Here is a 244982-nt window from a genome sequence, read left to right on the forward strand (position 1 = left end):
TTAGGTTATGTTAGGTCAGGTTTGGTTTGGTCTAAAAAGAATGTTGTAAAGTCTCATGTCCACCTCTGCGGCACATTTACCCAAAAAGGTATGACTAAAAAAGTGTGCACTATTTTTGTCTGATCGCCCATAGCGTACCTAAAACTATTATCGTTGGCTGGCTTTAATCGATTTTTAAAAAGTAACCAACACTATCGTATGACTGACAATGTTTAGTGTGCACTATTTATATATATCCTTACGATTATATTATCTTTTAAACGCTTTTCTTAATATTCATTCTAGGTTTGCTGTACAAAAAAATAATTCTGCGATCACTGACGTTTCACTAAGTTTCCACTTAATACAGGAAATTAACGAATCATATTTTTAATAATTAATGTTGCAGTAAAAGAAACCCCATTTCCTTACATTTCTTGTTATGTTGCCACATTAATTATGACCATTTCTTTAAATTCCTATAGAACATGGGTAAAGGATCATATTGTCTACCTACGATTTACATCAGAGTTCCTTAACCTTTTTGATCTGCGACCCAATTTAGGGTTATTATTATTATGGTTTGTGACGCAAGATAAAATAAATCAAATAACACTCACTGAAAAAAAATCATCGAATTATTGTGTTATATTAGAAAGGCTGCATCTTAGGTCTTATTCTGTCTGCAGTCTATTTCGAAATTTGAATTTCATTAGAAAACTAAAGAAATTATTAGTTTGGAGCACTGAAATCGCATGAAATGTTAACAATTCAATACAATATTAACCTAACAAATAATCCAGTTTATCGGCTATTTTCAAAATGTGTTTTCCGCTGTATTCCTGATAATCGAACAGTGCCGAAAAATCTTATATTTTTATTCTGCGACTTAATTTAATTGAGAAACACTGCTCTACAAAAGTACCGGGTACCCCATTCACTGCTGACCAGTTAATTACCACCGCTTTAGAAAGCGGCCGTGCATATCCACGGTTGTGCATATATGACGGGTGGTGGTGGTGACTATATACAGTGCTCAAGACACGCCTGGCGTGTAGCAATTAGCATGTTAAATGTGATAATTAACTGGTCAGCAGTGAATGTGTATGTAGCTAATGGCCACACGCCAGGCGTGTTTTGAGCACTGTCTGTATTTTAAATGATGATACAAAATGATAATACAATATGCCTAATAAAGTAATAATTTAATGGAATATTGGAATATTATAAAAAGTCGCTTTTGTCTTCTGTTCATAACACTTAACTGATTGACCTGCCAAGTCGGGCCCCAGGCTAGAGCCCTGTCAGCCTCACCCTTGTGGGGGTCATGGGTGCGGTCGCCGTTTATTATCACGTTGCGTTTGATTATATATTATTTTGACAGATTTTACAGTTAGTTTACGTCTCTAAATGAGCTTCGAGATGAGAGCATAATGTCTAATGACAGTTTAACCTGGAGAGTGCCATGCACGAGTTAACTCGCTAATTTTTATGTACCTCCAGCCACAAGCAAGATAACTCGCGAGTCCATCGTTAACAATACGTATATTTTCTGTCTATTCATGTGTATTTTCAAGACAACTATCAATGATTATATAAATACTGACTCAATTAACAATATTTATTTATCAAAGTTATTTATTTCATTCCAAAAATAGCTGGCCTACAGATATCTACCTAGTTCCAATGGCAATGGCATGTTCCAACATTGCACACTTGACTCGGTTAGCCGCTAAATCCGCTCTGAAGGTTTTTTTGAGTTCCGAGTAAATCACGAAAACTGTTGCGTGCATTTTCGATTATGTTGATGCTAGTAGTGGTGACGTTTGTACCTATAGCGATTTCAACGTATGCTAAAAATCATAATTGAAATCGCGACGTCTGATTGGTCGGCTATGTAGAACAATGACATTTATATGGACGAATCATCTGGAAAAATAAATGACACTCACTTTATTGTCGGGTCTGCCGAATGGCATAATCTGTTCTAACGCCATTACAATAAAGGTGATATTGCTATAAATTCCTGATGCTTTTCGTTGGGTCTGCCGAATGGTTCGGTTCGAACGGGTTCTCTCAAATGAACATTGACATTAGAAACACTGCTCTAACGCCATTATAACAAAGGTCATATTGCTATAAATTCCCGATGCGTGATATCGCATAATGGAAATTGCGTGACGTCTACCTGTACATGCGAATTTACTTGCTAGCTACTGTATTGAGTGCGTCGTCCATTAATAATGTCATTGATGTAGAATGACTTATTATGACACGTTATTAATCCTAGAGCGGATTTGGCGACTCAAGTCAATATTCATTTTCATTTTTTGACGAAACACGGAGGGATTTAAAACTCGCACCTCGACAGGCTAGTAGACCTATCGATATAGCACATACGTACGTTTATTTTACTAATTTTATTGAAAAATCGCTCAGAATGGATTTGGCGAGTAAGCGACTCTCTTATTGCATGTGACATGAACTAACCGTGAGCTCACGCCTACTCGCATGACGTGATCATAACGTGTTTCTAACATAATAGTATTTTGCGATGAGTCGACTATAATGCTATTTCATCATACATCAGCCGAATTCGCTTTTTTTTTTTATCTCTCACGTCGTATTAGTTAAACAGCAGAATAGCTGGCACTAGCTGACGTTACTATAACTTTTATTATTACAGTGGGTATTGTTTAGTTTATGGTTATCATGGAAACCTTCTCGTATAACCATAAAAACGTTTTATTTTTATTATTAACTATTTTGGTTTGGAGGTATGTAAACTTTTCGTCGCGTAGCTATTAATTCTTTTAAATCACGCGCGATCTACCCGTTCGTGACCGAGTGGGGTCTCATTTGCCCATTTACCGACAGATACTAATTGGGGACAGAATTTAAAAAAATACACTCTTTTATTAATTGTTGTTTGGTTTTTGAATGGCACTTTCATTGCCACTTTGAGTTTTGCGTAGTTTGAGAAGGCCGGAGGTTACGGTAATTGTCAATATTGGATTTAGTTTATTTTCCCTTTTACATCTTCACGGATGAAGTGAAATCAAATCGATTGAAATAATATAACCATGGAATACAGAATTTGTAGCAGTAGCGAAGGGTGGAGGTAGGCTGTTAAGATCAGCCATAAATAGTGTACATCAAACATTGTTAGTCATACATATTTGTTTTTATTGAACTAAGACTACAATAATTATTAACCGATGGTGGTGATTACTTTTTAAAAATTAATTAAGCTCTGCCTACCCAAACCATAATAGATTTGATATACTTTGGGCAAAACGGAAAAATCGTGTACACTTTTTCATTCACACTTATTTGTTTTCGTTGAATTAAGAATACATATTAAACATATTGTTAGTTCATTTTTAAAAATTCATTAAGGGGGGACATGCTCGTCGAAGGTCAAAATTGAGTTTTTATTGTATTTTCAAACCATGATCCTGGACACTCCTTAAACGTTGTAGATGATCTATTTATATAATTTTGAAGCCTTATTATCCTTTATAGTTATTTTAAACATTTGATGACTGCATGAAGTATTTTTGTTACATAAAATAGTATTCTTTTAAACCTCTCGCTCTAATGTTTTAGAATATAGTCATATTTCGGTACATAACTGTGCAGTGGTGTTAAGATTTTTTACATTTATTAATTTTTAAACGCATTTATAAAACCATTAGCATAATTTATTACGAGATAATTTTTGTAAAATATTCACGATAAAAAATTATATTGATAATCTCTGTGATCCCAAATTTGACAAGAATTAGGCATTTTATTATTCAAAAAATCGGCAAGATTAACACATTTGAAGATAATTCTAAAGATACTTATTATAAGCTATGTCTTTGACCATTCAAGTGTGATAAACATCTTATGAATAATGATTGCTTTATAATAATTATTGACCTAAGAATAAGGTAGTGTTTTTTTTAAATACGCCATTTCTTTTGTCATTCCCCAGTAGTTAAGCTACAACATACGGCCGTAGCCATAAATTGACAAACTATAATTGAAGTAGGAAGTAAAATGATATTAACGCGCGTGTTTGAACATGTACCGTTTAAAAAAAATAAAAAAAAAATCGGTTAGGTACATGTTCAAACACGCGCGTTAACATAATTTTACTCCCTACTTTAATTATAGTTTGTCAATTTATGGCTACGCCCGTATGTTGTAGCTTAACCACTAGGGAATGACAAAAGAAATGGCGTATTTCAAAAAAACACTACCTTATTCTTAGGTCAATAATTATTATAAAGCAATCATTATTCATAAGATTTTTATCACACTTGAATGGTCAAAGACATAGCTTATAATAATTATCTTTAGAATCATCTTCAAATGTGTTAATCTTGCCGATTTTTTGAATAATAAAATGCCTAATTCTTGTCAAATTTGGGATCACAGAGATTATCAAAATAATTTTTTATCGTGAATATTTTACAAAAATTATCTCGTAATTAATTATACTAATGGTTTTATAAATGCATTTAAAAATTAATAAATGTAAAAAATCTTAACACCACTGCACAGTTATGTACCGAAATATGACTATATTCTAAAACATTAGAGCGAGAGGTTTAAAAGAATACTATTTTATGTAACAAAAATACTTCATGCAGTCATCAAATGCTTAAAATAACTATAAAGGATAATAAGGCTTCAAAATTATATAAATAGATCATCTACAACGTTTAAGGAGTGTCCAGGATCATGGTTTGAAAATACAATAAAAACTCAATTTTGACCTTCGACGAGCATGTCCCCCCTTAAGCCCTGCATAAACCAAACTAAAATGGATAAAAATATTATTTTATCTATAAAAGTTATGTATGATTTATTTGCATAATTTTAAATATTTTATAAATAGACGAGCATTTTTTGACAATTATTTATTATGGATTGGGTTTGCAGGGTTTAATTGAATTTTAAAATATAATCAACACCGCCTGTAAATTGTAGTCTTATATCAATGAAAAAAATACGTATGACTGATAAAGTTTAGTGTGCACTATTTATGGCTGATCTTAACAGCCTACCTTAACCCTTCGCAACTGATTTATAGGAACTGAAATACCTAATGGGTGTGGAGTGACAGGAAACCGATCTCGAGTGTGGAAGAATATGGGATAAACTTAAACACGTGTCAAGAATACGTCATTCTTTCGTTCTGACAACTGCTCTCGGCTTATGCACTGATACTCATTCAATATTAGTGTATTAAAATGTTGCAACGTACACTATTACACGTCTATAAAGTTTGATTAATTTTCGTAGGACACTCACACATTCAAAACCCTGCGTCAAAATGTAGCGTATTGGGGGTATAAGCTTATTTATTAACATTTGAAAGTATTTAGCAAGTGCATTGAGCATGGTTAAGTTGGTTAACTCCATAAATATTAACATCGCTCGGTTGCCTGATTAGTAAGAGTTTACCATATTGGATTCAAATAACAAGCAACAACTGGCACTACGATCGTAATTCACAGCTTATATGCCCAGGCCTGAATATACTTAGCCGCATCGGATAAGGTTCAACACCGTATTCGTCCGGAACCAGGGAAGCGATTTGATACGCATCTGTCGAAATATTTAATAATGTGATTTTTTTTAAACTCTCTATATTACGACTGTTTTTCGAAATAATTGTCCCTCCCACAAAACAGATAACAAATAGAATTCCGATAGGCTATATTCAATACGCTACATTTTGATGCAGAGTTTTGAATGTGTGCGCGAGAATGCACGTGCACTAGTGTGTGTAAAATACACATAAATATGTTGCGTCCTCACCGTGAATCGAACCCGGAGCTACCGGTTGAAAGGCCAGCGCCTTACGCACCACGCCACGTGCGAAACATGCACGTAAACGTATGAGAAGTTGTACTCTCACCTGGTAATATAATATATTATGTCAGTTATTAATAAAGGTAGTCGTTATTGATTTATTAAGAACAGCCCTCGAAATGGAAATTTTTACGAACCGGAGCGCTCGATAATTTTACGAAAATATAAACTATATTATACTATACTACATTAATTGTAAATGTGATTTATAAAAATAAGTGTGTTATTTTTTTAATTATTTGAAATATCCAGCTCAGACGGTCAAATTAATGTTTCCACCAGACGGAGCGATAATTTTGTGGATTTTATGGATTCTTATGAACCGGAATGGCGCTCCGGTGCGTTCCGGTCCATTTCGAGCCCTGATTAAGAATGTTGAATGAGTTAATATGAAATTGTTCCGTGATTAAAATTATTTGGGAAACTCTGATTTATTGTGAAAGTTTCGTTATGAAAGGGTTGCCAGCTAATCATCGAGACAATCTCGAATATCTTGGTTCATTGGGTAGTAAAATTTACCGAACAATTTGAGTTATTCAATACATTTCAATAGTTATTTGCATACTTGGTTACCTGTTTGAAAATAAATAAAATTTTGATAGGCTCCACGTTTCAAGGCGTACCTACTTTATAATGGACCCGCCGCGCTCAATAGACCAGCGTTTCTCATCGTGCCGGCGCCCTCGCCCCGCAAAAATCGCCAAATATATTTTAATAATCTTCGCGCATGTAGGTACCAGTGGTGAACGGTGGGGTAGGCTGTTAAGATCCGAAATAAATAGTGCACACTAAACTTTATCAGTAAAACGTATTTGTCTTCATTGAACTAAGAATACAATGAGTAGATAGTGTTTGTTAGTTTTTTTTTAAATTTAATTGAACACTGCCTAATCCAAATCATAGTAGATAATAGTCAAAAAATATTTTATAGATGTAAGAATATTTTTTATCGACTATGGTTTGATTTAGGCAGGGTTTAATTGAATTTTAAAAACTAACAAACACTATCTACAAATTGTAGTCTTAGTTCAATTAAATCAAATAAGTATGAATGACAAAATTTAGTGTGCACTATTTATAATATCAAATCTTAATATCCCACCTACACCCCTTACCACTGGTATGTACAGTGTAATAAATACAATGGATGCCTGATTTTGATATTAGTTGCAGGGAGTTTGTCGTGCTTAACCCACATTACTCAATTAGTGAGAAATACCTATGCATATTTATATTTTTTTTATATAATTTAATAACTGTATGACTGGTTTGAACTGTTTCGAGGTCTTCTTTACACATTCTGATGAATCGATTGCGTCATTTGCGTCAAATAAAATTGCCGCATGGAATGTCCGGGGCTCGAACAGCGGCGCGTTTCCTTGAACACAGAATTAATGGGAACTGAAATACCTGGTGTGGACCAACCGAGCTCAAGTGTGGAAGAATATGGGATAAACTTACACACGTGTCAAGAATAATTCATTCTAAGATTTTCGTTCATTCTAATAACTGTTTTTGGTTAATCCACTGACGCTCATTCAATATTGGTATATTAAATACACGAATATTGAATGAGCGTCAGTGGATTAACCTTCAAATTTTGAAGGTTGCAACACACACACTATTGCACGTGTTTCATTTTCGTACGACACTCACACATTCAAAACTCTGCTTCAAAATGTAGTGTAGGTATCTGAATTATATTTCTTAATCTGTTCTTTGGTATGTATCATATTTATTTTAATATTACATGATGGTATGCCTCTATACTTTTGATTTTATGATTTTTATTTAGCTACGTATTTTTTTCGACTTATACGAGGTATAAATGAGAACTCTGTCATTCTGGGCATTGTTGACCTGTGTGTCCCTGATAACTATCTTAGAAATAAGGAGCATCAGTTGTTTATTCTCCCAAGGTGCAGAACCAACTTGCCACTGGTAATGCCAATTGGGAGGGCGATAACTATGTTCAACCAAATTGCTTCGGGTGTTGATACATTCCACTTTCGTGAGGGTGAGTTTAGGTGGACGTTATTTTATAAATTCTTAAAATAGGGTCTCCTTAGCAAACTCGATGTACTTCTATGAACTACTATAGCTGTATAATTGTATTTGTATTGCATTTGTATGTTTATATTATGTTCTCTTTTTATATTTTCATTGTTATTTCTTTTATTACTTTTCTTTCTTCTTTATATTATTGTTTCATGTCATGTTGTGAACGTCTTAAACTTATAATTTGTAATGTCCACAATATGTAAAATAAATACTTAAATCGAATTGAATTATTTTAATTGTTTAATGTCTATTGCAGACAAACACAGCATGCGAGGAACGATTATTATTAAACTACTCGATTGAAAGGTTTTATATATTATTATAACATACCCAGTGAAATTACGACGTCGTCCGAAAATTACCCCTCGGTATGAAAAACAGCCCCGACTAGTACAGGGTAAGTATTTACAAGGAGTAAGCTGTATGCAAAAACAACGTATTATACCTACCCCCATCCCCAAGAAGTAAGGGTAGCACGCTATAGCAGTGTTCAAAATTTACTCGAACCGCGCGGACGTTGTAAAATTCTACACTGCGGAGCGAATGTTGAAATCTTTTAAAGTGCAGTTTAAAAGAATTTTTAAGTTAACTTTAACTTTTAAAAGTTACCAACTGTTATTTTGAGAAGCCGTTAAAGTGTTTTTTTTTTATTATTAACTAACTCACTGAATAACTATTCTATTATTGTGCTTTTATTTTAAGATTATAATCATGACATAATAATATTATTATCGGATTAATTTTACATCTTTCAATATTGATAAACGATAAAAAATAGTTTTAAATATTATAGATACGTACCTACCTAGAAAAACACAATAAATCATTTATAACACAAATTATCCGTTGCGAAGGGTGGAGGTAGACTGTTAAGATCCAACATAAATCATCATCCTGTCTTGGTCCTGGCCTCCTCCAACAGCTCCCTCCACCTGTCCCTATCCAGTGTGGCCGCTTTCCAATTCGATACCCCCAGAATACGGCAGTCACTGGCAGCTCAATCCAACCAGCAAATCTTTGGCCTGCCTCTTCTTCTACGCCCTATTGGATTGCTGGACATCACCCTCTTTGCCGGTTCATTGTCATTCATACGGTGCACATGACCTAGCCATCGCAGTCTCCCAATCTTAAATGATTGAACTGCGCTGCAATCTTCGTACATTCCGTAGAGCTCAGCATTATAATATCTTCTCCTCCAATTGGTGCCATCCCTGATCGGTCCATATATACGGCGGAGAATTATTCTTTCAAAGATGTTCAGGGCTCGTTCATTTCGTTAATTTCGAGTTAATGTCCAGGTTTCCGATGCTTAGGTGAGCACTGGCTTTACAAATGTGTTGTGCACTATCCGACATAAATAGTGCACACTAAACTTTGTCAGTTAAACGTACTTGTTTTCACTACAATGGGTAGATAGTGTTTGTTAGTTTTTAAAATTCAATTCAACACTGCCTTATCCAAGCCATGGTAGATAATAGTAAAAATAATATTCTTTTATCTATAAAATATCTAAAATCATTATACATAGCTATGTCTATATCATAACAGTGAGGAAGGGTGGAGGTAGGCTGTGAAGATCCGACTTAAATAGTGCACACTCAACTTTGTCAGTTATACGTATTTATTTTCATTGAACTAAGCATACAAATTACAGCTGGCGTTGGTTAGTTTTTAAAATTAAATTAAGCCCTGCGTAAATCAAGCAATAATTTTGGGTAAAAAGTTTCTCGTTTCTAGAGCTGTGGGTTGCGGATTTGAATCTCGCATCTGGTAAATTCACATGTTGTTTTTTCAATGTGATTTTAGATCTAGAGCGCGAGTCTACTAGATTAGCTAAATGGCTATAATATAACAAGAAGAAAATTATTAAAATAATATTAGTTTCACCTGTTGCCAGAAAATATATTGTAGCATCACTTCGTACTGTTATGTGTTTTTAAGCGGAGATATATCTTGCTTCTGTTATAATAAACATTGTAAATAAGTGACAGAATGACGTGTTTATAAAGAAAATGTGCATCCATAGAAAAGGGGAAATTCTACCATCCCCACGTTCGGTGCCCTGGTTTGTAGAGTCTCCTTTGAGAGAGAAATGAGTGCTGATACTGAGGCTAAGAACAGGTCACACAATGGGTTAAGGATTTGATATCCTCATGGGAAGAAGCGATTCGCAGCTCTGCGATGAATGTGATGTTTTGGAGGACATTATACATATAGCAGTACAATGCCCTAAATATATGAACGACACAAAGTACAGCTGCGAGTTGCGTATGTCTTTGAGAATGTCAACGAATTGAAAGGTGTCCTGGTGGTATGTAGGATGAAAGAACTTGGCAGAATTGAAAAGTTATTTAACAGAATTGGAGTGAGGACCTGATCGGAGGATCCTCTTCTAGATGAGAAAAGGCGATATGAAAGCTATAAAAAGTGGTCATACATTTATTCTTATTGTATAACATAAAAATCTTGTAAATAACGCCCACGATGGTTGAGCGGCTAACGCGTCGGCTTATAATGTCGTGGGTCCCAGATCCAAACCCTGGACTTGCCAGAGTAAATTTACATAACGTGTGTTTGGGGTCAGAGTATGGACCTAATAGGTTGAGCAAGTGGCTAATATCTATTTTCTCCCGTAAAAACAAAAATCTGTTAATACGAACCCCCACTCTGTGCAGGTCTGTATTATGATCATCTTAGGATCGAACATGGTCATGGATGGATGGAATAAAAACGTGAAATTTGGCATTATAAAAATAAGTATTAGTATATAATAATTGTAATTTAATATTGTTGTTTTTTTGTAAAATTCTTTAATAAAACAAAGTTTTAAAAAGTCTAAAACCTTTTTAAACTCTTAACATAATTGTATAAAATATAATAAATCGAATCAGAAATAAATGTTTATAATTAACTATTTCTTTTATTCAACGAATAATTCACAAGATTTAAGAATGTACCATTCTAATTATTGAACATATTTAATTTTGTAAAACACTTCTGAGAAAATATAGTATAACCAATAGAAAAATTCTTTTGAAAAAAGTACCCTAGAGATGCGGGTTCGATTCCTGCCGGGTGTCTTACTTTTTTAAAAAGGATTTTTTCTATCAGTTATAATATATTTTCTCAGAAGTTTTTTTCAAAATTATGTATGTTCAGTTATTAGAATGTTACATTCTTAAATCTTGTGAATTATTCGTTGAATAAAAGAAATAATTAATTAAAAATTATTAGCAAGTTCGAGTTAGTTACACCATAAAATATTTGAGAGATAAGTGACGTCGGTTAGTAATAATTGAAGTTGTAGGTAACTATTTTGATTTAATAAACAAAAACCGATTTCCAATAGTAGCTTGATTTGGAAGAGCGCTGATGAGCAGGTATTAAAAAGCCAATAGCTACAATTTGTCGTAATTAGTATGTCACCTAGTAGCATAGTGAAAAATGCGCGGACTGGGCGTAAACCCAAGAGATACAGGTTCGATTCCTGCCGGGTGTCTTACTTTTTTCAAAAGATTTTTTTTCTATTGGTTTTAATATATTTTCTCAGAAGTGTTTTTCAAAATTATGTGTGTTCGAGAAATAAATGTGTCGTGTGAAGCCGCCATATTGGTATTTCATAAGTTTCTAATTGCAAAATACCAAGTATAACTTCTAATTATTACTCACCACCATAAAGTATATGTCTAAATGAAAAATTAATCAAATCGAACGGCAATAAATTATCATCTTCTTATTGTGCCATCCCCTAGCGGAGGTCGGCCACCATCAAGGCGATCTTATATTTGTCGTCTGCTATCCGGAACAGTTCGGTGGAGCTGCACTCGTACCAATCACGGAGGTTCTTAAGCCACGAAATGCGGCGCCGTCCTCTTCTACGCTTCCCATTGATCTTTCCTTGAATGACAAGTTGGGGAATGCTGTATTTTTGTCCTCTCATAATGTGGCCGAGGTATTGTAGTTTCCTGGTTTTGATACTACGTAGAACTTCTTGGTCCTTCCCCATTCGATTGAGAACTTCAACATTTGTCACCCGGTCAGTCCAAGGAATTTTGAGGATGCGTCTATACAGCCACATCTCGAAAGCTTCAAGTCTCCGTGACATCTCTTGGTTTAGCGTCCATACTTCCATACCATAGAAAAGAATTGAGAGCACATAACAACGTACCATACGCAGTCTCAGACCTAGGTTAAGATCTCGATTGCTATGGAGGCGTCTCATTTTGAGAAAGGCGCTCCTTGCGATCTCAATTCTAGTTTTTATTTCATGAGACTGGTCCCATTTCTCATTGACTCATGTACCTAATATTTATAATGGGTCACACGTTCGATTGGTTATTATAGAAAATTAAAATTTGTTCACCATTATGTGATTTTATGGGTTTTCAATAATTGTTGTAAAAAGCGTACTACTAAATTTGTAGATATCCTGACACTGTCTAGTAACCAAGCTACGTACCTATTATTGGAACCTTGGAACCAAAAGCCAGCCGCTAATATTAGCAAAATTTGTAAAGCGATTCAGTTGTATGCCTATTAATTAATAATGAAGTAATTAGGTAGAGTAGGGCGCAGTTGGCCAGATTGCCAAAGCACATTGACCGGAAACAGGAGATTTTTTCTAATATGTATATTTTCTAAGGCGTTTTCAAAAATAATTTTGTCTGATTAACATTATCGTTTACAAAAAATAATATAATAATTTTAATTATAATACAGGGTTTTCAGTGAATAGTGATTTTAGAATATTATAATAAAAACGTAATGGCATTAAATAATAGGAAACTTTAACATGTACGGCATGATGTCGCAACAGGGTGGTCCGCGAGGCAGTTGCGGATCAAAAGGACAAGAGAGGAACGGGGAACAAAAGGTTTAGTATCTCTGTTTTATTTTATATTATAGCTTATTAAGTTTGAGGGACTTTGAAGAACGCACGAATTTCATGCGTAAACATCACTTTTTTTGAACATACATAATTTCGAAAACATATTATAACCAATAAAAAAAAATCTTTTTGAAAAAAGTAAGATACGCCGCAGGAATCAAACCTGCATCACTCTATTCAGTTGGTTATAATTAGGCTTAGGATTCTTAGGTATTTAAATATTTTTTTTGACCGTCCCCACAACCAAACATCAAAAATATCTGTGTTTTAGACAATTTTGAAACATTAGAACCCTATTTCTTAGCACCTATTTTTAAATATTTTTTGATAATTACATATTTTTACATATTCTAGGTCCAAGCATATATTTTCACATAAACACAAAATTTCAATGTTCCTGAACCAATTAAATAGTGTTTTAAATAAAAATACTGAACTTCAAACGCTGCAGAATATTAAAGCTGTTTTGGAAAATCCATCAGATTCCTCAGATGTTTCAATTTTTTCTACTTCAGATATAGTTTCATTTACATATGCAATAATTAGCGCTCGACATGGAAAAGTTTACGAACCGGAGCGCTCGAAAATTTTCTGAGGGTATTAACAAGGTTATCAAATTTGATGTGTATTTTATAAACACAAGTGTGATAGATTTTTTGTTATATCTATGGCATATCTAGCTCAGACGGTCAAATTATTTTGTCCGTGAGACGGAGCGATAACTATCCGGTGCGTTCCGGTCCATTTCGAGCCCTGCGAATAATAACATCTTTATAAGTGGCAAGAAGTTTTTCCGTGTATAAAAATTTGCTAAGATCATCAAAGATTCACTTTCGAAAATTTGAAGCATTATTTAATTATTTATTAGGTATAATAAAGGTTTCTGTTTGTGAATAAATAATAAATTAAACTGTTGAAATATATATGACTCATTGTAATAGGTACATATATAATTTTTTAGCACCTATTATTGTTTTTTAGCACATATTTATGAAATTTTATTAACATTTTTTCCAATTATATCTTCATATTTTATGAAACTTGGAGTAGCACAACGTGGTATAGAGAGGTGCATGCTGGACATAACGCGAAAGGACAAAAAGAGGAATGAGTGGATAAGGAAGCAGACAAGGGTTTGCGATGTAATAGAGTTTATTAAAAGCCTTAATTGGTGATGGGCTGGACGCATAGCTCGAAGAATAGACGATCGTTGGACAAATCTAGTCATCCAGTGGTATCCGAGAAGTACAAAGCGTCGCAAGGTAGACCTAGAGGCCGCTGGATAGATGCAATGATAAAGTTCTGCAGAAGTACGTGGCAACGCAACGCACAGGACCGATAGAAGTGAAATCAGCTTGGTAGAACTGTCGCAAATAATCGAAATTTAACTAAGCATGCCAAATTATTCTTCTGACCATAATGTACGACTAGCAATATAATATTCGAATCAAAATCATATCTGTGTGGTATAAAATTGTGATGGAAAATAGGGCTTGGTATCAGAATTAGAACTGTTCAATACTTTGGAAACAAAACTAGAACTATTGAATTTGCATTGAATTTCTAATTTCTAAGTGTAAAAACATATTTAATGCTACTATAACACTAAAAAACCCAACAAAACGTTTTTCGTAATTTTCTCGAAATTATGAATAACGCACAGATCTACTTTTGATACTATACGACTCATTATGTACATATTATTTATTTTTTAGCACCTAAACATCCTAAGCCTAGTTATAATATATTTGCTCTTGTGACATGATGCTTCACAACCAAACATAGGGCTTTGTGGAGGGGTCTTTGTTTGTGTTGATTCACCATCTTATCTCCTCATCACCAAGTTCTTCGCCTTCTGTAAACGCAATAAACTCCCAATGCGAATTTTCGCCGCGATCAATTAATTATTCGCGTGCTCAATTATTTCTCGCGGGTAATAAACGCACCGTTTCCGATCCACAGTGTGGATGTATTTTATAGGCCGTGCGATGTCACTTAGGCGGTAATGTACGACCTAGCAAAAAGGTCGTAACTTTTAGGTCGACGTTTTTAATAATTCACCGCGATGCTAACTAATGTATTAGGTATATGGTTTTGACACATACCCCGTAAATGCGGCGACCAACAGTCACGTCTCTACAACGGTACAATGCAATGGTATTTTATTTATGGACCGAACTATTTCGGTCCATTGTTTGGGGTCAGGATATTATTTTAATGTCCTATTATAGTTTTCGTATCCCTAAGAGTTGTTGTGTTGACACCCACGGTGGCCGCACGGCTTAAGCGTTGGAGTATCACGCCGTGAGTTCCAGGTTCCAGGTTACCATTATTTTTATGTTTCCTGAACAAAACCTATTCACATTTATACGTGACAATCTTTAATGCATATTATGCATAATTCAGACCTAACACGTGTTAAAGTAGATATATCCCATATTTCTCCACACCCTAGAGTTGTGCCCTCTTATAGCCACACCCAGAAGGTAACCCACTTTTCCTACTTACCATATTATCTTTTTTGGCTAACCACTTCAGTATAAAGTAATATATTCTTGGGTTTCGACCGCGTGTACTTCTTTCTTCTTTCCTCGACGTTTCGGGTTCGTTGCCACGTCATGGCCTCCGGCACGATCAGCAATCTACACTTCACCATAACACATATCTTTTGATAGTAAGCCTCTGCAACAAGCCTGAAACGACGAGGAAAGAAGGAAGATATACACGCGGTGGAAACCCAAGAATCTATTAGCCAGCCCTCACATCAAAACTCGTCTCGCCTGGAACGTGTCGAATACGTCGATGTGACGTCATAGTTATTCACAAAACACACGTTGCTAAATGAAGTTCCGCATATTGGTCGAATGCGACTGTTTAGTTTCTTGCACGCTTCTCCGGCTGAGAGTCGAAGACGCCAGGACGCATATACCTACGAATCGGTCATTCCTATACCGGCTCGCACTTCGCCGCATCCAAATATCTATACGTTTCAGACGATTTCGTCAAAGCGTTTCGCTACGTTGATATGCGCGGTCTTCATATGCGACACCTGATCGACGTTCTTGGAAGGTTTGATTTATGGCTGTGCAACAGACGAGGCGAGTTTAGATGTGAGAGCCGGCTTACGTTAAAAAACAACCGTCAAAGTCTCAAAAATCAGTTCAGTATTAGCGAACAGTACCTACCTACTGCCAAAAACTCTTGGTTGGTCGGTATGTGAGACCAATTTAATATTTGATTCTCTGTGTATGGCTTTTAGATGCCTGTCTATTCGTGTACACCGTCCCTTATTTTCTTGGAGAAAATACGGCCACATTAAAATTGGATCAAAGGTATTTTTTCATTGTATGGTCATCCTAAGGACCTTTGGCTTTAAATACTTTTTAAAAATATTTTAATGACGTCATGGTAATTATTTTATGTAAAAAAAAAATAATTGTGTGGGTAGATCTATCAAGGGATGTATTTAAACATCGATATAATGTCATCCCCGTTATATCTCGTCACCATCATCAACGGGCGTCAATCCACTTCTGTATGAAGGCCGCCCCTAGCTCTCTTCACTCGTATCGGTCCCTAGTTCTTCGCTGCCACGTATATCCGCCGAACTTTATGACCTCGCCTATCCAGCGGGTTTAGGCCGTCTATGTGGACGTTTTGACGCGTTGAGTACCACTGTATGACGGCATTTGTCCACTCGCCAAGCGACATGTCCGGCCCATTGTCATTTCATATGCTGAGCTTGTTATACGTACGATTTATTAGTTTTAAATTAATCTAGTTTCAATACGGTTACATGTAAATTGTACGTAAAACATTCCACCGTGGCACAGTTTGCCGTGAGGTTTCTTATCGGATAGAGATGACCGTATACTATACGGTCTCCAATTTTATTAGATATTAATTCAATTTACATAGCTGATTATGGCAAAATTCATGAATTTAAGAATGAAAACTTTCACCAAAAACACCGTTCATCCAGTCCCTTGGACAGCGCTTTTCATCCCACACCTTGGTCATCCTTAGTATATTATGTCACAGAATAAGCTCACTCTACCCCACTTCTATGCACATGGACCCAAGTTTATCTGGTTACATGTAAATTGTACCTAAAAAAATCACCATAGCACAGTTCACCGTGAGTTTTCTTATCGGAATGAGATGACCGTACTTTATTAGATTCAATATGAACATTAATTGAATTTACATAGTTGATTTTGGAAAAATTCAAAAATTCAAGAATGAAAACTTAACCTAACCTAACAAATAATCCAGTAAATTTGTTTGCTGCTGGCTTGCTGTAAAGTGTAAACCGACAAGAACCGTGTTTTATTTAGGTATGAATTTTATGTCATATATGACCCAAAGAGGTTGGACAGTCTTTAATTTTATTTCCGATACAACATTTGACAACTCGGTGAAGAGTGACACGGTAAACTGAATACGTACAAGTTTACGGACACGTTTCAATACACAGTACAGAGTACAATTCCGGGTAGCAAAAACTTAACCGATTGAAAAAATTTAAATGCTCACGCCTCGTCTAGAAAGATACCTATCAGAATCCACATATTATCGTTCAAAGGAAGAATTTCCGTAATCCAAGACCTGGAAAAAGACGAACGTCGTAGCTCAAGAATCCCAGAGAATTATTTAAGCTTCTGCTTAGAACACTATCCATGTTTAAATCAGCGACAGACAAGGAAAAGAAATTAAAAATAATCACCAACGTCTATTAACGGATATGGCAGAGAAAGAAGAGGAATTTTAAGAGTTACCTAAGGTCACTTTTGTAATTAAGTACGACTATGCATTGGAGCCAGTGGTGAAGGATAGAGGTAGGCTGTTAAGATCCAACATAAATAGTGCACACTAAACTTTCTCAGTTATATTTATTTATTTTCATTGAACTAATGATAGAATTTGCAGATGGTGCTTCTCGATATCAACTCATCGCCATTTTACAACGTTTTTATTAGGTCGTATTCTTATTTGTCCGGTGGTTTTTTATCCGGTATAAATCTTGCAATCTATTTTCAACTAACTTCCCGACAAGCTAGACATTTGAAACTTTTAGAATATATCAGAACACGATGCCAATGCATTTTTTTTTAAATACTTTAAGCCATCTTTAAGTAGAATTGAATTCATTTTCAGTAAATTCTGTTTTGAATGAAAAGTTATTTCGGAAGAAATCCGTAATCCAATCCACTATTATTGGTTGCTAGGGGTCTAGGGTCCTAGCAACTAAATTATTAATATATACGTGCGTTACTATGGAAATCAATATGAATGTCAAAATGACATTTCAGTATTATTTCTATCAAGTACAAATTTTCTTGATCGTTTAAGCTAGTCAAGTCAAGTTTATATGATTCAACAGAAAATTTAAAAACGTTGTATATAAAAAGTTATTTTTATTTTGTAATTATTTTTATTTAAATAAGCCGATGGTTGCGTTCAATGTATGGTCCGTAGCGCCATCCTGTTGAAACCAGATATCGTCGTATAGAGAGATCGTTAGTAGCGAGGAGTGGAAGTAGGCTGTTAAGATTCGACATAAATAGTGCACACTAAACTTTGTCAGTCATACTTATTTGTTTTCATTGAACTAAGAATACAATTTGCAAATGGTGCTGGTTAGTTTTAAAAATTCAATTATACCCTGCCTAAACCATAATAGTTTAGGTATGCTATGAGCAATGACATTATTAATGGACAACGCACTCAATACAGTAGCTAGCAATTAAATTCACGCACAGCGACATTCGAACATGTATAGGTAGGCGTCACGCATTTTCCATTATGCGATATCACGCATCGGGAATTTATAGCAATATCACCTTTATTGTAATGGCGTTAGAATAGTATTTCTAGTGTCAATGTTCATTTGAGCGAACCCGTTCGAACCGAACCGCTCGGCAGACCCGACTAAAAGCATCGGCAATTTATAGCAATATCACCTTTATTGTAATGACGTTAGAACAGATTATGCCATTCGGCAGACCCGACAAAAAAGTGAGTGTCATTTTTATTCCCAGATGCTTCGTCCATATTAATGTCATTGGATTCAACAGAAAATTTAAAAACGTTGTATATAAAAAGTTCTTTTTATCTTGTAACTATTTTTATTTAAATAAGTAGATGGTTGCGTTCTATGTATGGTCCGTAGCGCCATCCTGTTGAAACCAGATATCGTCCGAGAGATCGTTAGTGGCGAGGAGTGGAGGTCGGCTGTTAAGGTTCGTCATAAATAGTGCACACTAAACTTTGTCAGTCATACTTATTTGTTTTCATTGAACTAAGAATACAATTTGCAAATGGTGCTGGTTAGTTTTAAAAAATTAATTAAACCCTGCCTAAACCATAATAGTTTAGGTATGCTATGAGCGATCTGACAAAATAGTGCACACTTTTTCATTCATACTTATTTATTTTCGTTGAATTAAGAATACAAATTACAGATGGTGGTGGTGATAGTTTTTTTTTTTAATTCATTAAGCCCTACCTAACCAAAACATAATCGATAAAAATGATTCTTATATCTATAATATATCTAAAATTATGTATGGTTTAAGCCATGTTGACACGGTCCAAGTACAATCCAAGTACACTTGGATCGAGCGCTATCCAAGCGCACTCGTACGGGACATCTTCATACAAATTACTCCTATCAGTCCTATCCAAGCTACTTGGATAGGAATAATTAGTATGAAGATGTCTCATACGAGTGCACTTGGATGGCACTCGGACCAAGTGTACATATACTTGGATCGTACTTGGACCGTGTCAACGCGCGTTTAATGGCATTTTTAGTTATTTTATTGATAGATGAATATTTTGTTACTATTATTATCTAATATGGCTTGGATTAGGCAGGGTTTAATTGAATATTTTAAAAACTAACAAATACTATTTACACATTGTAGTATTAGATAAATGAAAACAAATATTGTTTGCCTGACATAGGTTAATGTGTACTATTTATGTCGATTCTTAACAGCCTACCTCCAGCCCTCGCCACTGATTGGAGCATAAGAATTTTTAATTCCTGCCTACTGGCTGGTTGGTTGTACTTCCATAAAATTAGTTATTGGTTCATGATAGTTTTGTCATGTATTTTTGCATCCCCATGGGAGTCTGTTTATTGGTTTGAAAACCGCTGGCCAAACGCATTTTGGTGAACGCTTTTTGTTAAAATTTCACCGTTCGCAAATTTAGCTTATCTATTACTAAAGTTATGGGCAATCGGGTCTACAGACCAGGGGTTCTCAACATTGTAAAGTATTATAATATGAAAGATCCTTACTTCGGTACATACTGATCGAATCTCGAAGATCATTACTAATTATTACCCCTTTTTTAGAATACCTATTAATGCTTTTATGGGGCAATTTTGTAATTCAGACGTCTTCATTCAAATTCATATTGTCAGTGACGTTCCGTGGGGGTAGGCAGATTGAGCGTCGCTTGGGGGCGGTAGTTATTCGAAGGGCGGCAAATTGAGAAGAGTCGCTATGTATATGTAGAAATAACTACCTATCTAAACTTAGTAATAACGGAAATATCTTTCCATTAAAAAAATCAGCTCACTGGTTGGAAACAAAATGTATAAATTAACATAAAAGGTTTAACAGGAGATTTCTAGTTTACTTCCGTTGTCCTTGGACGTCACGTCCTTGATGACCAGCAACGACACGTGCAGATTTGCGAATTATATTTAAATTATAGATTCATAGGCACATACTTACGAGTGCCTAATCTAAAGTTTATGCAAAGATATTCTTGCCAGTCACTTGCAATTATTGTATTTCTAAATGCATCTGAAACCGTGGACTCGCAATAAGATTTAGTGGTAATTACTGATCACATATACATATTTTGTTAGTAATGTATCCATACAACACATTTCTTAGATATTGGAGACATGAAAGGATGATGGAACATAGTGTATAAAAAATGGGAAGCATTTTGGACCTGCACAGGGGCGGCATTTTGTCTAGGAACGTCGCTGCATATTATATTAATTAACCCATAAATACATAATGGCAACCCTTCAATTTATATAACAGGTACCTACTACTCTTTTAATCGATCATAATATGTAATGTTTTATATTATTATAAATTAACAGTGGCACCTGTGAATAAAAAATATAACTATTTTTAGCCCATTTTGTCATTTGCAGAAAACTGCAAGTTTTTAAATAAATTTTCATTCACACAAAAATATGAAGGATAATTAATACATCTGTTTATTGCTAAAAGGCAACACCATGCACTTATGGGTTTATAAATACACATGACAAATTACAAGTCCAAGACGATTCATTTGTTGAATCGATCAAACAAATTATTTTATATCAATTCATTGATATGAAATTTATATTTCTACATTATTATAAGCATTCCTTGATTCTTCAATTCTATATTCATTCATAATTTCAATCAATACTAATCCATTAAGAAAAAAGATACCGTAGCCGAGTCTTGCATGTCTTTACAACATTGTTATTCTATTCTGCTAACATATCCACGTATTATATTGTGTAATTACTGTAGTTCATGTAGTAGTCGCCATAAATATTCCTCTAATATTGTCATAATTGTAATAATTGCAAACATGTTTTTGATCTATTCTGCAAACGTGGGCATTTAAATTATGAGATTAGGGATGAACTCACACTGGCCGAGTTGATAGAGTAGCCATCTATCAAACCGCGCATATCGGGATCAATCCCGTCACTGGAAAATAAAATAATGTCGTTTTTCAATGACTATTTACCAAGAATGACTCGGTAACGTTCACTCTGTAGAGGCTCATATGCTCCGATTTGGAGCAAATATTGTAATTTATCTTTTATTACTTCAAATTAAGCACAATATTGCAGCATTTTTTAAAGTCCATCGTCACGTAAGATTTGCAATGTGTTGATCGCTTGTATAGCACCGCTAATGAGTAAGGAATGTTCGGCCACGCTGACGGAATCCATGCGACTACGTTAAAGTTACCCACCACCACCCGTCATATATGCACAGCCGTGGATATGCACGGCCGCTTTCCATGACGCTTTAAACGTGTCTGAAAGAAGTGATTTTAAGTGATCATTCCGTCCCCGAGACGGAGCCGCACGGGACTGATGCTGCAACCATGCACCGTAGTGCTTAAAGAAGAAAATTAAGAAAGATTTTTTTTCGTTTTTTGGACTGGCTCTGCTCTCCGCTGACGTTAAGCGCCCTGTGTACCCGCATACTGAGTGTCACGAATTGAAATGGATGAGTCTACAGTGGAGTTGGGACTATCCCGCTCCCCATACGACGTTGCAAATTTCTCGAATGCCGCAAAGTTGGCCTCGGTTGCTATCAGATCTCCATGTCCAATTGGGCCCGTGTGAGGACGGACCCTGGCAAACAGCTCCGCTCGTTCGAGTTCCATAAGTTCAACATGTGTTCAACATCTTGGTGGTCTTGCCCGCAAGTACAACCCGGCCCATCCATGCGACCGTGTTAGACCAGAGTGTGGAGTCTGTCACGTCAGCTGTCACCAAGGACTGATATGTCAGCTCACAAGCTCGAGAGTTTGTACGGCAGACGTACTTGTATAGCCTTAAAATTTGTTTCAAATTACCTTATAATAATGGTCGCTTCGTGTAAAAAAAAAAAAAGAATTTAAATTACATATTTGTAATACAAACGATTTCATAAAGCTTCCTCTACATACAGTTCAAACACGTTGGTTTGTTAAACCCAGTAGAAAATGTCAATGATTCCGAAAAAAGAAATAAGTTTAAATATTTAGGTTCTCTGCCCGGTGGCAAAGTGATAAATATACCCTATCGACAATGCACTGGGCCCGCTGCAAAGCTAATATATTGGGGATGATATATATATATATATATATATAGATATCTCTTCTCGATCTAAGTTGATCTTACGCGACGGTGCGCCAGGTATTTGTTGAACATTTTTTATTTGTTGATCTACCCTGATTTGTTGCTCCATTGCCAAAGATGACATACGAAATTGATCCATTTGGAGCAACAAAAGTATCGATCTATTAATAGAAGCCACGCCCATTTTACCCTCCCATATACATTTTACTCTTTTAGCTTCTGTTGATCCAATTTGAATGAACCAATCAGAGGGCTTCTTGTTCGGCATTGGTTTGAATGCATGTGACGCATTTGTTTACTCCTAAATTATTCGTTCAAGGACATTTTTAATGATTTGCACTCTAATGAAATCAATACAACCGCACAACTAATAAATAGATATTTGCGATTGCAATCTTCAAGAGAATCTTCGCTGAGATTTATTCTATTAGGGGTCATCCATATATGACGTCACGCTCTAGGAGGGGTCTAATTTATTAAAATGTGATGATTTCTGACGAAGAGGGCGGGGAGGACATAATAAAGACAGGATGGTAAAGGTTGTGACAATAGGGGAGGGGTGCTAAAATAGCTAAAATCACGTGACGTCGTATATGGACGGCCCCTTAAAAGTTTAAAAAATATACCGATTACTTGATAATTTTGTAAAAATAATTGTAGTACTTACATAATAAATAGGGTATACAAAATGTGAGTTGACACCAGAAGTGAAGGGTGGAGGTAGGCTGTTAAAATCCTCCATAAATAGTCCACACTAAATTTTGTTAACTAGTAATTGTTCTAAATATAAATAGGAAAGGCTGTTGTAGGTTGACACCAGTAGCGAAAGGTGGAGGTAGGCTGTAAAAATCCGACTTAAGTAGGACATATTATTATATTAACTAATAATTGTTCTAAATATAAATAATGTAGACTGATGTAGGTTGACACCAGTAGCGAATGGTGGAAGTAGGCTGTTAAAATTAGCCACAAATAGTGCACACTAAATTTTGTTAACTAATAATTGTTCCAAATATAAATAGAGTAGACTGATGTGGATTGACACCAGTAGCGGAAGAGTGGAGGTAGGCTGTTAAAATCCACCATAAATAGTGCACACCGGTAGCAATGGGTCGAGGTAGGCTGTTAAAATCCCCCATAAAGATTGCACACTATAATTTTGTTAAATTACTTGTTTTAAATATAAATAGGGTAGACTGATTTGAGTTGACACCAGTAACGAAGGGTGAAGGTAGGCTGTTAAAATCAGCCATAAATAGTGCACTCAAAACTTTGTTAACTAATAATTGTTCTAAATATAAATAGGGTTAACTGATGTGAGTTGACACCAGTAGCGAAGGGTGGATGTAGGCTGTTAAAATCCGCCATAAATAGTGCACACTAACTTTTGTTAACTAGTAATAATTGTTCTAAATATAAATAGGAAAGGCTGATGTGGCTTGACACCAGTAGCGAAGGGTGGGGGTAGGCTGTAAAAATCCTACATGAGTAGGACATAATATTATTATATTAACTAATAATTGTTCTAAATATAAATAAAGTAGACTGATGTAGGTTGACATCAGTAGCGAATGGTGGAAGTAGGCTGTTAAAATAAGCCACAAATAGTGCACACTAAATTTTGTAAACTAGTATTTGTTCCAAATATAAATGGGGTAAACTGATGTGAGTTGACACCAGTAGCGAAGGGTGGATGTAGGCTGTTAAAATCCGCCATTAATAGTGCACACTAACTTTTGTTAACTAGTAATTGTTCTAAATATAAATAGGAAAGACTGATGTGAGTTGACACCAGTAGCGAAGGGTGGAGGTAGGCTGTAAAAATCTTACATGAGTAGGACATATTATTATATTAACTAATAATTGTTCTAAATATAAATAAAGTAGACTGATGTAGGTTGACATCAGTAGTGAATGGTGGAAGTAGGTTGTTAAAATTAGCCACAAATAGTGCACACTAAATTTTGTTAACTAGTAATTGTTCCAAATATAATTAGGGTTAACTGATTTGGGTTGACACCAGTAGCGAAGGGTGAAGGTAGGCTGTTAAAATCCGCCATAAATAGTGCACACTAAATTTTGTTAACTAATAATTGTTCTAAATATAAATAGGGTAAACTGATGTGAGTTGACACCAGTAGCGAAGGGTGGATGTAGGCTATTAAAATCCGCCATAAATAGTGCACACTAAATTTTGTTAACTAGTAATTGTTCTAAATATAAATAAGAAATGCTGATCTGGGTTGACACCAGTAGCGAAGGGTGGATGTAGGCTGTTAAAATCCGCCATAAATTGTGCACATTATATTTTGTTAACTAGTAATTGTTCTAAATATAAATAGGAAAGGCTGATGTGGGTTGACACCAGTAGCGAAGGGTGGAGGTAGGCTGTAAAAATCTGACTTAAGTAGGACATATTATATTAACTAATAATTGTTCTAAATATAAATAAAGTAGACTGATGTAGGTTGACACCAGTGGCGAATGGTGGAAGTAGGCTGTTAAAATTAGCCACAAATAGTGCACACTAAATTTTGTTAACTAGTAATTGTTCTAAATATAAATAGGAAAGGCTGATGTGGGTTGACACCAGTAGCGAAGGGTGGAGAAAGGCTGTAAAAATCCGACTTAAGTAGGACATATTATTATATTAACTAATAATTGTTCCAAATATAAATAAAGTAGACTGATGTAGGTTGACACCAGTAGCGAATGGTGGAAGTAGGCTGTTAAAATTAGCCACAAATAGTGCACACTAAATTTTGTTAACTAATAATTGTTCTAAATATAAATAGGGTAGACTGATGTGGATTGACACCAGTAGCGAAGAGTGGAAGTAGGCTGTTAAAATACCCCATAAATAGTGCACACTAAATTTTGTTAAACTAATTTGTTCTAAACAGATGAATAGTGTAGACTAATCTGGGTTGACACCAGTGCCGAAGGGTGGAGGTAGGCTGTTAAAATCCGGCATAAATTTTGCACACTAAATTTGGTTAACTAATAATTGTTTTAAATATAAATAGGGTAGACTGATGTGGGTTGACACCAGTAGCAAAGGGTTGAGGTAGGCTGTTGAAATCTACCATTAATAGTCCACATTACATTTTGTTATCCCATTCGCTGCGTCCAACGCAACTGGTGCGTTGCCCATCAGGTGGCCATCAGATATAATTAGCATGTTATTTAAATGCGGTAATTAAATATTAATTAAAAGGTCTGCAGCGAAAAGTTATCCGCTGGCGCAACTAATTCGGTGAGACTATATCGTTTCCAGTCTAAAACATTAAGAATATGTGGAGGATTTATCAGAACAACAACCATTCACGTAGTAAAAGCGAAAGTCAGTGTTCCTCCAATAAATGTCAGGAAATGGGCACTGGCTACAAAGACATGGAAGTGGAAATCTATAATGGATAACTCCATATTGGCAAAGGTGAAACTCCTATACGAACTCATTGAATCAATACATACTATGAGAAACAAAAACTCCCACTACTGGTAGAAATCCGTCAAGCTACAGAAAGTAGAAACGTTTTAAAAACAAAATGCCTAAGTATGTATTCGCTGAGTAAGCCAGCTGTATGTACGACCTCAGCTCTGTTATAGAATTGGATATCAAAGGAATCGACAAACCAAAATGGAGCAAGTCATCCGCTAAATCAAAAGAGTTCATCGAAAAAACGCTGATAGAGAGGTACGTAAGATGGATCCACCTCTATACAGATGGGTTCATAAATGAGAATAGTGCAGGAGCAGCTCTCGTGATACCAGAAGTAGGTATAAACAACAGCGGGAAGCTAACCTCAGCAATACCGATAATGACTGCGGAGCTGATCGCGATAAGCGAGGCAATAAAATATGCATTAATCGGTGGTTTCTCTGCGCAACCCGCTGTCATATTAACAGACTCCAAAAGTGCTTTACAACACCTTACCGCAGCTACTCGCTCACATAACTGTAAAAGCATAGCATACCACATCCTTGACCAGATTGAGGCCAATAAACATAGAGGCGAATACCAATGCCTTCAATGGATCTTATCGCACATGGGTATTGAGGGTAATGAAAGAGCGAATGATCTGGCAAAGGAACGTGGCCAATCAAGGATGTCATCACCACGATGTCGGTACCAGAATACCTAGACTGGAATGAGGCCATAAAGAAAATGTCTTTCTTAATGAAATGAAAATGAAATGAAAATGTCTTAAAAAGCAAGTAGATAGATTTTCTAGGGCATCACTAGAAAAGTGGAAATAGAGTAAGCCCATTCTACCATCCCCACGACAGTTGCCCTGAGTGTAGAGTCTCGTTTGAAGAGAAATGAGCTTAAGCTGATACTTATTAAGAGCAGGACACAAAATGGGTAAAAGATTTGATGTCATCATGGAAAGAAGCGATTCGCAGCTCTGCGCGAATATGAATGTGATGTTTTAGAGGACATTGTACATATATTATAGTAGTACAGTGCCCGAAATATGAGCGACAAAGAGTACAACTGTGAATTGTGGATATCTTTGAGAATGTCGACGAATTGAAAGGTACCCTGGCGAAGGGTAGGGCGGAAGAGCTTTGCAGTATTGTAAAGTTCTTTAACAGAATTCGAGTGAGGGCCTGACTGGTGGATCCTCTTCTTGATGAAAAGAGGCGATATGACAGCGAGTCGAAGTCAAAACCTCGGTAGAATCATAATAAAAAAATGTGTAGATAGTGTTGGTTAGTTTTTAAAATTCAATTAAACCCTACCTAATCCAAGCCATAGTAGGTAATAGTAAAAAAATATTCGCTTATCCATAAAACATATAAAATGAGATAATTAAACCATACATCATTTTAGATACTTATCTATTTTATAAATAGAAAAATATTTTTTATCGATTATGGTTTGATTTAGCCATGGTTTAATGAATTGAACGTGATTAAAGTGAACTAACTAACACCAACTGCTCCTAATATGTATTCTGAATTCAACGAAAATAAACAAGTATGACTGAAAAAGTGTGCAATATTTTTGTCGGATCGCCCATACGCCGTACTTAGCACAGATGCCGTAACTGACGTATTTAGGTATTTTCATGTTTTTATGTATTTGGATTCTGCAGAGTTTTTGTATACGATCGGTAAATAAATCCAAGCCGTAACAGCTATAGTTACAGGAAATATCAAGGAATTAAATAGCCGTATTTGTTAATGGATAATTAACATGACATGACCGTTTGTGGAGTTTCACGCATGCTATTTCATCACTGTTTATAGTGATAAAATATGTTTATGTAGCGTCTGTAAGTTCCTTGGTTGCTAAGAGCGTCTATAATAGAAGATTTTTTTATTGAATCAAATGCCTTCTCATAATCAATGAAACCAAGGTATAGTGGCAGTCTGTATTCTTGATACCGTTCTATAACTTCTTAGACGACTTGGATGTGGTCCATTGAGCTATAGCCTCTTCTGAACCCAGCTTGCTCTCTCGGTTGATTCTCATCTAGAGCAGTTTCTAGGCGGTTGGAGGGTATTTTTGTAAAAACTTTGTACAGAATTGGCAATAAGCTGATTAACCGATAAATTTTCAGGTCTTCCTGATCTCCCTTTTTATAGAGGATGATGATCGAGGCACTTTTCCACGCCTCTGGGACATTTTTTTTGCGCAGGCAGGTTGTGAACAGTCGTGCTAGCACGTCGTTCACGGTCTGTCCGGCTCTCTTGAGAATGTTGATCGTAAGCCCATCTTCTCCTGGAGCTTTTCCATTTTTCATGCCTCTTATTGCATGCTCTACCTCGTAGGAAGTGACTTCAAGAAGACAGTTTTTGTCATCATCGTTCCTCAGATGGTTTGAACTAGTCGAATTTTTTCCATTTTCGTCATTATAGAGCGAACTGTAGAATTCCACCACTCTGTTCAATAAACTATCCCAGTTTCGCAAAACAGTAGTCCCGTTCTCCACTTTTAGTGCTGTGATTTGTCTTCTCCCTATCCCTAACCGTTGTTTGTTTTTGTTCAGACTTCTCCCTGCTTTCACAGTAGCCTGTATCAGCGTCATATTAAATCTACGGAGGTCTTCACGTATGTTTTTACGGAGAGTTTTGCAAAGAGTAGAGTATTCGGGATCGTTTGATACTTGAATATGACTCTTTGTTACCCTTCGCTGTTTCATTAGATTTGACGTATCGGTTGAAAGCTTGTTTGAGGGTGCGGGCTCTGATGCCACTTTGTCTGGTTGTTTTGAAGATTTTAGTATTATGCGCGTTATGTTTTCTGCATTCGAGAGGGAGATAGGATCATTTTAAGCCTGGAAAGATGTAAGTCTATTTGTCAGTTCAGTCTCAAATTCGGCTTAGCTTCTCAAGTGTATAATTGAGAAGTAAATATCCTTTTTATTGGTGAGAATGTAATCAATGTCACTGGTTCCTCCTGCTGGGCTCCTTTACGTCCATTTGCGAGGAGGCTTCTTTTTGAAGAAGGAGTTCATGACATGCAGGTTATTTCTTTCGGTAAACTCGACCAGCATGTCGTCCTTTGTGTCCCTCTGGCCGCATCCAAAGCGCCCGACAGCTATATCGTCGCGATGGTAGGAGCCGATCCGCGCATTAAAGTCACCCATTATGATGTTATAGTGGCAATTACGCTTGTTTTTTAATTTATCTATGCCTTCGTAAAGGTCCTCCACATCTTCATCGGGGTAGCCTTGTGTAGGAGCATACACTTGTATTAGACGAAGTTGGTATCTGCTATTGATTTGGATGATCAGACTTGCCACCCTATTAGATAAACAGTCGAATTCCACTATGCGGTTTTTCCATGCTTTATGAATAATAAATCCGACACCGCTAGTGCGTACACTTGTAGTTCCTTTATAGCAGAGCACATGTCCGCTGTGTAAGTTGATGATAGCTTCATCTTTACGTCGGACTTCGCTGAGGCCGACGACGTCCCAGTGGATTCCGCTGAGTTCTTGCTGAAATTCCTCAAGTTTGGCGTTGCTGGGTAGTGTTCTGGCGTTATACGTGGCTATGGTCATCGGTAGGCAGCCGTTGCCGTTGCTCCGGGGATTATTAGCACCCTCTGCCTTCCTTTGCTGATTGCTGCCGTGATCAGTGTCAGGTTGGCATCCGGAGAATAAGGGCCGAGATTTATTGTTGTTGGTTTTCATCGGGGGGTTTTCGGACATAACACACCACGCTGTCCAAACGGGTTGGTGTGCGGTTTTCTGTCGGGGTTTCCATTCCATAGCCAAAGGTTTCTCGTTTTTAGGCGCCAGAGATCGCCTTTCGCCCTTCTCTGTCAGCTATGGATTGACTGCATTGGAGCTGAAATGGAGATGGGCGGGGCACATTGCTCGCCGAAAGAACGGCCGCTGGACAAATAGCGTCATCCAGTGGTACCCAAGGGGCACGAACCGGCCACAGGGTCGCCCTAAAAGCCGCTGGATTAATGAACTAGTAAAGTTCGGCGGAAATACGTGGCAGCAAACGACACAGGACCGAGAGAGTTGAAAGAAGCTTAGGGAGGCCTCCATCCAGCAGTGGATTGACCCCGGCTGATGATGATGATGAAATAGCCGTATTTACAAAGTTTGAGAAAAAACTCAATAAAGATTAAGCGATTCGGTTGTAAATATCATTTACTAAAGGATATTAGCCGTATCTGACATAGATACGGCTAATATCCCTTATTTTTTCGTAGTAAAACGAAAACCCGAAACCCGAAACCCGAAAACCCGAAACGGCGTAGTATCGCTGTTGTTACGGCCATAATACCTTAGTAATAATACTGTGTATCTATACTGTTGATCGTTATTCCGCGACGGTTATTAGTAGCCGTATTCGATATTTGACAGTTCCAGTATAAGATTAGTGATTTTCTAACCGTGCATTTGGTGTGTTTTTGAGGATATTGCAGTCATAATAATATTGTGAGTCAGGAATACTATTCCAGGTATTAAAAATCATCATATTGTCTTCCTTTTCCAGGTATGTATTTCAAAGCAGACTACTTGTGCTGTGAACCATTTTCATATTTGTTTTTCTCCAATATTTCCATATCACCACAGAGACGTTCAAATTTAGAGCTTCATAATTCTTCATTTTTTTAAATCCAGCAATTGCATTTCAAACTTTCCAATGTCAACATTAAAGAGAGAGAAAAATAATTCTGTTATCGTAGCATTGATAGGTTCTTTTAACAAAGACTCTCGTCATTTTGCTGTTTCTGAATTCCTGAAACCTGTTGAGAAAAGCTTCTCTCATATTTAAAATTGTTGTTTTTAAATAGCATGTTATGTCAATATCAGAATTATTTTCTTGGCGATGTTTTAGCAGGCTTAGAAAGTGAATCGAAGATTCTCTTTCGAAATCTTGAGCAAAAAGGGATAATTTGTTTTCGAATGAAATAACTACTTCCTACATCAAAAAATGTGTGTTTCCTTCCCCCTGTAGTTTACGATTAAGCTGATTTAGTTGAGACGTAACGTCTACCACGAAATAATTTTTTTGGATCAACTGATTGTCCGTTATTTCTAGATATTGAACACCCTTCTAAAGGAGAAATGCTTTAATTTCTGTTAATAAGGTAGTGAATCGTTTTAAAACAATAAACAGTGTACCATATTATGCAGCAGAAGATCTGCGTACTCACTCTCCATTTCAACTAAAAAATCTTGAAATTGGCGATGATTAAGAGCTAACTTTGCAAATTTCTTCTGGAAATGTGTGCGCACAAAGCGCTTCTTGACGAATGATGCAATGGTAAGCAACTCATGATTATTTTTTTCTTTCAAAATAATAACAAACCTTTTTTCTACGCCGGCCATTTCGCTATATCTGTTCAAATTGACACAATTTTATCAAGTGGAATATGATATTTTTCCATGCACTCAATTACAGCATTTTCAATATCCTCTCCACGTGTTTGATCCTTGAGTGGCAATAATCTTTAAAGTTCTTCTTTAAGATCTGTAGATAAAATTATGGTTCAAATTTGTGCTGTATCCTTTATGTAACAAGACTCGTCAACTGCTATTAATAAAGCTGAAACTTATTTAAGATCTTCGATTTGCTGGTTGGTTATATTCGAAGAGATTTTGACATTCTATCTCTCACTGTTTCAGTCCGTACGTGGACATTTAAGGCAGCACCACACTCAAGGGGCCAAAGACCCACATGCAGCTCGCGAGCCGCGGTTTGCCGACCACTGGTCTACCTTATATTTATATTTAGTACAGTTATTTTAACAAAATTGTATGTGCACTATTTATGGTGGATTTTAACAGGCTACCTCTACTCATCGCTACTGGTGTCAACCCACATCAGTCTACCCTATTTCTATTTAAAACAATTAGGTTAACAAAATTCAATATGCACTATTTATGGCGTATTTTAACAGCCTACCGCCACCCTTCGCTACTGGTGTCAGCCCACATCAGTCTACCCTATTTCTATTTAGAACAATTAGGTTAACAAAACTTAGTATGCACTAATTATGGCGTATTTTAACAGCCTACCTCCATTCTTCGCTACTGGTGTCAACCTAAATCAGTCTACCGTATTCATATTTAGAACAAATGGTTTATCAAAAATTAATATGTCCTATTTATGGCGGATATTAACCGGTCCAAATTTATTTATTAAAGTGGAATAAGTACTACAATTTTTTTTAAAAACAACAATACAATGCAGTTTTACCATGCATTGACTGTTAACAAAATAAAAGCTTTAGTATACTTTGGGTGATACGAAAAAATTATGCACATTTTTTCATTCATACTTATTTGTTTTCGTTGGATTAAGAATACATATTACAGATATTGTTGATTCATTTTTTTAAATTTATTAAGCTCCGCCTAAACCAACCTATAATAGAAAAAAAATATTATTCTATCATTAAATATTAAAAGTTATTTATGATTTCAATTGCATGATTTTAGATATTTTATAGATAGACGAGTATTTTTTGACTATTCTCTATTATGGCTTGGTTTTCGCAGGGTATAATTGAACTTTAAAAACAACTTAACCAACACTATCTGTAAATTTTAGTCGTATTTTAATCAATTAATACAAATACGTATGACTGACAAAGTTTAGTCTGCACCATTTATGGCGGATCTTAACAGCCTACCTCTGACCTTCGCCACTGCTAGGTATATACTTCTTAAGTGGAGGGATCGTGTGTTTCATTGACAGTCTGGTGAATAAGCGTGTTTGAGATATTGTTTAAAATAAATAACAATAAGTATTTAATTTAATTAATGAATAAAATTACTCACCTCATTATTTTTCATTATTGGTCAAAGTATCATTAAATCATTATCATTGGTTTTGAAGTTCGGCGAGGATGTTTCAGCGCCTTGATACGGCGTCATATTTCGAGTTAGAATAATAATCATGTACCTACCTGCCTTAGTATATTATTCTAATTATAAAACGCGTGTACGGGAGTTCACCGTGATAACTGATAAAATAGCATTTGAAAAAAACAAAAGGGATTTCCCGACCGAATTGCAGATTTCTTGCCGTAACCCTTTGTCTGCTACGATTTTTTTCTAACGTGTATGTTTCTAAGATTTTTCAAAATAATGTTATTTCTATAATAAAAAACCTTGTGTGTATTCTATATTGATTAAAAAATATAATTTCATCATCATAAGTAGGTACAATAACGTATAATTATTCGACATGAATATTGTAGGTTAACCGAAATTAAAACACTAATATATTATATTGTAAATAAATAGTAATTACATTATATTTACAATTCCTTGTGTATACTATATTGGTATTTTGAATTGATAATATTTATAAGTAAATACCTATGTCTGACTATACTAAGTCACCCGCACGCTGTGAATGGCTTTGAACTATGGATTGAGGAAAATAATGATCCTAGCTAATAAAAAATGCTATACATAAGGGTTTTGGCTTTAAACTTGTACAAATAAAATGCTTTTGGGTTTAATATATAGACATAATTTAAAAGTATTTTGGAAATAGTGTAAATAATTATAATTAATTGTTATTCGAGAAATGGATACAGTTGAGAAGGTTCTAATAATTGGTAAACTGTAAATTATTCTCATCATTAATTTTTGAGACTTTCATGGTTGTTTTTTATCGTAATAGATTTTTGGGTTTCCACCGTGTGTACTTCTTCCTTCTTTCCTCGACGTTTAGGGCTCGTTGTAGATAATGCATGATAATGGCCTCTGCAATGAGCCCGAAATCATTGACCGGGTTATCCTTTACTATATTAGTATCAATTGAGCTAGCTATGAATAGATTTTGATGTCCGCTTACAAAACCACTATAAAGTTTAAGCGATACCAATAGAAATTTAAAAAAAAAACATTTTTCAGAATTAGGCTTTGTCTAAAATGAAAACCTGAAATACGCAAAACAAAAATCAGTCAATAACCATGTGATAAATAATATTTTTTTTTCAAAATTAGTGTTGAAAGTGCGGAAGTAAAATTTTTATAGTTTTTAGGTAAATTGCAGATTTAAATGTGTATTCACGTTCTTTTAATGCTGAAATTTTGGGAGTCCAATGTCACATAGTTTTCGAAATACATACTTCTTAAACTACGGTAGACCAATTTATACATTAGACCTGAAAGAGTGGATGTCCATTTTAAGTCATTTTTGCTTTGAGCTATAGCAAAAAGATTGTTGCAAAAGTGCGGAAGTCCAATATACGGAGTTTTAGTCCGAATGCGAGGGAGTATTTTTAAATAGATTAGGAATGCTGAAGTGACACTTGGACTGCGTTTTTGGCTATCACCCGCCTCGTCGAATATTGTAGTCTGTTTAAGGTTTACAAATTAAACTACAATCAAATATTATTTGGCTTGGTTTACGCAGGGTTTAATTATTTTTTTTAAAACTTACTATCACTATCTGACAATTAATGGAAACAAAGTCTTTCGTATGGCTGGCAAAGCTTAGTGTCCACTATTTATGTCGGATTTTAACAGCCTGCCTCCACCCTTTGCCAGTGTCAAATAATATTCTTTCAAGAAGGGCATACCTTATTCGGGAAATGAGGGAAAAACTTAATAAAGGTAAGTTATCGCCAAAAATTCCTACATTTTCAACCATTCGTTTATTGACAATAACTCATAGATTAAATTGTAGTTATGTTGTATTATCATGTTCCTAACTTTTGTTTACCTAATACTAATAACCAAGCTAACAGAAATGGTGTAATACTTCATGAACTAATCAATACGGATGGTTTACTATGTTATACAAGTTTGATTAATCAAGGTTTGATTCTATATTATATAATATCATACACCTTTGTCTTTCTATAGTGGTGAATGGTGAATTTAATTTGTAGCTAGCATCTCAACTTCGATGCAGACTAGCGATTTGAATGACAAGACTACATTGCTCATTGCAATGATACTGAAAAGAATTATCGGATTCTGCGTAGTCCGAACTCATATTTATTTTTTTGTTTTATAATACTAAAGCTTGTTTCTACGTCAACTGGTAACTTGCACTTACAGAAAATCTTTCTGCTTTGACACCATCTCTCAACATTACTAATGGATTACTATGCTTAATTCACATGAACATGAATCGATGGATTTATAAAAGTGTTTGCCAATACCACTGCTAAGCAATAGTTAAAGTTTCTACAAAAGAAAGCTAATAAATTCCCAATAGGTACGTTGATATTGTTCACAGTATTGACGATTTCACACCTCTTGAGTGAAGTATTTTCCGTCCGTGGAGACAAAATATTTTGGTTGAAAGCACAATACAATAATAATATGTCCTATACCTAAACTTTATAATGCAAAAAATTTCTGCAAATCAAAATAAATCAAATTTATACAATATAACACAAGTTTTTTGTTATTTTTTTATTATTTTTATGTTTGCATTGTGTGGAATTGCTTAAAATATACCTATGATGATTATTATTACAAAAATATAATTTTAATTGATATTATTTTATCGTTTTATTACATATTCAAAAGCCCAAGTCTATAGTATAGAAATTATACAAAAGACAGCTTAGAGCAGCTGAAGATAATTTCCCAATTATGAATTAAATAATTTAAAAAAGTCTAACCTCGAATGGCCTTTACAATTTACTAATTTAGCAAAATGATCAGATATATCTGAAAAGTTTCATTTGTAGACATTAGACTGATTTTTTTGTTTTGTTGATTGATTTGTTTTTGGTTAAAACTACTCTCCTGGAAAATATTGAATATGTGATTTCCAGACTTTCAGCTCTAATTTACAGATACACTATGTATCATAATATGCATTTAATTTTCTAACGTAAATGAAACGCGCATATTTATAAAGTATGTATGTGTTACTTAGTAAACGAAATACAGTAGGTAGCTAAAATAAATAACATTTTTCTCCAAACCGCAACACATTGGGCTAAACAGAATGGAGATTACATTATCAGACCTTTTACGAAGAATAGTTTTAACTTGTTAGCCATTCGCCCAACCCATTTTGTATTTTCGTTGTATTAACAAACATTTAAATTGATTGGGTCCACTTTTTGATAGACAATCGCTCCAACAACTCGGGGTCACCAAAACACAGACCACAATCACTGCTGAACTTTTAATTACCACATTTAAATAACACGTTAATTATATAAATATACCTACCCTAAATATCTGGATAACAACATTTATTTAATTCATTTTGGATATGATTGACGTTTTAAACTTCAAAGATAGGTACGTACCTACTATATGTACAACTTAAACATATTCTGATAATACACCGGTGGCGAAGAGTGGAAGTATACTGTTGAGATCCGACATAAATAGTTAAGACTAAACTTTGCCGGTCAAACGTATTTGTATTCATTGAACTAAAACAACGTGTAGACAGTGTTGGTTAGTTTTTAGATTTTAATTAAACCCTACCTAATCCAAGCCATAGTAGGTTATAGTAGAAAATATTAGTTTATCCATAACACATATAAAATTAAACGATACATAATTTTAGATACTTACCTATTTTATAGATAGAAGAATATTTTTTATCGATTATGGTTTAGTTTAGGCATGGTGTAATGAATTAAACCTGATTGAAATGAACTAACCAACACCATCTGTTCCTAATATGTATTCTGAATTCTACGAAAACAAATAGTAAATATGACTGAAAATGTGTGCAATATTTTTGTCGGATCTCCCATAGCATACCTAAACTATTATGGTTTCGTTTAGGCAGGGTCTCATTGAAATTTAAAATCTAACCACCTCCATCTGCAAATTGTATTCTTGGTTAAATTTTTAAAACAGAAAAGTTTCACTGACAAATTTTACTGTGCATTATTTAAGTTGAATCTTAACAACCTACCTCCACTCTTCGCACTAGTGTCAACCCATATAGGCCTATTTATATTTAGAACAATTAGTTTAACAATATTTATTGTGTACTATTTATGGTGGATGTTAACAGCTTACCTCCACACTTCGGTACTGACATCAACCATCATCAGTCTACCTAATTTATATTTAGAACAATTAGGTTAACAAAATTTAGTGTGCACTATTTATAGCGGATTTTAACAGCATACATCCACCCTCCGCTACTAGTGTCAAACTACATCAGTCAACCCTATTTCTTCTTCTTATTCCACCCTGGCATGTCCCAACATTGGGGTATAGGGCAAGCACAAGTTTGCGCCACTTCCCTATTTTTATTTAGAATAATCAGTTTAACAAAATTTAGTGTGCATTATTTATGGAGGATTTAAGTATCATTTCTACAACAATCGCTAATAGTGTGCACTATTTATGGTGGATTTTAACAGTCTACCTCCACCCTCCGCTACTGGCGTCAAGCCATATCAGTCTACCGTATTCATATTTAGAACGTTTATTTGTTTAACAGAATTAAGGGTGCACAATTTATGGTGTATTTTATCAGCCTACCTCCACCCTTAGCTAATGGTGTCAACCCATGTCTGTTTACCGTATTCATATTTAGAGCAATTGGTTTAAAAAAATTTACTGTGCGCTATTTATGGTGGATATTAACAGCCTACCTCCACTCTTCGCTACTGGTGTCAACCCATATAAGTCTACCCTATTTACATTTAGAACAATTAGTTTAACAGAATTTAGTGTACACTGTTTATGGTGGATTTGACAGCCTACCTCCTCCCATTGCTATTGGTGTGCAATATTTATGATGGATTTTAACAGCCTACCTCTACCCTCTGCTAATGGTGTCATCCCATATCAGTCTACCGTATTCATATTTAGAGCAAATATTGATTTAACAAAATTTAATGTGCGCTATTTATGATGGATTTTGACAGCCTACCTCCTCCCATCGCGACTGGTGTGCACTATTTATGGTGGATTTTAACAGCCTACCTTTCAACCTTCGCTACACTACAACTAACAATTGGTTTAGGAAAAATAATGTGCGCTATTTATGGTGGATATTAACAGCCTATCTCCACCCTTCGCTAATGGTGTCAACCCATATCAGTCTACCGTATTCATATTTAGAACAGTTATTAGTTCAACAAAAATTATTATGTCCTATTTATGGTGGATTTTGACAGCCTACCTTCACCCATTGCTATTGGTGTGAACTATTTGTGGTGTATTTTAACAGCCTACATCCAACCTTCGCTACACTACAACTAACAATGAGTTAAGGAAAAATAATGTGCGCTATTTATGGCGGATATTAACAGTCTACCTCCACCTTCGCTAATGGTGTCAACCCATATCAGTCTACCGTATTCATATTTAGAACAGTTATTAGTTCAACAAAAATTATTATGTCCTATTTATGGTAGATTTTGACAGCCTACCTTCACCCATTGCTATTGGTGTTTACTATTTGTAGTGGATTTTAACAGCCTACATCCAACGTTCGCTTCACTACAAATAACAATTAGTTTAGGAACAATTAATGTGCGCTATTTATGGCGGATATTAACAGTCTACCTCCACCCTTCGCTAATGGTGTCAACCCATATTAGTCTACTGTATTCATATTTAGAACCATTATTTGTTTAACAGAATTAAGGGTGCACAATTTATGGTGTATTTTATCAGCCTACCTCCACCCTTCGCTAATGGTGTCAACCCATATCAGTCGACCCTATTTATATTTAGAACAATTTGTTTAACAGAATTTAGTGTGCACTGTTTATGGTGGATTTTGACAGCCTACCATCACCCATCGCTACTGGTGTGCACTATTTATGGTGGATTTTAACAGTCTACCTTTCAACCTTCCCTACACTACAACTAACAATTGGTTTAGGAAAAATAATGTGCGCTATTTATGGCGGATATTAACAGCCTATCTCCACCCTTCGCTAATGGTGTCAACCCATATCAGTCTACCGTATTCATATTTAGAACAGTTATTAGTTCAACAAAAATTATTATGTCCTATTTATGGTGGATTTTGACAGCCTACCTTCATTCATCGCTATTGGTGTGCACTATTTGTAGTGGATTTTAACAGCCTACATCCAACGTTCGCTACACTACAACTAACAATTAGTTTAGAAAAAATTAATGTGCGCTATTTATGGCGGATATTAACAGTCTACCTCCACCCTTCGCTAATGGTGTCAACCCATATCAGTCTACTGTATTCATATTTAGAACCGTTATTTGTTTAACAGAATTAAGAGTGCACAATTTATGGTGTATTTTATCAGCCTACCTCCACCCTTCGCTAATGGTGTCAACCCATATCAGTCGACCCTATTTATATTTAGAACAATTTGTTTAACAGAATTTAGTGTGCACTGTTTATGGTGGATTTTGACAGCCTACCTCCTCCCATCGCTACTGGTGTGCACTATTTATGGTGGATTTTAACAGCCTACCTTTCAACCTTCGCTACACTACAACTAACAATTGGTTTAGGAAAAATAATGTGCGCTATTTATGGTGGATATTAACAGCCTATCTCCACCCTTCGCTAATGGTGTCAACCCATATCAGTCTACCGTATTCATATTTAGAACAGTTATTAGTTCAACAAAAATTATTATGTCCTATTTATGGTGGATTTTGACAGCCTACCTTCACCCATTGCTATTGGTGTGAACTATTTGTGGTGTATTTTAACAGCCTACATCCAACCTTCGCTACACTACAACTAACAATGAGTTTAGGAAAAATAATGTGCGCTATTTATGGCAGATATTAACAGTCTACCTCCACCTTCGCTAATGGTGTCAACCCATATCAGTCTACCGTATTCATATTTAGAACAGTTATTAGTTCAACAAAAATTATTATGTCCTATTTATGGTAGATTTTGACAGCCTACCTTCACCCATTGCTATTGGTGTTTACTATTTGTAGTGGATTTTAACAGCCTACATCCAACGTTCGCTACACTACAAATAACAATTAGTTTAGGAACAATTAATGTGCGCTATTTATGGCGGATATTAACAGTCTACCTCCACTCTTCGCTACTGGTATCAATCCATATAAGTCTACCCTATTTACATTTAGAACAATTAGTTTAACAGAATTTAGTGTACTGTTTATGGTGGATTATGACAGCCTACCTCCACTCTTCGCTATTGGTGTCAACCCATATAAGTCTACCCTATTTACATTTAGAACAATTAGCTTAACATAATTTAGTGTACACTGTTTATGGTGGATTTTGACAGCCTACCTCCACCCATTGCTATTGGTGTGCACTATTTGTGGTGGATTTTAACAGCCAAATCCAACCTTTGCTACACTACAACTAACAATTAGTTTAAGAAAAATTAATGTGCGCTATTTATGGCGGATATCAACAGTCTACCTCCACTCTTCGCTACTGGTGTCAACCCATATAAGTCTACCCTATTTACATTTAGAACAATTAGTTTAACAGAATTTAGTGTACTGTTTATGGTGGATTTTGACAGCCTACCTCCACCCATTGCTATTGGTGTGCACTATTTATGGTGTATTTCATCAGCCTACCTCCACCCTTCGCTAATGGTGTCAACCCATGTCAGTTTACCGTATTCATATTTAGAGCAAATGTTGATTTAACAAAATTTAATGTGTGCTATTTATGATGGATTTTGACAGCCTACCTCCACCCATCGCTACTGGTGTGCACTATTTATGGTGGATTTTAACAGCCTACCTTCAACCTTCGCTACACTACAACTAACAATTGGTTTAGGAAAAATAATGTGCGCTATTTATGGCGGGTATTAACAGCCTACCTCCACCCTTCGCTAATGGTGTCAACCCATATCAGTCTACCGTATTCATATTTAGAACAAATGGTTTAACAAAACTTATTTTGCGCTATTTATGGTGGATATTAACAGCCTATCTCCACTCCTCGCTACTGGTGTCAACCCGTATCAGTCGACCCTATTTATATTTAGAACAATTAGCTTAAGAGAATTTAGTGTGCAATGTTTGTGGTGGATTTGGACAGCCTACCTCCACCCATCGATACTGGTGTGCACTATTTATGGTGGGTTTTAACAGCCTATCTCCAACCTTCGCTACACTACAACTAACAATTAGTTTAGTAAAAATTAATGTGCGCTATTTATGGCAGATATTAACAGCCTACCTCCACTCCTCGCTACTGGCGTCAACCCATATCAGTCGACCCTATTTATATTTAGAACAATTTGTTTAACAGAATTTAGTGTGCACTGTTTATGGTGGATTTTGACAGCCTACCTTCACCCATCGCTACTGGTGTGCACTATTTATGGTGGATTTTAACAGCCTACCTTCAACCTTCGCTACACTATAACTAACAATTTGTTTAGGAAACATTAATATGCGCTATTTATGGCGGATATTAACAGCCTACCTCCACCCTTCGCTACTGTCCACCAATATCAATCTACCTTATTCACATTTAAAACAATTTGTTTAACAGAATTTAGTGTGCACTATTTATGGTGGATCATAATTTGCGCATATTGATTCATGATATACACACCTACAAATTAACACATCGGCATTTATTGCAATATCAACTAAAGATTAGTCACGCATGTATTTTTTTCAAATCGCCTTCCACTACTTAACAATTAGGTAGGTACCATCAATTTCTGATTAGCGAAGTTCATATTATTATTACTGCATTCCTTCAGTCGTCGCAATCAAAGTGTCTAGTTACCAATGTATTTTGTTGTTGTCTACCTACTACACACACATTCCATTCTGGATCATCTTTAGTTTGGTTTTGTGAGAATATAAATGGAGCCACAAAATGGCAACCTTCCTACCAAATAAATAATAAATATATTCATTTCTGGATCATCTTTAGTTTGGTTTTGTGAGAATATAAATAGAGCCACAAAATGGTAACCTTCTTACCAGATACATTATAAATATATTCATTTCTGGACCAACTTTAGTTCAGCTTTGAGAATATAAATAGAGCAACAAAATGGCAACCTTTGTTAGAAAAATGGCCGTTTCTAGAACAATTTGAGCATATTTTTATGACGAGTACATCGACTGGAGTTAGTGCCAAACTGGCAACCTAGGAAACTATTGAAGCGATGTTGTCAATTCGCGCAGACGTATTCTATTCCAACGAAGATAAATGGCTTTAAAGGTGGATCAACACCTCCTCTAACTTCTTACACGATCAACAAACAACGAGAAGAGTTGATTATATATATATATATATATATATATATATATATTAGGTATATAGCGAAATACTTTTGGCTTACAGAAATATAAAAGTATTTATGTAGCCTACATTCAGTAGACTATTTGCTATTGCAGACTCGTTTTTTGAGAAAACAATTGAATATTATGACGGATTTATTGTTTATTTGGTTGCCATGGTTACGGTCCCTCAGTGACGTCCCGTGGGGTTACAGTTACTAGGGCGGCAGTTACTTGAAGGGCGGCAAATCAAGAAGAATCATTAGGTATATAATATATATACATAGATACTACCTAAACTTAGTAATAACGGAAATATCTTTCCATTGAAAATTCACCTCACTGGTCGGAAACAAAAATTAACATAAAAGTTATAACTGGACTGTAATTTATTTATCGGGTTTGCGATATCTAGTTTACATCAGTTGTCCTTGGACGTAACGTCATTGATGACCAGCAATGACACGTGCAGATTTGCGATTTATATTTGAATAATAGGTAGGATTATATATACCTAATTAATTTATCTGAATATTTTTGCCAGTCACTCGATAGCTTTGAAAGTTGTCAGGTGTATTTTTAAATTTATCTGAAACCGTGGACTCGCAATATTGTTTATTGAAGTAGAGATGGCATTTACTTGTACCAGTAGCTGGTACTTATTAACGCCAGTGCTATAAGACCGCCAGAAGCCGGTTCTGGCCTAATCCCTGAACGTGGAGTTATTTTGTATATGTCAATAGTAAATCGCTACCTTATAAAACCAGTCAGTTATTATTTTTAAGACCACTCAAATATTGACAACAAAAAACAAAACAAGCCATAATCCGGTCAATGATTGAACATAATTGACAGTAAAAGCTTGTATTACACGGATTATTTTAGCAAACAGTTTGAAGGCGATACAAGGCAATTACAATATTATCGTTCATAATATTATTATGTTAAGGTGAATGTGCTGCCTACAGAAAGCACATGGTGGAAAAAATACAAAGCCTGCAATTTGAAACATTTTATTGATAATATACCTTTTAAATTCTAATGGAATTAAGTTTTGTACTATTCCATTTGAGTATTTTTTTGCGACCCGGGTTTCGCCTTTCGTCATCTTCAGGCACTGTGTACACTCACCAAAAGGTAAATAAACACTGACAACGAATAATTGTCTTTTACCTCTAACTTATATAATAAATCAATACAATAAAGTATCTAAAAACTCCATTACCTACATATCAAGTCAAGGGTCACAATAAAAAATATAACAAACACATTATGAATATTTAAAGTGTTAGTAAAAACCACCCTATCTTATTAATATAATAATACACTCGGTAGGCATATTATAATAAATCGTCAAAACATAATAATAATAGGTAAGTAATGGAGTTTTACACCCACGGTGGCCGCGCGGCTTAAGAGCGTACATAAGTGAAACGAAAAATAATTTTCAACTGTATGTGGAACGAAATTACGGCCGCGTTGCCATTGATCGGAGAGCGATAGTCGAGGTCTCTGCACGTCGATTCGTTTTGTCATGGCGTCGGATGAAAATATTCTTAAATCGTGTAAAAATGACTAAAAAACTTTACGTATGTACTTAAAAAAGAAAACATGTCAATGAATATACTATTATTATTATGAATATAATAATAAACATAACATAAAAGGGACGCATGTTGAATTTTTATGACAACTTATATTTCGTTCTGCTTGCGTCATTTGCACCCGCGACCCGCAATCCGCGCATCGCCTAGTCACGATCTTTTTAGACCATGCCTCAGCTGAGGTATAGCCGGACTATAAAGCCGTGGGTACCAGGTTCGAATCCTGGGTCTGGCAAGTACACATATTGTTTTTCAATTTGTGTGTGTCAGGGAATGGACCTAATAGGTTGAACAAGTGGCTGACATCCATTTCTCGTAAAAAACAAAATCTGTCAATACAAACCTCTACTCTGTGGAGGCCCATATGATCCTATTAGGATCGGACATGGCCGAAAGAAGAAAAAGTTTTTAGCTACATAATTGTATTGATTGGTTATAGATATAAGTTAGAGTTAATAGTATTCGTTGTCAGTGTTTATTTTATTACTAACTATATTACTAAGTTTAGGTACCTATTTATATATAGGTATATCTAATGGTTCCCTTCGATTTTCCGCCTTTCGAGTAACTGCCGCCCCCAAGCAACGCCTAATCTGCCTACCCCCACAGCAGTGATTTTATATAAACGTTATAAAATGTAAATTCGTAAAAGGATCGAATCTTATTATTACATATTATTATTCTCTTCTTCTTGGTCGTTTACTCATGGCTAATGATAATGACCACCGTTGAATTCTATCATCAGCTATTGAGCGACTATGACTTTACGACCCTCTCGATCCTCTGCTTCTGTCAGGGCAGAGATAATGATGCTGCCCTCAGTCAGTTCTATCACTTGGTCTCTCCAGTCAGCCGACGCTCTTCCCCTGAACTCCACCCAAAACTACCAGTCTCTCCCAGTGGCGAGGGGTGGAGGTAGGCTGTTAAGATTCGACCTAAATAGTCCATACTAAACTTTGTCAGTCATACTTTCATTGAATTAAGACCTCAGATTGCAGGTAGTTTAGTTAGTTTTAAAATTAAATTAAACCCTGCGCGTAAACCTAACTATAATATAGATAGATAATAGTCAAAATATATATCGTCGGCTTAATTCTAACATATCGTAAGTCATTTTTATTCAGATTTCATGTTTTGGTGATTTCGATTTACATGTAATATGATAACGCATCTATTTCATTCGTTTAATATCCAAATATGCAAGTGGAAGGGTGATAGAATCATGTAAACATTGTAAACTAACATAACGTATCTCAGTAGTGTCGTATATTATCTATGGTAGTGTCTCGACAGCCAGTTGAAAATCACGTATGTCATAAGTTTGCAAGCTATAATGTCAGTGAGTTAGCTGCGTTTGACTTGATAATAACACGTAACTCATACGCTTGATAATTTTAATAACATGTAAGTCCTGTAGACACATTATAATTTAAATAATTACAAGATAAAAAGAACTTTTCATATACAACGTTTTTAATTTTTTTATTGAATCATATAAACTTAACTTGACTAGCTTAAGGGGAGACATGCTCAGCGTAGGTCAAAATGGAGCGTTTGTTTGAGGGAGTAAAATGATGTTAACGCGCGTGTTTGAACATGTACCGTTTAAAAAAAAGATTTTTTCTCTGGTTAAGTACATGTTCAAACACGCGCGTTAACAAGATATTACTCACTACTTCAATTTGAGTTTGTCAATTTATGGCTACAGCCGTATGTTGTAGCTTAACCACTGGGGGATGCCAAAAGAAATGGCGTATTTCAAAAAGCACTACCTTATTCTTAGGTTATTAATTATTATAGAGCAATCATTATTCGTAGGATGTTTATCACACTTGAATGGTCAAAGACATAGCTTATAATGAGTATCTTTAGAATTATCTTCAAATGTGTTAATCTTGCCCATTTTTGAATAATACAATGCCTAATTTTTGCAAATTTGGGATCACAGAGATTATCAATATAATTTTTATCGTAAATATTTTACTAAAATTATCTCGTCATAAATTATACTAATGATTTTATAAATGCGTTTAAAAATTAATAAATGTAAAAAATCTTAACACCACTGCACAGTTATGTACCGAAATATGACTATATTCTAAAACATTAGAGCGAGAGGTTTAAAAGAATACTATTTTATGCAATAAAAATACTTTATGCAGTCATCAAATGTTTAAAATAAATATAAAAGATAATAAAGCTTCAAAATTGTACAAATACATTATCTACAACGTTTAAGGTATGTCCAGGATCATGCTTTGAAAATAGAAAAAAAAGCTCCATTTTGACCCACGCTGAGCACGTCCGCCCTTAAACGATCGAAAAAAATGTACTTGATAGAAATAATACTGAAATGTCATATTGATTTCCATAGTAACGCACGTATATATTATTAATAATTTAGTTGCTAAGACCCCAGACCCCTCCCTAGCAACCAATAATGGTGTCGAAATTACTTTTTATACAAAACAGAATTAACTGAAAATGAATTCAATTCTACTTAAAGATGGCTAAAAGTATTAAAAAAACACATTGGCATCGTGTTCTGATATATTCTAAAAGTTTCAAATGTATAGCTAGTCGGGTAGTTAGTTAAAAATCGATTGCAAGATTTGTACCGGACAAATAAGAATACGAGCTAAGAAAAGCGTTGTAAAATTGTTAAATATTTTGTTTAATTCAGAATACTGAAAGATTATCCTACAACAAAAAAAGTATTTGCAGTTGATTTTGTAAGTTGAAATATTTAGTTTTAACTGCCTCCTGAACACTGAGGTTAAACTGACTTACGATATGTTAGAATTAAGCCGACGATATATATTATTCTAAATAATTATGACTATAATTGTAATACGATACTAACATTTATTTGTTTTATTTTGACAGGATTCAAACCAGAGACCCAGACGTAGGGACACCATAACAGTGCGCATGGTAAACTATCTGAAGGAGAGATTCAACCCTGCCAAAGGTATGTCTTCATTTTATAAGCTGAGTATTAAATAAGTACAAGTAATATGTAATTATGAATGTTGAGCAGTTTTGAATCACAAAATACCTATTTATACATGTCAGGATTCAAATATGTCTCTTGCTGTATATAAAAAGGGTTTTAATTAGAATACTGTAGATTTTTAAAACGTTTTCTGATTTCCACCAAAATTTACATTATTTGGCAGATCATCATGGAAAGATTTATCAAGACATATTGTGTCCCCCTGATAACTATCTTATACATCGGCAGCATCAGTTGTTTGCTCTCCCAAGGCGCAGAACTAACCTGCCATTGGTAATGCCAATAATTGAGAGTGCAATAACTCTGACTAACCAAATCACTTCGGATATTGACATATTCCATCTGCGTGAGGATGAGTATTATAGGTGGCCATTGTTTTATAAATTCTTAAAATAGGGTTTGCTTAGCTCATTCGGTGTAGGTACTTATGTGTATTATCTAACTTATTTATATATTTTTTTAATTTGAGGCGCCTAATTACAAAAAGCGACAAGTCCACAATTCAATATTTTCGGGAAACAACGTTTTTATGTTTCAAGCTTCAATTATTTGTATTAACATGAGATTATTTTTTTCCGTTGTAGTGTTTGTCGAAATTAGAACCAAATGGCCATTTGTTTCAGCCGATAAACTCTTAAATGTAATAAATATAGTCAAAATAAAATTGGACGTAGCGCTATTTGTACCTCACTTTTAAATTTATTCCGCATAAGGCACATATTTCCGTGGCACTGTTATGAGTTTACCAGATGCTACAGCGTGGGAGACGCCCTTTTCAATATTTAACGTTCCCTTATTGCTTGACTTGACTTAAACACGCGCGAAATCAACCAAGCTTTAAATATTATGAAACAACACGGACTTGGCGCTTTTTGTAATAAATCGAGACTTAAAATATTTTTTTTTGTAGGGTTATGTCGCATTTTGGAATTTATAGATCAATACATATTGTGTAAAATTATACAAAGAATACGTGCGTATTTTTTTCTCGATTTTGACCAAATGTGGACTTATCGCTTTTTGGAATTAGACTCCTCATTTACACTTATCTACTGTTTAATAACTTTTATATAATACTGTTTTAATAATATTTCTTGTTTCTAAATGTCATATTGTGAACATCTTAAATTAATAATAATGGCTCGGCGGCTCTCGTGGTGCAGTGGGCCTTCCACCCGAGAGTTCTGGGTTCGATTCCCGGTCATGACAAAAACATTTATGTGTTTTTCTCAAAGCCTGGGTGTTTGTGATTGTTCAAAATTACTAACAACCACCTTGTACGAAAAAGCAAGGACATGGTTATTAATAATTAAAAAAAAATAATAATGGCTCTCGACAATGTATCGTAATACTATTATCTGAGACGTATTCTGCAGTTTTTTGGATATATTAGTCGGCGCGGATAACACGGAGAGACTGGTGGTTTTGGGTAGTCTGCAGGGAATGCAAAGTAGAGGAAATGCTGGAGCGACCGAGTGAATGAATTTACTTGGGGCAGCCTCCACTCTGCCCTGAGAGGAGTGGAGAGTCATGGTCGCTCAGAAGGCGGCAACGGTTCACAGCTATGAGGGAACGGTCAAGAAGAGATTATAAACAAATATTAATTTTGTAGAATCACTGGAAAACGATGTCTACCTAGTACCTACGGCATGGCCCCCACATCCTGAAGCGGGCCTCCAGCCCAGGATCTTTGTCGGGCCCACTACCTACTGCTAGAATTAAAAGCAGTGTGACGCTCGACAGAAACGTTTTTCAAATGGTGTTCCAGTCAAAATTTAGGGTATTCAGTGTATTTTTAGCGATTATATTATGTATTTTTCAATAAATCCAGTTGAGTTATGAAGTTTTCGAATATTGACAAACAATTATCAAAAATTGCATCACATAATCACATATTTTATAATGTTATCTAATAATCTTTAAGTAAAATAGCCCCCCCAGGCTGGAGCCCTGTCAGCCCCCACCCCTTTGTGGGGGCCATCACCTACGAAAGAGTAAAGATATTCAAGTCGGTCCAACCATCTGTTGGGCCCATCTGGCCGTCCGAGCTGATCGCCATAAAGGCCAACTTTACTATAAGTACTTAATACTTAAAAAAAATACGGCGTTATTGCATAGGTACGTGGAGATCTTTTCGCATATTTAAGTATGTCCATATTGTTTTAGATTTGTTTTTACCAGGGCTCGAAATAGACCGGAGCTCACCGGAGCGCCGTTCCTGTTCGTGAAATCGGTAAAATTATCGCTTCGTCTCGTGGAAAAAATAATTTGACCGCCTGAGCTAGATAGGCCATAAGAAAATCTAACACTTATTTGTATGAAATACACAATATTATACAATTTGACAAATATCTTTAGAAAACTGTCGAGTGCCCCGCTTCGTAAGCTTTTCCATTTCAAGCGCTGGTTTTTACATATTACATTGAAATTAATAATTAGAATTATTTATTTTTGTTAATTCTCCGTGCGCAGCTCTCCTATGGGCACTTTTATTAGAAAGTCTCTGTAAAGTCAAAGCACACTTGAGTGCGTGGCGACCTCAGTTTCGGGCTTCTGCATATGAAGTAAACAACTGGTGATGCTTCACATCAATCGTAGTGTCCCTTATTGATACGCTCGATTAAGACCGAGTGTAGTGTGGGGCGGTTGGTTTGGAGGAAACTATTAGGTAGTAACTACACCTCCACAATCCGCCACGTATCTAAACCCGTTATGCAGGCGTATACCGTGGCGTCTAAGTCACCCTTTAAAGTTCCGCTGAGAGTGTCCCAGGAGCAACTTACCAAGACCGCGGTTGGCGTACACTAGAGTGTGCGTGATTCCTATATTATAGAATATAGCTAGAATTAAAAATCCTATAATATTATTTAACTTTGAAAACGATTTATTCCAATACCTATACACCAGTGGCGAAGGGTGACTTTTGGAAAGAGGTAGGCTGTAGAGATCTGATAAAAAGAGCACACTTGTCAGGTATACTTACGAGAATAGTACGATATTTACTACTAACGAATAGACACACACTAGTAAATGACAACGACACACTAATTCAATGAAACTTCAAAAACTCGACATAAAAATGAGCGATGTGTTTAAATTACGTATTTTTCAAAACATGTATACTCATCAAAAATCATTAGATAAAATTTATTTGTATTTATAAAAACAATCTATACTTACTTATTTATTAATATTCGATTAAACGCCGTTGAAATTATTTTTTTAATTATCTAATTATTAATGATTTTGGACAAAGTGCGCAGTCGTGACAAAATTATTACGCGCGAATTTTTTAGGCTCTGCGATAGGAGCTTACCTTATTTCGTACAAATCAGCAGACTTGCTGCGGTTACGAGACGTAAAGTCCATACGAAAAAAATTCAGAATTATTTCACACATAATCGGAAATTTATTTACGTCGAGACGTCGCGGCGTTTATTATTTATTTACGGAATACCTTTGCAGTTGTTTTGTAAACTGTGTAATACTGTAATACATTCCTACATATACGACATCTCTCGTTGGCAAAATAAATTATTTTTATATAACATAAAATAATGAAGTGATTAACTATATAAATATGTCAATGTGCAATTAAAAAATATTTTTCCTTTAAATAATCGCCTAGTATGGAGTCTTCGCCACTGCTATACACTATTAATCCTCACCAACTCAATTTTATTATTCAATGAATAAATATAATTACACAGTTACCTAACACGAGGACTTTTCAATTTACACAATATTATACCTAATACTAATTGTTTAATTTAATTTAATTTACTGACATCTATTGTCGAAATAACAACACAACAGACAATGTGTGAAAACAATATATTGATAAATGCATATTATTATATTTCACTACAAAATAAACTAAGTAATTGAAATAATAAAACGGTTTAATTATATTGTCAATCAATATATTAATATAAACAGTATTATAATAAAAATAAACAACTGAGAATAATATTACCGAAATTAAAGTTTTTATTATTATCCAAGATTCGAATCATTTTTTTTTCTATAGAAATTTTCCATTATATTTTCCGAAAACTTGCACCTGAAATAAATAGATGACACTGAGATGCTTTGTTAAATTATAGTTTTTACACCTAAAATTTTGAAAATTGGTACAAAATAATATTGCATCTATGGTTTAATTGCATAATTTTAGATATTTTATAGATAGGTAGGTACGCAAATATTTTTTGACTATATTATCTACTATGGCTTGGATTAGGCAGTGTTTAATTGAATTTTAAAAACTAACAGACACTATTAATACATTGTAGTCTTAGTTCAATGATAACAAATACCTAGGTACGTTTGACTGACAGAGTGTGGTGTGCACTATTTATGTCGGATATTAACAGCCTACCTCCACTCTTTGCCACTGATATAAAGGGTTATCAAATTAGTACCTACTATGTGACGTCACATTTTGGACATCTTCCTCTAAAAACGTTGAATTTAAAGAATATATTTATCCTTAAATCCCTGCCCCTTTCGTCACAAATCATTATATCAGACTCCCTCCCCCTCTAGAGTGTGACGTCATATATGGACGGCCCCTAAACATAAAACACGATTAGGACGTCTTGGCATTAACCTATATTTGGCAGAGCGTTGGAGCGAACCCTTTTTTGAGTTGCTCCGCTCCAGCTCTGCTCCGAGACCTAATACTTGCTCCGGCTCCGCTTCAGGGTCTGCTCCGCTCCGGGAAAGAGTTTTAATTAGAAGTATTATACTCGTATGTATACAGCTGATGTTTAAAAAAGTAGTTTTAAAATAATCGTCACTGTCATTATTAATTCTATTAAACAAACCGGCAGCAAATCGTCTCTCATTATTTGCCTCTTCTGTCAAAAAAGTGAGGTTATTTATCACTCGGCAGTGTTGCCATATTTCAAATAATTCCAGTGTTGCAAAGTGTCAAAATATACTATTTTCATTGGATTTTAGGACGAAAATTTAATAATAAAAAAACATCCGGAGCAGTGGGGCACTACAAGTTTTCGGTGCTCGGGCTCCGCTACTGCTCCGGGTAAAATCCCATTGCTCCAGTGCTCCGTGCTTCTGCTGGGAGATCCGCTCCAACGCTCTGATATTTTGTTCCATGATTCGGATCTATACAGACTATGAATGCTATTGCGAATTTGCCAGACGTAGAGTTCGAACCAGTAATCCACGGCTTTGTAAGAGAATATTCTCTACTGGAGTTTCAATATTTACCTTATTATAATTGTGTACCTACTTGTGAATTTTATACAGGTGAGTAGTTCCCACCTAACTCTGGTGAATATTATAATATTATAAACTTATGTTGTGAAACTTTTCTTCGAAAAACTTTTAAAACCGAATTTTTAAAACATCGTTAAAACACGATATTAAGTGAGAAAGAGAGGAGTGTTTATAAAAAGTTTTATTTGCGCTCAGAGTGAAGCGAAGTGACCAAATTATACGGATGTATATAATATGATTACAGTTGCGAAGGGTGGGGGTAAGTTGTTACGATCCGACATAAATAGTGAACATTAAGGCTATACTTCAGTTGAGGCATGGTCTAAAAAGATTGTGGCCAGGCGATGCGTGGATTGTGCAAATGACGCGTGCCGAACGAAATATAATTTGTCATAAAAGTCCAACATGCGTCCATTTAATGTTATGTTTATTGTTATATTACTAATAATAATAGTATATTCATTGTCATTGAATTTTTTAGTCATCTTTATACGATTTAAGAATATTTTCATTCGACACCATGACAAAATAAATCGACGTGCGCACACTTCGACTGTCAGTCTCCGATTGGTGAGTCTAGGCGATGAATGAGAAATTTCGTCGCACCTACTGTTGAAAACTATCATGAACCGATAACTAATCTTATGTAATTATTACAACCAGCCAGTAAGCAGGAATTAAAAATTCTTATGCTCCAATCAGTGGCGAGGGCTGGAGGTAGGCTGTTACGAATCGACATAAATAGTACACACTAACATTTGTCAGTAATATATTAATTATATATTAATTTTCATTGAACTAAGACTAAAATATAAAGATAATGTTTGTTAGTTTTTAAAATAAAATTATACCCTGCCTAATCCAAGCCATAGTAGATAATAGTGAAACAATATTCGTTTATCTATAAAATATCTAAAATTATACCGTTAAAGCATACATCATTTTAGATATTTTGTATATTTTTTATCGATTATGGGTTGGTTTAGGCAAAGTTTAATGAATTTAAAAAAAAAACTAACCACTGCCATCTGTAATATATATTATATATTATGTATTCTTAATTCAAAAAAAACCAATAAGTATGACCTGAAAATGTGCACTTTTTTGTCTGATCGCCCATAGCATACTTCAAAAAGATTCATTTCAAAACCCTATTCTCAACGATATTCATATTTCTCTCACTCTGACCCCGTTTCAAAAGAAAATAAGACGTGTTTTAAGGATTTATTATTGTAGATAAGGCACCGCATTGTTCATAGAATTGCTTTAAGTCTAAGGCATAAAGCCCACCAAAGCGGCGCTCGGTGCGCTCACTACGAAGTAGGCCCCCTCCCACCCGCGCATTATCCTTCACCTATGTAATAAGGGGCACAAGAAGCACAAAATAATTATTATTATCAGCGTCTCTCATATCAAAGCAATAAAAATATTATTAAATTTCTCGGGGCTTGTAATTAATATTCACGATGAAATCATTCTACCAGCAAAACATCGGACACGCAGCAACTAAACAATGAATTTACTGTTATTAAATAATGCCTACTTGCCCGTCTATCGACGACGCTTCCAGAAGCGTGATTTTGCTAGCCGTATTCAATGAATGGGCTACGTTGTATTTTCGTTAATTCGTCCCGCTGAGAAGCCAAACAACGGTGAATCATGGGGCGGGTGGGCACAATGCGTCGTCAAATCCAGTGTGCTCTGGCGTATTTGATTATGTTGTATTTTCGATGATTTACGCGCCAAAGTTCCCCACTCACTGCGTTAAGTGGGTTTTCGCCTAAGAGTGATATTAATAAGCAGTAACGTCCCTAGACAAAATGCCACCCCATTTTTTATACAGTATTTTGTTTCATACTTTCACCACTCCAATAACTAAGAAATGTGTTCAATGGATGAATTAGATACCAACAAAATATATACCACTAAATCTAATTTAAAATATTACGAGTCCACGGTTTCAAATACATATATTTAAAAATACACTTGACAACTTTCAAAACTCGCGAGTGACTGGCAAAAAGATTTGGATTTGTAGATACCTACCTATCATTCAAAATATAATTCGCAAATCTGCACGTGTCAATGCTGGTCATCAAGGACGTGACGTCCAAAGACAGTGGAAGTAAACTAGACATCGCGAAACCGATATTAAAATTACAGTCCTGGTAAACCTTTTAAGCATGTTGCAATAAGCAATACATTTTGTTTCCAACTATTGAGCTGATTTTTTTTAATGGAAAGATATTTCCGCCATTACTAAGTTTATGTACTTACCTATTTCTATAAATAGAGGTAAACCTAATGATTCTCCTCGATTTGCCGCCCTTCGAGTAACTGCTGCTCCCAAGCGACGCTCAATCTGCCTACCCCCACGGGACGTCACTGGATATAAGTGTTATTTTGGAGCAATACTGACGCACAGAAACGTCATTTCTCACATTATTGTATTAAAATGTGGGTACATGTCTGTTTACTGAAAGCCAGGCGGGAACAGCGGCAATTATCATAGCCGATTTCGGCAAAATTTATGAATTCAAGAATGATAACTTAACCCAGTGGTCGGCAAACTCATTAGTCAATAGAGCCAAATATCAACAGTACAACGATTGAGATTTCTTTTGAGAGCCAAATTTCTTAAACTTACTGTATAGGTACACTGTTGGCGAAATATCATTCTTAATAATGATCATATTTATTGATAAAAATTTAATTGTAAGTAAGGTAATAAAATTAAATCATGACAATGACTGACAAACACTTAATGTGAACAATGGCCTTGCATCTCCTTGAAAAGTTTGGGTAAGTCAGGTTTGTATGTTGTTGTTTTTAATTTTAGGCACGATTTCTGATTCTCACCAATACTAATAAGACGACTTCTCAATTTACTCTTGAAAAGGTTCATGCTTGAAAAAGATTGTTCGCATGAATATGTAGAACCGGAAACGGAAAGAACAGCAAATGCTAGTTTTTTCAACTGATCACATGAGTCAAGAATACTATTCCAGGTACGAGTATTAAAAATCATCATGTCTTCCTTCTCCGGGTCTTTCAAAGCAGACTACTAAACTTGTGCTGTGAAACTTCTTCTTTAGGACCTGTAGGTAGATGAACTAAATCGTACAAAACGTGAAACTTGTGCTGTATCATTTATGTCACAAGACTCGTTAACTGCTATTGATAAAGCTGAAACCAATTTAAGATCTTCGACTTGCTGGTTGGTCATATTCGAAGACATTTTGACTGTTATATCAGCTTTCACTGTTTTAGCCCGTACGTGATCATTTGTAGCAGAGCCACACCCAAGGGGCCATAGAGCCACATGTGGCCGACCACTGATCTAACCTAACAAATAATGCGGTATATCGGCTATTTTGAAAAAAAATGTTTGCCGCTGGCTTCCATTAAATAGACAAGAACCGAAATGTGGACCCGGTTATTTGGTTTTTGTTTTTATATTAGACGCCTCATAAAATTTTTACTACCGCTTCGCTCTACCGTGTACGCACCTTAAGTGAGTTGTACAAGTTAAATTTTGTTTTTCATTACTTTTAATATTCCACAATAGGTTGTCAAGTGATTTGGGTACGCGATACGCTCAAAAGTTTGATAAAAATATAAGTTTTTGAGTGCTTTCGCTGTAGTAAATTAAATATGTTTTTACCAAGTAGCTACTTACTCATATTTTGAATATAGGCTTTTAAGATTGGACTCGTAGATGGCGTTCGAAATAAAGAACTGAAATTTGGGACGATTGTTCACATGATAACACAATCACCCCAGTCATAACTATAAACATACCATATAGCGTGAAGATCAATTGTTTTGATCAGTGCTCGAAATAGAAAAGTTTATATACCGGAGCGCTCGATAATTTTCCGAAAATATTAAAGTGTGCGAATTTGTTTTGTTATATTATTATACCGTATTAAATTATGACGTCCACGATAGCCTAGCGGCTTATAATGTCGTGGGTTCTAGGTTCGAATCCTGGGTCTGGCAAGTACAATATAGGTAAAGTAAAAACAAAGCAATGATTCGGTTCGCGGATACGTACGCATACGCGCTCATCGGCTGCCAGGTATTTAGTATGGCTCCCCATCCACACGCACACCATCAACCAACCGATTCATTGTTTTGTTTTTACTGTACATTGTTTTTCAATTTGTGTTGGAGTTGTTGGTTAACATACATTTCTCGTAAAAAAAAAACACATCGGTTAGTACAAACCTCTACTCTGTGGTGGCCCATATGATCCTTTTAGGATCGGACATGGTCAAATACTGTATAGAGGTCGCTAAGCAGATGAAATGGCAATAGGCTGGACATGTTGCTCGGCGAGTAGACAGCCGTTGGACAAATGCCGTCATACAGTAGTACCTACCCAAGGGGCACTAAACGCCCATAGGGACGCCCTAAAATCTGCCATGTGCACTGTATTTCTGGGCAGAGAAGGGCGAAGAGAGCTAAAGGAGGCCTTCGTCCAGCCAGCAGTGGATCGACCCCGACTCATGATGATGATGATGACATTAGACTAAGATGGAATTACATGGCACCAAAGAACAAGGAAATGAATCCTGTGATATTAAACCCAAATCCTATGGAATAATACAAAACTCGCATTATCCAGAATTTATGTTATTTTATGAATACCTAAAAAGTTTATAATAAAACAATACAAAATCTTATTATTGTTTGTAAAAGTAAATGTGTACTACATGTAAAGTTTCTTATTAAACTCGATTTAAAAAAAAATGTAAATTAATGTAATGATTTTTACAATAATTTCTGAACCGGAGCGCTATTTAAAATTATCCACGAAACGGAACGGTTTTACTAACCGGAGCTGTGCTCCTGTGGGTTCCGGTCCATTTCGAGCACTGATTTTGAAAAGTCGAGAGAACAGATTAACTAGGTAATTGGATACTTTTAATATAGTATTTTAGAGGTTTTTATAGCTAAATTTGTCGATATCTATAACGAATACCGGTACCTATTGATATTTTTATTCGGTATTGAAATCCCTAGCAACGCATAACTTGCCTACCTCCACGAGACGTTACTGAATGACATCCTGCGGCATACATCCCAATCGGTTAGGAAGTTTTGCCTTCTATGGCGGCACATTATTACAAACTTGTATTCCCCTAGTTATAAAATTACGTACCTACCTTGTCAAATTTCGAAATCATAATCCGTTTTTATTAAGAGAAAAAACATGAAAAGGGCATTACGTTGTCATCAGTGATGTCCTTCTGGTGTCCGTAGTGGCTCTCAAGAGCCGGTTGTTAAAAACTTTTACAATTCCTAATAAAATTAATATATTATCATTGTTTTTGTAGGTAATAATAATAATTATTGTTTTAATTTAGAAATATTTAGATAAAGCCTTCACTAAGTGTATATTTAACAGTGGCGAAGGGTGACTTTTCGAAAGAAGTAGGCTGTGGAGATCAAAGAAAAAGAGCACACTTGCCACGTATACTCACGGGAAATAAGACGATAATACGATATTACTACTGATGAATAGGTACACACTAATGTCAACGTCACACTAAATCGATGAAATTTCGATAGCTCACTGACGATATAGACTTGAGCAATGTATATAAATTATGTATTTTCCTATACCTACACGTAACATACGCCTAAACATATATCATCTGTAAATATAGCGGTATCAACAGCTCAACATGACAAACAACTTAACGATATAAATATATTATATTTTAGTCTATGACTGAATTAACTGATTAATAATCAGTAGATACAATAATTATTAATTATTATTTTAATAAAGCGGCATTCCTCGACACTAAATAAATCCTGAGATAGGCTTTGCCTTATAAGCTTATAGATTTGTATGGACAAAACCAGACTTTCGAGTGAATCGATATTTCAATACTCGCTAGAGGCACTTATTTTTTATTTATTCTACATTATCCTGACGATAGATGGCTCATTTATATATTTTTTAAATATTAATTAATAATTATTCTGACAAGAAGAGTGGGGTCAAGACGTTTATATGCTGTTTGATACCCAAATCATCCTGAGTCCTGAAGTCCTGATGGAGTAATATTCCTTTTGCCTATATAATTTGTATTTTTTCCATTTCTGGGGGGGGGGTCCAGACTCAACCCTCCTTATATATCTCCGCATATATTTAGTATCTTTTATCTATATTTATCGATGACTGCCGCTTTATTCAAATAATAATTAATAATGCAATAATTAAAAAAAAATCTATGGGTTCAATCACGTTATATAAAGATAGAATATTTTTAAAAATAAATAATAATTTTATCTCGTGATTATTATTTATCAGTTAATTCAGTCATAGACCAACATATATATATTATTTTTTTGTTTAGTTGTTTGTCATTTTGAGCTGTTGATACCGCTATATTTACCGATGATATATTTTTAGGCGTATGTTAAGTGTAGGTATAGGAAAATACATAATTATTTTATATTCATCGCTCAATTGTAGATCGTCAGTGAGCTTTTGAAATTTCATCGATTTAATGTGATGTTGACAGTAGTGTTTACCTATTAATCAGTAGTAATATCGTCTTATTAATTGAGTTAGCATTTACTTGGTAGAATTCCATTTTACAAGAAATGAAAATATAATTAATATTAACAAACCTGTAGAATTTAAAATTAATTATATTTTCATTTCTTGTAATATCGTCTTATTTCCCGTAAGTATACCTGACAAGTGTGCTATTTTTCTTTGATCTCCACAACCTACCTCGTTCCAAAAGTCACCCTTCGCTACTGGTACCCAATGAAAATATTAAATAACAAAATTGAGTGATTTTTTTTAAATTGTGAGGAGTGCTCTGCACTTTATGGTATTACAGCAGCAGCCACTGCTCAGGGAATAATAATAAAAATGCCTATTCTAGTTGCAATCTGTGTTATTTATTTGACTTGTTCCAGTGCTCTTACTAGATATTATGGTAGTGCGTGAACAAACATGAAGTCGAGGTCTTGAGATCATTAAAATATAATAAAAATGTAACATCGTTGAAAGAATCAGAAATAAGCATGGAATTGTTAGGCGTCTTTATACTTGGGCATACCAGCGACCACATTGGACTCTATTCTGCATTCATTTGACCCCCGCAGGATCTTGAAGTAGCCGTCGCCGCGATAGTTTGGTCCCCAGGAGTTTGCGCAATTCCAGTATGGAACCGAATCAATTACGCCCCATCCAATGATTTTGATGGCATGTCCATCTGGAAATGAATATATGACATTTAATAAAGATGTAGTGGTCAATGAATTCGGGCTTTGTCAGCATTATTTTGACAGTGTAAGAATTAGCACCTCATTTAAACTATCGCACAATGAGCATATTCTACACGCGTGTCAATATTCGATGCGATCGAAACGTTTGAAGTGCAATAATGCAGAGGCCAGCAGTTTTCTCAATTGCAAACTTTAATTTACCGAATATTCATGCATATAATTCAGTCTAAATACATATTTGTATCAATGACAATCTCTATCTGATCCGTAAGCTTAGTATCAGTCGCTCCGCACAGCATTTTTTTCCACCGAGCTCGGACCTCGGAATAGTATCATAAGCATTGTAACATAACGCTCTTGTAATACTCTTGTACCGACTGTTTACGCTGCTAATAAAACTCGCTCCCCCATCCATCGGAGAAACCACCAAATCTCGACTTCTCATTCTTCTCCTGAAGTCTCTCCATCTAAACCTACTGGTCATCGCCAATCACATCCTTGAACCACGAAACCCGTAAAGAAGATACTGGTTCAATGCTTCATCATCAATAAAAATAAAATATGTTGGAGTTAACAACTCAAGTCTTATGAGCAATTATAAGGAGTGATACAATGGGCATTACCTTATTACGGCGAGTAATGTAGACAACAGGGAAGGGCAATTTTTGAACCTAGAAATATATTCTGAGCTATTCAAGCTTCCTGCTTCGATTTTGTATGAGAAATTTTATTTCTGCTTCGATTTGTACAAACGCAGCTGAAGCGGCGATTACATTATGATCACGTCACGCGCTGTCACGTGCTGGTATGGCGACAAATTTAGTCTATGATTTTCTCATTCCGCAGAATATTTTGAATGGTCACTTTCTCTATAAACTGAATGATGGATAGTGGCAACTCTAATGTAGTAGTATTTTGAATTAATATTCATTATTCATGCTGATTTCAATTAATTTTACTAGTTTATCCGTTAAAATTACTTGCAATATTGTATCCATCGATAATATTTTGAACAAAATCCAACCAGCAGACTATAGACAATAGACGTAAACTCCAGACATAGACAATAATTGTGTCTATTACTGCAGTAAACACGTATCTTGACTTACGAGAAAGAGCTCCAATATAATCATCTGTCGGAGTTCAGTATTCTGTATAATTACAAACACGTAACTCAAGATACGAGTTTATAATATTTATTTGTCATTGCTTAAATCATATGTTATAAAGTATGTTTTGAGATACGTGTTGGTGGAATATGTGCGTATTAAAATTCTGAATTCATTGCATCAAACAACTCAAAACTGACAACAATTGAGATACGTGTTTGTAGAAAATTAGCGACGATACGTTAAATGAAGATTTTGCAAGCAATATGACTATTCAAAAATGCTAGATCTGGCAAGAAAAAATGCTATATTGGATGAAAAGCATACTAACCTACTGTCTTGTTGCTTTTATGCTGATAAACGGGCGTGGTGTAAACGAGAAAATCGTCGTAAACATCAAAAGCGGCTTCCACCGGGCCGTTGGTGAATATTTCCTGTTTGATCTGCTCCTCATCAGGTTTTAGGGTGAAGATATTCATTCCGAACATCTTGTCGTTTTCGTAGGATACATTATAACCATCTCGGCATTTTTTGTCACACGGTATAGGATCATCAACTGCAGACAAAGAACCGAATTGAAATATCATGAAAAATGATCCTGAATTTTTACAGGTACATTCCTCATATCCAGACACCGTAATTTGAACCTAACTATGAACATCTGGACTACAGGTATAACAACCTATGAGTTTTTGCGAGCTGTCGCATCCACAAGTGATCGAATGCGAGTGTCCTTGCAGTCAGAATTAATTTAGATCGTTTGTGTCGTCTTTTAGACATACCACATTCAGAGACGTCCCGTGAGGATTAGCAGATTGAGCGTCGCTTGGCGGGGCAATTACTCAAAGGGCGGCAAATCGAGGAGAATCATTAGATATATAAAAATAGGTACCTAATCTTAGTAATAACGGAAATAACTTTCCATTACAAAATGTATTAATTAACATAAAATGTTTAACAGGACTGTAATTTTTTGTTCGATTCGCGATGTCTAGCTTACTTCCGTTGTCTTTGGACATCGCGTCTTTGATGACCAGCAATAACACGTGCAGATTTACGAGTTATATTTGAATTATAGGTAGGTACCTACTCGTACATACTTACCTAATTAATTTATCCAAATATTTTTGCCAGTCATTTGCGAGTTTTGAAAGTTGTCAGGTGTATTTTTAAATGTATCTACCGTATAAACCGTGGGATCGCCATATTGTCTATTAAAGTAGAGATGGCATTTAAATTAGATGTTGTGGTATATATATTTTGTTAGTAATGTATCCATACAACACATTTCTTAGATATTGGAGTCATGAAAAGATTACTGTATAAAAAATGTTGTGGCATTTTGGCGCTGCCTAGGGGCGGCATTTTTTCTAGGAACGTCACTGACCGCATTAGAATATTAAAACCAAAATTTCCCAAAAAACCAGGAGAGCCACGGGGGATCTTCCAGTGGCTATATGTCTTAGCTGTAGTAGAACATTTGGAATATATTAGATCGATTAAAACGAGATATAGCTTGCCAGCGATTATTGTTAGCCCAATGCTCATACAGGTCACATTGAAGTTATAAAGAAAAAGTATGAGACCTTAATGCCGGGTCCAAGCTACGTGTAATGTAATATGTAATGTAATGCGAATTGTATGGACGCGAATCCTGTTGCTGTTCGAATTATCAAGCACTGCGAGCGCCTTTGTGTTCGTGTCGAAAACCGACAGCCGATGGATCAGCGCGAACGTCGCTACGAGCATTACATGTTAGTATGAGGCCTCAGTGCCAGCGTTCGGCGCAGCGTTGAGCGTTATGCGCAACTCAAACGTATAACCGTAAAAAAAGACTATGTCTACGAACATTTTCACACACGGTTATACGTTTGAGTTGCGCAAAACGCTCAACGCTGCGCCGAACGCTGCCACTCAGGACGTACATTTGGATCATAGCTACGCACGCGTTTGGACGCGGCCTTAGTAATCGAGTAGCAATAGTGGTGCATGATTATCAAAATAGATATATTGAGGTTTTTACGCCGAATGGCAACACGTAGTGATTAGGTATATTATAAAATTTTATATAAATATAAAAAAATGCATTATTTTCAAAATAACAGTTTTGTAAAAAAATGAAAAATACATAATAAAAAGTTGATGATTTCACTTAAAAATTGAAAAATATTAATTGTATATATATATATATTTCGTTTATAAACTTAAGTTTATAAATATTTAATTAATGAATAGATTCAACCAAAATGTATATTTTATTTTTCCCTAGCTGTTCTGTTGTGTCACTGTTCTGTTTTGTCTTGGAACCGTAAAAACATATTCTGTCACACGTGTTTAAGTTTATCTCATATTGTTCCACACTCAATATCCATAGCCTGTTTTAACAGTACCAGTAGGCTAAGCCCAAAGCCTGAACAAAAACGAACCATAAGTGCGAATGAGAAAGCATTCGGCACGCTTATATCTCCGCAATATGCGTTAGAGTACATCGACCACTATGCTAAAGGTACCATACTTAGTTACGACAACTTTTAACTAATGGCTCTTATAGTACCTACTCTCTGAAGCGTTTTCTAAATTCAGCTACTATTGGCTATCAGCCTTTGTATTTTAAATCAAAGTAGGTATTGTTTTAATCACTAACCGACGTCACGGATCACTCCAAGACATTTTAGTGTTGTAGCTTCCTTGAAATTGCTTATAGTTTTAACTACTTACATAATTACGTTTCTTATTCAACGAATAAATCATAAGACTTAAGAATATGGTGGCTTATGTGCGTGAGGGCAAAATCCGAGAGATGCAGATTCGATTCCTGCTGGGTGTCTTACTTTTTTCAAAAAGATTTTTTTTCAATTGGTTATAGGTAGGTCAATAATATATTTTCTCAAAAATGTTTTAAAATTATGTATGTTCAGTAATTAGAATGTTACACTCTTAAGAGTGGGTATAACAGGAGGCAGTGTGATTCATATTTCAGTCGAAGAGAGTCCACAGAGCGAGTACCACGTCATTTTAAAACAAATTTACAACAAAATCCCTGGTCATCGAAGATTTTATTTTAAAAACATAATAATAATTATTGACGGTATAGCAATTCATTGCAATGATTTATTAGGTTCCGTCACCGCTGTTCGCCGGCCGGACGAATGTAAAACAATGTGAAAAATAATAAAATTGCATGGGGTGCCTGCACGATAATGTTTATTTTTAGGCGTTATAAATTATTTCGTGCATTGGCTTTACTCAACCAACAAAATACAATAATATTACCTACCTATTGTTTCACTAGTACATATTAATATAAAAGTTGCGTTACTAGTTTGTAAAAGTGTCAGACTAAACTTAAACCAATCGGGTACATCACTAGATATATTCTACGTTTTTTAAAAATATGCATTAGAATTAAACAATACTTACCTATTTTTTTAATAATTATGTAGGTCTTACACATTAAAAATAAATACTATTCATTTATAATGTTTTTTGGATAGCACATGAAATAAAAATGTATGTAGATAATATGTGTTTCAACATCCTTCGTATGTTTAGTTCTCGTACAATTTCAGGTTAAAAAGTTATTAATCTATTTCTAAGTTTTTAAACAACTAAACTAAACTCTAAGTTTAAAAACGTTACAATATCCACCATATTGGTTGCAATACTTCCCACCAAACAGCTGATTAACATATTGAATTTAGTAACATTTAAGTACTTATATTAGAAGATACTATTTTTTGGTCACCCCATACTGGCTTAGTTGGAGTGAGTTTGTTTTAAATTTAATTTAGTGACCATTAATTTTGAGGCACGCATCGGCGGCGAATTTTTAATAATATTACTCTAGTAGACTAACTAGTTAGGACCACATATAAAAATATCATATTTTCAATTCTCAAGGGCATTTCTGTAGAGCGTCCCCTTATCTTGTGAAATATTCGTTGAATAAAAAAAGTAATTAATTAAAGACTAATATTTATATTTCATGGTGGTATATTTTCAGTAAAGGAAACAGGGCCACATTGTGGTACTTAAATGAAAAAATAAATAAATTTAATTCAATTAAATGCTTCTATGTTTACTTACATCCAGGGAGGTCATATGGAATGCATCCCTCGTTAGAATTTTCATTTCCTCCAGAGACGACTCCAGAATTGACCCAATATTTCCAGGGGGTATCTGAAAATGAAAGGGGAAATTTTCGCTAAAACTGTTTTCAAAGAATCTTTATAATTCTAATGGATTTAAGTTTTGTACTTATTCCATTTGAGTCGTTTTTGCGACCCGGGTTTCGCCGTTCGGCATCTTCAGGCACTGTGTACACTCAACAAAAGGGAAACACACACTGACTACGAACACTATTAACTCTAACTTATATAACAAATCAATACAATAAAGAAGGTAAAAACTTATTACTTACCTACCTATTAAGTCAAGAATCCAATAAAAAAAATATAGCAAACAAATTGTGAATAGTTGAAGTGTTTATAAAAAAAACTCCATACCTTAGCAATAAGGCGTAAAACCCACTTAACGGAGCGAGTGGGGCTCTCGCGCAAAATTTCACAAGTGGCGTGTAAATCATCGAAAATACAACGTAATCAAATACACCAGCGCACACTGGATTTGACGACGCATTGTGCCCGCCTGCCCCATGATTCATTGCTTTTTGGCTTCTCAGCGATACGAATTAACGAAAATACAACGTAGTCCATTCATTGAACACGGCAAACAAAATTACGCTTCTAGCAGCGTCGTCGATAGACGGGCGAGAAGCCATTATTTAATAACAGTGAACTCTTTGTTTAGTTATTACGTGTCCGATATTTCGCTGGTACAATGATGTAATCGTGAATATTAATTACAAGCCCCGAGAAATTTAATAATATCTTTATTGCTTTGTTATGAGAGACGCTGATAATAATAATTATTTTGTGCTCCTTGAGCCCCTTATTACATAGGTGAAGGGTAATGCGCGGGTGGGAGGGGGCCTACTTCGTAGAGAGCGCACCGAACGCCGCGTTGGTGAGCTTTATGCCTAAGATAAAGATAAGCTCGATAAGCGTATAATAAATCGCCAAAACCTAATAATATATCATTAGTAATAAATTATAAACAATAAAAATACTACACTCAAGAGGTGTAAAATCGTTCATTATGAGAACAATGGTAACGTATTGGAAATTAATGGAGTTAACTAATGAGAAACATCTGCAAATTACTCTTTGGTCGATGCAGTGTATGAGAAGACCAATAAATAAGTAATACACGTATTGTCACTTCCGAATTGAAAGCCCGAAATGAACCTATAAACAATAATATATACGTGTGACACCAGGCGCGCAGACGAGTGGGGGATTTCGGGTCTAGCTTCACACTTATTCTTCTTCTTCGGGCATATCCACTCTTTAGTCGGAGCATATGGACACCACGCGACGCCTCCAAGAATCCCTGTCCCTCGCCAGTCTTCTTGCTTCGTTTTAGGTCAAACCAGCATCCCGTAGCTTTCCGTATACATTCTATAGTTAGTATTTAGCAGCCTTCCAGGACGCCGGAATCTGGTCGGCTTGAAAAACAGGCAAGCCAGGTTCAGGTTTTCTTCTGGCATCCGCAGCACGTGGCCGAACCAGGTCCAACGTAGCCTCTTCACTCTCAGCGTAATGAGAGGCTGCTTGGTGCGTTACCGTATCTCCTTGTTGCTCCTATCCGTTGCAAACATCCGTTTTCGAAGCTCAGTATACGGTTCCTCTGAGTCTTCGTAAGGTGCCATGATTCGCTACCGTAAAGCAGCACCATCAGAACGCGAGATGAGTTGTCATGCAACCTGTCGATTGTTTTTTGAATGCCCTCGATTGAGTTGTCGAATAAGACAGCGTCATCGGCGTATTCCAGGTCGCATAGCTTCACCGTGGGGGTAACAGGTATGCCTCGGTCATGTGGTATTGACTTTCGTAGTATGAAGTCAAAGAGGATGATGAAGAGAAACGGAGCAAGGAGACAACCCTGTCTGACTCCGATAGTAACCCGGAACCATTCCATGACAGTGTCACCAATTCTGACACAGCACTCGCTATTTTCGTGCAGGCATTTGATTATGGCAATGATCTTGGGAGGGACCCTTATGCTTCCAGTATCCTCCAGAGAGAGGGGTGGTGCGGACTGTCGAAGGCCTTCTCATAATCCACAAAGCAGCAGGCCAGCGGGCTATTAAACTCACGGTTCTGCTGAAGAAGACATCGAAGGCTGCGGTTTTGGTCTGCACATGCTCGACCAGATAGAAACCCGGCTTGGTTTTTCCTGAGGACGTATTGGGTCCCTTATTCTCAACAAGAGATTATTTGCCAAAATCTTTCCCGGAACACTGAGTAGCGCAATTCCTCAGTAATTGTCACAGCTAAAACGGTTACCTTTTTTGTGAAGTGTGATGATTTCACCGTTAATCCAGTCCCTTGGACAGCGCTCTTCTTCCCACACCTTGGTCATCCTTAGTATGTGTCACAGAATAAGCTCACTCTACCCCACTTCTATGCACATGGACCCAAGTTTATCTGGTTACATGTAAATTGTACCTAAAAAAATTCACCATAGCACAGTTCACCGTGAGTTTTCTTATCGGAATGAGATGACCGTACTTTATTAGATTCAATATGAACATTAATTAAATTTTCATAGCTGATTTTGGAAAAATTCATAAATTCAAGAGTGAAATCCTAACCTAACCTAACAAATAATCCAGTATATCGGCTATTTTCAATATTTGTTTGCTGCTGGCTTCCTCTAAAGTGTAAACCGACAAGAACTGTGTTTTATTTAGACATCAATTTTATGTCAGTGTCTACTATACGACCTAAAGAGGTTGGAAGGTCTTTAATAGACGGCCATATATTTCTCATACAACCTTTCACGGTGAAGTGTGATACGGCGAACTGCATACGTACAAGCTTCCGGTCCCAAGTTTATCTTACCAAGTTCGTCTATGCCAAGGCATCCGTTGGCATCAGGATTGGTGCAGGAAGTAATGTCCATAGCAGAGTAGTGGAATTTCACTTTTCCATCAGAATGAATGCATGTTCTGTCTGTCATGGCTTCTGCAGCTCCGAAAGCCCAGCAAGAGCCGCAGGCTCCCTAGAAGAACAATATTTTCATTATAGCTAAATTGCACAAGCAGAGTGGCTGACTCAACGACATAATTTCCTCCACCCAGCGACGTCCCGGGGCGCCATTTACTCGAAGGGCGGCAAATAGAGGATAATCATTTCGTATACAGTCAAACTTGGTTATTACGAGGAAGATGGGACAGACCATTGCCGACACAAATAGAAAGCTGATACATTCACAACGACTGGTCCTACCTTTTCCGACCCTCCCGGTGTTGTCTATGGATGACCTGTCATTGTTCTATATAGTGCTCATACTGACGCGTCTGTCATGTTCACACAAGGAATGGTTTGGTTTGGATAGATGAGTTACATGATAAATAATACACTAGCATTAACACACATTTTACAAATGTAATGCATAGATCAATGCTACATAATATTTTTTGGAAATAGATATTACCACCGGTTTTTGTGTGAAGGACTAGTCTGACTTTGACTGCTGATGAATAACAGGAATGTATATTATTTATAAATACCACTGATAGTTAATAATTATATTTGATATAATCAAACAATATTTCAAGCAATTTGGGATCTGATTTTGACAGCTGAACAGTGGACCACTCGTTGCTTGTGCAAAAAGTTACGTAACGCGCGTGTTTGAACATGTACCGTTTTAAAAAAAAAATCGGTTAGGTACATGTTCAAACACGCGCATCAACACGATCTTACTCCCTAATTCATTTATCGTTTGTCGATTTATGGCAACGGCCGTATGTTGTAGCTTGGCCACTTGGAAATGCCAATAGAAATGGCGTATTTCAAAAAAATACTACCTTATTCTTAGGTCAATAATTATTATAAAGTAAACATTATTCGTTGAATGTTTATCACATTTGAATGGTCAAAGACGTAGCTTATAATCGGTATCTTTTAAATTATCTTTAAACGTGTAAATCTTGCCCATTTTTTGAATAATAAAATTATTAATAATATGCCTAATTCATGTCAAATTTGGGATCACAGTGATTATCAATATAATTTTTTATTGTAAATATTTCACTATAATAAGTTTACTAATGTTTTCATAAATGCGTTCAAAAATTAATAAATATTAAAAATCTTAACACCACTTCACATGGACCTACTGAAATACGACTATATTCTAAAACATTAGAGCGAGAGGTTTAAAATAATACTATTTAATGAAATAAAAATACTTTATGCGGTCATAAAAATAGATTATCACAAATGTCCAGGATCATGCTTTGAAAATAGCATAAAAGCTCCATTTTGACGTACGCTGGGCATGTGGGCCGTTAATGTAAATTTTTTATATTTATAAATAACATTGATAAAATCGGTCAAAATTAAATCTAGTATAATTTATACTATTTAAGACATTTATTGTTAATATTGTATACGCTCAATCATGGAAATACATAAGTTTAATGGAGTAAATAATATTGTTATATAAATAATAATGTGAATTTAATATGAGATTGCTGTTTCTGATAGTAAAGACTTAATGAATGGGTTAGCGAGATTTAAAATAGTAAAGCAAACCATGGTGTACTTATGGACTTTCCGCTTCATAAATCTAATTAGTCAGCCTAATATGAAACTGCCGTAAAACGTTTGAGATCATGGTGGAATTACTTTGTTAATAGTGCGAAGCATTGCTTTTTTCCAATCTTTCTCATTTTTATTAATATAATATGTGAAAAATTAAAATGAATCTGCAACTTACACATGTGTGTAAATCAAACTTCATTCAAACTCTAAAAGTATTTTTTCTGTTATATTTTCGTTTTTATTTTATTTTCCATTAAAATTGATAAAAAAATCAATCCCAAAAGATTCAGGATTATGTTTACCAATCCCGGGATTCATAGGTATCGAAAATAGCTCGGGATCCCGGGATTGGATTCCCTATCCAAGACAGAGCAAATTAATGTATCGCAAAAAATGACATGTCAGAAGCCACTGTTAATAAAATCTTTGTTTTATTTTTTTATATGTGTGGCCCACCTCAAGCTCACAAGCTCAGTAATATTTTTTTTGGCCCACCAAACGATTTGGGCTGGGCACCCCTGCTTGAGACACGACTGGTACTCACTTGATCTCGAATTTCCTTTATGCTCTCGCACATCGGCCACTTGGTGCGGCTGTCAAACTCTTCGGGAAGGTCACCTATCGTCTTATGCAAGAATACCGGCAGATTCAGTTTGTCTACGACACGGGTGCCGAGCAACCTTAAAGATTAGTAATTCACAAAAAATATAGACAAATAATGAACAACAAAAAACGGTGCATGTACTTACGTACGCGCGTTAGAAGTGATACTTCTTTGGCGTAACAAAACAAAACAAATAAGTAGAAAATACGATAAAATAATTGAAGAAAGATATTAATGCAATGAATAAAGTTTTGATTAAGCTGATGCTTCTACCTACGAGAGGCACCTTGCGGAAAAATACGAAGATTGCAATTTGAGACATTTTTTTGATAATTTACAATTTTATTTCAACTGTATTTATTAATAAAAATGTACTTATCTGAAAACTTACAATGTAAAAAAATCTGAATTTGTTACATATTTATGTCCACAGTTACATTATTATTACATTATATTTTATGGTCATATTTATTATTAAATTTAGTTTTTTAATTTTTCAATTTTTCATCGTATATATTTTTGACTAATTAATAGTTTAATATTTTTTATATTTATTTAAAAAAAAATATCGATTTTTATAAAAAAAATACATGTGTATAAAGCGTCAATTACATTGAGCTACTTTACGAGCTACTTGTTGGAGAATTTACAATCTGCCTGTAAAGTCGCCCAGTGTCATCATTGAACAAGCTAACAAGCAGATTGTAAACAATCTACCGAGAAAAGTTGAAAGCCGGTCAACTTTACACGCTACGCGTCTGCGCAGTAGAGCGCAGTAGCAACCTACCGGTAAAAAAACTACGTTATGTCAAAGTTCTGGTTTCTCAGCGAATGGAAAGTTTTGTGTGTCATCATCACAATCGCAGTAGCTGAATCGCCCGCTATTAAATTCGACAACAAACAGCTCGTAAAGTAGCTCAATGTAATTGACGCATAACTTGAAAACCTTTTTATTTATATGAAATCTTATTTAGGTATGGTTCCAATATTTCGCTCTAAAAGTTAACACATCCAAGGATGAGGCTGTTAAAAATAGTAATTTTTGACAGTTCAGACGGTTAACTTATTGTAATAATTAACTGCCTGAGCCCTGAATACATAAAGTGATAAATGTGATATAGTTATTACACATAGCTCTTTTTTGATGTTAAGTGATGTGTTAGAATGAAGTCCTTACGTCACCATAAACCTGTAGGAATTATTTGACACTGTTCCCATAAATACCTTTTGATATCTATGCCATTGACAAATTGTGTTTCAGCAGTGTCCCTTTTGTTGACTTTTTCAATTATCTCATCTGTCGTCCTACCCAAGACGATCGTTGCTATGGTAAATAGAATCAGCAAATTCCTCAGAACCATCTCCATTTTGGTTTGCACCTAAAAACGAAATATTTTAATTTAATCATTGGACTAAAGACTCCGAACTATCCAATAGTTCCGTCCAAACTAACCCGCCTCGCACCACACTCGGTCTTAATCAAGCGTGTCTCGAGGCCGTACATTTGGGGTTGCGAAACTTTAGCAGTCATTTACGATTGGAGAAAATGCCCATGTACAAAATGTACAACTTTGACTGAGTTTAAATAAGACTTAATTTAATGAAAAGTGCTCATGCAAAAAAGGAGCCTGGAACAATTATAAAATATATTAATTTAATGGTATAATATATATTATTAATATGATTTTGTTTTCTAATATGTATGTTTCTGAGATTTAAAAATTATGTTTTTCTTACTTACGTAGGTAATTAATTGTAGGTGTCACAGTTGACTGTACAAGTATAATTCACTAATACTTAACTGAACGAATATATTAGGAAACATTATCCAGTATATATACTTATTAAAATCACATATGTACAGTGATTATCAAACTTTTAAATCTTGCTGCGCCCTTCGTGTCTATTTTTTTTTCACGGCGCGGCGTGATGGTTGAGTCCACTCGTTGAGACATGGATATACCTACATCCATTAATTTTACTACCCTTCGAGGGACGTGGCTGCATATACATAACGGGAGCGGAGGTGGGAGTTTTACACACCATGTACCCTTCGAGGATTAGGCAAGAACTAGCTTCTAATGGTCTGACAACCAGCAGATTAATTTTATTTTATATTTTACGTACATATTTATTTGATTAGGTTTAAGAATAATTACAAAATGTAACAGTCTACTTGCAAGTGGCGAAGGATGGAGGTAGGCTGTTAAGATCCAACATAAATAGTGCTCACTAAACTTTTTCAGTCATACAAAAAATATTTGTTTTCATTGAACTAAGACTAGACATTGCAGATTCTGTTGGTTAGTTTTTAAAATGTAATTACTATTACGACTTTTTTACTATTAGAGCAAATTTAAAATGTGTGTTTTTCTTATTTATCTTGTCGATTCGCCATGCTGGGCCCTCCCTAACCCGGGGCCTTAGACAAGAGCCCTGTCAGCCCCCCCTTGTGGAGCCTATGCCCTACATAGTACAACTAGTTGCTAAGGTGAGATGGTCGCTATTAAAAAACAATTTTAAATCGGGATAAAACGCATTATAATTCACAGACTTGCAACACTGCAATTATTTAAAAAATATTTAATTCATTTTATATAATATTTTTTTAATCGCCCGTGGTTATCGGTCGCGGCACACAGTTTGAATACCACTAAGTTCTAATATATTTATTGTATTTTAATGTATTTCCAACTGTCCTTTCCTTATCAAATTACCTATAAACTTTAATGTGGGTACATTCCGTTTTTCGTATGCTCAAACTAAGTAGAAAGCTAAGTTAAAAAAATCGGTGTGTGTAGGTACTTATGTACGCGCGTTAGAGGTTATACTTATTTGACATTATAAAACAAAAACAAAACTTGGGACAACCTAGATTCTTCGACTAGCTATTAATTATCTTGTTAAATTACACACTCAAGAAAAGGGGCCGCTTATTGGAGCGCCGTTGGTTTATTTATATATACTTTAACTTGTATAACTAAATTATATAATTATTTCTCGTTGTTTTTATTTTTAAAGTAAGTAACAACTTACTATCACTCTGACGTTTAATTGTTTGTTTACGTAAGGAATTGCAAGTGGCCGAAAATAATAAATTAGTTAATTCTACTATCAAACTTGCATTTGTATACAGCTGACTGATCCACAGCTAACTTCATACTGTCGCCCACTTTCGTAACGGTGTGCGCGCGCAGCTCTCATTTCACTCTCTAACAAACGCCCCAAAAGAGGTATAACTTCAAAAATGTATTGCTTCTGTTGTGAAGCATCGACCCTCGATGCATGAAAGATCCAAAATTATCCCCGTCAATGGGGCCCAACTATTAGTTGATCGGGGGAATTATTACATTGATTTCGGTCAACAAATATGGTTCGATCCGGAGTCCAAATCGAATTGAATTGAAAATGCAGGCAACCGACATGACGTCTAACATATTTTAGTAAATATGGTTAAAAATTGACTAGAACGGATTGGATCACAGCTCTGGTTTAAAGAACCCTTCAGACTCTTCCTTTCATATGTATCATCCTTCCAGCTCATGAATTTAGATTTTGTTTACAATTTTAGCAAGGTTTTAACGACTGCACTTAGATGTCATATCTCTTCTTCTCATCTAGGGAATGCAATACCGGTATTCAATTATTTATCGATACCGAAATACCGGGTTCAAAAGATCAAAATACCGGTATTTTGGGTATTAAGAAGGCATAACGTTTATGTTTTTCAAAAATGAATTTAATGTTATTTTTGACTACTACCATATTGTATAATATGCTGTCAGAACGAAAATATATTGACTGAAATTAACTGATTACTGAAAGTAATAAAACGAAGTCCGTCAAATATACTTAAAAAACTTGTCGCGATGTAGGTATTAAATTATTTCGAAAAGAAAAACATTTATGGCAAATATTACCAATTATTATATAACTATTGATCCAACGTAATGATAGTATATCCAACACACATTGAATTTGAGAGAGATTTCCCTGTACCCGCACTTATAGTATTTGTAAAAATTATAAGTTCTAAAATATTATGATCTATACATATTTATAAAGGTCAGCCTAATAAATGTAGGTAGGTATTTTAGGTTGCTATAAAATAGTGTTTCAAATAGATTTTCAGGAAGGTACTTATTTTTTATATACTTAATTTGTTTCGACAAATACCGGTATTCAATAAGAAATACCGGTATTTATAATATATTCATTCGGTATTGCAATCCCTATTATCCTCTGCACGAGGATTCATTTTTCAGTCCCTCTCTTCAATTTAGTATTTTTTTTGACCATGTCCGATCCCAAGAAGGCCTACACAGAGCGGAGGTTTGTATTAAAATAATATTTTTTTTACGAGAAATAGATGTTAGCCGTTTTCTCAACCAATGTAGTCCATACTTTGAGTTCAAACACGAATTGAAAAACAATATGCGTATTTGCTAGACTCAGGATTCAAACCTGGGACCCACGACCAAGGCCCCCACATTCTGAAGCGGGCTCCCAGACCAGGATCTTTGGCGGGTCCCCCTACCTATCGCAGGGTTGAAGGTAGTGTAATGCTTTTCTAAAATTAAGTTATTATTCTCGTAAAATTAAGGGTATTCAGTGTATTTTTAGCAATTTTTTGTATTATTGAATACACCCATTTAAATTATGGAGTTACCAAATATCGACACACACAATAATTAAAAATTGTATCACACAGCCACATGTTTCAAAATCTTAAAGCCTCTTGAATTGGAATAGCGCTGCAGGTGACTTTTTTACCATTAGAAAAATTTTCTGATGTGCGTTTATCTCAATTATAAGGTAGACGCGCCATGCAGGGCCCCCTAGAGCCCGAGGCCCCAGGCCAGAGCCTTATCAGCCCCCCCCCTTATATAGCCGCTCGCCCATCGTGGGCGTGAATCAAGTTATCTGCCAATAATAATATGTGTTATTTTACTACAATTTTTATTCCTTTTCCGCCAGCGAATACATTTTGTTTTTATGGCATGCTCCTCATAACAATTTAAAAAGGCCTATTTTTTTCCACGAACTACAGTTGTTGAAACATTGTCTTTTTTTACTACAGGTCACCCATAAGTACAGTAATTAATATAAGTAACACGTACTTAATATGGTACTGGAATTCATCAAGTTAGTGACAAAGAATTCGACCATATTATATTTTACTAATTTTCTATAAAAATATAACTCATAAATCAAAAACTATTTTATGACAATCGTAAATGTACATTAAATATTTAAATGTGTAAAAAAATAACGTGAAATAATCATGTATAGTAGAGATGATATATATAATATCATTGGCCAATAAATTCGTGGGTACCAGATTCTAATCCTGGGTCTGGAAAATACGCATACAGTTTTTCAGTTTGTGTTTGGAGTCAGAGCAGAGCTTGAAATGGACCGGAGCGCACCGAAGCGTCGTTCCTGTTCATGAAATCGGTAAAATTATCGCTCCAACTCGTGGAAAAAATAATTTGACCGTCTGAGCTAGATAGGCCATATAATAGAAAATCTAACACACTTATTTTTTATGAAATACACATACAATTTGATAACTATGTCTTCTAACACTATGATAACTATGTATTGTTCTTCAGAAAACTGTCGAGCGCTCCGGTTCGTAAACTTTTCCATTTCGAGCCCTGAATCAGAGTATGGACCTAATAGGTTGAGCAAGTGGCTAACATCCATTTATCGTAAAAACAAACATCTGTTAATTCAAACCTCTACTCTGTGGAGGCCTATGAGATCTTATTGAGGTGTTACCTCTGCGTAGCAGATCCAACTAGCGGAAAAATACGAAGCTTGCGATTGATTTGATAATTTACAATTTAAACTATATTAATTAATAAATGTGTATCTGAAAACATTAAAAAGAAAAATATTTTTTGTTTTTAGTCAAAGATAAACTTACAATTTAATTTTTTTTTATAAAATGTGAATTTGTTAAAGGGTCCCAACTTATTATTATAATTTATTTTATGGTCCTATTTATTATTAAAATTTAGTTTATTAAGTTTTCTATATTTTAATGAAGATATCTCTGACCAATTAATAGTTTTAATATTTTTTATATTTATGTGTATAAATGTGTAGGTACCTATAACTTGAAATCATTTTAATTTATATCAAATCAAGCTTTAATATTGGGACCATACCTAAATAAGATTTTATATAAATAAAAAGGAATTCTAGTTATCTTCTTTTCATTCTGTTTCTTCTTCTTCGGCCATATCCGCCCCTTAATTGGAGCATATGGACACCAAGCGGCGCATCCAAGACTCCCTGCCGCTCGCCAGTCTTATTGCTTCATTCCAGGTCAAACCAGCACCCCGCAGCTCCACCGTATACACTATATAGATAGTATTTAGCGGCTTTCCAGGACGCCGGAATCCGGTCGGCTTGAAGAACAGGCAAGCCAGGTTGACGTTATTTTCTGGCATCCGCAGCACGTGACCGAGTGAGTCAGGTCCAAAGCCTCTTCACTCTCAGCGTGATGAGAGGCTGCTTGGTGCGTTCTCTTATCTCCTCGTTGCTCCTAAAGTCATACCACCGCACACCCAGTATCCGACGCAAACAGCTGTTTTCAAAGCTCAGTATACGGTTGCTCTGAGCCTTCGTAAGGTGGCATGATTCACTACCGTAAAGTAGCACCGTCAGAATGCAAGCGTTGAATAGGCGGCATTTGGTTTTGACCGAATAGATACAATCGTTAGTCCCAGACATTCCGCATCGAGTTGAATGTTACTCCAGCCATTCCCATTCGGATAGCGAGCTCTTTCTGCAAAATGCCGTCTCCCGTGATGTGTACCCCCAGGGGCATGTTGTAACTTAAGCCGGCGACATGACGTCATATGACATCATTGTGGCGTACTACCGGAGTGAGTCAATAGTATTCGAGAAATTAACGCTACTCAAATACTGGCGTTATCCATTGTCCCCATACACAAATAGGTGTTTCAGCATAATAATATCTATGGTGAGCCGTTTGCATTGGGCGGCTCGCCTCGATGCGTGTATTGAGCTTACGTCACAATTACGTCATGTCGTCAGGTGACTTCGTGTCACAAGTTACAACATAGGGCTGCATGTACTTGAAACTATCGACGCTCTCGATGTTTTGTCCATCGCTAATCAGAGGGAAATTTGAATCAGTACAGGTGCTATTATACAAAACATTTTTTTTTTCCGCGTTGATTTTCAAACCAACGCAATGCTAATGCAATCTGTCAATAAAATTGTCTATTCAAGTCATACCCATTTATATTTTTTTATAAAATGCAATGTCATTATACCGATAATCTTTTGCGAACCGCTAGTTGTAGTATATATTTATTTATCATGACATGACCGTAGGAACTCACAATAAATCAATTATGGGATTAATTTGTCCAGCGGAATGGCATAACATACATACTAAATTTTCCGTGTAACATTCAGTAATAAAAAAAATGGAATAATAACAATATATTAATTAAAACACGGAATTTTGTACGTTGTATTTTTTTTTCTAAATATGTTTTATATTTTTTATTCGAAACAAATTTTAATAAACACAATTATAATCCCTGGTTAATATTGTTTAATCCCTTATATAGCCCAAGCATTACATTTTGAATTACCATTAATTTTAATCCGCTGTATTAAAAAAACTGAGTAGAAAATCAATAACATTTTCGAAGTCTTTACTAATTGCCCCGCATTACTCCTCTTGGGAGCAAACGTGGCGTGTTTTGTGAGTCGTTATTTGATAATGAAAATAAAACTATTGGCCGTTTACACCACTGGCAAAGGGTGGAGATGGGCTGTTAAGATCCGTCATAAATAGTACATGTTAAACTTTGTCAGTCATATACATAGTCAATAATATGCAGATAGTATTGGTTAGGTTTTTTTTTTAAATTAATTAAACTCTGCGTAAACCAATCCATTATTAGATAATCTTCTTATTCAAAAAATAGTTGTTTATCTATAAAATATCTAAAATTATACCATTAAATTATAGTTTTAGATAGGTATCTCATAGATTGAAATTATTTTTTATCTCGTATGGTTTGATTCAGGCAGGGCTTATTAATGGATTAAAAAAAACTAACCAACACTATCTGCAAATTTGTGTCTTAGTTTAACCCATTTCAGACAGAATTAATTTTTCAGGACCACTTAAAAAGGTACACTGATTACTAAAATTGATATAACTCATGTATTATTCATTCAATACAAATATTTATAGGTTTTGAATTTTTCTATTAGGTATTTACATTTTAAGTAAACTTTGTGTATAAGTGGAATGAAAAAAACATGTCAAATATAGTTTTTTGGTTTTTTTTAGCCTTTTTTTTTATACAAATTGACATAGATAAAAAGTCCATGATAGAAGTATATAATAAAAGAAAGATATACTAAAACTGGAGCTAAATATAATACTCTTCAAGATATTTAGAAGATGGAGGGCCATTTTATGTTTATTACTGTCTCAAACACCTCATATCTAGCGAACTGATCATTATTTTGACAAATTTAAATAAAAATAGATTTTATAAATCAAATATTTCTTTAAAAATATATTGGACTGTATATAACTAACATCATAAAATGATAGCTACATATATTATTAAGTAATTTCAACTTAAAAAAAAATCAAAATATGATTATTTTTTTTTGATTTTCATCATGTCCTGCATCCTGAAACACCGGCGCCAATTTGGCGCCGATAGGGCGCGATGGGAATGAAAATAAACACGCATGACTGACAAAGTTTAGTGTGCACTATTTATATTGGATCTTAATAGCCTACCTCCACCCTTTGCAACGCGTTTACACGTGCATGGATTTACTGCTGGTAGTACTAATTATCGCGAATATAACAAGAAAATTTAAGTGTAATAGCGCCTGTAGACATACCTACATGGATTTACTGCCACCAATAGTATGTAAATTAAACTAATAACACTGCTTACACACAAAAGTTCTGACTGTCTCGCTGATCTTATTCTTCAAGGGTAAGCCAGACGCATTGTTGTCATTAATGGTGGTATTTGATAGATTGTGAAAATTGCTAAACGTCAAAATGCTCTGCGAGGTGTAGTTCGTATTTTTCCGGTAGTTTCGCCACTATCATTCTACTGCGCAGCCGCAGATATCGCACAAGTTTCAACTATCACGTCAAAATTCTGTAGCCTCTGAACTTTTTTATCCATGCATGCAGTCTTCTTGTTACGACTGCGATAATACGTGCATTAAATTCATCCACATGTAAACGGGCTATAAACAAAACTATGTCAGTAAAACGTATTTGTTTTTATTGAACTAAAATTCCAGTTTACAGATGGTGTTGGTTAGTTTTTAAACATCAAACCTCTAAACATCTAACCAAATCATAATAGTTTAGGTATGTTATGGACGATCTGACAAAATACTGCACACTTTTTCATTCATACTTATTTGTTTTCGTTGGATTAAGAATACATATTGCACATATTGTTGGTTTTTAAAATACATTAAGACCTGCCTAAACCAAACTATAACTAAATATTATTCTATCTATAAAAAATCCAAAGTTATCTATGATTTAATTGCATAAATTTAGATATTTTAAATATAAGACGAGAATATTTTGACAATTATCTATTATTGCTTGGTTTTCGCAGGGTTTAATTGAATTTTAAAAACTAACCACACCATCTGTAAATTGTATTATTATTTCAATGAAAACAAATACGTATGACTGACAAACTTTAGTGTGCACTATTTATGGCGGATCTTAACAGCCTACCTTTACCCCTCGCCACTGAATGGTGCCAGTAAATCGTTAATCTGAGTTTGAATTTTCTTTCTACTTATTTATGAAAGCATCTTCATGAATAATTATATGGCCATATATTTTTATTTCGTGGGTTTTTGCTGTTTATAAAACAGTATCGAAAGGCTTCGATTCACACTGCTGTAGCCTCCAATCTCATGGCACCATAATATAAATAATATGCCTATTTCCATTGAATGATTAATTAAAGTAATTAAACGCCACACACATGAGCTATCTGATATGCAATATATTTTGAATTATAGATTAATTCACGAAAGTTTACAGCACAAAGACACAAGAACAACGAGACGTATTTTATTACCACGTTTTTTTACCACGTTTTTCTTAGCTCGTATTCTTGTTTGTCCGGTGGTTGTTTATCCAGTATAAATCTTGCAATCGATTTTTAACTAACTTTCCGACTAGCTAGATATTTGAAGCTTTTAGAATATATCAGAACACGATGCCAATGCATTCTTTTAATACTTTTAGCCATCTTTAAGTAGAATTGAATTCGTTTTCAGTTAATTCTGTTTTGTATGAAAAGTTATTTCGGAAGAAATCCGTAAAAAGTAAAATACTATTATTGGTTGCTAAGGTCCTGGCATCTAAATTATTAATATATACGTGCGTTACTATGGAAATCAATATGAAATGTCAAAATGACATTTCAGTATTCTATAATATTAATTCAGTATTTAAATCAAGTACAAAAAAAGTATTTATTAATACATAGAATTGTCAAGTTTATATGATTCAACAGAAAATTTAAAAACGTGGAATATAAAAAGTTCTTTTTATCTTGTAATTATAAAAAAATCAATCCAAAATCTAATAATTTTAAAGCTTTTTAAAAACCACAATTGGTAGATACGAGTACATACTCGTACGCCATAAATCACCTGGTTCCATCATAAAAGGATGATATGGGCCTCCCAGTGGCGAAGGGTGGAGGTAGCATTGATAGTGTTTGTTAGTTTTTTTTAATTCAATTAAACCCTGCTTAATCCAAGCCATAGTAGATAATAGTCCAAAATATACGATTTATTTTTATTTTTCAATGAATTTAAAAAAAAAATCGGTGTGTGTACTTATGTACGCGCGTTTAGAAGTTATACTTCTTTGGCGTAACAAAACAAAAACAAAACTTGTGATAACCTAGATTCTTCGACTAGTTCTTAATTATCTTGTTAAATTACACACTCAAGAAAAAAGACCGCTTATTGGAACGCGCTTGGTTTATGTCTATACACTTTTATTTATATTACTAAATTATATAATTATTTATCGTTGTTTTTATTTTTAAAGTAACAACTGCCATTATGACGTTTTATAGTTTGTAGACAACAATAAATTCGCTGCCTAGATAATGGAATAATTCTAAACTATAATATTATACTGTGTAATCGTCACGATTGCAGTATCATACTGTGGCGCAAAGGTAGTGCGTTCGGCTGATAATCGAACAATCGGTGGTTCGAATCCAATTGAGTGCGTTTTTTTTCGTGTGAAAAAATAAATTATGTGTTACACGTCTCACTCCAAAAATACACTCTGATCTGATTTCCAAAAAGTGCCAAAAGAAGTATAACTTCAAAAATATATAGGTATGACTGAAAAAATGTGTACTATTTTTGTCGGATCGCCCATAGCATACTTGAACTATTATGGTTTAGGCGGAGTTTGAATGAATTTTTAAAACTAACCAGCATTATCTGCAAACTTTACTGTATTCTTAGTTCAATGAAAACAAATATGTATGACTGACAAAGCTTAGTGAGTACCTACCATTTATGTCCAATTTTAACAGCCTACCTCCACCCCTCGGCACTGGAGCCTCCACTGGGTGGAGGTTCTAGATATTAATTGATTGTTACGTACACATTGATGGATGTTAGCCACTTGCTCAACATATCAGGTCCATACTCTTTTAGACACGTTTTAAGTGTCATGGAAGGCGGCCGTGCAGATCAATCAACCGATGAGAATCAATAAGTATATCTTTAAATAGGTACCTAAACTTAGTAATAACGGAAATAGCTTTCCATTAGATGATTGAGCTCACTGGTTGGAAAAAAAATTATTAAATAACATAAAAGGTTTAACAGGCCTGATTTTTTTTCTCGGGTTCGTGATGTCTTGTTTACTTCCGTTGTCTTTGTATGTCACATCCTTGATGACTAGCAATGACACGTGCATATTTGAATTATAGGTAGATAGGTACATACTGACCTAATTATTTTATCCAAATATTTTTACCAGTCATTCGCGAGTTTTGAAAGTTGTCAGGTGTATATTTAAATGTATCTGAAACCGTGGACACGCAATATTTTCTATTGGAATATGGCATTTAAATTAGATTAAGTGGTATAGGTATATTTTGTTAGTAGTGTATCCATACACACATTTCTTAGATATTGGAATCATAAAAAGATGATAAAAATGCTGTATAAAAAAGCGCTGCTTAGGAGCGTCATTTTGTCTAGGGACGTCACTGGACGAGTGGAGATGGGGAACCTAAAATCAGACGCAAAGGTTCCGAGGAATACCATTGTTCAACACTGGTTTAGAACATCACAATTGTCTTAGAAATTATTGCTAGGGGCCATGATTAGTACATATATAACAATTAACTATCAATGCGTAAAGGTACTTAAAAAGTTTAGGCCTATCTCTCACTCAAGGACTCGACAGGATGAGGATTATAAAAAAAAACTTAGTTTCCTTTTCTCAAAATTATTGCTCGGCTATTGTAAACATGACTATACCTATTTTCGCTTGTGCTGGCTCGAATACGTATATCCGATTTACCACACGGCGCTAGAAAACTCATTAGAGCGAAATTGCAAACGGAAATACTGCGCGTGCTTTGAAGGTATACGGTATTTTTTAATTTCACTACGTATCTAATACTGCGCCTGCTATAGAGAAGAATCTAGGATGCTTGCCTACGAGGATTCAGATTTCACTATTAAGGTTGAGTATACAAGGTATGCATGGCCTCCACAACCTGAAGTGCAGTGACGTCCCGTGAGGGTAGGCAGATTGAGCGTCGCTTGGGGGCGGCAGTTACTCGAAGGGTGGCAATTCGAGTTCAATCGGATCATTAAATATATACCTATAGGTATCTAAATAAAATAAAGGAATAGGTACCTAAACTTAGTAATAACGGAAATATCTTTCCATTAAAAAAAATAGTTCACAGGTTGGAAACAAAATGTATTAATTAGCATAAAAGGTTTAATAAAACTGTATTTTTTCGTAGGGTTCGCGATGTCTAGTTTATTTCCGTTGTCTTTGGACATCACTCCTTGATGACCAGCAATGACACGTGGAGATTTGCGAATTATATTTGAATTATAGGTAGGTACATACTTAGGTAGCTAATTAATTTATCCAAATATTTTTGTCAGTCATTCGCGAGTTTTGAAAGTTGTCAGGTGTATTTTTAAATATATCTGAAACCGTGGACTTCAAATATTGTCTATTGAAGTAGAGATGACATTTAAATAAAATTTTGTGGTATAAATTTTGTTAATAATTTTGTTAATGATGTATTACTTAGATATTGAAGTCATGAAAGGATAATAAAAAATACTGTATAATGGGGTACAATTTTGACGCTGCCTAGGGGCGGCATTCTGTCTAGGGACGTCACTGCTGAAGTGGGCCCCCAGACCAAGATCTTTGGCAGGCTCGTCCACCTATCGCTAAAAGTAAGGGCAGTCTGATGCTCTATATCAGCATTTCCCAAACCTTACTCCGCAAAGCCTCAGGGTTAAATAGAGGGTATTCCGTGTATTTTAGAGATTTTTTGTATTCTAAAGGTAAAAGTTGTCGGCCCTCGGAATCATAAATGAAGCATTGATCGCAACCCCATTTTGTTGTAGCCAAGTAACATGCGACCCTTTGCCATATTGGATAAATAACTATATAAATTTGTATGATTTAATGGCATAATTTTAAATATTTTGTAGATAAACGAATATTTTTGAAGTTATACTTCTTCTGGCGCGTTTGGGAAATCAGATCGGAGTGTATTTTTGGCGTGTGACATGTAATACATAATTTATTTTTTCACACGAAAAAAACGCACTTGGTTGGATTCGAACCACCGATTGTTCGGTTATCAGGCGAACGCACTACCTTTACGTCACAGTATGATACTGCAATCGTGACGATTATACAGTATAATATTATAGTTTAAAATTGTTCCGTTGCCTAGGCAGCGAATTTATTATTGTCAACCATTTGCAATTCTTTACATAAACAAACGATTAAACGTCAGAGGTGTATAGAAATAAACCAACGGCGTTCCAATGAGCGGTCTTTTTTCTTGAGTGTGTAATTTAACAAGATAATTAAGAGCTAGTCAAAGAATCCAGTTTACCACAAGTTTTGTTACGCCAAAGAAGTATAACTTCTAACGCGCGTACTTAAGTACAAACACCGATTTTTTAACTATTGTAATTATTATGGCTTGGATTTTTAATTGAATTTGAAATAATAACTAACACTATCTGCAATTTATAGACTTATAGCGCCTGTACACGTGCATGGATTTACTAGCGGCAATAGTGCTTATTTAAAACTATCATTACAATAACTGTTTACACGTAAAAGTGCTGACTGTCTCTCCAATTCATTATTTAAGAGTGAGCTAGACGCGATGTTGTCATGTTATGGTATTATTTCGTACTATTTGACTGCAGTGAAAATCGGTCAACCTGAAAGATTATTTTTTGCAGGCAGGGTCGCCACGTTTTAGTGCGCAGGCGCAGATCGAAAAATTTTGTATTGTCACATGAAAATTCAGAATCTTCCAATCTTGTTTGAATCATGCATGCAATCTTGACAACTGCAGGATAATACATGTTTACCCATACATTTTCTTACTGCCAACAGTAAATCCATGCACGTGTAAACGGGGTATTAGTTCAATGAAAACAAAAATACATTTGACCGAAAAAGTTGAGTGTACAATATATATAATATATCGGATTTAAACAGTCTACCTCCACGCTTCGCCACTGGTATGCTTAACATACTGTTGAGATATAGCCGTATAATAGAATAATATAATAGAATAAAGAAGTACGTGGTTGACATCTAGCGCTCGCTGCGCCGAAGCTAGATACCGACTATTGTTTGTAAGAGGGAGACAGATTCTTCTTCCCCCTCTTATGCCGCACCTGTGTGTGTGGCGTGATGGTATTTAGTTTTCATTGGTTATTTGTAACACGCGCATATAAAATGTGATCTTTCTGTATAATAATATCCATGCAGTTTAATATAAATAAAGTTAATCGTATATTAAAACTACGTTGCTTATTTATGATCCTCAAAACAATCCACAATTCCCAACACATACGTAAAAGAAAGTCAGTCGAATAAAATCCACAGTGATAGTATGAAGAAATTCTTTAAGTAGAAAAGTTTACAAGACCTCTAGAAACAATAATAAAAACAATAGAAACGTCTATACTTCACGGCATCATGCTGAGTTTAGTTATTTATAGAATAAACAACATAATTAGAGATATAATCTGTATTTAGTATAATATATAGTTAGCTATCCAGATACTCCAAAAGTTTGTTCATTAGTAGGCAACTTTGAAATTATTGTTCTCAAACTTTCGGCATACGAAAAAGCGAACCCTTATACGGAAAAGAATTACTCTTTGTAAATAACACGAGAGGGAAGAATTCGTAAACCTTTTTTGTTATTGAAACGATTGTTTTATTTCATTATCATCAACTCGGGTCGATCCAGTATTGGCTGAAGGCCTCCCCTAGCTCTTTCAACTTTTCTCGGTCCCTAGTTTTTTCCTGCTACCGTAAATCCACCGAACTTGATGAGTTCGTCAAACGTCATTGCGTCATTCCCATTTCTGTATTTTTTTGTTTATGTTTTCAACGTCTTGTAGCCAACGACACTGGCAACCGGAAGAGAGTGAAACTGCCGTGGATGGTCCTTGGAAACACAATACACACACATATAAACCTGCACAGTCAGTTCGTTTATCCCGCGGGTTTTAGGGTAGTAGGCGTTTAGTGCCCCATAAGCCTCAATGTCATTGAGCTACTTTACAAGCTGCTTGTTAGCGAATTTAAAAGCGGCTGAGTCAGCTAGTGCGATTGTGATGATGACACACAAAACTTTCACTCACTCAGAAGCCAACAAGCTAGCGAGTTGAAACCGTCATTTTTGGTACTATTTTGACAGGACGTATTGAGTAGTTCATTTTTTTTTTTTTTCGCAGTAGGCCCACATGCCAGCGTATAGCGTGTAAAGTTGACCAGCTTTCAACTTTTCTCCATAGATTGTTTATAATCTGCTTGTTAGCTTGTTCGATGATGACACTGGACGAGTTTACAAGCAGCTTATAAAGTAGCTCAATGTCATTGAGGCTTTAGGCACCACTGTAGTGACATTTCCAGCTCATCTCGACACCAACGACCTCTATCACATCCAGAAGAAAATAATATGTTCACAAAATCGTCTCGACTGGCATACGGTTATAAATCAACGGCGGGCGCAATGTTGCAACTCTCTTACGTGCGCACGTCCTGGACCATGCCGGGAGAGTAACGTCATGCGGTTAGCCGAAATGAATGAAAAAGCAGTTCTGCACAAACGGCAATGCGGCATTTCTATCGGCATCATTGCTATTCTACTTGCAACATCTAGTCACATTTTTGTTAGACGTGATAAGTAGATGTTTTCTTTTATACATAAAAATATCGTACCAAGGTTATGTGCAGCAGTACTTGTATTTTGTGAATGTCAACCAGATCACATCGACAAATTCTACGTGTTACAGTCGAGACGAGTTTATACCCGCCTAAGTGATTTGTTGTACAGTGAACATCTGGCAAAGGGTGGAGGTAGGCTGTGGAGATCCGACATCAATAGAGCACACTAAACTTTGACAGACATTCTTATGTATTTTAATTGAACTAAGAATACAATTTGCAGATGCAGCAACCAAATATTTTAAAATGGTAATAACTCCGAAGTAAAATAGCTTATAATATTTTTTTGCTATTATAGCAAATTTAAGATGTATTTGTCTCATTTATCTGGTCGACCCGTTACGCCGGGCCCCCCCTGAGCCCGGGCCCCTAGGCTAAAGCCCTGTCAGCCCTCCCCCTTGTGGGGGCCATGATCCACAGCCTACTTCTATTATTATGGTTTGGTCTACACAGGGCTTAATTGAATTATAAAAAACTAACCAAAACAATCTGCAATTTGTATTCTTGGTTAAATTCAAACAAATCAAGTGTAATCTTCACATTCTACCTCCCAGTAGCGAAGGGCAGAGGTAGGCTGTTGAGATCCGCCATAAATAGTGCACATTAAATTTTGTTAGTCATACATATTCGTTTTTATTGAACTAAGACTACAATTTACATATTGCATTAGTTAGTATTTAAAAATTAATTAAACCCTGCCTAAACCAAACCATAATGGTTTTGGTTTACTTTGGGCGATATGACGAAATTATGCACACTTTTTTAATCATACTTATTAATTGTTTTAGTTTGATTAAGAATACATATTAAGTAGGTACTTATCTACTTATAATTATTATAACTAACACTATCTGTAAATTGTAGGCTTATTTGTATGAAAACAAATACGTATGACTGACAAAGTTTAGTGTGCACTATTAATGGCGAATCTTTACAGCCTATCTCCACCCTTCGCCACTGAATAACCACTGGTTGTCGACGACTGCGCAAGGCGGACAGGCGTGGGTGAAATTTATAGCGAACTATAAACGGACTAAACTAAGGCCAGAGGGAAGTTTCTTGTATGCTTGGTTCTACACAAAAAGTGAGAATTTCGCGCTGAAGTTATCGGCTAATTATAATCATTGTGTGATATATTATAACTCTAAAGTTTTTTGCCGTAAACAACCCGGTTAATTTTAGCTGCGACGTTTTTTATTTTTTATGTAACCACTTACTATAATAATTTTCCACTCGTCACTGTCAAAAATACTGCCGTGCGTGTGCTCTGTGCCTAATGCTTGACTTCTTTGGATTATAAATAGAAGACAATATTTTGTTGACGAAGATAAAGCCTACTAAAAGACATTATATTATATAATTTATATTTGTCATAAGATTTCAAAATCAGCCAAGTCCATAATAGATGAATATGAGAAAAACAGCTTTTTGTTTTCTCAAATACACAGTCACAAGGGTGAAAGTTTATATTATTTCGAATATAGAATATTTAAAATTAATAAATTCCACATTTTGATAATGCAGAAATGTTAGAAAGCAGTAGTTCTTCAGCAATTCACAAAATAGTCAAAAATACCTAAAGGTGGACTTGGCTGATTTTGAAATCTATCGACACAGAGACATAATATTATTAATGTTGCTACATTTCAAAATCAGCCAAGTCCACCTTTAGGTATTTTTGACTATTTTGTGAATTGATGAAGAACTACTGCTTTCTATCATTTCTGCATTATCAACATGTGGAATTTATTAATTTTAAATATTTAAATATTTAAAATGATGTTTAATGGATAGGTTAATGGATGTAATTACAGATGGTGTTGGTTAGATTTTAAAATTTAATTAAACCCTACGAAAACCATGCCATAATAGATAATAGTAAAAAAATATGCAATTAAATTATGCATAATATACTATTTTTTATCCACTATAATTTGATTTAGGCAGTTGAAAAAATTAACCAACAATATTTGTGTAATCTCTTTCGGACGTTGTGTACTTCTTGGATACCACTGGATGACTAGATTTGTCCGACGATTGTCTCGTCTTCGAGCTATGTGTCCAGCCCATCTCCATTTAAGGCTTTTAATAAACTCTAATACATCGCAAACCCTTGTCTGCTTCCCGATGAAATGATAAAGCTCTGCAGAAGTACGTGGCAACGCAATGCACAGGACCGAAAGAAGTGGAAGCAGCTTGAAGAGGCCTTCATCCAGCAGTGGATAGATTCAGGCTGATGATGATAATTTTTGTAATATGTATTCTTAATCCAGCGAAAATAAATAAATATGAATAAAAAAATGTGCACAATTTTGTCGTATCGCCCAAAATATACCAAAACTATTACGGTTTGGCTTGGGCAGGGCTTAATTGATTTTTAAAACCATCCAACACCATCTGTAAATTGTAGCAAAGCTTCTTCAGCTTCAAAAGTCTTAGGGGTACATTGGTACGGCCGCGTTACAAATACCCGAGTTCGTGAGCAGAAACAACAGCCTTCGGTGATTGAGGTAATCACGAAGAGACGTTTTACGTGGCTGGGACATGTGTTCCGGATGCCGCCAAAGAGGACACTTCGTACCCTTGTGACACAGCCTCAAGGTTACCATCGACGTGGCCGGCCCTCCCTCACCCTACAGCGGTGCTACAAAAGCGATCAACGCGCTGCAGGTCTGGGATGACGGGAGGCGCAAGTGTTGGCGATGGATCAAAGGAAGTGGCGCGAACTTGTGGTTGCCCTATGCACCATTGCTGGGTCGTGACACGGTGAAAAAATAAGAAGAAGATAAATTATACACACATGGCTTAATTGAAACAAACAGGCTTTGTGTGACATATCACAGTGGGTGCGAATCCCGAGAAACGCATGTTCGATTTCTGCTGGGTGTCGTATTTTCTTTTTATTTTCGTATCTAGATTTCTTCTATTGGTTGCAGTGGCGAAGATTCCATAGTAGGCGATTATTTGAAGCCTACCTTCTAAGAAAAATACATATAAAGCATAGACTATTAATTATTAATAATTAATAATAATCAATTAATTTAAATACTAAATAAAAAAAATTGCGGGAACCAATTGAATATATCTTCAGAATAATAATTAATATTAAAAATATATAAATGAGAGCCATCTATAGTCATAAAAATGAAGAATAAATAAATAATAAGTGACAAACCAGCGCCTCTAGCGAGTATTGGATTAATAAATCGATAACCGAGCTTATCATATGAACTGCGTTCCAAGGGCATCGGAGCAGTCTGCTTTTATTCATACGGATCTATAGGCTTATAAGACAAAGCTTATATATTTAGTGTCGAGGACTGTCGTATTGGCGCTTTATTCAAATAATAATTAATAATGCGATAATTAAACAAAATAATTTTTATTTGTTCAATCACGTGTTTGTTTAATTGTTTGTCATTTTGAGCTGTCGATACCGCTATTTTTACCGATGATATATTTTTAGGCGTATGTTACGTGTAGGTATAGGAAAATACATAATTTATATAAATTGCTCAAGTCTATATCGTCAGTGAGCTATTGAAATTTCATCGATTCAGTGCGATAGGCTATATTCAATACGCCGCATATTGATGCAGGCTTTTGAATGTGTGATTGTCCTACGAAAATGAATCACGCATTATGCACGTGCAATAGTGTGTGTAATACACCAACATTAAATGAGCGTAAATGCATAAACTGAGAGCAGTTTTCAGTATTCGACGTAAAACGTATTCTTGACACGTGTGTAAGTTTAACACGGATTCTTCCTTACTCGAGTCGGTTACCTGCTATCGCCTCACCCGTTATGTATTTCAATTCCCATTATTTCTGAGTTCCCTGTGTGTACCTATTCATCAGTAGTAATATCGTCTTATTTCCCGTGAGTATACCTGGCAAGCGTGCTCTTTTTCTTTGATCTCCACAGCCTACCACTTTCCAAAAGTCACCCTTCGCCATTCAACCTGATTGGTTGCATATTTTATCAGAAGTATTTTCAAATTTTGTATATCATAAATTTTTATAAATTTGAACGTCGCAGCGGTTAAATTATCATTCTACGCCAAGTGAAAGTGGGGTCGAATTTTTTTATTGTTTATTCACAACCGAAGCATATTATTCCGGAGCAGCATGGACTGTTTGGAAATAAATATTCTGAATTGAAATTGGAAAATAAAAAAATTATCATTATTTTCGAAGAGCCTTTTATTATGGTAATTTTATTAAAATTTCAATAATTGGAAAGAGAATTCGAAAACCAATTATTCTTTGATTATATTACTTCCGGTTTATTGAATAATTTCATTAATAACTACAATCATCACACTGCCCTTCACCTTAGCGATAGGTAGGGGGCCCACCAAACATCATGGTCTGAGAGCCCGCTTCCGGATGTGGTGGCCATGACTACAATATTTTAGTATGTAAATATCAGTGGCGAAGGGTGGAGGTAGGCTGTTAAGATGCACCATAAATAGTGCACACTAAACTTTGCCGGTGATTCGTGTATGTTTTAGCTATTGAAATAAGACTACAATAATTAATTATAGATGCTGCTGGTTCGTTTTTAAAAATCAATTAAACCCTACAAAAACTAAGCAATAATAGATTTTTTTTTCGACCATGTCCGATCCTAATAGGATCATATGGGCCTCCACAAAGTAGAGGTTTGTATTAGCAGATTTTGTTTTTACGAGAAATGGATGTCAGCCACTTGCTCAACCTATTAGTTCCATATTCTGACAGACACAAATTGAAAAACGATATGTGTACTTGCCAGACCCAGGATTCGAACCTGGGACCCACGGCGTTATAGTCCAACGCTTAAGCCGCGCGGCCACCGTGGGTGCAAATAATAGTCAAAAAAATCTCATCTATCTATAAAATATCTAAAATTGTGCAATTAAATCATTCATATCTTTAGATATTTTATAGATAGAATAATATTTTTTTTATCTATTATAGTTTGGATTTGAAAGAGCTTAATGAATTTGAATTAAATGAACCAACAATAATAAATGTGTAATATGTATTCTTAATCCAACAAAAACAAATAAGTATGAATGAAAATGTGTGCACAATTGTGTCCTATTGCCTAAAATATATCAAAACTATTAGGGTTTAGTTAGGCAGGGTTTAATTGATTTAAAAAAAACTAACCAATACCATCTGTAGATTATAGTCTTAGTTAAATAAAAACAAATACGTATGATTAACAATGTTTAAAGTGCACTATTTATGACGGATCTAAACAGCCTACCTCCACCCTTCACTACTGGTACCTATGTATTTCTTTCTTGGTAAAATTTATTAATAACATTACGAAAAATGAGAAATTTCGACATTTTTTTCCATAAATACTTTCATTATTGATTTAATCTAATTAAATGAATTTTTTTAGTACTTTTTCCACTTTTAATAAATACATCTGGGCCGGTTTCGTCCGCCAGAGAGGGACATTTACAACTGAATAATCCTTAAAAAACGGGCATCTATCAAAACAAATTCAAAAGGAGACACAAATAATCTACAAATATATTTAATTATCCGTTCAATAATAGGTACTTCTTCAATAACAATTAAATTTAAATTAAAAACATATAATTACACTACAATGCGGTCGGGAAATTCAAATTCAAATTCAAATTCATTTTTTTACACACTTATAGTGAACATTACAAATTATTAATTCAAGACGTTCACAACATGACATTGATAAACAAATAAATATTACACATTTAAACAGTATATTATATAAAAGTTAGTAAACAGTAGAAAAGTGTAAATACAAAAAAAAAATATATATAAATTAGATCCAAGGAAGTACACCGAATGAGCTAAGCAGACCCAATTTTAAGAATTTATAAAACAATGCCCATCTATACTCATCCTCACGCATGTGGAATATGTCAATTGATTGAACAGAGTTATTTCCCTCCCAATTGGCATTACCAATGGCAAGCTAGTGCTGTACCTTGGGAGAACAAACAACTGATGCTCCCGATTTCTAAGATAGTTATCAGGGATACACAGGTCAATAAAAGAGTACGTTTACCTACCTAATATATTATATTTTCAAAACTACTATGACCACGCTGCAAAAGAAGTAGGTACATAATTTAAAACATTAACAAAAAGTTTTTTTTAGCATGGACCATTTTTCGAAAATTGTTGAGTCAAACCAAAATAAACCAGAACAAATTGATATGTTATTGTGTGTGTATGAAAGATGAAGTTATATAGATATTCTTTTCGTTAAACAATCGCTTCCTTTCTTCCACCATGCGGGCTGCTGTATAGAATTCTGTACTTTATTAAAAAACATATTTCCAGTGCGTCCGTGTCTCGGCTTGCATGGTTAGTCAACGCGTCTGAATAGGTGGCCAGGGGGGGAGGTCTCCGTAGGCCCCCGTCCGGGACTTCTAGGCTCCGGGCGGCACATGGAATGGGAGAGGGTAAGCCTGCCCTAAACTGTTACCCCAATAATAGCGGTGCTCCTCAATCTGTGGAAAATTATTTTATTTTTCTTTTGTTTGCCGATCCAGCAGTCTCTGCATTTTCATATAGGTACCACGTGATCTTTTACCCCCATAAAGTGTGTACAGCTCCTCATTATTCTTTGACCTCCAAATGTCACTTTTTTGAACAGCCCCAAAGATTTTTTCAAAGCACTACTCTCAAAGATATCCATATTTCTCTCATCATGTTTCTATGTGTCATATGTCTATGTTCATGTGCCAAGCATTCTAAGCCACATTCATTATAATATATTAATAAATAGACCACAGCTAGATCGACCAGTCAGGTAATTATTTAAAGTTTATATTGAGGCATCCAATATACATGTATTATATGTGGCTGTATAGATGCATTCTCAAAATCCCTTTGACTGACGTCCAGTTAACAATAATTGATGTTGACGTTCTTAGTTGAATGGAAAAAAACCGATAACCTCTGCGTAGTATCAGAAAACTACAGTACCTCGGCCATATCATGAGAGGACAAAAATACAGCATACCTCAACTTGTCATTCAAGGAAAGATCAACAGTTAGCATAGCATTTCGTGGCTTAAAAACATCTGTGATTGGCATGAGTGCAGCTCCATCGAACTCTTCCAAATAGTAGATGATAAAGTAAAAATCGTCCTGGTTGTGGTCGACACTATAAGAAGAAGAGTTTTTGATGAGAAAAGATATCACTCACTGTAAAATGCCGCATTTTTTTTGAAAGAGAAAGATTCCTTCATTGCAATGGCCAACAGGTCCAACCATGGGTTGGTCCAAATTGAATTTTTATCGTCAACTATGTAAATACCAAGTTAGTTAGTTTTACATAATGTTTGGCTCTGTGACTCGAAATGCGTACATTAAGTTGAACAACCAGTAGCGTAGTTAGACATATTGGGTTCTTATGTAAAAATTATGCAAGGGCACTCCTCACTGTTTCTAAAAAAAACCGTCCAAAATCAATGTTGAGAGCTTTTTTAGCTATAAAAAACAGATTTTCGTGTAGTTTATTTTAAATTTATATTTGAGTCGCCTAGAGGCATAACTCACATATTCCAATTTTGTTATTTTTGAGTTAAATATACCAAGTGATTTTAAAGGCATTAATCTATATAAACAAAAATAGTTGGGTATCAAAAATCACTTTAAACAATGTGAAAATTGTTGACAAAGTTGACTATTGGTGTCATAACTCACATTTATGTCATCAAGGCCTTTCTAACCAATCAAGGAGCTTATTTCTGGGTCTAGGACGATTTGGCACCGGACAACTGGACGCCACGGAATTCGAAAATAAATAGACGTTAGGTACTTATAGGTACTTTAAAAAATATTTAATATTATTATTTATATTTAAATGAATATATTATGATCTAATAATTGGCGAGAATGTAAATATGCAGACGTAAATAATGATTTAATCGTGCATATGTTTAAGTTACAACGAAAAAAGAGTTTTTTATTTTATATAAAGCCTTAGGCATGGTAATTCTCAATCCGCAATAAAGAATACATTATGTTGAATTAAAATTAGTAAATAGTAGATAGAAACTGATTAAAATACCTCGTCTACGTTCTGTATACGTGTCTACGACAGTGCGGCGTCCAATTGTCCGGAGTCCAGTTGTCACATTCCCCTATTTCTCATCCTATGCTGTATGTCTGCAGCGTTAGGAGTATTATATTATATTTTTTTAAATAATTTAAATCGACTGATTCACTCATTAATATTGAAGGGAATACAATAAATTTCTTCTAATTACAAAAAATAGTGCTCTGGTGGTTTTATGCGATTATCTCAAAACTCGATTTTTGGAATATTGTGAGTTATGACTCTAGGCAAATCATTTATTATGTATAGTATACTAATATGGACAAGCGATTACGGCGTCGGCTTATAATATAGAGGGTCCCGGGTTCGAGTCCCGGATCTGTCAAAATTCACACGTTGTTTATAATGTTTATTTTGACACACCAGACTATGGACCTACTAGGTTGAGCCAGTGACGTCCCTAGACAAAATGCCGCTACTAGGCAGTGCCAAAATGCCGCAACATTTTTTTATACAGTACTTTTTATCATCCTTTCATGAATCCAATATCTAAGAAATGTGTTGTATGGATACATTACTAACAAGATATACACCACTTAATATAAATTAAATCCCATATCTGCTTCAATTAATAGACAATATTACGAGTGTTCTGTTTCAAATAGGTACATTTAAAAATACACTTGACAACTTCCAAAACTCGTGAGTGACTGGCAAACAAAAATTTCGATAAAATTTAAATTAGGTAAGTATGTATCTACCTATAATTCAAATATAATTCGCAAATCTGCACGTGTCATTGCTCTTCACCAAGAACTTGACGTCCAAGGACAACGGAAGTAAAGTAGACATCGCAAACCCGACAAAAAAATATTAGTATAGTATTATACTATATATAAATATTAGTATATTATAGTCATGTTAAAATTTTTATAGTAATTAATACATTTTGTTTCCTAACAGTGAGCTGATTTTTTAAATGTAAATATGTGTCCGTTATTACTAAGTTTAGGTAACTATTTCTATATATACCTAATGATTCTTCTTGATTTGCCACCCCCCAGCGACGTTCAATCTGCCTACCCCCACGGGACGTCACTGGGTTGAGCAAGTGGCTAACATTCATTTCTCGTAAAAAAATAATCTGTTAATACAACCTCTACTCGAGGCCATATTATGATCTTTTTAGGATCGGAAATGGTATACAAAAAATACTATAAAATAATACAACTAAATAACTACTAATAAAACAACTTGGATTGAGATTTAGGGTTCGGCTGGGTCTTGCGATGGGAACTACGGGAATGACAAAATTCTGTACATCCGTGATTTAAACTTACACACAAGGAAACGGTTGGGTAAATAATGCTCTGTCTTCCCTAGAGAGCACTAGATTTTTTCACAGTTAGTTTTCGTTGCGAGAGTATTATTTTTATATGACAATGCTAATCCTTTGTCTGGACGTTCTGCGGTCTTGGGAGCCACAGTTTGAGAGCCTTTCTGCACATGCGCAGAGTGACCCAAATAAATTCAAGAGTGGGAGACGAATTCTAGCTAGCCAACGTGATCGCCTCGGACGGTTCGACACCGATGATCACAAAAAATATAAGTACTAGTAAAGAAATACATTTTAGATAGTAGGTACTTATTCATTTCTTAATTTGCCACCCCGAAACAACGCATGGCCTGTCTACACCCACGGGACGTTACTGTGTCAGTGTTTGAGGTTTTACAATTGATTCGTGTGCCTATTTTCTCCATCGCTGTTCTAATAGAAGGAGGTGTAGTCAGATTAAAATATTATATTTATTCGAAAACGTCATAAAATTCAATAAGTATGTACTAATAATATGTCAATTGATGGCGCATTCATCGAATTCAGATTAAAGTGCTTCCTACCAATTCAGCCACTTGCATCTTACCTAATTATGACGAAATTAAACAGTACTAATGCAACTAAAACGTTTTTCTAATTTCATTAATATTGGCTACTGGCTTTTGTGGTTTGAATCAAGTTACAACTCACCATTGATTGGCAGAGTATAATGTTTTATAACTTTGCACTCTAGCTCTAAGCTATGTAATATATTCTAAAAAAATGATTTTTACATATATTATCTATTTATTTTTTATTCCTTCATATATTAATACAAATAAATATTTTCGTCTAATTGTGTGCGAGGTAATCAGGCAAAGAAACGTATTAAGGGGGTACATGCTCAGCGTACGTTAAAATTGAGCTTTTTTGCTATTTTAGAAGCATGATCCTGGACATTCCTTAAACTTTGTAGATAATATATTTACATAATTTTGAAGCCTTATTATCCTTTATATTTATTTTAAACATTTGATGACTGCATAAAGTATGTACCTAACCGATTTTTTTTTAAAAACGGTACATGTTCAAATACGCGCGTTAACATGATCTTACTCTCTACTTCATTTATCGTTTGTCAATTTTTCTATTTTATACTATTTTTCATTTTCACCGAATAATTTATAAGATTTGAGAGTTATACTATCGACCGAGGTTACTTAATGGAATTTAAAATTAAATTCGAAATGATTTAAGTTTTGTACTATTCCATTTGAGTCGTTTTCTGCGACCCGGGTTTCGTCTTTCGACATGCGCACACGCCAATTGAAAATGCACACAGACAAGGAATACAGTAATATATCCCCATTTATATAATATATTAGTTAAATTAAAGATCGTATAAACTTTATAGCTTACTAAGTAAAGGATTATGTGTTTGTAAGAACCCGTAGTAGATACATCACTATTAATTCATTTGGTAAATTTTGTGACATTTCTCTTTGGATAATTTTATTAAATTCCCAAAATAATTCTCAAGATCTAAGAATGCAATATTCTTAAATTTAACACACATAATTCGGAAGCACCTCATTTTAATTTATCAACATGTGAACTTGGAATATAAACCCATGTGTTTTCTTTGTTGTACTGAAAAATATCCATGCGAATAAATTATGTATAATATACAAAAGCTCCCTCAACACAAAATCAATAACGAAGGATTTGACAAGGCCACTCAAAACGTTTCAAAGATGATATTACCTTTATTCAACGAATAATTTACAAGATTTGAGAACGTAACATTCTATATAATATATTGAATATTATACATAATTTCTTTTATTTTGTTAACTGTCAATTCATGGTGGAACTGCATTGTATTGCTGTTTTTATTTAATAAAACGCAATTTTTTATAGTACTTATTCCACTTTAATTAATATATTAGGACCGGTTTCGTCCGCCTCAGTAGTACATTTTCAACTAAATACATTTTTTTAAACCCTTTTTTATGTACCTATTGTTATATTATTTCTATCGCTTTGAATTTTGTTTGATAAATATTGTTTTAAAAAAAAATGTATTTAGTTGAAAATGGCCCACTGAGGTGGACGAAACCGGTCCTAATATATTAATTAAAGTGGAATAAGTACTATAAAAAATTGCGTTTTATTAAATAAAAACAACAATTACACATAATTCAAAAAAACCTAAAAAAATATTATTTGAACAATCGCTCGACGGGACTGATATTATGAATGTCGGTTAGTAATTCGGGCAATTAATGATACTTCAATTTAAAATACAAAAACCGATGGTCAACATTGACGCAATTTGATACGCATTTCATGTAAGAACTACCAGATAAATTAAATATCTGAGGTGTAATCAAATTATGTAGGTATATCAAATATATAGAATGTTATGTAGAGGTTTACCCAACTCTACAACCGAGGTATTATTGTCTATGTTCATTTGTATAACATAGACAATAATACTAAGCGGAAATGAGTCAACAATTCAGTTGCAATTTGGGCCTCCAACAATACAGTCATAATGCGAGCAACTCCGCATAAAGATTCGATATAAAATTCAAAATCATAATGTAACCTTGAGTAACAAAGTATAAAAACAATGTGACAGTCTTATTTTAGTGCCGTGTTAATCCTAAATGTTTTAAGACAATATAAAACGATCCATATCAAAGCTGTGTCTCATTTCAATTGTGCCCCTGAACATTATATTATTATCTCACACACGAAGCAACCTTCTACATAAAATTAATAGACGTTATATCTTCACAACCTACAACACTAGATCATTTCGTCTTTAGTTACATTCTCAAATATTGTGAATTATTCGTAGAATAAAAGAAATTTTTAACCATGTCCAATCCTAATAGGATCATAATATGAGCCTCCATAGAGTGAAAGTTTGTATTAACAGATGTTTTAACCAGAAACGGATGTCAGCCATTTAGTCAACCTATTGGGTCCATACTCTGACTCCACACAAATTTAAAACAATATGTATATTTGCCAGAGCCAGTATTAGTAAACAGGACAATCAATGGTACCGTAATTTAAAACAAAAAAACCGATAGTCAACATTAACGCAATTTGATACGCATTTAATGTGAAAACTACTAGTTAACGGCCCACATGCTCAGCGTAGGTCAAAATTGAGTTTTTATTACATTTTCAAACCATGATCCGGGACATTTCTTAAAGGTTGTAGATAATCTATTTATATAATTTTGAAGCCTTATTATCCTTTATATTTATTTTAAATATTTGATGACTGCATAAAGTATTTTTGTTACATAAAATAGTATTCTTTTAAACCTCTCGCTCTAATGTTTTAGAATATAGTCATATTTCGGTACATCCATGTGCAGTGGTGTTAAGATTTTTTTACATTTATTAATTTTTAACCGCATTTAATTATTATAAAGCAATCAATATTCGTATGATGTTTATCAAAATTGAATGGTCAAAGACATAGCTTATAATTAATATCTTTAGAATTATCTTCAAATGTGTTAATCTTGCCGATTTTTTGAATAATAAAATGCCTAATTCTTGTCAAATTTGGGATCACAGAGATTATCAATATAATTTTTTATTGTGAATATTTTACTAAAATTATCTCGTCATAAATTATACTAATGGTTTTATAAATGCGGTTAAAAATTAATAAATGTAAAAAAATCTTAACACCACTGCACATGGATGTACCGAAATATGACTATATTCTAAAACATTAGAGCGAGAGGTTTAAAAGAATACTATTTTATGTAACAAAAATACTTTATGCAGTCATCAAATATTTAAAATAAATATAAAGGATAATAAGGCTTCAAAATTATAAAAATACATTATCTACAACGTTTAATAAATGTCCAGGATCATGGTTTGAAAATGCAATAAAAGCTCCATTTTGACCTACGCCGAGCATGTCCCCCCTTAAATTCGTCGTAAATTTTACTGTCGTGAATCCAGTAGTTACAAGTTCAAATCCCGTCGGGCGTCGTATTTTTTTCAAAAACATATTTTTTCTAGTATATATATATATTATATATGAGGTGTTTTCAATTAATTATGTACATACAATAATGTTACTTATGATTAATACAAGTATTTCAAAACGTTATATTTTGTAATAAACTATTTTTTTTTATTTTACGAATAAGACACTATTTGACAATGTAATATTCTAAATATTGAATATACATAATTTTAAAACATCTCATGCATATACAAACTAGAAAAAATCATTTTGAAGAAAAAATTATGACACCCGACGGGTCTTCAACCTGTAACTGATGGATTCGCGCCTGTATGCTTTTCCAATTACTCTTTGAAATGCAACATTCTAATGTTACATTTATTATATGCACTCCGGCTTGTCGGCGTCCGTCTACCCTCCAAATTTTGTCGAAATCCGATTGCGCGTGTGGATTTGTATAAAGAAAAACCGACACGGTGGTATATACATACATCCAAGAAATATATTATTCAAATTATAGTATAGATAGTTATATAATGTATTTCTTTAGGTAGGTTACAGTAAAACTGTACGAGGGCGAATCGTTAGCGTAACGATTGCTTTTATCCCAGGCAACCAAGTTAACCTACAACAAAAACACACTAAATATAGGATGAAACTAACTTAGTCGCCCGGAACACGTCGGAGCGTCGCGACGTCAATTTTCGGCGCCCACGACAGACGACGCTGGTCACTTTGCGCGCCGCGTAAATGCAAACCAAAACAAAGAATAACATTAGCGCAATAATTTAGTTTTAACTTAATAATATAATTAATAATAACACTTAAGAGTGTTTTAAAAAAAGACTTTGGACTACCCACTTAAAATATACTGTAATATTTGTTTATAATAGGTAAGTAAAAAAAACATACAGTGTAAATATAATAATTATTACCTACTACAATATGTCATGTTATGTTTATACGATTTGTCGTATAATATCTGATATAGCAATAAATCTACTTTATTTAAATGAAAATAGATATTAAACGCATTTTAAACAATTAAAATATAATATATTATATTTAAGTCTTTGGGGCGAATGGTAGAGATAGGTTGTTAAAATCCGACATAAATAGTGCACACTAAACTTTGTCAGTCAAACGTAATTGTTTTCATTTAACTTAGACAATATCAAAAATTATGCCATTAAATCATACGTTGTAAGCTGTAAGAGAAAAATGTTGGTTTATGCTGGGACAGAAAAATCCACACAATATGTATTATATCAGTGGCAAAGGGTAGAGGTAGGCTGTTATGATCCAACATAAATAGTGCACACTCAACTACTCTCGCAGTGAAAATATTTGTTTTCATTTCACAATACTACAATGTTTGTTTGTTTTTAAAATCCAATTAAACCCGGCCCAATCCAAGTCACAATAGATAATAGTCAAAAAATATTAGTTTATCTATAAATTTTAGATATTTTATAGACAGAAGAATATTTTTATCGATTATGGTTTTGTTTGGGCAGGACTAAATGAATTTAAAGAAACTTCTTCGACCATGTCCGATCCTAATAGGATCATATGGGCCTCCACAGAGTAGAGGTTTGTATTAACAGATTTTGTTTTTACGAGAAATGGATGTTAGCCACTTGTTCAACCTATTAGGTCCATACCCTGACTCACACACATATTGAAAAACAATATGTGTACTTGCCAGACCCAGGATTCCTGCCGCCATGTCAGACTTGCAGCACGTAGGTCGCTCTTGTAGCATTGCTGCAGGGTGATGAAACCCTTGAGGCTGTGCCATAAAGGTACGAAGTGTCGCACTCTTTGGCGTAATATGTATACTTAATTAAACAAAAAAAAAAAACAAATAAGTATAACTAAAAAAGTGTGCACAACTTTTATCGGATCGCTTATAGTATACCTAAATTATTATGGTTTAATTTAGGCAGGGCTTAATAGAATTAAAAAAAGTAATTATTACCATATTCAATTTGTAGTACCTATTAGTTCAATGAAAACAAATACGTTTGACTGACAAAGTTTACTGTGCACTATTTATGTCGAATCGTAACAGCCTACCTCCACCCCTCGCTACTGATTATTTACATATTATTAAAAATATATATATACTTAATATTAAGTTTCTAATAGTAATGTAATATTTAAGACCATTTTTAATGATGTTTTTATACCCTTAAATTATGTATATAACAATTAATTTACTTTAAAAAAACTTCCATCAATAAAATATCACATGATAATCTTGATAAATTTTAAATATTTTAATTGTAGTTGTAGGCAACGGATTGTTTTTTAAGTTATACTTCTTTAGGCGCGTTTGTAAAATCAGATCAGAGTGTGTTTTTGGCGAGTGACATGTAACACATAATTCATTTTTTCACACGAAAAAAATGCACTCGATTGGATTCGAACCACCGATTGTTCGGTTATCAGCCGAACGCACTACCTTTACGCCACAGTATGATACTGCAATCGTGACGATTATACAGTATAATATTATTGTTTAGAATTGTTCCGTTGCCTAGGCAGCAAATTTATTATTGTCGGCCATTTGCAATTCCTTACGTAAACAAACTATTAAACGTCATAGTGGCAGTTGTTACTTTAAAAATAAAAACGACGATAAATAATTATATAATTTAGTAAAGTATTAAAGTGTATAGAAATAAACCAACGGCGTTCCAATAAGCGGTCTTTTTTCTTGAGTGTGTAATTTAACAAGATAATTAAGAGCTAGTCGAAGAATCTAGCTTATCACAATTTTTGTTTTGTTACGCCAAAGAAGTATAACTTCTAACGCGCGTACATAAGTACACACACCGATTTTCTTAAAAGTTTAATTAGTTAATGGCTGTAGGGTTTAAATATTAATAATTACAAGATAAAAATAACTTTTTATATACACTTGATTTGACTAGCTTAAACGATCAAAAAAAATTGTACTTGGTAGAAAAACTGAATAATGAAAAGTCATTTCATATTGATTTCCATAGTAACGCACGTATATATTATTTAATAATTTAGTTGCTAGGTCCCCCGAGCAACCAATAATGGTATCGAATTAAGTTTTCATACAAAAAGAGAATTAACTGAAAATGAATTCAATTCTACTTAAAGATGGCTAAAAAATGCATTGGCATCGTCTGATATATTCTAAAAGTTTCAAATGTCTAGCTAGTCGGGAAGTTAGCTAAAAATCGATTGCAAGGTTTGTACCGGACAAACAACCACCGGACAAATAAGAATACGACCTAAGAAAAACGTTGTAATACAATAAATAGACATATCATAAATAGTGCATGCTAAACTTTGTCAGTCTTACTTATTTATTTTCATTTCCCATAAGGATGCATCGCTCCTGTGTAGAGTGTCCTGCGTCTGGAATTCACAATATATTGTGCTTAGATACAATTTTTTTAGAGAGGTTGTAACACAACGTCCAATTATGTCTTGTATCACACTTCACCGTGAAATGTTGTATCGGAAATATATGGCCGTATATTATTGACCGTCCAACATCTTTGGGTCGTATAGTACTGACATAATTATAATTCATTTCTAAATAAAACACGATTCTTGTCAGCTTACACTTTACAGGAAGCCAGCAGCAAACAAATTTAAAAAATAACCGATATACTGGATTATTTGTTTGGTTAGGTTAGGTTAGGTAAAATCAGCTATGAAAATTGAATTAATGTCCATATAGAATCTAACATAATTGGAGACCGTATAGCATACGGTCATCTCTTTCCGGTAAGAAAGCTCACGGCGAACTGTGCCACGGTGAAATGTTGTATGTACAATTTACATGTAACCCAATTATGTCCCGTATAAGACATGACTCCAGATCATTATATCAGTCAATTATCGACTGGAAATTTGGCTTCTCTGGCAAGCTCTATCGCTTGCAAAATCGACGTCATTCAGGCCTTGGCACTGAATTGCGAGTTATGATAGTAGTGCTTCGTTTGATCATATCCGAATGCTAAGTTCATAATATAGGTAGACCTCCACAAAGTAGAAGTTTGTATTAGGTACCAGATGTCAGCCACTTATCAGGTCTATACTCGGACTCCAAACACAAAATATTGTGTATTTGATTGATTCAAACTAGAGACCCACGACACCGTAAGTTGACGCGTAAGCCATTTGGCGATCGTGGGCGTGTTTAACTATTAAACTAAACTGAGCATAATAATATGGAATCCCTCCCAATGTCATTGCCATAATCAAATTGAATTTGAGAACAGCAAATGCTGTAACAGGTGATGTAGTATTTAGTAGTTTTTAGACAGTACTTAGATAGTATTTCATTTCACCATATCACAGTTCACTGTTAGTATCATACGTTATCGTTTGTCAATTTATGGCTACGGCATTATGCTGTAGCTTAACCACTGGGGGATGCCAATAGAAATGGCTTATTTCAAAAAAATACTACCTTATTCTTAGGTCAATAATTATTATAAAACAATCACTATTTGTAAGATATGTTATCACATTTGAATGGTCAAAGACATAGCTTATAATCAGTGTCTTTAGAATTATCTTCAAATGAGTTAATCGTGCTCATTTTTTGAATAATAAAATGCCTAATTCTTGTCAAATTTGGGATCACAAAGATTATAAAATATATTTTTTTATCGTAAATATGTCACTATATATTGTTAACATTAATTTTACTAATGGTTTTGTAAATGCGTTTAAAAATTAATAAATCTAAAAAATCTTAACACCACTGCACATGGATGTACTGAAATATGACTATATTCTAAAACATTAGACCGAGAGGTTTAAAAGAATACTGTTTTATGTAATAAGAATACTTTATGCAGTCATCAACTGTTTAAAATAAATATAAAGGATAATAAGGCTTCAAAATTATATACATAGATTATCTACAACGTTTAAGGAATGTCCAGGGTTATGCTCTGAAAATTCCATAAAAGCTCCATTTTGACCTACGCTGAGCATGTGGGCCGTTTTTCTACGGTGTCATTATTATATGACATTTTATAGTTAAGAATATGTACCTACTTACCAACCTACTTTCGAATTATATATAATTCTATATACTTTAAAACAGATTTTTGTTTTTATGAGAAATGGATGTTATCCACTTGCTCAACCTATTAGGCCCATATTTGCTTTTCCATCCACCACCCGCCACGTCTCCATAACCGTTATGAAGGCGTATACCGTGGCGTAACGAACGATAGGCGCTCTTCAAATTTGTGCCGAAAGTGTCCCAGGAGCAAATTCCCAAGACCTTGATTGGCGTGCACTAGAGTGTGCGTGATCCCTACATCAATACAATGTATTACTTGAAACTATTGCCGACTCAAGTAGAAAGCCGATACATTCACAACGACTGGCTATACTTTTTCCGCCCCTCCCGTTGTTGTCTATGGATGACGTGTCATTGTTCTATAGAGTGCTCATAATGACGTGTCTGTCGTGTTCACACAGGGAATGGTTTGATTTGAATAGATAAGCTACATGATAAATAATACACTAGCATTAACACACCTTCTACAAATGTAATGCATAGATCAATGTTACATATTTTTTGGAAATCGATATTACGACCGGTTTTTGTGTGAATGACTAGTCTGACTTTGACAGCTGATGAATAACAGGATTGTATATTATTTATAATTTATTAATATATTTGATTTAAGAATTTTTTATAATTCAATTTGAAACAAGAAAGGGCGAATCAATATGTCAAGCAATCTGGGATCTGATTTTGACAGCTGAAAAGTGGACCACTCGTTGCTTGTGCAAAAAGTTACCCTCAGGCTTTATTAACCTAAAGATGGCGGTGCTCCAAACACAGATAATGTTTATACACTTTAAGAGCATACTTCAGTGAAACGGCAAATAATTTTCAACTATAGCTGCGATGAAATTTCGGACAGCTGCCAATCGGAGAGCGAAAGTCGAGCTGTGAACACGTCAATTTGTTTTGTGATGGCGTCGGGGGAATTAATTCTTAAATCGTGTAAAAATGACTAAAAAACGTTACCCATTTACTTGAAAAAGAAAACATGTTAATGAATATATTATTATTATTATTACTAATAGAACAAAAAAACATAACATTAAAAGGACGCATGTTGAATTTTTATGACAAATTATATTTCGTTCAGCATGCGTCATTTGCACCCGCGACCCGCAATCCGCGCATCGCCCAGCCACGATCTTTTTAGACCATGCCTCAACTGAGGTATAGCCTTAATTGTCCAACCACACATCACTCAGCAGTGGTGCCTGATAAGCCTTACAAAAGTTTTCCAGTTTACAGTTTTTTACAGTTTTCACCCAGAACAGGTCATGGTGACGACCACGTATGTAATTGACGGTTGCAAACATGCTTCAATTTTTTTATACAGTATAATATTATAGTTTAGAATTGTTCCGTTGCCTAGGCAGCGAATTTAATATTGTCAACCATTTGCAATTCCTTATGTAAAACAACTATTAAACGCCATAGTGGCACGCGTCGTTTGCACAATCTTCGCGTGGCTTAGACACGATCATTTTAGACCGTGCCCCAGCTGAAGTATAGCCTTAAGTAAAATAGCACAGCAGGCGATTTTTTTCACTATTAGAGCAAATTAAATTTGCGATGTGTGTTTATCGTACTTAACGGCCTCCCCAAATCACGGGAACCTAGTTAGGAGCCCTGTAAGCTCTCTTTGAGGGTGCGATGCTAGCGGGTGGCGTTAATATCTCCATTCAGAAATCGATGATTATAAATAATGAGAATTTTTGTCATAAATTTTGGAATTTGAGATTCACACGCCGACGAGCTTAGAGGATAATATTGACGTAGATAGCATTTTTGCGAGCAAACGATTTCTTCGGATATTAAAAATTTGATCCAATAACCTTTCCATAGATATTTTAATATTTATGTTATTTTTATATTATTTTTTCTCATAAACACTGTCATAGTTTAATGATATTTTACTGGTAGGCATATCTCTACGTACAATTTATTATTACCACGTTTTTCTTAGCTCGTATTCTTGTTTGTCCGGTGGTTGTTGATCCAGTACAAATCTTGCAATCGATTTTTAACTAACTTCCCGACTAGCTAGACATTTGAAACTTTTAGAATATATCAGAACACGATGCCAATGCATTATTTTAATACTTTTAGCCATCTTTAAGTAGAATTGAATAGAATTCTGTTTTGTATGAAAAGTTATTTTTGAAGAAATTTGTAATCCAATCCACTATTATTGGTTGCTAAGGGGGTGGTCCTAGCAACTAAATTAATAATATATACGTGCGTTACTATGGAAATCAAAATGACATTTCAGTATTCTATATATTTGTTTGTTACAAAATACCATAAAAATGATTTGTTGACAATTGCCTTATTTGTCCTAAATTATTAATACATAGAATTGTGAAGTTTGTTTATGATTCAACAGAAAATTTAAAAACGTGGTATATAAAAAGTTCTTTTTATCTTGTAATTATTATTAATATAGTCGAACCTGGTTATTACGAGGAAGATGGGATCGACTGAATTGCCTCGCTATAAGCATTACTCGTTATATAACATTTTTCGCGCCACGTTTTGTATAAGCATAGAACATAAAAAATCTGAAAACCATCGTAAAAGTCCCCGAAACAAACATGGCATTCATAAACTACAAAAGAAATTGTTTATTGTAATGAAGTGCTGAGCCGCCGGCGCTGGTAGGTACCTACTGCCTCCATAAAGCTTGGATTTTTTAAATGCAATTTCAACCATACGCTTGGATACTTTTTCAATGTTGTCGGCGAAAATACCAATTAGGTACTTAGACACTTAACTAGTGTAATAAACGTAATCCAATCCCGGCGGCATCGGTCTAGTTAACTGCCCGGTCGGATTTTATTGGTTAGGGTCGAAAATGTTGTTTTCAAACGATCTACACATTAACAGATTTGCTCGGTATACCCGAGAAGTAGCTCGTTATAAAAGTGAATAAATGTATGGAGAAAATCATCAACTAAAATGTCTACGAATGTTTCCGCATTACATCCGAGATCTCGCTATTTCCGTGATCGTAATAACCAAGTTCGACTGTACTGACTAAATTTCAACCATCTGCGCCATTCAATGTAGTCAGCGAAAACACCAATTAGGTACTTAACTAGAGTCATAAACGTAATCCGATCCCGGCGGCATCCGTCTACGGTCGGATTTTATTGCTTAGGGTCGAAATGTTTTTAAACGATCGACACATTATCTGTGTTTTAGCTCGGTATATCCGATAAGTTGCTCGTTATAACAGTGAATAAATGTATGGAGAAAATCATCAACTAAAATGCCAACGAATGTTTCCTCTTAAATCTGAGATCTCGCTATTTCCGTGATCGTAATAAAATAACCAAGTTCGACTGTAGTTTAGAATCAAGTTTTGAAAATAGACGATATACTGGATTATTTGTTAGGTTAGGTTATCATTCTTGAATTCATGAATTTGCCGAAATCGGCTATGGAAATTTCTGCTGTTCCAGCCTGGCTTCCAGTAAACAGACTAATTGTACCTACCAAAATAATTTATTAAATTGTTAATAAGTACTAGTAGGTATATGTCGCAATCTACTAATCAAGATGCGTACCTATTATTGGAACCTTGGAACCAAAAGACAGTCGGCAATATTAGCGAAACTTGTCAATTGATTCAGCGCATCCATTCTATACACAACGCTGCTTATCATATGTATGTAATAAGGTATTATAAATGTTACACTGTTAAACTATCAATACTGTCTATCTCGCTCTAAAAGTTAATACAGCCAAGAGAGGAGCTGTTAAAACACAGCACTTTTTGACAGTTTAGACCGGAGTTTGTCAACCGTTTATTATTCAAGTCTGTTAGTTGTTCCTCACTTTCCGTCGGGATCACCATTAACACAATCACTCCTAACCTTTTAATTACCTTTTTAATTACCACATTTAAATAACATGCTAATTATATCTAATGGCCGCCTAATCAGGACACAACAACTGTGGCATTCGCGCTGTAAGGATTAATAATTGTAGTTATTTGGTATTTTATTCTGGTTTGATATCCAATTACTAAGGTAAATTTTATATGAATACATATTTTTAATGTTTATTTTATTGTATCATACAGGTAACTCAGAATTAATGTGAATTGAAATACTTTACGGGTGTAGAGAAACAGGCAACCGATCTCGACGGTGGAAGAATATGGGATAAACTTAAACACGTGTCAAGAATACCGTTGCCCTTCGTTCTGACAGCTGCTCTCGGTTTACGTCTTATTGCGGTCGTGAAGATCTCTTCACATAATTTTTGCTGTCCGTATGATAAGCTTCATTATTTTTGTTATATTATATACACTAGAATCATTTTTATTTTTATAATTTCCCTGTGCTCTTCTCTCCCCGGCACTTTGCCTTAGAAAGTAACTTTAAACTCAGTCAGCGCTCACTTTGAGCGTAGAAACCTTAGTCTCATGGGTATCTTCCCGGCCTAAAACTGAACTAGATGCTTCACATCGCCAATGTAGGGCCACGTGATACGCTCGATTAAGACCAGGTGTGGTGCGTGGCGAGTTTTCGTTTGGAGGGATTAACTTCAATGGTTTATACATAGACGCATATTCAATATTGGTTTATGTGAAGGTTGCAACACACACTATTGCACGTCTATAATGTGTGATTCATTCCCGTAGGACACTCACACATTCAAACCCCTGCGTAAAAATGGCAGTTATCCAGATATAAAGTTAGCTCTTGTTTTGGCGTCCAAATGGCGTCGTCCAGTTTGCAACGTCCAGTTGGCGGGAATAAATCATCTCATTCTCGCTACGAAGCTATTGAAACGATGCACCGGAGAAGCGGATTATTGAAGCAATACAAATGCAACAGAAAATCGGAGTATTAGTTACTACTACTTATCTATTAGAGTGACATGGTTTACAATATTGCAGTGAGGCTTAAAGACACTTGGAGGCTCCAAGCAGTGACGTCCCTAGACAAAATGCCGCCCCTAGGGAGTGCCAAAATACCGCCACGTTTTTTTTATACAGTACTTTACAGCATCCTTCCATGATTCCAATATCTAAGAAATGTGTTGTATGGATACATTACTAACAATATAATATACCACTAAATCTGATGTAAATGCCATCTCTGCTTCAATATACAGTATTGCGAGTCTAGATACATTAAAAAAAAACACTTGACAACTTCCAAATTTCACAAGTGACTGGCAAACATATTTGGATACATTTTAAATTATGTATGCCAGTGTCATTGCTGTTCACGAATAACGTGACGTCCAAAGATAACGGAAGTAAACTAGACATCACGAACCGGACAAAAAATCACGTTAAAACTTTTATATTAGTAATTAATACATTTTGTTTCCAACCAGTGAGCTGATTTTTTTATATTATATACTTAATAGAAAGATATTTTTCTGCTATTACTAAGTTTAGGTAGCTATTTCTATATATATGTAGTTATATTAAATCTATGTATGTACCTAATGATTCTCCTCGATTTGCCGCCCTTTGAGTAACTGCCGCCCCCAAGCGTCGCTCAATTTGCCTACCCCCACGTGACGTCCTGGCTTCAAGCGTCAAATAAATTATCACGTCAAGTCATGTATGCGAAAAAAAAATGTATACTTAATATTTTTCTAGTTCTATCGAAGGTTCACGGGCAACTTGCAGTACACCTCCCTATCTTGCAGTGGCGAGAGGTGGAAGTAGTCTGTTAAGATCCGACATAAATAGTGCACACCAAACGTTATCAGTTATACTTATTTGTTTTCATTGAATTAAGAATACAGATTGCAGATTATGCTGGTTAATTTTAAAATTTAGTTAAACCCCGCATAAATTAAACCATAGTAGTTTAGGTATGCTATGGGTGATCCGATAAAAATAGTGAACAATAAACTTTGTCAGTCATACTTATTTGTACCGTATACACTCTATAGATAGTATTTAGCGGCCTTCCAGGTCGCCGGAATCTGTTGGCTTGAAGAACAGGCAAGCTAGGTTGAGGTTCTCTTCTGGCAATCCGTAGCACGTGGCCGAGCTAGGTCCAACGTCGCCTCTTCGCTCTCAGTGTGATGAGAGCTTAGTGCGTTCTCTTATATCCTCGTTACTCTTCGCACACCCAGTAGGTATCCATCGCAAACACCAGCTGTTCTCGAAATCCAGTATACGGTTGCTCTGAGCCTTCTTCGTATGGTGCCAAGATTCGCCACCGCCAGAATCAAAGCGGCATTTGGTTATGACTTAGTACAGTCGTGAGTCCCAGACACTCCGCATCGAGTTGAACACCTGGAAAAAATGATTTTTAAATATTCACTTAATTTAATTAATTATAATATTAATATTATCGACCGAAGGTACTTGATGGAATTTGAATTTAAATTATAATGGATTTAAGTTTTGTTAAGTCGATGATCACAATAAAAAAATATAACAAACAAATTATGAATAGTTGCAGTTTTTGTAAAAACCCCATACCTTATCAATAATAATATACACGAGAAGCATAGTAGTATAATAAATCGTCAAAACCTAATAATAGATCATTAGTAATAATTATAAACAATAAAAATACTACACTCAAGAGGTGTAAAATCGTCTATTCTGGGGACTTAATAGATAGGTGATAAAGTTTTTACCAACTTTATTGTATTGATTTGCTATATAAGCTAGGGTTAATTGTATTCGTTGCCGGTGTGTATTAGCCTTTTGGGGAGTGTACACTAGAGGTGTGTTGGAAATGCTGTCACCAGTTCGTGTACTCAAGTATCGGATGAAACTACCCATACTCAGTACGTGTGGCCCAATAAACTTGTTCCAAAAAACTTGTGATGATATCATCGCGAATCGCTCGCTAGTTGGTAGACTTTCAATACTATTAATTGACATTACATGCGCGCGAGCGAGATAGCACCTGAATACAATTATATTTTAATTTATTAGTCTATGCATGCGAATGAGATCATCTTATGTATGAACAATATGTATAATTTTCTGTAGCAGCATATTATTCCCACGGAAATGTGGTGAGATGACCGAGGTGACGCATTTACAATAAAAAAAATCATTGTTATTCATTTTATGTTAACGAGAATATTATAACATAAGATAAAAAACAACTCATTAATTTAAAATGCGTTTAAAATTTTATAATAAATGGGACATTTCGAAAAGCCCAGCTCCAGTGTATTTTTAGCGATTCTATTGAAGCCGATATTTCAAATACTAATATGGAGTTAAGTTTTAGTTCCAGTTTAGTATGAGACTTGTGTCGCATACGCACGCCAAATGCTCTATATAGTATTCCAAATACTAGTAAGTATTTTGGAACAAGTTTTGATACTAAGTCTTTTTTTTATACCGGTAGTAAGTATACTTAGTGTTCAAAATCGACGAGTTTTCCCACCTCTAGTCTACACAGTACCCCAAGATGCCGAAAGGCGAAACCCAGGTCGCAAAAACGACTCAAATGGAATAGTACAAAACTTAAACCCATTTGAATTTTAATTAATTGTTGTGAAGAGAGTTATTAATTAAATAAACAATATTTTAACTAGTCATAAATAATACTTATAATAAACTATAATTAAAACAATAAATAAGTATACTAAGCTAATATATTATTTTGTTTAGATTAAGTAAAGTGTTTTTTAAATGAAGTGTAAAAAGGGGACATAGTACAACTTTAAATCCAAGATGGCAGGTAAAATAATTTTAAGCGATTATCTATTGTTATTTTGCATGTTTTCACAGTTTTCCGCAGCATTAATTGAATATTTATAATGTAAATCTATGGTTTTATGTACTGGCAACATTAAAAATACCCATTATACAACATTTTATCGACACCAAATAGCTGTTAAATAAATTTATTACCGCTATATTGCGGGATAATAATTCACTATAATATGTATGAATAAAAATATAATTCCCTATTTTCTTAATTGGTTCGATCTTCTTCTTCATTGTCGTATCGAGACTTCAGTGCAGAGCTTTGGAGCGAACCCTTTGTTGAGTTGCTCCGCTCCAGCTCCGCTCCGGGACCTAATACTTGCTCCACCACCGCTCCAGGGTCTGCTCCGCTCCGGGTAAAAAGTTTTAATAAATATTAGGTATATGTACCTATACAAATGTAAAAAAAATTATAAAATTAGTAGTTTTAAAATGATTGTCATTTTCATTATTAATTCTATTAAATCGGTGTTCCGGCTCCGCTCCTGCTCCGGGTAAAATCCCATTGCTCCAGTGCTCCTGCTCCGAGCTCCGCTCCAAAGCTCTGCTTCAGTGACTACATTTCAGAGGTTGTCAAAGTGTGCACCGCGAGCAAGGGTCACACGAATCGATTCAACTTTTTTCACTAAATTTTTGACTGTTGTGTTCAATGGTTACGTGTAAATTGTACGTAATCATTTCACCGTAGCACAGTTCGCAGTGAGTTTTCTTATAGAAAAGAGATAACCGTATACTATACGGTCTCCAATTTTATGAGATTCAATATGAACATTAATTCAATTTTCATAGCTGATTTTGGCAAAATTCATGAATTCATCAATGAAAACCTAACCTACCCTGACAGATAATCCAGTCGGCTAATTTCAAAATTGTTTGCTGATGGCTTCCTGAAAAATGTAAACTGACAAGAACCGTGTTTTATTTAGACATGAATTTTATGCTAGTACGACCCAAAGAGATTGGACGGTCTTTAATGTACGACCATATATTTCCGATACAACATTTCACGGTGAAGTGTAATACGGCGAACTGCATACGTACAAGTTTACGGAAACGGTGTTGAATACCTGTCAGTGAAAGTGGGATGTCTCCACCAAAGGCAGGCAGACATATTTGTTCTATCCTAGTATTTAATGGCGATTGGAGATAACCTTACTTGGCATGACGTATTCGCATCCATGCTATTTGTGCTTGGTTTTGTCACCCGACCATCATGTCCATGTGGCCGGTTGACCGGTTTCATCACGAAATCCGGGGAGTATCAGTGACTGTTATTGGGTGAACAGATGAATTTTAGTCAGCGTCAGCGAAAATGAGAAGTTTCCACCATGGGCAGGCACATATTATATTTTTTGTTCTTTCCTAATATCCGATGGCGATTGGAGATAACCAGTTTGACCCCTGCCCATCACACCAGTCGATTCTTGATTGTTCACGGTGAATTCGCTGCGAAGTTCTTTGAGTTTAGTCTTGTCACCAGACCAACATGTCCATGTGGCGGAAAACTACAGGATACAAATTACATTATCTGGGAATGTTCGAGAATGTGCTCTGAAAGGGAAGAGATACTCATGTTGGTCCAACCAGCTGTTGGCCCCATCGGATCGTCCGTCTTATAGCGGACGAGAAAATTTCTTCACGTAGTTTTGTATGTCCGTATATTTTTTTGTATTAAATTTTATGTTAATTGGTAAGTAATTAGAATCATTTATTTCTTGTTAATTCTACGTGTTCCTCTCTCCCATGTTTTTTTTTTATTATTAAATTAAATCTCTATAAACTCAGTCAAAGCACACATCTTGAGTATCTGTTCCAGAGACAATTCAAGGCGTAAACAACTACCGATCAAATAAAATGTTATTTATTTTATATATAGTGAACTTTACGAATAATTTCTTTAAGACGTCCACAATATGACATTTAAATAAAGAAATATATGCAGTATATTTCAGTAATTAAACAGTAGAAAGTGTAAATACAAAAATTAGAAATTAGATACAAGAAAGTACACCGAATGAGCTAAGTAGACCATATTTTAATAAATTATAAAACAATGCTATACTCATCCTCATGTAAGTGGAATATGTCAACATCCAAAGCGATTTGGTTGAACAGACTTTTTGCCCTCCTAATTATTAGTATCACCAATGCCAGGTTAGTGGGCGGCTCTCGAAGTGCAGTGCGTAAGGCGCTGGCCTTCCACCCGAGAGTTCTGGGTTCGATCCCAGTTAAGATACAATATTTATGTGTTTTCTCAAAGCCTGGGTGTTTGCGATTGTTCAAAATTACTAACAACCACCTTGTCTAAAAAAGGCAGATTAGTTCTACACTTTGGGAAAACAAATAACAATATTACTGATGCCCCCGATTTCTAAAATAGTTAAGAGCGTACTTCAGTGAAACGGCAAATAATTTTCAACAGTAGGTGCGACGAAATCGCCAATCGGAGACCAACAATCGAAGTATGCGCACATCGATTTGTTTTGTCATGGCGTCGGATGAAAATATTCTTAAATCGTGTAAAGATGACTAAAAAACTTTAGCTAGACCAGCAAGTCGATTGGCGAAATTAGAGACGGTGTATTATTACTTCATAATATCACAGCACATTACACCATTACGGTGTATTAGCCGAATAATCATATTTTCTTACAACTGTAATAACAAATAATATTTCATTTCGCTACTCAATTTAAAACGCTGATTCTATAATTAGTCTAATATGATTATGTACCAGAATTTTATGTTAATGTGCTACTTTTTATTGTATAAATAAATAATTTATCTAGATGTCACTCGAATCCAAGTACTTAGCTCGTAACTATCATTGTATAATATACTATTGTACCGATACGCTGCTAATAAATCTCACCCTGCTACATCGAAGACTTCATTATCATCATCCTCTACCTACACATCGAACACCACACTAGTGACCCAACACCTATTTACTTGAAAAAGAAAACATGTCAATGAATATACTATTAATATTAGTAATATAACAATAAACATAACATTAAATGGACGCATGTTGGATTTTTATGACAAATTATATTTCGTTCGGCACGCGTCATTTGCACAATCCGCGCATCGCCTAGCCACGATATTTTTAGACTATGCCTCAACTGAAGTATAGCCTTAACAGGGACACACACAGGTCAATACTACCAGAATGACAGGATTCTCATTTACGGAAAAAAAAATACGTGGCGAAATATTATAATTAATATCGTGTAGTGTTCCAATTACAGTATGTAAGAGGAAGTCAGTTAGATAAAGCCACGGATAGTATCCATACAACCTAAAGTAAAGGAGTTTCAAACGTAGGGCCAAGTGACACGCTCGATTGAGACCGAGGCAGTTTGGTTTGGAAGGGTCCACGTTTGTGTTGATGTTTTTCAAAAATTATTATGTACTGCGTTTAATATTATAAAATAAAATCAAATATTCTTAAATATTATGTAGGTATATTTTTTACAGTCACAACTCACAGTAGGTAGTATAACAAGGGTGTGCGCGTGGGGTAACCATTCCAGACGCAGATGAAGAAGGGGTAGAAGTGGAGTTTCGTCGTCCGTACAAGAATAAAAATCAAACTGACGCCAGCATGAATGATTGATGATCAAAAATTATAGAACAATGGAAGCTCCGGACCCCATTATTTTAGGTGTTCGAGTTACCGTTCGGACTTATCAAGATTTAGAATCAAGGGTTCCGGTTTCAAAATAATCAAGGCATTCTTAGGGTTCCGGTTCCATTTCCAACTCTATTACTGTACAACAGTTATACACAACCCTGTGCCCGCGAGCACTTTTACGTGCGCCCACGCGGAAATAAAAACACAATTACATATTTCTAATTATCTGCTTCATTATTTCAATATTTAAAACATAATTGATATAAATTTATTGACTAGGAATTATTTAAAACATAATATAACTAATATTAATTTAGTTATCAAATATAGCAGTCGTGAGAGGTGGAGGTAGGCTGTTAAGATACAACATAAATAGTGCTCACTAAACTTTGTCAGTCATACTTATTCGTTTTCATTGAATTAGGACTACAATTAATAATTGAAAGTGGTGTTAGGTTAGTTTTTAAAATTCAATAATTAAACGCTGCCTAAATCAAACCATAATAGTTTAGGTATGCTATGGGCGATCTGACAAAAATAGTGCACACTTTTTCAGTCATACTTATTTGTTAGTTGTAAAAAAATAACCATAGAATTACTGCATATCATTGGCAAAGGGTGAAGGTAGGCTTTTAAGATCCGACATAAATAGTACACACTAAACTTTATCAGTCATACGTATCTGTTTTCATTAAATTAAGCTACAATGTGCAGATAGTATTATTTGTTAGCTTTTAAAATTCAATTAAACCCTGCCCAATCAAAGCCATATCTATCATATTCGTTGATCTATAAAATATATAAAATTGTGCCAATAAACCATACATAATTTTAGATATTGTATAGATAGAATAATGTTTTTTTATCGATTGTGGTTTGGCATAGGTAGAGCTTAATGATTTTTCAAAAACTAACGAACACCATCTGTAATATTATGTAGGTATTCTTAATTTAACGAAAACCAAATAACTTTGACTGAAAAATGCGCACTATTTTTGACGGATCGCTCATAGCATACCTACTCTATTATGTTTTGGTTAAGGCAGAGTTTACTTGATTTTTTACTAATTCAGTACCATCGGCAAATTGTATTCTTAGTTGAAAACATGAGAAACAATGAAAACAAATAAGTATGACTGACAAAGTTTCTTCTTCTTTTGGCCATATCCGCCCCTTAATTGGGGCATATGGACACGACGCGGCGCCTCCAAGAATCCCTGTCGCTCGCCAGTCTTCTTGCTTCGTTTCAGGTCAAACCAGCATCCCGTAGCTCTGCCGTATACACTCTGTAGATAGTATTTAGCGGCCTACCAGGACACCGGAATCCGGTCAGCTGGAAGAACAGACAAGCTAGGTCTCTTATGGCATCCGCAGCACGTGGCCGAGCCAGGTCCAACGTCGCCTTTTCACTTTCAACGTGATGAGAGGCTGCTTATTTGCAGTATTCGTCGCAAACATCTGTTTTCGAAGCTCAGTATACGGTTGCTCTGAGCCTTCGTAATGTGCCATGATTCGCTACTGCAAAGCAGCACCGTCAGAATGCAAGCGTCGAATAGGCGGAATTTAGTTTTGACCGAGTACAATCGTGAGTCCCATACAATCTGCACCGAGTTGAATGTTGCTCCAGCTATTCCCATTCCGATTATCCCCAGGTACTTGAAGCTGTCGATGCTCTCGATGTTTTGTCCGTCGCTAATCAGAGGGGAATCTGAATCAGGACAAATGCTATTACACAAAACAAAGTTTAGTTTGTACTATTTATTTCTGGCCTTAACAACCTACCTCCACCCTTCGTCCCTGATCTATATAATGTATACGGCGGCGCTATGGTATGCTGGTATGACCTGGAATGACGTAAGAATACGGTGATTCTTGGAGACGCCACGCAGTGTCCATATGCTCCAGCTAAGAATTATATTAAAAGTTTAGATTACTTTATTTTAATATATCACAATTACCGATAATTCGGTAATGAAATTTAACTGTATTTACCGGTAACGAATGCCATAACACCACTAGCATTTAAGTACATAATATAGTACATACAGTAAAAGTTTACCTGTATTTTGTAAAAATATTCTGAAACATTCTTTGATCACGCACGCTAAATACAATTTTTATTTATTCATTTTTATTTATCATTAAATTTTTTCCGTAAACATTTTTCTTATCAAACAATTTCATCTGAAATTATAAAAGAATTCGTGATATCACGTATTTTTATTTATTTTGTAATAATAGAACGACACGTTCCAACAATCGATTCTGAGACCACATTAGACTTCTGACATACTTATTATAATTTCCAGGTGGGGTGAAACTTTTCGTATACGTTATAATTATTAGATTTGTCTATCTGGGACAATCAGTGGCGAAGGGTGGAGGTAGGCTGTTAACATCCTGAATAAACAGTGTGCACAATAAACTTCTTTTTATCATCATGATGGATTCCATTACGCGTATGACGGTTCGCCCCGACAGTGGAATACGCCTACACCATGATGACACAACCGATCTATGCGAAGAAAGACTGTGCGACTTGGAGTATGCAGATGACGAAGTCGTGTTTGACTTGACGATCGAACGGTTGGAGGTAACCGTGAACAGGCTCGCCGCGAACTCGAAACGTGTGGGTCTTCATCTGAATGCGGCTAAGACTAAATCCATGTGCAGTGCTGCATGCATCGACGCCGACACTCCTCTGCGGGTTTCCGGTCTACCCGTGAGGACCAAATGTCGTTTGTTTAATGCATCTTACTAAGCTTTAAGAGTCTCGGCTTTTGAGCTTTGAGAATCGATGTCTCCGCCGAATCTTAGGGGTACATTGGTACGACCGCGTTACAAACACCCGAGTTCGTGAGCAGACACAACAGCCTTGGGTGATTGAAGTTATCACGAAGAGACAATTTACGTGGCTGGGACACGTATTTCGGATGCCGCCAAAGAGTGCGACACTTCGTACAGCCTCAAGGGTTCCGTCGCCGTGGCCAGGCCTCCCTCACCCTGCAGCGGTGCTACAAGAGCGACCTACGTGCTGCAGGTCTGACATGGCGGGAGGCGCAAGAGTTGGCGATGGACCGAGGGAAGTGGCGCCAACTTATGCTTGCCATATGCCCCAAGGGTGGAAGAAGAAGAAGAAGTAATTCTTATTTTTTAATATTTTTTAATAAGTTTTTATTGAACTTAGACTACAATTTACAGACGGTGTTAGATAGTTTTAAAAAATAAATTAAACCCTACCTAAAGCAAACCATAACAGTGTTGGTATATTTTTGGCAATCCAACAAAATTAAGCACACTTTTTCATTCAAACTAAGACTTATTTGTTTTCGTTGATTAGAAATACATATTACCATCATATTACACATGTTGTTAGTTAATTGTTTAAAATTCATTACACCCTGCTTTAAAACTCATTCGCTGCTGACTGGATAATGATTTTTTAATTGCCACCTTTAAAATGCACGTTAATTACATCGATCGGTCGCCTGGTGATTACGCGCCAGGTGCGTCTTCAGCCAAGTATTAAGCCAAACTACAATAGATAAAAAAAATATTATTCTATGTATGAAGTATCCAAAATTATGTATGATTAAGTGGCATATTTTTAGATATTTTATAGATAGACGAGTATTTTTTTACTATTATGTTTTTGTTTAGGCAGGGCTTAATTATTTAATTTTAAAAACTAACCAAAACCATCTGTAAATTGTAGTCTTGGTCCAATGAAAACAAATACATATTACTCACAAAGTATAGTATGCATTATTTATGGTACATGTTAACAGCCTACCTCCACCCTTCGCCACTGGGGATAATAGTGTATACGAAAAGTCATGGTGCCAGGCCGTGAAGTGGTTGTGGATTCCACTCTTCATCTCCATAACAAAGTCCTAATTATGCCAGCAGACTCAGATCCAATCGTCGACTTTATACAGCAATTACTGCCAGACAACACGATCTTGTTGACTATTCCAATGTAATTTGAACTTAAGGCAACCGCGAGCGCGCCTGGTATAATACGAGAGACGCAGTTTTTTCGTGATTCGTTCACCTGAGATCAGTGACGTCCCTAGACAAAATGCCGCCCCATTTTTTCAATACAATATTTTTCATTATCCTTCTGACAAGAATATCTAAGAAAAGTGTGGTATAGTTACATTACCGACAAAATATATACTTACTACTAAATCCAATTTAAATGCTATCTCTGCTTCAATAGAAATATTTCCACGGCTTCAGATACATTTAAAAATACACCTGGCAACTTTCTAAACTCGCGAGCGACTGGCAAAAATATTTGAATACATTTTAAATTAGGCAAGTATGTACCTACATATAATTAAAACATCTGCACATGTCATTGCTAGTCATCAAGGACGTAACCCCCAAGAACAACGGAAGTAAACTAGACATCGCGAACCCAACAAAAAATATAGTCCTATTAAACCTTGTATGTTAGTTAATTAATACATTTTGTTTCCAACCAGTGAGCTGATTTTTGAATGGAAAGATATTTCCGTTATTATTACGTTTAGGTAGCTATTTCTATATACTGTCAATTCCCTCCATTTAGGAAAGTGAAAACACGCTGTCACTTTGTTTCTTTGTATGGTTTTTCGTCTGGATTCAGGACTTGGTGGTGACAAATAACACACCGGAATTGTGGTGGAAACGGCGAGGTTTATTTACGTTAATATCTACTAATGGTAATATTTTTTATAACTTATTTTATGCGTAGCGCGAGTTAACAATGTTTACTGTTTGGCCGTCTGCCGCGTATTGTCCGCCATCTTATGTTTTGCTACCAGCGAGAAGCGTTGTCGAAAACGGCGACAATAGTGACGTTGCAGATATTTTTAAACGGCCGTGATCTACAGCATTTCCGGCTTTATTATTATTTATTTTCGTGATCAACCCTTACTATTTGTTGGTTTGATACCGATGTGGGTCTCTCCAGATTCACAGAGACATCCCCAAATGGAGACCATTTGGAAATGTAACAATACCTAATGATTCTCCTCGATTTGCCGCCTCCAAGCAACGCTCAATCTGCCTACCCCAGGCATAATAATGCTGACAAATAATAGATACAAACTTAGACGTCATAGTACGTGAATCATAAAATAATGTATACATAATTGAGGCAAACATGCAATGCCCTTAAAATACTAAGACGTAAGGAGGATGAGGAGTGAGAACCACGACTACTAACGGTCAGTGAAGAAAGGTGGAGGTAGACTGTGGAAAACGGACATAAAAAGGTATGCTTGCATACTGTAGCTTAAAGGCTAGAAGATATCAATATTTCGCCACGTTTATTTTTTCGACTTATTATCATCATCATCAGGGGTGCGACAACCCGGTGTGGGTCCTGGTCTCCTCCAACAGCTCCGTCCATCTGTCCCTATCCAGTGTGGCCGCTTTCCAATTCGGTACCCCCATAATACTGCAGTCACTGTAAGCTCCATCCAACCAGCGAATCTTTGGCCTCCCTCTTCTTCTACGTCCTATTGGATTGCTGGACATCACTTTCTTTGCTGGTTCATTATCATTCATACGGTGCACATGACCTAGCCATCGCAGTCTCCCAATCTTAATTGATTGAACTGCGCTGCAATCTTCGTACAGCCCGTAGAGCTCAGCATTATATCTTCTCTCCAACTGGTGCCATCCCTGATCGGTCCATATATACGGCGGAGAATTTTTCGTTCAAAGATGTTCAGGGCTCGTTCATTTCGCAGAGTTAATATGCAGCTTTCCGATGCGTAGGTAAGCACTGGTTTTACAAGTGTCTTGTAAAGAGAGCTTTTAGTTCGGCGAGATAGTATGCGGGACTTAATACTCTAATATTCTGGGCAGTGTTGACCTGTGTGTCTCTGATAACTATCTTATAAATCGGGAACATCAGTTGTTTGTTCTCCTGAGGAGCAGAACTAACCTGCCATGGTGATGCCAATTGGGAGGGCAATTACTCTGTTCAACCAAATCGCTTCGGATGTTGATATATTCCACCTACGTGAGGATGAATATATCGCACCGTGAGTGTAAAACCATAGCAAGTGCAAATTTTTCAATTTCGAGATTTAAATGCAAAACAACTGCAAAAGTCATAAACTTGATAATGTAAAATTGAAGTTACTGCAAACTTAAAAATTTTCATTAAAAAAGACAGATATTTGGGTTTTACAATACAAAGATTTACTTCCATTGTTAATGTAAAACCATAGTATCTGCAAATGATTATCCATGACTAATTGTGAAACCCGAGCATCAGACGCATTCTTTTGGTGAATGCAATGTGGCATTGTTTTTATTATTGTGATAGCAGGCAATTATTGAAATGATTCAGTGTTAAGACTTTGATAACGCATCCAGACGTATTCTACAACACATTATTGTTTCCTTTGATTCAAGTAATGTAGTGCAGTGTATTTTGTTTTTATCAAATATAAGTTTAAGGATTCGAATGATGGTGGAGTTAGCTTTAAAAGCTGAAAAACTTCTAAAAAGGTAAGACTTTGTGATAAATATTAAACTAAAATGATATACAAAACTAACCTTAATATTATTATTGTTATGAAACTTATTATTATCGACTTATCTTATGTACCTATGTATTTATTTTATGCACCTACAATAATAAACTCTTTCAATTTAAACAGTATATCAATCAGATCTATGATATTTTTGTTTTTGCAATGTTACAGATTTTCAAAAATGTGTAGTACATTTCCTGATGCTGAAGAACCCATGTTGGATATAGATAAGGATGCTGCTGGTTTGCAAGAGGAACAATACCCATTATAATATAGGCTTTTTTCAACCAAACAAGGACCTATGTGACTTTTGTGAAAAATATAAAAATTGCAGTAGCGAAGAGAAAAATATAATTCAAGTTAAATAATATATGACATTCATCAAAAAAAATAAACAATTATCGAGAACACAGAAGGCGAAAGACGAATAAAAAGTATGTTGCTTTAATCTGCAGGCCGTATTATCAACACCAAATGCCCAGATATCAGTGCTATATTATAAAAGAAAGCTTTCAACCTATAATTTTACCATCTTACACACATTAGTAATAAAAATGGTTACTGTTTTGTTTAGCATGAAGGGACTACAAACAAAGGGGCCAATGCAATTGGTTCTTGTGTTGTAAAATTTTTGGAAGATAAATCAATTGGGAAGGAAGTCATTTTTTATTCGGATAATCGTGCCGGACAGAATAAAAATAAATTTATTACAGCAATGTATTTATATGCCGTCCAGAATTTTAATATCCCAAAAATCACACACAACTTTTTGGTCGTAGGACACACCTAGAACGAGGGTGACTCTATAACACTCTTGCATAGAGAAACAAAAAAATAGTCTTGAAGCCAGGTCCAATTTATATACCAATACAGTGGATTCCAGTGATTCACTGGAAATTGGCACTGACGAGATTTTTGATTTTCACAAGTTAGCAAATGAAATCGGCAATAATTTTCAACTCAACGAAAATAGTAAAAAGGTTAGTTGCGTAGACATTTGCGTTATTGAAGTGAGGAAAAACAATACTTATTGCCTGTTCTATAAAAATAAGTATGAAACAGAAGTGTTTGATGTAATAAATATTAGAAAACGTCAGGGCGGACGTCAATCAGTACAACTTCAACTACACAAAGCATTTATAAAACCACCTCGGATCTCCGAAGCAAAATTAAATGACTTGATTTCCCTATGTTCATCAAAAGTGATACCAGAAATACACCATAATTTTTATAAAAAAAACTTTCATCTACACATTTAAATACAGATTCAGATAATAATTGACATCGATAAAATTAATTATAAAAACATTACAATTATTGTAATTTGCTATTTTTATTTTGGTTTAAAATTGTATGCATCTATTTTAATAAATTATAGTTAGTAAGCTTAAAATATCAAAATATTATAGGTAAATATCATTCTTGATTTATTTAATAATAATATAACATATTATATTATAATGGTATTACCAAAGTTCCCAATAAAAATCTTACTGCAATTCAGGTAACTGCGAAATATCAACATTTTCTATGCATCATGAAAGTGTAAAACCATAGCAACTGCTAAAACTTGTAATCTTGATGGATTTATATGAAAAAAAAATAAAATTAATAAAAGAACATGTCATAATGTATACATACACCAAATATTATCGTTTTATTTTATAAACTCTATTTATCCTGACCAAATGAAAACTTCAAACCCTTATATCTCCAAACTATGTAATTTGCACATACGTTGGTTTTACACTCACGGTGCGATATATGCGGACGTTGTTTTATAGTGTCCACTTAGTTCATTCGGTGTGCTTCCATGCGTTATTATTTATATTTTTTATAATTTTTGTACTTTCCATTTACTTTACTTTTCATACTGTTTTTCTGATACTGCATATATTTATTTATTCTTTACACTATTTCTTTGTTTTTAAATGTCATGTTGTGAACGTCTTAAATTTATAATTTGTAATGTTCATGGTATGTAAAAAAAAAAAAAAAAGAATTTTAAAAAGTGCATAAACGGTGAAATAATAAATAATTACAAGATAAAAAGAACTTTTCATATAACACGTTTTATATTTTCTGTTGAATCATATAAACTTGACAATTCTATGTATTAATAATTTGGGACAAATAAGGCAATTGTCAACAAATCATTTTTTCGCTATTTTGCAACAAACAAACAAATATAGAATACTGAAATGTCATTTTGATATCAATAGTAACGCACGTATATATTAATAATTTAATTGCTAGGACCATCCCCTTAGCAACCAATAATAGTGGATTGGATTACGGATTTCTTCCGAAATAACTTTTCATACAAAACCGAATTAACTGAAAATGAATTCAATTATGTTTAAAGATGGCTAAAAGTATTAAAAGAATGCATTGGCATCGTGTTCTGATATATTCTAAAAGTTTCAAATGTCTAGCTAGTCGGGAAGTTAGTTAAAAATCGATTGCAATATTTGTACTGGTTAAACAACCACCGGACAAACAAGAATACAAGCTAAGAAAAACGTGGTAAAAAATATGTTTGACACTTTCTATCAAATTCTTTCAAACAATTACTATTAAAATAGAAAGATAAATAAATTTAATGTTACGGATAAGTCTAAAAAGGCTGGTTATCCCTGCCTTAAGTTTCAAATATAAAAATATTTCTTGACAATCCATATTAGCATCCGTTCTTTCGAGAAGCATTTTTTACCCTTTCGAAAGTAACTTTTGTATTGAGACGTCAATCAATAGTCAACGTCAAAACATCTCGTGATTATTTCAGCTATAGCAGTACATATACGAGTACATACTCGAAATATCGCTCCACCAATCGCACACTGTTATAAACTGAGAAGTTTCGCATGAAATGCTTTCAAACTATTTATGTCCAATCTATAGAATATTACATTCTCAAAATATCTTGTGAATTATTCGTTGAATTAATGAAATAGTTTATCAATAATTGTTAGAAAGTGCAAGTACGTTATATAAACTAAATATTGAGAATGATCCGTGACGCCGGTTAGTAATTAAGGCATTTAATAATATTGATACTCACCTTTAATATAATAATATAAAAACCAATATTCAACAGTATTAACACAATTCGATAAGCATTTAATGTAAGAACTAATAATTAAATTTATCGTAATTAAGTAGGATGCCTGTAATTTAATTCGGAAAGTACACTGATGCGAATCCAGCGGTTACAGGTTCAAGTCCTTTCGGGTGTCGTATTTTTCTGTTTGTCTCGTAAAAGGCGTCTCATTTTGAGAAACGCACTCCTTGCGATCTCAATTCTAGAATTTTGTGTTGTTAAAGCGCAGTCAGTCAGCGCTCGAAATGGAATTTTTTACGAACCGGAGCGCTTGATAATTTTACAAATATATCAACTATATTATACTATACTACATTAATTGTAAATGTGATTTATACAAATTTTTGGTTTTTTTTTGTTTATTATATGAAATATCTATCTCAGACAGTCAAATTAATATTTCCACGAGAAGGAGCGATAATTTTGTGGATTTTATGAACCGGAACGGCGCTCCGGTGCGTTCCGGTGCATTTCGAGCCCTGACCTCAGTTGAGGCATGGTCTAAAAAGATCGTGGCTAGGCGATGCGCGGATTGCAGGTCGCGTGTTCAAATGACGCATGCCGAACGAAATATAATTTGTCATATAAATCCAACATGCGTCCATTTAATGTTCTGTTTATTGTTGTATTAGTAACAATAATAATATATTCATTGACATGTTTTCTTTTTCAAGTAAATGGGTAACGTTTTTAGTCATCTTTACACGATTTAAGAATCAATACCCCCGTCGCCATCAAGAAACAAATTTACGTATTCACACCTCGACGTTCGCTCTCCGAATGCCAGCGAATCCAAAATTTCGTCGCGCCTATAGTTGAAAATTATTTGCCGTTTCACTGATGTATCGTCTTGGCTAAATTACATTGGCAGACGCGCAGATCCAACCAGATCCAACGATCCACGCCGACCGTCGTGACCAACGTCTTAACACTATAAGCAATTACACGCAACGATTCGATCGCGTTGGTTCTCGCTTTTGGTTGGTTTAAAATCATTTATATACTACTGGATGAATCATATGCTTCTTAAAATGACGCCCGATTTTCAGCGACTCGGCCTTTGTTAAAACTTACTGAGTAAGCCCAATCTAGCTTGAATCTTACTCTAACTAATAGTCAGCGCATGACGACTTGCTCTGTCTGTTTTGCGTTGCAGTTACCCTTAGGTTCACTATTCCAAGAACGCAAATTTAGTTTTACAGCCAGGGCAATACGGGTGAAATTCGGGAATCCATGTTAACGGTCTTAACGCATTATACCTACACAGGGCTCGAAATGGACCGGAACGCACCGGAGCGCCGTTCCTGTTCGTGAAATCGGTAAAATTATCGCTCCGTCTCGTGGAATAAATAATTTGAACGTCTGAGCTGGATAGGCCATATAATAGAAAATCTAACACACTTATTTTTATGAAAACACATAAACTTTGATAACTTTACCATGTAAAAATCTTCAGAAAACTGTCGAGCGCTCCGGTTCGTAAATTTTTCCATTTCGAGCACTGTACCTACAAGGAAATATTATAAGCCGATATTCGTAATATCTTTTGTGGTACATTTTTAAAATGACACTTGTATAGGAACTGCTCATCTAGTAGTATATCAATGTTTAAAATAAACATAGTGTTATAGGTTGACCGAAAACTGTTTCTTCGTTGGATTGGTGGCTACACGGAACAGTTTTCCCATGCAATTTTACGTCAAAACTCAGCATGCTGTCAAACCTAACCTAGTAAGCGGGTGGTAGCTTCGGATATTTTCGTACAATCTTCGCTTGAATCTTCGTGAATCGTCGCAGACGGAAATAGGATTGGTTCTAATTTGCTCACGATCGTTCACGATCCCGTAAAACCATAGATAATAGATTTTGGCAATCGTGGCAGATGATCGGGCTAGACGCAATCTTCCAATGTAGTTTGAGCATTAGTTAGTTTTGAAAATATTGTCGTTTTTATTTAATATTATTCGATATTTATGAAACCTACGATGGCCGCGCCTATTGCGTGGTGGGTCCCAGGTTCGAATCCTGGGTCTGGCAAGTACACAATATATTGTTTTTCAATTTGTGTATGAGACAGAGTATGAACCTAATAGGTTGAGCAAGTGGCTGACATCCATTTCTCGTAAAAACAAAATCTATCAATACAAACCTCACTCTGTGGAGGCCCATATGATCCTATTAGGATCGGACGTGGTTGGAAAAAAAAATCTGAAGGACCACACGCGCGTTACGAATGGTCGCATGCGAGCTACAGTTTGCTGTTTCCTGTATATATGGCATCATGAAACAAAACAGTTTTAAAACCACAGGATTAAAAGTAATTATTTTTTTTTAATATCGCAATCTAATTCTATTTTTGAAACGGTTTTCTAAAAATATGTATTGAATATTAGTATGGTATTGTTGGTTCTTTGTTTTGTGTGCGAATGGAGAAAATCGATTGGGAATTTATTTTCGAAGCAGCCAATATGTCTTCCATGTCAATTTATAGTGGCACGGACGATCACAGGGTGGCATTGAGGATACGTGGCGCCTCATAACCCTGTCGATAATGTGTATTTAAAACTTTTGGAGCGTTCTTCCAAAGGTATCCGAAATGTTCACCGCCGGCAATTCACCACACAAGAATTTATCGCGTTTGTGGCAACAAATATGGTAGGAACCACGCTCTGAAGAGTTTTTCCGACCATATCCGATCCTAATAGGATCATATAGGCCCCCACAAAGTAGAGGTTTGTATTAAAAGATTTTGTTGTTACGAGAAATGGATGTCAGCCACTTGCTCAACCTATTAGGTCCATACCCTGACTCACATACAAATTGAAAAACAATATGTGTACTTGCCAGACCAAGGATTCGAACCTGAGACCCACGGCGTGATAGTCCAACGCTTAAACCGCGCGGCCACCGTGGGTGAAGAGTAGATTTCAAAAATATTATTCAATTATTTCAATTTACATTTTCACAAGTCGTCGGCAGTACCAATTATCGCTCACTTAATAAGAAACGCTGACGGCGAATAGAATATTGTTCATTAAATGCATTTCCTCAACAGACACATTCAGTTACTACTTACAAATTATAACTTTACCTCAATTAATATTTATTATGTTTAATATAAATTAATTCTCATGTAGTTAGCCAATACCCAATAAAGTTGGTTGACCGAAGTACATGTGTTCAGTATCAGCTTCATTCAATTTTATTGTGAGTGCTTCAATAAATACGATTAAATGGAAATGTCACTCGGTATCACAGCGCCTCAGACTGAATATCTCAATCAAGTTTTATCTAGTATTACTGTACCTATTGTGTATAACTGTCACTCCTGTAATTATATCTCAACATGACTCCAAACACAAACTGAATAACTATATGTTTATTTGCCAGACCGAGGATTCGAACCTGGGACCCACGACATTATAAGCCAACGCGTAAGTCGCTCTAATAAATAAATTAAATTACCTTTTTACATACCAATCAAACCCAAATAGAACATAAATGGTTTCATGTAAATTGTACGTAAAACATTTCACCGTGGCACAGTTCGCCGTGAGCTTTCTTAACAGAAAGAGATGATCGTATACTATACGGTCTTCAATTTTATTAGATTCAACATGAATATTAATTCAATTTTCTTAGCTGATTTAGGCAAAATTCATGAATTCAAGAATGAAAACCTAACCTAACCTAACAAATGATCCAGTATATCAGCTATTTTCAAAATTTGTTTGCTGTTGACTTCCTGTAAAGTATAAACCGACAAGAACTGTGTTTTATTTCGACATTAATTTTCGACCCAAAGAGCTTGGACTATCTCTAATACGGCCATATATATCCGATACAACATTTCACGGTGAAGTGTGATACGGCAAACTGCATACATACATAAATATTTAAAGAGTGTTATTACTTCCTTTTTTTGACTTTTGAGTTTTGGACCTAAAGATTTTTACCTAAAGTTAAAACTCCTTTTGTAAAATTCAGGAATGTTTTCATTGTGTATACCTACTTACCATATTTTGATAGTTCATAGATCAATTTAAAGAAATAGTCGAAACATAAAGTTGGTATATTCAGGCTTTATTAATATTATAAAACTAATGTTAGCAAATAACTCTTTATACCTACTGCTGAAGGAAGTGTCAAAATGGACATGATTCACATTCAATTGTTTAACGTCTTATCAATTACCTACTAGTATTGCCATTTATGAGGAAAAATTGTAGAGCTACGATTGTGATATTATTAACACATAATATAGAAATCTGTTTTATCTAGCCACTGAAACAAAAAAAAAAATATTTTATGAAAATTGGATGTGATCCATAATTATTGTGAACTAACCAATTATCTGTGCGATGAATTCTTCCTGCGATGAACTCCCAACACGATGAAAGCCTAACGCGATTAACTCTCGAGAAACTCATCGGAGGTGACTTGTTAGCGGTGAATGTCCCTAGAGCCCAAAGAGTAATCGACGCGCTGAGGCGACAGAGGATCCATGTTGAATAAATTGACTTCAAGTTAAATACGCCATTGTAACAAATGTGTTGAAGATAAACCCTTCTTACATGCGCATGGAGTTTACACATTATTATCGACTGCCAAAAGGCAAAACCAAGTGACTATTGCTAACTTAATGCTATAGAAAAATACAATAAATTAATTCCCTTGGTATGGTACGTTGTTATGTTCTCATTTCTTTTCTATGGTTTTTAAGGTATGGACGCTAGTCCAAGAAATGTCACGGAGACTTGAAGCTTTCGAGATGTGGCTGTATAGATGCATCCTCAAAATTCCTTGGACTGACCGGGTGACAAAATGTCAAAGTTCTCAATCGAATGGGGAAGGACCGAGAAGTTCTGTATAGTATCAAAACCAGGAAACTAAAGTACCTCGGCCACATTATGAGAGGACAAAAGTACAGCATTCCCAACTTGTCATTCAAGAAAAGATCAACGGTAAGCGTAGCAGAGGACGGCGCCTCATTTCGTGGCTTCCTCCGTGATTGGTACGAGTGTAGCTCCACTGAACTGATCCGGGTAGCAGACGATAAATCTAAGATCGCCTTGATGGTGGATGGCACAATAAGAAGAATATTCAATATGAATTCAAACTCATGTGATGCGTTAATGTAAATCAGTGACCTTCCGTGAGGGTAGGCAGGTCATGTATTGCTAAGGGCCGGTAAATGAAGGAACTAACACGAATTTTACAACTTTTGTGAGCAGCGGCGGTTTTCCATTTAGCAAACATAAAAATAATGGAAAAATTAAAAATCCTAGTAATCTAACGGTTTGCTTTCTCTTGCATTCTTGGAACAGGTTTTGGTAGTTATATATAGATATTGCAGTAGCGAGGGGTGGAGGTAGGCTGTTAAGATTCGACATAAATAATGCATACTAGCTTCAGCGACGGCCTATAGCGTCGTGGGTCTCAGGTCTGGGTCTGGCAAATATACATATTGTTTTTTCAATTATGCATGTATGAGTGTGGACCTAATAGGTTGAGCAAGTGGCTGAAATCACTTTTCTCGTAATAACAAAATCTGTTAATACAAAACCTTCACTCTGTGATATGGTCGGAAAACTTTGTCAGTGATACTTATTTGTTTTCATTGAACTAAGAATACAACTTGCAGATTGTGCTAGTTAGTTTTTAAACTCAAATAAACCCTGCGTTAACCAAACCATAATACTTTAGGGATGCCATGGGCGATCCGACAAAATACTGCACATTTTTTCAGTCATACTTACATATTTATTTTCGTTGAACTAAGAATAGGTACATATTATTACAGATGTTGTTCGTTAGTTTTTTTTTAAATTAATTAAGCCCTGCCTAAACCAAACCATCGATAAAAAAATAATATTTTAATATTTTTTTTTATTCAACGAATAAATCACAAGATTTAAGAATGTAGCATTCTTTATTGTATACACATAATTTGAAAGCATCTCATGCACAGTTGATAATATTATGCAATCGGTATACATACTTCTACAGCTGAAATATTCACGAGATACTTTGACATTGACTATATTGATTGAGTGTGGTTGACTATATTGAAAGGTGTCCGGCAAGGTGATACCATTTCACCTAAACTATTCACCGCTACTCTTGAGGACTTATTTAGGAAACTTGATTGGGAGGAAAAAGGTGTTCCAATTAATGGAGAGCACCTCAGTCACCTGCGCATTGCAGATGATATTGTTATACTCTCACAAGACCCGAAAGACCTCCAAGGTAGAATGCAAGATCTCGCGGATGTCAGTCAAACGGTCGGTCTAAAGATAAATGTCTCAAAGACAAAAGTGATGAGGAACTATTTTTCGGACCCTGCGATTATCTGTATTTCTGGAACCCAACTCGAGCAAGTCAGCAGCTACGTCTATCTCGGACAGCAGGTGTCCATAGACGGAAGCATGCACGATGAAATTGCTCGAAGAACAAAGCTGGGATGGAGTGCTTTCGGACGTCTGAATAGTATCTTCAAGAGTGACCTACCATTATGTCTTAAGCGTAGGGTGTTCAACCAATGTGTGCTACCCGTGCTCACGTATGGCTGCGAGACGTGGACCCTCAACACGAGAGATGTCCAAAGGCTAAGAGTCACACAGCGAGGCATGGAGAGGTGTATGTTGGGCATCACACGAAAGGACCGTAGGATAAAGGAATGGGTTAGGAAGCAGACAAGAGTACGCGATGTAATAGACGTTGCCAAACAGCTGAAATGGAGATGGGCGGGGCACATTGCTCGCCGAAAGGACGGCCGCTGGACAAATACCGTCATCCAGTGGTACCCAAGGGGCACGAAACGGCCACAGGATCGCTCTAAAAGCCGCTGGATTGACGAACTGGTAAATACGTGGCAGCGAACGACACAGGACCGAGAGAGTTGGAGAAAGCTTGGGGAGGCCTTCATCCAGCAGTGGATTGACCCCGGCTGATGATGATATTGATTGAGGTCGAATCTATCACGTGATATTAACCACTAAGCTATAAGTTTCGCGAAACCCGGGGGGCGCAGGTTCGAATCCTGTTGGTTGTCACAATGTTTTCAAAATATTTTTTTTGTAGTAGTAATATTATATTTCTCTCACATGTTTTCCAATTATGTACTTACCTATGTTTAATAATTAATAGTTAAACGATACGTATTACGTTAGGAGGAGTTACCTGTAAGCCAGTGCAACCTTCCGTAGATTATCCGGTAGGGTTAATTAAATAATGCATCTGTCTTCTCTACTGTGTAAAGCCAGTGACTTACCGAAGTCAATAATAAGAGGGGAGTTATATTAATTTAATATTTAAGCTATCAAAGAGGAATTTGTGGACCTTGAGGAACAAGAATTAACTGTATACGTTGTCAGCAATTGTATTAAAATTGCCATTGGTGATTGCGCACAGTGCCCGAAGACGCCGATAGGCGAAACCCGGGTCGCAAAAAACGTGTCTGGAAACTTGTACGTATGCAGTTCGCCGTATCGCACTTCAGCGTGAAATGATGTATCGGAAATATATTTTGCCGACCATGTCCGATCCTAATAGGATCATATGGGCCTCCACAGAGTAGAGGTTTGTATTAACAGATTTTGTTTTTACGAGAAATGGATGTCAGTCACTTGCTCAACCTATTAGGTCTATACTCTAACTCATACACAAATTCAAAAAACAATATGTGTACTTGCCAGACCCATTATTCGAACCTGGGACCCTCGACGCTATAGGCCAACGCTTAAGCCACGTAGCTATCGTGGGTGTTTATATAATAAATATATAGCCGTATATTAAAGACCGTCTAACCTCTTTGGGTCGTATAGTACTGACATATAAAATTCATGTCTAAATAAAACACGGTTCTTGTCAGTTTACACTACTTTACAGGAAACCAGCAGCAAAAAATTTTTGAAATAGCCAATATACTGGATTATTTGTTAGGTTAGGTTAGGTTTTCATCCTTGAATTCATGAATTTTGACAAAATCACCTATGAAAATTGAATCAATGTTCTCATATTGAATCTAATAAAATTGGAGACCGTATAGTAGGTATACGGTTATCTCTTTCCGATAAGAAAGCTCACGGTGAACTGTGCCACGGTGAAATGTTTTACGTACAATTTACTTGTAACCCGCAAGACTCAAATGGAATAATACGTAACCCAAAATCAATTAGAATTTAAATTCAAATTCCCTCGGTTGATAGTATTAGCCTTGACTCTGTACCGACATCTGTACCTATATATCTATATCATCGAGTTATCTGGTCCATGCCTAACAATATGTCCAAAAATCTGCAGAATAAGACAGTCTAAATCTAAAATAAAATATATCGTAGAGAGCCGTTCCTTCATTATAATGCAGTCTCTGAATGATTGGCTGGTTTGTCCTGTGGTCTGTCCAAGGAATACGAAGCAATCGGCGCCAACACCGCATTTTGAAGGCATCAATTGCCTTCCACTCCCAGGATTGCGCAGGTTCAAAACCTGCTGGTGCCGTATTTTTTTCAAAAAGATTTTTCTAGTGGTTATATATTTCGGTTATATGTAAGTTGTACGTAAACAGTTCACCGCAGGACACTTATTCGTGCGCCGCAATACGTGAAACATGAGTTCATATAACATTTTATCAAATAATGACGAGTTCTTCGTTGAACATTTCACCGTGGAATACATTTGTACGTATCTTACAAAATGCGGCGATAGTTTTCAAATAGTACTGTTCCAATTAGATTAACCCTAACCTAACCTGCCCTTTATGCCCACGGTGGCCGCGCGGCATAAGCGTTGGACTACAAAGCCGTGTGTCCCAGGTTCGAATCCTGGGTCTGGCAAGTACACATATTGTTTTTCAATTTGTGTGTGTCAGGGTATGGACCTAATAGGTTAAGCAAGTGGCTGACATCCATTTCTCGTAAAAAAACAAAATCTGTCAATACAAACCTCCACTCTGTGGAGGCCCATATGATCCTATCAGGATCGGACATGGTCGAAAAAAAAAAAACCTAACCTAACCTAACCTAGTAAAGACATCTCATAAAATTTGCCACATGTTGTAGCATACGTACAAAATATATACTCCACGGTGAAATGTTTAACGAAGAACTCGTCATTTGATTAAATGTTACACGAACTGCGGCGCACGAATAAGTGTCCTGCGGTGTACTGTTTACGTACAAATTTCCAGATACGATATACCTATTTCAGTGTTATTTATCTAATTATTTATGTTATTATAATATTTTTTGGGGGGCCGTTCAAATCCTTAAGAACCCCCCGCGTATACGCCCCTGAGCAACACTGATCGGAACTAAAATTCCTCGGAGAGATACGACATCCTTCTGACGTATCCATATGAATTTATAACCACTTGGCTAACAGAAATTTATTACTTCATATGAAAGCTCTGGCATATTGTTCATTTCTTGATGGATACAGTCAACTGAGTCACTGAATTTTTGACAAGAATACCTTAGTCATTTATTTATCTCTTATACCCAGTAGGAAAATGATTAATGGATGCAAGCTAAGGGATTCAACTACTGTACTACCCTCGTAAGAAAGGTAGCATGATTATTCATTATTTACTGTTATCTCTTAAAGTAGACGAATTCATAATAATATATTACTTCGAAACAATATCAGTCAGAAACAGAGAACTCAGAATATAATTAATGGGAATTGAAATCTTAGACTATAGATACATCTAGACGCCACCCGTTGCATTGCTAAATGAAGCCGCGTGCCTTGCGTTTGGTTTGTGAGAGAGCGAACGCATTCGTCTAAAAATGTTCGAGACCATAGACCATTTCGCTAGTGCTCGCCCAAAGTGCTCGCACTAGACGCTCAGAATTAAAATATAATTTTCTATTTTTTTACGTTATATAGTATTTTTAAGCGGTCAAAATGCAACCATTAGATAAAGATATCTATAATTTAAGTTATTTTAAAGAAACACTGGGCCACTGATATTAAAATACATAATAAAATACAAATAAATTATCACGAACATGTATCAACTTACTTATGAAACGTAATACCATCTTCTTGCTTATCAGTACGGCTACCACATTTTAAGACAACACACAGAACCATGTTTTCTACTTAATTAACCATAAATATTTACCACTGACTTTATGTTTAACACAAAAAATATCAATTTTAGCAACACGAGCTCGCAAGTTGTCGACGCTATGTGAAGCGTTTCGCCCCGATTTGATGGCAATACTTTTGGAAACTGGCTTGTAGCTAGTAGACCTTTTATCTTACTCTAGCACGTGTCGCAGGGATTGTAAGGGTGCCGAATACTTTCTCACTCGCACTCATGCATCGTTTTTGTTCAGGACTTGATTGAAATACTTAAGGCTGTACGCTCATGGAGAAACTATAGCTAAACAACTATTTAAGTACGGACCTGCGCAGAAGCACAGCTCCTTTCGTGCGCATTGAGTAGGTTTGGATAATAAAACTACTACATCCCTGTACGTGTTAATGAAAAGTCTGTTTTACACGATTCAATCGTATAATTATAATTAACTATTTTTTTTATTCGCTCTCAAAATTATGTATGTTCAATAATTAGAATGCTACATTCTTAAATCTTGTGAAGTATTCGATTAAGTCGTTCGCGTCGTCGAATGCCACTTTTACATGCAAATTTTCCATACCTAGACAGTTTGGTTTAAGCAATACACGACACAAGTGGTTATCGAATGCCCTTGGCTTAACAGTCACAAATATTGGGATTGTCAGTGTCATTTTGTATCGTCCGCGTTGTCTTATCTTTTAGATATTCCAGATCGGAATAAGATTAAAGCAGACATTGGATGTCTCAGATAGTTGCATCAATTTACGAGTGCCGCCTGTCTCCCAGCGTCCACAGGTCGTTCACGTCATAGATAGCCCTTAGATTCTAGACACTTAAATCGCAAAATAGCAAACTTTTCCATGCACATTCTTCATACCCAGACACTCTGAACTTTGGTTGAATACACTTACAAATGTTGGGATCGGCAGTGTCCTTTTGTATCGTCCGCGCTGTCTTGTCTTTTAAACATGACGCAGACATTGGATGGCTCAGATAGTTTCACCAATTCATAAATGCTATTGGTCTTGGCCACTGCCACAGGCCTCGCGTGTCGTAGAATGCGCAGAGTGAAGCCAACTCATTGAGAATAGGGGTCTTGACCCGAAACCCCTGGTTATGTGCTTCGGAGTTGAACGTGTTAACCACTACCCAGCGTGGATGCCCTCAAAAATGCGTACCTTTAAATTTCTTCAATAAATTCTACAGTAACCTTTTAACTAACAAAGACTGACTCGTTCGCCCGCTTTGATATATTGGGGGTACTCAATCAACCCATTACGGTCGGCCGATCGAGGTATCCGCTATTAATTCGCCGCAGAACCTGTGCGGAAAGTTTATTTTTCGTTCTGGCAATAATTTATCACTCTTTCCTTCCTGCAGAGTAAGGGAGAAAAATTCGCCGAACGCTCTGGCGTTTGGCGTTATATAGTCAGCGACCGCACACCTGTCAAACTCTGCAGCTTTTTGGAATGAAAATAAATGTGGGGTCTCAGGACTTCGAGGTCTGAAGTATTTTGTGGACTTTACTATTAGTCCTAGGAGGAATAGTATGAGAGTGTCCATTTCGAAAAAATATCCATAATAATGAGTTATTATTGATTTTTTAATGCTGCCTAATAAAATCTAGACACTCTATAAGACACCCACGGTGGCCGCGCGGCTTAAGCGTTGGACTATAATGCCGTGGATCCCAGGTTCGAATCCTGGGTCTGACAAGTACACAAATTGTCTTTCAATTTGTGTCTGTCAGGGTATGGACCTAATAGGTTGAGCAAGTGGCTGACATCCATTTCTCGTAAAAAACAAACATCTGTTAATACAAACGTCTACTCTGTGGAGGCCCATATGATTCTATTAAGATCGGACATGGTCGGGGAAGGATGTAAGACCACAAAACAGATAATAAATGGAATACCGATAGGCTATATTCAATACGCCGCATGTTGATACAGGCTTTTGAATGTGTGAGTGTCCTACGAAAATGAAGCACGCATTATGCACGTGCAATAGTGTGTGTAATACACCAACATTAAATGAGCGTAAATGCATAAACCGAGAGCAGTTTTCAGTATTCGACGTAAAACGTATTCTTGACACGTGTGTAAGTTTAACACGGATTCTTCCTTACTCGAGTCGGTTACCTGCTATCGCCTTACCCGTTATTTATTTCAGTTCCCATTATTTCAGAGTTCCCTGTGTAAAGCCTCAATTACATTGAGCTTCTTTACGAGCTGTGTGTTGGCGAATTTATAATCTGCCTGTAAAGTCGCCCAGTGTAATCATCGAACAAGCCAACATGTTCGATGATTATACTGGGCGACTTTACAGGCAGATTATAAATTCGCCAACAAACAGCTCGTAAAGAAGCTCAATGTAATTGAGGCTCTAGACAGTTTTAATAACTCGCCAACATAGCATTGCGAAAATGGAGGCTACCTACATTATAAATCAACTGAGTTTGAATGAAGTTTTTCACATAAATTAATAAAAATGAGAAAGATTGGGGAAAAAATGCTTCGCACTATTAACTTCGAAGTAATTCCACCATGATCTCATACGTTTTACGGCAGTTTCATATTTGGCTGACTAATTAGATTTATGAAGCGGAAAGGCCATAAGTACACCATGATTTGCTTTACTATTTTAAATCTCGCTATCCCATTCATTAAGTGTTTACTATCAGAAACAGCAATCTCATATTAACTTCACATTAATATTATTTACTTCATTAAACTTATGTATTTCCAAGATTGGACGTATACAATATTAACAATAAATGTCTTAAATAGTATGAATTATACTAGATTTAATTTTGACCGATTTTACCAATGTTATTTGTAAATATAAAAATTTATATTCACAATGGAAAAAAATGCCAATCCTGGGATTGTCAAATTGTAATCCCGAAATCCCGGGATCAAAATTTTGGTCCGGGATTGGATTACCTAATCTTCAGTGAGTTATTGAAATTTCGTCGATTTAATGTGTCGTTATGTTCTGATTTTCCGCAAGTATACCTGACAAGAGCGATTTTTTTTTATCTCTACAGCCCACCCAGTAACGTCCCTACACAAGATGCCGCCCCTAAGCAGCGCCAATATGCCGCCCCATTTTTATACAGTATTTTTTACCATCCTTTCATGACTCCAATATCTAAGAAATGTGTTGTATGGATACATGAGTAACAAAATATAATATACCGCTAAATTGCCATCTCTACTTCAGTAGATAATATTGCGGATCCACGGTTTCAGATACATTTAAAAATACATCTGACAACTTTCAAAACTCGCAAGTGACTGGCAAACATATTTGGATAGATTTATTAGGTTATTATGTACCTACCCCGATCCTTTCGATCCTCCCGATGGAAGGATCGGGGAATTTCGATTGCCACAAAAATGATGCTTGTGCAAACAATGTTCTCGATATTTCTATACGGAGTCGAGTCGTGGACCCTGAAAGCAAGAGAAGGGAAGGCAATTGATGCCTTTGAGATGTGGTGTTGGCGCCGAATACTTCGCATTTCTTGGACGGAGCATAGGACGAACCAGTCAATCATCCAGTCACTACAGATAAAGTAACGGCTCTCGACAATAAATGTCTGAGACGAATTCTGCAGTTTTTTGGAGATATTGGAGATATAGAAGGCGAAGTAGAGGAAGAGCGTCTGCGCGATGGAGCGACCAAGTGAAAGAGCCATCCATTCTGTCCTGAGAGAAGTGGAAGATCGAGAAGGATGGAAAGTCTTGGTCGCTCAAAGGATGGCGAAATTTAAATGTGGTCACGATCCTCAGCCATGAGTGCACGACCAAGAAGAGAAGAGATGTACCTACCCATAATTAAAATATAATTCGTAAATCTGCACGTGTCATTGCTGGTCATCAAGGACGTGACGTCCAAGAACAATGGAAGTAAACTAGACATCGCAAACTCGACAAAAAATTACATTCCTGTTAAGCCTTTCATGTTAATTAATACATTTTGTTTCCGTCTAGTAAGCTATTTTTTTTAATGAAAAGATGTTTCCGTTATTACTAAGTTTAGGTACCTATTTATATGTATACCTAATGATTCTCCCCAATTTGCCGCCCTTAGGGTAACTGACGCCCCCAAGCGACGCTCAATCTGCCTAGCCCCACGGGACGTCGCTGAGCCTACCTCTTTCCAGAAGTCACCCTTCGCCACTGCTGTATGCAGTGGGGGGAGGGCACCATTTGCGAAGAAAGCAAGTGCAATAATAGTGAATTACCGCAAAGTAAACGCTCTGAATGTTTGAGTTTAGTTTACTGTTTGCGCCTTTTACAGCGCGATAAACAGAGAAATACAATTGTTGTCGAATAAAAACAGAGGCGTACACTGGAATAATTTTATACAATAAAAACATTTCCCTCTCGTTGCCTCCCTATATTGGGTTAAGTGGATGGGCACACATATCTATATAGGTACAGAGTGTTTCAATCGATAACGTCTCTTTCTCCTGCGCGTTTACTCACTTCTATGCGGGCATTGGCGTGCGGAAATACGGAAACAGGGGGATTTATTTATTATTAAACCATTCTTAATTAATATTAATACTATCGACTGAAGGTACTTGATGGAATTTGAATTTAAATTCTAATGGATTCAATCTCTGTACTATTAATTCCATTTAAGTCGTTTTTTGTGACCCGGGTTTCACCTTTCGGCATCTTCAGGCGCCGTGTACTCACCAAAGGTAAAGGTCACACAAATTACAATAAACAAATTATGAATAGTTGAAGTTGAAATTATTTTTCTTAGAATTGACGATTTACACCTCTTGAGTGTAGTATTTGTATTGTTTATAAATAATAATGATCTATTATTTGGTTTTGACGAGTTATTATAATATGTTATCAAGTGTGTTGTTATTAATAAGATAGGGTTTTTACTAATTAGGTTTTTTACTGACTAATTTGTTTATTGTATTTTTTGTGACCTTTGACTTGATAGGTATTTTTGTATTGATTTATTATATAAGCTAGAGTAAAGAGTGTTCGTTGTCAGTGTGTGTTTACCTTTGGTGAGTGTACACGGCGCCTGAAGATGCCGAAAGGCGAAACCCGGGTCTCAAAAAACGACTTAAATGGAATTAATAGTACAGAGCTTGAATACATTAGAATTTACATTCTTAATTAAAACACGTTATCGTACAACACAACATTATGTCAAACAACTTACTGAAGCGTCAAAGATCTTGGCATATTGTTTGACTGACGATTACTTTTCACTCACACATCACTGCTATACAGTATTGATAACTGTTGTTGACAAAAACATACCAGTAATTTATATATAGAACAATATTTTTATGTAGTATTGTTCGGTTTAGGCAGGGCTTAATGAATTCAAACGAATTAACCAACAATGCGTGTAGTATGTATTCCCGACTCAACTAAAACAAAACGCGGCGTACATAAGTGAAACGGCAAATAATTTTCAACTGTATGTGGAACGAAATTACGACCACGTTGCCATTCGGAGAGCGATAGTTGAGGTGTCTGCACGTCGATTCGTTTTGTCATGGTGTCGGATGAAAATATTCTTAAATCGTGTAAAGATGACTAAAAAACTTTACGTATGTACTTAAAAAAGAAAGCATGTCAATGAATATACTATTATTATTACGAATATAATAATAAACATAACATATAAAGGACGCATGTTGAACTTTTATGACAAATTATATTTCGTTCGGCTTGCGTCATTTGCACCCGCGACCCGCAATCCGCGCATCTTTTTAGACCATGCCTCAGCTGAGGTATAGCCTTGAGCGTCGGCTTGCGGCGTCGTGGGTCCCAAGTTCAAATCCTGGGTATGAGTCAGAGTATGGACCTAATAGGTTGAGCAAGTGGCTGATATCCATTTATCCTAAAAATTAAATATGTTAATACAAACCTCCACTCTGTGAAGGCCCATTAATGATCTTATTAGGATCGGATATGGTCGGAAAAATATATTATAGATAACTGCCGATAGCCGTTGATAACATGTCGATAATTTTCAATTTTTAATTAATTAATTTTTTTAACATATTGTGGACATTACAAATTATAAGTTTAAGACGTTCACAACATGACATTTAGAAATAAAGATATATACATATAACAGTATTACATAAAAAAAGAGATAGATCAGTAGATAATTTAGATAGGTACAAGGAAATACACCGGATGAGTTAAGCAGACCCTATTTTAAGAATTTATAAAACAGCGTCCACCTAAACTCATTCTCACGTAGGTGGAATATATCAACACCCGAAGCAATTTCGTTGAACATAGTTATCGCCCTCCCAATTGGCATTACCAGTGGCAGGTTGGTTCTGCACCTTTGGAGAATAAACAACTTGAATATGGGTTCATTATCTGGAGTCCTTGTGAGGTTTTCTATAAGCTTGTTGTAGAACGCGTCCAAAAGAAATTTTTTTGATAGCTTTTTTATAATATTTATATACCTAACAGTTTTCCTTTTAATAATTTCTCAAACATATATTTTCCGACTAGCTTTGAGGCGTGCTCGCCTTTCATTCTCTTGAAGTTCGTAGGTCACATACGAGTATTATGCTATTTTCCTCTGAGCTCACATAGTATAGTTTCCAATCCAGATATCCCGGAAAATATTATTAATTAACGTAAAAAGCTTCACATTACTGTATTTTTTGTTGGATTACGCGATGTCTGGTTTACTTCCGTTGCCCTTCAACGCCTTTGGAGACCAGCAACGGCACGTGCTATAAAATATGAATATGTTAAAAAGAATTATATACCTACATATTATAATATACAGTCGAACTTGGTTAATACGATCACGGAAATAGCGAGATTTCGGATGTAATGAGGAAACGTTCGTTGACATTTTAGTTTATGATTTTCTCCATACATTTATTCACTTTTATACCGAGATACTTCTCGGGTATACCGAGCAAAACTGTTAATGTGTCGATCGTTTAAAAACAACATTTTCGACCCTAAGCAATAAAATTCAACAGGTAAGTTAACTAGACTAATGCCGCCGGGATCGGATTACGTTTATGATACTTACATGTTAAGTGTCTAAGTACCTGTTTAAGTGTGTAAGTGTTTTCACCGACAACATTGACAAAGTATCCACGCATATGGTTGAAATTGCATGTAAAAATCCAATGTAAAAATTTACGATGGTTTTCAGATTTTTTATATTCACTGCGGACCAGTTATTTAATATTTAATTACCACATTTAAATAACATGCTAATTATATCGAATGGCCATCTAATGCCGACACGGCAGCCGTGTTGTTATCACTGTATGAACGTGGCGCGAGAAATATTATATAACGAGTAATGCTTATAACGAGACAACTCATTCGGTTCCATCTTCCTCGTAATAACCAAGTTCGACTGTATATTGTTAATTAGATACTTCTGTTTTTCCGTATACCTATATCACGAATACTGGTATTAGTATTTTCATTCGATATTACAATCCCTAAACATATTACATAGTAATATATGAAAATACCCCTTACGAATTTAATATATTATATTACGTTAGTTTCCGTAGCTATTTAAAAACGGCCAATGGGCTCGTGGTATCGTATACTTACTCAAGTTGTCCGCGTAGGTGTATTCGGTATGCGGCTTAGTTTATAACCAATTTTATTACCTCGCTAACGGTCCCTCAGTTGTAAAGTACACCGCACGCCACTTCAAAGGTACGGAACCCCCCAATTTTTAGCCACTAAAGGCATCTCTCCCTGCCACTAAAATTCGGAACAAAACTTTACGGCAAACGGCTTCCAACAATATAAACTATTAAATTAAATTTGTTCGTTCAATCTTATTATTCTTCCACTGTCAGTGGGAGGAACTAGGATACGTAGGTAAATTATTACCATTTTCAATCTAAAGTAGAGGGTAATATAAGAATTCACCAGTGTACGAATTGGACTCCGGTAACTACCGCTCCGTCTCATGAAAAAAAAAATGTTCCGCTTCGCTTATTGTTGAGAAAATATTACCATTCAACATTCCCATACGTCTTCTTCATGTCTACCTCTCTCTCATTCGTTTACGTGTATTCTTATATCATGGTTTGACCAGGCTACTATAATTAATCGAAAATTAGTAATTGACGATTTGATTTCATTTATTAGACAATTGTATAGTCAGGTATTTATGAGTTAAGCTCCTTTCACATTAAACGGTTTTGACCCCTACGGCAAAAAATCTGACGGCGATATTATTTTAGTGGCGTGAAGGAGAGTATGGCCCTTAGACGGCGCCGTATAGCCAGTGACGTCCCGTGGGGGTGGGCAGATTGAGCGTCGCTTGGGGGCGGCAGTTACCCAAAGGGCGGGAAATCAAGGAATATCATTAGATATATATATATATAGAAATAGCTACCTTAATTTGGTAATAACGGAAATATCTTTCCATTAAAAAAATCAACTCACTGGTTGGAAACGTTTTAACAGGACTTTATTTTTTTTTGTCGGGTTCATGATGCCTAGTTTACTTCCGTTGTCATTGGATGTCACGTTCTTTGTAAACAGCAATGACACGTGCATACCTAATTTAAATTGTAAGTTTCCAAATATGTCATTCGCGAGTTTTGGAAGTTGTCAGGTGTATTTTTAAATGTACATACCTATCTGAAACTGTAGACTCCGCAATATTGTCTATTAAAGCAGAGATGCCACTTAAATTCGATTTAGTGGTATATTTCTTGTTAGTAATGTATCCATATAACACATTTCTTAGATATTGGATTCATGAAAGGATGATAAAAAGTACTGTACATATTTAAAAAAAATGTGGCGGCATTTTGGCGCTGCCTGGGGGCGGCATTTTGTCTAGGGACGTCACTGCGTATAGCAGCCGTCCATCTCCACTGTATGCACGGTGGCCGGACGGTCACCGATGACTCAGTGGCAGTGGCGTCCATAGACAAAATGCCGCCCCTGGGCAACGCCAAAATAACGCCCCATTTTTTATACAGTATTTTTATCATCCGTGCACGTGTAGTTTTTAGTCACCATGGACGTCGAAGGGCAACGGAAGTAAACTAGACATCGCGAACCCGACAAAAAATTACGGCCCTGTTAGGTTAATTAATACATTTTGTTTCCAACCAGTGAACTGAATTTTATTATGGAAAGATTTTTGTTATTAGGTACTAAGGTTACGCAGCTATTTCTATATATACCAAATGATTCTCTTCGATTCGCTTCTTATTGTTTTTATTCTGGTGTTTCAGGCTCAATTATTTGTCTGTGAGCTGCTGCAACAGTCTAGTGGAGTCTCTGTAGAATCTCCTGACTTTGCCGAGCACAGTATTGTTGAACTCGAGATGCATAGCTGATGATTTGTCCTCATGCTCCCCCCCTCCATGTGGAGGCCATGATCCCAGGAGACTATAGATTTACTAAAAGACTGCTCAAAGACAAGTAGATATTAATGTTCATAAGATAATTTACCAGATTCATAAGACTACTCATTACAGACTAAACTCATTGGTAAAAGATTATTTTCTGTCGAGCAAGTTTGGAAACCATTTTCGCAATAAATAAACTCAGTGGGACGGGGTGAATATGGACCTCTGGTGAGGATTATGAGAGGAAATTGAGGTTTTTTTTTAGCAGACCGTTTTTATATTTTACTTGCGTGATGCGTAAATACTTAGCCTGTACAGTGTACACCTACCGATAGTCTTTTTGTACCTGTAGAATATATTTCAAAGGCAAACAAACATTAATATTAATGAACATACATAATTTTGAAAACACTTCTGAGAAAATATATTATTAGCAGTAAAAAAAAATGTTTTTTGAAAAAAGTAAGACCGCAGGAATCGAACCTGCATATCTCGGGTATCGCGCCCACGCACATTGACCACAATGCTAAAGGAGTCATACATAATTACGACAAATTTTAACTAAAGGCTTATAATACTCACTGTCTTAATCACTTCCTGCGGGTAGAGTTGGGTTTCGGGAATTTCCCGACGCGAATTCTCGAGAAATTTTCGAGATTTTAAATCCCGATCTCGAGAATTGAAATTTTTAACATTTCGGGAAATCCCGGATCTCGAGAATCTTTTCTCGGGATTTCTTTATTATCAAATATTAACTGAAAAAAACGATTTTCTATATGAAAAAACTGGACAGGAAAAGACTGGTCGGGGCATTTAACACAATTCAGCCAACGTCGACTCAATATGAGCGCAATTTTTGCAACATCAGGGAATGTTGTGTCTCAAAAGCGTACACGATTGTCAGACGCAGCGATTGACAGTCTGGGCTTTTCGAAATCCTATTTTAATAAGTGATGTTTCGAATTATTTTTGTTTTCCTACTTCTATTTTGTTTGTCTTCTTACATAAATTAAAAAAAAAACCTATTTTTTTAGAATTTGTCTGTTTTTACACTGATTTTAGAATTTTTACAGGCTTTCTTTAAATTTCCCGATATCTCGAGAATTCTCGAGAGCTCTTTTCTGGCAATCCCGAATCTCGAGAATTCATAATTTCATCATTTCGGGAAATCCCGAATCTCGACATTGAGATTTTCTCGGGAAAAACCCAACTCTAGTCATACCTACCTACTTAATAACGACAAATTTTACCTGATGACTTTTAATACTCACTGGCTCAGTCACTTCCTGCGGGGGTGTCTTACTTTTTTTAAAAAACATTTTTTTCTATTGGTTATAATATATTTTCTCAGAAGTGTTTTCAAAATTATGTATGTTCATTAATATTAATTTTTGTTTGGCATTGGAATACGAGTATATTCCACAGGTACCAAAAGGTATCAAAAATTATGCCGAGATCTTTCACCTTAGATTGATGTTTTAATGAGTTGTTTGACAGTATTAGGTAAACGTCTCAAAGACTAAAGTGATGAGGAACTGTTTTTCGGACCCTGCGATTATCTGTATTAATGGCACCCAACTCGAGCAAGTCAGCAGCTACGTCTATCCCGGACAGCAGGTGCCAATAGACGGAAGCATGCACGATGAAATTGCTCGAAGAACAAAGCTGGGATGGAGTGCTTTCAGACGTATGACTAGTGTCTTCAAGAGTGGCCTACCATTATGTTATGTCTTAAGCGTAGGGTGTTCAACCAATCTGTGCTACCCGTGCTCACGTATGGCTGCGAGACGTGGACCCTAAGCACGAGAGATGTCCAAGGGCTAAGAGTCGCATAGCGAGGCATGGAGAGGTGTATGTTGGGCATCACGCGAAAGGACCGTAAGAGAAAAGAATGGTTTAGGAAGCAGACAGGAGTACGCGATGTAATAGACGTTGCCAAACAGCTGAAATGGAGATGGTCGGGGCACATTGCTCGCCGAAAGGACGGCCGCTGGACAAATGCCGTCATCCAGTGGTACCCAAGGGGCACGAAACGGCCACATGGTCACCCTAAAAGCCGCTGGATTGATGAACTGGTAAAGTTCGGCGGAAATACGTGGCAGCGAACGACACAGGACCGAGTGAATTGGAAGAAGCTTGTGGAGGCCTTCATCCAGCAGTGGATTGACCCCGGCTGATGATGATGATGATTAGGTATATAGTTATTTAATCTTAAGCGAAAAGTGTTCAATCAATATGTGCTACCAGTGTTCATCTATGCATGTGAAACATTGACTCGTAATAGAAGAGAAATCAAAAAATTACGAGTTACGAAATTACGAGACCACAAAAAAAACAATGGATAAGGAAGCAGACATGACGACGCAGGTTACTAGTCAGATGAAATGGCAATAGGTTGGACATATCGCTCGGCTAATCGACTATTACCGTCATAAAATGGTAGCCAAGGTGTGCTAAACGATAACAGGGACTGCCACACTAAAACCCGCTGGATAGACAAACTCATTGAGTTCGGTAAATGTACGCAGGTCAAGAATAGGGTTACATGTAAATTGTACGTGAAACATTTCACCGTGGCACAGTTTGCCTTGAGCTTTCTTATCGGAAAGAGATAATCGTATACCCACTATACGGTCTCCAATTTTATTGGATTCAATATTAACATTAATAATTATATGTTCATAGCTGATTTTGGCAAAATTGATGAATTCAAGAATAGAAATCTAACCTAACCTAACAAATAATCCAGTAAATCGGCTATTTTTACAATTTCTATAGTGTCATTGAAGTTAGAGTCCCTCCACCAAACCCGCCCCGTACCACCCTCGGTCTTAATCGAGAGTATCACGGGACCCGTCAATTGGTGATGTGAAGCATCTAAGAATTGGCCTGGGAGTGTCCTGGGAGAAGATGCCCAAGACTTAGGTTGCAACGCTCAAAGTGAGCTCTGAGTGAGTTTACTGAGTTTACTCTAATGCAAAGTGCTAGGGAGAGAAAAAGCACATGGAAATTACTAAAAAGAAAATGAAGCTACTTGTTTATTAAATTAATATACCTATAGTGTCAACCGACAAAAACCGCGTTTTATTTAGACATGCATTTTATGTCAGTACTATACGACCCAAAGAGGTTGGACGGTCTGTAATATACGGCCATATATTATTTCCGATACAGAATTTCACGGTGAAGTGCGATACGGCGAACTGCATACGTTCAAGTTTCCGGATACGATAACTATTGACCCCGTGATACTCACATCACAATTTAGATTAATATTTCCCACAAAATTGTGTGAATATTGCTACTTTTTAAATTTCCACAATAAATCTAGTCTATAATTAGTACCTAATCTAAAAGGTATCCCTTATTTTACCACGTTTTTATTAGCTCGTATTCTTGTTTGTCCGGTACAGATTTTTTCTTGTGCAGTACAATTTTTTTCTTGTTTGTCCAAGATTTTTAACTAGCTTCCCGACTAGCTAGACATTTGAAACTTTTAGAATATATCAGAACATGACGACAATGCATTCTTTTAATACTTTTGGCCATCTTTAAGCAGAATTGAATTCATTTTCAGTTAATTCTGTTTTGTATGTTTTGGAAAAAATTCGTTAAAAGTAATATATTTTACTATTCACTATTATTGGTTGCTAAGGGGGTCCTAGCAACTACTTGCGTTACTATGGAAATCAATATGAAATGTAAAAATGACATTTCTGTATTCTATATTATCCAGTATTTCTATTTATAGTACAATACATAGAATTGTCAAGTTTATATGATTCAACAGAAAATTTAAAAACGTGGTATATAAAAAGTTCTTTTTATCTTGTAATTATTTTTTTAGGACATTAACACAATCAATGCTGACTTTTTAATTACCTTTTAATTAGGTACCACATTTAAATAACACGTTTATTACATCTAATGGCGAACTGCTCCAAACGCGCCAGTCGCGGTGTTAGCACTAAATGAATTAAAGGAACTACTATTACGCTAGGGGAGGCCTTCGACCTCGGCTTATGACAATGACTTAATCAGGGATTTTGATGAAGATGATGATACCATATTATGTATGTTAGAATATTCTCATTATAGAACGCAAAAACCAAAGTTTCTGAACACTTGCTCGCATTGTGGTGAGAACAGCGTCCGGTGGTGTGAGAGAAAAAGGGTCTGCGCTCGATTTCCAAGGATTATTTCATATATATACGTATTATATATATCTGTATATACGTTCGGGAAACGGGGAGGCGTAGGCTTACTGGAGCGATATGGTTTAGTTAGAGTTTTGTGTATAGATGTGTGTGAGGTATAGACAGGAAATACCTGTGGAATATCTCGCCAGACAACAGGTGTTTTGTGAAATGTATTATAATATATGTTGTTAGATCAACTATAATATGCGATAATATGATCTCGGTAATGTGTTCTTTAAGTGGGGACATGCTCAGCGTAGGTCAAAATGGAGCTTTTATTGCATTTTCAAAGCATGATCCAGGACATTCCTTAAACGTTGTAGATAATCTATTTATATAATTTTGAAGCCTTATTATCCTTTATATTTATTTTAAATATTTGATGACTGCATAAAGTATTTTTATTACATAAAATAGTATTCTTTTAAACCTCTCGCTCTAATGTTTTAGAATATAGTCATATTTCAGTACTATTTTTACAAATCTACACATCAGTGGCGAAGGGTAGAGGTATGCTGTTAAGGTCCGCTATAAATTGTGCACACTAAGCTTTGTTAGTAATTATTACTTTATTTTCTTTTTTCAGAGGAGGAAATGGATGATCTGACGACGTACGTGGGGAGGCACAGACCCGAGGAATTGGCGAAGCTTGCCAGCACCACAAAATTCTCAAAAAAGGAGATAAAGCTCATCTATAGAGGATTCAAACAGGTATAATGACTTATATTCTAGAATAATTATGTTGATTTACATAATATATTTATTTATTTATTCACGCAAGTCTTCTCTGTAGACACGTGCGAGCATCAGTTGAGCCGAGTAAGTAACGTGAAGTATTTCGCAATAATTGTTGTTAGGTACATATTATAATATGAAGATTTTTCGTTCATAAGGACAGTTACGTCATGTAAATTGTACGTATTCACCATAGCACAGTTCGCCGTGAGCTTTCTTATCGGAAAGAGATGGCCGTATACTATACGGTCTCCAATTTTATTAGATTCAATATGAACATTAATTCAATTTTCATAGCTGATTATGGCAAAATTCATGAATTCAAGAATGAAAACCTAACCTAATCTAAGGCGTCAATTACATTGAGCTACTTTACGAGCTGCTTGTTGGCGAACCTACAATCTGCCTGTAAAGTCGCTCAGTGTCATAATCGAACAAGCTAACAAGCAAATTATAAACACTCTACCGAGAAAAATTGAAAGCCGGTCAACTTTACACGCCGGCGTGTGGGCCTACTGCGTCTGCGCAGTAGAGACCTCACGGTAAAAAAACTAACTACCTACGTTCTGTCAAAATAGTAGCTGGCTTGTGGCTTCTCAGCGAATGGAAAGTTTTGTGTGTCATCATCACAATCGCAGTATCTGAATCGCCCGCTTTTGAATTCGCCAACAAACAGCTCGTAAAGTAACTCAATGAATGTAATTGACGCTTAACGAATAATCCCGTATATCGGCTTTTTTCAAAATTCGTTTGTTGTGTGTGAACCTACAAGAACCGTGTTTTATTTAGACGTGAATTTTATATCAGTACCATACGACTCGAAGAGGTTGGATGGTATATTTCCGATACAACATTTTACGGTGAAGTGTGGTACGGCGAACTGCATACGTACAAGTTTCCGGACACGAACAAAGACAGTATAATTTGAACGTAGTAAAATTCAGCCATAGCTTCGGTCCTTAATCTCACTTAAATCATCACTGACCGTACTTTCAAACGGCTTACTTGTATTATTTTTAATTGTCAATTATCAATTTTATATATATCTACAGTGCATGTACATTACACATATTTATTATTTATTTACATACAAACAATGCTGCAAAAAAATATAATGGAAGGTAAATTTTGTTGTTGTAGTTGTAGAAAAAAATACGACACCCGACGGCACTTGAACCTGTATCTGCTGGATTCGCGCCAGTATGTTTTACCAATTAAACTACGGGCGCCTTAGATAATTACGACGACTTTAACTAGTAGTTGTTACATGAAATGTTTATCGAATTGCGACAGCATTTTTTTTCTATAAAACGATTTTTTTTTACTGTGTATATGCATGAGATGTTTTCAAATTATGTATATTCATTATATAGAATGTTACATTCTGATATCTTGTGTCTTATTCGTTGAATAAAAGAAATAGTTTATTAAAACCATTTTTCTTTTAGAAAACGACGTGACGAATCGTGCCGAAAAAATATACTTATAAATACTATTTTACCACGTTTTTCTTAGCTCGTATTCTTATTTGTCCGGTGGTTGCTTATCCAGTACAAATCTTGCAATCGATTTTTAACTAACTTCCCGACTAGCTAGACATTTGAAACTTTTAGAATATATCAGAACACGATGCCAATGCATTCTTTTAATACTTTTAGCTTTTAGCCATCTTTCAGTAGAAATGGATTCATTTTCAATTAATTCTGTTTTGTATGAAAAGTTATTTCGGAAGAAATCCGTAATCCAATCCACTATTATTACCTGCTAAAGGGGTGGTCCTAGCGACTAAATTATTAATATACATAAGTGCGTTACTATGGAAATCAAAATGACATTTCAGTATTCTATATTTGTTTGTTTGTTGCAAAATAGCAAAAAAATGATTTATTGAGAATTGCCTTATGTGTCCTAAATTATTAATACATAGAATTGTCAAGTTTATATGATTCAACAGAAAATTAAAAAACGTGGTAAGTACTTATATAAAAAGTTCTTTTTATCTTGTAATTATTTTTAGATACGGTCAGTTGCCTCTTTATAAAAACTTTACCAAAACAATTCTGTTGAACAAGTGACATTTCCGAAACACTACCTACCGCCATTTTGATTAACCCCATCCACTCAAGATGGCGGCGAAATTAGAAACAGCTGTCTCCTGTCACTTTGACGTCTTTCGTAATTGAAAAGCGCGGTAGTGTTTTGCCCCAACGCTGTGTACTATATTAAATTAATTATTCGACATTTATTGCGACAAGCTAATGTATAAACGCGGCGTGTTGCTCTTCTCGTAGCAAAAATAATGACGTCATGAATGACACATTGCTTTCGCCGAAACTCGCGTTATATTGCTTTATTGTGCAGATTATACCCCGTTCCGCAAGACATGGGGAGACGTTAGCCTCAAACTAGGGGACGCGACTGAAAGGGAAATTTTGAAATAAAACTATACTTATTTTGAAATAAACTTATTAGGTACTATTGTCGAACAAGAACTTCTTATATACGTGCTAAAACTGTGAACTAACAATCTTACCATGGCCCCCACACCCTGAAGCGGGCCACCAGGCTAGGGTCTTTGACGGCCCCCCTACCTATCCTTAAGCTTAAAGGCAGTGCGACGCTCTACAGTAGCATTTTCCAAATGGTGATTGAGGTAAAATTAAGGGTATTCAGTGTATTTTTAGCGATTTTATGTGTTTTTATTACATCCACTGAATTATGGAGTTGTCAAGAATCGACACACAATAATCAAAAATTTCATCGCACATATTTCAAAATGTTATAGTCAAATAGTGCCGCAGGCGACTTTTCTTGGTGTTAAAGGAGGTTTGTGATATAAATGTGTTTGCCCTAGTGATGGCCATTAAGCTAACTAAGCAACCGCTGGTAAAATACCGTCATACAATGGTACCCAAGGGTCACTAAGCGCCCTAAAACCAGCTGGATAGACGAACTCATAAAGTTCGGTGGATGTACGTGGCAGCGAAGCACTATGGACCGAGAAGAATGGAGGCCTTCATCTATCAGTATATTGACCCCGGCTGATGATGATAATGATAATATACAACTCTATCTAAAACCAGCGGAGGTATTTGACATTGACCACTTCCCACCAGAGGCGCTATTTTGTTGTCATTTTACTATTTTGACAGGTTGTCGAGTTATGACCTAGTGTCAAACCATCTAATATCTCAATCTTCCGTTATTAATTCTGTTTTTTTTCCCTTCGTAGCACAGTAGTAAAAGTACTAGTACAACGACGTCCCTAGACAAAATACCGCCCCTAGGCAGCGTCAAAATGCCGCCCCATTTTTTAAATTATGCTTTCATGACTCCAATATTTAAGAAATGTGTTGTACGGATATATTACTTACTAACAAAATATATAAAACTAAAATACTTATACAAAATTAAATTTAGATATAAAAAAGCGAATACATTTAATACCCATAATTACCCACGTTGTGCGTCAATTACATTGAGCTAATTTACGAGCTGTTTGTTGGCGAATTTAATAGCGGGCGATTCAGCTACTGCGATTGTGATGATGACACACAAAACTTTCCATTCGCTGAGAAGCCACAATCCTGCGACTATTTTTACAGACGTAGTTAGTTTTTTTTACCGGGAGGTTGCTACTGCGCATTACTCTAGACGCAGTAGGCCCACACGCCGGCGTGTAGCGTGTAAAGTTGACCGGCTTTCAACTTTTCTCGGTAGATTGTTAGCTTGTTCAATGATGGCACTGGGCGACTTTATAGACAGATTGTAAATTCGCCAACAATAAGCTCGTAAAGTAGCTCAATGTAATTAACGCATTAGACACTTACAAAATCACCAGAAGTGTGAGTGTGAGTGTGAGGTTCTATTTGGTGGATATTTCTGACAAATTTGATTTGTGCCATTTAGCAATACACTGATTTATTATTCTCACACCATTGTACAACATGTAAGCAAAATAATTTTAGTTATTTCTATATATATCAAATGATTTTCTTCGATTTGCCGCCCTACAAGTAATTGCCGCCCCCAAGCGACGCTCAATCTGCCTACCCCCACAGGACGTCACTGACTTAGTAAGTAAAAGTCAAATAATCACGTTGTAACTAGAGTTGGGTATTTCCCAAGAAAATCTCAATCTCGAGATTCGGGATTTTCCGAAATGATGAAATTTTGAATTCTCGAGATTCGGGATTTCCAGAAAAGAATTCTCGAGGTATCGGGAAATTTAAAAAAAGCCTGTAAAAATCCTGAAATCAGTGTAAAAACAGACAAATTCCAAAAAAATATGATTTTTTTTTTATTTATGTAAGAAGACAAACATAATAGAAGAAGAAAAACAAAAATAATTCAAAACATTACTAATTAAAATTTAATTTCAAAAAAACACACTGTCAATCGCTGGGTCTGACAATCGTTTACGCTTTTGAGATACATAATTCCCTGATGTTGCAAAAATTGCGCTCATTTTGAGTCGACATTGGCTAATTGTGTTAAATGCCCCGATCACTCTTTGAACGTTTTGTGTTTCCTGTCCACTTTTTTCAATTAACATTTGATAATAAGAAATCCCGAATCCCGAGAAAAGATTCTCGAGATCCGGGATTTCCCGAAACGTTAAAAATTTCAATTCTCGAGATTCAGGATGGAAGATCTTGAAAATTTCTCGAAAATTCCCGAAACCCAACTCTAGTTGTAACGAGTCTTATCGTCGTTTTGTGCAAGCTGACATATTATGAATTGTAGAGGGATGGTTTTACCACCCCATAACGTTAGCCCCCGTGGGCAGCTTCGGCTGCAATATATTATTATAAATCCTTTCCGAACGATTTGGTAATATATTTTGTTTCCTGAAAATGACATTTTAGAATTACGCAAGAAAACAAATCATTTTGTTTGCAAGCTTTTAAAATAAAACATAGGAAATGTTACTTGGAACGGTTACGTGTAAATTATTACATTTAGAAATAGCACAGTTTACTGTTATCTGTCTTACCGGGAAGAGATGGCCGTCTAGCATTAACAAGCATTGTTTATTTATCATCACGTACAGTCAAAATCCAATTATATTGGATTCAATCCGAGCAGTATTGTCTAACAAAAACACTTCGGCGAGAACAGCAATTCGCTGTAGTCAATTGAAGAAGGACTCAGTGTTGTTATTTTTTGAAAAAATCGGTACTTATGTACGCGCGTTAGAAGTTATACTTCTTTAGCGTAACAAAACAAAAACAAAACTTGTGATAACCTAGATTCTTCGACTAGCTCTTAATTATCTTGTTAAATTACACACTCAAGAAAAAGGGGCGCTTATTGGAGCGCCGTTAGTTTATTTCTATACACTTTAACTTATATTAATTAATTATATAATTATTTCTCGTTGTTTTTATTTTTAAAGTAACAACTGTCACTCTGACGTTTAATCGTTTGTTTACGTAAGGAATTGCAAATGGCCGACAATAATAAATTCGTTGCCTAGGCAACGGAACTATTCTACTATCAAACTTACGTTTGTATACTAGCTGACTGATTCGCAGCTAACTTCATACTGTCGCGCACTTTCGTAACTCTCAATTTCACTAAAAACAAATCCTGGGAAATTAGGTTTTTAATTTAAGCATTTCATGTAAGAACTACTAGTTAAATTTTGTTATATATAAGGGTATATGCATGAGATGTTTTCAAATTATGTATGCTAAATGACCTAGTTACACATCACATAATATGGTTATCGGATATAGTTATCACATATGCGTCTAAAACATGGACCCTTACTAAAAGAATGATCCGGAAACTTAGAATAGCATAGCGTGGTATGGAGAAGTGCATGCTGGGCATAACGCGAAAGGACAAAAGCGGAATGGTTAAATAATAAAACAGAGAAGGATTTGCGATGTAATAAAGTTCTGGGTTGATTAATGGGCTGGATACATAGCTCGAAGAAGGAACAATCGCTGGACAAATCTATTCATCCAGTGGTACCCAAGAGGTACAAAGCATCCGCAAGGTAGACCTAGAGGCCGCTGGAGCGATGAAATGGTTAAGTTCTGCGGAAGTACGTGGCAACGCAACGCACAGGACCAAGAGATGTGAAATCAGCTTGGAGACGCCTTCATCCAGTTGATAGATTCAGGCTGGTAGTGATGATTATGATGATGAAATGACCCAATTAAAGTATAATAAACAAAAATAATTACAAGATAAAAAGAACTTTTTATATACTTACAACGTTTTTAAATTTTCTGGTGAATTATTATGATCAATATGCTCAAACTTGTACTTGATATGAAGTAAATAAAAAACGACAAACAAAAATATGGAATACTGAAATGTCATTTTGATTTCCATAGTAACGCACGATATATTAATAATTTAATTGCTAGGACCACCCCCTTAGCAACCAATAATAGTCTATTACTTTTTACGGATTTTTCTGAAATAACTTTCCATACAAAACAGAATTAACTGAAAATGAATTCAATGCTGCTTAAAGATGGCTAAAAGTATTAAAAGAATGCATTGGCATCGTGTTCTGATATACTCTAAAAGTTTCAAATGTCTAGCTAGTCGGGAAGTTAGTTAAAAATCTTGGACAAACAAGAAAAAATCTGTACCGGACAAACAAGAATACGAGCTAATAAAAATGTGGTAAAATAAGGAATACCTTTTAGATTAGGTACTAATTATAGACTAGATTTATTGTGTAATTTTAAAAAGTAGCTATATTCACATAATGTTGTGGGAAATAACAATCTAAATTGTGATGTAAGTATCACGGGGTCGATAGTTATCGTATCCGGAAACTTGAACGTATGCAGTTCGCCGTATCATATATATATATAAAAAATCGATTGCAAGATTTGTACTGGACAAACAACCACCGGACAAACAAGAATACGAGCTAATAAAAACGTTGTAATAACTTTGTTTCAAAACCATTATAATGGAGTCCTACCACGTAAACGCCAATTGAATTAATTGATAATAATGATTACTAATAGTCACCTATATTATTTTATCTTATTTACCAGTGGCGAAGATTTTTTCACGTTTACCTCAACGAGAACTAATTATTTGTTTAAAATACAAATATTACATACTATTGATTTATTATTCCCTCCATCCTGCTGCAGCTGTATCGATGAAATAATCAATCTACGGAAGTATATGCCAACACAACGCACAAGACTGAGATAAAAGGAAATAACTTGTACAGGCATTTGTCTATCAGTGGATATATCATTCTATAATATGGTGTCGGACAGGGGCCTTATGTTAGAACTTGCGAGTTGTAGCCGGCTCGCACATCACAACTCGCCTTGTGTGCCTGACGGCTATAAATCAAAACTTCTGAGACCGCCGGCGAATGTTGCATGCTACAACCTCGCACATCTGCCTAGCGGCAAACGTCAAACGCGAAAAAGGAGAAGTCTCTCGTCTGCCATTTTTATTGTGTTGATTGTATGAACAAACGTCAAACGCAGTGACCAGCGATGTGCGAGCAATGACAGTGTAGACAGAGACAGAGACAGAAATGGCCGATGGCCGCAGGCTGTGCGCATGCGCGGAGTCGACATTTTTCGAGATCGACATGCAGGCTTTGGCCAATGCATCGGCCAATCTGCGAAGCTCCATTTGATTACGTTTGTTTATTGGTTTACGATGACGTCACATCGACGAATTCGTCGTAAGACGCATGCCGCGAGTTCTGATGTGCGAGCCCACATAATCGCCCGGTCGACATGACGTCATATGACATCATTGTGACGTACTACCGGAGTGATAATAGCATTCGAGAAAATAACACTACTAAAATAGTGGCGTCATCCATTGTCCCCATACACAAATATGTGTTTCAGCATAATAATATCTATGGTGAACCGTGTGCGTTGGACGGCTTGCCTCGGGCGTGTATTGGCTGACGTCACAGTTACGTCATGTCGTCGGGTGACTTCATATCACTAGTTAGAACATAGGGCTGCAGGGAGTCGAACCAGATTTCATTGGAGTATGGCCAATATATTATTTTAACGTATATTCACCTAGAGGTGATAATATGTTAGCGCAATTAAGCCCTTGGTAAAATTATATTTTATTAACAAAAAACATGTTTTAGAACCTGTGGCCTAATGTGTAGACAAGAATGATTACGTACATTTGCAGAACATGTGGATAATATTACGTTTTTCAACTGACGTGTTACATTACCTGCTATTACTAACATTGTAAGTTAGAATTCATTTTTGCTACAAGATGCCGTAACAACTAGTTGTGTTGGCAAAATAATAAATAAAACAAAAATTGATAGGGAAATAAACAAGGGTGAATGATACATTTTAGTCGATTGCACCAAAGTTCCATGGTAATTTTGTCGTCATTGGATATGGCTGACTATGTGGAAAAATGGATATTGAGAAAAATTATAATTGCAGTAAGCTATTTATTGAGTTTGTCATAATTGGACACTACGGGAAATGGATATTAAAGAATCTATAATTGCGTTTAGTTATTTAATATCGCCGATCAATATGCTGACACGGATTGAGTTGTTTATCCCCATAACTATGTATGAAATTTATTTAAATTATATTAAATTTTAATCTATTTTACAGCGTTTTTCTTAGTTCGTATTCTTATTTGTCCGGTGGTTGTTTGTCCGGTACAAATCTTGCAATCGATTTTTAACTAACTTCCCGACTAGCTAGATATTTGAAACTTTTAGAATATATCACAACACGATGCCAATGCATTCTTTTAATACTTTAAGCCATCTTTAAGGGCCGAAGTGGTCAGATTGGGTCAAAATGGAGCTTTTATTCTATTTTCAAAGCATGATCCTGAACATTCCTTAAACGTTGTAGATAATCTATTTATATAATTTTGAAGCCTTATTATCCTTTATATTTATTTTAAACATTTGATGACTGCATAAAGTATTTTTATTACATGAAATAGTATTCTTTTAAACCTCTCGCTCTAATGTTTTAGAATATAGTCATATTTCAGTACATAAATGTGCAGTGGTGTTAAGATTTTTTACATTTATTAATTTTTAAACGCATTTATAAAACCATCAGTATAATTTATGTCGACATTATTATAGTGAAATATTTACGATAAAAAATTATATTGATAATCTCTGTGATCCCAAATTTGACAAGAATTAGGCATTTTATTATTCAAAAAATGGGCAAGATGAACACATTTGAAAATAATTCTAAATATACTAATTATAAGCTATATTTTTGACCATTCAAGTGTGATAAACATACTACGAATAATGATTGCTTTATGATAATTATTGACCTAAGAATAAGGTAGTGTTTTTTTGAAATACGCCATTTCTTTTGGCATTCCCCAGTGGTTAAGCTACAACATACGGCCGTAGCCATAAATTGACAAACTATAATTGAAGTAGGGAGTTAAATGATGTTAACGTGCGTGTTTAGCAACTAAATTATTAAATAATATATACCTACGTGCGTTACTATGGAAATTAATATGAAACGACATTTCATTATTCAGTATTTCTATCAAATACAATTTTTTTTTTGATTGTTTAAGCTAGTCAAGTCAATTTTATATGATTCAACAGAAAATTTGAAAACGTTGTATATAAAAAGTTCTTTTTATCTTGCAATTATTATACAGTACTTTTTATCATCCTTTCATGCCTCCAATATCTAAAAATAATGTGTTGTATGGATACACTACCAACAAATTATATACCACTGAATCTAATTCAAATGCCATATGTGCTTCAATAGACAATATTACGAGTTTACTGTTTCAAATACGTACATTTAAAAATACATTTGACAACTTTCAAAACTCGCGAGTGACTGGCAAACATATTTACATAAAATTTAAATTAGGTAAGTACGTACCTACCTACCTGTAATTATCCAAATATAATTCGCAAATCTCCATGTATCATTGCTGTTCACCAAGAAAGTGACGTCCAAGAACAACAGAAGTAAACTAGTATCATTTCCCTCCATTTTGTTTGAAATAACACACCGGAATTGTTTTGGAAACGGCATGGTATATTTAAGTTAATATTATATAATAGTTACATTTTTAATAATTTAATTTTACGGAGGACGAAATTGGCGTGTTCGCGATTTAGCTGTTTGTAGCGTTCTGCCCGCCATCTTGTGTTTTTTTTCAACGAAAGCCGTCGTCGAAAAAAAGCGACGTTGCAAATCTACAACGGTTTTAATTTACGGCATTGCCGGCTCGGCTCTGTTATTATTATTTATTTTCGTAATCAGCGCTTTACTATTTGTTGGGTTTGATACCGATTCGGGCCTCTCCAGATACATAGAGACATCCCTAAATGGGGTCCATACGGGGGTGCCACACTAGGTATCGCGAACCCGACACAAAAAATCCTGTTAAAACTTTTATCCTTTTTTCTTCCGACCATGTCCGATCCTAATATGATCATATGGGCTTCCACAGAGTGAAAGTTTGTATTGACAGATTTTGTTTTTACGAGAAATGGATGTCAGCCACTTGCTCAACCTATTAGGTCCATACTCTGACTCATACACAAATTTAAAAACAATATGTGTACTTGTCAGACCCAGGATTCGCACCTGTGACCCACGGCGTTATAGTCCAACGCTTAAGCCGCGCGGCTACCGTGGGTGCTTTTATAGTACCTAATTAATACATCTTGTTTCCTACCAGTGAGATGAATTTTTTAATGGAAATATATTTCCGTTAGTACTAAGTTTGGGTACCTATTTCTATTTATACCTAATGATTCCACGCCCTTTGGGTAACTGCCGCCCCCAAGCGACGCTCAATTTGCCTACCCCCACGGGACATCACTAATTGGACAGTAGGATAAACGTTTGTCGATATTGTGTGCAATAAACACCCAAAACCAAATACCACCTATTCGACGCTTGCATTCTGACGGTACTGGTGCTTTGCGGTAATGAATCGTGACACCTTACGAAGGCTCAGAGCAACCATATACTGAGCTTAATAGACGTTGCCAAACAGCTGAAATGGAGATGGGCGGGGCACATTGCTCGCCGAAAGGACGGCCGCTGGACAAATGCCGTCATCCAATGGTACCCAAGGGGTACGAAACGGCCACAGGGTCGCCCTAAAAGCCGCTGGATTGACGAACTGGTAAAGTTCGGCGGAAATACGTGGCAGCGAACGACACAGGACCGAGAGAGTTGGAGAAAGCTTGGGGAGACCTTCATCCAGCAGTGGATTGACCCCGGCTGATGATGATGATACCGAATAGACAAATATGTACCTATATAATTTACATATATACCTACCCATGACCCCCACATCCTGAAGCGGGCCCCCCTACCTATCGCTAAAGATAAAGGCAGTGTGATGCTCTACAGTAACGTTTTTCAAATGGTGTAGGTACGCGGTAAAATTAATGTCTATAATAAGTGATTTTTTGTATATTTTAATCAATGACATTATTAATGGACGACGCACTCAATACAGTAGCTAGCAAGTAAATTCGCGCATTCGAATGTAAAGGTAGATGTCACGCAATTTCCATTATGCGATATCACACATCGGGAATTTATAGCAATATAACCTTTATTGTAATGGCGCTAGAGCAGTGTTTCTAATGTCAATGTTCATTTGAGCGAACCCGTTCGAACCAAACCATTCGGCAGACCCAACAAAAAGCATCAGGAATTTATAGCAATATCACCTTTATTGTAATGGCGTTAGAACAGATTATGCCATTCGGCAGACCCGACAATAAAGTGAGTGACATTTTCTTTTCCAGATGATTCGTCCATATTAATTTCATTGATTTTAATACATCCATTTGAATTATGGAGCTGTCGAGTATTGATACACAATTAAAAATTATATCGTACAACCACATAATTTTCAATAAAAATATTACTGAAGATGGCGCCGCAGGCGACTTTTTTACTATCCAAGCAAATGTGTGATGTGTGTTTATCTCACTTATCTGGTCGACTCGCCTCGCCGAGCCTCCATGCTAGAGCCCTGTAGTCCCACCCCCTTGTGGGGGCCATGTACCTATCATCTAGTGAGAATTAGAACATTTCCACGAAATCTACTTACAAATATTGGTGGTTTTATACATGAAGGCACCATTGTGAAAAATTTGCCTGTATGATAAACTAACATTAAAATTTATATTACAGTGTGTACTGAAATACATTCATACGTTCGCCGCCCTTCATAATATGCCACCGCTATACAACGCATGACCTACCTACCCCCACGGGACGACACTGCTTCCCTCCACTGAGTATTCGACATAACATTTCATGGACGTAAATATAGGATACTATATTATTTGAAAGCACCTATGGGGTTGGCTGTGAGACGTGGCATCTTGCTGCCCTTCAAAGGTCTCGGCTTTTGAGCTTTGAGAATCAATATCTCTGTACATAGGTACGACCACATTACAAACACTCGAGTTTGTGAGCGGACATGGCAGCCCTTGGTGATTGAAGTAATCACGAAGAAACGCTTCACGTGGCTAGGACATGTGTTCTGGATACCGCCAGATAATGCAACACTCCATACCCTTGTACGCAGCGATGCTACAAAAGCGATATACGCGATGCAAGTCTAGTATGCCGTGGTGGGGGCGTGACAGGATGAAGTAGGTATTTTATTTTATGATTTATGGATGCTCTCATCATGAACGAGATACAGAACATTCGTTTCGTCAAACTTTGACTATAACTGTTAACTTTTTTTATTAAGTTTTACTTCAGCTGAGCGCACATTTCTGTGCTCTCTCAAGAGTCATTATGTCACAATGTTGCAAAGATAATAATTACATTAATTTGATGACATAAAAATCCCACATAATAAGAAAATTCAAAATTTTTCAAATCATCCATCAAAAATTCTTCCCTTAAAATTTGAACGGATTTTAAATTTTCAACGTTGGATTTTATTATTCCGTTCGGGTGATTCCGCATGTTTTCGTTGAGATTCGTTCAGCTATCAATGATTAATTACTCTATCGGCCGCTCGGCGTTGGTTTCACGCGGCCAGGGGTCGCCAATTTGATTTATACCCCCGGCCAGATTTCAATCTGTTTTTACATAAATTTGAATTGAACATCACAACATATAAAACATAATTTGAACATTTTAAATCAAATTTATGAGTGTTCTGAAACTATGCCACAGAAATGTTTGAGATAAGTCTTTAAAAGTAAAACTTTACTATTCGTCCATGTAGGAACGTCTCCCAATTCATTTTAGCCACAGAACCTTTTTGTATTTTGTACAACACAACGGAACTAGGGATTGCACTGCCGATATTTTAAAACCGGTATTCCAGTATTTGGAATTTTCGGTATTAAAAAATGACATTCGTTTATTTTATTTTTATTTATTTATTTAGAAAAAGAGTATTACGGCATTACAGCGATTGGCCAATGCGCCATAATAAGTAATAAATACAAAATTATAAAAATATCTTAATTACAAATAACAACTAATATAACAAGAAAGTAGAAAAGACAGCATGTGTTTATGTACCTACATATTAAAGAAACATGCTAATATATACAATTATAAATTTAACCTATTTAACAGGTCCACAAACATTATATAGTTAATAAAAAATAAATCAACCTTTATGGTGCCATCAAATAAGTTAATCGCACGATACACAGCATCATGAAACATAACATCTGTCCTGCGACGAGGTATCTTGAAGACTGTAGAGTTACGGGTGATATTGGTGGGAACATGAAAATTAATATTTGCCAGTATATACGGATTGTAAATGAACCCACGAAGAAGTAAAAAGAAATGCTTTAAAAGAGCAATCACTCTTCGGGTGGACAGGGATTGCATTGATAGCATACCCAGAAAAAAACGAGTCGGGAAATTCATTTTATTATCATTATCATAAGGAAAGAACCCGTATTTTCTTAAGTAGAGAAATCTAAGAAATCTATTGTGGACTCGATCCAACTTAATTGTGTGGATGGGACCTATTAGGACTCCAAATTTACGTTTTAAAAAATGAATTTAATGTTATTACTTTGAACTGTGTTGTCTATTAAATTGACTGTGCCCCTGTAGCGGAGGGTGGAGGTAGGCTATTAAGATCCATGATAAATAGTGCAGATTAAACTTTGTCAGTCATACGTATATGTTTTTATTGAACTAAGACTACAATTCACAAAATGGTGTTGGTTAATTTTAAAAAAATCAAGGTTTTTGCCAAGTGTACCCTTGTACTGAGGCAGCGAATGAAATATTTGCAGTTTATTGGGTTGTGTAACCTAATGCGGCATTACAGTAATACAGTGACATCCATAGACAAAATGCCGCCCCTAGGCGGTGCCAAAATGCCGCCACATTTTTTTATACAGTACTTTTTATCATCCTTTATGACTCCAATATCTAAGAAATGTTTTGTATGGATACATTACTAACAAGATATAGGTATACCAATAAATCTAATTTAAATGCCATCTCTGCTTCAATAGACAATATTGCGAGTCTACGGTTTCAGAAAGGTACACTTAAAAATGCTCCTGACTACTTCCAAAACTGGTGAGTGACTGGCAAACATACTTGGATAATTTTTAAATTAGGTATGCACGTGTCATTGCTGTTCACCAAGAACGTGACGTCCAAGTACAACGGAAGTAAACTAGATATCGCAAACCCGACAAAAAATAAAGTCCTGTTAAAACTTTTACAGCATCTACCCAATTAATATTTTTTTTCCAACCAGTGAGCTAAATTTTTTAGTGGAAAGATATTTCCGTTATTACTAAGTTTAGGTAGCTTTCTATGTATGCCTAATAATTCTCCTTGATTTGCCTCCCTTTGGGTAACTGCCGCCCCCGAGTGACGCTCAATCTGCCTACCCCTACGGGACGTCACTGCAGCAACAGGAGTGTTAAGACTTTAGAACGATATTTCGATTATTAATTTTAAGAAAGCAGTTTAGTTTCACATTTGGCGATGCAGTTTTGGTGAGTATCCCTGACCCGGCGCGCGCTCAACCGGTACTAATCCGAACGATAATCTCCGTTCACCGTGGGTTCAATCCCCGTCCGGGCTTTTTAATCCTACGTCATTAATACCTAATGAACGGGGTAGCGTGAATACGCCTTCCCCTTAACGCTATGGTAAAGGCAGATTAACGGTTTTAATTAATTATTATTTTAAAAGGCTTTGAATCACGTAAAAACGGGATGTTTATCTGTGAGCTGCCAGCATGGAGCAGAACCTAGAACGCTCGTCTCATGATTCGTGAGTTGCGGGTTCGACGAATGTCATGTTTGAATCAATCTGACATATAATTGGTATTTTTTTTTTTTACTTTTTTGAGTTATATGCGATGTACTTACTAACCATTAATACTAGCAGTGATTTACCATACTTTACAATAAATTTACATTATTTAGAATAAATAGGGTTATTTATAATAAACTATTTACTTTATTCAACGGATATCTAATATATAAATAGTTTATTAAATTATTAGAATGTGCAAGTACGTTATAAGTAAAATTTGGAGCGATCCGAACGTCGGTTAATAATTATTAGGTCACTTAGTTGATACCTTGAGTTAAATCACAAAAACCGATAAGCATTTCTTTTTATACTGGTTAAAGTTAAATTTCGTCACAATTAGATAATTTGATACCCATATCTTAAGAGATATAGCACACTGGCGCTAATCCACTGGTTTCAAGTTCAAGTCCCTTGATAATTCAATACAAATATATAACAAATATATGACAACATTAATTATTGCTATTAATAACAAAATGTACATATTTTTTCTTATAGGTTAATTCGAATCTTGAGATGTCTTAAGCCCTTATTTCTTGTAAACTACCAATAATGAGATTTTTTGTTATTGGCTACATTTATTACATAATTTGAAATACCTCAGACACATACATAAAGGGTTATCAAATTTGTACTATAGATTTTTAAAACGACATAGCAATCATTTTTTTCTTGCATTCTCTAGTATTACAATATTAGATGGCTTCACTTCTTCTTCTTTAGCCATATCCGCCCCTTAATTGGAACATATGGACACCACGCGGCGCTTCCAAGAATTCCTGTCGCTCGCCAGTCTCCTTGCTTCGTTCCAGGTCAAACCAGCATCCCGTAGCTCAGCTGTATACAATATGTAGATAGTATTTAGCGGCCTTCTAGAATCCGGTCGGCTTGAAGAACAGGCAAGCTAGGTTGAGTTTCTCTTCTGGCATCCGCAGCACATGGCTGAGCTAGGTCCAACGTCGCCTCTTCACTTTCAGCGTGATGAGAGGCTGCTTGGTGCGTTCTATTATCTCCTCGTTGCTCCTAGGCATAAAGCCCACCAAAGCGGTGCTCGGTGCGCACTCTACGAAGTAGGCCCCCTCCCACCCGCGCATTACCCTTCACCTATGTAATAAGGGGCACAAGAAGCACAAAATAATTATTATTATCAGCGTCACTCATAACAAAGCAATAAAAATATTATTACATTTCTCGTGGCTTGTAATTAATATCCACGATGACATCATTCTACCAGCGAAATATCGGACGCAATAACTAAACAATGAGTTCACTGTTATTAAATAATGCCTTCTCGCCCGTCTATCGATGACGGTTGCAGAAGCGTGATTTTGCTTGCCGTGTTCAATGAATGGACTACGTTGTATTTTCGTTAATTCGTGCCGCTGAGACGCCACACAACGGTGAATCATGGGGCGGGTGGGCATAATGCGTCGTCAAATCTTGTGTGCGCTGGCGTATTTGATTACGTTGTATTTTCGATGATTTACGCGCCACTTGTGAAATTTTGCGCGAGTGCCCCACTCGCTGCGTTAAGTGGGTTTTACGCCCTAAAGTCATATATATTCGTCGCAAACATCTGTTTTCGAAGCTCAGTATACGGTTGCTCTGAACTTTCATAAGGTGCCATGATTCGCTACCCTAAAGCAGCACCGTCAGAATGCAAGCGTCGAATAGGCGGCATTTGGTTTTGAATGGATGGATGGACAGATAGATGGCTTCACACTCGCCCATAACTCGGCAACCTGTCAAAAGAGCAAGACGACAAAAAACTAGCGCCTCTGGCGGGAAGTGGTCAAAGTCAAAAACCTCCGCTACTTTTTGATGGAGTTGTATGTGTACGGTTATCAAATTAGTACATAGATTTTTAAACCGTCATAGCAGTCATTTTTTCTTGATTCCCGCCAAAATTGACATTTTTGTTCAGTATTATTTAGAAAATCATTATGTTAAGAAATGCACAGTTGTATGGCGTATAGAAACTGTTAAAATTTATTAAAACAATAGTGAATCTATCCCACCTACGTTTCGAGCATTACGTGAAATTTATGGTCTAACTAATGAATCGACCTACAGATTTTATTCTTTGTAATTTAATTGGGAAATTCAAGGCATTGTCTAACCTTCTCGACGTCTCAGCTCCACCCTTATTATCACTCCCCATGACATTCTTGGATTGGTCATTCCAAATGGAGAAAGCTTTCCTCGTCCTATTTGATCATCACCATCACGAAATACCAAAAGAACTCACAAACTCTGAAGAGTCCGTTATCTTATATGTTGAAAACACGCGCGTTAACATCATTTTACTCCCTACTTCAATTATAGTTTGTCAATTTATGGCTACGGCCGTATGTTGTAGCTTAACCAATGGGGAATGCCAAAAGAAATGGCGTATTTCAAAAAAACACTACCTTATTCTTAGGTCAATAATTATTATAAAGCAATCATTATTCGTAGGATGTGTATCACACTTGAATGGTCAAAGACATAGCTTATAATGAGTATCTTTAGAATTATCTTCAAATGTGTTAATCTTGCCCATTTTTTGAATAATAAAATACCCAATTCTTGTCAAATTTGGGATCACAGAGATTATCAATATAATTTTTTATCGTAAATATTTCACTATAATAATGTCTATATAAATTATACTGATGGTTTTGTAAATGCGTTTAAAAATTAATAAATGTAAAAAATCTTAACACCACTGCACATTTATGTACTGAAATATGATTATATTCTAAAACATTAGAGCGAGAGGTTTAAAATAATACTATTTTATGTAATAAAAATACTTTATGCAGTCATCAAATGTTTAAAATAAATCGAGTGCTTAAAGTCAGAGAACGTTATCTACAAAAAAGTGTTTTTTTTTTTTTGAGATAACGTTATTTTACATTTATGGCTACATGATAGTCAAACAACGTTATGTCAATTTTTTTCTAATTTCTTATTAAATCGTCAGTAAAGTTTAACGCTAACTACATAAGTAACCCTTTATATATTTTTATATATATAATATTTTTTAAAAACTTTCCCTATAAATTTTAACATCATCATAAGCAAGATAAATGTACAATACACAATAAATTATAAAATATTAACATTAGGTTTTAAATAAACATTTCCCTTGTTAAGTAACAAGAATCTAAAATAACGATTTTTGGCTCTCCCGTAAAGTTGCACTTTTGTAGATAGTGTTGTTTGACACCAAGCCCTCGAAATATAAAGGATAATAAGGCTTCAAAATTATATAAATAGATTATCTACAACGTTTAAGGTATGTCCAGGATCATGCTTTGAAAATAGAACAAAAGCTCCATTTTTACCTACGCTGAGCATGTCCCCCCTTAATAGAAATAATACTGAAATGTCATATTGATATGCATAGTAACGCACGTATATATTAATAATTTAGTTGCTAGGACCCCAGACCCCTAGTAACCAATAGTGGTGTAGAAATAACTTTTCGTACAGAACAAAACTGAAAATGAATTTAATTCTACTTAAAGTTGGCTAAAAGTATTAAAAGAATGCATTGGCATCGTGTTCTGATATATTCTAAAAGTTTCAAATGTCTATCTAGCTAGTCGGGAAGTTAGTTAAAAATCGATTGCAAGATTTGTACCGTACAAAGAACCACCAGACAAATAAGAATACGAGCTAAGAAAAACGTTGTAAAATAGATTTAAATTTAATATAATTTAAATAAATTTCATAATTATGGGGATAAACAACTCAATCCGTGTCAGCATATTGATCGGTGATATTAAATAACTAAACGCAATTACAAATTCTCTAATATCCATTTCCCGTAGTGTCCAATTATAGCAAACTCAGTAAATAGCTTACTGCAATTATTATAATTTCCACAATACTCATTTTTCCACATAGTCAGCCATATCCAATGACGTAAACTCCATATAGATTAGCTGACTCAATTAGAATAATTGTTTCCAAAATATTTTTTTTAAGATATTATTTTGATTGTAAGAAATACCGGATCATAACTCATTGGACAGGTCACTCGAATATAAGTACCCGGTCTGTTAGTATCTCAGTCTCTGTTTCGCTCTGCACAACATCTCATTCTACCGAGACTCGGACCTCGGAACAGTATCATAAATATTGTAACATAACTACTGTAACATACTCTTGTACCGATTGTTTACGCGATCGGAGTAACCGCCAAATCTAGACGTCTTCCTCCACAACATCATGACGCCCAGGTGAATCCACATAGTAATAATCGATGTGTTTGCTTTGTTTCAGGAATGTCCATCGGGTGTCGTAGATGAAGACAGTTTCAAGCATATTTTCGCTCAGTTCTTTCCTCAAGGAGGTAATATTTAAAAAAAAAATAATATTCTTGTTTGCTACTTAAAATTGTGTCGCTACATTTCAAAATCAGCCAAGTCCACCTTTAGGTATTTTTGACTTTTTTGTGAATTGCTGAAGAACTACTGCTTTCTAACATTTATGCATTATCAAAATGTGGAATTTATTAATTTTAAATACTTTATACTAGAAATAATATAAACTTTCACCATTGTGACTGTGTATTTGAGAAAACAAAAAGCTGTTTTTCTCCTATTTATCTATTATGGACTTGGCTGATTTTGAAATCTAGCGACACAATTGTAGATAACACTTGTGTGTTTTTGATTTATTGAATAATTTATTTACAACGAATCGGCTTGCGTCGATTTATGTCACTAGGACCTAGACAATGTGTTATCAATAAGCCATTATATTGTCACAAACAATGGAGATAACCGCTTTGACTTCAGATCATTAAAGCAGTCAATTCTTGGCTTGGTCTTGTTATCCGTTCAACATGTCCATGTAGCGGAGAAATACAGGATGCAAACCACATCCTCTGGGAATGTCCTAAAATGTATACGGAAAGAGAAGAGCTTCTCAAGACGGTTCAACCAGCTGTTGGGCCCATCGGACCGTCCGACCTGGTCGCCACAAAGGCCAATTTTATTGCATTTAGAAAATTTGTCATTCAAGGAAACATCAATGGAAAGCGTAGTAGAAGACGACGCCGCATTTCGTGGCGTAAGAACCTCCGTGATTGGTACGAGTGCAGCTCCACCGAACTGTTCCGGGTTGCAGACGACAAAGATAAGATCGCCTTGATGGTGGCCGACCTTCACTAGGAGATGGCATAATAAGAAGAAGAATAAGAAAATTTGCGGCGTCATACTGCCAACGTGAAGATCTCTTCATTTAGATTGTTTGGCAATCTTGTATTAGCTTTAATTTGTTACTTACTACAATTTTTAATATTGCCTCTACATGCTTATCTCTCCCATGGGTATCTTAACTTAAAGTCATGTAAATTCAGTCAAAGCACATTTTAGTGCATGGCGACTTTAGTCTTGGGTGAGACCCAGTCATAAAAATAAAAATGATGCTTCACACCAAACGTACGGTTCCGTGATACGCCCGATTAAGACCGGGTGTGGTTTGGTGGGGCCATTAACTTCAATGTCATAAACAAAACTTTCAATAAAGATGAAAAGAGGAGTCCATGCTCATAATGATAATATTATAATTACATACTTTTGTCTTCTTCTTCCTTTTCAGATGCAACCAACTACGCGCACTACGTGTTCAACACCATGAAAGCTAAGCAGGGAGAGAAAATCAAATTTGAGGTGGGCTTTATTTTTTACTAACTTGTATGAAAGTAGGATGAATTTGAACCCAGAAAATCACGTGTTTACTAACAAACCGCTTATCGGCTCCCGACGAATATGGAGAAAAATCGTTGAGGTGAAGATGTGGAAAGTGTTGGTGATGGTACAGATCACCACCATCTTTAGATTAATAAAGCCTGATCATAACTTTTTGCACAAGCAACGAGTGGTCCACTTCCATACTGTTTATTAATAATGACAGGTCATCCATAGAGAACGGGAGAGGCGGACAGGTAGGACCATTCGTGAAATGTATCGGCTTTCCTCTTCAGTCGGCAATGTACAGATACAGGTACTGATGAATCGGTGCATCCAATGATTATATTTTGACGCCACATGTCCAAAAGATAAGAGAGCGCAGACGACACAAAAGCACACCGACAATCCGAATAATTATGACAATTAGACCATGCGTAATCGATAACCAATTGTGTTGTGCGCAATAAATCGTAGGTGTGCACGTGTGGAGTGTGCAGGTATGGGGAACGTACCCGGAAAAGTGTCCGCGGTTGAAACGATGAATGCTAGCTGCTATAAGCAGTAGGCAGGAAATACGGAAGTCGTTGGCACCTGCTGTATTTTGTTAAACCCGCTTCCTAAAAAATCATTAATAAATGTTTATGGATATTATTTCGAAACGAACCGTTCCCCCAAAACCATTTTTCTGTATGCGCGCTTGATGTAGATATGTATTTAGCAGTGGTGAAGGGTGGAGGTTGGCTGTTAATATCCGACATAAATAGTGCACACTAAACAAATGAGGAACTGACTACAATTAATAATTATGAAAAGAGTGTTTGTTAGTTTTTCCAATTTGTAATTTTATTAAATCCTGTTTAATTCGAGCCACAGTAGACACGTAATGGCAGAAAAAAATTGTTTATCTATAAAATATCTAAAATTATGCTATTAAATCATTTACTTATATAATTTTAGATATTTTATAGATATAACAACATTTTTTATCGATTATGGTGTGGCTTAGGCAGGGTTTAATGAATTTAACAAAACTATCCATCACCATCTGTAATAGTATGCATTCTTAATTAGACGAATACAAAATATGTGTCGCTAGATTTCAAAATCAGCCAAGTCCATGGTAAATACTTACCGTTTATCTTTAAAATGTATACAAATTATTCATTACGACTTCGCAAAATCGATGATCGACAAAAATTCCATTCTGTTCAAATGCTTTTCTGCCAAAGTACGTTCGTATAAATTACAATACAATATAATTTATGTAATCGTAAGTATTTCAAATATGCTTAGCAGAGGACTGCGTTGGCACCGCTGACGTGGAGAGGACAGTGAGGGTTGCTACTAGGGCCGTCAAAAATGAATCGAATCATTAGTTAGGTACTTTTTCCACAATTGGAATATTTAAATGCTTTTTGACGACCGTGTGCCATACTAAACTTACAATTTCTCTTCATGAAAATATTTCCAATATTTTAGCTGTTATGTTCAGTGATAAATGTTAAGGCTATACCGCAGTTGAGGCATGGTCTAAAAAGATCGTGGCTAGGCGATGCGCGGATTGCGGGTCACGGGTGGAAATGACGCATGCCGAACGAAATATAATTTGTCATATAAATCCAGCATGCGTCCATGGTTCTGTTTATTGTTCTATTAGTAACAATTATAATATATTCATTGACATGTTTTCTTTTCAAAGTAAATAGGTGTTGGGTCACTAGTGTGGTGTTCGATGTGTAGGTAGAGGATGATGATAATGAAGTCTTCGATGTAGCAGGGTGAGATTTATTAGCAGCGTATCGGTACAATAGTATATTATATAATGATAGTTACGAGCTAAGTACTTGAATTCGAGTGACATCTAGATAAATTATTTATTTATACAATAAAAAGTAACACATTAACATAAAATTCTGGTACATAATCATATTAAACTAATTATAGAATCGGTTTTAAATTAAGTAGCGAAATGAAATATTATTTGTTATTACAGTTGTAAGAAAATATGATTATTCGGCTAATACACCGTAATGGTATAATGTGCTGTGATATTATGAAGTAATAATACACCGTCTCTAATTTCGCCAATCGACTTGCTAGTCTAGCTAAGTTGTTTACTGGAAATGGATTCGCTGGGAATATATTACTGCAGAGTAATTTGATATAATAGATATTTGATCGCTTATTATTCTGCAGCTACATAGGTAACGTTTTTAGTCTTAAGTGTTCAGAAACGGAAATCCTTACCAACTGTCCCGAATCTTCTCCTGGTCCAGTTGAAAGTGTACGTCGATAATAAGACTTGGCGGATGTTATAAGCCATCCATGGACCGAAATCGTATGCGGTTTCGAACCGTGTGCTATACTAAACTTATCTTTTCTAGTCGTGGAAATATATTTCCACAAAGTATATTATAAGCATCTGATCGTATCTGTTTATACCATACACTAACACTTACAAATTTAGTGAAAATATATTTTCATGAACAAAAATCATTAGTTTAGTATGGCACACGGATCTAAACCGCATACGGTTGCAGTCCATGGATGGTCTCTAATCTTCAGTGTTGTTTATTCTCCAAATAATCTCAAAGTATTGGAATATGGTATAAATAAAAGGGTAATAACTTAGGAGAGTTTTATCCACAGTGAAACAACTCGGAGAGAAGTTGAATGATATTAGAATCACTTACAATGTTATACATATGAATAAATAAATAAGTAATGTTTGTAACGCTTAGTTGGTGTACAAGGATTTATATTATTATTATATGTGTAGTAACATATTGTTCGATAACAAGAAATCGGCGATGACAGAAAGTCTAAGGGTCATTTGATTCGTTCCCCAGTATGCGTATACTAACGCTAAATCATTCACATCCTTTGTAGAACGAGATTTGTATCGCGGTGACAGGATGGGTCTGAGTGACCCCGGTCAGCAAAAAATAGACGCCATAGCTTTCTTAATTTGTACATAGATGTCACCATGAAATAGGGCGTATTTAATTTAATTAATTATTTTAATACCGCCGAATCATTATTACGTTATTACATAATTTAAAATCATGGCTTTATTTATTTGTATAATAATATTAGATATATCTATAAAATTGCGAAGGATTTACATCAGTGGTTCCCAACCTTGTTTGTGCCATGCCCCACTTCAACGTTTCCCCCCTATTGTAGTTTTTAACAGTAATTTTCTTGCTAAATTTGTCATAATTGGGTATTTTGTTTCTGTCTCGATATAAAGCCGCGCCATTTACTTTAAAAAGAAAACATGTCAATGAATATAATATTATTATTGTTACTAATAGAACATACGTTAAAGTGCCCACCACCACCCGTCATATATGCACAACCGTGGATATGCACGGCCGCTTTCTATGACGCTTTAAACGTGTCTGAAAGAAGTGATTTTAAGTGCTCATTCCGTCCCGAGACGGAGCCGCACGAGACTGATGCTGCAACCATGCACCGTAGTGCTTAAAGAAGAAAGTTAAGAAAGAAAATGTTTGTTTTTGGACTGGCTCTGCTGTCCGCTGACGTTAAGCGCTTTGTGTACCCGCATACTGAGTGTCACGAATTGAAATGGATGAGTCTACAGAAGAGTCGGGACTATCCCGCTCCCCATACGACGCTGCAAATTTCTCAAATGCCACAAAGTTGGCCTCATTAAACAGAACATTAAATGGACGCATGTTGGATTTATATGACAAATTATATTTCGGTCGGCATGCGTCATTTGAACCCGCGATTCGCACTCCGCGCATCGCCTAGTCACGATCTTTTTAGACCATGCCTCAGCTGAGGCCGCCCCTGACAGCCCTGGTTGCGACACTTCGGAACATCGCGGAAAATATATAGGAACATCGTAAACTCGGTATATATTATGACAATTTCGAGACAAGTGTGTCTACTTGGAAACGACGTTTGGCGCTCTGAATACTATCATTTCAGTTTTATGTCATAATTTTACGACTTCTGTCATAAATGTTGTGTAGCCAATTTAGATGTGTACTATTCCTAAGAAATAATTTGTCTTCGGTGTACACATTCCAGTGGCGTGGGGTGAAGTGGTTGTGAAGATCCGACGTAAATTATTATCAGTGACGTCTCTAGGCAAAGTGCCGCCCTTGGGCTGACTCAGAATGTCGCCCCTTTCCATTTTACCATGTTTTTATTAGCTCGTATTCTTGTGTGTCCAGTATAAATTGTTTCTTGTTTGTCCAAGATTTGTATTGGACGATTGAAGATTTTTAACTAACTTCCCGACTAGCTAGACATTTGAAACTTTTATCATATATCATAACACGACGACAATACATTTTTTTAATACTTTTAGCCATTTTTAAGCAGAATTGAATTCATTTTCAGTTAATTCTGTTTTGTATGGAAAGTTATTATTGTTAGTTGCTAAGAAAGTACTAGCAACAAAATTATTAATATATACGTGCGTTACTATGGAAATCCATATGAAATGTCAAAATGACATTTCTGGATTCTATATTTATTCAGTACGTCCGAAACGGAATTCGGACGTCTGAATAGTATCTTCGAGAGTGACCTACCACTATGTCTTAAGCGTAGGGTGTTCAACCAATGTGTGCTACCCGTGCTCACGTATGGCTGCGAGACGTGGACCCTCAACACAAGAGATGTTCAAAGGCTAAGAGTCACACAGCGAGGCATGGAGAGGTGTATGTTGGGCATCACGCGAAAGGACCGTAAGAGAAATGAATGGGTTAGGAAGCAGACAGGAGTACGCGATGTAATAGACGTTGCCAAACAGCTGAAATGGAGATGGGCGGGGCACATTGCTCGCCGAAAGGACGGCCGCTGGACAAATGCCGTCATCCAGTGGTACCCAAGGGGCACAAAACGGCCACAGGGTCGCCCTAAAAGCCGCTGGATTGACGAACTGGTAAAGTTCGGCGGAAATACGTGGCAGCGAACGACACATGACCGAGAGAGTTGGAAGAATCTTTGGGAGACCTTCATCCAGCAGTAGATTGACCCCGGCTGATGATGATGATGATGATTTCTATCAGTACAATAAAAAGTTTTTATTAATACATAGAATTGGCAAGTTTATATGATTCAACAGAAAATTTTAAAACGTGGTATATAAAAAGGTTTTTTTATCTTGTAATTATTTTGTCTCAACTTATATACAAAATTGTTGGGTGCATAACAGTAGGGAAGGGTCGAGGTAGGCTGTGAAGATCCGACATAAAAAAGTGCACATTAATCTATGTTAGTCATACGTATTTGTTTTTATTGAACTAAGACTACAATTTACAGATGATGTTGGTTAGTTTTTAAAAAATCAATATAACCCTGGCTAAATCAAACCATAATAGTTTTGGTATACTTTGGGCGATACGACAAAATTTTGCACACTTTTTCATTCATACTTATTTGTTTTCGTTAGATTAAAAATACAAAATATACACATATTGTTAGTTCATTTTTTTTAAATCATTAAGCTCTGCCTAATCAAACTATAATAGATAAAAATATATATCTATTAAATATTCAGAGTTATGTATGATGTAATTGTATAATTTTAGAAATTTTATAGATAGACGAGTGTTTTTTGACTATTATTTATAACGGCGTGGTTTCGCAGGGTTTCATTGAATTTTAAAAACTAACCAACACCATCAGCTATAAATTGTAGTCTTATTCCAATGAAAATATATGCGTATGACTGACAAAGCTTAGTGTGCACTATGTATGGAGGATCTTAACAGCCTACCTCCATTATCAGTGGCAAATGGTGGAGGTAGGCTGTTAAGATGTGACATAAATAGTGCACACTGAGCTTTTATCAGTCATTCTTATTTGTTTTCATTGAACTAAGAATATAAATAATTGCAAATGGTATTGGTTAGTTTTCAAAAATCAATTAAGCCTTGCCTATGGTCGGGAGAAACTGTAAATGAACGTAGTTATGCAGAATATAGCCAGTCCACAATAATGTCGAGCTGAGATAATGGCACTTTAGCAACAACATGATATTAAAAATGTGTGTAAAATATAAAATTGTAAATAGTATTTTATTTCGAGAATATTTTTTGGGGCTTGGCTATTTTCAGTAGAACGTAGAGAAAACCTTCTCGCATCTGATACAGTATTTATTTTATTTAGTTATTTATTTATAAAAAGAGTATTACGGCATTACAGCTATTGGCCAATGCGCCATAATACATAATAAATACAAATGTATAAAAATATCTTAATTACAAATAACAATAAAAAGACAGCATGTGTAAATATTAATGAAATATGATAATTTATACAATTATAAATTTAACCTATTTAATACGTCCACAAACATTATATAGTTAATAAAAAACAAATCAACCTTTATGGTGCCATCAAATAAGCTAATTGCACGATACAAAGCATTATGAAACATAACATCAGTCCTGCGACGAGGTATCTTGAAGACCGTGGAGCTACGAGTGATATTGGTGGGAACATGAAAATTAATATTTGCCAGTATATACGGATTGTAAATGAACCCACGAAGATGTAAAAAGAAATGCTTTAAAAGAACAATCACTCTTTGGGTAGACAGGGATTGCATTGATAGCATACCCAGAAGAAAACGAGTCGGGAAATTCATTTTATTGTCATTATCATAAGGAAAGAGCCCGTATGTTCTTAAGTAGGGAAATCTAAGAAATGATCTATATCATATCGCATTTATTTATTTTTTGTGGACTGGCTACTTTCTGCATAACTATGTCCAAATAAGAAAATCTGTCAATACCTATTAGTATGACCGTTTCAATAAATTATAACCTTTTGTGTATAATTTTTAGATGATGTTGGGCTATTTAACATTCTGACATTATAGAATGTACTCTAAGGCCTTCCGCTCATGAGAATACTAAAAAAAAGACGAGACTGAAACTAAAATTCCAGCCAATATCTAGATAATGTATTTCAATAGCGGCTCGCTCACGGCAAGACTGGAATCTCGAAGTTTCAAAACGTTCTACTAAACTGGAGAAACGCAACATGCTAGTCTCCCTGTCTCTGAGTTCTTAGTCCCCCATAAAATAGTAGTGCTAATATCAGTAACGATGACAAATCATATTTTATTTCCTAAATTTGTAGCACTGAACTAAATTGAACAATCAATAACAAGTCAAGACGTCAAAAGTTAAAGATGAGGGAACCGATTTGAAATTTAAAATTTGTGGCAGAAGTTGAGAAATATCGCTGCCTGTATAATTACAAGCTGCCATAATATTCCCGCAAATATATTACGGGAGAAGCTTCGGAAAGACAATGAGTTTGACAGTTTGAGGTTATGAGATTATTAAGTTTCAGTATCGCCGTGTGTGAAGCATTAGTCATTGGCTAGTTCATGAGTTACATTAGCAACCAGTTTGTCAGATTTTAGTTTCTCCATGAGCGAAAGGCCTAAATCTGTTAAAAACATTAATTAAATTAGGTTTAGGACAAGATTGATTTTATAGAACACGTCAAACTTTAAAATGAGAATAATTCCATAACATGTTTTTGAGACCACACTCTACTCCACGAATCATATTTCTTATATAAAAAAAATCACAATATTCTTTTCGTAATTCTATTTTTAAAATTGCTTTAAAAACAATGGAAGTTTGGGGTGTAAATGCAATGTCTAATATTTTTGTCTAGTCATTATTATAGTCAAGCAGTCATGTTTCAACGGAAATCCTTACCATCTGGCCCCGATCCTTCGCGTGGTCCAGTGGAAAGTGTTTGTCAGTAATAAGTCTCAATGGATATTAATCTTCAGTATTTTTTATTCGTCATGTTCTCAAAGTACAGTTATATGTTGTAAATGAAAGGGAAAGAACTCAAGTTCGATCCGTAGTGAAACCGTGTCCGAAAACTTGTTCGTATGCAGTTCGCCGTATCACAATTTACCGTGAAAATATGTTGTATCGGAAATATATGGCCGTATATTAAAGACCGTCCAATCTCTTTTGGTCGTATAGTACTGACATAAAATTCATGTCTAAGTAAAATACGGTTCTTATCGGCTTAAACTAAACAAACAAATTTTGAAAATAGCCAAAACACTGGATTATTTTTTGTTGGGTTAGGTTTTCATTCTTGAATTACCAAAATCAGCTATGAAAATTGAATTCATGTTCGTATTGAATCTAATAAAATTGGAGACCGTATGTATAGTATGCGGCAGTGGCGAAGGGTGGAGGTAGGCTGTTAAGATCCGCCATAAATAGTGCACACTAAACTTTGTCAGTCATACGTATTTGTTTTCATTGTAATAATACTACAACTTACAGTCTGATGGTGTTGTAAGTTTTTAAAATTCAATTAAACCCTGCGAAAACTAAGCCATAATAGATAATAGTCAAAAAATACTCGTCTATCTATAAAATATGTAAAATTATGCAATTAAATCATACATAATTTTAAATATTTTATAGATAGAATAATATGTTTTATTTATTATAGTTTGGTTGAGACAGGGCTTAATGAATTTAAAAAAATTAACAAACAATACATAATATGTGTAATATTTTTCTTAATCCAACGAAAACAAATAAGACAAGTATGAATGACAAAGTGTGCAGAATTTTGTCGTATCGGCCAAAGTATACTAAAACTATTAACCGGTTAAGTGCCCAAAGCGTCTTTGGACGCCCTAATTACACCAATTCCTATGTTAATTACTATCAATTAACTAATTGCGGCATAGAAAGGATTAATGAGGTGGTTTAGGCAGGGTTTAATTGATTTTTAAAAACTAATCAACACCATCTGTAAATTTTATTGTAGTCTTGGTTTAATAAAAACAAATGCGTATGACTAATAAAGTTTAATATGCACTATTTATGGCGGATCTTAACTGCCTACCTCCACCCTTCGCTATTGGTATACGGTCACCTATTTCCGATAAGAAAGCTCACGGCGAACTGTGCTACAGTGAAATGTTTTACTTATAATTTACATGTAACCCAGTGAAGCTACTCGGAGAGTAGAGCTAAGTTTGAATAAGTTGAATGATATTAGAATCATTTACAATTGTATACATATGAAATAGTAAGTAAGTTATATTAGTGATACACAGCTAGATAGGGTGGATAAATTGGGGTTGATCAATAATGTACGCTAAATATGAAAGCAGCTGAAATGGTGGACTGCTTTGAGAGAAAGATCCTGAGGCGGATATACGGACCCATGAATGATGGTGGGGAGTGGAGAATTAGGTACAACACGGAACTATACCGCTTATGCCAAGATTCAAAACTCTCCACCTTCATAAAACTCCAGAGGCTAAACTGGGCAGGCCATGTCCAGCGCATGCCTGAGTCGCGGATACCGAATAGATCCTCGAAGGAAACCCAGGGGGGAAAAGGTCAGTGGGAAAGCCACGCATACGATGGGGTGATAACATTTCAAAAGATGCCAACCAGCTGCTAAAAATCAGGAACTAGGAAAGACGTGCGGAGGACTGTTCCGGCTGGAGGACGGCGGTGGAGGAGGCCAGGGCTCGACTTAAGGCTTGAGCTGTAGCGCCATCGAAGAAGAAGAAGATCAATAATGTACCTAATATCGTGCTCGCGGCAATTATTGGAAAAATAAGTAATTAAATAAAAAATAAAACAGGTGGTACAGTAAAACATCCTTCAAAATAACCATTCTTTGCCACTGATGGACGAAGACATGGTTTAAATAATGATGACGTGATTACGTATAGAGGGGTTAATCAAATAATGGGTTATATTTCAAAAGGGGAAATCTCGTACGACATATTACATAGGGGGACACCGGACAGAGACTAATGACAATGGAATCGATTTTTCCTTTTTGTATAGAGCCTGTAGCAGATACATTATTAATGATATGATATCAGTGGCACGCATATTGTATAACGAAATGGGGTGGCATATATTTACTGCATTCGTTAGCCACGTGTCAGTTGAAGTACGGCATTAAGCACGTGCTAAATCTAGTCACGTCGATAGGCATCCTTCTGTTCGCTATCAATCAGAAGTAACACTCAGTTGCAATGCAGCGAGACTATTTAATTCTATCATATCACTTATCCAAATAGAACTAAACGTGATAAATATATCATATTATTTCAGGCTACTGTTTGCAAACACAGCTCGTTCCCAAAAATATAATTTGCGGCAAAATGCAATAAACCGTTTTACATGCTAATAAAAGACTAATTTATTTGATTTCTTAGTTCGTTATTTGTAGTGTAGTACATTTGAAATATAAAACAAAAAGAAACTCATTCAATTAAATATTAATAAAGAATCTATTTACATTTTAATGTTAGTATCAAGCCAGGTTTGAAAGCAATAGTTGGACATAGCTGTTTCTACAACTTAAGGGGGGACATGCTCAGCGTACGTCAAAATGGAGCTTTTATGCAATTTCCAAAGCATGATCCTGGACATTCCTTAAACGTTGTAGATAATATATTTACATCATTTTGAAGCCTATTATCCTTTATATTTATTTTAAACATTTGATGACTGCATAAAGTATTTTTATTACATAAAATAGTATTCTTTTAAACCTCTCGCTCTAATGTTTTAGAATATAGTCATATGTCAGTACATAAATGTGCAGTGGTGTTAAGATTTTTTATATTTATTAATTTTTAAAAGCATTTATAAAATCATTACCTAGTAAAATTTATATCGACATTATTATAGTGAAATATTAACAAAAAAAAAATATATTGATAATCTCTGTGATCCCAAATTTGACAAGAATTAGGCATTTTATTATTCAAAAAATGGGCAAGATTTACACATTTAAAGATAATTTTAAAGATACTGATTATAAGCGATGTCGTTGACCATTCAACTGTGATAAATATTCTACGAATAATGTTTGATTATAAAATAAATATTCTATGAATTAATTATTGACCTAAGAATAATGTTAGTATTTTTTTAAATACGCCATTTCTATTGGCATTTCCCAGTGGCTAAGCTACAACATACGGCCGTAGCCATAAATTGACAAACGATAAATGAAGTAGTGAGTAAGATCATGGTAACGCGCGTGTTTGAACATGTACCGTTTAAAAAAAAATCGGTTAGGTTAGGTCTCTTTCTGAAAACGGGACATTTCGGCGTCTTGAACCTGTGCCTGGGGACGATGGGATAGACTACCTAAAAACGGAACGTATGGTCACATTAAGTATACCTGTAATCACTCACAGCACAGTTTGGCAGACAATAATCTCTGACCTATCTCTTTTCAGCAGACAGTATTGGTCACTATATCCCCTACACATATTATGTACAAGCACTTCACTGTGAAGTAATGGATCCATTATTAGAGTGGTCTTTTGACAATATATGATTAATGGACCGACGATGGAATTTTGTTTGTCAAAAAGTACGTAAGCGCTTTTCGACTCTTTTGTGGATTAGGCTATCATTACATCGAGACGTATTGTTGTATGGTTTACTAATAATTCAAACGCTGAGGATTAACGGCAGTGATGACCAAACAGGGCTTCTCGAAACCCTGTGTTCCCCAAAAAATATCTTAAGATTTGTGTTGACGAGTGTGCTCTGACTGAGTTTAAAAAAACTTTGGAACACTATTCTGATATTCTGAGGGGTCTAAGTTCCTAACTATACCATTTTTGTCACACAAATACATTGTAATATGGGCTGGTTCACCGCCATCTTTAGATTAACAAAGCCTGAGCATAATTTTTTGCATAATCAACGAGTGGTCCACTTTTCAGCTGTCAAAATCAGATCCCAGATTGCTTGACAACATATCGATTCGCCTTTTCTCGTTTCAAATTGAATTATAAAAAAATCTCAAATCAAATATATTATATACGATCAGTGTTATTAGTAGATAACATACATTCCTGTTATTCGTCAGTTGTCAAATTCAGACTAGTCCTTCACACAAAAACCAGTGGTAATATCGATTTCCAAAAAATATGTAGCATTGATCTATGCATTACATTTGTAGAAGGTGTATTAATGCTAGTGTATTATTTATCATGTAACTTATCTATTCAAATCAAACCATTCCCTGTGTGAACACGACAGACGCGTCAGTATGAGCACTCTTTAGAACAATGGCAGGCAATGACAGTTCACACATAGACAACAAAGGGAGGGGCGGAAAAAGTAGGACCAGTCGTAGTGAATGTATCGGTTTTCTACTTAAGTCGGCTGGGTCTATGTGCCCCTACAAACCCATCTATATAGAACGTTTCAATATTGTCCATGTTTAAATATTTTATTCTTACTTTGTTTATTTTATCTTTAGAATTATGTAAACTTGTCATAATATTATAGACATTATACTGATGTTCTTCGGTAACTTTGTAAACATAAAAATGTAAGTTTTCATAATATGTATGGTTTTATTCTTTTTGAAGTTATACTTCTTTTGGGGCGTTTGGTAGATAGTGAAATTGAGAGCTACGCGCGCACACCGTTACGAAAATGCGCAACAGTATGAAGTTAGCTGCGAATCAGTCGGCTGTATACAAACCCAAGTTTGATAGTAAAATTGTTCCGTTAGTAGAAGGCAACGAATTTATTATTGTAGGCCATTTGCAATTCCTCACGTAAACAAACGATTAAACGTCAGAGTGACAGTTGTTACTTAAAAAATAAAAACAACGAGAAATAATTATATAATTTAGTAATATAAGTTAAAGTGTAATCCAATAAGCGGCCCTTTTTCTTAAGCGTGTAATTCAACAAGATAATTAAGAGGTAGTCGGAGAATCTAGGTTATCACAAGTTTTGTTTTTGTTTTGCTACGCCAAAGAAGTATAACTTCTAACGCGCGTACATAAGTACACACACCGATTTTTGTTTTTATATATCTCAGTTTCACATTTTTAGCACTTAGACCCTATATACTTTCAACCCTTCAATTGTTGTGTGTGTTCGTAAACAACGGTTGAGGATCGATGCTCTAATCGTGTTGCCATGGAGCACAGTGTTTAAAGCAGTCACGCGAAAGACTGATAATATAATATTAAAACGTTTAATAAAACAAATATTGATTATTTTACACGCAGCCAGTAGCTCTGCATAATTCGATTAAAGACCTATAAATATCCCTATAGTTTGTTCCCAGAATAGCACGACAAGGCGGCGCTAGCATTAATTATTGACAGAACGATGATTAGTGTACAGTATTTGACGTAACACGGTCTGTTTACACATGTCAGTGCAGTACCAGTGCTGGTCTAAAATGGTCCTCGAAACGAACACCACAGCGAGGCTATTCTAACACGTCACTTAACACCCAAAAAGAGCTACGTCAGATAAATATATCACATTTTTCACTTTATGCATTCAGACTGTTAATTATTACAATAAGTTAACTGTCTAAAAAACTGATACAAGAGGATAAAGCAATCTATGTAATAAAATAATTGTTAGGTGGACAAAATAAAGCTAAATATTTTAGTCTCCTGTTCATATTTACTTAACTGGACGACCTGCCAAGCCGGTCTACTCCCCTGTGAACTCCCCTTAAGGGGACCATGTCTATGAAATTACACTTGTTTAATTTTATATGGATACATAATTCAATGTGTTAACAAATTGACTGCTGACTAGATAATTACTTTTTCATTGCCACATTTAAATAGCATGCAAATAGCAATTATATCGAATGGCCACCTTAATCGTTACGCGCCGGGCGCGTCTTTAGCGTCCAATATATAAATAGACCCACGGTGGCCGCGCGGCTTAAGCGTTGGACTATCACGCCGTGGGTCCCAGGTTCGAATCCTGGGTCTGGCAATTACACATATTGTTTTTCAATCTGTGTGTGAGTCAGGGTATGGACCTAATTAGGTTGAGCAAGTGGCTGACATACATTTCTCGTAAAAAAAACAAAATCTGTTAATACAAAAACCTCTTCTCTGTGGAGGCCCATATGATCGTATTAGAATCAGACATGGTCGGAATAAATATATTAATAAACAAAAAAATGTTTTTAACGGTCGTTTATTGTTTCATTTCTATTTTAATATTACATAATAGTATGGCCTTATTATTTTGGTAGTTTAATGTCAAACAATATGCAAAGAACGATTATTTAATTGATAGATTTTGAGATAGAGCCATATTATACGCCAGCACGAACATACGCGAATTTGACAGACCTGTCTACCAATCTAAATTTTTGCCGTATTACGAATTCACCAATTATTGTAGATAACTGCCGATAGCCGTCGATAACCGCCTTGTGTATGAAATGCTTTCCGTGTTAATTTGGACCAATGAAAATAACGGAAACGTGCTAAAGTTCTAACTTTTAAGAATAGCTGCGCAGGCCTGTACGACGTGTACCGACACCGACACACCATATCTATTTCCTGCAGGGCTATTCTAACATATCAATTATTATTGAAGGTGATAATGACGTGATCAGAGAATACACAATTAAATTAAGTGGGACTGGCTTACCTGGGTGGGGCATGCTACGAATCTCGAGCTTGGAAAATTATGGAATTAACTTAAACACGTCTTAAAGAATTGTTATCTTTATCTTTATATCATAATGTACATTAAAGTTTATCACGTAAACAAAACGTGCATTCAATGTTTGAGGACGGATAGGACGTTTTGTGTTCTTTGGGACGTGTCATAAAATATCCAATAACAATAGCCCGACTTCATAACCTTCGTCCAGGGCAACTAGTTTTCTTATATCTATCTTATTAGGCTGACATAATAATATTACTGGGTTATTTTTTGTGTACATGTACGTATCTTCAGGGCTTTTCTAACATATCACTTAACTCCAAAATCAATTAAATACGTGATACATATGTATTCAGGTAGTTAATTAATTAACCCGGGGAACTTAACTGCCATGCGTGATATAATTATGTCAAATGTCGTTGAGTAACACAGTTAACACGTCTTATTTGATTCTTATCGGATGCATTTAGAATCAAGTAAGACGACGTGTTAACTGTACTAACAATTATTATAGATAACAGTGGCGGAGGGTTGAGGTAGACCGTTAAGATTCGATATAAATAGTGCACACTAAACTTTGCCAGTCAAACGTATTTGTTTTCATTGAACTATGTAAAAAATTCAATTAAACCCTACCTAATCCAAGCCATAATAAATAATAGTCGAAAAATATTCGTATATTTTCGTATAATCGATATAATATAAGCGATCAGTGCATCAAAATTACTAATAAGTTTACTCAATTTTTCTTTCACATTTTCCACGTGTATTAGTTGGTGATTTTTGATTTTCAATTCGGTTACGACTGTACATATCAACCGAATTCACTCTACCGGCAAAATTACCGTACTGCAAATTACAGTTTTACTTTTAAAAAAACATATTGATACTCTATCACTGAGAAGTGTAAATAGATTTTACAAGTGCCAGAATGTCTTAAGCCAAAATACATTACGAAATTACGCCAGAGGTGTTGACGTCATTGCCACTGAAATAAGCAATCTATCATGTAATACGGACTGACAGGGTTTTTGGTGCATTGGATATTAGATTAATAAAGCGAATCCAAAATTACACGGAAACTCGATCCAATTACAATTGATACACAATGATATTAATGGATTTTAACTACAGACGTAATTGACTGATTATTTACCATCAGTCATGATCTCCTTCCGGCCACTAATTGTCAAGTCTCCACACTTTTTCAGGAATTTACTCTGAAGCATGGCCCCCACATCTTCAAGCGGGCGCCTAAACCACCAGGATCTTTGACATGCTCCCCTACCTATCGCTAAAGTTAACCCCTTTCACTACCAAGCAAATTTTACTAAGTGGATATTTTATAGATAGGTAAATGAAGATTTTTTTTACTATTATTTACTATGGCTTGGATTCTTCTTCTTCTTCTTCTCGACCATGTTCGATCCTAATAGGATCATAATATGGGCCTCCTCAGAGTAGAGGTTTGTATTAAGGGCGGACGTGCTCAGCGTGGGTCAAAATGGAGGTTTTTTTCTATTTTCAAAGCATGATCCTGGACATAATCTATTTATATAATTTTGAAGCCTTATTATCCTTTATAATATATAAGTATTTTAAACATTTTGATGACTGCATAAAGTATTTTTATTACATAAAATAGTATTCTTTTAAACCTCTCGCTCTAATGTTATAGAACATAGTCATATTTCAGTACATAACTGTGCAGTGGTGTTAAAATTTTTTACATTTATTAATTTTTAAACGCATTTATAAAACAATCGGTATAATTTATATAGACATTATCATAGTGAAATATTTACGATAAAAAGTTATATTGATAATCTTTGTGATCCCAAATTTGATAAGAATTAGGCATTTTATTATTCAAAAATGGGCAAGATTAACACATTTGAAGATAATTCTGAAGATACTCATTATAAGCTATGTCTTTGACCATTCAAGTGTGATAAACATCCTACGAATAATGATTGCTTTATAATAATTATTGACCTAAGAATGAGGTAGTGTTTTTTTGAAATACGCCATTTCTTTTGGCATTCCCCAGTGATTAAGCTATAACATATGGCCGTAGCCATAAATTGTCAAACTATAATTGAAGTAGGGAGTGAAATGATGTTAACGTGCGTGTTTTAACATGTACCGTTTAAAAAAAAATCGGTTAGGTACATGTTCAAACACGCGCGTTAACATCTACAGTCCAACGCTTAAGCCGCGGGGCCACCGTGGGCTTGGATTAGGCAGTGTTTAATTGAATTTAAATAACTAAAAAACACTATGTATACAGATTGTAGTCTTTAGTGTGCACTGTTTATATCGGGTCTTAACAGCCTACCTTTAGCGTGACTTAGGTATTTTTTAAATAATGAAGGAATTTTAAAGTTAGTTAAATATGGCTTTATTCTCAATTTTAACACAACGACGCTTAGAACAATACTCTTTTAATGTATTAATATTATATTTTGTTAAAGAGGCCATTAAATGTTAATTTATAAGATGAGAAAAGACAAGGTATCATATTGACATAATACCCGTACGTTTGTCCTACAAAATCAACATACTATCTAGGTTAAGCTCGCACAGATACTCATCCAAATTCTTCATTTTCATCGTTCACACAAGACTCTGACCCTTAACGGCCACATGCCCAACGTAGGTCAAAATGGAGATTTTGCCGTTTAAAAAAACGATTTTTTTTTTCGGTTAGGTACATGTTCAAACACGCGTGTTAACATGATCTTACTCTCTACTTCATTTATAGTTTGTCAATTTATGGCTACGGCCGTATGTTGTAACTTAACCACTGGGAAATGCCAATAGAAATGGCGTATTTCAAAAAAATTCTACTTTATTCTTAGGTCAATAATTAATATAAAACAATCATTATTCGTAGGATGTTTATCACATTTGAATGTTCAAAGACATAGCGTATAATCAGTATCTTTTAAGATTGATTTGAGATTATAATATAACATAATTTGTATCGTAAATATTTCACTATATAATGTTAACATTAATTTTACTAATGGTTTTGTAAATGCGTTTAAAAATTAATAAATCCAAAAAATCAAGAGAACGTTCTACAGAATTGGCCTTGAGAATTGAAAATATGATTTTTGAACATGTGGTCCATAATATCTGGTCTACTAGTTAATATAAAAAGGTCGTGTCAAAGTTGTTTGTGTTAATAAATTTGCTCTGTGACTGATCCGACTCATATTTCACATTTATTTCATCAGGGCTGTCGAAGACATAAATCATAATATATATTTATAATTTTAAATTTTTATTTATAATATATATTATTTAAGTTTTGTGCACCTAATGCCGGGTCCACACTGGCAACAAGTTAATTTACTGGCAACCTCGTTAGATTTTACGATAATTATTGTAAAATTTCTTAAGCAATTATGGTAAGTATCGTAAAATTTAATGAGGTTGCCAGCAACTTGTTGCCAGTGTGGAAATGGCTTAATATCCACTGTGGTTTACGTAGTGGCATGGACCTGGGGTTAGCTAATTCAGGAAGTCAACACCCATGATAGAATTTTTTCCAGTTTTGGTTGCATTATATTCCAAAACTCTTCTGTAAAAATCGTTTCCGAGTTTATAAATGGAAATTTCTCGGTGTACATAGTAAACAAACCTACGAATAAAAAAAGACAAAAAGGAACATACTGATTCATCGCAGTAAAATCTGGTAATCAAATTCGCCATTTTGAAAAGCGACGATTTTGCGTAAACAAATATCACGTGGTCTGTACGTGTGCGGCAAACTTCGAATGTGTTTGTAATTTTGTGCAAAGTGCGAATGTAATGTTTTCAAATAATTGATATGGATTAATTATACCATCGTATTATTTTCTCGAAATCATAAACATACTATAATAGTATTTGAGTATCAACCTATGTTCAATTTGAATTGGGTTATAATAATAATATACCCGTATATATATCAATAGTATGTTTGCTACAAAATCCACCCAAGTTATCAGTACGTACTTGCACAGGTTTGATTAAAAACCATGATGAAATTAACATTTAAAAAATATGAATGCTTAATATTATTTTGACAGCCCTGTTTTCTGATCGGCTTCATCTCGCAGGTGTTCATAAAATAATAATAATTCTCCGCGCGGCAGAAATTATCAGTAATAATAATAATATTTCTTGAAATAAAATCTCCGATGATTAGTGATTTTTGCGAAAAGATCGATTTAAATTGACGTAGTTACGACGCCGAGGTCCTTTTTATACTGAATTATATTTGAACGGCGGGCTCTTCAGCGGGCCCTTAACACCACTGCACATGGATGTACTGAAATATGACTATATTCTAAAACATTCGATCGACTGGTTTAAAAGAATACTATTTTATGTAATAAAAATACTTTATGAAGTCATCAAATGTTTAAAACAAATATAAAGGATAATAAAGGCTTAAAAAATTTATAAACAGATTATCTACAACGTTTAACGAATGTCCAGGGTTACGCTCTGAAAATACCATCAAATCTCCATTTTGACCTACGTTGGGCATGTGGGCCCTTAAGACATAATCACCTAATTATCACCAAACATGAATTAACCTTGCGTCAATTTTTCGTCTATTTAACCTTTTCGTAACTGTGGTGGGGCAATTTTCAACTCGGGAACAATGGGCCATAAATGACAAGAAAACTCCGCGTGCGCCGGACCCATTTTAATCTTTCGCTGTAATTTCTGATTAACGACCTGGAAACTTTACCGAAAATATGGTTTTTTTAATGCTTTGTTGTGATTCGGCGTCTGCTGCAGGGATAGCCAACGCAGGAGTCGTAGATTATCATTATTTTATATTATTCTACATAATATTTTATCTCTTATGGCTGTATTCATGGCCCCTAGGGATTGCAATACCGAATGAAAATATCAATACCGGTTTTTCGGTATTTCTTATTGAATATCGGTATTCGTTAAGACATAAGTACTTATCGGTTAATATAGCTATTAAAATCTTTTTAAAAACAGTATCTTTTAGAAAAAACCTACCTACCTACAGTTATTCTTCTCCTTCTTTTCTTCTTCTTTTGCCATATCCGCCCCTTAACTGGAGCATATGGACACCACGTGGCGCCTCCAAGAATCCCTGTCGCTCGCCAGTCTTCTTGCTTCGTTCCAGGTCAAACCAGCATCCCGTAGCTCCGCCGTATACACTCTGTAGCTTGTATTTAGCGGCCTTCCAGGACACCGGGATCCGATTGGCTTGAAGAACAGGCGAGCCAGGTTGAAGTTCTCTTCTGGCATCAAGCCAGGTCCAACGTCACCTCTTCACTTTCAGCGTGATGAGAGGCTGCTTGGTGCGTTCTCTTATCTCCTCGTTGCTCCTAAAGTCATACCACCACCGCACACCCAATATTCGTCGCAAACATCTGTTTTCGAAGCTCAGTATACGGTTGCTCTGAGCCTTCGTATGGTGCCATGATTCGCCACCGTAAAGCAGCACCGTCAGAATGCAAGCGTCGAATAGGCGGCATTTGGTTGTGACCGAGTACAATCGTGAATCCCAGACATTCCGCATCGAGTTGAATGTTGCTCCGAAATCAAATATTATCATGACATTAAAAATTGTCTATAATCACAAAATTGTAGAATTATTGGTGATTTGAACAAATAATTTGAATATATTGATAATTTTAACTAAAGCCCTCAAAAAGGTTAGTGCATTAGGTGTAAATAAGCATGGCTGCAGGAAAAGCTTCTTCAATTCAACACTTGTACAATCATCAATAATGTTATTATACAATAATTGAACATTTGTCACGGATGTTTTTTATTTCGAAATAATAGCAATGTTAATTTATCGAGACAATTTTATCAATGGGTATATGGGCACCCACGGCTAACATTCATTTCTCGTAAAAGCAAAGATCTTTTAATATAAATCTCCACTCTGTGTTTATGATATTTTTAGGATCGGACATGGTCAAAAAAAATCGTTGATTTTTATAAATTTTGTCAATCTCCTGAAAACTGCAAAACACTCTTCACCAAAGACTAATATTTGATAAACGGTATGGAATATATTAATTGAGTTAGCATTTACTTGGCAGAATTCCATTTTACAAGAAATGAAAATATAATTAATATTAAATTCTACAGGTTTTTAAAAAGGGTTTGTTCATAGCTATTTCGGTTATAACACCATTATCAAGACTAGTTAACCGAAATAGCTATCGACAAAACCTTTTCAAAAACCTGTAGAATTTAATATTAATTATATTTTCATTTCTGGTAAGTAATAATTATGTCGCATTTACGTTTTATAAAAGACATATTTTATAAAATATTCCTCGTAAATTAATATTAGGTGTGTTTTTTATAAGTGTGGCCCAAAATCATTGACTACTTCTGCTAGACACCGTCAAATATATTTATGTATTTACTACAGAGTGTCTTAGCAGGAAAAAACAAGGAAATTAAACCAAGCAAAAATCTTTTGTTTTTGGATATCGTTCCTACGACCTTCGAAGTTTTTTTTTTATTATTGCAACATTATTTTAAGACTATCGGAAAGATATAGAGCCGTAGATAAAAAGTAAACTCTAGACTAAGCTAAGCACTGGGTTATTTAAGTCCAATGTGTGTGACGCACGTGGGCGGCCAACTGAAAAGGCGGCCGCAGAGTATCTCTTGAATTTTATCTCTGCACCTCTCACCCCTTGATTTGACGTTCTTCACGAGTGATTCGTACAAATCGTATTTAATCGGTCATTTCAATGATTCATACATACTTCACCATTAATTAGTTTTCATCTATAAATAATATTATTTTGATTTACGCGCGGAGGCGAAGGGTGGAAGTAGGCTGTTAAGATTATACATACATAGTGCGTACTAAATTTTTTCAGTCAATCGTAGTTTTTCGTTGAATTAAGACTACAATCTTTAGATAGTTTGTTAGTTTTTAAAATTCAATTTATGCCCTGCCAAACCAACCCACAGTAGATAATACTCGTTAATCTATAAGATATGTTTTATCGATTATGATTTGGTTTAGGCAGGGCTTAATGAATTTTAAAAGACTAACCACCACCATCTATGATATTATTATCTATGTATTCTTATTTCAACAAAAATAAATATAGTGTCACTGAAAATTTATATGCTTTGTGGAGCGCATTGACTAGTCTTGCACCTCTCGCTTGGTGGCTATCTAGGCTTGATACGAGGAAACGGTTCCGACTCTGAATAGATGTCTGCGACCACGTAGGCAATTGACAGGCACATGTAAATTCAAATTCATTAAGACACCAGCGCATCTATTCTATACACAAGACTGCTTTCTGCCGCTACGGCAGCTATCTATGGTAGGAAAGTATTACACTAAATTAGCCGTCTAAACAGTCAAAACTTGCTATCTCGCTCTGAAATTTAGGATAGCCAAGAGAGGTACTGTTAAAACATAGCACTTATTGTAACAATTACAACTAACTTATTGTAATTGTTACAATAAGTGCTAATACTTCGATACTTTCCTACCCTAGGCAGCTTTTGTAGCGGCCGAAAGCAGTCTTATATATATAAGGAATATTTGCGATGGATTGGAAACCATCCTCGATATAATAGGCAAAAATATCTCAAGAGCAGGAGAGAGTGAAAAGTAAGCATGTCTTGTAGAAAGACAGTCGAAAAATTATCTTCCAATATCTAAAATAAAATAAATAAGCCTTCACTAAAACAATTAAAAACAGAAATTTATTAAATACTCCCAATTTTCAGCGTGTATTTTTTTATAGGGAGAATAAAATTTATCAGCTATGGCATGTTTATTTATGGGTTCTGTCAAAGTGTTGCCGCGCTAAAAAAATAAATTATATCCCTCGTTCGGGATTCTGCGGTATTATATTTTATTATTTCACCACGGGCAACGATGTAATTAATCACCCTTTTAATAAATTAGCACAAGTATTACGTACTTGGTGAGATTTTCATTACAAGAGGCTATTCTAGTGGAAAAAAGGTATGAAATATTGATGTCCGGTGTATGAACAATTATTCATTTATTGTAGTAGATATTTTATAGCAACATCTATCGCCATAACATAGAACTAACGATTTCAGTCGATAATTAAGGCGATGTCTTTACCTACTCAGAGGCACCTAGCGGTAAAATATGACGGTTGCAATTTGAGACATTTTTTTTTTGATAATTTATAATTTTAACTGTACTAATAAATAAATATAATATATCTGAAAACATTAAGGCTATACTTCAGCTGAGGCATGGTCTAAAACGATCGTGACTACGTAACGCGTAGATTGTGCAAACAACGCGTGACGATCAAAACATAATTTGTCATAAAAATTCAACATGCGTCCAATTAAAGTTATGTTTATTGTTATTTAAGTAATAATAATAATATATTCATTGACATATTTTGTTTTTCGAATAAATAAGTAACGTTTTTTAGTCATCTTTACACGATTTAAGAATTAATTCCTCCGACGCCATCACAAAACCAATTGACGTGCTCACAGGTCGACTGTCGCTCTCCGAATGGCAACGCGGGTGAAATTACGTCCCACCTATTGCTGAAAATTATTTACCGTTTCACTGAAGTATTCTCTTAAAAAGAAAAATATGTTTTCTTTTAAGTCAAAGATAAACTTACAATTATTGTACTTAAAAAAATGTTATAAAATATGAATTTGTCAAAGAATTATTTTATAAAAATCGATCTTTTTTAAAATAAATAAATAAAAAAATGAAAACTATGAAGTATAGTAGTCAAAAAAGTATAACATAGAAGACTTAATACACTAAATTATAATAATAAATATGACCATAAAATACATATTGTAATAATAAGATGGAGTCTTTTGACAAATTCACATTTTAAAACATTTTAATCAATATTTTTCTTAATGTTTTCAGTTATATTATTAATTGATACAGTTAAAATTGGCCATATTCGAAAGAAAGATCCTCAGGAGAATTTTCGGGCCCACATTGGAAAATGGAAGTTACAGGATAAAAATGAACCACGAGTTAGAAGAGTTAATAAAACATGAAACGGTGGTGAAATTCTGTCGATCCCAAAGACTAAGGTGGGCTGGACACGTTGAGAGAATGCCTGAGCACAGGACGCCAAAAATCATGACCAAGTGGATCCCACAGTGGAAACGGTCTAGGGGCAGACCAAAGAAGAGGTGGGCTGACTGTATCGAAGAGGACTGGAGAAAGATGGGGAGGGCTGGAGACTGGAGAGGAGCAGCCAGGGAAAGGAGCGTGTGGAGGACAATTGTAGAGGAGGCCAAATCCCGCCCCGGGATGTAGTGCCGAGAAAGAAGAAGAAGAACAGTTAAAATTGTAAATTATCAAAAAAATGTCTAGCAGTTTACAAAATATACACTCTTAATTAAACAATCGTTCTTCGCTTTTGTTTATAGGGTTGCCAATAGAAGAAGAAATTAATGAACCAATACAACACTTTGGTAACACCGGTTTATTTTTATTTTTATTAAATCCTGAGTAATACAGTAACCATATTATAGTAATCAAAAAAAATATAATAGTATAATTAATGTAATATAATATAAACGCCCACGATGGCCGAGCGGCTTACGCGTCGGTTTATAATGTCGTGGGGTACCAAGTTCGAATCCTGGGTCTGCCAAATACACATCTTGTTTTTTAATATGTGTTTGGAGTCAGAGTATGGACCCAATATGCTGAGAAATTGGCTAATATTAATTATTTCTCATAAAAACAAAAATCTGTTAATACAAACCGGTTAGGACATGGTCAAAAATATGTCGCACCCCCAGTAAAATACTGTAGTAAGTCAAAAATTGGCATTTTGCAGGAGAGCCATTTGAAGTTTCAAATATTCTTTGTAAATACAGGAAAAGTCTGAATGTAAAAATTATTACTAATTTTTATGGAAAAACATGGTCTATTTTCAACTGTATTCATCATTTTTCTCTAAAACATATACAAACGGAGATATTTGAATATTTCTGAGTTACGACTGTATTTTATTAGGATATTTGACAATTTCATGGTAAAATTTGAATCAACTCAATACTTTCTATGTAAATTTCCCTACTAATAATTATTATATTATTATTATATCTAATAATTTCAACTAATTTGTTGGGCACTGTAAAGGAAGGTTTTCAAAATATTAAGTTATGGTACAATCTTTAAAGATTTATTGAAAAAAAAAGAAAAATACAATTATTAGTTCAAAACAACAAAAAAATACTTAATTATTTAATTTAATGGGAAAATAAATTTTTTACATACGATTTTTAATTTTTAAACATCACTTGGAAGAGAAGCAAAAAATCATAATAAAATTCACGATGTTTAGCGGTGCAGAGGAAAGCAAATCCTTCTTTTTAATTGTCGTTATTTTTGGCCACTCTTGATATGCTTTGGATATATTGAGACCATCCATTGGTAACGGTTTGCCTATTTGCTGTTGTCGAACATTCAATTTCCTACATTCTTCATGATAACTGGTTTTAAAAAAAATAATGTATGGATAGTCTCTGTCTACTTTTATAACTTTAATCTTCTGCCACAAAACTTTTTCTCCATTTTCATCCGTGTTGTAATTTTTACCGATTTCATCTGCTAGTTTTTTCATGTTGAGAAAATTATTTGTCGTCATGGGTTTAACTATGTATGGTTGTCCTGTTTTCTTACTTGTTTGTACAATGATAATCATTTGGCTGGGCACAAATATTGGTCCACTTTTTAGAGCCCTGGTCTTCTGCTGCTCAATTGTAGAATGGACGATATCGCCTTCATTTTGTTTATGCCCGGTGACCAAAAACTTATGAGAGATCGTTGTATTTTTTTGTGAATTCCCGGTGGCATATAAATACATTGCAGCAATGTATTTATTTTTATTCTGCCCGGCACAATTGTCACTGTAAAAAATAAAATGCTCATTGTGGTGATATTTTTTACATGCATTGTAATCGAGTACACAGCTACCAATTTTATTGGATCCTCATGCAGCTTGACTCTCGTCCCACATGTATCAGTTTGCAATATTTTCAGTGATATTATAGACTGTACGATTGTACATTGCCAAACTTTCGTTTATAATAGAAAGTTGACACATTTCCGCAAGGAAGCGGTAAAACAGCCTGCAAATCATATACAGCTACATTAATGACGCTAGTTTGGCCATTAGTTCGGGACTCTGCTACGTCTTTGATCTTTTCATCCCTTGCCTCTTTTTTCCAGGTTGATGTGTCTCATATTTTTCTTGAAGTTGTTTTTTTTCATCTGGTGGTGAAGAATTATTGTATAGGTCGCATTAAACGCACAAATCTTTTTTTTGGCTTAAAGAAGCCAATATTAAATTCGTCATTAAATATAGATGCGTATAATAGTGTTCTTTTCCAAATGGCATATTGCTGTCAGCTTGTTGTTTTTTGTATAACCGATACATTTCAGCAATTGTTAATTTACCATCTAAATACAATTTGGACGTCTGTGCACGCAAATAATGTTACTCGATCACTGGGAAAGACTTAATGTGAGCTCTTATATCATTTTTTTAAACATCACTATTTTTTTGTGATTTTTGTGATCTCTTTGTTCTGGAATTGGCGTTCCGGAAAGAAGATCTCTTGTTTTCCATGCAGTAAAGCAGTACCTTTCACTCACCCCAAATGTGTTGATAAAGTATTTTTTGCATACTTCTTGTATTTTACTTCCATTTAATTGTTGATAACAAAAATTGTTGCCTCTGCTGCTTCCAGTTTTTTTTGTTTGAATACTTTAGAACAATAATATCCATGCAATTAGTGAGAAAATTACGCTGTATCTCAAGATTTTCCTGTAGTAACAGAGTTACAACAGTATTTTTTTGAAAAGTATTGTTTTAGTTTTTAACAGTTTTCGGAAAGTAATGTACTGTATTAAGTACTTTCTCTCCGACACTATTTGAGTTTGAGATACGATAGTATTTTATTAAAATAGCAAAAAAAATACGAATCCAACCACATTCATAACTCGAAAACGCCCATTTCAGACTTACGACAGTATTTTACTGGGGGTGCGATGTATACAATAATAGTCTGCGGTCAATTCTTCGCTGCGATCAATTTTACGTGAATCCTAGCTATCCCTGTCGTAAATAAACTACCTACTTAATATTCAATTCGTGTATTTGTGTACAAGGAAAAATCATTTTGTGACAAGTTATTTTCATAAAATTTCTTTTTATATAATATTTCCTATTATTTAATATTTTAAAGAATTCAAGGTTAGGCATGTCTTTTCCAGACTCGTGTCACAAAGTGAACCACCCCCCTTCCTCTGTAGTATCAACTTCGATGGTTTAACATAACCCCGTAACTAAGCCCTTTCTATCAGCAGCAAAGTGTGGAGGTAGGCTGTTAAGATCCGTCATAAATAACACACGTTAAACTTTGTTAGTTATACGAATTTGTTTTTATTGAACTAAGACTACAATTATTTACAGGTGGTGTAGGTTAGTTTTTAAAAACAAATTAAACCCTGCCCAAACCAAACCATAATAAACCATACTTATATGTTTTCGTTGGATTAAGAATACTTACTATAACAGATAAAAATATTGTTATATTCATAAAATATCCAAAGTTATGTATGATTTAAATTATGGCTTGGTTTTCGCAGAGTTTAATTGAATTTTGAAAGTAACCAACGCCAGTAAATCATTGTTATCTTATTTCAATGAAAACAAATACGTATGAGTGACAAAGTTTAATGTGCACTATTTATGGCGGATCTTAACAGCCTACCTCCACCCTTCGCTACTACTTTCTATACTATTCTAATAGTAACAAATATTATATTACCAGGTGAAGAATGGGTACCACGTCCTGTCAACATTCTAATACGTCTTCTCACTGCCTCGCATACGTTTACGTGTATGTTCTGTCTAACTGTCTTTGTTATCGTGTTTCAGACACAAAAAATTGTCTGTGTACTGCAGTATCAGCCTGACGGAGTCTTTGTAGAGTCTCCTGACTTGCGAAGCACGTCATCTCTGAACTTGTTCATTTGTCAAGAAGCGACATTTCCGACATTAATAGTGCACAATAAAATTTATCAGTCATACGTATTTGTTTTTATCGAACTAAGGTTACAATGTGTAGATAGTGTTTTTCAAATTCAATTAAACCCTACCTAACCCAAGCCATAGTAGATAATAGTTAAAATATATTTGTTTATCTATAATATATCTAAAATTATGCCATTAAAATATACATTATTTAAAATATTTTATAGATACTTATAAGATTTTTTTAAATTGATTATGGTATAGGCAGGGTGTTGTTTTTATTTAATAAAACGCAATTTTTTTGTAGTACTTATTCCACTTTTAATCAATAAATTAGGACCGGTTTCGTCCACCTCAGAGGGACATTGGGAGGGAGGGAGTTGAAAATGTCCCTCTGAGGCGGACGAAACCGGTCCTAATTTATTGATTAAAAGTGGAATAAGTACTACAAAAAAATTGCGTTTTATTAAATAAAAACAACAATACAATGCAGTTCCACCATGAATTGACAGTTAACAATATAAAAGAAAGTATATACAGGGATTAATGAATTTTAGAAAAACTAACTAACACCATCTGCAATATTAGATAATATGTATTCTTAATTCAACAAAAACAAATAAGTATGATTGAAAAAGTGTGCACTATTTTTGTCGAATCGCCCATAGTATACCTATACTATTATGGTTTGACTTAGGCAGGGTTTAATTGAATTTTAAAGTATAATCAGCACCATATACAAACTGTATTCTTAGTTCAATGAAAATAAATAACTATGACTGACAAAGTTTAATATGCACTGTTTATGTCGAATCTTAACAGCCTACCTCCACCCCTCGCCAATGCATGATAATCGCCCATAGCATACCTATACTATTATGGTTTGGTGTTTAGGCAGGGTTTAATTGAATTTTAAAGCTAACCAACACTATCTGCAAACTGTATTCTTAGTGTTGCTGTGGATTCCAGAAGAAAACCTCAACCTGGCTTGCCTGTCCTTCAAGCCGACCGGATTCCGGCGTCCTGGAAGGCCGCTAAATACTATCTAAAGAGTGTATACAGCGGAGCTATGGGATGCTGGTTTGACATGGTACGATGCAAGAAGACTGGCAAGGGACAGGGATTCTTGGAGGTGCCGCGTGGTGTCCATATGCTCCAACTAAGGGACGGATATGGCCGAAGAAGAAGAAGAACGTAGCTATACCTATCTCGACTTATTCTCTATAGAAGAAGGTTATATTGTTAGCATAAAACATTTTGTCATATACGAGCTTACAGAGGGACAGCCACGTAATATTATTATATTATAATATTACATATCTTAATGATACATATAATATATGCATATATATATGCTAGGTGCTTAGTCGCAAATGCTCAAATATATTTCGTGGCCTATTCACATGCAAATGCTGGCATGGAGAGATTATGTATGTTAGAGACGCAGTCTAAAATTACGGCACTTGAATGCGAAATGATTGCATTTTGCAGCATATCTTGTTTTACATATATATATATATTATGCATATATACGTACCTATTCTTATGTTTTATATCAGTGGCAAAGTGTGGAGATAGGCTGTTAAGATCTGACATAAATAGTATACACTAAGCTTTGTTAGTCAAACGCAAATGGGTAGATAGTGTTTATTAGTTTTTAAAATACAATTAAACCTTTTCTAATCCAGCTCACAGTAGATAATAGTAAAAAAATAATCGTTTATCTATAAAATATCTAAAAATATGCAATTTAATATACATAATTCTAGATATTTTATAGACAGAAGAATGTTTTTATCAATTATGGTTTGTTTTAGGCAGGGCTTAATAAATTAAAAAAAAAATACTAACCAACACCATCTGCTATAATATCAGTGACGTTCCGTGGGGGTAGGCAGATTAAGCGTCGCTTGGGGGCGGCAGTTACTCGAAGGGCGGCAAATCGAGGGGAATCATTAGGTATACCTATATAAGAATAGATACCTAAACTTAGTAATAATGAAAATATCTTTCCATTAAAAAATTCAGCTCACTTGTTGGAAACAAAGTGTGTCAATTAACATAAAAGGTTCAACATGACTGATTTTTTTGTCGGCTCGCGATGTCTAGTTTACTTCTGTTGTCCTTGGACATCACATTCTTGATTACCAGCAACGACACGTGCAGATTTGCGAATTATACGTAGGTACATATACCTAAGTAATTAATTTGTCCAAATATTTTTGCCAGTCATTTGCGAGTTTTGAAAGTTGTCAGGTGTATTTTTAAATGTAAAAGTAGAGATAGCATTTAAATTAGATTTAGTGGTGTATATTTTGTTAGTAATGTATCCATAAAACACATTTCTTAGATATTGGAGTAGTAAAGGCTGATGAAAAATACTGTATAAAAATGGGTCGGTAGATATATTGACCCTGCCTAGGAGCGGCATGTTATCTAGGGACATCACTGTATAATATGTATTCTTAATTCAACGAAAATAAATAAGTATGACTGAAAAAGTGTGCACTATTTTTGCTTGGTCGCCCATAGCATACCTAAACTATTATGAATTCGTTTAGGCAGGGTTTAATTTAATTTTAAAAACTAACCAGCACCATCTGTAAATTGTAGTATCATCATCAGCCGGGGTCAATCCACTGCTGGATGAAGGCCTTCCCAAGCTTCTTCCAACTCTCTCGGTCTTGTGTCTTTGTCTTGAACTTTACCAGTTCGTCAATCCAGCGGCTTTTAGGGCGACCATGTGGCCGCTTCGTGCCCCTTGGGTATCACTGGATGACGGCATTTGTCCAGCGGCCGTCCTTTCGGCGACCAATGTGCCCCGCCCATCTCCATTTCAGCTGTTTAGCAACGTCTATTACATCGCGTACTCCTGTCTGCTTCCTAACCCATTCGTTTCTCTTACGGTCCTTTCGCGTGATACCCAACATACACCTCTCCATGCCTCGCTGTGCGAATTTTAGCCTATGGACATCTCTCGTGTTGAGGGTCCACGTCTCGCAGCCATACGTAGCACACATTGGTTGAAAACCCTACGCTTAAGACATAATGGTAGGTCACTCTTGAAGATACTATTCAGACGTCCGAAAGCACTCCATCCCAGCTTTGTTCTTCGAGCAATCTCATCGTGCATGCTAATTGTATTATAGTTTAATGAAAATAAATAAGTATGACTGACAAAGTTTAGTGTGCATTATTTATGTTGGATCTTAACAGCCTACCTCCACTTCTCGCCATTGTTTTCTATAATATATATAAAAGTAAAATTAACATAGGATTTTCCCACAAAAACCTATTCATTATCAATGAAACCCTACATTATATTATAATATTATCCATTACCTATTCAAATTAAAACCTTTTTAGCAGTGGCGTAGGGTGAAGGTAGGCTGCCTCAACCAAACCATAATAGTTTACGAGATATCCAACAAAAATAGTGCACATTTTTTCAGTGATACTTATATTTTGTTTTTGTTGAGAATACATACCTATTACAAATAATGGTGTCGGTTAGTTTTTTTTAATTCAGCCCTGCCTAAACCAAACCATAATTATACCATTATTAATTATTATGTATGATTTAATGGCATAATTTTAGATATTTTATAGATAAACGAATATTTTTTGTTGACTACATAAATTATCTATTATGGCTTGGTTTATGCAGGATTAAATTTAATTTAAAAATTAACCAACACTGTTTGCAAATTGTAGTCTTAGAGCGGAATACACAATCTAAGATTTCGATCCTAAGGATAAGTCGCCGAAAAGCATGACTTAACTATAAACAATCCTGAGTATAGAGTTAAGGAATCCTTAACCATAGACTACTTTTGTTATGAACACGCCCCCTTCTGTATTACCATTTACCACTGACAGCTGCTGTCAAAATTAATTCGCATGTCTATAAAACAGTCCATACACTCAAATTCATTTAACAATGTATCTCAATATGGATATTGATAGTGTTAATTCGTTTGGCATGTACTTGGAGAATATTATTTTACTTTTATACGCCAGCCCGCAGAAATACAAAATGCCAGGTGAAGAATGACACTTGACGCTAGTGTTACCATGTTAAAAAAATATCTTGCGGTGCCTGTGGAATCACGTATAATGACTTATAACGGAAACATAAGAGTATTATAATTAAATATTAATATGTATTTATAGTTATTGCATTTATAAAATGCAATTGTCATATTTTTGTCATCGTTTAACAATTATAAAATAATTTACCTAAACTATAGGAAAGAGAATTTTTAAATATAGTATTACTTTCAATAGAAATGATCTTAACTAAGGACAATGTTTCTGCATAGTGTTTTCTGCTAAGGAAATTTTAGTTATGACAAATGTTTCTGCATTCCGCTTTTAGTGCAATGAAAACATATATATACGTTTGACTGACTAAGTTTAGTGAGCACTATATATGTTGAATCTTAACAGCCTACTTCCACCCTTCGCCAATGATTAATATTTATTATATTATGTGGTCATGAATTTTTAATTTATAAGATTTATAAAATAGACGTTCAAACGGCAGCGTTTTTAAAAGCATGCAATTGTTAACTTGGTAATTTTAATTTGGTTTATTTTGATAGAGATAACCCGCTGCCATGTGAACGTACAAATAATACGCTCAACCTGACGTACCACGTACCTGTCAATGGTAAATAATTGTACCTGAATACACTTCGGTTTATGAAAAACATTTTTCCTTGAAACAGACTTTGTGTACCACGAAATCTGAAAACACATTTTTGAATAGATGTTCCAAGCTCTGAATACACGTTTCAGAGAAAAACCTCTCTGAATAGACTACGCAAGCCAGTGATAGTAAACCCGGTTTGCGATCTTTCAGCGAACTTGGACAAGCTAATTTGACAGACAACATTACTAAGGCCAGTATTGCTCGAGTTTTTCACAGTAATAGGTTAATGTAATAACACGGTTCTTCGTTTTCCTACATTACAGAGGGAATTCTCAACAAATTGTTACTTATTTAAAATTAAAATCTATAAATAAAGCGTCTAATTCCAAAAAGCGAAAAGTCCACATTTGGTCAACATCGAGAAAAAATACGCACGTATTCTTTGTATAATTTTACACATTATGTATTGATCTATAAATTCCAAAACGCGACATAAACCTTCAAAAAAATATATTTTAAGTCTCGATTTATTACAAAAAGCACCAAGTCCGTGTTTCATTGATTTTAAGTGGTTGAGTCAACCAATAAGGGAACGTTCAATATTGAAAAGGGCGTCTCCCATGCTATAGCATCTGGTAAACTCATGACAGTGCCACGGAAATATATGCCTTTTGCGGAATGAATTAAAAAGTGAGGTACAAGTAGCGCTACGTCCAATTTTATTTTGCCTATATTTATTTCATTTAAGAGTTTATCGGCTGAAACAAATTGCCATTTGGTTCTAATTTCGACATAGAATACAATATCTCACGTTAAAACAAATAATTGAAGCTTGAAGCATAAAAACGTTGTTTCCCGAAAATATTGAGTTATGGACATGTAGCTTTTTGTAATTAGACGCCTCAAATCAGCAGTGTTATTCCAAATACAGTCGGACTTGGTTATTACGAGGAAGATGGGACTCGTTATAAGCAATACTCACTATATCGCATTTTTCGCGCCACAAATCTGAAAACCATCGTAAAAATGGCATGGCAAAAACGCATGGCATTCATAAACTACGAAAGAAGTTGTTTATTGTATGAGCCGCCGGCGCTGGTAGGTACCTACTGACTTCACAAAGCATGGATTTTTTATATGCAATTTCAACCATATATTCAATATTTCAATATTGTCGGCGAAAACACCAATTAGGTACTTAGACACTTAACTAGTAAGTGTCATAGACGTAGGGTCGAAAATGTTTTTAAATGATCGACACATTAACAGTTTTAAAAAAAAAAATTGACGATATTTTTGCTCGGTATACCCGATAAGTATACTTATAAAAACGATAGCCAACATTATTAAAGCAAATTTGATAAGCACTTCATGTAAGAACTACTAGTTAAATTCGTCGTCATTAAGTATAATGCGCGTAGATTAATTGGAAAAGCATACTGAAGCGAATCCAGCGGTTACTGGTTCAAGTCATATTGGGTGTCGTATTTTAGTTTTTCTAAAAAAAAGATTTTTTTTCTAGTGTGTAGGTATTATATGCACGAGATGTTTTCAAATTATGTATGTTCAATATATAGAATGTTACATTCTCAAATCTTGTGAATTTTTCGTTAAATAAAAGAAATAGTCGTTCTTGTATGTTTAGTGGAAGCTAGTGGCAAACGAATTTTGAAAATAGCCGATATACTGGATTATTTGTTAGGTTAAGTTAAAACAAAACTCTTGAAGTCATGAATTCTTGCCGAATTTGGCTATGAAAATTGCCACTGTTCCCGCCTGGCTTCCAGTAAACAGGCTTGTACCGAAGTACTTTAATCATAATGTTTAAAATAAATTATCCCATAAATGCGTACGTAGGTAAACTATGCAACAAACCTCAAACAAGAAGCGAGTCGCCATTTTGTTTTCGGTACTGCCAATAGAAGAAAAACATAATGCACTCGTTACCAATACAACCACACGAACAATCGTTTGATTCAAGAATTGAACTGCCTTTAAAATTAATAGCGCATGTACGTTTGTGCATGGATTTACTGGCAGCAATAGTGAGTAGGTATTTTAAACTATCGTGACAATAACTTTTTACACGTAAAAGTGCGGACTGTCTCTCCAATCTCATTCTTCAAGAGTAAGCGAGACGCGGTGTTGTCATTTTATCGTACTATTTGACAGATAGTGAAAATCGATTAACCTCAAAATGAGTATAATTCGTTTTTTTGCCGGCAGGTTCGCCACTATCCTTCACGTATCGCAAGTTCAGATCGCAAAAATCCCTATTGTCGCATGATATTCCAGAAGCTTCCAAACTTTTTTGATTCATGCATGCAAGCTTGCAACTGCAGGATAATACATGTTTACCCATACATTTTCTTTTCCATGCGCGTGTAAACAAGGTATAATAATATGAAATGCGTATAAAACTCAGTGGTTTGGATAGGTTGATATTTATTTTTTACCTGTCTAAAGATTGAGAAGCGCTGGCGAGCAGTGTGAGTACATTATAATGTTGTTTACTTTTAATGCTCTCAAACTTTCTACTCTAAAAAGGTTGAATGCCTCTCCATTATACTCGAAAATCTAAAGCAAACAGAACATATTATTTTGGATGGTCTGTTTTTTACGTTAAAAATAATGACAAACCCATCTTACAAGCGTTTCCTACCTATTATGTATTACATATGGTCTAAATCTACCACATATGGTTTGATATGTATGAACAATTATTTTTACAAGTCTTGTATTAACTACAATGACGGAAAGAAAAAGTAAACAAATACCTAGGAATATAATATACTTACTTCTATCTTTTCTTTTGACCTTGTCCAATCCAAATAAGATCAAAATATAGGCCATCACCTCAGAGTAATAATAATATATAAAGAGAGTGTCTATTGTTCGGCAAAATGAAGCCGTGTTTCTTGCGTAGGTATGACGCAAGGTAGAACATTAGAAATTAACATAACTATGAAACGTTATACCATCATGTTGCTGCTCAGTATAACTACATATTTTCTACTAAATTACCTAACTAAAAATATTTACCAATAACTTTATATTTAATACAAAAACAATAAATTTCAGCAATACGTGCTCACAGTTTTTAAATGAATGTAGTCATTCAAATCAATATTTACCGGCAAAGTTTTCAACAAATATTTAATTCAGCCGTAGATGCTATCTTACTCTAACGCATATTGCGGATATATAAGCGTGCCGAATGCTTTCTCACTTGCACTTATGGTTCGTTTTTGTTCAGACCTCGCCCTCTACAGAGTGGAGGTTTGTATTAACAGATTTTAATTTTCATGAGAAATGAATGTTAGCCACTTGCGCAACCTATTAGGTACATACTCTGACTGCGAACACAAACTGAAAAACTATATGCGTATTTTCCAGACCCAGGATTCAAATCTAGGACCCACGACATTATAAGCTGACGTATTAACCGCTATAATATTATATTTTAATATCCGCAAACCCATAACCAAAGAACAGATTATTAAATAGATTTCAGATAGGCTATATTATTATGTACTCCAATAGTCAATACCATGGCCCCCACAAGGGGGGGGGCTGACAGGGCTCTAGCCTGGGGGCCCGGGTTTTGGGGGGGCCCCGCGTGGCGCGTCTACATTATAAGTGAGATAAACACACATCATAAATTTGCTCTAATGGTAAAAAAGTCGCTTGCGGCGCTATTTTACTTTAAGAATATTACCATTTTAAAATATGTGATTATGTGATGCAGATTTAGAATACTGTGTGTCGATATTCAAAAACTTCATAACACAAATGAATTTATTGAAAAATACAAAAAATCGTTAAAGACACACTGAATACCCGTAATTTTACCTGGAATACCATTTGAGAAACGTTTCTGTAGAGCCTAGCGATAGGTAGAGGGGACCGACAATGATCTTGGCCTAGGGGTCCGCTTCAGGATGTGGGGGCCATGTCCAATACACTACATTATGATGCATGGTTTTGATGTGTGAGTGTCCTACGAAAAGTTGCAATCTTCAAATACACCAATATTCAATGAGTGTCAGTGCTTAAACCGAGGCAGTTGTCAGAAGGAAGAATGACGTATTTTTAACACGTGTTTAAGTGTATCCCATATTCTTCCACACTCGAGATTGATTGCCTGTTACTCCACACCCGTTAGGTATTTCAGTTCCCATTAATTCCGTTTTCCTACATAACATTACTGACATAAAAATATTGGTTACATATTATATTTTACCACGTTTTTCTTAGCTCGTATTCTTGTTTGTCCGGTGGTTGTTTATCCGTTACAAATCTTGCAATCGATTTTTAACTAACTTCCCGACTAGGTAGACATTTGAAACTCTTAGAATATATTATCAGAACACGATGCCAATGCATTCTTTTAATCAGCAAAAAATGCAAACTTTTAGCCATCTTTAAGTAGAATTGAATTCATTTTCAGTTAATTCTGTTTTGTATGAAAAGTTATTTTGACACCATTATTGGTTGCTAGGGATCTGGGTTCCTAGCAACTAAATTATTAATAATATATACCTACGTGCGTTACTATGGAAATCAATATGACATTTCAGTATTATTTCTATCAAGTACACTTTTTTTAATCGTTTAAGCTAGTCAAGTCATGTTTATATAATTCAAAAGAAAATTTAAAAACGTTGTATATAAAAAGTTCTTTTTATCTTGTAATAATTATTTCCTAATAAATTAGCTGTCAAAATAACACGCACACACGCGATGTGTACACTTAACCATGAACGGACATACTAATTGGACCGATTATGTTTTCTTCTCCGTTTACCTTTATACAGGAAATTCAACTTAGGTTTAAATTTTCTGTCAAATGCATGACGGATTATTACTGTTTTGAAAGAACTATTTTTAGATTCAAAACCTTCTAACGAGCTGCAAAGCGCTTATGATGCATTCGCGATACAAAATCAGAGAGGGATGTCCCCTTGAAAGGGCTCGCAACCATCCTCCAGTGCCGGTTGTTACTTGACTTGAGGAAACCAAATGCCGGTAGCGAAGGGTGAAGGTTGGCTGTTAAGATCACAAAATAGTGCACATTAAACTTTGTTAGTCATACTTATTTATTTTCGTTGAATTAAGAATAGGTACATAATTATTACACGTATTGTTGGTTAATATTTTTAAATTCATTAAGCCATGCCTTAACTCATTTTGTGCTGACACCGCGACTGGCGCGTTCGCATCAGTTGGCCATTATATATAATTAGCATGATATTTAAATGTGGTAATTAAATATTAATTAACAGGTCAGCAGTGATTGTGTTAACCAAACTATAATAGATACAAAATATTATTGTATCTATAAAATATCCAAAGTTATGGATGATTTAATTGCATAACTTTAGATATTTTATAGATAGACGAGTATTTTTTGACTATTATCTACTATGGCTTGGTTTTCGCAGCGTTTAATTGAATTTTAAAAACTAACCAACACCATCTGTAAATTGTATTCTTATTTCAATGAAAACAGATTTCAATTTCAATTTATTTATTTATTTAGGTATTTATTTTACATATTGTGGACATTACAAATTATAAGTTTAAGACGCTCACAACATGACATTTAGAAACAAAGAAATATTATTAAAACAGTATTAGGTACATAACAAAAGGGATAGATCAGTATTAAGTTATTCTACAGTATAAATGTGTAAATACAAAAAATATTAGATATAAAGGTACAAGGAAGTACACCGGATGAGTTAAGCAGACCCTATTTTAAGAATTTATAAAATAACGTCCACCTATACTCATCCTCACGTAGATGGAATATATCATCATCCGAAGCCATTTGGTTGAACAGAGTTATTGCCCTCCCAATTGGCATCACCAATGGCAGGTTAGTTCTGCTCCTCGGGAGAACAAACAACTGATGTTCCCGATTTCTAAGATAGTTATCAGGACCACACAAGTCAATACTACCAAGAATGGCAGAGTTCTCATTCACACCACGTATAAATCGAAAAAAATACGTGGCCAAATATTGATATCTTCTAGCACTTAAACTACAGTATGTAAGCATACTTAAGAGAAAGTCAGTTGTATAAAGCCACGGATAGTATCCATATAACCTCAAATAAAGGAGTCTCAAAAATTTCTTTTGAACTTGCTCCATCATAAGGTCATATTTCAACTGATGCGGGGCCCAAACAATCGACCCACTCTCAAGTCGGCTTCTCACTAAGGAATTGACTGACAAAGTTTAGTGTGCAGTATATATGCTGGATCTTAACAGCCTACCTCCACTCTTCACCACTGCCAAATGGTTTGTTTCCGCAAACTAAATACATACCTACCGATTTGAAATGGTTTAACTTACAAAACAGATTAATAAGATAGAAACACAAAACCAGTCACTATAGACCAAGGTTTTGAAGCCGAATTTTATTTATGACTTAATTACAATCAGGGCATAAAATATTTGAATTACAATGACTCCGGAATATCCTTAAATATTTAGCAATATCGAAATAACACATTATTTTAATACGTGGTTAAGTTTAGCTTATATTTCTCTTCTTCTTCTTCTTATTGTGCCATCCCCTAGCGGAGGTCGGCCACCATCAAGGCGATCTTATCTTTGTCGTCTGCTAACCGGAACAGTTCAGTGGAGCTGCACTCGCACCAATCACGGAGGTTCTTAAACCACGAAATGCGGCCCCGTCCTCTGCTACGCTTCCCATTGATCTTTCCTTGAATGACAAGTTGGGGAATGCTGTATTTTTGTCCTCTCATAATGTGGCCGAGGTACTGTAATTTCCTGGTTTTGATACTACGTAGAACTTCTCGGTCCTTCCCCATTCAATTGAGAACTTCAAAATTTGTCACCTGGTCAGTCAAAGGAATTTTTAGGATGCGTCTATACAGCCACATCTCTAAAACTTCAAGCTCTACAATAGAGAAATAAAACTTATTACTACAGGGCGACTTTTATATCACGTCTTCTACTTAACCACAGTTGTTTCTGAAACTAACACCCGCTCTCCACTGCTACATTTTCAGCGCCTATAATTTAGTGTGTGTTCAATATCGCGTGGAGTTATATTAACATTAAAATGCTTAAACTTTTGCGAGAGCAGAGGAAAGGAATAATTTCTAATGTAGAAGTATTGTGAAGAAAAGAAGCTTTTAATTACTCTTAAGGCCATGCATTAGTTGAGGCACGGTCTAAAAAGATCGTTGCTAGGCGATGTGCGGATTGCGGGTCGCGGGTGAAAATGACGCCTGTCAAACGAAATATTATTTCTCATTTAAATCCAACATACGTCCATTTTATGTTCTGTTTATTATTCTATTAGTAACAATAATAATATATTCATTGACATGTTTTCTTTTTAAAGTAAATGGGTAAAGTTTTTAGTCATCTTTACACGATTTTAGAATTAATTGGCCCGTCGCCATCACGCAGCAAAGTGACGTGTGTCTGACTCTACGTTCTCTCAATGAATGCGAATCAAGTACAAAATTTCTTCGAGCGTACAGTTGAAAATTATTTGGCGTTTCACTGATGCGTCACCTTAATAGTGCTAGAGATAGAGTATCTGCTATGACAAATCAATACGCATTGATCACGTGACGAAACAGCAGTGACGAAGGATGTAGATAGGCTGTATCCGACAAAAACAGTGCACACTAAGTTTTGTCAATTATACGTTTTTATTTTAATTGAACTAATCTACAAATTGTAGATAGTATTGGTTAGTGTGTATAATTCAATTAAACCCTGCGTAAATCAAGCCATAATATAATTAATATTTTTTTCTATTGCGGCTTGGTTTAGGCAGGGCTTAATGAATTTAAAAAAATACTAACACCATCTGTAATATCTATTCTGAATTAAACGAAAACAGAAAGTTTGACTAAAAACGTGTGCACTGTTATATCGGATCGCCCATAGCATATCTAAACTATTATGAATTAATATTAATACTTTCGACTGAAGGTACTTGATAGAATTAGAATTTAAATTCTAATGGATTCAAGCTCTGTACTATTCCATTTAAGTCGTTTTTTGTGACCCGGGTTTCGCCTTTCGGCATCTTCAGGCGTCGTGCACACTTACCAAAGGCAAACACACACTGACAACAAACACCCTTAACTCCGCCTTATATAGTAAATCAATACAATAAAGTAGGTAAAAACGCCATTACCTACCTATTTAGTCAGAGGTTACAGGCAAAACCCGGGTCGCAAAAAACGACTTAAATGGAATAGTACAGAGTTTGAATCCATTAGAATTATTATGAATTAGTTTAGGCAGGTTTTAATTGAATTTTAAAAACTAACTAGCACCATCTGCAATTTGTATTCTTGATTCAATGAAAATAAATAAGTATGTCTGACAAAGTTTTGTGTGCACTATTTATGTCTGAACTTAACAACCTACCTCCACCCTTCGCCATTACGTAGTAGTGTCAGTATATATAGCACTGTATCGTAGAAGACTTATATATAAAAGTTGCAATGTACCAACGGCCCTATGTTAGAACTTGCGAGTGCAAGCTTCCCGGTCGACATGACGTCATATGACATCATTGTGACGTACTACCGGAGTGATAATAGCACTCGAGAAAATAACGCTACTCAGACCGCGGCGCTATTCATTGTCACCATACACATATAGGTATTTCATTGTAATAATATCTACGGTGAGCACTGCGGGCTGCAGCCCGATTTCTTAACTATCGTCTCGTGTGGTACCAGACGACATGACGTAATTGTGACGTCAGCCAATACATGCCGCCCGCTCGAGCGTGTATTGGCTGACGTCACAATTACGTCATGTCGTCTGGTGCCACACGAGTCAATAGTTAGGAAATTGCGGTGCACAAACGGAAGCCAATAATATTTTCTATGTCAATTCTATAATATAATTATAATTTGGCTTTCTTTTTCACTTCTTACAATTTACTTTTTACTACACTTATACATACGCTTCTTTGCCTGATTATGTCGCATAAAGTAAGATCAAATGATATTCATTTGTATTAATATACTGTAGTAATAAATAAATAAAATAGTTAATACATGTAAAAATACATTTTTAGAATATATTAAGTACATTATTTTCATCCTAGAACCAGAGTACAAAGTTATAAAGCATATTATACACGACTGGCGTTTTCCCCAATGACTAGAAAATAATACGTCATCTCTGATTGGTTTGTAACGAGATTATAATTCGGCGAACCGGTTGATGACTAGTTACAAGGACATCATTATGAGCAGAAACCAACCAGCGCCGTGTCAAGTGGCTTGGTGTGGTTCATAATTATTATGGTGAAGTGATATTTATGTAAAACTTTCCCCTCATTAAATTCATATTTATGGGTCGTATCTCATTTGGCATGGTTTTTTAAATTTATATTATAAATATTTAGGTACATGGGTCAATGAGAAATGGCACCAGTCTCAGGAAATAAAAACCAGAATTGAGATCGCAAGGAGTGCCTTTCTCAAAATGGGACGCCTCCTTAGCAATCGAGACCTCCTAGGTCTGAAATATGAAACTGAAAAAAGCATGGACGCTAAATCAAGAGATGTCACGGAGACTTGAGGCTTGTGGCTGTATACAGTAACGTCCCGTGGGGGTAGGCAGATTGAGTGTCGCTTGGGAGAGGTTACTCGAAGGGCGGCAAATCGAGGAGAATTATTTGGAATATTTAGAAATAGCTACCTAAACTTAGTAATAATGAAAATATCTTTCCATTAAAAAAATCAGCTCACTGGTTTTTTCGGGTTCGCGATATCTAGTTTACTTCCATTTCCCTTCGACGTACTTGGTGACCAGAAACGACAGGTGCAGATATGCGAATAATTAGTCTGATATTTTGTTAGTAATTTACCTATCCTTACAACACATTTCTTAGATATTGGACTCATGAAAGGATGATAAAAATACTGTATAAAAAATGAGGCGGCTTTTTGGTGCTGCCTAAGGGCGGCATTTTATCTAGGGACGTCACTGGCTGTATAGACGCATCCTCAAAATTCCTTGGACTGACCGGGTGACAAATGTTGAACTTCTCAATCGAATGGGAAAGGAAAGGAGAAGTTCTACATAGTATCAAAACCAGGAAACTACAGTACCTCGGCCACATTATGAGAGGACAAAAATACAGCATTCCCCAACTTGTCATTCAAGGAAAGATCAATGGGAAGCGTAGCAGAGGACGGTGCCGCATTTCGTGGCTTAAGAACCTCCGTGATTGGTACGAGTGCAGCTCCACTGAACTGTTCCGGGTAGCAGACGACAAATCGAAGATCGTCTTGATGGTGGCCCACCCCTGCTAGGGGATGGCACAATAAGAAGAAGATAGGTCTCGGAGTAGGTACCCATATAAGTGCCGAAGACTGCTTGTTGGAAGAAGGTAAATAGATCGTGGCCGAAAATAACACTAATTATACAGCATACAGAGTGTATGTTGAATAAAGGCAGGCTGTAGTCGGTAACTAAAATACAATCCTAGGACGACCCTATTTACAGGATTTAAATTTAAATTTTGTTTTATTTTGCCTGTTATCGCGAGGGATGGTTTCCTAATCCTGTGGGTATATTCTATACTTATCGACCGCTAAAGTGATAACGTGATAAATGTTATCAAACTAGGGTGGGTTTGTATCATTGTATTAGCAATTTATAATAACAATAGCAAACAGTTCATCGCAGGACACTTATCCGTGCGCCGCAGTACGTGAAACATGAGTTCGTGTAACATTTAATCAAATGACGAGTTCTTCGTTGAACATTTCACCGAATTTTATGAGATGTCTTTACTAGGTTAGGTTAGGTTAGGGTTAATCTAATTGGAAAAGTACTAATTGCAAACAATCGCCGCATTTTGTAATATACGTACAAATGTATTCCACGGTGAAATGTTCAACAAAGAACTCGTCATTTGATAAAATGTTATACAAACTCATGTTTCACGTACTGCGGCGCACGAATAAAGTGTCCCACGATGAACTGCATACGTACAACTTACTTGTAACCTACTATAACAATGGGCTCAAAGTGTTTCTATGTTATAAATAAACAGAACCGTCCTATAAGACATGTCATAATCCGTTGTTAACTATAAAAACCTAAACTATCGACTTACCAACTTTTGGCAGAAACCCCACGAATTAAATTGTCAAGATTTATCTCCAAAATACACACAAAATTCTTCATTATAACTAATGGTGGAAATTTATTAGGAAAATTAATTAATAATTCCTCCTAATTACGCGTCCATGTTCTGAAACATAATTAAGTGATTAAATCTGCTGTTTTTCCCGCTTAAAATCGGAAGCAGGCATAGACAATATAAAAGAGATACTCACCGACAATGTAAAAAAAAGGAAAGAAATACATAAGAAAAGAGAGGGAAAAAAATAAATGTGTGTGCGTACATTTGCAAAATTGATTGCCTATAGGGTGACCTCACATTTTATAATAAATTATTCTATATTTTCAATAAACCATTTCTTTTATTCAAAGAATATTTCACAAGATTTTGAGAATGTAACATACCATATATTGAACATAATATGTACTTGAATTATTTATATTACACCCACTAGAAAATAAATCATATTTGAAAAAAATACGATGGTCACTGGTGTACACTGGTAGCTATCACGCCAACTGTGCATTAACCAATTATCCAACGACCTAAAATATTTGGCGAGAGACGGGCGTCGGTAATTAATATTCCTTGATTTAATACACAAAAACCGATAGTCAATAATAACGCAATATGATAAGCATTTCATGTATGCCTTACTAGTTTAAATTGTCGCAATTAAATAGGAGGTTAACGCAGAGTTGGCACGATGTCATATTTTATACGGGTTCAAATCCCGTCGAGCATCGTATTGTTTTGAAAAATGATTTTTTCTAATTTGTATATCCGGTATAACATCGAGAGCGTCGACAGCTTCAAGTACCTGGGGGTACACATCACGGGAGATGGCATTTTGCAGAAAGAGTTCGCTATCCGAATGGGAATGGCTGGAGCAACATTCAACTCGATGCGGAATGTCTGGGACTCACGATTGTACTCGGTCAAAACCAAATGCCGCCTATTCAACGCTTGCATTCTGACGGTGCTGCTTTACGGTAGCGAATCATGGCACCTTACGAAGGCTCAGAGCAACCGTATACTGAGCTTCGAAAACAGATGTTTGCGACGAATACTGGGTGTGCGTTGGTATGACTTTAGGAGCAACGAGGAGATAAGAGAACGCACCAAGCAGCCTCTCATCACGCTGAAAGTGAATAGGCGACGTTGGACCTGGCTCGGTCACGTGCTGCGGATGCCAGAAAAGAACTTCAACCTGGCTTGCCTGTTCTTCAAGCCAACCGGATTCCGGCGTCCTGGAAGGCCGCTAAATACAATCTACAGAGTGTATACGGCGGAGCTACGGGATGCTGGTTTGACCTGAAACGAAGCAAGAAGACTGGCGAGCGACAGGGATTCTTGGAGGCGCCGCGTGGTGTCCATATGCTCCAGTTAAGGGGCGGATATGGCAAAAGAAGAAGAAAAGTATATTCAATATCAGCGCCAGGAAACATATGCCACGGGTGGCACACTCGAAAATGATGATTTAATAAAATTTTTGGAACCTACTTTAAAAACTGTACCGTAATATTATGTGATTTGAATCGTTTAACTGAAGAAAATTCGGAAATCTGCATAAAATTAAAAACTTCAAACTATGAACCGAATATTGAGGTGTCCAAAATTGAACCTCAAGTCACTGATGTTTAAATAATATTGTAATTGTATGACGTTTTTATGTAGCCGGTAGCGTGTATTAAGGCTATATATACCTCAGTTGAGGCAAGGTCTAAAAGATCGTGGCTAGGCGACGCGCGGATTGCGAGTCGCGGGTGCAAATGACGCATACTAAACGAAATATAATTTGTTATATAAATCCAACATGCGTCCATTTAATGTTCTGTTTATTGTTCTCGCCAGATTCCACGAGTTTGGCTTGATAGTAGATGGGCCGGGTTGTACCTGCGGGTATGACCACCAAGATGTTGAACACATCCTCTGGGATTGCCCGCTTATGGAACTGTTTGCCAGGGTCCGTCCTCACACGGGTCCAATTGGTCATGGAGATCTGATAAAAACCGAGGCCAACTTTGCGGCATTCGAAAAATTCGCAGCGTCGTATGGGGAGCGGGATAGTCCCGACTCTTCTGTAGACTCATCTATTTCAATTCGTGACAGTCAGTATGCGCGTACACTAAGCGCTTAACGTCAGCGGACAGCAGAGCCAGTCTAAAAAACAAAAATTTTCTTTCTTAACTTTCTTCTTTAAGCACTACGGTGCATGGTTGCAGCATCCGTCCCGTGCGGCTCCGTCTCGGGACGGAATGAGCACTTAAATTCACTTCTTTCAGATACGTTTAAAGCGTCATAGAAAGCGGCCGTGCATATCCACGGTTGTGAATATATGACGGGTGGTGGTGGGCACTTTAACGTATGTTCTATTAGTAACAATAAATATATTCATAGACATATTTTTTTCTTTTTAAAGTAAATGGGTAACGTTTTTAGCCATCTTTACACGATTTAAGAATTAATACCCCCGTCGCCATCACGAAACAAATTGACGTATTCACACTTCGACGTCGGTCTCCGAGTCCCAGCGAGTCTGAAATTTCGTCCCGCCTATAGTTGAAAATTATTTGCCGTTTCACTGAAGTATCAACTTAAATTATTGTCAAAGAAAATAATTGTCTTATAATAAATTTACTAGTTTTATTTCAGTGGCACGCTGCGTGTCCAGTACTTTGAATTACTTACCTGTTTTGTGGCAAGCCAATGCATTTGGGTTGCCGACCGCTGTTCTATATTATAAATGTCATGAGTTATGACAATGAAAGTAAATAAAAACAGTTTTTCTTCTGTGTCAATGCAATCGTAAGACTTGTCTCGACTGCAACACGTCTCGAATTAATTGTTTTTGTTGTTATTCACAAAACACATGTAACCTAAAATAATACCACACAGTGGCGACGGGTGGAGATAGGCTGTTAAGATCCGACATAAATTGTGCACACTAAACTTTGACCTTCATACTTATTCGTTTTCATTGAACTGATAATACAAATTGCAGATGGTGCTGGTTAGTTTTTAAAATTCTATTAAACCCTGCCTAACCCAAGTCATACTTATTTGTTTTCGTTGAATTAAGAATACATATTATTGGAGATAGTGTTTGTTAGTGTTATAAAATTCATTAAGCCCTGCCTAAACCAAACCATAATAGATTAAAAAATAATTTTATTCGATCTATAAAATATCTAAAACTATGTATGATTTAATGGCATAATTTTAGATATTTTATAGATAGAAGAATTTGTTATCTATTATCTACTATGGCTTAGAAAAACACTATCTACACATTATTTTCTAAGTGCTTAAGTCCAATGAAAACAAATTACGTTAAACTGACAAAGTTTAGTGTGCACTATGTATGTCGGATCTTGACAGCCTACCTCCACCATTCGCCACTGCTAGTATGTGTATTAATAGTACATTTCATATATATTCAATACAAAGACTGTCACATTCTTAAATCTTGTGAATTATTAGTTGAATAAAAGAAATAGTTTATTCAATGGAATATTACTTTGTATCCTTCTTTGTTTGGACCTCATGACTGAAGATCGTGACCTAGATAATTTGGCAATTGAACAGCCTTCTTATCGGGTTGGCACACACGATACAAAAAAATGAGAGATAATAATATTAGTGGTCCCGAGTTATACAAAAGTGTGGTCATAGTGCCTTATTTCTATTGGCGCCAAGAAGTCAGCATGATTTGCCGAATTGATGTTACTCAGTTGGAAATGACAAGGGGTGGGGAGGCCTGCATTGGCTCATTTCAACTCTACTAACCTAATCTGTATCGATTTCAAATAGTTACACTGTTATCTTTGAAGTAAATATCCACTTCACAATCTCTGTCCCTAAGTAAAGCGTCAATTACATTGAGCTTTTTTACGAGCTGATTATTGGCAAATTTATAATCTGCCTGTAAATTCGCCCAGTGTAATCATCGAACAAGCTAATAAGCAGGTTGTAAACACTCCACCGAGAAAAGTTGAAAGCCGGTCAACTTTATAAGCTACACGCCGGCTTGTGGGCGTATCGCGTCTGCGCAGTAGAGCGTGGTGGTGGAAAAACGAACTACTCATTTTGAAATTTACCTTTTTGACGTTTAATGGAAACATTATTATGGAGCGTAGCGACCTCCCGGCAAAAAAACGAACTACGTTCCGTCAAAATCGCTCGCTGGCTTGTGGCTTATCAGCGAATGGAAAATTTTGTGTGTAATCATGAAATCGCAGTAGCTGAACCGCCCGCTTTTAAATTTGCCAATAATCAGCTCATAAAAAAGCTCAATGTAATTGACGCTTAAGACATATATTTCAAAGCTGTTTACGTCAATAGATCAAGGGCATGTTGAAGAAAAAGCTTTTTCTAGATTATATTATAAGGGGTCGGGGAACAAGGGTGAATAATTATTGCCCTTTGGGGTAGGTTATGAAGGTTTCAAAATTAGAATGCACATCGATGGTCTAATGCAGTGGTGGCCAAACCGTGGCGCATTGCATCTTTGCATTAATTAATTTCTGGCGTTCATTACCCTGTGAACATTTCCCAGAGCTAAGGAAATTTACAAAAAAGTTATTATGTCACTTTGAATCGACATACAGATGTGAACAAGCATTTTCATCCATGAAATTGATTAAAAGCAAACCAAGGTTGTGAATAACTGATTCAAATTTGAAGCATTCTCTGCTGCTCTCAGTAACAAATTTAACACCAAACATTGAAAGACTAGCGAAATCCAAACGGCCAAAAGCTCTCAGTGCTCCATCCCGCTCAGAGCTCTATCTCATTACATCCAACAACTGTGGTCCAGAGTTATCTTCACTAAACGAGACTCTCCGGCAGCTGAGGCACTATCAGCGGGGTCCACGACAGCGATCACCCTCTCGTCCAAGAGATCATTTCTCACTATTGTAGATTGGTGCTCCAATAAACCTGTGTTTTTTGAACTGGCAAAGATTAATTGATTTTATTTCATGATTGAGTTATTTCTTTTCCTCCCCTAAGCAAAACAGATCCTACCCCTATCCCTATTTTCCAACCCCAACCGTGAACGTAAGAAGGTAGAAAAGGTGCTTGAGTTGTATGGCGCATCTGAACTCGTCTGTGAAAAAAAATGGCGCATGGTATGCGAAAGGTGTGCCACCCCTGGTCTAATGACAATACCCCTAATTTGACCTATATTACGAAAATGACTTTTTGATATACTAAAAACAACAAAAATACTGCCCATCGACTGTTGATATCTCTCACAGTCTTACAGCCAGTCGGCTTAGTCTGATTAGCTTCAAACTTTTGATCATACAGTTCCTCTATGTTGAAACTAAGCACCGTACACTATCGAGATTCATTTCTAATGATAAGTATGGTTTCTAGTTGTCAAATGTGACACCTACCACCTACCTGAACTGAACTAATCATTTGGCAAGTTTATCTGGTTATTTCGTCGAGCGAGTCATATTATCTTGTTAATCTATTTTGTGTACCGTTTGAAGTATTCTCTGTTATTGTTGATTAATCTCTGTAAACACTGAATAAATACTAAACCGGAAGTGTTTTTTATTTTCTAAATACTATAACATACTATACCTAACTGGCGACCAACGTGGGCCTTAAATGTTTCTATGTTATAAATAAATAAATAAAAAACCATCCTATAGTTTTAGAATCCATCAAACCCACCCTAAGAAATTTCTTTCGATCGGCTGATGTGTTTTAATAAGTTACTTTAATATCATTAGCTTACAAAACGTATATTACAAACAATATAAATACGTACCCATTCAATTTGACCATGAATAAAAGATTATTTTGCATTCTTCCGCAGGATTTCCTGAGCATACTATCCAGAGTATCCCGCGGCACTACCCAGGACAAACTGCAGTGGGTCTTCGCCCTCTACGATGTCGATGGAGACGGCAGGATCACCAAGTCAGAGATGACCGACGTGGTCACCAGCATATACGAGATGCTCGGCAGGGCCACGAATCCGCAGGTCGACGAAAGATCCGCCAGAGAGCACGTTGACAGAATATTTAGCGTGAGTATAGATCATAGCCTCCACATCCTGAAGCAGGCCCCAAGGCTAGAATCTTTGTCGGGCCCCCCTACCTTTCGCCAAGATTAAAGGCAGTGTGACGCTCTACAGTAGCGTTTTCCAAATGGCGTTCACGGTAAAATTAAGGGTATTTAGTTTATTTTTAATACTTAGGTACATTCACTTGAATTATAGAGTTATCAAGTAATGAATTAACATTTACGTCGCATAATCACATATTCTAAAATATAACCACTACCAAAGGAAAATAGCACCACAGGCGACTTTTTTTACTATTACAGCAAATTTGTGATGTGTGATGTGCACAAGGACGTTTGAATAATATATTGTTTTTCCGTTTCTGTAGAAGGTCAGAATCCTACAGTGGCGAAGGGTGGAGTTAGGCTGTTAATATCCGACATAAATAGTGCACGTTATACTTTGTAAGTCTTGCGTATTTGTTTTTATTGAACTAAGACTACAATTTACAGATGGTGTTGGTTAGTTTTTTAAAATCAATTAAACCCTGCCCAAACCAAACTATAATAGTATTGGTACGATTCGACAAAATAATGCACACTCATACTCTACTTTTTCATACATACTTATATTTTGTTTTCGTTGAATTATGAATACATATTATTATTATTACACATGATGTTTTGAAATTTTTTGAAATTCATTAAGCCCTGTCTGAACCAAAAAGTATTGGATAAAAAATATTATTGTATCTATAAAATATCCATAATTATGTATGATTTAATGGCATAATATTAGATATTTTTTAGCTAATTAAACATTTCTTGACTATTACCTATTATGTCTTGGTTTTCGCAGGGTTTCATTGATTTTTAAAAACTAACCAAGACCATCTGTAAATAATTGTAGTATTAGTTCAATGAAAACAAATAACGTATGACTGACAAAGTTTAATATTTATGTCGGATATTAACAGCCTACCTCCACCCTTCGCCACTTCAATCCGATACCCCCACCACCTTGGGTGCGCTTTTTGCATTTTGCAATTCGCCACATGAAAATTTGTGGATCTATTAGGCCTAGCTGAGCGAGTTTTTTTTTTTTTTGTTTTTAATAAATAAATTTCCTTTCCAGATGATAGACGCCGATCAAGATGGCTGCTTGTCCATGGAGGAACTGACGCGCTGGTGCAGAAGAGATGCCAGAGTGCTGCAATCCTTCGACACCTTTGACACAATATTGTGATCCACAGTCCGCGCGCCGGTAAAGACCAAGGGCACGCGACGGTGAGAACTTTGTGCTATTTGCCTTCTTCCACAATAAACTTAAATAAACTCAATGAGCTTAGATTATTACTTCGGAAGATATTATGATTATCCATGCAGTACATTTTCTCATACAAGAGTTCCCGGTTAAATTTTCATGAGATCACAATAATTGTGTATTTTCAAAGTGAACTTATTCCACTACTTGATGAAAATGAGTTATGAATGCCATAATTATTTAAAGAATAAAATTTTGAACAAGAATTTTTTGTATAGAAAAACCTAATAGCATTCAACCTAGTAGAAAAAAATCAACTTCAAAATCGGTGTTAGTTACAAAAGTAACTTATTCCAATAGGTACAAAAAATATATATTGTAACGATGTCAACACCGAAAACAGTTTTTTGACTTTTGCCAAAAAATAAAGCATCGTAAACCATTCTGGTTATTTTTGTGTACACTTGGTTCAAACATAATATTTGAGTATTTCTAATTGTGTAAGGGTATGATTGCAATTCTGAAGTGGGGGGAAGGTGTTCCATGTCAGCTATTTTCTGGTATTTTCAGAGGTTAAGCCTGAATAGTACGTAAGATTTGTAGAAAAACTATTTATATCATTATGAAGCTTATTCATCGTCAAATATTTATGTAAAACATTTGATAACTACATAAAGTATTTTTATGACGTAAAATAATATTCTTTGAAACCGTGAAACGTGATAATTGAGAACGAAGCCATATTTTTGTGACATTAATAGGCTGTGATGATGACAAATTTTTCCCTTAATTATTATCTCAAACGATTTATTATAGATAGTTGTAATGTTATAAAACATAATGTAGTAAAATATATTCAGTATAATTATAATATTTGCAGTTTCTATTGGTTCTAAATCTAATGGAAGCGAGTGGACATTTTGTTATTTAAATATGCTACAATTATAGACATACGAAATAATATAAAGCTACGTATCAGAAGGTTTATCATTAATCATTGAATAAATGATGAAATATCTTGTTAGTTATAAATTTGTAATACTAAATAGAGACCTTTTTAAAACAACTGTTTCCACGAAATATTCGACCATCTTGATATCCGCCAGACCCACCTGCGAATTGGTGTATGATGTATGGAATCTTTAGCTGGTATTATTTTAACTTTATATGACCAAAAAAATACGCCAACACACAAGTATTGTACAAAAATATGTTTATAAAAGTGAATGCTACAAATTGAACACAAAAATAGGCGAAACAAACACAAATTCGAACATATTATTCAAAAGGAAAACATATTTTGACATTTGAGGACAAAACAAAAAAAAATCTGAAGAAATTTGTATTTGCGTCAATTCTACGTTATGTCATACTAAATCATACATTATAATTTTTAACACTGTTGCAATCTATTTTGCCTAATATTGCAACATAGCAATCAGTTTTCTGTCCCTTTCTATAACTATCTCCCTCTACATTCAAAATAATTATGATTGTAGTAGGTATGTATTTTATAAATTGTGATAGATTTTATTTTATTTCAGTGACATATATCGGGTCGTCCAGTATTGCCATATCTACTAAAATATTATTGAATTGATATTTTAGTAAATAAGAGAATGAAGTTTTTCACCATTTGTATCTACTATTAGTTTTACTATTTTTATTTAATAAATAATACACATGAGGTTTTACGAATTTCACATTTGTTATTAAACATACTTACATAATTTAGAACACCCCAAACACATCGCGAAGTAAAAATATCTATATTTTTTACTTAGCCAAAATTATGAATCAACATAGGTTAGGTACCTACTGATGTTTATATTACAGAAAATTTAACTTTTACTAAATTATGAATTTGCGAGATTATAATAATACAGATGATTTTAAAGAATACTTTCATCAAATAACATAATAATGGATGCCTGTACTTACATAATATTTTCCAATGTAATTTTTTTTTTAAAAACTAACTTTAATTTCGAAAGTTTAGCCTGGCAATACTATGAACGTCATTTATTTCAGCGGGAATGCGAAATTTTCATCCTCGGTTTTTGACATAGGTACCTAACAATATTATCACAATTATTTATATCGATTGTACTTACAAAAAATGCCACGAACTCACTATCCGATGGCTGGAAGTTCCAAAAAAAGACGTAGGAGAAAAGATGGAAATATTAATACATTAAAAACACAAAGGTTTGAAATTATTATTTTATAATTTGACATAATTATACATAGTTGAAAAAACCACATTTCACAGAAAATTTTGGTTCACAATATTTATTTATCTTGCAAAAGGAAGTTTTGCGTATTACTTATTAATACACACAATTAAGTATAATGATCATTTGTACTTATATTATTTTTATATTATGTTTGTGCCATGTCTTATTCGAAATTAGTGTGTCTGTGACAAAAATTATAATCTGGTACAATAATTAATAGCAGCTATACATTTTGTTTTCTGTTAACTATCTACTAAACTAATATTTTTGAATGTATTATAGTATTGATATATTGCCGAAGACTATGCCTGAGCATGGAAATCCTCAAAGCATACTACCTGAACCAGAATTTCATCCCACATTTGAACACGAACACGAAGAATTTATTATAGAAAATGAAATTGAAGATTCAAGCCCTAAATTCCGTGTAGAAGGCCGTAGAATTATAGACTTTTCATATTTTTTCCAACAACTTCAATTAATTAGCCACCATGATTCTCCATTTAATTGTAATTTATCACATTTAGAAATTTTTGGGGAAAATCGGGATAACTTTAGTAGTACATTTTTTATTCAATGTAAACTTTGTGGTAAAAAATTAAAATTATATACCACTGAAATGAACAAAAACAAAATGAATCTGTGTGACGCATTTGTATCCAGTATAATCAGTATCGGCAGTGGATTTTCAAATCTGGAAGAAATGTGTTCAGCAATTGACGTACCATCGATTACAGCAAGAACATACAGAAAGAGTCAACAGAAGGTGTACGAGTGGTTTGAAGAAACCAAAAATAAGAGTATGGAAAACGCTGCGAAAGAAGAGCGACAACTTGCAATCGAAAATGGTGACGTCGATTCTTCTGGTATTCCCATGATATCAGTTGTTGCAGACGGCTGTTGGTCGAAACGTTCATACAGATGCAATTATTCCGCAGCATCTGGCGCTGCCACGATCATTGGTCAAAGAACCGGAAAGATTTTGTACATGTCAGTGAAAAATAAATATTGCGATTTGTGCGCCAAAGCTAAAAATAAAAATATCCCTGCTCAACAACATAAATGCTTTTTAAATTATACCGGTCCGTCAGGTGGAATGGAATCTACAGCAATATTAGAAGGCTTTAAAGAATCTATTAATACACATGGATTGATTTATTCAAAATTGATTGCTGATGGAGATTCCAGCACATACAAAAAAATTCTTGATTGTCACCCTTATCCGAATGTAACTGTCGAGAAAGTTGAATGTAAAAACCATTTAATTAGAAATTATTGTGGCAAAATAGAGGCATTAACCAAAGACACAAGATATCCCTTGAATGTAAGAAAAATCATTGCGTCAAGAAAAAGACGTCTGCGGAAAGCCGTCATAGGTGCAATCAAGTATAGAAAACTACAAGATAGTACTTTCGAAGAAAAGGTTATCGCTCTGAAAAAAGATTTATTTAATGGACCGCACCATGTTTTTGGAGACCATACTTCTTGTCTACCATATTTTTGTACAAATGAACCAAATACAGAGGACATGCTTGATGTAAATTATGTACCAGCATTAAAAGAATGCAGTCTATTTTCTCAATTAATGATATATAATTCTCGTTTGGTGCTAAATTCAAAAAGTTTAATTTATAATTTTTCTACTAATATTTCAGAATCTTTTAATAACATGATTGCAAAATTTGTAGGCGGCAAGAGAATTAACTACTCTCAAAGACAATCGTACATGGGACAATGTGCAGCGGCGGTAATCGCATTTAATACAAATAAGTTACATTGCACAATTCAAAAACAAGTTTATAAAAATAGCCCAAAAGCCTTCATAAATCGCTTAGAATCAAGAAGGTTGAAAATAAATAAAAAAAAAATAGGAAAATCTTGGCGAAAACCAATACATACTGTTCCTTTATCTAATCCAGATTATGGAGAGAGTTGCCAAAAACCTGATATGGACAAAAATCAATATCAATTGTTAAAAGAAACTTTTTTGAAAAAACTCAAACTGACAAACTATGAGAGGAGGGATATAGAAAGACGCACCGTATTACAATCTGAATGTGCAGAATGGCTAGAAAGGCGACGAAACCTTCTTACTGCCTCTGTTTTTGGTAAGGTGTGTAAGCGGCGAGAAAATACAAAATTTGGGCCTTTGGTAAAACGTTTATTATATAGCCAATCATTAGCCAACGTGAAAGCGGTAAAATATGGTAAAGAAAATGAATCAATAGCTTTACAACAGCTTAGTGTACAAGAACGGATTAAGATTGAGAGATGTGGATTGTTTATCGATGATGTGTATGATTTTATCGGTGCAACGCCAGATGGCATCAGCGATGATGATACAATTATTGAAATAAAATGTCCTTTCTCAGCTGCTGGAATAAGTGCAGATGAAGCTATTGTACAGAAAAAAATTAAATTTTGGAAAGTAGATAAAGACAGGAATATGGTAATAGATAAAAATCACGATTGGTACTTCCAGATTCAGGGGCAGCTTCATATTACTAAGAAAGATGTCTGTTTATTTGGAGTTTGGACGGGACATAATTTTCCTGTTAAAATAGAATTAATCAAAAAAGACGAGACATTTTGGATTGAAAAGATTGAAAAAAAGATATATCACTTTTATATGAATTGTCTACTGCCAGAAATAGTAGATCCCAGAACCAGTAGATCTATGAATATTAGAGAACCAGAAAGGCTGAATTTCTAAATTTTTATTTTAAATTTTATTATGCTTAATATATTTTCAACAAGTCTATATTACATCACTATTTTATAGTTCATCAAGATATATCTAATTTACTAATATAGTTTACTGTTACGAGACACCCAGAACGAGTGTAATTTTATGAAATTCAAAATAATATGTATACTTACATCTAAATAATGATACCTGATCTTGCTGGCGATTCCACTGCGCCATATTTTGTATAAGCATTCGTCTCTGCAGCCGTGAGTTTTGGTTCCGTGTAAAAAGTACATTTTGTTCTCAAGGTCAAAAACCAAATTGGTTGTGCCAATGGCTTATAACCATTCCTCATAAATGATTATAACTGATATCACCTCATGATCAGTGCCACGCACGAGTTAACTCGCGGGATCTTTTAAACGTCATAACTTCTGAATGAACTGTTTGTGTATATTTTCTTAACAATATTTATCATTTTAGTGTGAAAATATTCACGTTAAACATGTTGATTTGGTAAATTTTCACAAATATTTATCATTCTATTCTTATTTCATATTTTTTAAGGGATTCATTTTATTCCAAAAATAACTGACCTACAAGTACCCACCTGGTAAAAATTGAATTTGGATTGGATGGAATTTCCTAGTAGATGTTCCAACTAAACAACATGACGCTTTCTATATATTATTTACTGTTAGTTTTGAAATTATTGTATTTGAAATAAATAATGTATCAATAATACACATAGAAATCAATAGATATATAAAATAGATATCACAGTTTAAAAATCAGAAAGATCAATGCATATTACCATTGTTTATGTTACAATATAAAACAACATTTATCATTGAACGTAGGTACCAAGAAAAATAGACTTCATTAAAATGTGTCAATATAGTATATACCCGATATAATTATATAAATTATTATATTGTTAATTACTCTGTGGGGTCCATATATACTGCTTCAATTGTAATTTAATTTTACAGTATAATTATTTATGTTAAGTACTTGATTTACTTATTATATGTACAAATGTAATATACTTACCTACTTATTAGGATATATCTTGGTGAATTTTAAAATAAGAGGAAATTAAATGGAGGTCATCGTGTCTAACTAGATGTCTAACTAGACGTTGTTAAGTCTTATATAAATATTTATACATTATTAAATTGTTTTTCTGTTTTTTATTGATGTAAAGACATGGCATGTATTCAAAGTAATAACAAATTAGCTGTGTACTATTTATTTAACTTATATTAAAACCCCAAGATTGATTTCGTCTTACGACATATTTTATTCTTCTAAGTTTTACTATGACATTGTAATATGAACCATGGATATAGTATAGTACTTAAAAAAATCAAAACTGGTAATATATTATTTCAATATTTAATAGTCAATTTTCATTTGAAGTCAGCATTTAATTACTGGTATAACACATAATTATTAACTGATATCTACAACTTCAGATGGACAAATTAATTGATATATCATATTATCAGTTTTCATTTCCTTTCAACAATGTATTCATTCTAGCAGCTATTTTAAATATCTTACTAGTTTTTATGTCATGGCACCTTACAAAGGCTCCGAGCAACCGTATACTGAGCTTCGAGAACAGATGTTTACGACGGATACTGGGTGTGCGGTAATTTTAGAAGTAACGGGAGATAAAAGAACGCACCAAATAGCCTCGCATCACGTTGAGAGTGAATACGCAACTTTGTACCTGGCCCGGCCACGTGCTGCGAGTGCCTGAAGAGAATCCCAATCTGGTTTGCCTGTTCTTCAAGCCAACCGGATTCCGGCGTCCTGGATGGCCGCTAAATACTATCTATATAGCATATCTGGCGGAGTTACGGGCTGCTAGTATGACCTGGAACGATGCAAAAAAACTAGAGTGACAGAGATTCTTGGAGGCGCCGCATTGTATCCATATGCTGCAACTAAGATGCAGATATAGCCGAAGAGAAGAATTAATATACAGCATCTAGAAAACTTAAAGTCTTTGAAATGGTGTTAGAAAGACAATGTTTCTAATATCAAAGTGATATTGAGGATGAAAAAGAAAAGACTTGGAGAGTAAGCTCTACCAAATGACATACCTGATATGATACAAGTAACTGATATGCAAAATTATATTATATTTTAGAATATTATGAATCAATTTAGCAACTTTTATATCATTATCGATAATAAATTTAGTGCAAAAATGTAATTATAAAATTGTTTTATTTTTTAAATATGTATGCGAGATAGACATAGCTATAGGTTACAAACATTAGTCACTTTATATTTACCTTTTGTAATTGTACTATTAAATCTATAAAATGGGTATATATGCTTGATGGTCTACGTCATAAATAATATTATATGAATCACGCCATGTTCGGATCGTACGCCGAAAGTCGGATTTATTTCATTATTAATTAAAAGATTTATTTCATTCCATCTTATTCATATGAAACCGTCGACAAGCAAAGATCTCGGTAGACATTTTCTCCATCTGCAAAAAACATAACATATGAACTGTTAATAGTGTGATTTTTAATCTTTTATAGTGTGCGACTGTTTGAAGAATGGTAATTAAAACGGATTAGTGATAATACAAAGCATCAAAAAAGATTGATTAACTAAAATAAAGTAATCAGGTAGGTAACATGTTTAATAACAACTAGAACGCCTTAGATTATATCAAACAAATAAATATGAAATCACAGGCATTCTCGCAATAACCTCTAAACTAACCACGCAACTAATGTAGACTAAGAAAACAATAAATTAACACTTGAATAATATATGCAAAACACACAGAATACTACTACAGTAATAAATAACATAATATTGTACTTACAGATAGTGTTTCTTATTCCTGATATAAAACACAATTCCTTCGTTAGGTATCTTGCAATTTGCTATCAACATAATCTGACAGCAGAGAGTTTTTTCTATTAGTCTATGGCCAAAAATACGGATTTACTTGGCCGGCTAAAAAAAAGATTTTAATATAGCAAGAACATTTTGAATATGCGACAAATAAATAAAAGTATATATAATATAGTTGTTAAAAAAATCTGTGTACATTATAAAATATATTTAATATTATAAATACATATATTTTTTAAATTCATGTTATAATTTGTAAACAACGAAGCACGTCAGCTAATACGCATAGTAAATGTTTAAACTTTGGTAATCAAATTCGAATGTGACAGAAAGAGAAAGAAAAACTTTTTAATCATATTAGCATGCGTAAAAGAGATGTAACATAATATCACTTTCACTTTAAAAATCATACCTAGTATTCAATGTCATAGTTCAACTTTAAATGAAAAAACAGAAACTCTAGGTAAGCATGTGTGCCCTTAAGTTAATATGTAAGGTAAATCATACCCTTATAGAATAATAAATACTTAAATATTATGTTTGAACCTAGCTTACTCGAAAATAACCAAAATGGACTTGATTCAATATGCTTGTGAACCACTCATTTGTTGAAGTGGAATAAGTTCACTTTGAAAATACACGCCTCTATAAATCTTTGTAATTTTCTCGAGCCTTGATGTTTCTGTGATTATTTCATTGAACACTCCTGTTACTGTAATGTCACCTGAGGTTACCTAGCCCATTAAACTGCAAATATTTCAGTTGGAAATTTTTCGTATTACTAATTGAATACGTGTATTAATTAAGACTCAAGTGCCAATAAGTAGTATTGCCTGTGGTTACAAAATACTGAGACATTGCAGTAAAATTGCATGAAGCCGACCTTTTGAAAAATGTGTTTTCACAGTGTGAAGCAATCTCGGCAGCTTCCATAATTTTAGGAATTAACTCGCCAGTGTCAACACACCGTCGTCAGCCATTGCCGTTGACCACTGCAATGGTACTTACGCCATTGTAAATAAAACACGCCAACGGACTTACAACGTCACCAGAATTAAATATTTTGCTGTATTTTTTTGACTTGTTTGAGGCAATTAGACCATAGTTAACGTTATTGGCGTTGGTATGTAGAACATTTTTCTACGAAAATGTCAGTTTTTATTTTTTTTGTACTTAGCGCCTTAATTAATACACGTATTCAATTAATAAATCCACTTCAGTTATTGAGTAATCCCCTTTTGTGGTAACCATGTTACAAGCGACACTTTGCCATATTGGATAAATAGCCATTTTTATTAGCCAGTACACTAAAACTTATTATCTTTCCGATAAGAAAGCTCGCGGCGAACTGTGCCACGGTGAAATGTTTTACGTACAATTTACATGTAACCTGTATTTATATATAGACACATTTCCCGTTAATTCTAAATACGTAAATTATCAACTTTTGGTTGGTGACATGTGTACTGTATGAAGAAGGCCAAGATAAATAAATTGTCGTTATTATTTTAATTTTTGATGTAAAATATTAAAATGTTCAAATGTTTTTTGTAAACGTCATCCTTCACAAAGATAATATAATAATATGTAGGTACTTCATATGAAACAAAATTACATTAAACTATCCTGAAAAGAATGTAACGATTTAACAAAGTTATATCGTAGAAATTCCATTGTATGTGTGACCCAACGTAATACATTTTACGACATTTCGTTGCAGACCTATCACGCAGGATTCCAACCAGAGCGAAGTATCACCAAGCGAAGTCGACGGCCAGGAACCTGGACCTTCCAGTCCTCAATATCTCCACCTGTATTACAAGACCTACAAAGACGATTGGTGATTCACCAGCTGGTTCAACAATGCAGTACAAATAATTTAGAAAAAAATATATTCTGTAGAGTTACCTATAAGTGATTTAAGTAATGAATTAGGGGTGTTTTTAGGTTTCAATCCACCTCGTTAAAATGTTACTTGTACCATAGATTTTTAAACTTTTTGTTTTACGGCGCCTTTAAAGGCGTATATTATAAAGTTTTGCTGTGCCCTAAAAATGTATGAAGCACAGTCGTGAAGGGTGGAGAGAGGTATGTTGTTAAGATCCAACGTAAATAGTGCACGTGCACACTAAACTTTGTCAGTCAAACGTATTTGTTTTCATTGACCTACAGTGTGGACTACAGAACTACAACTTAAGAGTACAATGTGTAGATACATGTTTTTAGATATTTTATAGATAGAAGAATAAAATATTCTTTCGATAATGGTTTGGTTAGGCAGGGCATAATGAATTTAAAAAAAAACTCTTAATTCAACAAAAACAAATAAGTATGACTGAAAAGGTGTGCATTATTTATGTCGGATCCCCTATAGCATACCTAAACTACGATGGTTTGGTTTAAGCAGGGTTTAATTGAATTTTAAAAACTAACCAGCACCATTTATAAACTGTATTATTAGTTCAATGAAAATAAATAAGTATGACTGACAAAGTATACTGTGCACTATTTATGTCGAATTCAGCCTACCTCCACCCCTCGCCACAGCAGTCATTTTGACAAGTTGAAATCTGTATTTGACCATTCGGAAGTAAAGTCATATTAACCTTCGACTCCATCCGTTTAGTTTGTGGTAAAGGTAAAGGAAGAGCAGTTAAAATTTTGCTTTGCGTGAAAAAAACAGCCAACGAAACGTGGTGTACCAATCATATGATAGCGCATTTTGGTTTAAATACTCTACAGTCGTTATTTTTGTTACGCAGCCTGCAAGAAAACTTTGAACATCACTGGCTTGTTTGATAAACCACCATTGAGTTTTAAAATAATCAAATTGTAATGCTTCTAGGATTTTTTTAAAACATTTATTTATTGTTTGTGTTATGCATAGATTGATTTTGTACACTAAAATTTTAAAGATGTTTAATACACTTCTTGATGAAGGAAGGGACTATCAGCTCATCTGCTTCATGGAAACCCATCAGATTAACAAGAGTCTCTGCTGTAAATTCTTGAATTCGTTGAACCCTCATACAATGACCATTTCAAAACGTTTTGATTTCAACCTGGCAAAAATGGTACCATGGGGAGAGAGGTCCATTTAAAAAAAATATGCTTATTATTTTATTTTTTATTTTTAAGACATCGGGAGGGGGTGGTGTTAACAAAATATTATAAGTGTCATTGACGACCGTATTTACCACACCTACTACTTATAACTCTTCGTTGCTTAAATCACGAAGCTCATATTTTGACAGGTTCATTCCCCATACTCAGAGACTCCGCACTTTGAATAGCTAGCTTGCAGCTATAACTACTGGATAACGAATGCACGTGACTCAACGGCCATTATTATTAGTCCTCGCTGTCTTGTCTATCTTTCGCATCAGAATATTAAAACAAACATTGAATGCCTCAGATCATGAGTGCCACGGCTTTGCGCGTCGTATAATGCCGAGAGAATATGGGTCAACACGTTGAGAATGCTATTCGATAGCCAAATCATTCAGGTCACGACCATCAGTCACAAGCACTTGCCAATGGAAGAAGAAGATGTCATATTCCATTCACCTAAATAATTTTTATATTTTTTCGTTCCTGTGGGAAGCGGGAGGCGGGGGGGTTGGACGCAAAAACACCCTCATTGTGTGCGCCCCGGATTTAAAGTAGATTATTCAATCAAATTGTGTAAAAACGTAACATGTTCAAAATTAAAATTTTCATTAAAATACAATATAATTCCTTTGTTTCCTCTAAATTGTTTTTTTTTTGGGGGAAGTAATTTTCGGCTGTCACCCTTGGACTTCTAGCCAATGTTCCATGTATGTGTCCGCACACGTCATGTTTTCAACCCCCGCACAGCCCTCACTCAAAAATATTGTAAAAGAAAGTTTCCTTTGCCAGATTCGGAGAAAGAATTTTTTTACGTAGGAACCTAGTTAAGAAAATTATTTGCTTATTCATCAGAGTGAAAAGAAAGACATTTTTTATCAATGTTTATTTTGCATACACGTGTTTATATTGAAAAAAAACAACCCAACATACAAATATATAGATTTAATATAAATATTAAAAAAAACTTATTATACAAATTTAATATTTAATATATTTTATCAACGAATACTTTTTTTGCTTTATTTCCTATATTTTACCATGTTTTATTAGCTCATATTCTTGTTTGTCCCGTACAGATTTTTTCTTGTTTGTCTAAGATTTTTAATTAACTTCCCGACTAGCTAGACATTTGAAACTTTTAGAATATATTATCAGCACACGACGGGAATGCATTTTTTTTAATACTTTTGTCCATCTTTAAGGCCATGCATTAGTTGAGGCACGGTCTAAAAAGATCGTCGCTAGGCGATGCGCGGATTGCGGGTGGCGGGTGAAAATGACGCCTGTCAAACGAAATATTAATTGTCATATAAATCCAACATACGTCCATTTTATGTTCTGTTTATTGTTCTATTAGTAACAATAATAATATATTCATTGACATGTTTTCTTTTTAAAGTAAATGGGTAACGTTTTTAGTCATCTTTACATGATTTTAGAATTAATTGACCCGTCGCCATCACGCAGCAAAGTGACGTGTTCCCGGGTCAACATTCTCTCAGTGAATGGCAGCGAGTCCAAAATTTCGTCGCGCGTACAGTTGAAAATTATTTGGCGTTTCACTGATGCGTCACCTTAAGCAGAATTGAATTAATTTTCAGTTAATTCTGTTTTGTATGTTTCGGAAAAAAGTCGTTAAAAGTAATATTTACTACTCACTATTATTGGTTGCTAAGGGGGTCCTAGCAACTAAATTATTAATATATACGTGCGTTACTATGGAAATCAATATGAAATGTCAAAATGACATTTCTGTATTCTATAATATTTATTCAATATTTCTATCAAATAAAAAAAAAAGTATTAATTAATACAAGCAACTTCCCAAGACCTTGGTTGGCGTGCACTAGAGTGTGCGTGATCCCTACTTCCATATAATGTATTACGGTCAATTCTCGATGAGAAAAGACCTTCTCGCTCGCCGTATGATGCCGCAAACTTTTTAAAAGCTGATAAATTTTCCCTCGTAGATACCAAGTCGCAATGGCCGACCGGTCCAACTGAGGGTCGAACCGACTTGAGAAGCTCTTCCCTTTCAACCGACATATGGAGACACTCCCAGAGGATGTGATCGGCATCCTGCAATTCGCCACATAAGCAAGTCGGAGATTCTATTAGGCCAAGCTGACAGAGCTTGGGACGATGGACCACTTCTTCCAAGGGCAGACAAACGCATTTATTTTTTCCTAATATAAAGTGGCGCATGGAGATAACCAGATTGACTCCAGACCATTGGACTTCTCAGTTCTTAATTAACAAATACTCTAAAATATAAGTTTTAATGAAAAATTGTAAGTATGTGTGTGTTTGTGTGGGGGGAGGGGTGTAAATTTATCCCACCGGGTGATGGGTGACACCAACCCTAGTTACGCCACAGCTCAGATGCGTTGATGATCCGCACACACAATTGAAACAATAGAGAGAACGTTGTTTCTTCTCTTAGCTAAAAAAAAGCTCCATTGGCTTTTCATTCACTTGTCATATCGAGCGGGAAAATTAACGGCAATGAAAAAAAAATATTTTACGAAAACCGGTATTATATATTATAAAATACCGAAATACCGGTATAGACGTTTTCTTTGGATATTGCAATCCCTGTCTCATGATGAAGACAGCCGTCGCGTGCAATAAACTGACTATAAATTCCGCAAAATCCAACAGATTTTCACAAAATGCCACCTTGGCATTTCGGATGAGTCGTGATTGATTGAAGTTATATGTGATTTATTTTTTTCTCCTTTTGTAGGAAAGATCTTTGTTCGGGATTCATTGTTATTTGACATGGCAGGTTTTTCTTATAATATATTCTGGGGAAATTTTATTGAAATTGATAAGGAATTGTTTGCTAACCTATTCGATGTTATTTAAAGAACTTTTAGCGACGTTTACCTTATTATTATTAAAGGGTTGATGACACAATGGACTCGAGTGAAAATAAATCAAATTTAATCACGACATACAGTGACGTCCCAAGTCAAAATGCCGCCCCATTTTTTTATAAAGTATTGGTACAGTTTGGTTATGAGGAATACAGCGGCAAATACATTTTGAATATAGCCGATATACTGGATTATTTGTTAGGTTAACCTAACCAAACCCAACCTAATCTAACGTAAGCTAACCCAAACTAACAAATAATCCAGTATATCGGGTATTTTCAAAATGTGTTTTCCGCTGTATTCCTGATAACCGAACTGTACCAAAGTATTTTTACCACGTTTTTCTTAGCTCGTATTCTTGTTTGTCCGGTGGTTGTTTCGATTTTTAACTAACTTCCCGACTAGCTAGACATTTGAAACCTTGAGAATATATCAGAACACGATGCCAATGCATTCTTTTAATACTTTTAGCCATTTTTAAGTAGAATTGAATTCATTTTCAGTTAATTCTGTTTTGTATGAAAAGTTATTTCGGAAGAAATCCGTAATCCAATCCACTATTATAAGTTGCTAAGGAGGTGGTCCTAGCAACTAAATTATTAATATATACGTGCATTACTATGGAAATCAAAATAACATTTCAGTATTCAATATTTGTGTGTTTGTTGCAAAATAGCAAAAAAATGATTTGTTGACAATTGCCGTATTTGTCCTAAATTATTAATACATAGAATTGTCAAGTTTATGTGATTCAACATAAAATTTAAAAACGTGGTATATAAAAAGTTCTTTTTATCTTGTAAATATTTATCATCCTTTCATGATTCCAATATCTGAGAAATGTGTTGTATGCATACATTACTAACAAAATATTATATACCACTAAACCTAATTTAAATGCCATATCTACTTCAATAAACAATATTGCGAGTCCACAGTTTCAGATAATTTAAAAATACACCTGACACGTTTCAAAATTCGCGAGTGACTTGCAAAAATATTTGTATATATTGTATATTAGGTAAGTTTGTACGTTGTACCTACCTATAATTCAATTATAATTCGCAAATCTACACGTGTCATTTATTGGTCATCAAGGATGTGACTTCGAAGGACAATGGAAGTAAGCTAGACATCGCGAACCCGACATAAAAATACAGTCCTGTTAAACCTTTTATGTTAATTAATACATTTTTTTCCAACCAGTGAGTTGATTTTTCCGTCATAACTAAGTTTAGGTATATATTTCTATATAAATACCTAATGATTCTCCTTGATTTGCCGACCTTCGAGTAACTGCCGCCCTCAAGCGACGCTTAATCTGCCTACCCCCACGGGACGTCACTGACCACATGCACTTTTCCATGCCATTTTTTTATGTCTCTTACATCAAGAGTCCAAGTTTCACATGCAGACGTAAGCGTTGCTAAATCACATTGGTTGAACACTTTACGCTTAACACACAATGGGAGGTCACTTTTGAAGATACCATTAAGGCGCCTGAATAGTACAAATATATACCTACATAATAATATCATATATCCAGTGACGTCCCGTGGGGGTAAGCAGATTGAGCGTCGCTTGGAGCGGCAGTTACTCGAAGGGCGGCAAATCAAATTGGAATATATAGAAATATCTACATAAACTTAGTAATATCGAAAATATCTTTCCATTAAAAAATTCAGCATAGTTTACTTCCGTTGCCCTTCGACGTCCTTGGTGACCAGAAACGACACGTGTAGATTTGCGAATAATTGGTCTGATATTTTGTCAGTAATGTATCCAGATAACACATTTCTTAGATATTTGATGATAAAAATACTGTATAAAAAAAGGTGGCATTTTATCTAGGGACGTCACTGCATATATCTTGCAAAGACCAAAACCCTTGCGGAACCCATTTTAAAAACACCATATTAAAACAAGCATACAGAGTTTGGCGCCAAAAGCACAGTGACCAGTTATTGAAAAATGAGAATTCCTTTGAAAAAATTACTTAATAAAATTTCCATCACTCTAGACTCTAGAGACACCTGTCTGTCATTTAGACCTTCTCTGCACCTGTTGAATCAACTGACACCAAAGACAGGTCACTATAATAAATTACCCTTTCAATGTAACCGTTCATTCGCTATATCTGTATATAATTAAGATAGATAGGTACCTACACAAATCTAATACGAGATAAACATAATATAAATTATCTCGGTGAGGTATTTACTGCCACCTGTATTATATATGTCACCAGGTGACATAGGTCGACCTTCATGGACCCCAATCAAGATCGTTCAACTCGCGGTGAATGTCAAATATTTGCGAAACGTGCACCTCTTAATATGTTTAGAGACTCTGTATCAGTGAATAAGATTCGATATTATAAAATGATTATTAATTAACTATTTTTTTTATTCAACGGATAAATATTCACAAGATTTAAGAATGTAACATTCTTTATATTGAACATACTTACATAATTTTGAAAACACTTCTGAGAAAATAGAATTCGCACATGTATTTCTAAAGTGACACAACTCAAGAATCGGTATTTTGAGAAAAAGGCCAAAAACTGTTTCTAACTTATGTAGAAGAATATTTGTAAAATAATTAGTACTTATTTCCAAATGTAATGGACGCTAAGAAACATTGATCAAAAGTAATTTTTGAATATTTTGATTCATGAGCCTTGAAAATCCCTCGTTTTGGGACGTGACGATTTTGATGTTCAGTGAACTCACAAAGAACCGAATCATTTTGAGTTGTGACACCTTTGATTTTTATTTGACCAGCTAAAATGACAGAATTCGAAAAAAAAATGATACTTCTACCAACAAAAATGTCTTAACTCTAAATGTTGCGTTTAAAAGCTCTACGCTTCGCCTGACCAAACTCAATATAATACAGTTTTGATCTTTAATCGGCACACAGATTCACCACGGGTTTGAAACAACAAGATTGACACATGCGCCATCTACCCGGCTATTTTTGAAAGTACATTACTTTGCTGTTGTTGAGTCATAGAGAATCGTTTCGCAAATTCGTGCATAGTGATAACTAAAAACACTGATTTTTGAGTTGTGTCACTTTTAAAATACATGTGCGAATATTATAACCAATATAAGACATCTTTTTGAAAAAAGTAATCGAGTAAAAGTAAGTAATCAAACCCGTATCTCTCGGGTATCGTGCTCACGCACATTGGCCACAATGCTAAAGGAGTCATACTTAATTACGACAAATTTTAACTAATGGCTTTTATTACTCACTGAATCGCTTTCTAAATCGAGCTACAATGGCGATCTTTACTTTTTGGTGTCAAGCATTTTTTTGAAATCAGTCAATTCTATTAGTTTATTACATTTTCGACCGGTAATAAAAAGAAATGTTTTATTCAATTATTCCAGGTATGTATTCCAAATCAACGTAATATATCTAGGTTTCATCCCTTAGGGTAAAACAGCCCCAATACCCAACCGGCGTAAAGTCAAAATCATAGAAAGAACTATCCTATATGCTCGTAAACTTGTCAATGGTGATTTTTTCTATCGTAATTTTCAGCCCGAACTGTGCAAGGTTTGTCTTCAAAGGAGAGATGCCATAACAATGTAAAACAAATGTAGTAAATAAATGAAATGGTGGGTTTAAATATAAACACTTATTATCCACGACGAAATTAATGGTATTATCGTACAGTGGCGAGGGGTAGAGGTAGGCTGTTAAGATTCGACATAAATAGTGCACAATAAACTTTGTCAGTCACACTTGTTTATTTTTATTGAACTAAGAATACAATTTGCAGACAATGCTGGTTAGTTTTTAAAATTCAATTAAACCCTGCCTAAACCAAACCATAATAGTTTAGGTATGCTATAATCGATCCGACAAAATAGTACACACTTTTCAGTCATACTTATTAATAATTGATTTCGTTTAATTCATCATCATCAGCCTGGGTCAATCCACTGCTGGACGAAGGCCTCCCCAAGCTTCTTCCAACTCTCTCGGTCCTGTGTCATTCGCTGCCATGTATTTCCACTGAACTTTACCAGTTCGTCAATCCAGCGGCTTTTAGGGCGACCCTGTGGCCGTTTCGTGCCCCTTGGGTACCATTGGATGACGGCATTTGTCCAGCGGCCGTCCTTTCGGCGAGCAATGTGCCCCGCCCATCTCAATTTCAGCTGTTTGGCAACGTCTATTACATCGCGTACTCCTGTTTGCTTCCTAACCCATTCGTTTCTCTTACGGTCCTTTCCCGTGATTCCCAACATACACCTCTCCATGCCTCGCTGTGCGACTCTTAGCCTTTGGACATCTCTCGTGTTGAGGTTCCACATCTTGCAGCCATACGTGAGCACGGGTATCACGCATTGGTTGAACACCCTACGCTTAAGACATAATGGTAGGTCACTCTTGAAGCTACTATTCAGACGTCTGAAAGCACTCCATCCCAGCTTTGTTCTTCGAGTAATTTCATCGTGCATGCTTCCGTCTATGAGCACCTGCTGTCCAAGATAGACGCAGCTGCTGACTTGCTCGTGTTGGGTGGGTTAGGAGTTCGTTTAATTAAGAATACATTATTTACAGATGGTGTTGGTTAGTTTTTTTTTATAATTTATTAAGCCCTGCCTAACCAAACCATTTATAATCGATAAAAAATCTTCTATTTTATAAAATATCTAAAAGTATGATTGAATGGCATAATTGTAGATATTTTATAGATAGGAGAATATTTTGTTGACTAATATTTAATATGGCTTGGATTGGGCAGGGTTTAATGGATTTTTAAAAATTAACAAACACTATCTACAAACTATAGTCTTAGTTCAATGTAAACAAATACGTTTGAATGACAAAGTTTAGTATGCACTATTTAATATGTCGAATCTTAACAGCCTACCTGCACCCTTCGCCATCGACATCGTAATATGACGAGATTCCTGGCAGAACCAAACTGGCATGGAGTGTTTTTAGGCATCTGAATAGTATCTTCAAAAATGATCCCCCATTGTGTCTTTAACGTAAACTGTTCAACCGATGTGTCCTACCAGCGCTCACGTATGCATGTGAAACATGGACTCTTAATGTAAGAGAAAACCTAAAATTATGAGTAGCTTAACGAGGTATAGAAAGTGTGTATGTTGGGCATAACACTAAGCCAGCTCTCACATCAAAACTCGTATCGTGTGCCGCACAGCCTTCTGAGAACTGAGATCCAGTGTTGCTTGTGAAGACCGCGCACATCTACCTAGCGACAGTCGCGCGTAGCCTTCGAAACGATAGATATTTGAATGCGGTGATCGGCGAGCCGGTAGAGGAATGACCAATTCGCAAGTGTTTTTATGTGACTTCGACTCTTCGACTCGGAGCTGGAGAAGGATGCAACTTGTCAATTGCAACAGCAGATCGTATTCGACCAATCTGCGGAGCTCCATTTGGCAACGTGTGTTTTGGGAATAACGATGACGTCACATCGACGTGTTCGACACGAGTTTTGATGTGAGAGCCGGCTAAAGATCACAAAACCAATGGATAATGAAGCATACAAGAGAACGCAATGTGATACAGGTCGCTAAGCAGTAAATTGTTGTACAATGATACCCGAGAGGCACAAAAGGCCTAAAATCAGGGCTCGAAATGGACCGGAACGCACCGGAGCGCCGTTCCGTGTCGAAAAATCGTCAACATTGTCGTTCCGTCTCTTGGAAAAAATAATTTTACCATTTGAGCTAGAATGGCCACAATATAACAAAAAATCAAACACTTATTTTTTTATAAAACACATACAATTAAATAACTTTGTTAATATTTTCATAAAATTACCGAGCGCTCCGGTTCGTAAAATTCTCCATTTCGAGTGCTGCCTAAAATACACTAGATAGATGCACTCATAAAGTTCTATGGATGTACATAGCAGCAAAGAACTATGGACCAAGAAGAGTAGAAAGAGCTAGGGGTGGCATTCATCCAGTTGTGGATCAACCCCGGCTGATGGTTATAACAGTATATGGCAACCCAGTCAGGTGCTGAAAGATATAGAGGTGGTCAGCGAATATAATATTTAATTAACTATTTTTTTATTCAACGAATAATTCACAAGGTTTAAGAATGTTACATTCTTACGTCTTTAATACGTGGTTTGTAGGACACTCACACATTCAAAACCCTGCATCAAAATTTACTGTATTGGTATTATAGCTTATCGGAATTCTATTTATGATTATGTTCTGTGTCTGTATGTCATGATTTTATTATAAACAAAATCTTATACAATATTGTTTGAAATTGCAAAATATTACGCACATTCTGGACGGTACATTTGTGATAAATTCTTTTTTTTTATTGCCCTTTTTGGTCGACCGATTCGGGCCATAAATATTTTTCTATTTGCCACAATATATATTTCGAGGTTTTCCGTAAAAACAGTGCAGGAGATAGCGACATTTGCCGAGAGGGTAAAGAAAACAAGCAAAATAATACACCAACACTGTATCTATTAAATTTGTTTATTAACTTCGGTTGAGCAATATCAGTGGCGAAGGGTGGAGGTAGGCTGTTAAGATCCGACATAAATAGTACACAATAAACTGTGTCATTCAAACGTATTTATTTTGTTTTTATTGAACTAAACTACAAATTAATCGTTTGTTATTTTTTTTTAATTCAATTGAACGATGCCTATACCAAGCCATAATAGATAATAGTCAAAAAATATTCGTCTATCGATAAAATATTTTTTATATATTGTGGTTTAGCTTTGGCAGGGCATAATGAATTAAAAAAAAACTAACTAACACCATCTGCAACAATATGTAGGTAATAGGTACTTATTCTTAATTGAAAACTCAAAAATTTTGCACTATTTTTGTCGGATCGTTCATAGCATACCTGAACTATGATGGTTTGGCTTCAAATAAGTGTGACTGACAAAGTTTAGTGTGCACTATTTATTTAGGATCTTAACGGCCTACCTCCACCCTTTGCGGACTATATATATTTTGTTGAGTGAGCGAGCATCGTCGTCCCGCCTCCTCCTGTGGACTTTACGCTTTGAACGCATACTTAGTCAATGTCTACATTAAAAAAAGTTGAAATAAGTATTAATATTGTTATAGTAAATAATTATGAATAGAGATGTCGAAAATCTATCTATATGCTCCGTCTGGAATCAGATAAAATACAACAAAAAAGCAATCATTACATTTAATTATATCGTATAGTTTTTCGGGATCTCTATAATATAATATCTACTGTCATTTAAATGCGACAACTTTGATCACACTTATATTTTGACACTTGTGAAAATAGATGATTTAGTGCAGTGCATATAAAATAATTATTAATATATCTAGTTGATGTGTTGGGTTGGCGGTTAATGTTAAGAAAGTCTAAAAATAAGCAAATAATATACTTAATATGATATTATGATACAGTTTCGCTAATGCGTCCAACGCGCGCGATCGACGCACACGTATAACGCAGCCTTATTAAATGTGCAGAATGTACAGTAAGGCCATCCGCTCACGTGAATACTCAAAAAAGACGAGACTGAAAGTCCAGTATCTACCTAATGTATTTCAATGGCGACTCGCTGACGGTAAAACTGGAATCTCTCAGTTTCAAAACATCCGCGACTAAACTGAAGAGACACGACATGCTAGTCTCCCTGTTTCTCAGTTTCCAGTCACCCTTAAAACAGTGGTACCAATATCAGTAGATTTGATGAAAAATCGTATTTTCTTACAAAAATTGGTAGCACTGAACTGAACTAAACAAGCAATACCAAGTCAAGACGTCCAAAGTTAAAGATGGGCGAACCGATTTTTAATTATAAATATGTGGCAGATGTTTAGATATACTCCTGTTTGTATAATTACAGGCTGCCAGAATATTCCCGTAAAGATATTACGGAAAAAACTAAGAATGAAGAAGGAAAGACAACGGGTTTGACAGTTTGAGGTTATGAGATTAGCGTTTCAGTAGCGTCGTGTGCGAGGCATCAGTCACTGGCCAGTTTATGAGTTCCATCACTAACCAGTTCGTCAGATTTTAGTTTCTGCGTGAGCGGATGGCCTAATGTGGAGTCGTTTTTACTTATGCGAATTGCACTTATACGTGAAGTTCCATGGAAAATACGACCACGTTGGACGCATCAGCGAAATTGTAAATCGATCTTGCAATAAATACACTGTTGAATTTCTTACACCAACGTAACTTCGTAAACAAATTGTTATTTGAACTTGAAATTCGCTTTGGTGTGGGGAATTCCCTAAAATAAATAATAATATATTATGAATATTAAAATATTGTTTATAATTTATAAGTACCTATGCATATGTATTATGAGCATTTGGAAACTGAAACAAGAATGTTGTAGAAAAAATATTGTCTATACTCTTGTCTATAGAAATGAAGTCTAGTGAAGTATAGAAAGGAAGAAATACCTATGAAACCAATAGAGAATAAACATATAAACATGTAAACTTTAATTAACTACTTATTTCATTTATTCAACGAATAATTCACATGATTTTAAGAATGTACCATTCTAATTATCAAACATACATAATTATGAAAACACTCATGAGAAATTATATCCAATAGAAAAAATCTTCTTTGAACAAAGTAAGACACCCGGCAGGATCGAACCTGCGTCTCTTGGGTTATCGCGCCCTGTGCATTACCACCATGATACGACTGCCATCCATAATTATGACAAATTTTAACTATTGGCCTTTTTAATACCTTCCCATACTACGTAACTCAATTTGGAAGATGCTTTCAATTCCTAATTTTAAAATGAGTTTCTGGGAAAATTGATTTTTTCAAAATCTAGCGATTTTCCTGCCAAAAAGTGTGTTTTCGTACCACGTCTGGCTTGTTTTTGTAAACGACAGTTGGCAACACTGGTTCAAATAGGTAGTGACACCTCCCATTTAATTCAGTCAGCATTTTAGTTGACTTTATCCATTTCAGTTTTCGACTGCACATAATTAACTAAATGATAATATTATAATAATTATAAATAACAATAATACATATTATTATATGCCTACCGCATATACTTATTAGGTATGTATTAAAGTAATGTATTCCCTTGGGACCTTTTGCCGTTGTGGCCTCGCATGTTGAAACTATTTTTATCTAATATTATAAATTATTAGATATCTATTTATTATATTATATTAATTATTTTTAATCACTAATTTTAACTGTTATGATTAATGTTATTTTTGACAGTTGGTAGTCATTATAATACCTATTGTTTTTG

General features: G+C 35.2%; 2 protein-coding genes and 1 long non-coding RNA gene across 3 annotated transcripts; 1 reads left to right on the forward strand and 2 right to left on the reverse strand.

Moving 5' to 3' along the window:
- The first annotated feature begins 12697 nt into the window (after positions 1-12697).
- On the forward strand, positions 12698-221888 carry LOC147076334 (A-type potassium channel modulatory protein KCNIP1-like). Its single transcript, XM_085941730.1, has 7 exons — positions 12698-12784; positions 46816-46900; positions 150121-150245; positions 169856-169925; positions 171179-171249; positions 220455-220667; positions 221778-221888. The coding sequence occupies exons 1-7, from the start codon at positions 12704-12706 to the stop codon at positions 221886-221888; spliced, it is 756 nt and encodes a 251-aa protein (XP_085797856.1). The 5' UTR covers positions 12698-12703.
- LOC147076335 (cathepsin B-like) lies at positions 59255-71341 on the reverse strand. Its single transcript, XM_085941589.1, has 6 exons — positions 71273-71341; positions 69778-69846; positions 67538-67683; positions 64645-64748; positions 60890-61114; positions 59255-59436 (listed from the first exon to the last, which is right to left on the reverse strand). The coding sequence occupies exons 1-6, from the start codon at positions 71339-71341 to the stop codon at positions 59255-59257; spliced, it is 795 nt and encodes a 264-aa protein (XP_085797715.1).
- A 5508-nt stretch (positions 221889-227396) lies between the features above and the next one.
- LOC147076336 (uncharacterized) lies at positions 227397-229771 on the reverse strand. Its single transcript, XR_015069898.1, has 3 exons — positions 229696-229771; positions 229142-229347; positions 227397-228717 (listed from the first exon to the last, which is right to left on the reverse strand). It is a non-coding gene; the product is annotated as an uncharacterized LOC147076336 (long non-coding RNA).
- Between the last annotated feature and the right edge of the window lie 15211 nt (positions 229772-244982).

This window comes from Rhyacophila brunnea, unplaced genomic scaffold, assembly GCF_057557595.1.
Source record: "Rhyacophila brunnea isolate RB1 unplaced genomic scaffold, BYU_Rbru_1.0 scaffold_13, whole genome shotgun sequence".
NCBI classification, from domain to species: domain Eukaryota; kingdom Metazoa; phylum Arthropoda; class Insecta; order Trichoptera; family Rhyacophilidae; genus Rhyacophila; species Rhyacophila brunnea.

Bases quoted from the DNA above. Each gene is read 5' to 3' on its own strand.
- LOC147076334 (XM_085941730.1), top strand. From the start codon at position 12,704: ATGTACGGCATGATGTCGCAACAGGGTGGTCCGCGAGGCAGTTGCGGA. The intron at 12,785-46,815 runs GTTTAGTATCTC...TTATTTTGACAG, and splicing joins AGAGGAACGGGGAACAAAAG to GATTCAAACCAGAGACCCAG. The intron at 150,246-169,855 runs GTATAATGACTT...GCTTTGTTTCAG, and splicing joins TCTATAGAGGATTCAAACAG to GAATGTCCATCGGGTGTCGT.
- LOC147076335 (XM_085941589.1), bottom strand. From the start codon at position 71,341: ATGTACGGCCTCGAGACACGCTTGATTAAGACCGAGTGTGGTGCGAGG. The intron at 67,684-69,777 runs GTGAGTACCAGT...TTGTTCTTCTAG, and splicing joins TAAAGGAAATTCGAGATCAA to GGAGCCTGCGGCTCTTGCTG. The intron at 59,437-60,889 runs GTTAGTATGCTT...ATTCATTTCCAG, and splicing joins TAAAAGCAACAAGACAGTAG to ATGGACATGCCATCAAAATC.